The sequence below is a fragment of the Stomoxys calcitrans genome, chromosome 3 (genome assembly GCF_963082655.1).
Source record: "Stomoxys calcitrans chromosome 3, idStoCalc2.1, whole genome shotgun sequence".
NCBI lineage: Eukaryota > Metazoa > Arthropoda > Insecta > Diptera > Muscidae > Stomoxys > Stomoxys calcitrans.
In genome coordinates, this window is record NC_081554.1 from 188,820,322 (window position 1) to 189,108,679 (window position 288,358).

Below are 288,358 nucleotides of genomic sequence, written 5' to 3' on the forward strand. Positions count from 1 at the left end.
CAAGACTGGCTACTAATGAATCTTTAGTGCTTAGCAACGCAAGAAGAGATACATTGCGTCTTCCATTCCCTGTACCCTTGAGAAGTTTAAATTCAGGAATTTTTAGTCCAGGAACCATTCCTCCACACACCCATGGCTCTTGAATAAGCACCACTTCGAATCCACTTGCCATCAGAAGTACATTTAGTGCCGCCGAAGCAGCTTTACGGTAGATATTTATCTGCAGAAACCGGACAGGATTCAGAATTTCCACCACTGTTGCGTTTGGCTCGTTTTCTTAGTACGCCAGGAGTTCATCCTCACAAGATTCATTCCATCTTGTTATGATGAGTTTCCTTTCGCATCCAGGGGAAGTTGAGAAAGCAGTGAAAACATTCTTTCTCAGGACACCCGAGACTTGCTGTGTGAACGATTCCTCCTTAGATGCTTCACTAGCTGCTGCTGCCGAAGTACCTTTTGAGTTCCGGCCTTCCCTGCTGGCGCACACCTTGAGCCCAATTCAACCGGATGACTCACCCATACAGGGCTTGTCGGTTTCCGTTTCGATGCCTTCCTCTTCTGTTCCGATCGTGGCAGGGGCAATAACTGATGAGTCGTCTCCTGATTCCCCAACTCTACCGCTTCTATTGACCTTCAGTTTTGACTTGTTGAATCCGTAGGACACAAATCCATCAGACTTGCTGAGACCTACGAGACAGCCGGAGTTAAGTATGATAGTGACATCTCCCTTGAGCGTTGATCCCCGAAGGCAATTAGTTTGTATCGGCCCCCATACCAACTTGCATCGTCGCATGAGGAGGCCCAGGTAATTTCGCAAGGACATCGGAGTATTCAAATGACAGTCCATTGACTATCCCACTCCAATTGTTCCTAGGTATGAAGCCGTGTTTTTTTCCATTGGCGACAACTACCGTCCCCAAGCTGTCTCTACCGAAATTAGCCAAGGTCTTTGGACCCATATTACTATTGATCGACTTAGTTCTTTTGGGCATGGGATGCCTCCCAGATGACCGTAGGGATCAACGATACATCTAGGGCTCAACGATACATCTCCCTTAAGCGTTGATTCCCGAAGGTAATAAGTTTGTATCGGCCCCCATACCAACCTGCATCGTCGCAGACTGAAGGAGGCCCAGGTAATTCCGCAAGGACATCGGAGTATACAGCTGACGGTCCATTGACTATCCCACTCCAATTTTTCCTACGTATGCGGCCTTGTTCTTCTCCCTAGTCGATAACTACAATCCATAAGCTGTCTCTAGCGACATTAGCAAAGGTCTTTGGACCCATATTACTATTGGTCGCCTTAGTTCTTTTGAGCGTGGGATGCCCTCCAGATGACCTTTTGACAGACTGCGGTGCCGTTTAGCCTTTGATGCTGTTTAGCCTTTGGTTTAGGCCGTTGAGCGAATCTCCTAACCTAATTAAGGGAGGTTCTCTCCTTATCGGTGAAGATGATTCGCACCAAGCCTCTCGAAAAACCTGAGAGCGATGTGACTCTTATTATTCCAACTTCTTAAAGAGCTATTGGTTTGCCAGAGAAGCCCGATGACCTAGGCAATAAGTGAGGCCTTGTCCTTAAAACTCGAAACAGGTGTCCATGTCAAAAGCCCCTGCTGTGCAGTCATCTGTCGGCTAGTGAAGCCTCGCTTTACTGCTCCACCAGTCGAGGTCTCAGAAGCAAGCAACTTGATACGGCCTGATACCACCACCGCAGCTGTTGAGTCTTTGGAGTCAATTCTACTCGTACTCCCGGGCTCTTGATCTGCCGCTTCACTGGAAACAGACACAAATCATCAACCGCCTAATGGATAACACTATTGTAGCTATCCTTGGGTGACTTATAAATTTCTCCGAAAAATACTACCTATTTCGAGATACAGAAAATGTTTGCAAAGCGAAATAAAAATACGTCCGGCCCAGTCAAAGATTCAAACAAAAGAGCTATGTCTAAACATAGTCCCCATTGTCCCATTTCTAATCTCGTTTCTTTTTTGGAAAATTATGGATTAAACTCCCTATTATGAAGCTAGACAAGTTAAAATATTTCATTCAATTTTGTAATTCTTCTTAAAAATTTTGGTGTTTGGTATTTTAAGCTGTAACGTTTATTGTTATTACTTATACACATCGTGGCCTTTTCTTTACGTTTATTTGCCATTATGTATACGCACCATGGCCTTTATTATTATTATTATTGCTCATACGCAACCATTCCTTTTGAATATGATTTTTTTACATAATATTAAGCAATTCACATTCATTGAGCACTATAATAATTAAAAACTGGACGAAATGTAAGAAAGTAGACAAACTCAAATGCGGTCACAATGCTAAAGCCCATTATTAAGCCCAAAAGGCCACCAAAAGAAGCTGAAAAGAAAACAAATAGTGGTTAAAAATAGGGTCTATACAATTTTAAAATAATGTCAATGCTTACCCAAAGCTGATAACCAATTCTGATAGACCTCTTTGCGATATCTAGTGGACATGAGATCACTAAAGAACACATGCAATAAAATGTTATTGGTGTCATTGGGAGCTCTCCTGCAATGAAATATGGGAAAATGGAGTTTAGTGTTAAGTATTATGGAAAAACAAGAATTCCGAACCCAAATGTCGGTATACATAAAATTTTTATAAAGCTATGAGAGCCCCTCATAGTTTACTACGGACAACTGAAAATGCTAATTTATCAATATTTTCACAAACAAATTACACTTTCACAAGGCCAAAACAACCTGAAGGAGCGTTCAAATGCTTTTGCGATGCACTAGAGAGTTCTTAACTATTGTCTTGGCTAAAATTTTTGTCTTAGTATTGGATCGAAAATCTCAGTGGTTTGGCTTTATAGGCCAAAATATGCAAAAAGGTGACAAATGTCTGAGAAAAAACTGCAAACCAATGTCCGTCCGTCCGTCTGTCTGTCGAAAGCACCCTAACTTCCGAAGGAGTAAAGCTAGCCGCTTGAAATTTTGCACAAATACTTCTTATTAGAGTAGGTCAGTTGGTATTGTAAATGGACCATATCGGTCCATGTTTCGATATAGCTGCCATATAAACCGATCTTGGGTTTTGACTTCTTGAGCCTCTAGAGTGCGCAATTCTTATTCGATTGCAATGAAATTTCGCACGACGTATTTTGTTATAATATCCAACAACTGTGCCAAGTATGGTTAGAATCGGTCTATAACCTGATATAGCTGCCATATAAACCGATCTTGGGTCTTGACTTCTTGAGCTTCTACAGTGCGCATTTCTTATCCGATTGGAATGAAATTTTGCACGACGTGTTTTGTTATGATATGCAACAACTGTGCCAAGTATGGTTCAAATCGGTCCATAACCTGAAATAGCTGTTATATAAACCGATCTTGGGTCTTGACTTCTTGAGCCTCTAGAGTGCCCAAATCTTATTCGATTGCAATGAAATTTCGCACGACGTATTGTGTTATAATATCCAACAACTGTTTTAAGTATAATTCGAATCGGTTTATAACCTGATATAGCTGCCATATAAACCGATCTTGGGTCTTGACTTCTTGAGCCTCTAGAGTGCTCATTTCTTATCCGATTGGAATGAAATTTTGCACGACGTGTTTTGTTATGATATTCAACAGCTGTGCAAAGTATGGTTCAAATCGGTCCATAACCTGATATAGCTGCCATATAAACCGATCTTGGGTCTTGACTTCTTGAGCCTCTAGAGTGCGCAATTCTTATCCGATTGGAATGAAATTTTGCACGACGTATTGTGTTATAATATCCAACAACTGTTTTAAGTATAATTCGAATCGGTCTATAACCTGATATAGCTGTTATATAAACCGATCTTGGGTCTTGACTTCTTGAGCCTCTAGAGTGCTCATTTCTTATCCGATTGGAATGAAATTTTGCACGACGTGTTTTGTTATGATATTCAACAGCTGTGCAAAGTATGGTTCAAATCGGTCCATAACCTGATATAGCTGCCATATAAACCGATCTTGGGTCTTGACTTCTTGAGCCTCTAGAGTGCGCAATTCTTATCCGATTGGAATGAAATTTTGCACGACGTATTGTGTTATAATATCCAACAACTGTTTTAAGTATAATTCGAATCGGTCTATAACCTGATATAGCTGTTATATAAACCGATCTTGGGTCTTGACTTCTTGAGCCTCTAGAGTGCGCAATTCTTATCCGATTGGAATGAAATTTTGCGCGACGTGTTTTGTTATGATATCCAACAACTGTGCCAAGTATGGTTCAAATCGGTTAATAACCTGAAATAGCTATTATATAAACCGATCTTGGGTCTTGACTTCTTGAGCCTCTAGAGGGTGCAATTCTTATCTGATTTAGCTAAAATGTTGTACAACTGCTTCCCTCATGACCTTCAACATACGTGTCTAATAGGGTCTGAATCGATCAATAGCTTGATACACCTCCCATAAAAACCGATCTCCCGATTTTAGTTGTTGAGCCCCTACAAGGCGCAATTCTTATCCGAATGGACTGAAATATTCCACAATAACTTCTACAATGTTTAGCATTCAATTCATTCATAGTCCGAATCGGACTACAACTTGTTTTTTCTTAAATTATTTTACTTACTCAACATCCTCATTGTGGAACAGCAACTTCACATTCAAACGCCCCATAGTGATTTCTGACATATAACGATTCGATTGACAATCGGGTAGGCAATCACAGGGAAATTTCTTTGTATCCTTAACAGCAGACAGGGTGACATTGTAATCGTTTAGGGCTCGAGTAAAGATTACTGAGAAAAATAAAAAAGAAAAATTAAAAACATACTCTTAAGGCTGTATTCACAAAACTTAATGACAGTTCTATAAAGGAAATCTTTCAAATAAGCCTATTTTAAGGCTTCATTAAGTTTTGTGAATACGGCCGTTATATTTTCCACATACATCGATTCTTCATGACACATTGCAAATCCTTGACATCGCACACAGGATATGTGCCATTATTGGGCAATGAATGGGGTATACAGCCACAGCTTTTGAGGATATAATTAATGCGGCACTCCCACATACAGTTGGTGAAGGTATAACGTTGCATTATCATAAGTCTACGCTCATGGGGGAACAAACAATTGCGCTCCTCAATGTTCATTTTATAGATTTCATTTGTGGCATAGGTGGACTCGGGATTGATGTGAACAAAACTCTCACGGGCAGAGGATATGATTTTTGTTTCAGCATTTTCATCAGGAGCATTATAGGCATCATGTATCAATAGGCGAAAACCATAACTGCTAAACGAAGAGGCAAAATAGTCATAGGCAAAGGGATTGATCAGAATCGAGAGGCCAGTGGGAAAACCACAGCCGGTTACACGATAAGGTCGTTTGGGAATTTGATAGGCAATTTTACTGAAATTAGATTTTTTTATAAGAAAACTTGATTTTTTGATTGTTTCTTATTCCACTTACTCTGGAAAATTATGTTTCTCCTCTCCAAAAAAATTGAAGGAACAACAATCTCCCAAACCCATGGACTTGATACGTTGAAATAGCCCATCGCATCTTGTATTGGTACCCTTCCAAAAACATCGCGATATCATATCCATACAGTTTGGAGTCAATGTTCTTGCCAAATCATTTAAGGTCATATTGTTGAGCGCCAAGACCTTCTGGGCCAGTTCGAAATTTACACTGGACTGATTGAAGGCAAAGCTGTAGTACATGACGGTATTAAAAACCTGTAGAATATCTTCTTCGCTGGTATTGGGAGGGCGTTTTCTGGAAAAAATTATTTTTTTTTAAAGTTTTAACTTAAAATTTTTTTTGAAATATAAAAATTAAATTCTGTTCCGTATAGACTCAAAAAAGGCTGAAACGATTTTCATGAAATTTTCACAGATGGTAGAGTTTGGGCCCCTGGTGAAAATAGGGTCCTACATTTTTAGATATCCGAAGGGCGGGGGACCCTCCCCCTTACTATAATTTTCAAAAACGCCAGATCTCGAAAATGGGTGGTGCGATTTAAGCCAAATTTTGTGTGCGCTCTTATAGTAACCTAAATACAAAAATTTGGCATTTGGGGGGCCGCCCCCCTTGGTACCCCATCCGAAAACCCCAAAACGTACCAAATACATATATAGACCAATCACGACAATATGGGACTCAAATGAAAGGTATTTAAGATTAGAAAGCGCAAGGGGGGCGGCCCCCCTTGGTACCCCATCCGAAAACCCCAAAACGTACCAAATACATATATAGACCAATCACGACAATATGGGACTCAAATGAAAGGTATTTAAGATTAGAAAGCGTATCTGATATGCAATTGTGGGACTAAGCGTTTGGGGGACCACCCCAACCCCTAAAACACCCCTAAATCTGACATATTTACCGACCATGGCAATATGGGACTCAAATTAAAGGTATTTACGAGTAGAATACGAATCTGATATCCAAATGTGGTACCAAGTTTCTGGGAGTCCATTCGTCCCAAAACAGCCCCCAAACTGGACTTATTTACTGACCATGGCAATATGGGGCTTAAATAAAAGATATTTGAGTCTGAAATACGAATCTGATATCCAAATGTGGGACCAAGTTTCTGGGGGTCCACCCCTACCCCAAAACACCCTCCAAAAAGGATTTATTTACTGACCATGGCAATATGGGACTCAAATGAAAGGTATTTAAAATTAGAAAACGAATCTGATATCCACTTGTCGGACCAAGTGTTTGGGGAACCACCCCAACCCCCAAAATCGGAAATATTTACCGAACATGGCAATATGGAAGGTATTCACAAATGAAAGGTATTTACGAGTAGAATACGAATCTGTTATCAAAATGTGCGACCAAGTGTTGGGGGGCCGTCCCTCCCTAAAAACACCCCAAATAGGACTTATTTGCTGACCATCGCAATATGAGGCACAAATAGAAGGTATTTTAGTGTAGAATACAAATATGATATCCAAATGTGAAATCAAGTGTTTTGAGGGACGCCCGTCCCCAAAAACACCCCCCCAAGAGCACAAATTTACGAGCATGGTAATATGGGGCTCAAATGAAAACGGATATGTTTGCCGACTATGGAAATATGGGACGCAAATGAAAGGTATTTTGGAGCAGACCACGAATCGGATATCAACATTCGGGACTGAGTGTCTAGCGGACGTCCCACCCCCATAACAACCCCCAAATAGGATGTATTTGCTCACCATGACAATTTGGGTCTTAAAGAGAGTGGAGCTCTCCACAAAGCGGACATATTTGCTGACTTTTGCAATAATAATTTGAGATTAGAAAACGAATTTTATATCCAACTTTGAGTCCAACATTGGCAATATGGGGTTTAAATAAATGAAATTGAGAGTAGAGCACGATGCTGATTTATTTTCAGGGCTAAGGGTTTGGGGGATAACTCCACTCCCCAAAATACACCTAAATTGGACATATTTACCGACCAGGTCAATGTGCGGCTCCAATGAAAAGTATTGGGGAGTAGAGCACCCCTTCCAAAAACACCCTACAAACAGCAAATATTTATTAACCATCGTAATATAGGACTCATTTGGAAATCAGATTCGTATTGGAAGTAAAATATGAATCTGATATCCAAATGTGGGACAATTTATTTGGGGCAACGCCCTTTCCCCAAAAGTACAAATTTAATTTGTAATTTGTAATTTATTTATTTACACCCGCACAACAAGAATATAAAATTCTTGTAATTTACCCACCAAATGAAAGGTATTTGAGATTAGAAAACAAATATGATAACCAATTTTGGGGCCAAGTGATTGGGGTACGCCTCATCCCATAAACTTCCCTCTAACCAAGGGCAATATGGTCTTAAAATAAATGGTATTTGAAAGAAGAGCACGATGCGTATACTTTTTTCTGGGCCAAAGGACTGGGGATCAACTCACCCCGAAAACATCCATAAATCGGACATACATATTTACGGGTCAAGGTAATATGGGACTCAATTGAAGGGTATTTTGGGAGTATATCACGAAATTCGTACCCACTTACGGGACTATGTTTCTGGGGGTTCACATCACTCCCTAAACCTTCTTACTTCCATAACCCCCATGGGAATATCGGGCTCAAATAAGGTCTTTAAGAATGGAGTACGTCTCACATCCAAACTTAGATGACCCTAAACCCGTTGATCGAATTCATAAATCAGTAAAGGGATTCAGATAAAGGCACTTATATTGTTAAACTGTTAGTCAAGCGATATACTATTTTCGTATCATGGCGTTTCCCTAAAAGCTCTTTAATTGGCAAAAATAAATATTCAAAGGAAAATTTTGCTCCATATAAAATAAAAGAAAGCGCAGCGGAGCGGACCTGGTTCAGCTAGTTTTCTATTGGGTTGACAATTTTTTCACAGCTTGGAACTCTGTAATTGCATTCTTTCTTCTTTCAGTTATCAGCTGTTACCTTTAGCTTGCTTTAGAAAAAAGTGTAAAAAAAGTATATTTGATTAAAGTTCATTCTAAGTTTTATTAAAAATGCATTTACTTTCTTTTAAAAAATCCGCAATTACTTTTTGGGCAACCCAAAACATCCAAAAATTAAAAACACGTTCTATAAAAAAAATGTTGACAAAATTTATATATAACTAAAATTTTTAAAATATTTTCTATAAAAAAATTTCGACAAAATTTCCCATAAAATAAAATTTTGACAAAATTTTCTTCTTTTTTATAAAAAAAAATTCACAAAATTTTTTTTCGACAAATCCTACGGTATGGTGGTACCAAACGAAATCGCGATCTAGGAAACCAGTCAAATGCTACTACAAAGCAAAAACAAAATTTCTGTAAACTAAACAACTAACCCTACGGTCTGCAGCCGGACAATATCCGATTGTGTAAAAATAATATTCGACATTTTTTATAAAAATTAAACTTGGAAACATTTTCTAAAAATTTAAATTTTAACAAAAATTTTTATAAATAAAATGTTGAAAAAAATTTTTTTTTAAATAAATTTAAAAAAAAATAAAAAAAATAAGTTTTCAAAAAATTTTCTATAAAAATAGAATATGTTATGATTTTTGACTTACAACACCTTGGCCATATTCATAGATTTCGTTTTGGACATTTTATTAAAATTACACAAAGTCACTGCGGGGAATGGTATATTCCAGGTGGGATAATGAGAACTCTCAATCACTGTAACCGTGGGTGTTTCTCGATTCCATATATACGAGATCATAACCAATACAATGGAAACTATAATCGATATAATGGTTATAAACAACCAAAAGAAACGCTCATTTTTGGACAAATCCAAACGGGTGATATAATTGAAGCCATGCAACGAGGTGGTATTACAAAAATTACGAAAATTTTCCATAAACCATTTTTTGATGTGTTGAACTTTGGTTTTGGGTTTTGAAGATTTGCGAAGCTTTTTGGGGAAATTTGATGAAGCCACCGTAGAGGAGAATGAAGGCTTCGGATATTGTTCAAAATTTTGTCTATAAGGCACCACGGTCTTAATATCATATACGGGTTTAATTTTATTCTGCATGTTGCGACAAGTGTACACGAAACCACTCACTTAACTACTGACGCCTTTAATGATGATTCTAATCATTGATAAATAAGAATTCAACACAACAAGTGATAGTTTAATTCAATTATACTCCAACTCCCATTAAGCTGACATGACCATGACCGTCATTAATTGCCCAAATGTGAAACCTGTAATTAGTATGCTCATGAACTCAAGAAAACCCATCATGCTTTATTAATTTCCATAAACACTCCATTTATTTATATTATTATATTTTGAAACTAATATTGAGGACAATGTGGTCGCATCTTTAGAAATGCCTCTATACGCTCTTGTTTCTCCTTTTCCTCTTCCATTTTTCGCTTCTTGTCCGCCTCCAACTTGGCTTTCTTTTGTCGTCTTTGTATGCGATAGCGTATCTGTTTTTTAGTCAACCAATTGCAAGCGGGTCGCACAAATACAAAAAATATCATTTCGAAACCGGACACAAAACTGTAGCCCATGTGTAGGCCCGTAATGCCTCCGAAATTGCCAATAAAAGTTAACCAATTCTCATAGACATCGAGACGTAAACGCTCGGCATAGAGAGTGCCATAGTAGACATGCAACACCATGTGGTTGGTGATGTTGATGTCTTTGCTGGAAAGGAAATTTAAAAAAAAAATCAATATAAGGAAAATTAACAGTAATTAGGTATATTAGCTAGTGTGCTCGAAATTTGAAAAAAAGAAATGAAAATAGTAGAATATGCTCATCAACACCCTTATCTATAAGGCCGTCATCTCACAAAGTCATCATGTTGTAGTTATGCCATATCCATGTCATAATCATGCCATAGTCATGTCATAGTGATGTCACAGTCATGCAATTGTAATGTCATAGCCACTTCCATACATCGGGGTTACCCAAATTACAGTCTTACTCCACTTTCTCAGACACTATCTGCACTTTGCTAGCTCCGTGTGGCTTGTAACGCCTTTCGGGCGATCTCTTCCTCATTCAGTCTTTTGGGAACTAAAAATTGGGTCAGGTTGAAATTTAGCTCAACATGCTTTCGCATTAACCATTTCTCTATGTTTTTCAATAATTTACGACCAACGGCCATTTGGGAAATAATCCCATCGCCTCTTCCAGTTTTCAATCGTTGTTATTCTCTCAGACCTACCAATGGCCTATCTTGGTGTGCATCCGTATTCGAGTACTCTCCTATATACATTGGAATATTTCCTAGCAAGCATATCAAAGAGGATCATCCCTTGTACCATGTGTGTCGCATCGCTTGAGATGGTTCTGTACCCAGCTAACAATATGATCCGACTTTGTTTAATATCCGACATGTCTGCACATAGTTGGACAAAATATATGAAAATTCTCACGTCTGTGAACATATCAGTGTCAGTGTCATTCTCAATGCCAATGTCACTGTCATTGTCAATGTCAGTGTAATTTTCAATATCAGAGTCAGTGTCCTGTCACTGTCAGAGTCAGTGTCACTCTCCTATATATATTGAAATGTATCCTAGCAAGAATATCAAAGAGGATCATCCATTCTACAACGTGTGCCGCGTCGCTTGAGATGGTTCAGTACCCAGCTAACATTATGATCCGACTTTGTCTAGTATCCGACACGTCTGACGAAATATATGAAAATTCTCACGTCAGTGTCCATATCAGTGTCAATGAAAATTTCAGTCAAAATGTCTGAGTCCGTGTCAGTATCAGTGTCGATGTCAGTGTAAGTTTCAATGTCAGTGTAAGTTTCAATATCAGTGTCAATGTCCTGTCATTGTCAGAGTCAGTGTCACTCTCTTATATATATTAGAATGTTTCCTAGCAAGCATACCAAAGAGGATCATCCCTCGCTTGAGATGGTTCTGTACCCAGCTATCGATATGATCCGCCAATGTCAATGTCAACGTCAACGTCAACGTCAATGTCAATGTCAATGTCAATGTCAATGTCAATGTCAATGTCAATGTCAATGTCAATGTCAATGTCAATGTCAATGTCAATGTCAATGTCAATGTCAATGTCAATGTCAATGTCAATGTCAATGTCAATGTCAATGTCAATGTCAATGTCAATGTCGCTGTCAGAGTCAGTTGTCATTGGCATGGTAATACTTAGTCATGTCACAGTCATGCCATAGTCATGCTCTAGTCTTGTCATAGCCATATCCTTGTCATGTCCTAGTCATGCCATTGTCATGTCATAGTCATGTCATAGCCATATCATAGCCAAATCATAGCCATGCCATAGCCATGTCATAACCATGTCATAGTCATATCACAGTCGTTTTCTTTGGCATAGTGTTGGAAAATATTATGAGCATCAAATTGGATTAAGCTGTGCCGTTTCCCGTTTTCATATATCATTTCACATATCATTTTCACTACTCACAAAAATCTTTGATCTGTTAGTGCATATTGCCGATTAAGTTTACCCGAATCCTCACTTATGGCATACATATTAAAATCGCACAAAGGATAACAATCACAAATGAAACTCTCCGCATAATAGTTTTGGCGATAATCGGCATTGTAAGATTTCAAAATTGAGGAATAAACATCTGGCAAAAATAGAAAAACAAATCGTAGAAGGCTTTCAAAAATCTTCATCTTTCCCACCTACCTTTATGTTTCGAAACACATTCCCTATCATGCCAGCCACAAATGGTCCAATTCATCTTTTTAGGCCAATAGTTTAGAGTGCAGTGACATTTTTCATACATCCTTGCAGAACGGCATTCAGCCAAACAGTTGGGTTGCGAATATGTGGGGAAGTGGAAGAGTTTTCGTTCTTGCGGCAAATAACACCGCCGTACATGCAACTTCAGTGAAGCTATGTAGTCGCTAGCACGTGTCTGTTGAGGTGTTATACTCAGGTAATTAACACTTTTCGGAGTGATGACACTGTGTAAGGCATATTTTGGGGTAAAATCATATGCATCTTGAATGAAAACTTTCATGCCGGGAGTTTTGCGAGCTGCCAAATGATAATCCTCCAATTCAGGATTTAGAAGAACGGTCAATCCGGTTTGGGGGCCACAACTGGTGGTGTATTCGACATTTTCGTTTGTTATGAAATCGGTTCTGCAAAATTGTTTTAAAAAAATTATAATTATTTTTAATAATGTTGGTGTTGTTTTACACAAAATTAATTAAAAATAAAACTTAAAAAAATTATAAAAACAGAATTCACAAAAATTTAACAAAAAAGGTTTGAAATAACAAATAAATTTTACAAAAAAAAAGAAAAAAATCATGTTTTATAAAAACAAAAATTTCCTAAAAAAATAGTAAACTTTACAGATACAGTGTGTGTTATTTTTGGAAATCTAAACTTATATTTAAAAATTTCCAAAAAATTATAAAAAATATTTTAGAAAAAACTTTAACAAAAAAATTCTAGAAAAAAATTCATTAATAAAATTTTAAAGCAATTTTTTTTACTTTTTTACTCACCTTTTATTTGCATTGCTTTTCAAAACCAGCTTATTGAACGAACAACAATTACCCTGTGAAGTTTTAATTATTTCAAAAATATTACTACATCTCTCGTAACGTCCTTTCCATTTACATCTCAGTATGGTAGTTTCACAACTCGGTTTGAGCCTATTCTCCAATTGATACAAGGTCATGTTGTTCCTTTCCAAAACTTCGCCAAGCTGTAGCCATTCTTCTGGACTCGCCTCAATGGTTGCGGTAGCATACAACACCAAGCGAAAAAGATTTACCAAGTGATCAGCAGTAAAATTGTTTTTTTTGCGACTTGGAATAAAATAAATTTTGTTACAAAAAAAAAGATAAAAAATTCATAGCAAGCTTCCGAAAATCAAAATTTTTTTAAATTAGTTTTTTTTGTTTTAATTTTAATAAATAAAAACGAAAAAAGTGAAAATTGTTCTTTATAAGAAATTTCGTTAAAATTTAATTTTCATAGAAAATTTTTTTGAAAGATTTTCATTAAAAATTTTTGTCAAAATTAGATTTTTTATAAATGTTGGCCAAATTATATTTTTTTTTAGAAAATTTTGTCAACAAACGGTTTTTTTTGTGTTCCATCTATAATAGAAACAGATTACCCTATGATCTGCAGCCGGACAATATCCGATTGCATGAAAATTGGATTCACTTAAAAAAATTCTTCGTAAATTGAATTTCATAATGAGTTTAGAAATTTTTGTTGAAATTTGCATTTTTTTAAATATGGTTAAATTTTTTTTTTTCGAAATTTGCAATTTTTTTTAAATTTGATTAAAACTTGATTTTCTTGGAAAATTTTGTCAAAATTTAATTTTTATAGAAGACTTGCCGAACCGGGCCCGCTTCGCTGCGCTTTCTTTAACTCTCTAATATCTTTTTAGGGTGGGGACACCTCGCTCTGAATCCTGATATCGAATTCATGCCATTGTAGCCTATGACGCTGAACGCGTTCGAATCCTGGCGAGAACATCGGACAAAGAAGTGTTTTCCCCTCTTAATGTTGGCGACATTTGCGAGGTACAATGCCATGGTCATTTAAAAAATTTTCCCCAAAGAGGTACACTGCGGGACGCCGTTCGGACTCGGCTACAAAAAAGGTCCCCTATCATTAAGTTTAAACTTGAATTGCAAAGCACTCATTGATGTGTGAGAATTTTCCCCTTCTGGGTTCCTGGTGGTAATGTTTTTCCTATGGGTAATGTTCTAATTCTAGTAATTAGGGGAGGGATGGCACATCAGACATTTCGACTCAAATATGGATATCAAATTCGTGCTGCACTTCCAAATCCCTTTAATTTGAGCCCCATATTGCCAAGGCCGGTAAATATGAACCGTTTGGATGATGTTTTGGGTCTGGGGCGGCCACCGGCTCGGTGCACTGAAAATATATATCAAATTCGTACTTTATTCCCAACGGAAATGAAGTTTAGTTTAGGGGTTGCTTTAGGGGGTACCCCAAAACACTTGGCTTCAAAATTGGATATCAAATTCGTTTTCTACTCTCATATACCTTTCATTTGAGTCCCATATTGTCATAATGGATCAAATTACCCATTTGACGTATCTTTAGGAGGAAAAGCGCCACCTAGACTTGAACGCTAATTTTAATATCATATTCGTAATCTACTCTCTAATACCTTTCATTTGAGTTCCATATAGCCATGGTCGGCTAATATGCCCATTTGGGGGTATTTTTGGGGGGTGGGCGACCTCCCATTACTTGGACCTAATGTTTTATGCTAAATTTGTAATCTACTGCCTAATACTTTTCATTTGAGTCCCATATTGACATAAACTTCGAATATATCCGGTTAGTGAAGTTTTGGGGTTGGGGGGTCCGCTGGGTACTTGGACCCAAATTTTAATACCATATTCGTTTTCTGGTCTCCAATACCTTTCATTTGATACCCTTTTGTGCCCGTCGGACCACTTTCGCATATGGGTGGCTTTTTTGGGGAGGGTCCACCTCCACCCGATATCTAAAAATTATATATCCTATGTTTCCATCCAGACAAACGTACACAATCTATGAAAATGTTAAGAAAATCGGTTTAGCCAAGTATCATATAGTCATAATGGGTCTAATGCCGTTTTTGAGGAATGGCGTGACCTCCTATTCTTCGGTCTTAGTTTGTACGTCAGATTCGAAATCTACTCCCGAATACCTTTCATTTGAGCTCCATATTGAAATGAACTGTTTGGGGGAGTTTTGGGCTTGGGGCGGCCCGATGGGTACTTAGACTCAAATTTTAAATACCATATTCGTATTCTACTCTCCAATACCTTTCATTTGATACCTGTATTGTCCCGGTCGGCCCACTTTTGATTTTGGGTTGTGTTTTTGGCATAAGGGGGAGGGTCCGCCCCCTTTCGATACCGAAAAATGATATAGCCTATGTTTCCTTCCAAACCAACCTACACAATAAGCGAAAATTTCACGAAAATCGGTTCTGCCGTTTTTCAGTCTATACGGAATAAAAAAACCGAGTACCATATTGGGAGTTTTTGTGGAGGTGGGGTGACCCCCTATACTTCGACATGAATTTGTATGCCAGATTCGTTATCTACTCCCGCATACTTTTCATTTGATACCCATATTGTCCTTATCGGTCCACTTTTGATTTTTGGTGGTGTTTTTGGGGTAACGGGGGAGGGTCCGCCCCCTTCCGTTATCAACAAATTATAACGCCTATTTCTACTTCCTGACCATATTCGTAATTTATTCCCGAATACCTTTCCCATATTGTCATGATCGTCAAATAAACCTATTTTAAGGGGTTTTGGGGCTGTGGCGGCACCCCAGGGACTTGGGCCCAACTTTTATTAGGAAATTCGTACTGTACTCTTGAATGCCTTCCATTTGAATCCCATATTGTCCCGATAGGTCCACTTTTATTTTTGGGTAGTAAAGGGTGATTTTTTTGAGGTTAGGATTTTCATGCATTAGTATTTGACAGATCACGTGGGATTTCAGACATGGTGTCAAAGAGAAAAATGCTCAGTATGCTTTGACATTTCATCATGAATAGACTTACTAACGAGCAACGCTTGCAAATCATTGAATTTTATTACCAAAATCAGTGTTCGGTTCGAAATGTGTTCAAATTTTGACAAATTTTGTTCAGCGATGAGGCTCATTTCTGGTTGAATGGCTACGTAAATAAGCAAAATTGCCGCATTTGGAGTGAAGAGCAACCAGTAGCCGTTCAAGAACTGCCCATGCATCCCGAAAAATGCACTGTTTGGTGTGGTTTGTACGCTGGTGGAATCATTGGACCGTATTTTTTCAAAGATGCTGTTGGACACAACGTTACGGTGAATGAACACATTTCGAACCGAACACTGATTTTGGTAATAAAATTCAATGATTTGCAAGCGTTGCTCGTTAGTAAGTCTATTCATGATGAAATGTCAAAGCATACTGAGCATCTTTCTCTTTGACACCATGTCTGAAATCCCACGTGATCTGTCAAATACTAATGCATGAAAATCCTAACCTCAAAAAAATCACCCCTTACTTTAGAGGTAAGGTGTTTTAGAAAGAAATTTTCAAAATTGTTGTAAATTTTGTTTTCATAAAATTTAAAAAAAAAAATTTCAAAACTCAAATTGAAAATTTGAGTTTTTTGTTTAAAAAATTCAAAGAAATTTGAGTTTTATGAAAAATTTTTCTAGATTTTTATTTTCTTAAAAAATTTCAAATTTTTTAAGAAAATCGATTTTCTTTAGTTTCCTCGATTTCTTTGCCTTAAATTTTCTCCAAATTTGTTTTCCTTAAAACTTTTTTTTTTTTTGAAAATTGGTTTTTTAATAAAAAAATAACTTCCACTCAATACTCACAATCTCTCTGCCAATGATCTCACTTTGCTCTTCGACATCAAATTCAAATTACAAATCGTAACCGAAGGAAATGGTATATACCATGTGGGATGCTGTGTACTTTGCGTATATAGAATTGTTGGTGTGCTCTTGTTCATCAGATGTGAAAGCAGAAGAATAAAACCGGACATTGAAATGGCCACAAAAATGACAAAACACCAAAAGGCCCTTTGGCCAGTGGTGGAGCCCACAAAATTAATGAAACCATGTATACTGGCCATTTCACAATAGATTTCGAACCCGGATTTACGCTTACACAAGCCATCATCATTGCGAGCCTTGAGAAAAGCCAAAAATGTGGGTAGTTTAATTGCCAATTCTTTGATATTTTCATTATTTTCTCCTGCATTCGTTGCCTTTGGTTTTAGCTTTGGTTTGTGCTTCGGTGAACGAACGGTTTGTGGCCTTTTTGCTCTTGAAGTAGTGGCCTTTGCAATTTTTTTAAATTTTTCTTGGAAAATTTTCCATTTGGATTTACGTCCAGCCACCAAGACAGGATGTTCTAAAAGTTTTAAACGTAATTCTGGTTTACGTTTTTGTTGCTTATCCACCAGCAGCAAAGATTTGGGATTTTTATGAAAATTGTTGGGTTTTAAATAATCCTCAAATGTTATGTAATAAACAGGAGTCGATTGCTGCTTTATATTTTGTGGCTGTATCTTATTTTTTGAAGGCATCACAAGGACTAAAGGAACAATGCTTTGTGTTAAAGTTGAAAAAGACTATTAAAACAGGTGAAAATATGTGTTTCACCTTTTATAGGTTTTTGATATCTACAATTAATTGATGTTTTTGTACTGCCTTTTCTATGTTTTACATGGTCATAGGGAAATCACTTGTTTCCAATGCCCTTTAATAGAAAACTAATAGTGGTCTGCCTAAAAGTATGCTTTGATTTCTTGTAAACTCCTTGTTACAAGTTTAAGTTTACATGTATAACAATGAACGAAAATTAGAAACATAATAAAGAAACTTATGACTATAATGTATTATCGTAATAACATATGTAGAAAGTTAATTCAGCACCTTGCTTTAGCATAAATTGTTAAATGTATATGAACACATGACATTTGTATAGTCGACGTCCTTGCTTCCGAGATCTAGGGTTTGTACTTAAAGCTAAAAACTAAAACAAAACAAAAAAAATAACAAAAAAAAAATTGGTTAAGATGTAGCTACCCACGATTGGTGCTGGCTACTGTCGAGAGTGAGAATTCTCATGAAGCCTTAATCTTTAATTGAATTTTTCCAAAATATCACAGAAGAAGTTTTACATGGCATAGTACTTGTAGTAATCTTGCCAGCACTAGGAAGGGAAAACCACCGGTGAAAATTTTTTCTGATGGTCTCGCAAGGATTCGAACCCAGGCGTTCAGCGTCATAGGCGGACATGTTAACCTCTGCGCTATGGTGGCCTCCATAATAATAATTTTGTAATTACTAGCAAAGATTTGTTACAAAGAATTTTTTGAAACGATGCGAAATTTTTTTCGGACCATTTACATTGAATTTAAAAATTTTCTCAACATCCAAATATTTAACTTCATCTTTAAATGGAATTTCAATGCCATTTAATAAAACTAGCTTCACGAGTGAATTTTGAAGGGACATCAATTAAACAGCCTAAAAGTATGCTTTAATTTACTAATACCTTATTGTAGGTAATGGTTATAAAAGTTTTAAAAGAACTGTAAGAGCTTGGCGTGTGGTCTTCCAAAATTTATTAGAAGTTTGTCAAAATTTGCTATGAAAATTTATTTTAACTTGAATTTAATACAATTTTGACAAAATTTTCCATAGAAATAACATTTTGACAACATTCTATAAAAAAATAAAATGTTTACAAATTTTTTTTTAGAAATAAAATTTGGACAAAATTTTCTAAAGAAATAAAATTTGGACAAAATTTTCTAAAGAAATAAAATTTGGGCAAAATTTTCTATAGAAATACATTTTTGACAAAATTTTCTATAGAAATAAAATTTTTACAATATCTTGTGTATAAAAATTAATTTGTGTTAGTTTGTTTGTGTGTTCCTTATAAACTCAAAAACGGCTGAACCGAAATTCATGAAAAATTTCATAGGGTACTACATTTTATGACATCTGAAGGGGGGCGGACGCTCCCCCTTACCCTTATTTTCAGAAACGCCAGATCTCGGTGATGGATGGTGCGATTTAAACGAAAATTTGTGTGCTTTCATATAGTAATCTAAAAATAAAAATTTGGTATCCAAATTTCGGTGGGGCAGCCGCCCCACCCTAAAACCTACCAAATATATATTTAGACCAATCACGACAATATGGGACTGAAATGAAAGGTATCTAGGATAAGAAATCGTATCTGATATCCAATTGTCGATACAGTGTTAGGAGGACCACCCCAACCCTCAAAACACCCCTAAATCGGACACATTTACCCACCATGCAATATGGGACTCAAATGAAAGGTATTTACGAGTAGAATACGAATTTTATATCCAAATGTGGGACCACCTCTTCCCCAAACAGGATTTATTAACTGATCATGGGAATATGGGGCTTAAATAAAAGATATTTGAGTGTAGAATTAGAATCTGATATCCAAATATGGGATCAAGTGTTTTTGGGGGGACGCCCCTCCCAAAAACACCAACCAAAGAGGACAAATTTACGACCACAGCAATATGGGGCTCAAATGAAAGGTCTTTGGGAGTAAAGCACGAATTTGAAATCAATATTCGGGAAAAGTGTCTGTGGGGCTACCCTATAATACCACCCAAACAGGAAGTATTTTCTGACCATTGCAATATGGGGCTCAAATAAGAGGCATTTTAGAGTATAACACGAATCTGATATATATTTCCTAGGTCAAGTCACTGAGTGGGCGCCCCATCCCCCAAACCGAATGAAAGGTATTTGGGAGTAGATCACGAATCTGATATCAACAATCGGCAACAACTATTCACGCGACGTCCCACCACCATAACAACCCCCAAATAGGACGTATTTGCTCACCAAGACAATTTGGGTCTTCAAGACAGTGGAGCTCGATATTGATAGTTTTAAGGGGCCCAAACCAGACATATTTTCTGACATTAGAAAACGAATTTAATATCCAATTTTGAGGCCAATAGCAATATGGGGTATATCCAAATGATATTTAGATATATGAGAATAGAGCATGGGACCAACTTTGCAAACATTTTCTATTGAAATAAAATTTTGACAAAATTTTCTATGGAAATAAAATTTCGTCAAAAGTTTGTATAAAAATAAAATTTTGTCAAAATTTTTGATAAAAATATAATTTTGACAAAATTTTCTATAAAAATGAAATTTTGACAAAATTTTCTATAAAAATGAAATTTTGTAAGGAAATAAAATTTTGTCAAAATTTTCTATAGAAATAAAATTTTTACAAAATTTTCTAAGGAAATAAAATTTTGCCAAAATTTTCTATAAAAATAAAATTTTGTCAAAATTTTCTATAAAAATAAAATTTTTACAAAATTTTCTATAGAAATAAAATTTTGACAAAAGTTTCTATAGAAATAAAATTTTGACAAAATTTTCTATAGAAATAAAATTTTGACAAAATGTTCTATAGGAATAAATTTTTAAAAATTTTTCGATAAAATTAAAATTTTGTAATTTTTTTCAGAGCCATGTGTCCAGCTATCTAAAGGAAATGGTATCTTAACAAAAAATTTTAAAAGTTCTTTTCAGTTTCATTTCTCTTACGTCTTATGTAAGAAAGGAAACTTCTAGTTGAATTTTGTTTTCATGAAATGGAAAACGATTGCTAAATGATTCTTCTCCTGACGCACATTCACATAGCCGTACAATTTCCATTTTCATAGAAAAACTTGCAATTTAATCAAACGACAAATCAAACGAATAAAATAGAACAAATTTTCGGTTTCATCACCAACACCACCACCATCAAGAACAACAACGTTTTTGCTCGTTTCGTATGGCCTCTCACGGATGTTTTGTTCATTGCATTGCAACCAAATTGTGGCTGATTTATGTACATAGCAATTAAAACGCGCAGCTACCATATGCCTGCGCATTACATAAAATTGCCAACGACTCCAAAATCATTTCAATGGAAATCCATCTCCATATGGCTATTTTCGTATATTCTAAATCTAAATTCTGAAGACCAACTGCCGGACGGCCTGCCAGCTAGCTAGGCAGCTTGTCATAAAGGATTAGCATTCCTATACAAGTTTCCTTATTTCAAATGCATAGAGATTTCAAGAAAACAACAAACGCAGCATTTTCTTTGTATGGCATTAATTCAGCTTAACTAATTCACAATGCGCAGCATCTGGGAGTTATATTTGTAATGGGGATAAAGTCCGATATGGCCAACCTTCAAATGCTGGTATTGGTGTTGTATGTTTGTATGGGCGAAGTTGGACTTATTTAACTTACGATTATTGGCAAGAATCAAATTTTGGTTTTTATAGTTACTTGCGATAGGACTACAAAAAATATAACACGCTACCCGAGCCGGGCCCGCTCCGCTGCGCCTTCTTTAACTCTCCAATATCCTTTTAGGGTGGGGACACTTCGCCCTGAATGGGGATATTGAATTCGTGCCATTGTAGCTTATGACGCTGAACGCGTTCGAATCATGGCGAGAACATCTCACAAAGCGCTGTTTATCCCCTCTTAATGTTGGCGATATTTGCAAGGTACAATGCCATGTATGGTCATTTAAAAAATTTTCCCCAAAGAGGTGTCGCACTGCGGTACGCCGTTCGGACTTGTTTGAGTTTAAACTTGAATCGAAAATCACTCATTGATGTGTGAGAATTTGCCTCTTCTCGGTTCCTGGTGGTAATATTCTTCCTTAGGGTAATGTTCTCATTAGGGGAGAAATGGCCCCTTAGACATTTCGACTCAAATATGGATATCAAAATCGCTCTTTATTCCCAACGGAAATGAAGTTCAGTTTAGGGGATGCTTTAGGGCCTACCCCAAAACGCTTGGCTCCAAAATTGGATATCAAATTCGTTTTCTACTCTCAAATTCCTTTCATTTAAGTCCCATATTGTTACAATGGGTCAAATAACCCATTTGACGTATATTTAGGAGAAAAAGTGTCACCTAGACTTGAACGCCAATTTTAATGTTGTATTCATAATCTACTCTCTAATACCTTTCATTTGAGCCCCATATTGAAATTAACGTCCAATATGTCTGTATGGGGTAGTTTTGGGGTAAGGGCGGGCCGATGAGTACTTAGACTCAAATTTTAATACCATATTCGTATTTTACTCTCCAATACCTTTCATTTGATTCCTATATTGTCCCGATCGGTCCACTTTTGATTTTGGGTTGTGTTTTTGGCACAAGGGGGAGGGTCCGTCCCCCTTCCGATGCCGAAAAGTTATATAGCCTACGTTTCCTTCCAGACCAACCTACACAATAAGCGAAAATTTCGAGAAATCGGTTCTGCCGTCTGCCAAACAAACCGAGTCCCATATATTCGTGATTGGCTAATGTGCCCATTTTGGGCGTTTTGTGGGGGTGGGGTGACCCCGCATACTTTTCATTTGATACCCATATTGTCCTTATCAGTCCACTTTTGATTTTGGGTGGTGTTTTTGGAGCAACGGTGGAGGGTTTTGCCCCCTTCCGTTATTAAAAAATTATTTCTACTTTCCGACCATATTCGTAATCTACTCCCGAGTACCTTTCATTTGAGTCCCATATTGTCATGATCGTCAAATAAACCTATTTTAAGGGGGTTTGGGGCTGGGGCCAAGTACCTGGGGGGCCAGGTACTGTCTGGACCCTCCAGGTACTATCTGGACCCTCCCCCTTACCCAAATTTTAAGAAACTCCAGATCTCGGAGATGAGTGGTGCGATTTAAACGAAATTTTATGTGCTCTTATATAGTACCCTAAAAATAAAAAATTGGTATCCAAATTTCGGAAGGGGTACCTAGGGGGGCTGTCCCACCCTAAAACGTACCAAACATATATTTAGACCAATCACGACAATATGGGACTCAAATGAAAGGTATTTAGAATAAGAAAACGTATCTGTTATCCAATTGTCGGACCAAGTGCTAGGGGTACCCCCCAAGCCCCAAAACCCCCCCCCATAATCGGACATATTTACCGACCATGGCAATATGGGACTCAAATGAAAGGTATTTGCGAGTAGAATACGAATCTGATATCTAAATGAGGGACCACGTTTCTGGGGGCCCACCCCTTCCCCAAAACTCCCCCCAAACGGGACTTATTTACTGACCATGAGAGTATGGGGCTTAAATAAAAGGTATTTAAATGTAGAATACGAATCTGATGTCCAAATATGGGACCAAGTTTTTGGGGGCAGCCTTTCCCCAAAAACATCTCCAAGAGGGGGAAAATTTACGACCATAGCCATATGGGGCTCAAATTAAAGGTATGTGGGAGTAGACCACGTATCTGATATTAACATTAGGGACCAACTATCTAGCGGACGTCCCACCACCAAAACAACCCCAAAATAGGACGTATTTGCTCACCAAGACAATTTGGGTCTTAAAGAGAGTGGAACTAAATATTCATAGTTTTTAGGGGCAATACCCCCAACCGGACATATTTGCTGACTTTTGCAATAAGGACTTCAAATGAGATTAGAAAACGAATTTGATATCCAATTTTGAGGTCTTAAAGAGAGTGGAACTAAATATTCATAGTTTTTAGGGCAATACCCCCAACCGGACATATTTGCTGACTTTTGCAATAAGGACTTCAAATGAGATTAGAAAACGAATTTGATACCCAATTTGGCAATATGGGGTTCAAATAAATGATATATGCGAATAGTGCACGTTGCTGATATATTTTCCACTCCAATCCCCAAAATACCCCAAAAACGGGCATATTTAACGACCATGTCAATGTGGAGCTTAAATGAAAGGAATTGGGGGGTAGAGCCAGAATTGATACCCATTTGCGGGACCAATTTTCTGGGGGTCTACTCCTTTCCCAAAATAAATGATATATACATATATGATAATAGAGCACGTTGCTGATATATTTTCCGGGCTTAGTGTTTGGGGGACCACCCCAATCCCCAAAACACCCCTAAAACGGGTATATTTACCGACCATGTCAATGTGGAGCTTAAATGAAAGGAATTGGGGGGTAGAGCAAGAATTGATACCCATTAACCCACAAACATCAATTTTTAGTGACCATCGCAATATGGGGCTCAAATAAAGGTATTTGGGGGTAAAATACGAATTTCATATACAAATGTAGGACCATGTATTTAGGGCATCACCCCTTTCCCAAAACACCACCAAAGGGAAAAAAATTTCGACCATGCCATTATGTGGCTTAAATGAAAGTTATTTGAGATTAGAAAATTAGAATTTGATAACCTATTTTGGGCCATGTGTTTGGAGGACGCCTCATCCTGTAAACTCCTCTTAAGCCAATGGCAATATGGGGTTTAAATAAATGGTATTTGAGAGAAGAGCACGATGCTGATATTTCTCCAGGGCCAAGTATCTGGGGGACCACCTTTCCCCCGAAAACACCACTAAAACAGACATCATGAGAATATCGGGCTGAAATGAAGTATTTTAAGAATGAAGTATACCTTACATCCAAACTTAAAATCGTAGACCAATAAAGATCATATGGGATTCAGAAAAAGGCACTTATATTGTTGAACTGTTAGTCAAGTTTGCATGGTATTTCTCTAAAAGATCTTTAATGAGAATTTTTTCCATATAAAGTAAAAGAAGGCGCAGCGGAGTGTGTCTGGGTCAGCTAGTATAACATAAAAACATTTAAAATTTTTTGAAAGGGATATGGGTTTGAAAATTAGGCTTATATAACTTAACAATTGGTTTTGTACTCTCGCTGTCTTCAGTCCAAAACATGTCTCGTTTATCGAAACATTTCAAATTTTAGTTTTTCTTCATTTTCATTCCATTCATAAGTGTGATTTTAAGTAAATTAAATTCCTATTGGCACCTGAGTAAAAAAGACACCATCTGAATGTAATATCTGTTCATAAGATCTGTTAATATGGTCTAAGTACAGTTTGTTTTGCTGTTAATTTATTTATGTATATTTAATTCATGCATATACAGACGTTACACTACCGCTATTGAGGTATTTCATTTGAATATCAATCCTCCCCCTTGACTGTGTCGCTATGAGACTCAAATGGCATTATTTGAACTTGTTTTCCGCTCATGTTACTAAACTAACTGTGAGGCGTACTAGCAAGTAAAAAAATATATATTTTTTTAATTTTTCAATATTTTGAATAGATCAGTCAATCGTTCTGATCTACCTGTTCAAGAAATCTTGTTTGAATTTTTTATTAATTCAATATTTATTTATGGGATATTTTTAAGCACATAAACTCTGCTTGATGATAAGAAAAAATATGTCATTAAAGATTCTATCAAATACAATATTATAACAAATTCATTTGGCACACAAATCTCGATATTAAAAGAGCACGAGTGTGAACCGGTTAAAAAATTAAGAGAATTAATACAAACCAGTAAGGAAAGGCAAAAGTCGGGTGGTGCCGAATATATAATACCCTACCCTACCACCTAGTGCATGTACTTTACTTTTTATATGTAGAACCTATCTCGAAATCTAGTCATACTTAATTTGGATACCAATTGAAATATCAATTTATAACCTTGTAAGATTTTCCTACCATAGGACAAAAGATTTGGATTTCCACATCTTTAAAAGGCCATATCGGATAAAAGATTATATGGGAGTTATATCGAAACTTGTGCCAATTTTAATGACACCTACTGGGACATGAAATAGAACATCTCACGCAATATATTGTAAACGGCAAGATCTACGCGTTCGACCGATACCGTCATTTCGAAAGACGAACGAACATGGCTAGATCGACTCAGAATGTCGAGACGATCAAAAAAAATTCAAGTTTTTATATGGTGAATTAGCCGAACCGAGCCCGCTCCGCTGCGCCTTTTTTATACCCTTCACCATAGGATGGGGGGTATACTAATTTCGTCATTCTGTTTGTAACACTTCGAAATATGCGTCCAAGACCCCATATATATTCTTGATCGTCATGACATTTTAAGTCGATCTAGCCATGTCTGTCCGTCCGTCCGTCTGTCTGTCGAAAGCACGCCAACTTTCCTTTCGAAGGAGTAAACCTAGATGCTTGATATTTTGCACAAATACTTTTTATTAGTATAGGTCAGTTGGGATTGTAAATGGGCCAAATCGGTCCATGTTTTAATACAGCTGCCATATAAACTGATCTTGGGTCTTGACTTCTTGAGCCTCTAGAGGGCGCAATTTTCCGATATGACTGAAATTTAGCACGTAGTGTTTTGGTATATTTTCCAATAACTGTGTTAAGTATGATTCAAATCGGTTCATAATATGGTATAGCTGTCATATAAACCGATCTTGGATCTTGACTTCTTGAGCCAATAGAGCGCGCAATTCTCATCCATGAGGTGTTTTGTTATGACTGTCCGTCTGTCTGATTTTGAACGGCATCGGTTCAGATTTAGATATCCCTTCCATATATATCTTTCTTCTAATATGGCCTTTTAAAGCTGTAGAAGCCACAAGTTTTATCCGATTCTTACAAAATTTGGCATGGGGTGATTAATTCAACGTCCTCATATGTGTGCAAAATTTCGTAAAAATCGGTTCAGTTTCAAATATAGCTCCCATATAAAACTTTCATCCGATATGGAATTTTATGGCTACAGCAGCCACAATTTTGGTCGGGTCTTAACAAAATTTTGCACTAAGTATTTTCTTTGAAGTTTCAATACGACTGCAATTTCATTTCATTTCATTCATTTCATTCATTTCATTCATTTCATTCATTTCATTCATTTCATTCATTTCATTCATGTCATTCATTTCATTCATTTCATTAATTTCATTAATTTCATTCATTTCATTCATTTCAATCATTTATTTATTTTATTTTATTTTATTTTATTTTATTTTATTTTATTTTATTTTATTTTATTTTATTTTATTTTATTTTATTTTATTTTATTTTATTTTATTTTATTTTATTTTATTTTATTTTATTTTATTTTATTTTATTTTATTTTATTTTATTTTATTTTATTTTATTTTATTTTATTTTATTTTGTTTTATTTTATTTTATTTTTTTTTATTTTATTTTATTTTATTTTATTTTATTTTTTTTTATTTTATTTTTTTTTTATTTTATTTTTTTTTATGTTATTTTATTTTATTTTATTTTAATTTATTTTATTTTATTTTATTTTATTTTATTTTATTTTATTTTATTTTATTTTATTTTATTTTATTTTATTTTATTTTATTTTATTTTATTTTGTTTTATTTTGTTTCATTTTATTTTTTTTATTGTATTTAATTTTATTTAATTTTGTTTTATTTTAATTTACAATATTTTATATTATTTCCGCAAATGTCACTGTAATTAGTGAAAATATTAGGCGTTATTTGGGATGCACAAAAAGAAACCTCCTTGACTATATGTTCTCAATGTGTTATGGACTATATGTTGTCAAAATAAATGGGAATGATTTATAATTATTTGCCTTCAGTTTTTATAAATTTTGTATATATTTTCCCAAAGCACTGTTAACCTCTGATCATCTTGAAAAGTTTGCAATGCTTTGCTTTCCTTCTATTCCTTTTTTGTCTCCATCTCTTCTGTCACTCATTTCATCTTGATGGCCATGCAACTGACCGACCATCCATTTACCATCTACGAATAAATGTCATATAGCTACCAACCATTCACTCAACTCGTGCATGCCCAATGACTTTAAATACAATAATAAAAAAAGCCAACTTAAAATAAATTCATTTAATTTAATTTTAAATCAATTTCAATTTATTGCTTATTTAAGAACGGTTATTGTTTTGACGATCGCCACAAGAAGAAGAAGAAGAACACATCACTCACTCACAATAGACAGCAATGTGACAACAATAATAAAATGGAAAATCACAAAGTGAGAATGAGAGCGCGTTGTTGAACAACACCATTGTCACTAAATTGACAAATAACAACAACAAAGTGATCAACATTTGATTGTGTTTCAATCGCAATCAACCATCGTTTTAAATGATTTGCTCGTGGCCCAACACTCAATATGCAATGGTGACACAAAAAATAAAACAAAAACAATGAACTAAACCACCCCAATCATTGCATAGAAGGTAAACAATAGTGGGTGTTAGAAAAATAGTAGTGAAATAAATAAATAATAAAAATACCGATAATTGGGTATATCCACAAAAACTTGGGCTGGGCGTATTCGTATAGGGACTGTTGTTATCACTGTGGTGTAAATAAAGTTGAGATCTTTGTTATTAAGGAAGTGGCTTATCAGACACTTTTACCTAAAACTGTATGTGAAAGTACCCTCACTGCTTCTTTATGGTATACTAGCCGCACCGGGAACGCTCCGCTGCGCCTTCTTTAACTCCCCAATATCTTTTTAGGGTGGGGACAATTCGGCCTGATTGGGGATATCGAATTTGTGCCATTGTAGCCTATGACCCTGAACGCGTTCGAATCATGGCGAGAACATCGCACATTTGCGAGGAGCAATGCCATGCATGGTCATTTAAAAAATTTTCCCCAAAGAGGTGTCGCAGTGCGGGACGCCGTTCAGATTTGGTTGAGTTTAAACGTGAATCGAAAATCACTCATTGATGTGTGAGAATTTGCCCCTTTTCGGTTCCTGGGGGTAATATTCTTCCTTAGGGTAATGTTCTCATTAGGGGAGGGGTGGCACTTCAGACATTTCGACTCAAATATGGACATAAAATTCGTTCTTTATTTCCAACGGAAATGAAGTTCAGTTAAGGGGTTGCTTTAGGGCGTAGCCCAAAACACTTGGCTCCAAAATTGGATATCAAATTCGTTTTCTACCCTCAAATGCCTTTTATTTGAGTTCCAAATTGTCATAATAGGTCAAATAACCCATTTGATGTATCGCCACCTAGACTTGAACGCCAATTTTAATGTCATATCCGTAATCTACTCTCGAATACCTTTCATTTCAGTCCCATAAAGCCATGGTCGGCTAATATGCCCATTTGAGGGTATTGGGGGGGGGGGGCGACCTCCCATTACTTGGACCTTATGTTTTATGCCATATTTGTAATCTACTGCCTAATACTTTTCATTTAAGTCTCATATTGACATGAACTTGGAATATATCTGTTTTGAGTAGTTTTGGGGTTGGGGGGAGGATCACTGGGTACTTGGGCCCAAATTTAAAACCATATTCCTTTTCTGGCCTCCAATACCTTTAATTTGATATCCTTATTGTGCCCGTCGGACCACTTTCGGATATGGGTGGCGTTTTTGGGGTTAAAGGGAGGTTCCGCCTCCACCCGATATCTAAAACTTTTATAGCCTAAGTTTCCTTCCAGACAAACGTACGCAATCTATGAAAATTTTAAGAAAATCGGTTTAGCCAAGTATCTTATAGTCATAATGGCTCTAATGGCGTTTTCGAGGTTTGGCGTGACCCCCTATACTTCGATCTTAATTTGTATGTCAAATTCGAAATCTACTCCCAAATACCTTTCATTTGAGCCCCATATTGAAATGAACGTCCAATATGTCTGTTTGTGGGAGTTTTGGAGTTGTTGCGGCCCGATGGGTACTAAGTCTTAAATTTTAATACCATATTTGTATTCTACTCTCCATTACCTTTCATTTGATACCTTTATTGTCCCGATCGGTCCACTTTTGATTTTGGGTTGTGTTTTTGGCATAAGGGGGAAGGTCCATCCCCTTTCGATGACGAAAAATTATATAGCCTATGTTTCCTTCCAGTCCAACCTACACAATATGCGAAAATGTCGAGAAAATCGGTTCTGCCGTTTTTAAGTCTATACGGAACAAACAAACCGAGTCCCATATATCCGCGATTGGCTAATGCGCCCATTTTAAGGGGTTTTGAGGCTGGGGCGGCCCCCCAGGTACTTGGACCCAACATTTATTATGAAATTCGTACTCTATTGAATACCTTTCATTTGAATCCCATATTGTCCCGATTGGTTCACTTTTATTTTTGGGTAGTACATTTGGGATAAGGGGGAGGGTACGTCCCCTCCCGATATCAAAAAAATATATAGCCTATGTTTTCTTCCAAACCAGCCTACACAATCTGTGAAAATTTCAAGGTAATCGGTTCAGCCGTTTTTGAGTCTATACGGAACAAACAAACAACGTAACGGTAGAGGGTTCGCCTTCTTCCGATATCAATAAATTATAAAGCCTATTCCTACTTCCTGGCCATATTCGTAATCTACTACCGAATACCTTTCATTTGAGTCCCATATTGTCATGATCGTCAAATAAACCTATTTTAAGGGGTTTTGGGGCTGGGGCGGCCCCCCCCCGGTACTTGGACCCAACTTTTATTATTAAATTCGTACTCTACTCTTGAATACCTTTCATTTGAATCCCATATTGTCCCAATCGGTCTACTTTTATTTTTGGGTAGTACTTTTCGGGAAAAGGGGAGGGTCTGCCCCATTCCCGATATCAAAAAAATAAATAGCCTTTGTTTCCTTCCAAACCAACCTACACAATCTGTGAAAATTTCAAGGTAATCGGTTCAGCCGTTTTTGAGTCTATACGGAACAAACAAACACAAATTGAATTTTATATATAAAATTCTTTATTGCAAATTTTGAAAGTGAAAAATATTGAAATTTATTTTTATATTTTTGATTTGCTTACTTATCATTCCACTGTGCCTAATGATAGAAAGAAACTAATGGTGATTTCGATTGTGAAAAAAAGTGCAGCATTTTTTCGACATGTTGCACTGAGATCGAAATTTTGTGTTCGATTCTCCAAAAAAGTGTAACCCCACCACCGGGTAAATGTTCGTTTGTAATGGTGTTGCCCACTGAAAGTGAAAAAATGCTGCATTTTCTACACCGTGGCTAGGCTAGGATGGAGAATGCCGCACTTTAAATCAGCTGCTATCATCTCATGTGCATGCCACCGTTAAAAGCAAATTTTGGTTGAAAAAAAGAAGAAGAAAACAATTTGTAGAATGTTTGGCAAAATATTAAAAAGAAATACATAAAAAAAGGAAAAAGTAATCGCGTTTTATTTAGCTAACGGCATATTAGATGCATTGCTACATTTTACAGCATTATTTGGTTGAAATTACAATATACGGGCATATTAACATGTTCGATTGAAAATGTAAAAAGTGTAAAACTATGAGAGGGATAAGGCAGCATTCCCAAAATGTTGTCCCGTATAAGTGCAACATTAGTGTAACATTTTTTTTCAGAATCGAAATCACCATTAGAGAACACGCATTTGTTTTATATGAAAATGTTGTACAATTTTCCATTGATTGATTCTGTTTTGTCTCATTACAATGATATCGATGACGAACATTGGCATAATCATGATTATCTTCATCATCATTCGCATCATCACATCGTTACAATGGAAAAACTGTTTGGGAAGGTTTTTATGATGTTAAACATTCATCATCATAATCATCATTATCTTCATCATCATCATTGTCAACATTCGCATCATCACATTGTTACAATGAAAAAAACAGTTTGAGAAGGTTTTTTGATGTTAAACATTCATCATCATTGTTCATTGTGGTGAGCGATGCGGTGGTGTGGGAATTGTCAGTGTGACGTACAACAGATCTGTCATAATCGCCTTCAATGAAGCGTTAATAAATGTAAATTCATTAATAACAAAACAAGAAAAATGTGTAAGTTTTTTAATCGCTGATATATTCCAAAAACAACAACAAAGGCTTCGCTGTAGTTTTAGCGTAACGCCTGCAACGCATTGATGAGAACATACGGTTCATGTGTTTCTACACTTCTTGTTTACGTTTGTGCGTCCGTCTGGCTGTCTGTCTGTCAGTCAGTTAGCCTGTCTGTCTGTCGCTAGTGATATCTGTTTCTAAATAAAAAGGAATCTTTATTGTTGTTGTTTTGAGTTGCTTGCTTGAATACGTGCTCTGTACTTGGATTTTTTTTTTTTGTTTATAAACGAAATTTTTCACTTCTGATAGAAGCTCTATGGCTCTGACACCATGGTGATCAAAGCGATTAGTATTGAAACCACAGAAATAACACTTTACCACACCAGAATCGTTGTGTTGACGTCAATTATGCAAAAACCCAAAGACTAATCATACGATGCTCTTCATTGAGAGGCATCATAGGAAATATCTCAAGAAGGGGATTTTGAATACAAACGGATTTTTGTATTATTCTACAAAATTAAATTAAGTCTCCAGCTAGACTTAAATTAAGGCTAGCCTCTCTCCGGTGGATGAGAGGCTAGCCACAATCCGCATAAAAGTGAAATCCTTCAACATCAGCCTTATATTTGCCCATGTCCCGACGGAAGACAAAGATGAGCAGACCAAGGATATTTTCTACGAGCGCCTAGAGAGGGAATATGACCGCTGCCCCGCCAATGATATTAAAATCGTTCTGGGAGATTTTAATGCGAAAATAGGGAAGGAAGACATCTTTGGTCCAACAGTCGTAAAGTTTAGCCTCCACGAGATAACGTCCAGTAATGGGTTGAGGTTGATTGATTTCGCCGCGGCAAAAAACATGGTAGTTAGTAGCACAAGATTTCAACATAAAATATTCGCAAAGCCACATGGCTTTCACCCTATCAAAACACGAGGAACCAAATTGATCACGTTGTGATAGATAGATGGGAGACTTTTATCCAGCGTGTTAGACGTAAGATCGATCCATGGAGCGAAAATAAATTCGGATCATTACCTTGTTGCAGCAAAGGTTCGCACCCGTTCGAACATGGCGAGGAAAGTACGATCTGACACTGCACGGAAGCTGGACATTGAAAAGCTGCAAACACAACAAATGGCAGCGGTATACTCCACTCGACTGACGCAACTGCTTGATGAAAGCAATCCTTGTTCCGATGATATAGTGGCAAACTATAGCCCAGTGCAGTGGCAAACTATAGCCCACCCCATGGAAAATGTCGCGAAATACGTACTTGGTAGCGGAAGCCTCCTCCAAGAAACCCATAATAGAACCAAGAGTGTCAAGATGCTACTGAAGCCAAGAAAGGCGGCATATAGAGCAACCCTGCAATCAGTAGCAACGCGCCAGATGAAGGTGAGGTATCCGGAGAAAAGGAGAGAGGAGAGACGTCTATTCCGCAGAAAGAAAAATGAAATGAAAAGACGTGAGTGTGAGCGTATTGAGATGTACAGGAGTCAGAATGAAGTCCGGAAATTCTACCAAAGAATTAAACATCAAACCAATGGATTTGATGCAGGCACTTCCTCCTGCAGGTACAAAGAGGGAAATCTGGTAACTGACACAGATAACATGCTGAGGATATGGATATTTTACCCAACTGCTAGTGTCCGACGTTGGCGGCGGAACCAGTCTCTAATGATTGTATACAATGTTTACCTCTTAGTCAGAATGAGGTCCAAGTAGCAGTGACCGGACTAAAGAACAACAAGCAGCAGGAGCCGACAAGTTACCCTCTGAACTATTTAAGACCGGGCCCTATCAATGCGGCTTTAGACCTGGTAAATCCACCCTAGACCAGATATTCGCACTGCGCCAAATCCTGGAAAAGACCCGAGAAGGACAAATCAACACCTACCATATCATCAAAGCCGCCTTCGATACTCCTTTACGTTCAAAAGTATTTCAAGCCATGTCTGAGTTTGGTATCCCTGCAAAATTAATAAGACTCTGCAGGATGACGCTTGCTGATACGCGTTCCTCAGTAAGAATAGGAAAGAATCTCTCCGAACCATTTAATACCAAACGAGGTTTCAGACAAGAAGACAGCCTATCGTATGATCTCCTTAACATCCTGCTGGAGAAGATTATACGAGATGCATATGTGAATAGATATGGCACACTAATCACAAGAGAACACATGCTATTCGTCTATGCCGAGGACATCGATATCATAGGTCGGTCAACGGAAGTAGTAACTACAGCCTTTGAGAGAATCGAAAGAGAGTCAATGAAAATGGGTCTGGCTGTAAATGGAAATAAGACGAAATGGATGGTTTCAACTCCCAAAAAGCCTTGCACAACCGAGTAGGTAAAGAAAATGGAGATAGTTGGGAACCACAACTTTGAGACAGTCAATAACTTCATCTACCTCGGCACCGCCGTAACCGAAACGAATGACACCAGTTTTGAGATTAAGCGAAGAATGATGCTGGCAAACAGATACTGCTTTGGACTAAGTAAGCAGTTTAGAAACAAGGCCACCTCTCGATAGACGAAGATTACACTATACAAGACACTGATACTACCCGTGCTGTTATATGGTTCTGAAGCATGGGTACTTGTGAAAGCAGATGAGGCAGTGCTTGGAGTATTTGAGAGAAAGATTCTTCGTAAAATATATAGACCAGTTTGCGATAATGAAGAATGTAGGCGACTATGAACCACGAGCTGTATGACGACGATAGCATAGTTACACGTACCAAAATACAGCGGCTGCGTTGGCTAGGTCATGTTGTCAGAATGGATGAAGAAGCTGCACCAAAGAAGTCTTTTGAAGCCACACCGTGTTTGCAAACACGCAAACCGGGAAGAACAAAAGCCCGATGGAAAGATCAGTAAGTAAAGTAAGTAATCTTGTCCGATGATTGCAATCTTAGCATATAGTGTAGAGCTGGCAAGATATCGAAGGTACTTAACATCGATTGATATAACGGTTCTTATTTGGAACCCAATCAAATTGAAGAGACCTGACAGCCCTGCAGCGAAGGAGATGGAATCGATCTTTAGAAGGCATAATTGGAAAAAAAACATGCAAAGTCGGACAAAGCCGACCTTTTATCGAAATTTTTTCATTGCATAGGGAAAACAAAATTCTTCAATCATTAAGCTTGAAATAGAAATGAAAATTATTAGATAAAATGATCTTCTCCTTAACAGGCAAAAAACTTAAGAAAAAAATTCAAATTTGTTTTTGTGTTAAAAATTAAGATCTTTACAGGCTATCTAGCGGTAGTGCCGATCTCAGGCTACCTGGTCCAGCAGGTGGCGGATAGCTGAACGACCTATAGGTAAACTGTGAAAAATAAGCAGCGGCAAAGGATATACCCGGCGACGTCTTGGGGACATGGCGAACGGATGCCGCCAATTGCCTAAGTATCCACCCACAGAGCTGTTCTACAGATAGATGCAGTCGGGGGTGTTATGCCCTCGTGGACTGATAACGTATTTCGATTGATGCTACGGCTGACAGTTGTGGTAGTATGTTTCCTGAGTAGAAGAGACATTCATCACGAAATATTGGGTTGCCCAAAAAGTAATTGCGGATTTTTTAAAAGAAATTAAATGCTTTTTTAATAAAACTTAGAATGAACTTTAATCAAATATACTTTTTTACACTTTTTTTCTAAAGCAAGCTTAAAGTAACAGCTGATAACTGACAGAAGAAAGAATGCAATTACAGAGTCACAAGCTGTGAAAAAATTTGTCAACGCCGACTATATGAAAAATCCGCAATTACTTTTTGGGCAACCCAATTGGTATCAGTCTAAAGCTTCCGCTGCCTGCTTTCCGCTAAACCCCTGGCAAGGCTTGGAAAACGATCTGTTACTCGTAACTATTAAGTGGTTAATGTAGGTTCTGTTGATACGATATCCAGATTAATGCCCGACCTGTCTCTGAACTAAACGTAAGTACTCATAGATCTTGCATCAACTCTGGCGAGAACGTGTCTGTATAGACATGAGCTTTAATATAACTCCACAAAAAATAGTATAAAGGCGTTAAATCGCACGATCTCGGCGGCCAATTGACCGGTCCCGAACGTGAAATAAAATGTTCACCGAACTCGGCTCTCAATAAGTAAATTGTTATGCGTGCTGTGTGCCATGTGGCACCGTCTTGTTGAAACCACATGTCATGCAAGTCAAGCTCTTGGATTTTGGGGAAAAAAATTGGATATTATCTCACGGTACAATTATAGACAAAACTCAGTATGTTTGACAGTGAAGCAAAACACGAAACGTGCGTGAGCTCTTTAAACCAGTGTTGTCAAATAGATAATAGCTAAAAAATCACCAGTTAAATACGGCTAGACTACCATCTCACATATAAGCAGCGGAAATCGTAATGGATACATCTGAGTGCAGCTAAATCACCACACGTGATTTATCTGCTATCTCACCCCTAGTGATAGTAACGACGCATTTGAAGAGAATCTTGATGAAATCGAAGAGGCAGGATGATAATTAGAGGGCATACATATTTGCTGGCGATTTCAACTCTCGAGCGTTAGAGTGGGGCATGCCAACGACTAACTTAAGAGGAAGACGAGTTCTAGCAATGTTTGCAAGAACTGGTTTACTCGTTGTAAACAGAGGAAACATGCCAACCGTTAGCAGATCCGGGTGCGATGGCACTATACCGGATATCACCTTAGCGTCCGAAGAAATTATCGGGAAAATAACAGAGTGGAGTGTACTAGAAACTTAGACAGCAAGCTACCTTACTATGATACACTATACTACACTTATGATTATGTACTGAGTTCAACTTTTGCATTTCCTGTCCCCTGTTGAGTTGAGGTGAATTTTTTAAAAAGTTGAGGTGAATAGATTAAACCGTTGAGTTGAATTTATTGAAAGGTTTAGTTGAATTTATCTAGGTGCTGTGATGTAATTTTTTGTTACTCTACAAAACTTTAAATTCGATTCTATTTAATTTAATTTATTTATGAGTTCATAGAAATCGAAAGTACCTTTTTTCTCCGAAACAAAATAATACTTTGTTAAAAACTTTTTTTCTTCTTCTTCTGGATGTTAAATACAAATATTTACTGATCATAGTCTAATGTTTCTTCCAAGAAGGTGGTGTACTGCATTGTATTTCATATAAAGTAAATATTTTTGTTTGCTCTTTGCCTTTGTGGATGCTTTCATTTTAACATTGAAATATTTATTGCAATAGAAAAACTCTTCAATTATCTTTTTTTTTTATTTGCCATTGTCTTCTTTCAGGAATCTTGGACTGCGTTATTAGTCAGTAAGTAAACGAAAGATTATGTAAACATTTCTGTTGTGGTGGGTGGGTAGGTAGTAGCATTTGTTTTAATTGAATTTTAAATATTTATTTTCCTTTAGAAACTTTTCACACAGCCATGTGTCTTATATCGTTCTCTATACAGATATAGAATGCTGCAAATATTTCTCTCTCTAGGTTATCACCTCGTGGTGGAATGTTATTTCTCTTTGAAAATGGCAGACACGCGCTTTTACATTTGCGTGGATAGATAAAACCATAAGAGAAAAACAAAACAACATTTATTGCGACTCAAAATAGGTAACATAACAAAAAGTAAAAAACAAGAAAAATGAAGTTTGTAAAATGTATTTCAACACATAGGGATTAACATTCCTACTGCACACAAATACTGTCAAAAGAATTTAAAAGACTAAGATGGAGGCCACCGTATCGTAGACGGTAACATGTCCGCCTTTGACGCTGAACTCCTGGGTTTGAATCATGGTGAGTACATCAGAAAACAAATTTTTCAGCGGCGGTTATGCCCTCCTAATGCTGGCGACATTTGTGAGGTACTTTGCCATGCAAAAAATTCTCCCCAAAGAGGTGTCGCTCTGCGGCACGGCTATTAAAAAGAGGCCCTTTATAATTGAGATGAAGCTTGAATCGGACAGCATTCATTTATATGTGAGAAGTTTGCCCTGTTCCTTATGTAATGTTCATGGGAAAATTTGTTTAATACAGACATCTTAAGTAGACTCTTTAAAGAAAAAATTTTTTTTACTTTATGATAAAATAAAATTTCCTTAAGAAAAAAATCCTTTAAAATTTTATCTTTAGAAAATATATCTTTGAAATTTTGTTTTTAGAGAAAAAGTGTTTTTTTTTTCTAAGAAAATTTCCTGCATTTCCTGCATATTTTGTCTCTACAGAAAGTTCCCTTGAAATTTTGTCTCTACAGCAAATTCCCTTGAAAATTGGTGGACAAATTTGAATTTGTTCTTTTAATTTAAGTATTTATCGTAGAGTAAGTTTAACTATTATGAAGTAAAATTGTCAATTATAAGATGCATTTATAGCATATAGGAATATACTTTATTTATTATGTATTAGTACTAAGTTGTAAATTTATTGTGAATTCCTAATATAAGTTCAATTAGTATTTAAGCTACCCTGCATTTTCTTTTGGCTTTCAATTGTCACTTCTTCTACAATGGCAGCAAGGTGAGAAACACACACGACCTACAATTCTCTTCCCTTTTTTCCAATAAAACCGCCAACTCTTCTACATTTTTTATTTCTACAATTAAAACTCCCGCGAAATTTCAGTCCACTCAGCATTCACACAGGAAATATCATTCGTGACGTCATCCCCTCACAAGTCTCACAACCACTCATCCACAAGCGATCTCCCAACCCCCACTCCACGTCTGATTGTGCATGGTCCTTCGATACCGCCCCATGCACCACAAATGGGTGGGCTTTGAGAGTCAGCAGGGTGACCAGCAACAGCGACAAGCCAAAAAACGCAATGGGTCCAAAGGCCCAAGAAGCTGCCAGCAACCAAAGCCCAAACCCCTACGACCAAAGCCACAGAGAGCCAACAAAGAGCGCCCAACAACTCCACAGCCAAAGTACCTAATTTTATCCGAAGCCATCAAGTCGTTGATGGGGTTTGAGAGTCAGTAGTAAATAGCTTCAAGCTCCATTTTAAATGGGTGACTTGGGGCTTACTTGTTCACCTTCGAACAGTGTGCCACCGTCCTTCCGCGGATCGAGGGAGTCCTTGAAACCTCGTCCAATTTCTGCTGTCTCTGAGGACCCGGACGACCAGACACCACAGCCAAATCACGCCTTGGCCAACGTCAGCGCTCAGCTTTAGCAGGCCAGCAACAGCAACAAGCCAAGAAACACAATGGGTCCAAGGGCCAAAGAAGCCGCCAACAACCTAACCCCAACCACTAAAGCCACAGAGGGCCAACAAAGAGCGCCAACAACTCCACAGCCAATTATCTAATTTTGTCCGAAGCCATCAAGTCGTTGGCAACAGTTTTATAGGTTTCACCATATCATGCGCAAGCGCAAGGCCAGCGCCAATTGGTCTTTACAGAAAATTTTCTTGAATTTGTGTTTTTTGAAAAAATTTTCTTAAGAGAAAATTTCCTTAACATTTTGTTTTTAGAGAACATTTTCTTGGATTTTTTTTCTTTAGAGAACATTTCTTTCAAATTACGTCTTTAGAAAAATTCCACTGACATTTTATCATAAAAGAATGGTGGAAGTTAACAAAAACAAAAAACTTTCTACGTTTTGCTCACCTCTTTCTAATATCCTACATGGTACTCTCTTTCTCTCGCCCTCTTATTCCTAACAGAAATGTTCGTGGGAATATTTGCATTACATCTAACGGATCATTACCTAGTGCCCCACAAAAAAAAATTTGAAAAACAAGCAACAATGCATTTGAAATGACTCAGTTAAAATAAAAACAACAACAATTCAATCCACAAGCGAATAACCGCAAACTTATTATACAAAGAAAAAAAAAAAAGTATAACAAACCTCGAGGTGTCATAATACGTAATACAATTTTCGGTTATGGCACAGCGTAATTGAAATTTAATGACGTTTTAAATTTCTCAGACATCAATGAAGTAATCCTCCCCCAACCGGCTTTTACGTTACCGTTAACACACCAGCCCAAGTTTAGTGATCTTTTGGCACATATTTAAAATGTCTGTCAAATATTTCATACTGAGGCCAATACGACAGCAAACAACGCTGACATTGATGATGATTATGCTCATGCGTGCATGCATGCGTGAGCTTGTTTATTTCTGTAACTGAAACGATCTGCCAAACTGGCTGCAAATGCTGAAGCGATACAGACATGGAAAACCGGTCATAAATTTTAAATTTAGTTGAATTTTTGTGATGCACATTTCATCTTGAAGAATGAGGCCGGCAAACCGATTCATTACGTCATTTATAACGGTACAGTACTGAGATGATGTCGTAGTTAGTCAATATAATGCCGCCGCCTTTGGCTTCGATTAATCATTGATTTCGTCTTAAATTGAATTGTATCGAATCTGTATTAAAAACAAATGCAAGAGAAATTTTATTTGAGCAAATTCAAGACTTGGCCATACCGTCATATATCGATGCCATATTCTCAGAATTTCAAGTGATTGTCGTCTGTTTATCTAGAGAGAAATCCCCATGATGGCTATTGTTTGGCTTCAATTCCCTTTTTCATAGAAATCAACATCAGTGATTCATATCGTTGGCTAATTACCCATATGATGGGGCTTGACGTTAATTTGAAGTGAAATATTTTCTGACTAGACAAACTGGCTGCGATAGACAAAAGGTTAGATTAACATTAACATCCAACAACAACCAACATACAACCATTTCATTCACAAACAAAGGGCAAACAACCATCATATTAATGAGTGTTGTAAGATTGAAGTCTAACGGTATGATACGAGGTGTTCTCTTTGTAAGTGAGTCAAAGAGGATTGAAATAACAGAGAAATGTTTGTGCTCTCAAAATTAGACAGCAAATGTCAAGCTTTATTTTATTTAAATTAATTATTTTATTTTTCTTCAAAGCAAACAGCTCTGCCGAAAATATTAAAAAAAAGGAAGAGCGTGCTAAGTTCGGCCCGCATTTGTCGAGTTCTATGCGCGGTATCTTTTTTTAGGCAAACAAAGAATATTGAATAGAACTGTTATGCTATTGGAGCTATATCAAGTTGTAATCCGATTCGGACCATAAATAAATGCTGAACTTTATAGAAGTCATTGTGTAATATCATTCGGTTAAGAATTGCGTCTTGTAGGGGCTCAAAATCGGGAGATAGGTTTATATGGAAGCTGTATCAAGCTATTGATCTATTCAGACCATATAAGACACGTATGTTGAAGGTCATGAGAGAAGTCGTTATACAAAATTTCTACCAAATCGGATGAGAATTGCGCACTCTAGAGGCTCAAGAAGTCAAGATCCCATACCGGTTTATATGGCAGCTATATCAGGTTATGTACCGATTTGCGCCATACTTAGCACAGCTATTTGAAGTCATAAAACACCAAAACACCTCATGCCAAATTTCAGCCAAATCGGATGAGAATTAAGCGCTCTATTGGCTCAAGAAGTCAAGATCTAAGATCGGTTAATATGACAGCTATACCAGATTAAGAACCGATTTGAATCATACTTAACACAGTTGTTCGAAGTGATACCAAAACACTACGTGCAAACTTTCAGTCAAATCGGAGGAGAATTGCGCCCTCTAGAGGCTGAAGAAGTCAAGACCCAAGAGCGATTTATATGACAGCTATATCAAAACATGAACCGATTTGGCCCATTTACAATCCCAACCGACCTACACTAATAGAAAGTATTTGTGCAAAATTTCAAGCGGCTAGCTTTACTCTTTCGAAAGTTAGCGTGCTTTCGACAGACAGACGGACGGACATAACTAGATCGACTTAAAATGGCATGAGGATCAAGAATATATATACTTTATGGGGTCTCAGACGCATATTTCAAGGTGTTACAAACAGAAGTATTCCCCCATCCTATAGCGGAGGGTATAAAAAACACTACGTGAGGAATTTTAACCGATAACAATTTCGGTCTATAGGGGCTCAAGTTGTCAAACCAGGAGATTGTTTTATTAGGCTATTATATCACGTTATAAACCGATTTGGACCCTACTAGGCATGATTTTTAGAAATCCTTACAGAACACTACCTGCATTTCAGCCCAATCGGATATAAAATGCAGTTTCAAAGGCTTTGGAAGTTCAGTTTGGGAAGCTATATCGAAATCTGAACCGATATGGCCCATTTGCAAGTGGCCCAAAATTTCAAGGGATAGCTTAATTCATTCGACCACTTTCATGGTTTCGACAGACGGACATAGGGACGGAAATGAATAGATCGACTTAGAATGTCAAGACCATCAAGAATATATACACCACATCAATAATTCGAGGGGTTAAGAACGTAACAAGTATACCCCCCTTCGAAGGTAGTGGGTAGTGGATCTTGACGTCTTGAGCCACTAGAGGGCGTTATTCTTATCCGATTTGGCTGAAATTTCGCATGAGGCGTTTTTTTATGATTTCCAACAATTGTCCTAGGTATGGTCCAAATCGGTCTATAAACTTATATAGCTCTCATATAAACCGATCTGGGTTCTTGACTTTTTGAGCCTCTGAAGGGCGCAATTCTTATCCGATTTGGCTAAAATTTTGCAAGGCGCGTTTCGCTATGACTTCCAACAACTGTGATAAGTATGGTTAAAATCGGTCTATAACCTGATATAGCTGCCATATAAACCGATCTTGAATCTTGACTGCTTGAGCCACTAGAGGGCGTTATTCTTATCCGATATGGCTGATATTTGGCATGACGTGTTTTGTTGTGACTTCTAACAACTGTGACAAATATGGTTCAAATCGATCCATAACCTGATATAGCTGCTATTTAAACCGATCTGGGATCTTGACTTCTTGAGCCTCCAGAGGGCGTAGTTATTATCCAATTTGGCTTAAATTTTGTGCAACATAACCTTCAACACATATGTCAAATATGGTCCAAGTCGATCTATAGCCTGATACAGCTCCCATATAAACCGCAATTCTTACTCGGCTAAAATAATAAAATTGGCTAAAATTTTACGCAATGACTTCTTCTATGGTCTCCAACATTTAAATCAAGTATGGTCCAAATCGGACCATTACTTGATATAGCTCCCATTTTATAGCAATGCTTTTCTTTTATCGTTTGTTTGCCTATAAAAAGATATCGGGAAAAGAACTCGACAAATGCGATCTATTTTGGAGGGTATATTAGATTCGGCCCGGCCGAACTTAGCACTCTTTTATTTGTTTTTATCTGATGTTGCTGAAATTTGAAACAATGAGTAGTTTAAGACTTCCCGACATCTGACCTAAATATGGTTTAGATCGGACTATATTTGGATATAGCTGCCCTATAGACCGATCTCCCGATAAAGGGTCCGAAGCCCATAAAAGCTTTATGTTTTATCCAATTTCGCTGAAATTTGAAACAGTGAGTAGTTTTAGGCCTCTCAATATCGATCCAAATATGGTTCAAATCTGACTATATTAAGATATAGCTGACATATAGACCGATCTCCCGATAAAGGGTCTGAAGCCCATAAAAGCTTTATTTTTTAAATGATTTCGCTGAAATTTAAAACAATGAGGAGTTTTAAGCCATGCAACATAGGACTCAAATATGGTTCTGATCGGACAATATTTAGATATAGCTGTCATATAGACCGATCTGCCGATAAGGGGTCTAAAGCCCATAAAAGCTTTATTTATTGTCCGATTTCGGTGAAATTTGAAATAAAGAGTTGTTTTTAGCCTCCTGACATCCGCCCCCAAAGTATATAAATATAGCTGTCATATAAACCGATCTTCCAATTTAGGGTCTTAATCACATAAAAAGTGATTTATTGTCTGAAAGTGTTACTTGTATATGAGATCTCGGGATCTAGATAAAATATGATCGAGACCAGTTCCTATTTAGGTATAACTACGCATATGGTAGTGGAGTTATAATAAAATAGGATGGTTATTATATCCTTGTTTGATTTGGTCCACATCGGTCCAGATTTGGTTAAGGTTGCCATATAGAAAGAACTCTCGACTTAAAGTCTTGGTCCAATAAAAAGCGCATTTATTATCCGATTTCGTTGAAATTTGACGCAGTGACTTATGTTAGGCTTTTCGACACCTGAGTCCTTTATGGTTCAGATCGGTTTGTATTTGGATATAGCTGCCACAAAAGACCAATATTTTGTTCAACAAAATTGAACAGTGACTAATTTTTATTAGACCACTTAATGTCGGTGCCGAATTTGTTGGGTGCATAAGTTGTCCAATATTCTCCGGATTGTGACGAAAAGGGGTTTACATATATACCCGAGGTGGTGGGTATCAAAGTTTGACCCGGCCGAACTTAATGCCTTTTTACGTGTTTATTTTCATTAAGTCTGACATTGAATAAAAACCACTCAAATTCGTATGGGAAAACGTGTGGCATTTTTATTGATTTGATCACAGGTTAAGTCCTAGAAATATGCGAAAAGAGTAGGATTTTGATATGGCCGAAGTGGATTTCACACATATTTACACTGCTTTATGTTCTCCCTCAAACCATTCGCTAACTGAAAGTGTTTATTGCTCATGGTTGCACTATTCCAATTAAAAGAGTCACTAAAATGGACGAACTGAACTAGTTCGCACTCGTTGGACTTTTGCGATCACCAGCAACTTTACTTCAGTTAAGTTCAATACGAGTATTAATTTAAGTTTCATTTATTCCGTTTATAGTACTTTTGAATCAATCAGCTGTTTGCATAGCTGTCCCATCCAGGGGTGGGAGTTTTTGTGCCAATGTTGCCACTCGTATGCGTTCAAACCTACCTAAATAAAGAGGTGAAAATATTAAGTATTTTTACAAATAACCGTTCCATTAAATGTCTATAGCGCTTTCATTTTATCTGGTGACATTAGGATTCTTCTCTTCCACTTACTCCAGCTGCTGACGTCAAATATTTCTTGAACTCTTGAAGAAGGTTAACATCAAATTTCATTAAAATAAAAGCATTGATCGAGTTTTAGTTAAAAATTCGTACATGATGTAAAACCAGAACAAAAATTTCGAAACGTTCATTGCAATATTAAAGCCAGTAGATTGGAATGGGAAGTAAATTTTAATGTGTCTGGTCTTTGACCATTGCCCAGTCTGGCAAAAAAGAGGGTTCAACGGCTTTGTCTTCAATTAACACAACGGAAAGTTGGCAAAAAAAAATGATTGGTTTTAAAACCAAGTTCGAAACTCAAATATGGCTTCCAACATTTGCCGCCAAAACTTCTTTCTATGCAAATGAGGATTCTAAGTCAGATGATGACGACTATTTCAAAGGTTTACTTTTCCAAGGAAGGGGTGCCACTGAACCAGTCAGTCATTCAGTTCAAGCAATGACGTCAATCCCTCACCTACTTGGAGGTATTTTGCCATTCGTTAAAAATTGAAAAATTGAGTTCAATGAAATGTTTCTGGTTCAACTGGCCATGCAACCAGCAACAAGAAATTTTGTTTGACACAAATGCATATTGAAGGCAGTAGGTGTAATTGGAAATGGAAAACATTTTTCGGCGCAGGTCTTTGACCATAGATAAATCTGAAAGAAATTCATTTACAGATTGTGAACTCAAGAAAGTTTAATGAATGTCTGAAAAGGGTTGTAAATTTCCATAAAAGAAAATATTGAAATCTGGTTCTTTGAACCTTATTGGCATTAGTCGAATATATTTTTGAGGGTTTTTAAACCTCAAAATTTCTGAGAAACTCTGAGTTGTATCTAAAGACAAAATTTCCGAGAAAATTTATCTAAAGGCAACTTTCTTGAGAAATTTTATCTAAAACATAATTTTTGAGAAATTTTATCCAGAGACAAAATTTCTGAGATATTTTATCCAGAGACAAAATTTCTGAGAAGTTTTATCTGAAGACAAAATTTCTGAGTAATTTTATCTAAAGACAAAATTTCAATGAAATTTTATTTATAGACAAAATTTCAATGAAATTTTATCTAAAGACAAAATTTTAATGAAATTTTATCTAAAGACAAAATTTCAATGAAATTTTATCTAAAGACAAAATTTCAATGAAATTTTATCTAAAGACAAAATTTCAATGAAATTTTATCTAAAGACAAAATTTCAATGAAATTTTATCTAAAGACAAAATTTCAATGAAATTTTATTTAAAGACAAAATTTCAATGAAATTTTATCTAAAGACAAAATTTCAATGAAATTTTATCTAAAGATAAAAAATTTTAATGAAATTTTATCTAAAGACAAAATTTCAATGAAATTTAATCTAAAGACAAAATTTCAATGAAATTTTATCTAAAGACAAAATTTCAATGAAATTTTATCTAAAGACAAAATTTCAATGACATTTTATCTAAAGATAAAATTTCAATGAAATTTTATCTAAAGACAAAATTTTACTGAAATTTTATCTAAAGGCAAAATTTCAATGAAATTTTATCTAAAGATAAAATTTCAATGAAATTTTATCTAAAGACAAAATTTTAATGAAATTTTATCTAAAGACAAAATTTCAATGAAATTTTATCTAAAGACAAAATTTCAATGAAATTTTCAATGAAATTTTATCTAAAGACAAAATTTCAATGAAATTTTATCTAAAGACAAAATTTCAATGAAATTTTATCTAAAGACAAAATTTCAATGAAATTTTATCTAGAGACAAAATTTTAATGAAATTTTATCTAAAGACAAAATTTTAATGAAATTTTATCTGAAGACAAAATTTAATTGAAATTTTGTCTAAAGACAAAATTTTAATGAAATTTTGTCTAAAGACAAAATTTTAATGAAATTTTGTCTAAAGACAAAATTTCAATGAAATTTTATCTAAAGACAAAATTTCAATGAAATTTTATCTAAAGACAACATTTCAATGAAATTTTATCTAAAGAAAAAATTTCAATGAAATTTTATCTAAAAAAAAATTTCAATGAAATTTTATCTAAAGACAAAATTTCTGAGAAATTTTATCTAAAGACAAAATTTCTGAGAAATTTTATCTAAAGACAAAATTTCTGAGAAATTTTATCTAAAGACAAAATTTCTGAGAAATTTTATCTAAAGACAAAATTTCTGAGAAATTTTATCTAAAGACAAAATTTCAATGAAATTTTATCTACAAACAAAATTTCTGAAAAATTTTATCTACAAACAAAATTTCTGAGAATTTTTACCTACAGACAATATTTCTGAGAAATTTTATCTACAGACAAAATTTCTGAGAAATTTTATCTAAAAACCCAAAATTTTATTAATTAAAAGTGCAAAACTGCGATTTTAGCAGGAATTTTAAAAATTTGAGACATGCATTTAAAAAAAAAATAAAAAATTAAAGCAAATTCTCCCCATCGCATGATTTTTTTTTTTTAATCGCAAAATATTTTCTGTTTTGAAAATATTTTTATACTAAAGTCATTGCTCTGATAACTCTTGCCTTCCTTCTTTTGTTTTTAAAAAGATCTCAGCAATTATTTATGTTTTGGTTTTTTTAATACCCTCAACCATGGGGGTAAAAACAATCGGACCTGAGCCGAACTTAAAGCGACTTTACGTTTTTTTTTTGCCTAATTTCGTCAGTTTTTAAGCTTTAATTCCCAAGAAGAATAAATACTAAAACAAAACAAAGCAATAAAATAAATTATTTTCTTTTTTTTTGCTTTTTTGCAACAAAATGAATTTGGGTTAAAAACCAAATCTCCTTTCGAACAACGCAAATTGTGGAGACTCCAAAAATTAAATCTTAATCTGTGTTAAAATCAAAGTTAGCTGTTTAAGAACGAAAACGGATGATTGGTTTGAATGTGCGTCACTCTTTTGTCTACCTTCCCACATGGCTATGCTTAGAATTAATCATGGGCTATTAATCAATGCCCGGCTGTGTAAATAGTGAAAGAAGTTTAGTTACGTTCACTTAATATCGCTACCGTAGATCGTAGACGATGCCATTTGAAGAAAAATTGCTAAATTATATAAATAAAAACAGGAAAATAGGGAAAAACTAAAAAATAAAAATATCCAAAAAAACCTGCAATTGTGACGAAATTGGTAAAATTTTTATTACTATAGAAAATGTTGTTAAAATTTTATTTCTTTCGCTCGGAGGCCAGTCTGGCCCTTTGTGGGAAGAGAAAGAAGATGTGAGACCTCGGACTAGAGGTTATACACGAATAAAATAAAGACAAGAGGAATTGAGAACCCGAGCGGAGGGTGAAGAAACGCCCTTCCCCACACAAGCTCGGATGTACCTACGCCGGAGCTTATGGCAGCCCCCGTCGAAACCATCCTGTTCCTTCAACTAATCTTAGAAGACCCACCAGAGGAATGTTCGCAAATTCACCCACATGGCAGAAGAAACGGCTCCCCAGAAAGGATAGCCTACGTCCCTTCATACCCGGACATTAATACAGCAAGTGCTCATTGGATTCCTCTTCATCCTCATCGAGGCAACTCCTACAGAAGTCATTGTGCGGTATCCCCATGCGCGCCGCTATGCGGTCTACGACACAGTTTCCGGTTATGACCCCTGCCAAGGTACTCATCGACCTCTTATCGAACGCCAACAACTCCCTCGTCCTTCTCCAGTCGATGACCGGCCATAGCGCCTTTGCAGTCCGGCAACCATCCACCGAGTCTCACCTCGCCACCGACGCCGCCCTGGCCATCCCCTCTACTGTGTTCAATAGCGGCCTATTGCACAGTGTCCAGTTATGACCCCTGTCAAGATACTCATCGACCTTTTATCGAACGCCAACAACTCACTCGTCCTTCTCCGGTCAATGACCGGCCATAGCGTCTTTGCAGTCCGGCAACCATCCACCGAGTCCCACCTCGCCACCGACGCCGCCCTGGCCATCCACTCTACTGTGTTCAGTAGCTCCACAAATGGCACGTGGGCAAGACCGATGACCACCCGGCGCAGACGAACCCCTCCTGACGCACTTGTCCGCTCTCTCATTCCCTAGAATCACCTCATGCCCGTTTTTTTCTCACAAGCACCTTTCGCTTGAGGTCTATATGGTCGTGATTGGCCATTTGGAGGGTTTTGGATATTCCCCGAGGCACCCGACCCGAACAATAGAAACCATGTTTTGTTTTTACTGTGAGAGTGCAAACAAAATTTCGAACGAATCTCATTACCAATCTCGGAGATTTGGTGTTTTTGAAAATTAGGTAATGAGGAGTGCGTTTTAGGGGAGGGATGACGCCACAGACATTTCGACACAAATATTGATACTAAATTTGTGCTTCACTCCCAAATCCCTTTAATTTTAGCCCCATATTACCATGGTCGGTAAACGTGACCCGTTTAGAGGGTGTTTTGGGGATGGGGCGCCCACCAGCACTTTGCCCTGAAAATAGATATCAAATTCGTTCTTTACTTCAAAATACCGTTGATTTGAGCTAGATATTGCCATAACCGGAAATAAAGTTCAGTTTAGGGGGTGCTTAAGGGTGTATCCCCAAACACTTGGCTCCAAAATTGGATAACAGATTCGTTTTCTACTCTCAAATACCTTTCATTCAAGTCCCATATTGTCATTATTGTCCAATATGCCTATTTGAAGCGGTTTTGGGATCGGGGCAGCCCCCTAGGTACTTGGACCCAAATTTTGATATCAAATTTGTATTCTACTCCCGAATACCTTTCATTTGAATCCCATATTGTGCCAATCGGTACACTTTTATTTTTGGGTGTTACTTTTGGGGTTTGGGTGAGGGTCCGTCCCCCTTCTGTGTCAAAAAAATTATATAGCCTAGGTTTCTTTGCAGACCAACCTACACAATCTGTGAAAACTTCAAGGCAATCGGTTCAGCCTTTTTTTGAGTCTATACGGAACAAACAAACAAACACAAATTGATTTTTATACCCTACACCACTACTGTGGTACAGGGTATTATAATTTAGTACATGTGTTCGTAACATCCAAAAGGAAGAGAGATAAACCCATTGATAAGTATACCGATCGACTCAGAATCACTTTCTGATTCGATTTAGCTCTGTCTGTCTGTTCGTCCGTCTGTCTGTCCGTCCGGCTGTCTGTCCGTCCGTCTGTCTGTCCATGTTAATTTGTGTACAAACTACAGGTCGCAATTTTCATCCGATCGTCTTAAAATTTGGTATGGACATGTTTTTCGGCCTAGAGACGAACCCTATTGAGATTGGAAAAAATCGTTTCACATTTGGATATATTGTAGCTCCCCTATATATGTTCGTCCGATTTCCAGTAATAAAGCAGTAAAATGGTCATTTGTTGACCGATTCTCTTGAAATTTGATAGGAAGGATTTTCTTGTGCCTCTCAATATTACTAGTAAATTTCATGGAAATCGGTTCAGATTTGGATATAGCTCCCATATATATGTTCGTCCGATTTGGAGTAATAATGCAATAAAATGGTCATTTGTTAACCGATTCTCTCGAAATTTGATAGGAAGAATTTTCTTATGACTCTCAACATTACTGGAGTATTTCATAGAAATTTGCTCAGATTTGGATATAGCTCCCATATATATGTTCGTCCGATTTGGAGTAATACAGCAATAAAATGGTCATTTGTTAACCGATTATCTCGCAATTTTACAGGAAGGAGTTTTTTATGACTTTCGATATTAAAAATGAATATTATAGCAATCGGTACAGATTTGGAGTTAGCTTCCATGTATATGTTCGTCCGATTTGCAGTAATACAGCAATAAAATGGTCATTTGTTAACCGATTCTTTCGAAATTTGGCAGGAAGGACTTTATTATGATAGTACTGGTGAATTTCATAGAAATCGCTTCAGATTTATTGACTATATGAAAAATCCGCAATTACTTTTTGGGCAATAGATGTAGCCCTCATATATATATCGCCCGATTTTCACTCCTAGACTCACCGCAAGCGCATTTTTTGACCAATCTTCCCAAAATTTTGTAAAACGCTTTTCTCGACGAATTCCACAATATCCATAAAGTTTGGTCGAAATCGGTTCAGATTTACATATAGCTCCCATGTATTTGTTCGTCAGATTTTGTATAATTTGTTGTCATTTGTAAACCGTAGTTATTACACTTTGAACATATTTGCTTTGCTCGAAATTTGATACAGGAATTTTAATAATCTACCACATCAGCCGAGGTCCATCAAAATTGGTTTAGAATTTCATGTAGCTCACCCTTTTGTGTTTATAGAGTAGGTGTAAGGTATTATAAAGTTAGCCCCGCCCGACTTTTGCCTTTCCTTACTGGTTATATATAAAAAATTTTTTTTTCAAAATTTTAATTTTTTTTGCATTTTCTCACTATGGTTTTATTACAAAAATATTTTTTCAATACTTTATATCTAAAGAAAGTTTTGTCAAAACTTTATTTTTTGTAAAAAGTTTTCTCAACATTTTATTTCTATGGAAAATTTTTAAAAACTATTCTTTTTTTTAACTCCCTCATAATTAGCTGAGATGGCTTTCAATCAATTGTTAGAACCACTTCACTGCTTTTGCTTCACTTAGGTGCTATTCAAATAAATCACTTGGAGACACATTTGTGAAGTGTCTATGGCAGTGTTTATTACCCGGATAGAATTTCAAAGCAAAAACTCAATGTCTCGATTTGCGTCACGCTACAAACACGAGAGTTCTACTGTTTGCTTGGCAATCATAAAACGCAAAACCAGATAAATATGTGCCATAAACACTCGTTGTGAATATCTAATATATTTTTTTTTCAGACTATATTTTGTAAAATGATGACATTAATGATTAGAACATCCCTTAGAATGCGGAGAACTTAGAGCAGCTATTATTATTTACACCACAAAGTTATGAAAATAATGAAATATAACAGTTTGTAATAAATCTTAAAACAAAATTACAAAAAACAAAAAAAAAATTTAATTGAAATTAAAACAATGAAAACCCAAAACGATTTTAAGACCAAGGAAAAGAGAGCGCAAAAAGACAAAATAAAATAATTTGTAAAAAAATGTTAAAAAAAAGGAAAAGAGAGCGCAAAAAGACAAATTAAAATAAATTGTAAAAAAATGTTGAAAAATTAAAGTTAAAAATTTTTATAAAACAAATAAATCTCAAAAAAATAGAAAATTATAATCAATTAAACAATCACAATATTATAAAAATTATTTAAAACTTTAAAAAATTAATTTTTTTTTATAATTTAAAAATCGATGGAACGCTTTGCTACGTTCGGCTAAAGGGACAAAGGTTCTGTCAAGCCAATTTAAGTAAATGGGTATAATTTAAAAAAAAATTATCTTTTTAATATATTATTAACATTTTAATTGTTTTTATTAATGGGCTCATATCAAAGTCTAGAGGCGAAATCTGTAAAATATATTTATAGAAAAATTCTACTTTTAAAAATGTCTTATTTTTTTCATTTAAACATCGTTTATATTGAAAGAAACGATCAACATGCAAATTTATTAAATTTAATTGTCCATTACGTGGCTTCTATGAAGAGGCGCTGCATAGTCGGCAGCGTTCAATTGACGTCATAGCATGGACCCAAAATGAAGCCAAGAGCAAATAAAACCCGATTTACTGATAAAACCACAAACGGGCCACCGCGGACAGGCATCTTTCTTTCTGTCCGTCCCTCCGTCTGTCTGTCCGTCCGTCTGTTTGTCTGTCTGTCTGCCTGCCCAGCTGTCATTAATTTATGGAAAATCACCAAGTAGTACAACATTGCACCAATAATACAACAACAGCAATAACAACACACTGACGAATCCACTGATTAGTGTTTGGTAATCAAAAGAACAAAAGTAATTTATGGCTGGAGGATAACAATTAAGGCAACAACATTCAATCTGGCACACTATACCGTTGGCAACTAGATTTTGAGAGTAGAGCATGTTTTAAGTTTAATGGCCTTTCTGATTCGTAGTTTGTAGGTAATTTTAGAACGTAAGAAAGAAACCTCATTAATGGGCAGGAGAAAAAAAATTTAAACAATTTTCCCTTAAGACAAAATTTCCAAGAAATTTTCTCTAAAGACAAAAATTCCATGAAATTTTCTTCTTAAACAAAATTCCCATAAAATTTTCTGTAAAAACAAAATTTCCAAAAATTTTCTCTAAAGACAAAATTTCCAACAAATTTCTCTAAAGACAAAATTTCCAAAAATTTTCTCTAAAGACAAAATTTTCCATGAAATGTTCTCTTTTAACAAAATTTTCATGTAATTTTCTCTTTAAACAAAATTTCCATGAAATATTCTCTAAAGACAAAATTTTCATAAAATTTTTTCTAAAAAACAAAATTTTCATGAAATTTCCTCTAAAGACAAATTTTTTCATGAAATTTTCTCTAAAGACAACATTTCTATGAAACTTTCTCTTTAAACAAAATTTGCATGAAATTTTCTCTTTTAACAAATTTCCATAAAATTTTCTCTAAAGACAAAATTTCCATGAAATTTTCTATAAAGACGAAATTTCCATGAAATATTCTCTAAAGACAAAATTTCCATGAAATATTCTCTAAAGACAAAATTTCCATGAAATTTTCTCTAAAGACAGAATTTTCATGAAATTTTCTCTAAAGACAAAATTTCCATGAAATTTTCTCTAAAGACAAAATTTCCATGAAATTTTCTATAAAGACAAAAATTCCATGAAATTTTCATGAAATTTTCTTTTCAATCAAAATTTCCATCACATATTCTCTAAAAACAAAATTTCTATGAAATTTTCTCTAAAGACAAAATTTCCATGAAATTTTCTCTAAAGATAAAAATTCCATGAAATTTTCTCTAAAGACAAAAATTCTATGAAATTTTCTCTAAACACAAAGTTTCCATGAAAATTTCTCTAAAGGCAAAATTTCCATGAAATTTTCTCTAAAGACAAAATTTCCATAAAATTTTCTCTAAAGACAAAATTTCCATGAAATTTTCTCTAAAGACAAAATTTCCATGAAATTTTCTCTAAAGAAAGATTTCTCAAGAGACAAAATTTCCATAAAATTTTCTCTAAAGACAAAAATTCCATAAAATTTTCTCTAAAGACAAAATTTCTGAGAAATTTTATCTAAAGCCAAAATTTCCATGAAATTTTCTCTCAAGACAAAATTTCCATACAATTTTCTCTAAAGACAACATTTCCATGAAATTTTCTCTAAAGATAAAATTTTCATGAAAATTACTCTAAAGACAAAATTTCCAATTTCTCTAAAGTCAAATTTCCATGTAATTTTTTCTGAAGACAAAATTTCCATGAAATTTTCTCTAAAGACAACATTTCTAAGAAATTTTCTCAAAAGACAAGAATGTCCATGAAATTTTCTCCAAAGACAACATTTCCATGAAATTTTCTTTAAAGACAAAACCTAATGGAAAAATTGTCTTACTTAAGGCAAAATTTTCTTTAACAAAAAAAATTATTTAAAAATTTTCGTGAAATTTATTCGGCAAAATGTTCGTATGATTCAGAGCTGATGATTTTCTTGAAATACTTTTTACAAATTTAATAATAATTTTTTTGTGTGTAAATGTTTACAAAACATTATCGATCGTTATCGACATTTTATCTTTTGTGAAAAATATTGTCAAAATTTAATTTTGATAAAAATATATACATTAGAGTGTCCCAAAAAACAGAGGTGTTTTTTTTTTTTTTTGAAACGCACACGCTTCATTTTTTCCTTTTGATCCCAATAAGCAAAATACGAAATATTATTGCGATCGGTTAACCATAAACCGTGCCACCACGACGTCCATAGTTGGATGCAATACGTGCTAAGGAATCCAGTTGAGTATTTTAGGTCTTAACATGAAATTGGAAAACTAAGTATACATTTATATGGAATTTATTACAAAACCACAAACTGTAGCCTGCACCACTGCGGTGGCTGTGATAAAATGTAGAGTTCAACTCAGAAATTCTTGCTGATTCGGCTTAGCCATGTCCGTCTGTCCGTATATCCTTTCTGTGCTGATAGGTCGTCTTTATTTTTTTTGGAACTATGGTGGAGATCGCATTTGTTATCCAATCATCATAAAAATTACCATATATCATTTTTTTAGCGCAAATAAAACGCTATTAGTTATGGTAAAATCGGTTCATAGTAAATCTAAACCGATTTTGATGAAATTTAGCAGAGACTTTTGAATGAGTAACAAAACATTCCATGCCAAATTTCATGCAAATTCGTTGAAAATTGTAGTAACTAGGTCCTTAAAAGTGTAAATCGGGTGAATTATATTTATGGGAGCTTTATCTTAATCTGAACCGATTTTACCATGCTTGACAGCCCAATAATTCAACTCCGGCTATTATCTTCAATTGGGAGCTATATCTAAATCTTAACCGATTTAGATGCAATTTGGCAAAGGCTTCCAGATGAGTAATAAAACTCTTCGAATCAAATTTCGTGCGAATCGTTTAAAAATTACGTCAACTACGATCATTTGAGTGAAAATCGGGCGATATATACATATGTAGGAGGGAACTTTATCTAAATCTAAACCAATTTTCGCCAAAAGGCCGTGCGTTGGTATGTTGTATTTGAATCGTATTAATAGCGAAAACGCATCTATGATACAATTACCACATTAACCACGCTCGACAACCCTCTCTATTAGCTGTACTTTTTCCAATGCATGTATTTTTGTGTAATAACAGACATTCTTTCTGTGACAAATTACACTTCTTCTGTACTACACATGATTTTGTGCATCTGTTGGAACTTGTATTGATGGCTTCGAACGCTAAGACAACGACATTAGCTCTCGCTGTTGCTCCATGTGCCCATTAAATTTTAAAATTTTTGTTTGTTTCTCTTCTAACCAAAATCTTACTTTCCCGATTTGTTCTCTATAGCGCTTATGAATCAAGTCGTCTTAAAGTGCCCTGTTCAAATTCAGTAGTGTGCTTTCAACTTACTCTAGATGGAATGGTTGTAACGGCCTTGGTAATTATAGCCAATTTTTAATATTCGATAATCATACAGGGTGGCTGATGAAAGCCGCTACCAAAAAAAAATGTAATAACTTTTTTTCTATTTAATAATAATAATTTAATAATTAATTTAATTAATTAATTAATTAATTTAATTAATAATAATTTAATAATTAATTTAATAATTTAATTTAACATGAATAAAAGAAAAATGTATTCCATACACCGAAAAAAAAATGTAGCAATATTCATCATTGTAGCAATATTCATCAGCCACCCTGTATTCATACTCTACTCTCGAATACCTCTCAATGGAGTCTCATATTGTGCCGATCGTTCCACTTTTGATGTTGGGCGGTACTTTTGATACTGTTTTGGGTCTGGGACGGCTTCCTAGATACTGGGATATACTCTACTTCCGAATACCCTTCATTGGAGTCTATTTCATTTGGGCTACTTTTGGGGCGGTTTTGAACCAGTGGCGTCCTCCTAGACCCAATTTTTAATACCATATTCGTATTTAATTCCCAAATACCTTTCATTTAAATATCATATTTGTCCTGCTGAGGGGGGGTTTTGGGAGGTGGGGAGACCGCTCAGACATCAAGGAATAAATTGTTATGTCAGATTTGCACTCTACTTTTAAATACCTTTCATTTGGTACCCATATTACACAAAGCGGTAAAAGTGTCCTGTTGGATGGTGTTTTTGGGGGTGAGACTTATTGATGTCACCATTGATTTGATACCCTTATAGTCCCAGTCGGTAAACATGTCCGTTCGGGTGATTTTAAGGATGGGGCGTCACCCCAGCTTATTTGACTCCAAAATTGTATACCAATTGCGTGTTTTTGGGGTACCATAAGGTGGCATGCAAAATTTGGCTTAAATCGGTGCACCCATCTCCGAGATCTGGCGTTTTTGAGATCTGGCCTAGAAATTAAGCCTATTAAAATTTGAGAAAAATCAGTTCAAATTTGGATATAGCTTCCATATATATGTTCGTACGGTTTGGATTAAAATTACTTTTATATCGCCATTTGTAAACCGATTATGACGAAATTTTGCACGAGAGGTTTTCTTCTAAGCCTCGAAATTACAGGTGAATTTCATAGAAATGGGCTCAGATTTAGATATAGGTCTCATATAAATGTTCGTCCGATTTGGACTAAAATTGCAGTTACATCGTCATTTGCAAACCGATTATCACGGAATTTTGCACGGATAATTTCCTTATAAGTACTGGTGAATTTCATAGAAATCAGCCCAGATCTAGATATGGCTCCCATATATATGTTCACCCGATTTGGACTAAAATTGCAACTACATCGTCATTTGCAAACCGATTATCACGAAATTTTGCACGAGGGATTATTTTATAAGTCTCAACATCATTGGTGAATTTCATAGAAATCGGTTCAGATTTAGATATAGCTCATATATATATATATATATATATATATATTCGTCCGATTTGGACTAGTATTGCAATAATTTGGTCATTTGTTAACAGATTCACATGAAAATTGGCACAAAGGATTCCATTATGACTCCCGATATTGCTTTTAAATTTAATAGAAATCGGTTCAGATTAAGATATAGCTCCCATATATATTTTCGTTCGATTTTGATTAAAATTCAATAATTTAGTAATTTGTTAACTGATCTCATAAAATTTGGCACGAAGGTTTATCTTATAACTCTTCTGATGACTGATGAATTTTATAGAAATTTGTTTAGTTTTAGATTCAGCTCCCATATGTACGCATCTTTCGATTTTCACTTTTAAAGACTTTGCTAACCCATTTATCAAGTTATTATTAAAACTTTTTTCTTATAAAAATTTTCTAAAATTTTATTCATATTTGAATGTTTGATGTAAATTTTATCAACATTTTATTTTTATGGAATATTTTGTCAAAAATGTTATTAAAATTATATTTTTATCCAAATTTTATTATTGAACTTACGTCAAGGTCAGACCAATCGGTTTTATTTTCTATTTTGAATAGAAAAGCAAAACAACAGAAACCCGTTAAGGCCAAATGTGGTGTGCAAAATGGATTGGGTAGGCTAAAGTAATCGCCATGTTGGCATTTTTTTGTAGAAATTTTCGTCAAAATTTTATTTTGTAGAAAATTTTGTCAAAAATAGGTTATTTCACTTCAGGATTTGGAAAAAGTTATTTCACTTTTACACAGCTCTTCAAAAGAAGAGAGCAAAAGAAGGCTTACTTTAGTCTATTTTGGCAAGATTATGAAATTCCTAAGAAGCTTTTCTCCGCCGCGATTTGTTTTTATTTTTAATAAGAATCGCTTATAATGCCACAGTGACCACTAGAAGTCAATCACGTGTTTTGCTATAAAGCGTCGCCACTTTATAGCGGAAATGCGTACGTCTCGTTTCACTCACTGTTGGCTGATTAATTGGAAATGTTGGGACTTTTTTTATTAATGTGAAAACGCTGACAAATACAAATACCGTAGTTGAATACGTCAATTCAAAGTAATCGCAAGATTTCATATTTTGGATTTTAATTATTCTAGACTGTGTATTGAGTATGGTACCGATAAAGGGAGAGTTGACAGTTTTAGGTTTTTTTAACTCATTCTGTGTGTATGACTTTAAGTTTTGAAGTCACGTGCCTTGTGCCTTATAAAAGGAAAAGAAAAAATAAACCGGAAAACAAAATGCTGCCTTATTATAAATATTTAATATTCAAATATTTAATTTAAGCTTAATTTCATGATTTATTTCCATTACGTCGTTTCAAAACAGATGTTGTTTGATTGACAAAAATTGTAACGTAGTTTCCTGTCAATGCATAACATGGCCTCTTTATGAAATATAAACCCCAATCATAGCTTTGGATTAGAATTTAAGTTTTGTTATTTTTTTCTTTTTTTAACTATTATTTGGTGTTTTCGTTTACAAAAGTTCACTCACTTTTCTTTAGAACTCATAGCTAAGAATAAATGCATTAAATTTCAATTCCAAATTGAAATTCAAATTTGAAATGAAGACAACAAACGCCACATTTGAGTGGAGAGTGAAAGAGAAGAGAAGGTAAAGGAGAGTGAGCTAAGAACTATGGAAACTCTTCCATACTAAAAACATTTAGAGGCACAACACGAAGCATGGGCGTAGAACGAAACATAGAAAAATAGGCTTGAGCGGGAAAACTAGGCTATTGAAACTATTTTTAAGAAAATAAATTTTTTACAAAAGTTGGTTTAAAAAAATTAAACAAAATTTTCTGTAGAAATAAAATTTTGAGAAAATTTTTTATAGAAATAAAAATGTTGGGAAAATTTTTTATAGAAATAAAAATTTGACAAAATTTTTATTAAAATAAAAATTTGATGAATTTATTATTAAAATAAAAATTTGACAAAATTTTTAAGAAATAAAAATTTGACAAAATTTTCCTAAAAATAAAATTTTAACAAAATTTTCGATGGAAATAAAATTTTAACAAAATTTTCTACAGAAGTAAAATTTTCCGTAAAAATAAAATTTTGGCAAAATTTTCTTTCAAAATAAAATTGATAAAATTTTCTTTCAAAACGAAATGTTGACAAAATTTTCTTTTTAAAAAAATTTAAATAAACATTCTATGGAAATTTTTCGCCAAGAAGTATGAAACTCTTCCATACTAAAAACATTTAGAGGCACACACGAAGCATAGGCGTAGAAGGAAACATAGAAATAGAGGCTACGGCGGGGTAAAAAGGCAATTAAAACTATTTAAAAAAAAAATTTACAATATAAAAATTTTTACGATATAAAATTTTAAGAATATTTTTTATAGAAATAAAAATTTGACAAAATTTTTATAGAAATAAAAATTTTACAAACTTTTCTATAAAAATAAAATTTAACAATATCTTCGATAGAAATAAAATTTTCTACAGAAGTAAAATTTTCTTTCAAAATAAAATATTGATAAAATTTTCTTTCAATCTGAAATGTTGACAAAATTTTCTTTTTAAAAAAATTTAAAAAAAATATTCAGTCAAACTTAATGACCAAGCGAATGCAACACCCAAAGGAGAGATTATTAAATGAGTCCTGAAGAAAAGAAGTTACGAGTTCCTCAGACAAGGCAGGACACATGTCAGCTCACTGGTGGATTCACCATCGTGAACTATGTCCTTCCGTCTGACCGGTTTGCAGTTCACAGCCTGTTGTTCATAGTACTTATATTTGAGATCATAACCACAAATTCTATGTAAAATCACAACTACTACTACCAGACTGTTGGCTGTAAGCTTTTTCACTGAGCTATAGCTCTTCAAACAAACTCCAAAATTGTTTTTTTTTAAGTCGAGCTTCAATGACCAATTTCAGTTTTTCAGATAAGGCAGGGCACATATCACACCATATCATAACTGGTTTAAAATTATCTCATCGACATCATAGCGAACCATGAACGGCCTACAGCTTCACAGTCTGTTGGTCGTAGTACTTAAGATATCAGCATCAGCATAGAGTTTCGCAAAAAATTTTCCGTAGATATAAAATTTTAACAAAATTATCTATAAAAACAAGTGATAGTCAGATTCGGACCATAAATGAATGCTGATTATTGTAGAAGTCATTATGTAATATTTCAGTTCATTCGGATAAGAATTGCTCCTTGTAGGGGCTCAAGAAGCAAAATCGGGAAATAGGTTTATATGGGAGCTGTATCAAGCTATTGATCGATTCAGACCATGTAAGGCACGTATGTTGAAGGTCATGAGAGAAGCCGTTATACAAAATTTCTGCCTAATCGTATGAGAATTGCGCCCTCTAGAGGCTCAAGAAGTCAAGATCCAATATCGGTTTTTATCGCAGCTATATCATGTTATGTACCGATTTGCGCCATACTGAGCGCCGTTATTGGAAGTCATAACAAAACACCTCATGCCAAATTTCAGCCAAATCGGATGAGAATTGCGCACTCTATTCGTTCAAGAAGTCAAGATCCAAGATCGGTTTATATGACAGCTATATCATGTTATGAACCGATATAAACCATACACATCACAGTTGTTGGAAGTCATAATAAAACACCTCATGTAAAATTTCAGTCAAATCGGATAAGAATTACGCCCTCTAGTGGCTCAAAAAGTCAAGATCCAAGATCGGTTTATATGGTAGCTATATCAAAACATGGACCGATATAGCTCATTTAAAATCCCTACCGACCTACACTAATAAGAACTGTTTGTGCAAAATTTCAGGCGGCTAGCTTTATTCATTCGAAAGTTAGCGTGCTTTCGACAGAAGGACGGGCGGACTCAGACGCATATTTCAAGGTGTTACAAACAGAATCACGAAATTTGTATACCCAGTATACTAGTATAGTATACCCCGCATTAACCTGCAGCACAGCGACGGGTCGGTTCGTCTGGCTTGTCTTTTTGCGTTCTTTTATTTGGATCTTTAAAATCTTTCATCTCGAGATCATGTTCAATGCTTTCTATTCAAAGAATAGCATATCAAAGAACTTTTGAGCAAGTGTGTATTGTTATACATAACATTTTGACTGGCTAGTGTATCATGACATGGCGTAACAGAAATCATGATATACTAGCCAGTCGAAGTGTTTTGAAAAACAACACACACTTCTTAAATGATTTTAAATAATCACACTTCGAAATGATTTTAAATAAATAAAAATCTATAAAAATTTTCTACAAATATAAATTCAAGACAAAATTTTCTGTAAAAATAAAATTTTGACTTTATTTGTAATAGAAATAAAGTTTAGACAAATTTTTCTATAGGAATAAAATGTTGACAAAAATTCTTTATCTTTATCCCCAAGGTGAGAAGAATCAACCACAGTACGACGAAGGATTATAGGCCTATTAGTCTGTCATCGTTTTTGCTGAAAACACTGGAAAGAATGTTTGACCTGAACGTAGGAGGGGGACTGACGCCGGAAACTTCAGTGGAGCACGGCCCTGTACGATGGGTCGAGACGTTTCTCCGACAGAAGTCGCCGCACTGGACCGCACGGGGATTCACCCCATAATCTCCCTGTGGACCAATAATATGCTTTATGGCAGGATTATTAATGTGAATCTGGGAGATATGCGAGGCAGCTTTCTTTCGACTATCAGCGAGATCATGGAAGGGACGCTGAGGATGTGTTGTACAATCGATTTATTGAAGAGTAAGTTTGATCAGCGTGTTATCTCAAGAAATAGGCGAGTTTATTTTCTCTTGACTATTTTCTTTGATCACTGCCAAGATATATTCATTTACAGGTAGAAGCAGTAGCCCGTTCCGGCTTAAATGTGTTGCCGAGTAATAGAAAATAAGGTTCAAGGTATTGACAGGAGCAAGTCTAGTTCCTTTCATGTATATTTTGATTGTACTTCAAGCCGATAATAAAGTTTTTGAAATCTCTCAAATATTTTGAGACGGTTTGACAGCAAACGTCAGCTTTCTTAAATTCATATATTATTAAAAATACATATATATTTTTTTACCCCCTTATTCGTATGGGATTTCCACGCTAGTGATGTCTTAATAAACATAAACCAATCGCTTATAAAGGCTATGGTCTAAGTCCATTTAAATTTTAAGACGTTTTAAAACGCACGTTCTATTTTGATTGTTTTACTATTAAAACCAGAAACATTAAATAATATAGTTTGTTTTTAATTCATTATTATTTTTTTGTTTTTTGGACTTGTTCTTATTCTTCGACTTAGTCCATTTTCACTATTACCATGGGGATATGTGCATTGTATGTATGTTTTGCATATGTACAAATTAATATGCTTTGTTTTTCTTTTGGTTTTTGCACATTTGCATGTTTGGTTCATTTATAGATGCCTTGAAGTTCATGGCAATTCAAAATCGCTTTCAACTTCTTGCCATAGATGCGATGCGACCACGTAATTTTCTGTTCTAAAACATTTTGCCATTTTCAATAACTAAGACGTTATAGATGAATTAAACCAAGATCCGGTTTAGTTTTGATGCTTACTTATGGAAATTGTATAATTAAGAGACTTTAGACAAGGGAGAAAATAGTATATGCAACAATTTTATAGTGGCCTACTTAAACCAGGTCGTATGTTATATAACTTTTTCCATGACTAGGACTTTGACAGTTAACGCCACTGTAGCCGTCTTCTTGACTTACAAGAAATCTTGCCGTATGTTTAACAATATAACAAAGAAAAGAGGATATTGCCACCCTTTTATGTTTACTTTCAAAACGTCAATGCACGTTTTTTAGAATTTATCCGTTCGTTGTGTTTGTGCAATAAAGTTAAGAACTATGGTATGGTACCAAATGGTACAAACTAGTAACATACTCAAAATCAGAGTTGCACTAATAACTGATTTTGACAGATAGTGCGCTCATAGTGGCAACTTGCCCTACCTGTGAATGAATTTATCTTGCCTCATGCAAGACATATTAACCCAGGTAGTGTGCAGCAAACAGCTGAACAAAATGATTTCTCGCAAAGTGTAATATCTGTCAAAGAGTCTAAATAACGTTCGGTTGTGTGTGTGCATTATAGTTGAGAACACACACCAAGTCTGATTAAAAAAGACGGTCTCACGCGAACAGCTGTTAACAGCCGGCCGGATTTGACGGTATTAAGATGTAAGATTTTTGTTTACATTCTCTTTTTTGTTATCTAATTTCACGCATATTCTCTGCTCATGTACGGACACGTATACACACGGGCGCACAAAATTTCTTCGAGTGTGTTGGCAAAACGCCTATCAGCTTAATGACAAGATGGCGGATTATACAATATGTACACACAAACAAATGTTCCACACACAAACAACGAAAAATGGCGCGAACCAGTAACATACTCGAAATCGCAGTTGCACTAATCACTGATTTTGACAGATAGTTCACTCACAATTTTGTTGGGTCAACTTGCCCTACCTTTGAATGAATATATCTTGGCTCTATGCAAGACATATTAACCCAGGTAGTGTGCAGCAAACAGCTGAACACAATGTTTTCTCGCAAAGTGTAATATCTGTCAAAGAGTTTTGGTTGTGTGTGTACATTATAGTCAAGATTCATAACACACACAAACAACGGAAAGCGGCGCGAACTAGTAACATACTATAAAGTTGGAGTTACACACCACGCGAATCACTTATACGTGCTTAAGAAATCAGATGCGCCCACATGCGTCCTTTGGGTGAAGTTACATATAACACACCTTTTGTTTCACACGATTTTTTAAAAGTCAGCTAGTTTATATCATTTCCCAAGTTAATTTCCATGGAAATTGTAAATAATGTGGTTAAATATTGAAACCATAAAAAAATTTGTCTAATTTACGGACTGCAAAACCATTTTTGAATAGTAAACATACTCAAATCATATGTTTTGCAACCTGAAACGAGTTCAAAGTTGAAAGTTGGTTAACTTATTCCGCCAGATGCGTGCATGCATTTATTGTGTAACTGACACAATACAAACCAACCTATTTTAATTTTTTACGAAATGCATGCGTAACTCCACCTTAAACAAGTAAAAACGTGCTAAGTTCGGCCGAGCCGAATCTTGGGAACCCACCACCACGGATTCTGCCGGGAGATCGGTTTATATGAGAGCTATATCAGGTAAACGGCCGATTTGGTCCGTACTTGGCGCAGTTGTTGGAAGACACAACACTATGTGCAAAATTTCAGCCAAATTGGATGAAAATTGAGGCTTGTAAGGGCTCAAGAAGTAAAATCGGGAGATCGCTATGTATGGGAGCTATATCAGGTTCTTGGCCGATTTCGACCGTACTTGGCACAGTTATTGGAAGTCATAACAGAACACTATATGCAAAATTTCAGCCAAATTGATTGGAAAATTGAGGCTTCCAAGGGCTCAAGAAGTCACATCAGGAGATCGATTTATATGGGAGTTATATCAGGTTGTGGACCGATTTAAACTTGGTACAGTTGTTGAGAGTCATAACAGAACACTATGTGCAAAATTGTAGCTATTTAAGGCAAAAATTGCGGCCTGAAATGGCTCAAGAAGTTAAATCGGGAGATCGGTTTATATGAGAGCTATATCCAAATCTAAACCGATAGGTCCCTAATGACCTACAACAATATTAAGTATCTGTGCAAAATTTCAAGCGGCTATCGCGTTCGACCACTATTGTGACAGACGGAAAGACATGGCTAGATCGATTCAGAACGCCAAGAGGATCAAGAATATATATACTTTATGTGGTCTTAGACGAATTTTTCGAGGTGTTAAAAAGGGAATGACTGGATTAGTATACCCCCATCCTATGGTGGTGGTGGTTATAAAAAACTTTATATTTGTCACAAATTCTTGCACTTTTACTGTAAACAAAGTTAAACTCTTGTACTTTTACCATAAACAAAGTTTAATGTTTTTCAGAAAAGAAGTTTACTTGGCAAAAATTTCCTTTATGTCAAACGAATTATTTTTTTGCGTGTATGTATGTTTATACAACTGCAGTCCCACATTTGATATTTCGCATTAATTTCTTTTGTATCACTCTCTCAATCTTTGACTCATACAGGTCCCTTAGAATTGGACACTGTTTTTGGTCATGCTTTGTTTATTTTGCCGTGCCCCCTTCTTTGTGAACGGCAAAAGTCTGCTCATTAACGTGACAAATTTAAAGTTTAAAAAATACACTACGAAGTATTAATCATCGATTTCGTTGCCCCCCTTGTCATAGAAACTGCAATATCCGACATTATAATTGCAAGGAATTTAAAGCATTGACGTCACAATCGAATTATTGTAATTACAAATAGGAAAACGCAATGCAAACAATAAATGGAGAAAATAATAATAAAAAAAATAAACAACTGGAATGCTTGGAAAAATAAGTCAAGCCCACCAATACTCATTTCCGACATGTGGTAAGTTTGCCCTCCACTCTAGACTATCTAAAACAAATATTGCATTGCAACACCAGACACCGTAATCAACTATCAGTTCGAAGTGATTCGCATTTCAAAATCGGCAAAGAAATGAAAGACTTTGACGTAAAACGCCCATTGCCAAAAAATAGCAAGCCTGTAGAAAAGTATTTGAATTAAAAATAAACAAAGAAATGACTAGAAAAAGGGTTCCTTATTTGGCAATGTAAAAAAATTCAATCAATACCAACCAACAGCTTTGGCTTTCACCAAAACATTGCAAATACAAATTTGCCCATGATGACTTTATTAAGAAACAAAAGGAATACTTCTTTCATTTCAATGATTTCTATCCGCTACATGTGTAGGGACCTAATTTTTATACATACATGAGCTGAACAGGGGCCGCTCCGCTGCGCCATCTTTCACTCTCTTAATTTATCTGAGCCCTATGATGGCATGGTCAGGGTGTTGGTACGGCCTTTCAGATATTTCGCCCCAATGTGGATATCATTTTCGTGCTCTATTCCCAAACACCTTTCATTTAAGCCTTATATTGTCGAGGTCGGTAAATATATCCGGTATGGGAGTATTTTTGGGAGTGAGGTGGACGCCCATATATCAGATTCGTGCTCTATTTTGCCATTTGGCGGGTTTCAGAGGTGGTATCCCACCCTAAATAAGGATACCAAATTTCTATTTTTGTTTTATTATTAAACAAACTAATTTTCGTTTAAATTGCCTCAACCATCTCCAATACCTGGCATTTTGAAAAAAATAGGGTAAGAGGAGGGTCCGCCCATCAAAGTTTGGGTATTAGATCTACTTGATTCTCTTGGTTTTGGTTGTGGATTGGAGTAGCCAAACCCTTTGTCCCAAAAGTGGATATCAGATTCATATCCTTCTTCTTGAGCTGCATATTGCTATAGTCGGTTTATATGTGCGGTTTAGGGGGAGTTTATAAGGTGAGGCCTTCGTTAAACACTTGGCATAAAATTTGAGCCCCTTTTTGTCATAATCCACAAATATGTCCAGTTTGGGGGTATATAGGGTGGGAAGGCCACCCACGTACTTAGCCCTGAAAAAATATCAGCATCGTGCTCTTCTCTCAAATTTATTTTATTTGAGTCCCAATTGCCATTGGTTTGGGGAGTTTATGGGGTGAGACGAACCACAAACACTTGGCCTCAAAATTGGATATCAAATTCGTATTCTACTATCAAACACCTTTCATTTAAACCCCTAATTGCAAAAGTCAGCAAATATGTCCGGTTTGGGGTATGAGCCCTAAAAATTATCAATATCGAGCTCCACCCTCTTTAAGAGCCAAATTGTCTTGGTGAGCAAATACGTCCTATTTGGGAGTTGTTATGGGGGTGGGACGTCCTCGACACAGTTGGTCCCGAATGTTGATATCAGATTCGTGGTCTACTCCCAAATACTTTCCATTTAAGCCCCATATTTCCATAGTCTGCAATCATGATCGGTTTGCGGGTGTTTTGGGGATGAGGCGGCCACTCAGTGCCTTGGCCCTGAAAATATATATCAGATTCGTGTTCTACTCTAAAATACATCTTATTTGAGCGCCCTATTGCAATGGTCAGCAAATACGTCCCATTCGGTTGGTATTATGGGGGTGAGGTGGTCCCATAGACACTTTTCCCGAATATTGATATCAGATTCGTGTTTTACTCCCAATGACCTTTCATTGAAACCCCATATTGCTATGGTTGTGAATCTGTCCTCTTTGGGGGTGTTTTGGGTAACCTTTGAGCCCCCCTATCGTGCTCTATTCTCCTTTTATTTGAACCCCAATTGCCATTAATTTTGGGGAAGTTTATGAGGTGAGACGACCCCCAAAAACTTGGCAAAATTTGATATCAAATTCGTTTTCTTATATGAAATGACTATAGTTTGAGCTCCTTAGTGTCATAGCAGGCTAACATGGCCGGTTTGAGGGGAGATGATTAGAGGGCGGTCCCTGAAATAATATCAGCATCGTGCTGGAGCACGATTTAGTTTGAGCCCCATAATGTGAAGCATTTAGAAGGTGGCGATCAAGATATTCAGGGCTACGCGTCTCGTTCAGATACGGATTTGTTATTATATCTTCCAACATAGGATGGGGGAATACTAATTTCGTCATTCTGTTTGTAACACCTCGAAATATACGACTGAGACCCATTAAAGTATATATATTCTTAATCGTCATGTCATTTTAAGTCGATCTAGCCATGTCCGTCCGTCGGTCTGTCGAAAGCGCGCTAACTTTCGAAAAGTAAAGCTAGCCGCTTGAAATTTTGCACAAATACTTTTCAGGTGGGATTGTAAATGGTCCAAATCGGTCCATGTTTTGATATAGCCATATAAACCGATCTTGAGTCTTGACTTCTTGAACTTCTGGAGGGCGCAATTCTTATCCTATTTCACTGAAATTTTGCACGTGGTGTTTTGGTATCACTTCCAAGAACTTCGCCAAGCATGATTCAAATAGGTCCATGTTTTGATATAGCTGCCATATAAACCGATCTTGGGTCTTGACTTCTTGATCCTTTAGAGTTCGCAATTCTCGTCTGATTGAACTTCCACAACTGTGTTAAGTATGATTCAAATCGGTTCATAACCTGGTATAACTGTCATACAAACCGATGTGGGATCTTGACTTCTTGAGCCTCTGAGGGCGCAATTCTCATCCGATTTTGAAGAAATGTTGTACAACGGCTTCTCCCATGGCCTTCAATATACGTGTCCAATATGGTCTGAATCGATCTATAGCTTGATACAGCTCCCATATAAATCGATCTCCCGATATTGCTTCTTGAGCCCCTATAAGGCGCAATTCATATCCGAATGGACTGAAGTATTACACAATGACTTCTACAATGTTCGGCATTCAATTCATTTATGGTCCGAATCGGACTTATAGTCGGACTTGATAAAGGTCCAATAGCATAATAGTTCTTACTCAATATTCTTTGTTTGCCTAAAAAGAGAGACCGCACGAAGAACTCGACAAATGCGATACATGGTGGAGGGTATATAAGATTCGGCCCGGCCGAACTTAGCGCGCTCTTACTTGTTTTTGGGTAGGATGGATTGCGCTCTGACACTTTCTTCTATTTGACTAACATATATTCTCGGTCGTTCTACATGACACTTTGGTGTTGTTTTTTTTTTTTTTTTTGTTTTTTTTTGGGAGAGTGTGGACGCTAAGACCCAAACGACACTTTATTTGAGACCTTTATTGTCGCAATCTACATGTCCTGCTGAACGGCAGGAAATGACCCACTGTTTATTTTGGGCAGTACTTTTGATGCGGTTTTGGGAATGGGCGGCGCCCTAAGTATTTATAAAAAAAATTTTGACATCATATTCATATTCTACTCTCGAATACTTTTCATTTGAGTCCCATATTGTCCCGATCGCTCCACTTTGATTTTGGGCGGTACTTTTGGGGCGGTTTGGGCTAGAGACGACTGGCTAGATACTTGGATCCAAATTTTAATATCATATTCATACTATACTCCCGAATAAGTTTCATTGGAGCCCTATATTGTCCCGATAGGTCTACTTTTTTTGGCGGTACTCTTGGGACTACGCCCTAGGTATTTGGATCCAATTGTTGACACTATATTCGTATTCTACACCCGAAAACCATTCTTTTCAGTCCCATATTGTCCCGATCGCCAACTTTTTATTTTGCTTTGCCCTACTTTGAGGGCGGTTTTGGGCCTGGGGCAGCCTCCTAGGTACTTGGACCCAATTTTTAATACCATATTCGTATTTAACTCCGAAATACCTTTCATTTGAGTCCCATATTGTCCCAATCGGTAAATATGTCCAGCTGGGGATTTTGGGGGTTAGGAAGGTCCCTCAGACACCAATAAATTGATACCTTTGATTTGATACCCATATTGCCGAAAGCGGTAAAATTTTCCTGTTGGGTGCTATTTTTGGGGATTGGGGACCCTGTCCCCCAGGTTATTTGATCCCAAAATTGTATACCAATTTCATGTTTTTGGGATATCATAAGGTGGCATATAAAATTTCGCTTAAATCGGTGCATCCATTTCCGAGATCTGGCGTTTTTTAAAATTGGGGTACGGGGAAGGGTCCGCCCCCCATCAAATATCAAAAAATGTAGTACCTATAACTGATGACAGTAACTTAAAAAAGAGCCCAAAATGCAGCAATTACAAGTAAAAACGTGCTAAGTTCGGCCGGGCCAAATCTTGGGAACACAACACAATGGATTCTGCTAAAATATGGGAGTTATATCTAGTTAGAGAGGACAATACTTGGCTGTTGAGAGTCATAAAAGAGCACTATGTGCAAAGTTTCAGCCAAAAATTGCGGCTTGTAAGGGCTCAAGAAGTCATATCGGGAGATCGTTTTATATGGGAGCTATATCTAAATGTGAACCGATATGGCCCATTTGCAATCCCCAATGGCCTACACCAATACTAAGTATCTGCGCAAAATTTCAAGCGGCTAGCTTTACGCGTTTGACCGCTACGGACGGACATGGCTGGATCGAATCAGAATGTCAGAATGGGGTCCCAGATCAATATTTCGAGGTGTTACAAACGCAATGACTAGATTAGTATACCCCATCCTATGGTGATGGGCATAAACATTTTAAAATCATTTTGTTCGTGAGTTTCTTGCATTCGAATCACCTTATAAGTAAGATTTTATCTAATCATAAATAAAACAGTACAAGGATATAAGGTTGTAAAAAAGTCACCACCCTAACATTCATATATATATATTTTCCCATGAACATTCCTTTAAGGAACAGGGGATACTTCTCCCATATCAATGAGTGCAGTCCTATGCAAGTGTTAACTGAATGATATGGTGCCTCCTTTTTTATGCGGAGTCTGAACGGAGTGCCGCTTAGCCACACCACTTGTCAGAGAAGTTTAGCATGGCTGGATACCTGGATAACCATTGCTGAAAATTTTTCGCTGATGTTCGCGCCGGAATTTAAACTAAAGGGTTCGACGTAAGGCGGACAAGCAAACTTCCGCGCCTCGGCTACTCATTTATTGTCGAGTACAAACAGATTTCCGCAGAGCGACACCATTTAGTAGAGAAGTTAAACATGGCTGGATACCTTACGAATGTCGCCAGCATTTTGTATGGAGATAACCAATGGTAATTTTTTTTTTTTTTTCTGATATTCGCGCCGGAATTTAAACAAAGGCATTCGGCGTCAACATGTACCCCGTAGAGTACGAACTTGACATGCTAACCTCAGAGCTACGGTTGCCTGCCAAGAAACTTATTTAAACACAAACTCGATGTTCTGCACTTTGATTTTCTGCGTTTCTTCAGATTCAGATACCATTTTAGGTTTCAGTTGCATGTCAGCAATACTGGTCTTTCATGGGTTCTGTGTGGAAGAGTGTTTTGATACCCATTTGCGGATTTTGCAGGAGTGCTTTTGCTTGAAGGCAAATTAGTCAATCAAGTAAAGTATCATAACGTCTCATCGTCATAACTTTTTTTGTCATCTGGCAGTTAACCCTTTTGGCATTTTATTTAAAGACAAATAATTGAGAGAAAATTGTTAACGTGTCCTAAATTACACATTTTTTTTTTCAATTTTAATTTTAAAATCTTCACACAAATATAACAATTAACTATAAAAATATTTCCATAGGTAATATTATAAATAACTAGATCAATATTACTATGTGGCAGATAAAATGGTTACAATTTCAACAATTAAATGTTTACAAACACGAGTATAATGCAAGTATAAATTCTATTTTTAATTTATTTTAGCACTAATTAAGCAGGTTAGTTTTTTTAAAAATAAAACTTCCAGTAATAGCATACGTCAAACCTCTTTCATTTGAAATTTTGTATATTTTATAGGGCTATTACGTGTTTGCCGACTTATGCCATTATGATAATTGTTTGGTGTGTAGCTGTTTTATGCAAGATATTCACTTAAAAGTAGGGACTACCACAAAGTTACATTCAAACTAGCATTAGTCACGAATACACTTTTAAGATATACTTAACAAATAAAAGCGTGCTAAGTTCGGACGGGCCGAATCTTATATACCCTCCACCATGGATCGCTTTTATAAAGTTCTTTGCCCGGTATCTCCTTAAAGGCAAACAAAGGATAATAGATAAGAATTGATATGCCAGTGGAGCTATGTCAGGTTATGAACTGATTCGGCCCATACTCGGGTTGGATGTTGGAGACCATAATAGATGCAATTGTGCGAATTTTCAACCATATCGGATTAGAATTGCGCCCCATAGGGACTCAAGGAGTAACAAGTGGATATGGGTTTACATGGGAGCTAGGCGGTTTGGAAACTTCTTAGCCTATCAATGAAAGAGAATAATTAGTTTTTCAAAAATATTTTTATTTTTCAATATAATCTCCTGAAACTTAAATACACTTAGTCCAACGTGGTGGATCCATGTCTCATCAACAGTTAAGAAACGACGCTTAAAATCCATTTTATTTAAACGATCGAAACAAGCTTGAGAAATATTCATTTTTATGCGTTTTTGATCAAATGTTAACGAATGCGGCACCCATCTTGCAGAAAGCTTTCTCATTTGTAGTTCTTCATGCAAAAATAAATGGACTCGATCATTTCAGATGCCCATGATATTAGCTATTTCACGCACTTTTATTCGTCGATCATTTCATACCATCCACTTTGGCTACTATTTCTGTTGTTGTTGCTGCTTTTGGACATCGACTACGTGGTTCATCCTCAACACTTTTATGATCATGTTTAAATTCAGTAACTCAATTTTTTACTGTTCCATATAAAGAAGCACTTTCACCTAACACATTCACCATACCATTATGAATTTCTTGTCCCGATAAACCTTTTTTTATGTGAATATTTAATGACATCACGCATTTCTAATTTTTCCATTGTAAAAACATCGCGAATGGGTCTTTTGTGAACACCTGTTTCCATATGAAGGAGTTGCCAGATCGAAACAAAATTTAACATGTGTTCATAGCAGAGATGGAAGTTTCCAAAACACTTAACTTTTTTTTGTATATACCGCGCTTTTTGTGCTAGACTAAATAGTTTTCGAACAGCCAAGTATCAGGTTATGGACTGATTCAAACTATATTTGGCCTGTATCTTAGAGATTTAAGAAACAGAGACTATGCTACATTTCAGCCAAATTGGATACGAATTACTCCCTTTAGAGGCTCAAGAAGTAAACTCGGTAGATGGGTGTATATGGGAGCTATATCATATTATGGAACGATTCATACCATATTTGGGACGTATGTTTAAGGTCATTGTGAAAAATTACAGACAAATTGGATAAGAATTACGCCCTCTTGAGAGTTAAAAAGTATAATCGGGAGATTGGGTTTTATGGAATCTATATCAGGTTTTGCACAGATTCGGACTATATTAAGCACATCTGTTGAATGTCATAGAAAACGTCACAGTAAAAAATTTCAGCCAAATCGGATAAGAAGTGAGCTCCCAAGAGACTCAAGAAGTATAATCGGGAGACCGGTTCATATGGGAGCTATATCTTAATATGGATCGATATGACCCATTTACAATCCCAACCGACCTATTCAAATAGCAAGCATTTGTGCAAAATTTGAAGCGCCTAGTTTTACTTCTTCGAAAGTTAGCGAGCTCTCCACAGACAGATGATCAAACGGCCAAACATGAACATTCCACTAAGGAACTGGGGCAAACTTCTCACATATCAATGAGTGCAGCCCGATTCAAGTTTTTAAGCTCAATGATAAGGGGCCTCCTTTTTATAGCCGAGTCCGAACGGCGTGCCGCAGTGTGACACCTCTTTGGAGAGAAGTTTTACATGACATAGTACCTCACAAATGTGGCCAGCATTAGGAGGGGAAAATCAGCGCTGAAATATTTTTCTGATGGTCACGCCAGAATTCGAACCCAGGCATTCAGCGTCATAGGCGGACATGCTAACCTCTGCGCTACGGTGGCCTCCGTAGATCGCCTAGATCGACTTAAAATGTCACTTCGAATCAGAATATATTTACTTTAGGGGATATTAGACCAATATTTTGATATGGTACAAACGAAAAGACCATGTTAGTATACCCCCATCCTACGGTGGAGGGTATAGAAAGGTATACCCATCACCATAAATTATCTGCAATGTCTTCAAAAATGCAAATTTGCCCATGGACATTCCATTTTAAAACAGGGGCAAACTTCTCACACATCATGATGTGCTGTCTGATTAAAGTTTAAGCTCAATGTCTTCACCCATGGGAAAACTAAAGAACGACGCACAGTGGGATAAAAACGAAAAAAAATAGTAAAAAATATGCCATTTGAGAACGGATAGAGATAACTCTTTGAAATTTGATATGGTTAAGGCTGCGGTGTTATTGGGACCATGTGCAAAAAAAAAATTAAGTCCCTAGGTGATGTAGGCCAGATCCAGAGAGTCAGTGAAAATGGGAAATCTGGCAGTAAATGGAATGGATGGTTTCAACTCCCAAAACGCCGTGTACAACCGAACAGATAAAGAAAATACCTCGACATCGTCGTAACCGAAACGAATGGCACTAGTTTTGAGCTATAGTGTAGAATAATACTGGCAAATAAATGCTACTTTGGATAAGGTTAGGTTAAGTTGAAAGAAAGGTGCAGGAAGAAGTTGATTAAAGCCTCCCAATATCCGACTCGAACTGGTTCAAATCAGTTTATATTCAGTTATAGTTGCCATATAGACCGAACTGCCGATTGAGGGTCTTAGGCTCATAAAAGCCGAATTATTACCCGATTTCGATAAAACTTGAAATAGTGATTTGATTAAAGCCTACCGATATCCGACTCAAATATAATTTCGATCGATTTTCTTTCAGATATAGCTGCCATTAAGACTGATCTGCCAATTTAGGGTTTGAAACACATAAAAGCTGCATTTATTGCCTGCGCTGAAACTGAGACTTGTATACGAGTTTTCGGAAACCGAATCAAATATGATTCAGAACTGCCCCCATTTGCATATTACTATGGATATGGTAGTGGAGTTGTCATAAAAGAGGACCGAACTGCCGATTGAGGGTCTTAGGCTCATAAAAGCCGTATTATTACCCGATTTCGATAAAACTTGAAATAGTGATTTGCTTAAAGCCTACCGATATCCGACTCAAATATAACTCCGATCGATTTTCTTTCAGATATAGCTGCCATTAAGACTGATCTGCCAATTTAGGGTTTGAAACACATAAAAGCTGCATTTATTACGTTACTTTAAAATTCACTTTCCTGTCCACCCATAAATTTTGCCATCTAGAACTTTACGTTAAGGTTTAAGTAATATTTATATTCACTTAACTTTTATGTAGATGTAATTTGTTTTTTGCTAAAAAATTTACGTTACGTTACATTAGCAATAATTGACATCTAAATATGACATATCCATATAAATTTCGGACTTGCCTATCTGCGCGAATCATTCCAAGGATTTGAATTTTAATTTTGAATGACTATTTGAATGGAACATTTTCTTCTATTCTCACATTTTGCTCAAGTCTTAATGTGAATGATCCTCCCGAATACTGCAATTACTGCCTCATTCACAAATACCCATGCTTCTGGTCAATATAAGAGCACATATACATTGAAAAATAGCTGTCCCAAAATTTAAGATTTTTCCTTATTCGTAGGATTTAACAATGAAAACGAGCCAAAGAACCAAAACTTAAAAAAAAGCTGCTATCTTTAAATTTAATTTCCTATAACTGATGGTCATGATCGTCCGTTTCAAATTTTGATCGCTGATGGATTCTTAAATTACTTCTTAGATGACTGTCCAATTTTTTTTTTTTGAAGAACTCCTTTTCTAAACTTAACATTCAAAGTCGCTCCTATTTGTAAGGCAAGTTTACGTCTTTAGCTAAGGTTCACTGTGGTCTTATTTTAAGGTCAATTTACCCCTCATTTACAAATTTTTCTTTAATAACAAGACGCAAAGATAAGGATTTATTAACCTATTATTGAAAATAAATAATCCTTAATATGAAGGAAAATATTTTTCACCAAAGGGACTGCTTGTTAATCTTTAGCCCGAATCCTTAAAACTAGGGCAAAAATTTTTCAGTGTGGCATCAGTGCCATGCATAGCGTAATATTTACCTGTCGAGAGGCGGCTTAACAAAGTCCAGTTTCCCTATATCCTTAGAAATCAAGGATTTTGGCTCCAAACATTCCTATACGAAACCAAAAGTTTATACTAGCACCAAAGATATCGACCTAACCGATCTATAACGATATTGTATGACTGTGCAATATCTTCGCATACTCAGTTTCTTTAGAACCCATGAAACCAATCCGATACCCTTATAAATAGAATAATATGACTTGTCTTGGCGCTTGGCAGGTACATACCAAGTCTTTGTTCGAAATGAAATGCTTTCGCACCAACATATGTCGCATCTCCCAGCCAATGACTATACGCGTGTAATTGTCTCGGTATAAAACTACAGGCATAACGTCTTCCCACATTTTGTTTTTCAGTAAATGACCGATTATTTGTTTTATCCAACCAACGTCATTGTTTTGTCTTCCTCAATTAATGGGTCTTGTCTGAATGCCACTGATTGTGATGTGATCCCTTTGTTGGCTTAGGAGTACGTATAGCCTCAACCAACAACATGGCTTGGCTTTCGTGATACAAATCATGTCGATGGATAAGTGGATGGATTGGAGTGACTGAGTGGCTGACTGACCTCGACTTATTGCAAATGTTTGTGTTACAAAAACCAAAGGATTTTGACACGAAAAGTGTGAATAATTCATGCATTTGCGATGATGTTCTGACAAGGCAAGGCATTTTTAAAGTAGCTCCCACCTCGGTGCATAGAGACATTTATACAAACGTTGCATATTTTGTGCACACTAGTATTTTTTAATTCATGAATAACTAAGTAAACTTCCGACGTATTTAAGCTATTGGGAAGCAGTGTTGCCATGTGGCTAAAAAGTTGTGTAATATGCAAGACCTTTATATTAAAAAGCAATATCACAAGAACGCATTAAGAATGTAGGGAAATCGCTCAGAACGGTTTCTCCTCACAATAATCAACTTCAGCTTGGCCATTAGTCAATAACTCAACTCTCAGTAAATCCAATTTTTCAATATTTGTGTGGAGATTCCATCGGAGATACAGTGTCTCGAACGTTTTTGGATGTGGATGACGACTGGCTTTCCCCTGGCCTTATCACACTCAGGATGCTCAATAAATTGATGGTTGAAGACCCTAGAGCGTCTTTTTGGTTCGGTGACGGTTACATCACCCACACTGATTGAAGTCCTGTCATCCCTTCTACAGGGTTTCACTTAGGTTATAATGTTTTCACTACGTACAAAAAGAGATGTCGAGTTCATAGCGGAGTATGCCGCAGTACATGGCGTTTTCCGTCTTCGATTCATCTGTAAAGATATTCAGGTCAATGAACCCAGTTTTTGCTTCTCAACTAGTTTGGGCACTAGTATCTATAATAAAAATCAGTTGAAAGGACGTAACACAAGAGTAAGCTTTGCTCGCTAACCGCTTAGTAGTAGCTCTGACTACAGTTGTATAACCAATGCACTCTTTGCCACTTCCCTAATGTACAGATGGATAAGTTGGATTCTCAACATAGCAGGCCATTGCATCAAATATGTAATTCAAGTCACGTTCTCTGTCAACGACAACCTGAAATGGCTGCCATACGTCAAAATCGGCTGTAAATCAAATTCGGCAATGGCAATCTGACAATTTGTAACAGGTAGAGTTGGTTAGTTCCGGATGGAACTAGTTGCATCTCTTTCCTTCTTAAAGAAAAATTAATTAATTGTGGCACATTAAATAAATGTGGTGTCACAAATAAAGAAATGTGGTGGCATCCACATATTATTTTTTTTTTTATTCTCAACAAATCTAAATTGCTTTGATGCACATCGATTCGTGTTTTTTTCAGCATCCAGACTTTATACCTATTTAAAATAGAGTACAAAATATGACTTTTAAATTCAATTACATATACAATCGGAATGTTTGTATTTATAGGTATAATTATTGGGTTGCCCAAAAAGTAATTGCGGTTTTTTCATATTGTCGGCGTTGACAAATTTTTTCACAGCTTGTGACTCTGTAATTGCATTCTTTCTTCTATCAGTTATCAGCTGTTACTTTTAGCTTGCTTTAGAAAAAAAGTGTAAAAAAAGTTTTTTTGATTAAAGTTCATTCTAAGTTTAATTAAAAATGCATTTACCTTCTATTAAAAAATCCGAAATTACTTTTTGGGCAACCCAATAAAAACATTCATTTTAAGGTTCAAAACAAAATTCAAAACTCTTTTGTTTTGTAAAAACGAATTAAAACAGGGGATTGAAAATGAAAAAAGAGCTAAGGAACTAAGGAAATGAACTAGTTCCTTTTGTGGAACGAAACTTATATGAGCGATCACTAAAAGGAACTAAAATGCCCACCTCCAGTAACAGGGCCAAACTTCTCACATATAAATGACTGCAGTCCTTAGTGGAATGTTTATGGCCGAAATTTGCAATTTACAAATCTGACAATTTGACTTCTACACCTACATATGTTTAGCCCAAAATACCCCAATCTAAACTACATGCCTTTCCTAGATCACATTTTTACAACTCTATGAAGGCGTATTTAAAAAGGTGGTCTCACGCGAACAGATTTTAGCAGTCGACCATTCTCTTTGTTGTTATCTTCTTTCTCGCATATACACATACGCACACAAATTTCTTTGTTTGTTGGAAAAACGTCGATCAGCTTAATGACAACATGGCGGATGGCACCATATGATTTGTGGTTGTTGTACAAATGAGACCACCTTTAATTGTTTCACCATGCAACTCTATTTTAAATTTTAGAAATAAATTTTTATGAATTTCTCTCATATTAAATGTCTTATTTTATTTATTTTCAATTAAAAAATTTATTGATTCAATTATTTTTTAATTGAATATGATTTTTTTCAATTACAGCCGTGATTAAAATATCTGCCATATCCAATTAAAAATGTAATTGATTCAATTAATTTTTTAATTGAATTCCAAAATTTTTTCAATCACAATCGTGATTGAAAATTTTGTCCCACATTTCGACAAATCTATAGCAATACCAAGACAACCGGTTCTACATGACGGATTAACTCGATGTAGTCTTTCATCGGCCAAGGACTGCCGCCTCAATGCACAACACACTGCTACGACAACAACTACAAATCTATAGGGCATACATACACCACACCCGAAATTGTTTGGAGAATCCCCGCGAGAGAGTTTTTTTATTCGGGTGCTCACGGGCCTCTTCCCTAACAACGCATATCAAGTTCATGTTCTAGGAGGAAAATATCTGTGTACCAAATATAGAAATGAATTTTCAAAAAAATTCAATATTTTAATTGGATCAATTAAAAAATTAATTTAAAATTCTAATCATTTCTTAATTTTGTTAATTGAAAACTTTTTTAATTTTGCGATTTTTAGTTTTTTTGTTTACCTGCTGGGGTTTTGCCATGGCAGGCGGTTTCATTTGTACAACAAAAAAAATCATATGGTGCAATTCGCCATTTTGTCAACAAGGTGACCGATGTTTTTTCAACACACAAAAAAAAATTGTGTGTGTATACGTGTGTGTTCATGAGCAAAGAATATGCAAGATAGAAGATAACAACAAAGAGAATGCAAAAAAAAATAATGCCGTCAAACATGGCCGGCTGTTAAATCCGCCTTGGATTTTTGCACATAAAAAATACCACAGAGTGGCCACTCTGACATAGGAGTGCGACCACAAATGACATCGCGTCATAATACTCAACTGAAAGAGATTTGTTGTTTTTATAATCCACCAATGCCCATCAGAGTGTTTGTATGTGTTGCCTATTGTTGCTGCTGTTATCTGTCGCCTCTTTTCGCCTTCTAATTGTGCGAATTGAGTTTTGTAATCAACAATGCATGTATGCCGCGAAGACGACAACGAACTTCTACGATGTGTTTGTTTCAAAACTAGAAGACAACGTACGACAAGGGACATGGACGAATGTTGGCATGAACAAAAACAAAATGCCAATAATTCTCTACTTTCCTCCCCCCAACCCAAGCAAAGCATACAGCACATGTTTGGTACGCGTGCGCCTTCTAATTTATTGGCTTCACTGCATCTATTTATTCAAAGTAAAAAGAGATGGAGGCTTTCAACAACAAACAAGACAAGACAAAACTACGTACGCCTAGATTCACAATAGAACCATGCAAGCAACTATTGATTGTTTATGTGCATATAGTTGGGATAAATGTCGATGAGAGTCTCCCGGTGGGCGGTGAGCGACATTCATTATAAAGTCTAAACTCAAAATAGAGTCAATATACTAGTCAAAGGTTGCCATCGTCATCGTTCATGTTGCGAGTTGACTGTGAGAATGGCTGTTGGCGTAGGTGTTTAAGTGTTGGTGTGTGTGTGTGTGAGCCAGGCAAGGCCTATCATGTAAGATGTGAAGTTGTGAATGAAATTGTTTTCGTTTGATATTATGACACGTTGCCCTCTCAAGGTATTTGCTAAACAAAACAAAATTGAGCCATCTCTTCTAATCATATTTTTGAGTTTTGTTATTGTTTTCGCTTATTCCAACATCAAGTGCAAGTGTTCTTATGTTGTTAAGGTTGATTGGCTTTTATTTAAAGAATATTTAAACTTTCGTACTTTGTATACAACATTTTTATTTAGATTGGAAATGCTAATTGGATGTCTATATGTAGTGATTGCCTTATGTGAATAAAGTGAAGAACAACACAACGTAAATAATTGTTTATTTATAGACCATTCTATTTGCTAATCGTTGTGTGAACGTGTGAGCTCATTCATGTGGAAAATTAATGAATTGAAGTTGCTCGAATATTTACTTAAAAAATTCTCAAGCCGCCATTTTTGCACAAGCTTGCTGGAATGAAAAAACACAGAAATTTTATTTTTTATTTTTTTTTATTTAAAAATTTTCCTTTTGTTTGGAAAAAAATATTTTCTATAAAGTTAGCTTGTGTTATGATCACAGTCTACTTAAAAAGTATAATAGGAGGCCATAATTTGTATAGATGTTGGAAAATTGCGCCCCCTAAAGTCTTGGGAAGTAAGATTTGGAGATCGGTTTACTTGCAAAACTTTCAGCCATCTGGGATGAACATTGCGCGTTCTAGAGACTCCAGAAGTAAAATCAGGTTATTGTATTATATGGGAGGCAACAGCGAAGGCATGGGGGGAGGGAGAGTCCCACAGTGTTATGATTTCATAGTAAAGTTGACCATTAATAGCAGGATTTAACGTATTTAAGATCGGTTTACTTGGTAGTTGCAAGTCATAGGAGAAATCATCGTGCAAAATGTCAGTCAAATGGGATGAACATTGAGCTTCTAGAGACTCCAGAAGTAAAATCAGGTTATCGTTTTATATGGGAGACAACGTCGTAGGCATGGGAGGGTCTCACAGTGTGTGAGTTCATGGTAAAGTTAGCAGGAGTTGACGTAGGTGGATGAAACTAGGCATAGATATTTATTATTATATTGTAGAAGACTTAGGACCAAAAATGGACCATATAGGTCCACGTTTTGGAATAGGTTTCATATAGACCGAACTTCCAATTTTACTTACCTACATATACGGCCTTGACGGATGACCTCATCAGGGACATCGCTAACGGGGAGAAAATTGGGTGGGAAGTCCGCACTTTCTGGGCATTTAAGTCGACCAGACCTGACAGAATTATACTGGCACTGCTGCAGGAGTCCCTTGGAGTCACCCCATCCTGGCTTGAGCGGATTTTCCGAGCGAGCATGCCATGGTCTTACTTACCAAGGGCAGAAGGTAGGTCTGGGAGGAGGTAATAAACCACAGTACGACGAAGGAATATATGCCTATTAGTCTGCCATCGTTGGGGCACAACACGCATACTTCAAAGGCAGGTTGGTGGAGACGGCCCTTCACGAGGTGGTGCAGCAGGTCGAGACGTCTCTCCGACAGAAGGATACACTTGGTTTGAGGATCAACCCAAGAAAGACGGTATCTTATATCTACCTGTGGTGCTGATCACAGGTAGATATAAGATACCGGAGTTCAGACTCCCGTCCTTGGACGGCATCACCCTGCGGCTGTCGAAGGAGGCAAAGTACCTTGGCATAGTCCTTGAAGCACTGTGCGCTTTTTACTCCTGCAGAAGGATATTCGGTAGGATGTGGGGAGTAACCCCCAAGATGATTATCGTGAGACCAGTTCTGACCTATGGAGCACTGGTATGGCAGAAGGCCGTGGAAAAATGGCAATTACGAAAGAGTTCGGGAAGGTCAAAAGACTGGCCTACGTCGGGGTCACAGGGGTACTAAGATCGGTACCGCAGGTAGACCCGAAAGCGAAAGCTGGATAGGCAGCTTATTGAGGCCTATATTCGGAAATGCGCCTCCAAGTTCATGCTGAAGGAGGACAGTTGCGGCTACAGTTCGATTCTGGGTGTTAAAGATGTGGAGGATAGACTGAGGAGGATCTCTGACTACCTGGCACCATTGCAGGCTGGGGTAAGGGGTTTCGCGTTTCGTTTTCCTGAGAGGAATGAATGGAGAGCGAATGCTGTACCTGAGGAGAATGAGACCTCGATCTACACCGATGGCTTCAACATGGATTCAGGGACTGTATTGGGAGAATACTCTGACGCACTCAATACTGGTTTGTCTCTGAGACTGCCGGAAGATTGTACGGTCTTTCAGGCAGACGTTTGCGACATAACAGTAGCCGCAAGGGATTTACCGCCCTCAAAACTCAGGATTTATGTGGACAGGTAAGGGATTTACCGCCCTCAAAACTCAGGATTTATGTGGACAGTATAGCGGCGCTCAAGGCCTTGGTGTCGATGATAGTGAGGTCGAGATGCGTGGCGGATCGTTTGGAATCCTTGCATAGGCTGCGACTCCACGATGTGACGCTGACATGGGTTCCTGGACATGAGGGGATTCCGGGAAATGAGAGGGCGGACGACGGGTGCGCCAGGAGTGGATCGTCTACGCCGGGCGGACCAGCCGAGCCATTTCTCGTGCCACTGAACAAAGTAGAAGGGATGCCCAGGGCGGCGTCGGTGGCAGGATGGGATTCGGTGGAGGGTTGCCGGACTGCAAAGAAGCTCTGGCCTGTCTTCGACCGGAGGAGGACGTGCGTGGGAATGGGTGTCCGTTCCTCGGGTTCTCCGTTCCTCCTGTTTTTCTTTTATTCGTGTATAACATCTAGTCCTAGGTCTCACATTTGCTTTGTCTTCCCTTTATTTCTAGGGTACCACAATGGACCAAACTGGCCTTCGAGTGAACTCACTTTTGGTGCAGCTTTCAATTTTCGTCCCTACGCAAGAAAAAAAGGCATTGCAAAAAATATTGTATTGTGCCCTTTACAATAAGCCCAATTTGTGGCCAACGGTCATCACCATTCCGAAAAATGCGCTTACATGTCGCTAGAGACATACCCACAGATTTCAGCTTACTGGTATGTGTATGCTGGGTCCGTGTCGAGATAACCCCACCACTCATCTGTTGTCTGCCTTACAATGCTTTGATCTTCCATATTGAGTTGAGGTATTCCACATTTCAAACGATAAGAAAATTCTTTTCTCGCTGGTTTGATAATTTATTGCATCTAGCAATTGTTTTTGTTTATTTATAGATTTTAAAATTCTGAAATATCGTTCATGTGTATTTTTCAATTTGGAAGAGTATAACCTTAGAATGCTTTAAACTTATTTGAATTATTACATAATGTGTTTGGAACGTGCAACTTAAGCGATATGTCAAACATGCACTAAACACAAACGTGATGATATATTTAATAATGTTAGACTTGTTTTATATATTCAATATATTCACACATTTTCACATAGCCAGCAGTTTGAATAGCCTTCCAGTGTGTTTGCAGTTGGCAACAATAACAAAAAAATTGTTTTAGAAATTCATTTCAATCAAATAATAAGAAATTCAAATCGATTTTATGTTATTTTACAAACCTTCTGCTGCGTGACGTATGACAAATGCAACTAACTGGACTTCTGCATAACGTATACGCACCATTGGAATGAAATACCTACACTGCACTATGGGGGGAAATTGAAAATTTGCGGCAAAGATAATTTGCAATCAAACCAGCATTTCCAAACTTTGTAAATTGATATTTCAAAAAAATATTACAAAATATTTTGGAAACAATCGATTCAGGTTTAGATTTTGCTCCCATAAATACCTGTTATCCGATATATACTATTATGGCTATATAAGGCATAATTTTTCTTTGATCTTTTTTTAATTTTTGCATGAGATATTCTATTTGATAACGAAATATTTGTTCAAAATTTCATCCAAATTGCATCAGATTTAGATAAAGCTTCCATATATATCTTTCATCCGATATGCGTTTTTTTAGCTGCAGTAGCCACAATTTTGTTGCGATCATTACAAAATTTGGCATGTCTCAATACATTTGTGATGTCTCAATACATGTGTAAAATTTTATCAAAATCGGTTCAGATTAATATAAAGCTGCCACAACGCCAAACGTAGAATAGCGTTATAATCGCCTTGATCTTCTGCGTTCATTCTAAAATCTCTGACACCAAGTTTCAAGAAGTCTTCCGCCACTTAATCTTTCTTCAATCGGGTCACTGTTATTAAGATCTCATTCTGACAAGGAGGTAAACATTCTATACCATCATTATTGATTGGTTGTGCGATATCTTCTTCGCCTCCAACGTCGGGCACTGGCAGTTGGGTAAAATGTTCTTTCCATATCCTCAGCATGCCATATGTGTCAGTTACCAGATTTCCTTTATTGTCTCTGCAGGAGGATGTGCCTGCACCAAAGCCATCGGTTTGATGTTGAATTCTTTGGTAGAATTTCCGGACTTCATTCTGACTCCTGTACATCTCAATTCGCTTACACTCACGTCTTTCCATTTTCTTTTTCTTTCTGCGTATTAGACGTTTCTCAACTCTCCATTTCTCCCGATACCTCTCCTTCATCTGGCGCGCTGCTACTGATTGCAGGGTTGCTCTCTATGCCGCATTCTTGGCTTCAGTAGCATCTCGACACTCTTGGGCGTACCATAGGTTTCTTGGGAGAGGCTTCCGGTACCCAAGTACGGATTTCGCGGCATTTTCCATGGAGTGGGCTATAGTTTGCCACTGCGCCATTATATCATCGGAACAAGGAGTGCTTTCAAAAAGCATTTGGGTCAGTCGAGTGGAGTATGCCGCTGCCATCTGTTGTGTTTGCAGCTTTTCAATGTCAATCTGCCGTGCAATGTCAGATTGTGGTTTCCTCGCCAATTTCAAACGGGTGCGATCCTTTACTGCAACAAGGTAATTATCTGAATCTATATTCGCTTCACTGATCGATCGTACTTATAAAACGCTTGATGAATGCCTTCCATCTATCACAACGTGATCAATTTGGTTCCTCGTGTTTTGATCGGATGACAGCCATGTGGCTTTGTGTATTGGCCGAGAATGTTTGATGATAATTTGTTTGAATGTTTGATAAAAACTGTGACTTTTTCTGGATGCATTGGTAGCTCTTGCAATGCTTCTGGGTTATCTTCACTCCAAAATCGACAATTCTGTTTATTTACGTACCCATTGAGCCAAAAATGAGCTTCGCCCATAAAATGGAGAACACACGATGGTCCTTCTTAACAGAGCACTCATTTTGATAATAAAATTCAATAATTTGCAAGCGTTGTTCGTTTGTAAGACGATGCAAATGCAATGCAAATTTTGCCCATGAACATTCCACTAAGGAACAGGGGCAAACTTCTCACATATAGATGAGTGCAGTCTGATTCAAGTTTAAGCTCAATGATAAGCGGCCTCCTTCTTATAGCCGAGTCCGAACGGCCCGCCTCAGTGCGACACCTCTTTAGAGAGAAGTTGTACATGGCATAGTACCTCACAAATGTTGCCAGCAATAGGAGGGAAAAACCAACGCTGAAAATTTTTTCTGATGGTCTCGCCAGGATTCGAACCCATGCGTTCAGCGTCATAGGCGGACATGCTAACCTCTGCACTACGGTGGCCTCCTTTTAAGACGATTCATGGTTAAATTATAGACCAAACAAAACACGAAACCTAAACCAGTGTTGCCAAAAAGATAATAGCTAAAAAATCAACCTTTATAAAGGGTGATTTTTTGAGGTTAGGATTTTCATGCATTAGTATTTGACAGATCACGTGGGATTTCAGACATGGTGTCAAAGAGAAAGATGCTCAGTATGCTTTGACATTTCATCATGAATAGACTTACTAACGAGCAACGCTTGCAAATCATTGAATTTTATTACCAAAATCAGTGTTCGGTTCGAAATGTGTTCAAATTTTGACAAATTTTGTTCAGCGATGAGGCTCATTTCTGGTTGAATGGCTACGTAAATAAGCAAAATTGCCGCATTTGGAGTGAAGAGCAACCAGAAGCCGTTCAAGAACTGCCCATGCATCCCGAAAAATGCACTGTTTGGTGTGGTTTGTACGCTGGTGGAATCATTGGACCGTATTTTTTCAAAGATGCTGTTGGACGCAACGTTACGGTGAATGAACACATTTCGAACCGAACACTGATTTTGGTAATAAAATTCAATGATTTGCAAGCGTTGCTCGTTAGTAAGTCTATTCATGATGAAATGTCAAAGCATACTGAGCATCTTTCTCTTTGACACCATGTCTGAAATCCCACGTGATCTGTCAAATACTAATGCATGAAAATCCTAACCTCAAAAAAATCACCCTATATGATGGCTATATCAAGATATTGTCTGATCTGGACCACATTCGATACGAATGTTTAAAGTCTTAAAATAACTCTCTGTGCTAAATTTCAACTAAATGAGTTTAATTAAAAAATAATTGAATCAATCATTTTTATACCCACCACTATAGGAAAGGGAGTATATTCATTTAGTCATTCCATTTGCAACATATCGAAACATAAATTTCCGACCCTCAAATGCATATATATATTTCGGATCGTCGTTAAGTTCTAGACGATTTAAAGATGTCTGTGTGTCTGTCCGTCCGTCTGTTGTAATCAAAAATTGTGATATTGAGTTTGTGTTGACTAAAGGGTCCGAAGCCCATAAAAGCTTTATTTATTATCCGATTTCATTGAAATTTGAAAAAGTGAGTTATTTTAAGCGTCCCAACATCCGACTCTATTATGGTTCAGATCAGGCTGTATTTAGATATAGCTGCCATATAGATCTATCTGCCGGTTAAGGGTGTAAAGCCTATAAAAGCTGCAATTTTAATCCAATTTCGCTGAGAGAGTGAGTTATTTTTAGCCCCCCGACATCCGACTCAATTATGGTTTAGATCGAACAATATTTAGATATAGCTGCCATATAGACTGATCTGCCAATTTAAAGTCTGAAACCCGTAAAAGCTGAATTTTTTTATCCGATTTCGCTGAAATTTTAAACGGTGAGTTGTTTTAAGCCTCCCGATATCCGGCACAATTATGGTTTAGATCGGACTACATTTAGATATAGCCGTCATATAGATCGATCTACCGGTTGAGGGTCTGAAGCCCAGAAAAGCGTTATGTATTTAAACAGTTTGAGTTCTAACTTTTTTAACATCAAAGATTAATGATAAAGGAAAGCTCTGAAATACCGGAATTAACTGATATGAAACACGAACATATTTTGCGCAAGGTTTAGCAGCTGGAATATAAAATTTTTCTTTTAACATCGAAAAACTTATTTTTCATTGTTTCAAAGATTGACACCACTGATACAAGGCCGAGATTCTAGATTAACATACTTGAGAGGAAAAACAAATAGTGATTCTTGTCGAATAGTGTAATTAATAAACATTTGTATGTAGACATGACTTGATGTAATGTATTAAAAGGTTATCTATACATTACAATATATAACGATGTATGCATATACAAGTATATAAAATTGATTGAAGTGAATGAATTCTTCAATATTCAACAATATTATTGAGTGAAATATACTGAAGAAAAATATATTTATAATGAAAAAAGAGAAAATATATCTGCGAAAAGTAGCGTCTCAGTGGCAAGCCGTTCTCACCCGATTTTCAGTTCAAGAGCCTTTGCAAGCGGAATAATAAAGCGATCATCTCAATATTTTGCACACAACGCTTTCTTCTATGATTACAATATATACGGATTTTCTTTGGAATCGGTTTAGATTTAGATTAAGATCCAATACACCTATATGTATGTTCGTCCGGTTTTTGACAAATACTGCAACAATTTTGTGATTTCACGTAATTTGGTTATGACTTTGATTATGACTCTTTGATCACTGGTGAAGTTCTTAGAATTCGATTCAGATTTAGATATAGCTATCATATGTATATACATATGTATCTTCCGATAAGGAGAAGATAGCGTTGGCGGTCCGCACTTTTCGCCCATTTAGGTCAGCCGGACCGGACGGAATTATCACGGTACTGCTGCAGGAGTCCCTTGGAGCGAACCTGGCATGGTCCTACATACCGAGGGCATGGAGAGAGGTCAAGGTGGTCTTTATCCCCAAAGCGGGAAGAATAAACCACAGTACGACGAAGGATTGTAGACCTATTAGTCTGTTGATGTTTTTGATGAAAACACTGGAAAGACTGATTGACCTGAAGATGAGAGGGGGACTGATGCCGGAAAACTTTAGTGGGGCACAACACACATAGCTTAAAGGCAGGCCGGTGGAGACGAGGTGGTACAGGAGGTCGAGACGTCTTTCCGACAGAATGAGAACACTTTGGCGGCCTTCTAGGATATTGAGGGGGCCTTCATTAATGTGGAGGTAGGATCGATATTCGCTGCACTGGACCGCACGGGGATTCAACCCATAATCTCCCAGTGTACCAATATCATGCTTTATGGCATGATAATTAATACGAACCTGGGAAATAGTGTGGTCAGAACGCGGGTGACCAGAGGAACACCCCAAGGAGGAGTATTCTCGCCGATTCTATGGAAACTCGTGATTAATGATTATTACGTCGTGCTTCTGGTCAGAGGCAGGTTTCTGTCGACGAGCTGCGAGATCATGGAAAGGTCACTGAGAAGATTGTCGCGATGGGCTTCCAGAAATGGGTTGAGGACCAACCCAGGGAAGACGGAGCTGGTGTTCTTTATGCTTAGATATAAGATACCTGAGTTCAGACTCCCGTCCTTGGACGATTATAAGGGCCTTTGCAAACGCATTTATAAACCTGCCTTCACAGTTTGCACAGAGATTTTCTTTATGACTCCCACAATATAAAAGGATTTTGGTCGTAATTCTTTGTTTCAATTTTTAATTTGATATCAATAGGTCAGTTATGCCCGACTTTAGCTCGTCCTCACTTGTTTTTTCACTAATGGAAGACCTCGTTTGTTCTGTAACAGGGCTGAGTTTGTTTGTTCCTCTCAAGCATTTCATAATGATCATTGTCCTCTCTGTGTGTAAATCGTGTTTAATTCTTAGCTTAAGGGCATAAGTGAAGACAGCCCAGACAGCCCTGGGGGACTAAAACCCTTTCAATAGCAATAAAATTAGCAAATTTTGTCGAAAACAATGAAACATGAAAAATTCTTTTTCCGCGAATTGTTTAGCCCACTCCCCAGAGGCCTTTTTACGCTTATGCTTAAGGGTACCTCCAAATGCCGCGTACCGCTGTTTTTGCTTTATATTGACAGAGAGGAACCACATCTCCGATGTTTATTCAGTTTACAGAAGAATAATCATGGATGGCAGATCTCCGAACAGAAGCCAGGGGCTCCAAGCTAAACTCCGGTGTGAATGTCATCGGTATAGAAACATCTGCGTATATACATAGGCCCTCTACACTAAAAAAATGTTTATCCTAATTTTAAAGATTCGAGCCAGGGATTAGCAAACGTAATTTCAAGATTATAAATTTTCCAACTTTTTAAGGAAACATTTCCTTGGATGAAAAATATTTTCCTTCAACATGCAAAAAATAAAACGTTTGGGAAATTTTTACTACAAACAAAATACTTTTCTCACAAAGTTCTGCTATTTTTGTAACCGTTTAACGTTTCGCTTTAACATATCAAATATAAGCGATAAACCTAGCATTATTGAATGTAACTAACTTTGTTTATTGTAAACCCTTTAGCAGCTTTGACTACGGTAGAAGCACCTTCCTTTTGTTTGTTCATAAATATAAAGGCATTCAACATAAAAAAGAAAAATTGAAAAAATGCTGAAACAGCGAAAATAACGCTTACATTAGTGGCAAAAAAAGAAAAAAGGTTAATAAAGGTTTTGTTGTAAAATCAAAAACTCTTTAATAGCCAAAGTACTTTGATAGCCGCAAACGATTGTTCGTGTACCGGACCAATGATGATTCTCTTGTGTATCTTCCACTACAGCGAAAGGGTGAGTATTTGAGCATATAGACCAGTGGTTGGGAAGAATACTCACTCTATTGCACCATACTTTGTACGCACACAAGAAAATAATCCCAAGCATATCAATAGGCTTTCAAATAAATGCAATTGTGTGCTTGTCACTCATATATACACATTCTCAAATACAATTTTTCCTTCTTTGCTTTGACTGAGCAAAGAGCAACCAGTATATTGAGCAGCTCGGACGAGTGGGGAGGGTAAACTCAGAAAGTGTACATTTTTAAGGTTTCAATACAAATATGTTCGTATGTCCAATGACAAAAATTATTAGAGCAACACACAAATGGCTGCCAGGTACAAGAAAAAACATCAAGAATTTCTAAGGCGCATAGATTTTTTGGTAACATTTACGCGATAAACAAACATCCATCATAAAGTTGGTATTTAATTTTAATAGTTATTTAAATGTGCGAAAACAACAACAAAATTTTTTTGTTTTATTTATAGCATAACGAATACAGTAGATCATAATACAAAACAATAAACCATCGAAATAAATCCAAATATACTCTGCAAGAGTATATTTGTACAACAAAGTGCAAACATTTTTCAGAAAAGAAATTTACTTGGCGATATTTTCCTTTATGGCAAACGATTTTTTTGCGTGTAGGTTAATAAATCCTTAATTTTGCCTCTTATTATCAAGGACAAAAATTTTAAATGATCTTCGAAATATCGTTAAAAGTTATGAAATTGATCTTGAGACAAGACAACAGTGAACCGTAGTTAAAGACGCAAAATAGCCTTACTAATAGGAGCGTCGTCAATTCCTTAATTTTTTTAGGTTAAATGCTAAGTTTAAAAAAAATTTTCAAAAAATAATAATTGGATAGTCATCTATGAAGTAAAATAAGAATCAATCAGCCATCAAAATTTGAAACGGATGGTAATGCCCGTTAGTAAATAGGAAATTAAATTTAAAAACAGTATCTTTAATTTAAAGTTTTGCTTCTTTGGCTCATTTTTATTGCTAAAATATCACGACTCGTTTTTATTGACTAAAATCCTATTGCTAAAATCCTACGACTAAGGAAAAATCTGAAATTTCGGGCCAGCTTTTTTTTAGTGTAACTATTGCTGCAAATAAAATTGCCTAGTTTAAATCGGGGCAAAACTTTGTGCATTTTGGAGTAGCTCACCTTTTGTAATAACAAAAAATGCCAGAAAAACAATGACAATGACCTTGTTAAAGGATTGGTTGACTTTATCATTTCATTCCCACTCCCTTCTGCACGGCAATATCGGACTTTTATTTCTCTATTGTAGGCGCCACTAAGACTGTGTAGTCATAAAACCAAAATAATAATTTTTTTACTTATATGTCTCTCATTATTAAAAATTCTCTAAGAATATTTTACCATTTACATTTACGTGCAAACACCTTGCCTACGTATATTGTAACCTTTAACTGAATTTATTATTATTTGATAATCTCAAAATAAATTTGATGAACAAACAGCCCCATTGACAACACTTAAAACGCAGACGCCCAATTGGTAAACAAACATTTCATTAACCAGCCAAACCTCCCAACAATTTACATTAATTCATTAATTACGCTCCCATATGGTAGGGGCTTCGGAAAAACAGAGAGAGAGAGAGAGAGTGGGAGAACGAGAGTAAAACCCCACTTAAATCTCCACACTCCCCCAAAAAGAGATATTCTGCTTTTAGGTATGTTTAAAAAGAGTAGAGCACTCACACGTAAACAAACGATCTCTCTTCGTTTAGCTTCGTGCTTCAAAACGATCCACGAACAAAATTTAATGGGGAGCATCTTGCCTGGTCTTTTCTTAAAGAGCTTGGGCGTGTGTGTTCGTACAATTTATGCCCCCACAGTGGAGCTCAAAAACACGCTGTTATAAGCGCAAACCAGTTAGTCGCACGGCCACAAGCAAAAGCTTAACATCTTATTGAAGTTAAAGAAAACAAAACATCAAAATTTTTTGTGAACATATTCTCCACTTCTACACAAACAACTACATTAACAAACAAGCTCATAGCAAGCAAATAAATATTGCATAAAAACAAGTTTCAAGTGAAGACCTATTAAATAAATGATAAATATATGTATGACAACTATACAACAACAACAGCAAGAAATCAAAACACATTTTACAAGAGTACAGAGATTTGCAGTTATGAATCAAACAAACCGGTTAACCGCTAATGCCAAATGTTAAATAAATGAAAGAAGAATTTTATAAGGATTAGCGAAAAGTTCATAAATATAAAGGCATTCAAAATAAAAAAAAAATTGAAAAAATGCTGAAACAGTGAAAATAACGCTTACATTAGTGGCAAAAAAAGAAAAAAGGTTAATAAAGAAGTACTTAAAGTGGTATACTTAAAATTTCAATTAAGCGAAATCGCCAAGTTTTAAATATCAAAAAAAAAAGAGTTTATAAAAAAACTATAAAAATTCTAAAAACGTCGCCAACAACGCCTTATCAATAAAAGTATGACTTCAACTGTATTGCAACCAGCGGCCACAACAACCAGCGCGTCTTCAACCGCCGAGTCGTCAGCCATGGGTTGGTCGCATGACAAATTGAGATTCTCCTGTGTGGACAACATTGGTCTGAAACAGTTATGGAAATTAATTGCATTGGATACAAATTCAAATAACAAAACAACAGAATCATCCTCCTCAACGGCGACAAAAAATGCTAATGAGGAGAATATGGCAAATTCTAACAACAACAACAATAATAACAATAATGAGGTAAGTAGTAAACAGCACGCCAGCTTTCTTAAGAAACAATAGTCGTAAACAAAATCTTTTATCGTTATCGATAAATAGAAGATTACTTGTTAAAATGTCAAACACGTATTTGTTTTCTGTCTGCTATTGATAGATTGAATTCGTTGGCATGTCCATACGATAAAAATAACCCCCCATTATGATGAAACATTAAAGCGTAAATTTTTTTATAGGAAGATGCTAAATATTTTGTTGTTATTTACTGTGGTGTGGAAGAATGAACGCAAATAAAATTTAAATTTTGAAAAAATGCCACACAAAAAGAATTTATGACAATTTCGTGATTTGCAAACTCCGCCGGGACTTGATTATCATACATACATTATATTTTTAAATCAAGTCTTTCAGTTCAATGCTACAAACTTGACTATGAAACAAACCTCCCACTCACACAAAAAAACGCTTTATCGAGTATGGCGAATTCCTAATTTGCAAACTCCTTCGGAATATTTAAATCGAGGCAATACGTTAAATGGTACCTTGGTACTATACTGGCCTTTTTCAGAGATGAAGAAAGCGTAAACAAAAATGTTCTAACTGATTCGATTCAACATTTCAAAATGAAAAAAATTGTATCATATTTCCAGAAGTTGACAACACTTTAGTTATAAAGCGTTATGTACATCATATTAAAAGCTATTTGCACTAGATTTAATTTAAACTCCTTAGTTTTATATTTAGCTTAAATCAATTTAAGATTTTCCAAAAATTGAAACTGTTTATAAAGGCTTGCTTTTTTTTGCCCCTCATACCTTTGTAGTACTCTGTGTAACAGCAATCAATTAACCGCTATATAGATGTCAATATTAGTACTCCCACATTAGGCCTAAGGGGTATTGTAACTAGATATTAACCTCAATTTTAGTGTTGCCATATTCTGTCTTGCCTTATGTTGCGTTAAGCGCAATAATTGAAAGGGGGCTTATAACGATTTGAGTAAAACTAGGATTGTACGTAAATCAATTGCTTGGTCATGTGACAAAACAAAACTAGGGCCGATAATGTAAAATTTTTTCTGCATTTGACATTTCTCAATTTCAGACTAACTCAATTTGAACCATAGAAAGAAACACAATTGAGCAAGTAGTTAAAGTTATTCAAAATGAACATCGGCCCTTGCAACTTAAGCAACCTTTATTTCCCATACAAAAACCGATTTTAAAAAGAAAGCATTAAATTGCGAATATCAACACCACCAACTTTGCCAAACCAATGATGTTCGCCCAGAAAAAAAAGCGAACAACGGCAAAAGTAATCATTTAACCAGTCAACGTATCATTTGTACAATTTTGTTTGCGTGTGTGTATAGGTACATTAAGCTCCAATACCAACGATCGTCGTTGTCTTTTTGGTTTTGTGACGTCAATTGGTTTTAAACATTGGGAATGAATGAATCGTCTTGGTTAAAGTGGCTAAAAGGTGGTTACGCCAGTTAACTACACACTCACACACACAGCACTGACTGCTATAAACCTTAATACACGTTTTATACGAAGTTTAAATACTTGCAGACGACACCACTGAAATTTCTAGCAATACGGACGGTACACATGAATAATATCTCGATGGTTACATGGGGTTTTAGCTGCTGCTAATCATCATACTATGCAAGAGCTGTCATTTGTTTGCAGCTGACACATAGCCATGGCATGCAACGGATATCCGTGTTTGTCTTATACCCAGCTTATGAACCCACAAAGAAAGTTTGAGCAATTCTTTTTTTAAATTTAGTTTTGCTATCTCTTGGTCTCAGTTAACCGTTTACATAAGTTATGGGATCACAAAGTGGTACATACAAGTCCCATACATTGTTGCCTTTATTTCTCTTGTTTCCATCGAAAAGTCTCTCGAAGTCTGCAGCAGCCAATACTTGATAGTCAGTAATGACCATTGGCAGTCACAGGGCAAAATCGTGACGCAAGTCACGTTTACACGAGTTTTGATTAAAATAAACAAGTTTTCATTGACTTTCGCATGCATAAGTGTATGTGTGTCAAAACGTTATAGTTCGATTATATATAACTAAAATTGTAAAAATAAAACCAGCAATCATTGTGATAACTAATAATGTATAGATTATTTAGTCTAAATGAACTTAAAATGGGGCGCGCCCCACAATTAGTTTGTCTACTAATAGCTAACTCACATGTACGTCAGCAAAAATATTAAAATATAGGAAAAAAAGAAAAGAAAATTGCTACTCAATATAAAATGTTTTTAATAAGGATTGACATTACATTGCTTGGACCCTTTAAAAATTGAATATGGCAACACTAGCATTATTTGAGTATTTCACCATAACGGTACTTTTGAGTATTATGAGAACCCAATGGTTTGACAATAACAAGTAAAGGGGATTAACACCATGTAACGGTGCTTAATGAAATTTGCTTCATTTAAAGGGCACTAACATCTAAAAATGTTGTTGTACCATTAAATGTTCAACATAGAACAAAAACTGAGTTAAACTATTCAAACAACTCTCTAACAAAGGCTTTACAAAACAATCAATAAATTATGAAAAAACCAAAACTTAATCAACTTTTAAAATTATTCTTTTTTTTACATTGACTTTACCAACAAAAAACATTTAATTAAAGTTTTCCCTAAAAATGTCATTAATATATGTATTTCAATTCCATGCATCTATAATCTATTAAAGAATAATGCAACTTATACCACAGACACCTGATATGCATATATCTCTGTGAGCTCATCCTTAAACAAAACCAAATTTCAACGAATACATTAAACAATTTTTTTTACGAAACAAAAATCCCAAATAATTGTATATCAAAGTTCAGTTACCCAAAAAAATTATTTTTGGTAGCAAAACAAAAACGAAGGAGAAAAATTCTGAAACATTTAATGACTTTTTAATCAGTTATTGTTGATAAACAATTATTTCCGGCATATATTAAAACCCGTGCTGCATGCATGTTTATTAGACTTTGGTTAAACTATCAAGATTTGTGTTTACCCAACATAGCTGTGAGCTTTGGCAAGGCATAATTCCCACGCCAATTTAATAAATAACAAAGGCAAATCCAACAGGTCCAAAGACAACCTAGAAAAAAATTATGTGTATAGTTAGATCAATGACAGCAGCAGCTCAAGAACATGCAAAGACTTAACAGCCAAGGTCTAGTAAGCATTTAAATCTACATACGCCACTATACAAATGTGAAGCATGTTTAATATCTTAGAAACAAAGAGCGTTTTTTCCCTTTTTTATTTTTTCAAAGCTTAAAAAAGCCTAAATAAAAAATTTAAACAAATGCACTTGCGTCAAAGGTCTGTTAAAAGCTAAGCATATTAAAAACTCAAAACAAATTAAATGCAATTTCCCTTAAACAAAAATGCTTTTTGTACTGCCAAGCCGCCGAAAACACATGTGGATTGCAGCAGTATAAGATCGGCGCGTGTTTAAATAATTTATGTATGTATGCCGCTGCATTCACTCTTTTTAAGTCACGTTTAAAGTTTTCTTGTGTTGAAATGACTTCATATTGAGTACATGCCTGAGATTGTGTGGTTTTTTGCAAGGTTCTTTGAGGAGAAAAATAAATCACAAGGCATCTTCAATATCATTTACATAAATCTTTAAGCGTTCTACTCTTGACTGGCTATCTGTAAAATCTACCTATATATATTTTTTTAGTTCACTATTCAAGGTGAGAAATACTTGTTTATTCCCATTAAAAACTAAAGCAAAAAAACTCTGTTTCACAACCTGACCTAAAAAATGTTTACATTCAATAAATGTATAAAATGAAAGTAACACTTAATGTAGTGTATTGTAGTAGAGTGAATCTGGGAACTGTGTTGAAAAAAAGCTGATCAAAAACTATTTCATCAATACCAGGCAAACTATTGAATTTAGGGCGAAAACTACGTAACATTTGTTTGAAACAAAGCCTCATTTTTTTATATGGCAACTCTGAAAAAATACATATCTTAATCCATAAACCATAAACTTGAGCATTTAATTATAACGGTATATGGGCTAATGAGAACAAATAGTTCAACTATAATAATTAAGGAGGATTTACACCAATAAAGATTATTTGTTTCCTTAAATGTTGTTGGGACCACTTTTCAATACAAAGAAACAGATACAACAATTAACATTATAATTCCTATGGTAGCTAATTAATCAAAAAATTTCTAAGATGTCATTAATGTCAAATGAATATATAAAAAATCTTTATCAATCTTTCTAATCAGCCAAAAATAAAATTTCATCACATGTTTTTTCATATTGAAATAATGCTTATATTATTGCATCATTGTTATTAAAAGGCATTTTAATGATAAATATTTTCGGAGTCTTTTTTGTCGTTTTGCTAAAACAGGTCATTGCCCCCTCTTCTAAAATTAAATAGAGCAAGATTTACTCACGTAATCGTAATATAGAAAAGATAACTAGTCGAGTTTTCTAATTCTCTTTCTAATAAATAAAGCTAGTACAAGCAATTCGTTATAATTTTTGGGGCATTGACAACAAGCTCAAATTATTTTTTTATTGTTGTTGATAAGACTTTTTACCACACTAATCGCATCTTTCTTTCATTTTTTATTCTTATGCAAATAGACATGATAATTGTTTTGTATTTAATTACTTTAAATGGGGAGATCTGACAGCTGAGAATACGAGAAACAAAAAGTAAATATCCGCTTATGGCTACGCAGGGTAACAGTTTTGAAAATGGGGAAAAAATTTATTTAAATAAAACCAAGCCTTAGTTTAGATAGATCTCTGCGACAACTTTTAGTTATCAAAAAAAAATTATGTATCTTGTTATTTGGGTTAACCCCTAAATTTTGTTAAATTGGTAGCATAGCTTTGTGCATCGCTTTCTTTAAATAGTAATAAACCCTAATAAATCACACTAAAAATCTTTTAGTGTAAACTCTCCTTAAAATAAATAAGTTGCTAGTTTCTGGCGGACGCACTCATAAACAATTTTCCTACAGCAAAATAAATTTATGAAATAGCTAAAACTAAAAAATGTTTTACTATTTAAAACTATTTCAACTATTTAACATTAATAAAAAAACTTAAAATTTTACTGAACTTCTCATTTATTATTTTACTTTAATTGGCTGTGACAGAACGTTTGTCCTATTATTAGTTCTATTAATAATAGTTAACGGTATCAAAGCAGCAAACAAACACATGTCCTCATTCTCTCACTGCTAGCATTGCCATATCAATTATCCAAAGTAAAGATTAAGGTTTGATGCAAATAATCCCTGACACCAGTGATGCCAAATTCAGGATTTCTTTTTCCCTAACTGAAACATTTTTTTTTTCTTTGCCTTATTTTCAATAACTAGTTATCGTTATATCTCAATGTTTTTGATTACCCTAACATATAGAAAGAAAAGAAATTCGCATTACCTTTGATGTTTACCTTAGAATCAAGATATTACTAACAGCTATGACTTGTTTAAACAATAATTTGTTTTGTTTTATTATTATTTTACAATATCATTATTATTATTGCGATAAGAAGAGTTGGCTCGCCAGATAACAACTGCAGAAAACAAAACATATTTACAAATCACCAGAGAGCAAAGTAATAAAACCGGAAAAAATGGCAGTTATTTTACAATATTGTCACAGATTAAAAAACAAGGCAATTTGTTTTTTTAATTAAGTAAAATGAAAAAAAAAATAACTTCTGAGGGAGTGGGAAGACAAAATGTACAATTATTATAAACAAAAACAAATTAATAACAATAATAATAATAACAAATAAGTGTTTAAACTTATCAATGGTAATGTTGTATCGCAACAAAACAAAAAACGACCCAATAACCCATAACAGAGAAAAAAAAACTTGTTTATAATATCGTTTTTTTATACCATTCACTTAAAACTTTGAACAAATCTTTGTAAGTTTTGTTTAATAGTTAGGCTCATCGGCAAAGCAGATCAATGAAAGGGTAAAGTAACTTGTCCAAGGCAAAAATTTACCATTTATCTTCTCAAATAGCTTGAACATCCCTGCACAATTTTCTTGTCAGAATGTGCGTTTTCTACTTTTTCACCAAGTCATTGTTAAACTGACATGTTTATATACTTGCCACCTAATTTTGCTTGACGACCATTCATGGTTTGATTCATTAGACAAACATTAATCTGAGAACTGGAGTGTAGATGAATGGAGAGAATAAAACAAACAAAACACTACTTCACGTATGGCAAAAAAGGAATGATGCTTAACTTTTGGGCTATGCTGCATTTTTCAACGCAACGCTCCTCATTCTTTTTTGGCTTTTATGGCAGACTACCAGACCTTATCATTGTCTCATAGTTGCAAAAAAAAACATTTTTTTGTGATCTTTGCTATTGGCTCCAACAAATTACTTTTTAATTAAACCACATAATAATCAAGCAAATTGTTCATGGTTATTAAAACCATTTGCTCCCATTTCACTTGATATAAGGAAAAATTATATATACATATTGCTTTTTGGTTATTCAAAACTCTTTTTGTGGTTACTAAACATGTTTTCCCAACACCTGTAGATACCCTCAATTGTCGTATATAATTTCATTGGATTGCATTCCACACATGACTTGAATTTCCCATTGGTGAGGGCTTTCAGCCAATAGCTTCTCGTTCGTCAGCCAATCTCAAATAGTCACATGCAAATTTGCTTAAGAAATTCCTGGCGTTTCGCACAAAAAATATTGAAACAAGTGTTCTTTTTTTGGAAAAACGTCAATACTTTGGTTGGAAATTTTAGCAACTTTAACAAGACATTTGGGGGGGAAAACCAAAAAATAAAGAAATTTTATGGATGAAATGTATCATAAGGAATGTTGTTTAAATATTTGACATGTCAATAAACTGTGCCTGGTGTGTTGGAACATATGCATTAATGTTCTAAAAAATGAATAACATGCAGAAACTAAATTGATAAGCTTAATTTCCTTCCTTTTTCTGGATGTCTACAGGGAATCAACTCATTTTGTTTTCTCTATAAAATCATTATGAATCACTCAAATGCCTCACACACTAAGCAGTTATTGTCACACACCAACACCCCTTTGGAGTATTGTCAAGACCAATTGTTTTCAAATAATTTTTTTAATTAGATTTTGAGAAAAAATGTCAATATAAACAAGCTTCTCTAAAAATGTATGTAGATTGCTAAGGGGATTTTAATAACAACACAATTTGTTATTTTATCCTCTGGCAAAAGTGTTTAAAAAAAGAAGCTTGAATTTCTGTATAATGTTTTTCTTCCAAACTCATAAATAACAATGGCATTTTGCTATAATATATGCCTTATCCAAAAGAAAAAACACTTTGGGTGGTACTATGGCTGACTGACGGTTTGGTTTTGGGCTACAATTGAAATGAAAGTTCCCATTTACGATTGCAATTTGTTTTGTTAATTTTTTATTATTACTAACAAAACAAAGACAAATATATATACGAACATATTACCAATTAAAATGTTTAAAATCCCAAACATGTTTTTGCTATAAAAGTTAAATTTAAACATTATTGCATCTACTCTTAGTTATTTATTCACACTTTTTGTTTTTATATTTGCATATAATAAAGCTAAAAACTCTAAGCACTTAATTATTGTCATTAAAATAACAAAAACAATCCAAAAAAGGCATAAACCTCACAAACAAAAAGATATTCAATCAAACCTTTCAATTTTAAGGCAATTTGAAAGTTTTTTGACATATCACTTTTTGACATGTCAGCTTTAAGGGGGTTTACATTTACAAATAAATCTTAAGAATGATACAATAGCAACTTTGGCAACTCTCATTTAACATGTAAGCTTAAGGGGGGTATACATTTACAGATAAATTTTACCATATAACATTTTAAATAACAACTTTAAGGAAATAAATGTATAATATTATATAATAACACCTACTTTACATTTCTGCTTTAAGGAGCGTTTACATTAAGAAATATATCTTTAAAATTATACATTTTAAATACCAAATTTTAAGAATGATAATTTTAATTTAAATGCAAAGGTTTGTGTAAGGGAATCACCGTGTTAAGAATATAACAAGTTCTTTTTAGTATTTCTATTAACATTTAATAATTTTATGCAAATTCAAATAATATTTACCTCATCTGTTGTTATTTCTTACTACCAGTAGTTTGTCATTATTTCCTTACTTTAATGTTCAGGTTTTTTTACCTACAGCTAAAGAAACACTAAAATTTTACATTAACTCAATTCTCAACTGTATTTTAAAAACGGCACAGTGGTGTGTGCATAGTTTATACAAACACAAAAACGTGTATGAATGCATTTGCAAATTAGCATTTGTTGTGTTCTAGAATTTACATAAAAATTCTATAAATCTTTTAACAGGTTCTCTAAAAATACTCTACACATACACAATTTTGTTTGAGACATAGCAAAATAAAAAAAATATGTTAGACTAAAGAAAAGTTGATATGACAGCTTTCAGACATGGGTGTGAAAATTGTATGGCAATTTATTTAAGATGTAGAAGTGGAATGTCAAGTTATGTTATATAATGACTGAATGAGAACTTTACTGCATACAACAAAATATGCAAAGTATGAAAAAATTAATAAAATCATTAAGTCTATCATATTTTTGAAACAACTTTTATGACTTGTTGTTATCCATTGAAAATTTAAACAGATGTAAATACCAGCTGTGTTTGTCAATGCCATTAAAATTGCCAGATTGTATAAAAGTAATTCGGTTGTATTAATAAGAGTTAAGGATTGCATGCAGCATACACTTGCAGAAAGTAGCTAAAAGCGATCAGCTGACTTACACATATTTTGTTTCTCATTTCTGCATATTTTACACTACTCTAATTTTATTATTGAAGTATTGAAAACAAGTAATTGAGAATTAGAAATGTGAACACTATAAGAATCTCAGTTCCAGTAAGTAGCTTACACAATTTTTGTCAAGCAAATTTTTTATAGAATCCGACACACAATTAACCCAAAGCTATAATTACACGATCAGACATGTCACATGAACTACTACTTTCTGTATTCATTAAACTAGAGCGCGCTCTTAACTGCATGTTTTTCTATATATCTTGTACTTTTTTATAGACATGTATATTCGATGAAAAAAAAGCTCGATCAACTAGACTAACTTTCTGATTTGCTATTTTTGAAATTATATATGACATGTCTTATCGTGTAATGACAGCTTCAGCTAACCCTTCTCCTATATGTGGCAATCATCCCTAATATTCATGGGGCCTTTCCATTTTTTTTTTTCGGTATATGACATAATCTTCTTTGGCTGATAGTCATTGTTATATGTTTGAAATTTTTACTTTATACACTTCCCATACGTCCCCATTGACCAATAACCCTGCTATTCTAAATATTATGTCACTTATCATCACCAGGGAATGTAGACATTTATGACGTCACGGCTGTCTTGGCCAGACGTAGATCTACAATTGAGGCAAATTAAAAATAATTTTCTTCAATTTCAACTTGAGTTGTGTATAATTAAACCATGACCTAATACAATGTTAGTCTATCTTTAAATAAGGCTTAATAAAACGAATAAACAGCAATAAAAAATAAGGTCATAATTGTGATTGATAATTAAAATTTGAAATAAAAAGCATTAGGTACTTAGTCCTTGATATAAATACCTCTTTCTATAATTTAATTCAAAGTGAATTATAATTTAATATAGAATTAAGTTCATTCTCTATAGTACAAATAAAGCACATGCTATACTCAAGATTAATGAACTCACATTGATGATTAACCATAAATTTACAACCTTATACAGTAAGACAACATTGCGAAGTAGATGTTTTTTTACAACAACATATGTTAAGGGTACTATTAATGAAATCTACAGCAAAGTTAATAAATAGCACACATTTGCCAATCAAACTCCAAATGTCAAAATAGTCAATAATAATTGTATATTTATTTGTGAAACGTTGAAGTATTTTAGTTTACCGGAAGTAGTAATGTATTGGCGCAAACAAACAAACAAATAAAAAAGACATTTACTGAATTTTATGCACGCCTCTAATTATTTTTCTTTCTTCATTACTTATTGTTATTCTAAAAAAATTTATTTCAATTCTATTTTTGCATGCGTTTAATTATGTATTTAAGCCACGTTCTGTACTTGACTAACCTTCGCTATTATTATAATGGAATAGTCGAGTGAGGAAAATAATAAAAATAAAAATGCAAAAGCTAATAAACACTAATAGGGAAAGAAATAAAAAAAACAAAAGGCGCTTTAACAACACAAAACCATATAATATAAACGAAAGAATTTTTGTAAACATTTGTTTTTAATTATAGCGTAACAAATGCAAATGTGGTGAAAAGCTTTGTAAAAAAAGTGGGCCCTCATAAAGTCAAAAAAGTACAATAATCCAAAACCGTTAGAAAAATTGGTTTGTGTGTTTATTATGCATAGCAATACAACTGGTTTTTAACGCCTATGCAATAGGTGGCAGCAGGAAGGTTAAAATTGTATGGCAACTCTAACTTAACAGCCAGCTTTAGGGGGGTTTACATTTACAAATAAATCTTTCTTATTATACATTTTAGCAACTTTTAAGAGTTGCCATATTTACTTAGACGCAAGGAGAAGCATTTAATTGTAAGAATTCATACATTTTAAATTTACAAAAGGTAAATTTAAAATGTATCAGTTAATTTTCATAGTTTAAATATAAAAAATACTAAAATAACTTCCATAAGGATTTGGAGAGTTGTTAGATACTCTTTGATTGGTCTATTCACATGAACAACTGTCAAAGTTCTTATAAAAAATTATAAATAAAAAATGTGTGGAATAATAAACATTTTAAGGCAAAGGATACAATTAGAGTAATTAACCCAAGAGACAAGATTGAGGTGATAGAAAAAACTTCATGAAATAAAATAAAAATGTTTTCCGAAAGCAGAAAAGAGTATTCTACTTTTTTGTGGCATTTTCAATTGGCATATTTTGGCAAAGTATGAACATTCATCTTTTCATTTTTAACCAATTGAAGCTAGCTCTCATACATTACACACCCACTTATAAATATAGATTTTCGAAAACGCAAAACGAAACATTTTTCCTGGTTTCAATTTTGCAAACTTCGAATACATACTGTAATCAAAGTACTATTCAGCAAGAGGAAACTCAAGTGATTTTAAACCTTAAAAGTATAAGGATGGGAAAATGTATATAAAACAATTTTTTTTCGTTTTGCAAATTTGACGACCGGAACAGGTTTGGGTAATAGGGTAATTAGAATTAAACTTCTAGAAACTCCAAGCCAACTATTATGTCTTACTTCTTATAATTTATTCCTTATTCCTCTATTATTTAAATCATATTCAAATCTTTATTTGTTTTTTTTTCTTACATTTGCAACTTTTCTGTTGCCATTTCAACAACACAGATAACCGAGGGGCTTAATAAAATTTGCATATAAAAAATATACGATTGCGTTTAATAAAAAAAATATACAAAATTAAGCTTTTCAATAAAATGTATGTATATATCAAAGGCAGTGTTACTGTTATTTGGCTGATGTCGTGATTTGGTGTGAAGTCTATATTTTAGAGACTATACTGTTGTGACGTCAATTGCGACCTTAATAAATGAACGGGTTTGTTTACATAAAGTTTTGACAGCAAAAAAAAATACAAAAAAAACCAAAACCTTCAAATTAATCTTATTTAGGGGGATCGTTTAGAAAACGAAAACAGCAAATGCATATATCAAATTTTTGCTATTTTTTACTTTCATCATCCACATCATCATAGGTAGAACAAACACAATGGAAAATTTGTTGCAAACCAAAACAACAACAGAAAAATAAATATTAAAATACCAGTTCACACACAAAAAGACGTCACTTGCATAAATTTCATTAACATTCTTCTGCTATATATTAAGTAATTATACATGCAAATGCACGTTATTGAACCTTAACATATGGGTTCTAGGAGTTTCTTAAAAAAAAATTAAATGACTTGGTGTTTTTTGAATGCCAATATGGCAACTCTGGGAACGTAATGAGGCACCAAACCATTGACAACTGATCTTCTTCGATATCGCTCTATGGGTCCTTTACATAATATGAATAATTAGATAATTTTTGCAATAAATTTTCGATACTTTTGGGTGACTTTTTTCCATTGACCTTAAAACGGTATCCTAAGCGGTGGTTAAAATAGTAAGAATAATTAAATATACTAACCATAAAATAAAATATATGGGGGCTATTCACCATTAGACATCAAGTAGATAGTTGCATACATATATATTATGTGTTATATATTATAAATTTAATTTCTTTCTAAAATTGTAATTGATACATTTTTATGATTTTATTATATATTTCATTAACATTTGTATTGTTTGAATTTTTATTTATTTACTTTTTTTGTTTTTACATTTCATTTTATTTTGGTAACAAAATTTGTTTTTTGTTTTCGAAATTTTGACTTTTTGTGTTTGATCAAAAAACCAATCTCCGCCTTTAAACAAGTATAAAAAAACATGCAAACATTCATATAAGCATTGACGTCATTTGCATACATTTTTAACAGCTTAAACAATTTTATATGTACATGCATGTTTTGTTTTTTATTAAAGAATCTTATTAGTGTATAAAATACGTTTCCCATAGACTTATACCAATGCTTTAAGTTAAAACAAAAGTAGAAGTAATCCATGGTTCTAATGGTTTGGTTGTATATAAAGCTACTTTCGAAAATATTTCGTGAAATAAAATGAATTTTCATAAATTCTTGAAAAAAATAACTACAACACAAATGGTACGAATTACATTTATATAAGATGAAAGATCAATAGCCTGAAAACTTAAGGCATTCCTTGAAGTGTAAACAAAGTTGCAACTCTTCTCAATAACAACAAAAAATTGTCTTGATTTCCGGATTTTTTTCTTTTTGTCCAAAAATGCAAATAAAACTGAATAATGCACCATGAAAATTATGCAATAAAAAAAATATGCCGTCCGGAAGCTTGTAAGCGGAAAGCTGTCTCGCTTTACAAATTTTGAATCTGCAGTTTTTGAAAAAACCAAAAAAGAATTGAGAAACAACAATTGATCATATGCTGTAAATAAATTTGAATAACAAACTTTTGGTGAATACATATGCATATCGATACAAAAAATGTGTGAAAAAGATTTCTTTCTCTTTCACTTATCATTTACAGAGTTCGTTAATAGAAGTTTACATCACTTGCCTATAAAAAAAATGTGGAAGTCCCATGAATATTGAGAATGTCAAAAAATTAAAAAAAATGCCGATCGCTTTCCTGTCATTACATTATTAAAAAAAAACTATTAAAAAATAAATAAATAAATAGTACGTTTACATGTCAAACTTAATCGATGATACTTTTTGAATTAACCTCGCTTTCAAGGGTTACCTGGGGGTTACCAAACTTATTTTGGTTTTCAATAAAATACCCCACTACAAATCACATAATAGAAACCTACTCTTAAAACGTAAAAAAAAACTGAGGCCAATAAAAACTTTAGAACCAATATGTCTTTTGACAGCAAATGTTGAAAATTACTTTACAAAATCAAAACATATGATTATTTAACCATAAGACTAGCAGGTAAAACGTGATGAACAAAAACAAAAATAATGTCAAGGCCCCTTTTTAGAAAACATCACGTACGCTGGATGTTTATCGTATGGCGGTTTTGCGGTCAACTGCGATGTTATCAAAATTTTTCTGTTTTATTATTTTTACTGGTATATTTGTAGATACTTTATCACCAAAAGGTAACATGCACATGTGTATATGTCTTATTAAAATGACATTTTAATTTATGAAAAAAAAAATTGTTCTATGTTATCAAGAATAAAAAATTAAACAAAAAAAATTGTGGTTGTTCTTCACTGCTGTCATTTATGATAACGCGCTACTTTTTAATGTGTGTAAGTCAGATGTACTACTTTGACAGAAAATGTATGTACCTTTTGTCTCTCCACAAAGGTTATGAAATTTTTTTAGCATACAATTTAATTTTAGTTCGTGTTGAAATTTTAGCCAAGAACGTAGTAAAATTAAAAAATAAATAAATTTAGATATAAAATAAGTATTATAGTCAAAAAAATGGAATCAAAGGTCTCTGGAATGCAGAAAATAATATACTATTTTGTGATTACTAATTAAAGTACCAGTTAAGAATTTTGCAATTCGGCCTGTTTGATTAAATCAGATTATTTCGATGGAAACTTCAAGCTCGAGGCGAAGGGTTAATATGATTTTTTTTAAATCGTTTTATTTAATCCTACATTTCGTCCTTTTTCATTGAAGGACATCATCGGTCATATACAACGTTAAAATATTAAAACAGCATGGTAGAGTCTATATCTAAGAGGACAATCGAAATAATCTGATCTAATTAAAATACATTTAAACACATAACTGCTTCAAGCAAACAGGAATCCAAATTAGTGATCACCACAATTTTCTAAAAAAAATTATAATGAATTACTAAGAAAAGTTATTTTATATGCTTTTTATGATTTTATAAAAAAAAAATCAGTATCCTTTTTTTTCAATTTCTGTTACTATTTTTTTTTTTCAAACAGCAGTACTGTTAATTTTTTTTATTTTTACCAATAGCTGATTAATTCTTAAATAACCGTTATAATAAAATCTTTAAGTGTTACAGCCCCTTAAGACTTTGCTTTGTGTGACATTTTATTTCATTTCTTTTCTAATTTTAATGCAATCAAAATGCACTCATCTTTTAGATATCAAAGTTTCTCTCTCTCCCTTTCTTACACAAATTTCTCTTGCGTTTAGCAAACATATAAAAATAGGATGCATAGATGCATATATACTATAGAAATGTTGCCACTATCCCACTCCTAATTGTAAATAACGGTAAACATAGACATGTTTACATTTTTCGTACTGTATAAAACATGTTTATAACAAATTTGGTTTCAAATCTCTCATAGCATAAAACGGTAAAAATGGCTCTCTGTTTACCTTTTAGTACTGTATAAAATATATGTATGGCAAATTTTGTGTTTAAACCTCATATGATTGTTTATTTGCCATTAGAATGGAGACAGATATAACACATATATACAAATTTTATGAAAATAATTTTAGAAGAGTGTTTTGGACAATATGTGTAAGCATTTAATGAAACTTTTAACAAATAATATAATTTTTGTTCTTGTTATATTGTATATTAAAATTTTTGTTGTTGTTATTCTTGCTAATTATTTAATATATTCTCTTTTTTTGTTATTGCAGAATCTCTCCTATGAAAACTGTGAAAATATCACTGACTATTTGGGTCAACGTGATTTTGATGCTCCCAGCCGTATGTCTCTACTAAAGTTCCTTGCCATTGTAAGTATAAACAATTTTGCAGATGCCGAATGGTATTTATTTATTACAGCATTTGTTTTGTTTTGTAAATCCATCCATTGCCACCATTGTAAATATTAACAAGTAAATGTAAAAAGAAGTTGGCTTAAAAAAATCCATTACGTATTGGTGGTTTTTTTATTATCTTCATATTTGGTGTAAAAATTTTCCATGAATGGAATTTTTTCCAAATAAATAAAAGCCAGCCAGCTGCTGTGAAGTCAGGCTTTTATTTACCCATGTCAGATCTCAAACATCAGGGTAAATAGAAAAAAAGCAAATATTGAAAAAGTGCAAACCAAAATGAGTTTCAAGAAATTTTCTACACAGTAAATATAGGAGTTTAGTTAAATACATGTAGACAAGAATTTTTTAATTGGCCTAGGTAACGAAAACCTAATAAATTATCATCAATTAAAAAAAAACCAGACATAAATCATTTATTTTAGTTGCGCAATAAAGAAGCTATTGCAACAAAACTCCACAATGTAACATGGTTGGCAACTCTTTAAAGTTATGTAAAGGAGCTTTGGCTTAGTTTTTATATCTCAATACAAGAGAGCTTATCTTGAAATTATAAATAATGTTAGTTTTGTTATGTCGGGGAAGAAAGTGCTATTTATAAGTCTTATTGTGTACTGTATACTTTATCTCTTATTCTTATTAAGAGTTTTTTGCTCACGCAGTGTGTAGCCATAGAGTCTATGGCATAGATTATGACATTCTCTCAACCCTAGCCCCACTTATTGAACGATTATAAAACCCTAGAAAGAGTTAATGATTTTTTTTTTGTTCTATAATGCTCCGTGGTAAGACAATTTTTTTCTTGTTTTCAAATGTCATAATGACAGTCATAAGATTGTTGTTACCTTTTGTAAACTGTAATACCTTTAACGTCATCAAATTCTTCAATTAAACCGTCTATCTAATTGAAATTTAAGCTAATTCACTTATATATGATCGACACAACAGATTTTAATCACTGTCACAGCGTCAATAATAGATTATTTAGCACACTTCGCTTAAATAAATAGTAAAAACAAACAAATAAACATTACCCCTTTGACAATTACTAAGCAATTATTTTGCAAATAGAATTGAAACAGATGTACTTAGCGTGATCACAAACGCCCGCATACCCTACAGAGGTGCTGCTATGGTGGTGGCATCAAATTATAATAGACACTTAATTGCTTATTAAAAATGTATAAACTGCATAGAGGCGTTGCCACTAAGCCACAGACAGATAAGCAAAAAATAAGTAAGTAATATATGTAGGTGTATGTGTGTAAAACCCCAACAACAGTTTTGTTGCAATGGTGATAAAAGTTTCCCAATATGGTATTAATCAGCTAAATACCATATGGGTAAGCGAATTTGAAAAATTCTTTATTTTGTGTCATTAAATATACACGCGCTATTAAATATTAACAAATGTTGGGAGAAACCACATCACTTATTTCTCTATACCCTCAGCCGTAGAGACATATAATATTTATTTTTCATTTTCGTACACAAAACATTTGTTTTTGAGCCAAATTTTCCCCCAAAATGTATATTTCAAGGAGAGCCAACAAATATATATTTATTTTTTGCATACCAAAAAAACACATTGAACTTCGAAACAAAACCGCTTAATGATAACCTAAATAACCCATAAAGAGAATTTTATATTTCAATAATTCCTCATAAGGCAAACAAGCCTAACAACGATACAGCCTTAAAGTAGATTGTTTGACAGATTTTCTTATAGAACTGTAAAATAAATCTACTTTAATGATGCATTTTTAGTATGTTTACAATTACTAAGAAGGTACCCTTAACAAGGTACTGTCAGATGGGCAGTTGATTTAAAACTTTGTGGATTAAGTGTTGTACTATGAATCTTGGGCAGATTATACCAAAAAGATAGTGCAAAAATCATCTGACTTACAGTATGTCAAAATTAGCTGATTTCATTATAGGAAAATCCGATTGGCATTGGCTGTTAAAATATATATAACCAATCTTCCAATTTGACTTCTTGGGCCAGTATACTTAATTTTTATCCGATTTGTCTGAAATTCGGTATGGGAAATATATTTAACCTAGCACACCTATCCGTCCATTATAGTTTTGACGCCTAATAGGATGGGTTCTACGATATGACTTCAGGACTTTTTTAATTCCCTAGAAGTCGTAATTTCTATTTGATTTTTCCTAGGTATAGATTCTTCATAAAAATCATGGTGGCAGATATTGAAGATTCTTTACGATTTTTTGTTTAGTATACCCTGATAATTATGCACATAACTTGTTTAATAAGACTTATCACTAAATAAACATTTTTCTTTATTTTTCATATTACAGAACGCTCTGGAATTGAGTGCCCCAGCAACACCGGTTCTATTACAACAACAGCAGCAACAAATAAACAATAACAATAAGCCGTCGGGATGGTTACAACTATCCGGTCATCCAGAAAGGTAAGAATTTGTATAAACTAAAGCCTTATTATCAAGGCATAATCGATTAAAAGGTATTCTCATGCAAACAGTTGGCCAGATATAACGGCATTTAGGTGACAATAAAACCTGTTGATCACAAGGGAGTTTATGGCGCGAAGAAAACATTTTTTGGAATTTCTAAAAATATCTACATTCAAGTTGTTAATTTGTTCTTTGTTAACATATTCTCTTATTTGAGACATTTCAGGTTACTTGCAATATGCATATTAAAACACAGGTTTGACTTAATAAGGTTGCATGTTGTTATCAGCTGATTTACAATCTTTGACAGTATTTACCACTTAAGCAGCCAACTGTCATAAATTTACGCTCATCGTTGATTACAATATCTGTTGTTTGTGGCAGTTAATGACATTTTCACAATTATCTATAAAGTTAATGGGAGTCTTTCCATTTTTTTCCGTTGGCAAATGATCGTACTTCAGAATACTTCGTTCAGACAGAATACTTTGACTTTCCCTTGTATAATTCTACAAAGCTTGCATTATGTAACTTTAAACTGTTGTACCAATGAGATTACCTTGTAGCTATGCCAAGCCTTTATTAAATTTAGCATACTAACTTAATTTTTCTTTTTTCTCCTTCTTTTTTTAGTATTGTACCCTGTGCCAGTGGCGTGGTGCGCAAGCGTGTTGCCAGCTTTAGTGATTATGAAGTATTATCCTACCAACAGTTGTCTCAAGAACCCCTTACCTCTAAAATCATTCCCGATTTCTATGGCAACATACAATTAGAATCCGGTGAAATGTTCATTGAGCTGCAAGACCTGCTAAAGGGCTTTAAGGACCCCTGTGTCATGGACATTAAAATGGGTTGTCGCACATTTCTGGAATCTGAAGTCAGCAATAAAACTCTGAGGCCAGATCTCTATCAGAAAATGATTAAAGTTGATCCACAAGCACCCACCGCCGAGGAACATGCCCAACAGGCCATTACAAAGCTACGCTATATGTTATTCCGTGAAGCCATGTCCTCATCTCAATCCAAAGGATTTCGCATTGAGGCCATACGCTTAAAAGGCAAGGCGCCCATGAAAGATTTGAAAACTGTCAGAAGTTCAGAACAAATTGCCCAGACCATCGATCAGTTTTTGAATTCCAAGAAGTGTGTGCAAAAAGAACTCATCAAACGTCTCAAGCACATGCGTTCCGTAATTGAGAAATCCCCATTCTTTCAGACACACGAAATAGTGGGCTCCAGTATTTTCATAGTCTATGATGATGTCAAAGTTGGCTGTTGGCTCATCGATTTTGCCAAATCCCGCCCTTTGCCCGATAACGTAAAGGTCAATCATCGCTCCGATTGGATACCCGGCAATCGTGAAGAGGGTCTGCTCAAAGGCATGGATGAACTCATACATGCCTTCGAAAGTGCCAACCAGAAACATCAGTTCAGCAGAAAGTTCTTACAAATCTAGGCAACTTCGAAAAGGTCAACAACCAGTAATGCATCCAATTTATTTTAATTGTTCTCAAGACTGATCACTACTTTAGTTTAAGTCCCCATACATTGTAAATCAAACATCATCTCCATTCAACACTAAAAAAATGTATTTGTGTATCTTTGCATGTAGAATTTTCCATATTGGAAACATTATGTTTGTTTTTTGTTTTGTTGTACTTTTAATCTAACTAGGTAATCCTTCTCCAAGACTTTTTATGCAACTTTGAATTTGTGTTTTGTTTTTTTTTTTCGTGTGAAAACAGTTGAAATTGAAAAATATAGTATTTTATGAGAGAATTTTGAAAGAAATTTTTGAAAATTGCTTTGGCCCTGTATTCATCATCTTCGTACTTTGTTCGTTTTTTGTTTTGCTTTTTGGCAAAATATTCTCGAAAAGAAGTGACAAAGCAAACATTTTACTAATCCATTTACTTAATTAGCTTTTAAGTTCTAGAATTCATAAAATTAAATCATTAACTTTTAAGAAAACCATGTAGTAAAGCTTTTCGTCTTGAAAAAAGAAAAAGAAACAATGGAAAAATATATGAATGTATTTATTAAAAGAAAAAACTTGGCTATTTTTTGTTTGATATGATAAAGGATTTTATAACCTCCAACATTGGAAGTTTGGGGTTGGGGGGCTTACTAACAGCATTCTCCTTTGACACATTGATCGGAGCCCCGTAAAGTATGCAACACACAATGTTGCAATGAACAAATAAATATGTAAGGAAATCTCTCAAAAAGAAACAACCCTGCAAACATTTTTCAAAGAGAATTGAAATAACAGAAGTTTTTGTGCTCTCACAATTTGACAGCGAATGTCAAGCTTATAGGTGTCGGTAATTATTTTATTTTTCTTCAAAGCAAGAAAATTCAAAAATTCAAATCTTTCCAAAAACAAAATAAAAGATACACATATTGGAAGCTAAGACTACCGAAACCCTATATACGTGCATTACGCCATAGTTTCCTCCACGGGAAAGGACATAATGCATATTTAGAAAATGAAAACGGCGCAACTGTCTGCCATTGAGAGCAGAGTTCTGTTTGCGGCATGTTCTAAGATAATTTTCATTATCCTATATTCACAAGCGCCACTAAAAAGTCTATGTGCGAAGTCAATTTCTTTATCTATATATAATGTATCTATGCGTTCGTCCCCGCGATGAATAAAACAATCTTCTGGAAGATTTTTACGCAACTGTTCTTCCGTATGAGTCGCGACATACTCTTCTGGGATATCATTGGGCAATCCGTTGCGTATGCGAAAGTTTTAACAACTCTTCACAACGATTGCTTGTATTATAATCGTCCAGAAGATTTTTTTGTAAATCGCCTGAGTTTACTTTTCGCGATTGCTTTTAATTTCATACGTGACACGTTTAGGACTTGTATTGAATTATGTTATTCGATGTTTTGGTTCGAGTGGACAACTGTCACAACACCAAATAGAATTCTAACTTTACGACGATTGGTACTTAGTATGATGAATATGACTAGTAAAACGAAAAATTTTTTTAACTTTTTTCGGAGTTGTTACGTTTTTGATGAACAATCTAAAGCATTTTTAGATCTTCCAGGCGAATAACGTGCAACTATTATAGAAGAATATTTAAAAAAATATGACAAAACACCTATTTGTTAATCGTCCAGGCGATAAATGCGCAACTCTTCTAAAAAAGTATTTTATAAATTTTGGAAACACTAATTTTTTACTCGTCTTCAAGATTCTTGCGCGATTCTTAGATCTTCAAAGACTCTTCGGACTTAACGAGTAAGTCCAGTAAGTAAGGCAAGTAAGTAAGGCAACTCATATGAAAGATTCGCGACACACTTCCCTTCCATAAGAGTCGCCTTGAGGACATAACTCCTCATAACGCACAGTGGGAGAAAATCGAGGGAACTAGTAAAAAACATGCGGTGTAAGAACGGGTAGATATTTTTCTTTGAATTTAGAGCTGAGGTGTTAACGAGATCGTGTGCAAAATTTCAAGGCCCTAGGTTGTCCGGGCGCCTTTTGGCAGGCCCCTAAAATTGGTCACCTTGGTATTTCGATAAATTGTTCGGGCTGCCAAATCTTCATTTATGGTCTGCTTTTTTGCTGGATATATCTCCACAGGTTTCGGAGATATTCGACTTTAACTTTTTCTGTGCAATTTTGCCCGAGATCTGCTTCGTATTTTGCAATTTGCGAAGGCATTTGTGGTTCGATTTTAATTTTTATGCATGATTTGGATACGAGACAAAGTTTACAAAGACTTTGCTGCGATAAGTGTCCAAATCTGATTATATGCTATATGTACTCCAAAATAGGTAATTCTTTATAAAAAAAATTGGACAATCCTTCGAGTTTAACATTTCCAAAGCCCAGATCCTCCAATTGGGCACATGTTTTTATGCCCACCACCATAAGATGGCGATATACTAATGTAATCATTCCGTTTGTAACACCTCGAAATATTGATCTGAGACCCCATAAAGTATATATATTATGGATCGTCTAAACATTCTGATTCGATTTAGCCATGTCCGTCCGTCTATCGAAAGCACGATAGCGGTCGAACGCGTAAAGCTAGCCGCTTGAAATTTTGCACATATACTTCTAACTCACGTAGGTCGTAGGTCGCAAATGGGCCATATCGGTTCAGATTTGGATATAGCTATCATATAAACCTAATCTCCCGATTTGATTTCTTGAGCCCCTGGAAGCCACAATTTTGGTCGATTTGGTTGAAATTTTACAAGTGGTGTTCTTTAATGACAGTAACTGTGCCAATAACTGTGTCAAGTACGGTTCAAATCGGTCTATAGCCTCATATAGCTGTCATATAAACTGATCTCCCGATTTGACTTCTTGAACCCTTATAAGCCACAATTTATGTCCGATCTGGCTGAAATATTACACCTAGTGTTCTTTAATAACTTCCAATAACTGTGTCCAGTGAAAACGGTCTATAGCCTGATATAGCTCTCATATAAACCGATCTCCCGATTTGACGTCTTGAACGCTTACAAGCCGCAATTTTTGTCCGATTTGGCTTAAATTTTGCACATAGTGTTCTCTTATGAGTTCTATGTGGTGTTCGGTTATGACTTCCAACAACTATGCCAAGTACTATGTCCAAATCGGTCTATAACCTAGTATAGCTCCCATATAAACCGATTATATATAACTCGATTATATTTGTTCGGTTCCTAGAAACTAATTTGTGATGGCTTGGTATGTAGAATAAAATTATGCCCTTCAACTAAATTTATTTTGTATACATTTTTAGCAGAATCCATGGTAGTGGGTTCCCAAGATTCGGCCCGGCAAAACCCATGCAATAAATTTTTTGCACCTAACAATATTTGTAGCCTCCACAGCAAATTTACTAAAAAATGGCGATTTTGAAACCATCTCTGCAAAAATTCGGGCAAATTTTATTTGTAGTTTTTTTAGGACTCTTTTATCTGCATAAAAAAGAACTACTGGAGATCTTTATTCGTTTTTTTGTTAGAATTTTGAAAATGAAAACGGAAAGCCAGAAATCGCAGCACACTAACCATCATGGGAAGCGTTTCGTTTGGATTAGAAGACTTTTCAACCATATTAGGTGCGATGGCTTCATGGACCGTGCGTTGGTATGTTTTATTTGAATCGTATTTATTGCGAAAACGCCTTTATGATACAAGTACCACTTTAACCACGCTCGAGAGCCCTATCTATTAGCTGTACTTTTCCCAATGCATGTGTTTTCGTGTAATGACAGATTTTTTTCTGCGACAATTACACTACTTCCATGGTACACATGATTCTGTGCATCTGTTGGAAGGTGTATTGATGGCTTCGAACGCTAGACAATGGTACAACTCCCCTGCCGAACTGCTCCAGGTTCGAATCCCGGCCGGGCTCTGCCGAATTGTTTCATTTTCAAATGTTTACCTGTTAGGGCGAAGATCACTTGTTACTTCTCATAATGGGGATAGGAAATTGGAGATAGTACCGATACTTTCTTATGAGAACTATCAAAAATGTCGAATTTGGCGATAATCGATTGTTTGCCAGCTCTAGTCTTGGCAGCTCGTACAGCCCCGTTTAAACTTAGCCACCCAATATTGTAAACAAATTCCCAGACAGACACCCTAAAATAGTTTTTAGCTCGGTTTTTAAATCGGTTGGACTAAGATTTTTCAAATTAAATATTTTATAACATGATTGACTATTGTTTTCCATATTTACAAATTCAATGTAATGGTTTACTTTTGAGTGCTCCAATAAGAAAAAAAAAAACTAAACACCATGGCGGCTTGAAACTTAAAACATATGTTGCCACTTTTCACGAATGTTGTTGCCTTTTTTCACGAATGTTGTTGCCGCCTTTCACGAAAGTATTTATTTTATCATACGAGCACCGCCATCATACTACTACCATTAGGTCGGATTTTACTTTTCGCAAGTATCTATGCTTTAACTTCATACAAGTGCCCAGATAGTGGTAATATTTTGTAGAGCATGTTTTTGTTTGCCGAGATATGAGTTTGTATCCAGGAAGTGGTACCTTGGAGCGTATGAAAGATACTCTTTGCTATACAAGTATAGCGTATGACTAATTTCCTTATCAAAATTCTTCATACTCAGACACTGTGTAGTGAATTTGGGGCGGCTTCATAAAATCAAATAAAACCGAATGCCGTTTCAAACCATGTTCTGTTGTTATCTGAATAAATGAAACACAAAGCAAAAACTATTTTCAGCACAAATGACAAACGATAAAATTTCACACTCGGCAAGTATGAAAACTGTAAAATTAAAACAAAAAATAAAAACAGAACAAAACAAAACATTTGATGCTGAAACATCGACACCACTGAAAGCAATCAACTTTTGCACTAAATAGCACACTCAAGAAAATTCGCAAGCAACAACATATGATGTTGGTCGGAGTGGCAAGAAACTAAACTCTTTTAAGAACACCTTGGGTTCTATGGGTTAAGGCATGTGGTCGAAACACACACTGAACTTACTTACACTCCCCTCTATTAAGTGGCTAGCCAACAGTCAGACTCAGATGCAAAAACTTGTTACCAAAATGATGGTTATTTCTATCTTAATTGCATTTTTTTGTAGTCTAGAAAGCTATGCTCAATTACCCCCAATTAAATAAGACCTTATGAACTAGGTCTTAAATAAAATTTAAATAAATCCCAACTTAAAAATAAAAAATGAAGCTCAAAAAAGCGAAAGAATTCCAACGACAAATTTAAGTATGTCTCAAGATCTGGGACTTATTTCTTATTTTAGGGTCAATCTGTGCACAATAACCCCCAATGAAATAAGTCCTAATGAACTAGGTCTTAAATAAAAATAAAATAAGTCCCAACTTCAAAAAAATAATTGAGCCCAAAGACAAAATTAAGTATTTCTCAAGATCTGGGACTTATTATACCCTACGCCACTACTGTGGTACAGGGTATTATAACTTTGTGAATTAGTTTGCAACACCCAAAAGGGAGAGAGATAGACCCATTGATAAGTATACCGATCGACTCAGAATCACTTTCTGATTCGATTTAGCTATGTCCGTCGGTCTGTCCATGTTAATTTGTGTACAAACTACAGGACTACAAACTACAATTTTCATCCGATCGTCTTCAAATTTGGTACGGGCATGTTTTTCCGCCTAGAGACGAATCCTATTGAAATTGGAAAAAATCGGTTCAGATTTGGATACAGCTCCCATATATTGTATATGTTCGTCCGATTTGAAGTAATACTGCAATAAAATGGTTATTTGTTAACCGATTCTCTCGAAATTTGGCAGGAAGGATTTTCTTATGACTCCCAACATTACAGGTGAATCTAATAGAAATCGGTTCAGATTTGGATATGGCTCCCATATATATGTTCGCCCGATTTGCAGTAATAATGCAATAAAATGGTAATTTGTTAACCGATTCTTTCGAATTTCGGCGGCAAGGATTTTCTTGTTACTCTCGACATTACTGGTGAATTTCGTAGAAATCGGTTCAGATTTAGATATAGCTGTCATATATGTATATCGCCCGATTTTCACTTCTTTGAATCCCACATTTTGGAAAGTGCAAGAAAGGCAACTCTATACAACTGCAAGAGAGCCATTGGAAAAAGTTGGGGTTTAGACCGCGCGTCATGTATTGGGTATATACTGCAGTCGTCAGACCTATAATGCTATATGGTGTTGTGGTCTGGTGGACGGCGCTTTAAAAGCCCGCCTACTGTTCTATAGTCAACCGGATCCAATGGATGACTTGTTTGTGCATCACAGCCGCATTGAGGACGACATCATCTGATGCACTGAATTTAATGCTATGTCTAATGCCTCTGGACATTGTGGCCAGACAAATTGCTTCGACCACTGCCGTGAGGTTAAGGGATCTTTCTCATTGGTCATGTGGCGGCTATGGACACTTTGTTATCCTTGATACAATATCTGATGTTCAAGGCAGTGTGGATTACACCCTACCTAAACCGCTTTTTGATAAAAAGTACTGTACCACTATTCCTGATAGAACTGATTGGAACTACGATATCCCTGGTAATAGAAGTTATATAGACTTCTATACGAATGGTTCCAAACTAGAAGATCTAGAACTGGTCATAACGGAAAGGTTATCCGACCACTGCAGTGTGTATCAAGCGGAGATCCTTGCAATTAAGGAAGTGGTGGAATGACTAAGATATAATGTCATAACGACAGGCATAAATATCTTCTCAGACAGCCAGGCAGCCATTAAATTCCTAGAGAACGTATTTCTGAACACAAAAACCGCCCTTGACTGTCGCAGATCTCTCAACGAGATGGTTGAACAGTTCAAAATTCACCAGTTCTGGGTGCCGGGCCACAGAGATATCCCAGGGAATTGTAAAGCGGCTGAGCTTGCGAGACTAGGAACTACCTTACACATTCCAGGGAAATTGGAATCTGTGAGTATGCCTCTAGCGGCATGTAAGCTAAGTTTTCAGAACCAGGCCCGAAGGACAACGAATGATAGATGGTTGCAAAGAGGGGGTAACACTATGGAACAGATTAGACGTCCGTAGGACGGCGAAAATCGTATGGGGAGATTCGGATCGTGAAAAAACAAAGCTTTTGCTGAAAGGAAGAAAGAAGAAGGTCAGTATAGCTTTCAGTATCATAACAGGACTATGAGCTGACCTATGTAAAATCGGTGCGGCAAGTGATAGCATATGTAGGGCATGCGGAGAAGATGATAAGACATTGGAGCATATCCTACGTCATTGCCCGGCTAACAGACAACGGGACATAAGTGGGGCTTAGGTGTATGTCCGTTGTGGCATGGGGAGGATTAAATTCGTATAAATTATATATTGATAAAGAATATGAAGTTCGCACCTAGACTGGTTGCCCTAAACGCCTTGGGTTTTAGTACAGTGAGGTCGAAGTGCGTGGCGGAGTGTGTGGAATCATTGAATAGACCCCAGTTTCACGACATAGGGCTAACATGGATTAGCGGATACAACAACGCCCTATTGGCGTTTACCCCTAACTTGTAATTTCTTGTTATCACATATTTCATGGTGGGCTACCGATTCAACCTTAAGCCTTGGTTATGCTCTCGTATATGTACCGTAAATGTAGAATAAATGTATCGTAAATATTGGGTTGCCCAAAAAGTAATTGTGGATTTTTCATATAGTCGGCGTTGACAAATTTTTTCACAGCTTGTGACTCTGTAATTGCATTCTTTCTTCTGTCAGTTATCAGCTGCTACTTTTAGCTTGCTTTAGAAAAAAAGTGTAAAAAAAGTATATTTGATTAAAGATCATTCTAAGTTTTATTAAAAATGCATTTACTGTCTTTTAAAAAATCCGCAATTACTTTTTGGACAACCCAATATATTGTAAAAAGGCAATTATGTTTATTGTAACACGTAGCATTTGACATTATAAACGAAACAATTTTATTAACAAAAAGGACTTGAAGGTGAGGGAGAGTCTGACGTCGAAAAACTTCAGGAATACCTCGAGGACAGGTCGTAGGAGACGGCCCTCCATGAAGTGTTGCGAGAAGTCGGAACGTCTCTCCTACGCGATGGCGGCTTCCCTGAATATTGAAAGGGCGTTTAATAACGAGGATGGGCCACAGTCACCACTCTGAACCACACGGGGGTCGAACTTAGTTTCTCCCTGTGTGACTGTATGATACGTGACAGGGCTATCTATGCGGACTTCAGAGATAATATAGTCAGAAGGCGGATGATAAGGGAACGCCTCAAGGGTGGGGTGTCCTCGGGAGTCGCATTCCTGAGAGGGAGGAATGGGAAGGGAATCCTATGTTCGAAGAGAATGATACCTTGGTCTTTATAGATAGTTTTAAGATGGAGACAGGGACTGGATTGGGGCCATACTCCGACTCACAAAATATCGGTACGAAGAAAATCAGTATAATTATAAGGCGGCCCTCAAGTCCGTGATTTCTAGGACAGTGAGGTTGTTGTTGTTGTTGTAGCAGTGTGTTATACACTGAGGCGGCAGCCCTTGCCGATGAAGAACTCCATCGGGTCAATTCGGTACGTACAACCGGCTGCCATGGGATTGAGGACAGTGAGGTCGAACGTCTTGTGGGAAGGCGTGGAATCCCTGAATAGAAGGGGTGAACACCAAGATCAAAGCGATGCATTTTTTAATGTTATAAGATGTAATTGTATATTATATTGGGTTGCCAAAAATGTAATTGCGGATTTTTCATATAGTCGGCGTTGACAAATTTTTTCACAGCTTGTGACTCTGTAATTGCATTTTTCTTCTGTCAGTTATCAGCTGTTACTTTTAGCTTGCTTTAAAAAAAAGTGTAAAAAAAGTATATTTGATTAAAGTTCGTTTTAAGTTTTATTAAAAATGCATTTACTTTCTTATAAAAAATCCGCAATTACATTTTGGGCAACCCAATATTTGCATAGATGTGTATAATCTCATGGACGTGTTGCTATTCTGTGTCTTTGGAAAATCAGTTTTTCTTAAACTGAGGACCATACCTTCCACTCAATACGCTTTTTCAAATGGGAAACCACAGCGTTAGTAAAAGGCCAGACTACATTTTGTAAAGCATAAATCTTACTCAAATTTTAAAGTACTCTGTTATGCAGTCCTCTATTAATAGCAAACTTTTTTTCTGGGTGTATGAAAAAAATCTCAAACGCAACAAAGAGAGCAATTGAGTGAGAGCAAAAAAAAGTATGAATGAGATGCTATCTTTGCAGCTAAAAACAATGAAAATGTTCCCCTATTTTGTTGGTCAGAAGAGAGGATGTCAGTGTAAAAGGCAGACGCTAGTACTTCAATTTAGTTCATTTTGTAAAACAACAAATTGCCAAAGCATAAAATATTAACGAATCTAAGCGATACAACAAGCCAAATGATACGCTTGATGTCCATCAGCAGCACATCTATGCCGAAAGTGCAAGAAGCTGACGACCTGATAGTAAGTTTTAGGAATTTATCAAATAATTCAAATAATTGTAAGAAGTTGTGGTGATTTTTTCTCCTTCCTTTTCAAGTCTGTGATTATTACAGTCTTAAATGGTGCAAAGTGGATTGATAGTTGCATGAAATCGATAGTTAAACAAACAGCTGTACCACAAAGCCAACAAAGTCGAATGCATGAAGCGCAGACTCCGTTTGTGTTGTCAAACAGCAGCAGAAACACCACCATGACCTCTCCAACATTAACGAGCTTAGGTGTGGCAAACACAACATCTTTGTCGGCAACATCACCCTCACCACCGCCACATACAGCTCCGAAAGCAACAAGTTCAATGAGGGTTGCAAGCAAGGCAGACTCAATGCTGCAAATTGAAATTTGTGTTTTCGATGACTGCAGCTGCGATAACACCTTTAAGTTGTTGTGTTCGTGGCAATGCATTCTAAGAGATTCATACCGTATAAGAATGCATATTGAGAAAAATGAAACTGGCAAAACAAAAGGAGGTAAAACAAGGAAATAAAATAAATTTCGAAACATATTTGTCACATTTTTCGAAATTTTAAATGAGTTTTAAAATGAAATCCTTCAAAATTACAGTTTGCACCAAATTTTCAATGAAAACAAAATTTTGAGAAAAATTTTTACCAAACCAAAACAAGTGCTGTCTCACGCAGTGGTATTCGAAAAGTTTACAGGATTGAACTAAGTTTACAGGATTGAACTAATTGACTAATTATACAGGGTAGCTGATACGAAGTGTTACCAATTCAAACGACCACACTTTTTTCTGCGGAAATATTTTTTATACCCTCCACCACAGGATGGGGGTATACTAATTTCATCATTCTGTTTGTTACTCCTCGAAATATTGCTCTGAGACCCCATAAAGTATATATTGTATATTCCTCATCGTCATGTCATTTTAAGTCGATCTAGCCATGTCCGCCCGTCTGTCTGTCGAAAGCAAGCTAACTTTCGAAGGAGTAAAGCTAGCCGCTTGAAATTTTGCACGAATACTTCTTATAAGTGTAAGTCGGTTGGGATTGTAAATGGGCCATATCGATCCATGTTTTGATATAGCTGAAGCAAGAAGTGTTTTGTTATGACTTCCAACAAACCGCCATATAAACTGATTTGGGATCTTGACTTTTTCAGCCTAGAGGTCGCAAATATTATCCAATATGGCTGAAATTTTGTAAAACGACTTCTATTATAACCTTCAACATATGTGTCAATTATGGCCTGAATCGGTCTATAGCCTAATACAGAACCCAAATAAACCGATCTCCCTATTTTGCTTCTTGAGCTCCTAAAGGGCCCAATTTTTATTGTCTGAATTGGCTAAAATTTAGCCCAACGACTTCTACTATGGTCTCCAACATTCATTATGGTCCAAATCGGACGATAATTTATTATAATTTAATGTTATAGCTCCTATATTATAGCAATTCTTTCCTTTTTTCATATGTTTGCCTAAAAAGAGATACGGGGTAAAGAACTTGACAAATGTGTTCCATGGTGGAGAGTATATAAGATTTGGCCCGGCCGCGCGCTTTTGCTAATTGCATTCCAATTCAAGTTTAAGCTCAAGGATAAGGGGCCTCCTTTTTATAGCCGAGTCCGAACAACAGTAAACAAAATGATCATGTTTACTTAAACGAGCGCATAAACGAAAATTTGAACCTACGAAGGGCAACCCGAAGTAATGGTAACGTGTCAAAATCATACGAGGAAAAACGTGCAAATATTGGTAAAATTTATAAATAAACCAATAAGGAAAGGCAAAAGTCGGGCGGTGCCGACTATATAACACCATACAGTTACCTTATAAGTACACAGTGCGAGCTATATCTAATTCTGAACCAATTTTGATGGACCTTGGCGGATATTTTTAGATTGGTTATTTAACAATCCATATCAAATTTCAAGCAAATATCTTAAGACTGTAATAACCACGGTTGACAAATGACAACATTATTGCAAATCTGACGAACATAAATATGGAAGCTATATCTAAATCTAAACCGATTTCGACTTCTTAGGTATTGTGGAGTCGGCTGTACAAAATGTTGGCAAAATTGGTCCATAAATGCCTTTCTCTAGAAGTGAAAATTGGGTGATATACATATATGGCCCCGGTTCCTTAATGGAATGTTCATGGCCATATAAGGCATCTAATTCTGGATTGATTTTTATGAAATTTACCAATAACATTAAGAGTCATAAGAAAATCCTTCCTGGCAAATTTCGATGGAATCGGTTTACATATGAGCACTTTATTGCAATATGTGGGTTGCCCAAAAAGTAATTGCGGATTTTTCATATAGTCGGCGTTGACAAATTTTTTCACACCTTGTGACTCTGTAATTGCATTCTTTCTTCTGTCAGTTATCAGCTGTTACTTTTAGCTTGCTTTAGAAAAAAAGTGTAAAAAAAGTATATTTGATTAAAGTTCATTCTAAGTTTTATTAAAAAATCATTTACTTTCTTTTAAAAAATCCGCAATTACTTTTTGGGCAACCCAATATATCGTAATCGGACAAGCATATATATTGAAGCTTTATCTAAATCTGAGCCGATTTCGAGCGAACTTCTTAGATATGTGGCAGTTGTTGCCAAATTTTCATGTGGAGGTGAGCAAGCTCGTTCCGGTCAAAATGACCGATTGCCTCGGGAACAGGGTGACCACTGGTCATTTAAAGGCGCCTTCTCATATCGACCATCATAGGCACTCGGTATTTGTGCAAGAGCCGGTGCCGGCCGGCTTCTCACTGAGACTCTCCGCTCGATACCGATGATTGTCCGCGACTGCCGTTGCAGCTATTCCGTATGGAGCATTCCACTATCCGCAACCTGTGGATGCGCCCGATAGCTCGCAGCTAAGCTTCTCGTGACAGCAATGAACACAAATCGGACCGCTAAGTTCCAGGCTGTGTGATGCTCACAGCAATCCCATGCCGGGTTGTGGTAGTCGTCGAGGAAAGCTTCGTACAAAATTTTGGGAAGATTGGTCAATAAATGTGCTTGCAGTGGCTCTAGGAATGCAAATCGGACAATATATACACATATGTGAGCTATATCTAAATCTGAACCGATTGCTATGAAATTCACCCGCAATGTCGAGAGTCAAGAGAAAATCCTTCCTGCCAAATTTTGATAGAATCGGTTAGCAAATGACCACATTACTGCGATACTAGTCCAAATTGGACCAACCTATATGTGGAAGCTATATCCATATCTGAACCGTCTCTAAGCCGGAAAACATGGCTGTACCAAATTTTAAGACCATCGGACGAAAATTAAGACCTTTGATTTGCTCACAAATTAACATCGAAAAACAGACAAAGGTAAATCGAATCAGGAAGTGATTCTAAGTCAATCGATATCCTTGTCAATGAGTCTATCTATCTTCCTTCTGGGTGTTACAAACAAATGCACTAAGTTATAATACTCTGTACCACAGTGGTGGTGTAAGGTATAATGAGCAAAACATGTGCGGACATAGAAGTCAAATAAATTTTACTAAGGTTTGTTGACGTAGTTTAATAATTTATAGATTTTTATTTTATTTTGCCATTCACAACAGAGGTGTTTCTACAGGTGGCCATACCTTATCGTAAAACAAGTAAAAATGCATAAGTTCAGCCTGGCCGAACTTTGGATACCCACCACCTCGGGTATATATGTAAACCACCATTCATCATAATCCGGTGAAAAATGCATAATTTATGCCCTCATAGCAGCTATATCGAAATATGATTTGGACCAAATTCGGCACGAACATTGAGTGGTCTAATAAGTACAAGTCATTGTTCAATTTTGTAGAACAAAATATTGGTCTTTTTGGAAGCTATATCCAAATATAAACCGATCTGAACCATATACAACACGAATGTCGAAAGCCTAACATAAGTCATTGTGTCAAATTTCAGCGAAATTGGATTATAAATGCGCCTTTTATGGGGCCAAGATTTTAAATCGAGGGATCGGTCTTTATGGCAGCTATATTCAAATCTGGACCGATCTGGGCCAAACTGAAGAAGGATGTCGAAGAGTCTAACACAACTCACTGTCCCAAATTTCGGCGAAATCGGACAAAAAATTTTTGAGCTCCATTTAAACCGATCTGGGCCAAATTGAAGCAGGATGTCGAAGGACCTAACACAACCCACTGTCCCAAATTGCGGCGACATCGAACAATAAATGCGCCTTTTATGGACCCAAAAACTTAAATCGAGAGATCGGTCTCTATGGCAGCTATATTCAAATCTGGACCGAACTATGCCAAATTGCAGAAATATTTCGAGGTGCTTAACACAACTCACGATCCCAAATTTCGGCGAAATCGAACAATAAATGCGCCTTTTATGGGCCCAAAACCTCAAATCTAGAGATCGATCTCTATGGGAGCTATATATTGAAATCTAGACCGATCTATGCCAAATTGCAGAAATACATCGAGGTGCATAACACAACTCACGGTCCCAAATTTCGGCGAAATCGGACAATAAATGCGCCTTTTATGAGCCCAAAACCTTAAATTAAGAGATCGATCTCTATAGCAGCTATATTCAAATCTGGACCGATCTATGCCAAATTGCAGAAATATATCGAAGTGCCTAACACAACTCACTGTCCCAAATTTCGAAATCGGACAATAAATGCGCCTTTTATGGGCCTAAAACCTTAAATCGGAGGATCGGTCTATATGGCAGCTATATTCAAATCTGGACCGATCTAGGCCAAATTGCAGAAATATGTCAATGGGCCAAATACAACTTATGGTCCCAAATTTTGACAAAATTAGACAATAAATGCGCCTTTTATGAGCCCAAGACCTTAAATTGAGAGATCGATCAATATGGCAGCTATATCCAAATTTGGACTGATCTGGGCCAAATTGGAGAAATATATCGAGGTGCCTAACACAACTCACGGTCCCCAATTTCGGCGAAATCGGACAGTAAATGCGCCTTTTTTGAGCCCAAACCCTTAAACCGAGAAATCGGTCTATATGGCAGCTTTATTCAAATCTGGACCGATCTTTGCCAAATTGCAAAAAGATGTCGTTGGCATAACACAACTCATTGTCCTAAATACCCAAGATCTTAAATCGAGTGATCGTTCTATATTGCAGCTATATCCAAATTTGGACTGATCTGGGCCAAATTGGAGAAAGATGTCGAGGGGCCTATCACAACTCACTGTCCTAAATTTTTACAAAATCTGACGATAAATGCGCCTTTTATGGGCCCAAAACCTTAAATTGAGACATCGATCTATATGGCAGCTATATCTAAATCTGGACTGTTCTGGGCCAAATTAAAGAAGAATGTCGAAGGGCCTAACACAACTTACTGTCCCAAATTTCGGCCAAATTGGACAATATGTTAGCTATATACAAATCTGGACCGATCTGGGTCAAATTTAAGAAGGAAGTCAAAGGGCCTAACACAACTAACTGTCCCAAATTTTGACAAAAATCAGTCAATAAATGCACCTTTTGTGGGCCCAAAAACCTTAAATTGAGAGATTGGTCTATATGGCAGTTATATCCAAATCTGGACCGATCTGGGCCAAATTGAAGAATGATGTCGAAAGGCCTAACACAACTCACTGTCCCAAATTTCAGGAAAATCGGATAATAAATGTGGCTTTTATAGGCCTACGACCCTAAATCGGCGTTTCGGTCTATATAGGGGCTTTATCAAGATATAGTCCGATGTAGTCCATCTTCGAACTTAACCCGGCTATGGAAAAAATTTTTTTTAGCTCAATTTCTCTATTTTAAGGACTGAAGCGTGATTTCAACAGACAGGCGGACGGACAGACGAACGGACAGACGGACGGACATGGCTAGATCGTCTTAAATTTTAACGACGAGCAGGAATATATATATTTTATAGGGTCGGAAATGGATATTTCGGTGTGGGTGGGTATAAAAACGTATCATGGTAGTTCTGCAGACAGATGTTCTATAAGCCTGCACTGGTAATTTATCCAAAACTTCGTCGTACTGGATAGACGATTTCCATACAATTGACAATACACTGCACTATATAGTACTAAAATCATACACAGCTATTGTAATTTTATTTTGTTTTTTTCTTTTCTATTACAGTTGGCTATGGACGCAATAGAGCAATAGAAGCTTCACGTGGAAACTATTTGTGTTTTCAGGATATCGACGATGAAATGTTATCGGAACGTATTGCAAAGCAATATGCTTTGGCAAAAGAACATAAAAATGCGGTAAATATATATTTAAACAAATTTTAAGAAAAAAAAGTAAAAATTGCGGTTTTTGACTTTAAAAATTATTCACATTTTTATAAAGGGTGATTTTTTAGCTTTTTTCTTTTTGCAACACTGGTTTAACAGCTCTCAAACGTTTCGTGTTTTATTTCACTGTCAAACATCTTTAGCTTGGTCTACAATTTAACCATGAATCGTCTTACAAACGAACAGCGCTTGCAAATTATTGAATTTATTTTTATCAATATGCGTGCCGTGTTAAGAAATTTCATCGCGCGCTTCATCCATTTTATGGTCAGTTTAATCGACCCACTGAAGCGGCTATTTGGGCTATTGTGACTAAATTTCACACCAAATATACATTGTTGGGCCTCAAACCACCAAAACGCTTACTTAGAGTGCTACTGAAACCTCGACTGGTGGAGCGGCTGCTTCAGGCTTCACTAGCCGACAGACGACTGATCAGCAAGGGCTTTTGATAAAGACACCTGATTTGAGTCTTAAGGACAAGGCCGAATTGGTGTTTTGCTGGACAGGAAATTGAACTTCAAATCCTATGTTTTGGAAACGGCAAAAGAAGCAACTCTTGTCCTATACACCCGCAAGAGAGCCATAGGCATGCATTGAGTATATAATGCAGTTGTCAGACCTATAATGCTATATGGTGTTGTGGTCTGGAGAACGTATTTCTGAACACAAAAATCGCCCTCGACTGCCGCAGATCTCTCAACGAGATGGCTGAACAGTCCAAAATTCAACTTTTCTGGGTGTCGGGTCACAGAGATATCCCAGGGAATTGTAAAGCGGATGAGTGTTTGATTTTATAGAAAATTTCGTGGAAATTTGTTTTTCATAAAATATTTTCTCAAATTTTAATTTCCATAGAAAATCATATTTGGTTTTCATTTGAAATTAGTTCGAAATTTAAAATTTGGTCTTCATAGAAAATGTTTTCAATTTCTATTTTTCATAGAAATTTTCGTCAAAAAATTATTGGAAATTGATTTTCGTTTTATTAATTAAAAAAAAAATAATAAAAAAAAATTTGTTTTAAATTTCTATAATTTTTTTATAAAAAATTATAAAAAAAAATTATTTTGTGTTCTAAAGATTTCCTCATTAAAAATTATGTCTATTTCACAGATAATAGGTTCAAAATTTATTCGCATACCTTCGAATGCCACTTGTCGCTTTACCAACTGGGCCAACAATCTGAGTTCGGATAAATTAACCATACAAATCTATACCTCTAATGGTCCAACCATTATAATGCCCACATGGATGTGCCATCGTGAAGTGTATAATCGAATAAAGGGAGGATTCTCGGAGGAGGGGCAAGGATGTCCCGAAGACTTGATATTTTTCTATAAACACTTGGACAACCAAGGAGTAATTAAGCGAGTTGATGAATGTCTTTTACATTATCGATATCACAATGAGGCAACCACATTTACAGTGACTGCTGATACAATATGGCATATACGCCTTAAGCATTTGGTGGACAACATTCTGCAGCACAAGCCTTGGTCTGAGGGATTTTCTATTTGGAATGCTGGTAAGCAAGGAAGAAAGTTTTTTCGCAACTTGCCCGAGAAACAAAAGCAGAGGGTTAAAACTTTTTGTGATGTGGACAAAAGTAAGAAGGAAGCACTATGTTGAAATATTTAATTCAATTGTTTTTACATTTTTTAGATAAAATCAATAAATGTTACAGCTATTACGATTGTCGTAGTCGACAACAAACATTTAGAATACCCATCGTTCATTTTAGCGAAGTGAAGCCGCCAATAGTTGTATGCATGAAATTGGACTTAACAAACGGCGCTTTTGAAATGAACCTGCAAAGCTTAAAATTAGTCGAGGGTAAGGATTACATATTATTTACATAGACTAAACACAATGAAAAATAAAAAAAAATATATCAAAATATTTTTAGTGATATTAGCTTTAGACCACTTTTTTGTAACCATATTTTAAATAAAATTATATTTCCAGCAAATCCTAGTCAAATCAACCTTTTTTTACATGTAAATAAACAAGTAAAAAAGCATTAAGTTCTGCCGGGCCGAACTGTGGATACCCACCACCACGGGTATATAAACCACCTTATACCCATAGCAGCTATATCGAAATATATGGTCCGATTTGGACCAAATTCGGCACGGACATAAATACAAGTCATTATTCAATTTTGGTTCAATGTTGGTCTTTTTGGCAGCTATAGCCAAATATATACCGATCTGACCCATATAGAGCACGGATGTCGAAAAGCCTAACATAAGTCAGTGTCAAGTTTCAGCGAAATCGAATAATAAATACGCATTTATGTCTATATGGTTGCTATATCCAAATCTGGACCGATCTGGGCCATCTTGAAGAAGGATATCGAAGGGCCTAACTTTTCTCACTGTGCTAAATTTCAGCGAAATCGGACAATAAATAAGCCTTTAATGGGCCCAAGACCTTTAATCGATGGGGTTAAGGTCAAAACTGAGTTATCGGTCTATATGGCTGCTATATCCAAATCTGGACCGATTTTGACCGCTTTTTAAATATGATGTCGAAGGCCCTAACACTACTCACTGTCCAAAATTTCAGCGAAATCGGACAATAAATACGGCTTTTATGGGCTCAAGGCCCTAAACCGAGAGATCGGACTATATGGCAGCTATATTCAAACCTGGATCCATCTGGGCCAAATTGAAAAAATATTCCCGATTTGGGAAGAATACCGAGTGGCCTAACACAACTCACTGTCTCAAATTTCAGAACAATCGGATAATAAACTCAATTGTACGGTTTCTTACAGTAGAGAAAGAATCTGGCACAATAGTAGCGCCACCCAATCCAAAGGTCTTACGGTGTAGAGTACGAGTCTGATATTTAAATTTGGGAACAAGTACCTGAGGCCGTCCTAATATGGTGGTTATCCTTACCAAATGCTGGCGACATTTGTGAGGTACTTTGCTATGTAGTTAGAGTAGTTTGCCCCTGTTCCTTAATGGAATGCTCATGGGCAAATTTGCATTTAGCAACGTGTGCTATTTGGCTTGTGGTACCGTCCTGTCGAAACCACATGTCATCCATTCAGGCCAAAAATAATCAGTGAGCATGGTGTGTTAGTGTTGTTCATTCACACTAACGTGACGATGGGCATCGTCGGCGAAGAAGTATGGCTCAATGACGCCGCCTGCATGCAAACCGCACCAAACAGTTATTTTTTGTGGATAAAGCGTTGATTCGTAAAACCCATGTGGTTTTTCACCTGATCAATAACGCATATCTTGCTTATTGACGAACCCAATAAGCCAAAGAAGAGCTTCGTCACTGAAGATGATTAACGCTCCTAAAGTAGAGGTCACCGACTCTACACCGACACCGACGAATGTCGGCAGTAAATTTTTATGATTAGCTGACGTCGTGTACTTTACCATAATGAAAATGTTGAGTTTACTGAATAAATTGAAAGTGACAGTTCGATGATAAGTTTAAGAGTACGTTCACAAATTGGAAAACCCTTTGTTAAAAGGACAATCCAACAACTATGGTGCTATGGAGATCGTGCTAAAAAAATATATGTAACAAATTTCTTCTGTAATTTACTTGGTATTTTTGTCGCCCCGGTAGCCCAGTTGAAATGCTCTGATTAATAGTGCGGGCCTAACAGGCGATAAGGATGAGCACCACACAGGCTGGAACTTTGAGCTACTCCAATCTGTGTGGTACTCCTCGTAATAACGAGAAGCTTAGCTGGGAGCTACCGAGGTCGTCCACAGGTTGCGGATAGTGAAATGCTCCATACCGAGTCGCTGCAGTCGCAGACAATCAACGGTATCGAGTGGAGTCTCAGTGAGTTGCCGGGTGGCACCGGCTCTTACTTAAACACTTTGTATCTATGTTGCTCGATATGATAAGGCTAGTTATTGGGGCCCTTAAATAACCAATGGCTATCATGTTCTCCTAATAACTAGTGTGGAGGTCTTGGGTTCGATTCCCACCTAAGGTCTGGTCTGTCGCTACTGTGGTATAACAATGGGTAAAATAGTCTAAGTTAGTCTGTTAATTAAGATTGGCACTCTAATCTAACATACTTTGTATTTCTATTTTGGGAAAGCCTACAAAAATTGATGTCAACCTACCAAATTTCGTAGGAAACTACCAAAAAGGGCAACATGGATTACAACCTCATAACATGTATCAGCTTTTATTATTGCATAGATTTTGAATTTCAACTAAATAAGATCCCCAAAATAAAACTATACTTACTTAATGGGTTCGCAATTGTAATTAATCAAGGTGTGATATTTTTTTACATCAGTTCCGTTTCTTACTTTAAGTCTGAAAAATAAAAAAATATGTAGTATGTCTATTGATTTTATTTATGTTGAAAACAAATAAAACTAAACTTAGCTTTAAACGCTTACCTCATTCACACAAAGGCAAAACGATGTATGGGTAACTTAAAAATAAGAAAATTAAAATCTATGTAGAGTATTTTAAGTAACTGAAGTGTCATATCTTAAACTATGTATTAAAACCCAAGCGGTCAAATACTGAGGTTTTTTGCCACTTAGACGAAGTTGGTGCATTGCCAGCAACATGGACTTTTCCCAAACGTTTTGAGATAGAGGATACCGTTGCCGATGGACTGACTGTTTTAGGATTTGTGCCTAAGCGTTTGTGGACGGGCACTTCACGTCGACTTAAATCTGCTTTCATTTTTGGTACTATTTTCTGTTTTGCAGGTGGGGGAGCTTTGAAGTGGATGGGTTTCTTAACGCTATGTAATTTGGAGTCTACAAAAAGATTATTAACTATCAGAAAAAAATATGTATGCTTATTTGCGGCAACACTTACTCATGCCCAGACGGGCTTTAACGGGCTTTTCTTTCATCATATCTTGACGGGCATTAAATGTCTTCTTGTTTGGAGAGCTATGTCTTCTAGCGGGAAATTCTCTAACTTCGGCTGTGGAAGCAAATTTTACAAATTTTTCACTACCTCCAGATGTTTCTATATCATCATCATCCCACATTTCTTCATCGGACACTTCGACGCTTTCGTTGTACTCATTATCGGCGTCTACTTTCAAAGGGACTTTTTTAACTAGAAAAACTTTTTGCTTCATGGGGTTTACAATTGGCACAGCTACGGTTTTGGCTTTTACAATGGTAGACAATCTCTTTAAAAAAATGAAAAATACATTAGTAAAGAAAAGTCAAATGCTTAAAGGAAAAAGGAAATTATTTACATTCTTTGCTGTGTTTTTTAGTATGGGCTTGATTTGCTTTGTCATTGCAACTGCATCATCTTCCTTTCCCCCCAGTCGGGAAAATATTGAGGATGAAGTTTGTGTTTTATTGCCTATGCCTGTTATTTTTACTTTGACATTGCCGGAGCTGACCGATGACGATTCACTTGAATCTTCGTCAAGCTCTATGGTATCCTTTATGGCCAGCCTCTTGAAAATTGTTGGTTTTTCTTTGACAGTTTCTCGGTCCGAATATACTGAAATTGAGGCAAATACTTGGAAAATAAAGACAATGCACACAAAGTCTACTTCAACAAAAAACAATGAAAATACTTACATTTGGCCTGCTTGGCCAAGATTTGCTTACTCCTTTCCGTTGTTCCAGAGGGCAGTTTTATTTTATACTTTCCTTCATGTTCTGGCAAGACTCTACGAGGTTTAATTGGTGGCATGGGGGCAACGACGGCAGATGATGTAGTTGGATGTGCTGTTGTTGCAGTAGCTGGAACGGGCAAGGATCGTGTAAACAAACAAATCTGTATTGCCACATTGTATACTTACATTTAAGCCTTATCTTGGTTTTTTCTAAAGGCAAAATGGGATTTGCGGGTACCGCTGCTATTGGTACCACATCTGTGCTGAGTACTTTATCCCGAGCTGATTGCTCACTAACATTCTTAGCATGTCTATTTGAGAAGAAATTAAATATATGATTTTATATAACATTGCGGGTAAATTTGTATATATATACAATATATATGAATATATAAAAAGAACCGACCTCAATATTGCAATAATGTCGCCCATGGGAGTGATTCCCATTTCACGTAGATACTCCTTATTCAGATCCATTAACATATCGATCTGTATTCGATTCTCCACAAAAATATGGGCATATGAGGCAGCAGCTGGAGAAGGGATGCCGGAAGCATTGAAAAATTTTACCCATTGCCCTGAAAGACACATTGCCGTGGACATGTGTGTGCACGATACATATAGTGTTAGTGAACAGTAAAATAATTCAAAACATTATCTTTACCGGCAGCTGAACTCGACATCATTGAAGTTAAGGCTTCTAATGTTATTCGGTTTACTTTAATTAATTATTTTTCGGATTTTTTTTATTTCTGTTTTGATTTTTAGCTTCCAACGCCAGTGAATAACCCAATTTGAGTAAGTAATCGATTACTTGAGTCGAATTTGAAACTATTTAAGCTGCTGTTACACGGCATGTAGTTGTTTTATGACGTCAATTTTTGTATTCACATGAACTTTAAAATTTTTGTCAAAATTTTCGATATAGGCAGAGTACTCCATTCGGCTTTCGGAATTGTTGCAAAAAACTTGAACAAAGTATCATGATTTGTTAAACATTATTATTTGAAATTTTTTGTACTAACTGAATTACACTAGGATTAGTTGTTTAGAGGCGCTGCTTTTAAGCCATTAGCCTAAAAAGGCATTTATTTATTTCACATGTTTTTAGCTCATACGCTGGCGAAACGATTAAAGGTGGTCTAATTGGTATAACAACCACAAATCATATGGTGCAATCCGCCATCTTGCCATCAAGCTGATCGCCGTTTTGCCAACACACGCAAACAAATTTGGATGTATGTGTGTCAACGTATACGTGCATGAGCGGAAAATATGCGAGAAAGAAGATAACAACAAAGAGAATTGAAACAAAAATCTGACACCTTAATACCGTAAAACCCGGCCAGCTGTTCTCGTGAAGACAACCTTTTTAAATCCATCTTTGATCACAAAATGGCGGATTGCACCACATGATTTGTGGTTGTTGTACAAATCAGACCACCTTTAATTGTTTCGCCATGGTTCGAAACAAAAAATTATTTAGAAAGTGGTTTCCATTTGTATCACACGGCATGTATAACTCAAAATATGACATACCATAAGACACCTACATACCGTGTAATAGAGCCTTTGATTCTTTTTGCCAAGTGGAAAGATAGTACCCATATATGTAATAGCAAAGCGCGCTGTGCGCTTTGCTTGGTTTTTGACGGACGTACCCGGCGTTAACAAAATAAATGGATAGGCTCAATGACCATATGGTGGCCACGGCCATTGTTTATAAATTATAACCGTGATTATAAAACGAGAATCAAAATGATTTTAAATGCTTTTTACAATTTAAGAAGCAAAAGCCGAGTCATCATAAATCTTAATAAATTATTAAGAATTTCGTTGGCATCAAACCAGAGATGGGCATCATCATCACACGCTTTGGATTTTCAAAACGAAAAACTACAACAGTATTTAGAATCACTCAGGAAAGAGTTTTATGATCTGCGTGTGAATTCTTCAGGCAGTGCGAATGACTATCAGAGAATGAACCAATTATCGGACATAGTAAAAATGCTAGAACAACATAGAGCCCTGAAGGGAAACATGGCTTCGAGGGAGGATATCGAAGCCGAAAAAGATGAAGACATGAGGCAACTAATCGAAGAAGAAAACCAAGTGTATTCCGAACTGATGAGAAAAACAGAAGTCGAACTTCTAACGAAAATGCAGATTTTGACGGACAGCGGCTATTATCCTTCTTTGATCTTTGAAGTGAATGCTGGTGCAGGAGGTCAGGAAGCCATGCTATTTGCAAAGGAATTGTATGACATGTACTTGAGCTATTTCGATAATTGTGGTTGGGACTATGAAGTGCTGACAGAGGATACCACTGATATTGGGGGATTGCGTCACGCAAATGTCATAGTCAATGAAGAGGAGGCGTTCAAGGCGATATGTTACGAAGGTGGAGTACATCGTGTGCAACGAGTTCCGGCTACCGAAAAATCAGGAAGAATTCATACTAGCACAGCTTCCGTGGCCATCATACCACGACCGGCAGATATTAATGTTGTTATAGCTGAGAAGGATTTGAAGATCGAAACCAAACGTGCGAGTGGAGCTGGCGGCCAACATGTTAATACAACAGATTCAGCAGTACGTATTTTGCACATACCAACGGGTATAGCCATAGAAAGTCAAACGGAACGATCACAAATAAAAAATAAGGAAATAGCATTAAAGCGTCTGAAAGCCAAATTGGAACAAATACAGCTGGAGTCTTCTGAAGCCTCTACTAGAGCTACTCGTCGTGCACAGCAAGGCAATTTGGACAGGAATGAGAAAATCCGTACATACAATTTTGTACAAGATAGAATAACTGATCATCGTATTCAGGGTGGTACGGTGCATAATCTTAAGGATTTTCTGCAAGGCGGAGAGCATTTGCGAAGCCTTATGCAAAAAGTTGCCTTCGAAATTCGCAAGAAAAAGTTGGTGGAGCTTGTTGAGAGTTGGCAAATACCTGAAGAAAAGAAAGCATAAAAAATAAATGTACTTGTTTTTAAATAAAAGTAAATGTTTTTGTTAAAAAATGTATATTTAAGTTGATGTTTTATTTAGCAATATTGCTCCAATCACCGGCAGAACCCATTTGCATTAAATGTTTTCGTACGGCTGTCTCCATAATGGCTTGAATTTCACGACAACCAGCCAAAGCTTGGTCTATTACCTTTGGCAAATTGTCCAGGTGGAAACGTTGTGTCATTTCCATAAAAGCTATTTTATTTGAAGTTGGTAAAGAAGCCACCGTTAACGTTGGACCACCAGCCATTTCTTCATGATTTGAAACATCCGTAAGGGGAATGTTATTCTTACTCAACGATGCGGTGCAGGCAACAACATATTCCTTGAGACATATGCCAGCGTCTACTAAAGCCAGTGTGGCAGCGTTTAAGGCTACAGCATAATTGGCACCATCGGCTTGCATAACTTCTACATACACATCAATTTGGGACCTTGGATAAAGTTCAGTTTTAATAGCAGCCCTTAAAGCCTGTCTCAAATATAAAGTTATCTCCTGCGACTTTCGGTCACCTCGCGGGCGTTTCTTGCGTTCTGCTGTGGAAAATGTTGCCATGCTATATTGACAATTGATGACTACTTCATTTATGTCCATTTTTTTATTCTGTGCCTGATGTGGGCCATAGACAGCGGCCAAAACTTTGGTATTACCCTGTTCCAGATATGCGCTTCCATCTGGTTGTTCAAATACACCGAGCTTACATTTAATTCTGCGCAGCTCGTGTGGCCGTCGACCATCGAGACGTAAACCTTGTTCACTTAACAGTTCCATTAATTCTTTTCTTTATTATTTTTAAAGGCAACCTTTAAAAGCGTGCTTCGAAAGCGAAGAAAAAATGTTTGTTTTGTTGCAATGCTTGACAAATCAGCTGATAGTTATTGGCGAACCTAAATGCCATTGAAAGCGTTGCGTACCAAAAAAATCTAGAGATAAATCAACTTTATCATCATATGTTGCTTATTTTTTATTATACGAATTTTAATAGAATGCTTCGAAGTTTTTTTAAACTTTTTCAAAAAACATTATCTTTTTAAAGCGCAACATGGAACATTTTATATACGGGCTGTTTAACACACACACACACAGGTTTTTTACGGTTACTTTTTGAAACACTAAAAAAATCTCAATGATAACATAATACTTTGTGAAAATTTTTTCATATGTAATGAGGGAATGTCTTATTGAATGAAATCAGCGAGTTCTTTTGCTTCAAAATCTAAATATTATTTAAAAAAGTAATCATGAAAAAATTTCGCTAAAAGCGAACGTAGTACCACCCTTAATGAGTGATTAAATTTTAACAATCTGGCAACTGTGCCCAAACAATACCATATGACGAGTATTAAATTAGATTGTGGCCAAACATTGACAAGTTAAAAACATAAAAACATTAACATTAATAAGATGGAGTTCCAGTTAATTGAATTTGTTAAAGAAAATCCTATTTTATACGATAAAAAATATCGAAGCATGACTTACAAGGATCAAAAAGTTAGAAAATGGAATGAGATTGCCAGAAAGCTGCGCAAAGACCGTAAGTATTGGCTTCAAAACAAGCCCCAGTAGCCAACGAAAAAACTATAGAAGAGAGATAGCTGAATCTTTAAATACGACGAATATTTATTCTTGTTTCGAAATTTTCCAGACTTTATGGATTCGGTAGAAGTGCTTGTAGAATATTAAAGGTGATTGCTCTTCTACTTTGCCTGTTAGGAGTGGGGTTCTTCAGGCATCAGTGCTGAGACCTATTCTTTTTATTACTTTTCTTAATGATTTATTTGATTATATTGGCTACTGGCGTGTCCCTTTCTCATATGTACAACTATTGTTCATGGGTTCTAATCATTTCGTCAGCATTCTTCAATCAAAAATTGACTTCGCGTGCAGTCATTAAGTTTCTGCATGCTACTGAATAGATTTTGTGTTCTGATGTTCTCGAGATGTGAAGTTCAACCTTTCAATCTCAGTTACAATTTTTGTACACAGAATACAGTGCTTGGGCGTAATATAAGATGGTGCAAAACATACAACTGCTACTCTTCGGCAGAATATCCTATCCGAATATCCTATACTGTATTGAGATTTACTCTGACACGACAGGTTGTGTTATGGCGAAAGTGCGCTTGGCTGTAAATAGAGTGGTGAGGTATATTCACTCTCTACGACATCTCGAACATGTTTGCAAAGGCGTTGAAAGATTTCTTGGTCGCCAATTTTTTAATTTTGTAGGCTTTAGACTTATGTTAACATTTTATAAGATATGTAATTGCCAAACGCCATTTTTCTTTCAAATCTCTTTAATTTTTGTTACTCGGTACGAGTAAATCAAATTGTTATCCACTGAGTTTTACCTTTTATGAGCAGATCATTTCAGGGCAGAGTTGCTATACTTTTAATTCATTACCTAGTTATCTGAGAATTTGTAATGCTCTCTGCTGATTCTGTACATGATTATCATTAGAATTGGTAGTAACATTCTATTTTTATTAATTTTTACATACTTTTAATTAAAAAAACCAGAGAAGTAACCTAAACATTTTTAAAGAATTTCACCGATAAACCACATAAAAAATTGTTTAAAAAATGTCAAAAATATTCACTATGGAATCCTATATACTTAAATTGTATCATATATCTAATTGTCCAATTATTTTTTTGTTTTCAGCCAACGCAGTAAGACTTAAATGGAAAAGTCTGCGTGATACATTTAAAAAAAGGCTACAACGAAAAGCTGACGAATGCGAAGACATAACACCCTCAAAAACCTGGAAATATAATGAGCACTTACAGTTCTTAAAAGATCAATATCCTGAGTAAGATTTAATTTGAGTCTCGATATGGTTTACAAAGTTATTTACCATTTGCTTTTTTTAAACAACTTTTTTAGACCAGAAGAATTTAAGATGGAAGAAGTGGAAATACTGCAGGAAGAGTTAGAAGAACAAATACAGGAGGAAATGCAAGAGTTGCAAGAAGAAGATGAAGACCAATTTCAATCGAATGAACCCGATTTTGAAGTTGAAAACTTTAATTTGAATGAGTATTTGAAAAAATTCGACATTTCAAATAATGCCGGCAACGCAACAAGTACCGAAGAGCAACCAAAAAAGAAGAGGCTGGACAAAGATAGCATTATATCGGAAGCTTCACACGAAATGGCAATCCTGTTAGAATGTGCTAAACAACATTTTACGCCGCCTTCTGCGACACAAATATTTTTCAACTCTATGGCCTTGCAAGTTGAGGAAGCGAAATTACCTCCCATAGAACTAATGCGTTTGCAGCAACGAGTGTTGGAAGCGGTCACACAAGAAATTGTAATGTGCCAGGATGGGCAAAATGGGGCTACTTATGTTATACAGATGTAATGCGATGTGTTGCTACACCAATTATTAACATCTTTTTTTTATACAAGTATGAATAAATAACTAGTTGTGTTTAATTTTAAATGATAATATTAAATGAACTATTGTATATTTTCTAAATTTCAATATTATTGTGCAGACGCAATTGTGCAAATTCCTAACATTCTATTAAGGAACAGGGGCAAACGTCTCACATATCAATGAATGCTGTCCGATTCAATTTTTAAGCTCAATGTTATAAGAGATATCCTTTTCATACAACAACAATCGCAACAATAACTGTTACAACAACACGCGATAGTTGTGAGCACCACACTGGCTGGAACGTTGAGGTCCAAACTGTGTGATGTTCATTGCTGTCATGAGAAGCTACGTTGCGAGCTACCGGGCCACAGATTACGGATAGTGGAGTGCTCCATACAGAGTAGCGGCAATGGCAGTCGCGGACAATCAGCGGTATCGAGCGAAGAGTCTCAGAGAGACACTTGTCGACCTTTTCAAATGTGTAAGTTACTGCTTTAAATAGCCTACCGTAATACCGATGTCATCTACAAAGTCATTCTGCTATCCAGGTTGCGTACGCCTAATCGGCGCGTAGACTTCGCTCCTAAAGTCATATTTTCAGATTGCGCACGAGCTCATGCATACGCCTAATCGGCGCGTAGACTTCGCTTCTAAATACATATTTCAGCTGGGAACTAATCGTCTCCTTCAGCCTTGTTGATCTCCAGATGGGTTACTGACTAAGTGTATTCATTATATACCACCCATCAGAGATTGATTTCATGGTATCCTCGTCGCCGCCACTATCGGATACTAGCAACTGGGGAAAAATGTTGATCTCTGTAGGAGAACGCCCCTATACCAAATGATAATATTAACATACTTCGTTCGGTCTCCAGAACCTATCAATATGCTTGCAGGTCACATTTCCCTACTCTAATAATCCTTATACCTTTCCTTCGCTACTGACTGCTCTTTACATCGCATTCTTGACTTCAGTAGCAGTCCGATTATTCTACTCGTGTCCATAGTTCCCTAGGAGAAGCGAATGGTAACCAATTAGTGACTTCTAGCCTCATATCGAGCATCATAGGCACTCCGTATCTAAGCAAAAGCCGGTACTCTCATTGATAGTCTCCACTCGAAATCGCTGGTTGCCCGCTACTGCAATAACAGTACCTAGTATGTCTACGGGGCATTCCACCACACGCAACCTGTGGACGCACCCGTTAGCTCTCAGCTGAGCTTCTCATGACAACGATGAACACAACAAAGGTTGGAGCTCAAAGTTCCAACCTGTGTGGTACTCATAGTTATCTCGCGCCGGAGTAAAAATCTTCAATACACTGTTACTCATCCTATATCAGAAAAGGAGAGCCTATATCCTTAACTACAATGGTCCAGACCATTTTGTAATGTTCAAATAAATGAATCAAAAGTTGTGAACTTATTTCTACTCTCTGTCTTTCGGGACACTGTTTTTAGTTTTTTACGCCTGTTATTCAAAATCGGCAAAATTTGGCGGCGGTTAAATGCCACCTTATGGCTTTGTAATTCCATATTTCACTCATTCGGAGAGGCGAGTGTCGACGCCATTGTGTTTTTCTTTCTCGACGGACACTTTTGATATTTACAATCTGGCAATTGTGGTAAACATATGATTTTTCACACACATAAGTTTCAGACGCTGAATCGTTTTCAGTTGATCAGGATAAATTTGGAAAACTAAAAATGGAGTTTGAATTAATTGATTTTGTTAAGGCCAATCCAATATTGTACGACAGAAAATATCGTAGCCTTCACTATAGAGAAAGAAAAATGGAGAAATGGAACGAGATTGCCAGGAAGTTAAGAAGAGATCGTAAGTTAAGCCGCCTTACGGTCTGCATGCCACAACAAGGACGGCGACGAGTAGATACAATCAAATCACTTAATTGTTTAAAATTTCAATGTCGTTGCATTTGTAGCCACTACCCTCAGACTCAAATGGAAGAACTTGCGAGACACCTACAAAAAGAGACTCTTACGCAGGAAAGGCGATGATGAGGATGTCTTAACTTCTCGCAATTGGAAGTATCACAATCTGCTAACATTTCTAAAAGATCAATACACCAAGTAAGTACTTTAGGCTAACAATACAAAACAAACTCCATATTAACAGCTAGTATACATGTAGGCAATTAGAGGAATACAGGATCGAAAATGAAGCGGATTCTGAGGACGAAGATTTACAAATGAAACAGGAAGAAAATCCCACTAATACCGAAGATGTCGAATTTGAAGTGGAGACTTTCGATCTAAATGATTACTTGAAAAAATTCGATGCTTCCACAGCAAGCAACTCAGCCGACAATGTACCAGCGCCGACTACAACTGAAGAGTTACCAAAGAAGAAAAAATTCGACAAAGAAACTGTTATAAATGATGCCTGTCAAGAAATGACAAATTTATTGCAGAGTGCTAAACAACATTTCACTCCTCCTTCCGCCACACAAGCATTTTTCAATGCAATTGCTATACAAGTCACAGATGCCAAACTACAGGCTGTAGATCTGATGCGTCTACAGCAGAGAGTATTGGAAGTTATAACCCAAGAAATATTAACCTACCAACAAAATAGGATATACGACTCTTAACTTTATTGATATTATTCTTATTAACATTACATATTTTCTCTATATAAGTAATCCTTTAATAAATCTCTATTAACAAACCCCACATCGTCGGAATTTTGTTGAAAATTTTCATACAAATTCGACTTGGGTAGTGTTAAAGTTTCTCTCCACACACCATTTTTATACTGTTGTGTGTCTGGATCAAAGTTATCCACCAGTTCCTTGTAAAAGTAGGAGCGGTCATGTTCTATAGCGTAATTATGTAGTATTACACAAGATTGTACTATATGACAAGCTGTTTCAGGTAAGCATGTGAACTTATTTTGCAATACTTTCCATTTGTAAAGCAGCACTCCAAAGGAATTATCAAGATAGTCTGAACACTTCTTTAAACGTTCATTGAAGTTACTTTTATCTGGCCGTAACATTTTACCCGGATAGGGTCGCATGGTGTGTTTTATCAAAGGAAATGTGCTTGGTGTGACTACATACGAGGCCAGCACAATGCCAGTATCGGGCATTTGCATATCTGCGGGTAAAGATGGCAGATTGTTTTGAATCAAATTTTTGACAAAATTATCATTTTCAACGACTTCGTGAATCAGACCGACGTCAACGTTAATAATTTGGTATTTGGTGTTGCATGATGCTAACATAACTATGGGATCCCGCGTTTTACGCTCCGTCAGAAATTGCAATGCATCAAAACCGCCCACACAATTTGGTAAGCCTGTTGCCTCCATGTATGCATCGCTAAGTTCATAGTAGTCCTCATCATTCATAGTTGTCACAAAGTATTGGGACAGTTCAGTTGATATGCATTCGCATGTTTCCAAAATAATTTTTCTCAAAGTAGATAGGCCCAAGCGAAATGCCATTGAAAGTAAGGGACGAGGTGTATCAAAGGCCAGATATCTAATATGAAATATATTTAAGTATTGATTTCGTTTGATATAACTTGATGTATCACTTACATTAGTGTAATCAATAAACGGCATTCTGGGGGTATCGGTTTTCTTTGCGAATACTTGACCAACTTAGGCTTTAACACTCGCAGCAAACGCTCAAATGTGCTGACATTTATACGTGTAAATTTACGAAACTCCCGGTTATTTTTTTGCTTTATCAGATCCAATATTTGATTGAAAAGACTATGCATGTCGCGCTCATTCTGTGAAAACTCTTCCCTGGTCCATACTAGGCGACTGCTGTTGGGGCAAACCAAATCCACGAAATTAACAAAAGCCAAATATACTTTAAATATTTCCATAAACTTTTCCATATAGTCATATCGTATCAAAGTATTATTAGTACTTTTAACTTTGTTGAAATACTGCATTTTATTGGAAAAATTTTGTCTACAATGCGAGTATGAAAAATTATGGCGCTGTTAGTTATCAATGTGTCTTAAGATGTAAACAAAAACATAAAGTTGCCACACTTTCATTTATATGGGGATGCCAAAGAGGATTGAAATAACTGAGATATTGTAGTTTTGTGCTTTCAAGATTTGAAAGCAAATGTCAAAGTAAGCAGCTCTACCGACAAAATCAAATTTACAGTAAGCAAAATTCTGCTCTCAATGCCATGCTGTTTGAGTGGTTTGCATTTTCTAAATATGCATTATTTCCTTTTCTATGAAGGAAACTATGGCGTCATGCACGTATATAGGGTATCTTTCTTTCTTTTATTTCTTTTCTTTTTACTGTAAATTAGATTTTTTAATTTTTTCAGCAGAGTAGCTTGCGTTGAAGAAAAATAAAATAATTACTAACACCTATAAGCTTGACAATGCTGTAAAATTTTGAGAGCATAAAAATTTCTCTGTTATTTCAGTCCTCTTTGCATGTTGTGTAAAAAAGATGTGTTCATGTACATTTTGTTGAACTTTTGATGAGTGATAACAAGTTTTTAATTAAGATCATGGTACGTTTTTTTTTAAATTTCTAAGCATCGTTTAGTATTGAAAATATGATTAGTTTTAATAATTATGGTTTTCATACTTTTAATAACTTCTTATATAAAATAAAACAACGCATACTGGAGGCAGTAGCATCTTACTGCGTTTGATTGTCACAATTAAGCAAATTACTTCACTTGGAAAAATAAGCTCTTGATACACGCATTGTTACTGGAAGTCGTTCGCGTACTTTATTTACCAGCAGAAGAGAGTGGGTGAGTTCGTGAGAGCAAGCTAAATATTGAGTTTGGTAATTGAGAGCTTGCAGAAATTTGCAACATCGAACAGCTGTTTTTCGAAAAACAGCTGATTAATTCAAATAAATAGCAAAAGAGAGATTTGTTTTTGTTCGCCGTTTTGTAAAAATACAACTCTGCACACAAACCCTACAAAAGCAACGCGGAAAAGTTTAAAAATAATCAACTTTGACGCTTGTTGCCACAAGCAAACATACCTATTATTATGTGTGTGCGTACACAAAAATTTATGTAAATTTGCACAAATTGTTACTGGAAGTATTCCGCGAAATTCATTTGCAAGCGGAAGAGAACGAGAGAGAACACAATTTTGGGTTTGGTAATTCGATACTGCAGAAATTTGCAGTATCGAACAGCTATTTTATGAATATCAGTTGTTTAATTCAAATAAAAAGCGAATGAGAGTAAAGGCTGTTTTTACTCTCCTGCAAATATTTACTGGAAAAGTACGCGAACATACCTATTATACACCGCTAAACATATGCTTGCCATTAAGCATTTGTTGTGCGCTTGAATATAGGTTGTGGCTTACAAATAAAGAAAAGGTAGATAATTTCATCTGTGGTGTTTTGTTTGAATAGCACTTCCACAAATCCAAATAATTTTTTTATCGTAAAAATGGAATACCAATTAATAGAACTCATAAAAGCAAATCCCATTTTATACGACAAAAAGTATCGAAATCCAAGGTACAGGGAGGAAAAAATTGAAAAGTGGGCAGAGGTGGCGTCACAATTGCGACGAGATCGTAAGTATTTGTGTCATGCAAATCTTACCGAGTAAATAGAATAATAAATACATGCTTTCGACAACCCTACCAACATCGCAAAGTAACTTTTTCTCCTAGAACGACTGCTTAACTATTTTGCATATATTGCCAAGTTTGAAAAGCTACAATAGTTGGATCATTGTGTTGTGTCCTCATACCTTGGTTTGTAAGTGAAATAGATTTGGCTGGACAGATAGCAGATAGGACAACGGCACAAACATCTAACATAACGGCATTAATCCCAAAACAAGATGTGACTGCCGGATAGAAGTTGGGTCAGAACTTTTGTGACGGGAAAACTTCTAGCTAGCATTAAATTGGGAACATGATGGCCATTGGTTACTTACCTTGTCATATTGAATATTCCTATAAGTATTTAAGCAAGAGCCGGTGCCGCCCAGCCTATCAATAAGACTCTCCACTAGATACCGTTGATTATCCGCGACTGCACCTACTCCATGTAAAAGCCGGGCATCCCACTGTCCGCAACCTGTGGATGCTCCCCCATTTCTCAGCTGAGCTTCTCGTGTAAACGGCGAACACCACATATATCAGATCTCAAAGTTCCATCCTGTGTGGTGCACAGTTATCCCATGCCGAGCGTCAGATCTTAAATCCGTATGTTTTTCGGGGGCTCCCAAGCATATTTATAACGTGGACTTGACAATGTACAGTACAATAGCTTTTATTTGTCTTTAGTTTATAAGTATGACATAGGTATAATTATTGAACTGCAGTTGACATGCTCGCCTTGCATACAAAAGTTAAATTCAAATGCCTAACAGAAATTCCTTCACTAATATTGATGATAAAGTGCACATTGTAACCTAGAGCTTTTCGGATAACTTTGAATTTAGCTGCGTTATTAATTTACATCTTTCTATTTTTAGCTAGCACCATTCGCATACGTTGGAAAACACTGCGAGACACCTACATAAGAGAAAGGAGACGCAAGTTCAAGGAAGATGAAAAAGATGATTCTGAGCGATCACATTATACATGGAAATATTACCATCACTTGGAATTTTTGGACAACCACCTTAAAGAGTATGTTCACAAGTCAACCTATCAACTTTAAGTTTGAACATTTTGATTTCTTTTCAGAACATCTGCTAATTTCAAAATTGAAGAAAACGATGATGACTTTAATCAATTTATCCAGGATTCAAGTGTTTATAACGACGTTGGCGAAGTGGAATATGAAACCGAAAATTTTGATTTGAACGAGTATATTAAGAAAATAGATACTTCCACAGCAAATGTGACTAATTTAAGTAAAATGGCAGGGTCATCTGAAGATGCGGCCAGAAAAAGGAAAGTTGACAAAGATGCTGTCATCAATGAAGCTTGTCAAGAGATCTCGAATTTACTTAAGAATGCAAAGCAACGTTTTTCGCCACCATCTCCCAATCAAGTGTTTTTCAATTCGATGGCTCTACAAGTCGAAGAGGCTAAACTTTCACCGGTTGATTTAATGCGCCTGCAGCAGAGACTCCTGGAAGTTGTTACCCAAGAACTTCTTTTATTTCAAGATAAAACCTACGCACCTTAAATATTTCATACACGTTTTATTATGTGCTTTCTTTAAACAAGTAATCCTTTAATAAATCTCTGCTTGCAAAAGCGTCGTTATTAGCAGTATTTTCATAATTACTAAATAATCTTGTTTTGGGCAGTTTCACTGCCTCTCGCCAAACTCCCAATTTCAGCTCTTGCGTTGTTTCATCCACATGATCCATTAGCTGATTGTGCAGATACGAACGATCGTGTTCTATAGCAAAATTGTGCAAAATAATACAGGATTTAATGATATTGCAGGATATTTCTGGCAGACCAGCAAATCTATTTTGCAAAACTTTCCATTTGTATATCAAAATGCCGAAGGAATTGTCTAAATAGTCGGAACAGGTTTTAAGTCGGGCATTAAATGCCTCTTTGCATGGAGTCAAGACTTTTCCCGGATAGGGTCTCATGGTATGCCTAACAAAGGGGAAAATTCGTGGGGTAACAAAGTAGGAGGGTATCAATAATCCGCTATCAGCCATCTGTATGTCATCCGGCAGGCTATCAACCCTATTATGAAGTAAATTATTAATTATGTTATCGTTTTTCATCACTTCTCCCAGCATGTTCACATCGACATTGATGAGTTGGTATTTGGTGTTACAGGAAGCCACAACCACTATGGGGTCTCTTGTCTTTCTTTCAGTCAAAAATTGTATGGCATCCAAGCTGCCAATGCAATTTGGCATGCCAGTGGCCTCCAAATTTTGTTCGGTCAATTCATAGTAGTCCTCGGAACGCAATGAAGTCAAATAGTAGCCAGAGGCCAATTCATTGGCTATACATTCGCATGTATCCGTAATTATACTCCTCAGCGTAGTCGAGCCCAGACGAAATGCCATTTGCAACAATGGTCGGGGGGAATCATAAGCCAAATACCTAGAATAGGTGCGTTAGAAGAATCTATTGTAGATTTTAAATCTGGCGCCATATACTCACATTAGTGTCAACAACAGACGGCATTCTGGTGGTATAGGTTTTCTAGCCGAATACTTTTGCAGTTTCTTCTTCAACAATTGTACCAAATGTTCGTAGGTGGAAATGTTAATGCGCGTAAATTTTCGAAATTCACGGTTATTCCTCTGTTTGACAATATCCAATAACTGATTATATATCGATTTTATATCCCTTTCATTCTGGTTAAACTCCTCGCGGGCCCAACGCAATCGCGACGGACAGGCCAGTTCAATGAAGTGTACAAAAGCCACATAAATTTTTAATATTTGCAGGAATTCTTCCATATAGTCGTAAGCCATTAACCACATCATATTAAAATATAATTTGTACCGTCTTTGAAGATATTTTTCAATACTTTTGACCAGTAGGAGATGCGAATACGTCTTCGTTTTGGTGATAAACAAACTAAAAGTGTTGCCAGATGAACGTGATAGTCAGACGGTAGCACCGATTACGTATTTGGTATTTGTATTCTTCACCTCACATCCCAATGAACATTTTGTGTGGTCATTGTCATATACCGGGTGTTATTTTTAGAGGCGTTAAAACTAAATAAAAAAAATATTAAATAAATTAAAATATTAAAAATATTTAATCTAAAGGCTATTATACTCTGTAGATCCGTTTATATGGGAGCTATATCTAAACATAGACCGCCCGGTCTCTCACTGACCTTCTTCTACTAGAAAAGTCCAAACGACGTGCTGCTGGGCAACACTGTCACCACCGCACCTAATATATAGACAGGCAAATTAGTTCTTAAGCACAGAAGATCGTTTAATATGGCTATTTAATTTGATTTAAAGAAAGACTAAATGATGTATTTTTAATAGGTCGTCATAAATTTCGTTTACATTGACCACTTAATCCGGATTTATGCCCTTTTCGAGATTTAAGTCCTGTGTTTTTTTGCAAGTTTTACCATACAAAAAAAATCTCGTTTCTGCAGGATTTATTATTAATTCCCAAATAAACCCGATTTCAATGCTGAATAATCGATAAAAGTACAAAAAAATGCAACTGTTTTCAAGATATGCACATTCATGTATAAGCATGTACGCTTGTGTGTGTCACTAAAATCCCAAAAAAACGCAGTGTAGGTTTGGTTGAATGGGTCGCCGCCCTTCCCTACGCAAGCGCGGACCTACATACGCCGGAGCCTGTGTCACCCCCCGTCGGAACCATCCACTCCCCTCAACAAACCTCAGGAGAGGTACCAGAGCTACGTTCGCAAGTTCACCCAGATCACAGAAGAAACGGCTCCCCAAAAAGGAGAGCCTACGTCTCTGCTGACCCTGACAGAAACACAACAAGTGCTCAATAGTCTCGTCCTCCTCATCATCGAGGCTCCTCCTACTCCATTGTGCGGTATCCCCATGCGGCATATGGCACAGTGTCCTGTAATGACCCCTGTCAAAGTACTCATCGACTTCTTATCGCCCCCCTCGCCATTCTCTCTACTGTGTTCAATAGCTCGACAAATGGTACGTAGGCAAGACCGATGACTGGTCCGCCCGGCGCAGACAAACCCCTCCTGGAGAACTCGTCCGCCCTCTCATTTTCTGGAGCCTATCCAGGGATTCCAAACAGTCCGCCACGCATCTCGACTTCACCATCCTCGACCCCAAAGCCTTGATGCCACCATACTGTCAACATAAATTCTGAGTTTCGAGGGTGGTAAGCCCTTTGCAAGAATTTCTCTTGTGGCTACTGCATTGGCACAGACCTCTGCCTGAAAGACCGTACACTCGTCCGACAGTCTCAGATACAAACTTCAATCCGAATTCGATTTGCATACGGTTGTGTTTTTTGGCCGCTCCTGATTGTTTTGCTGCAAAGTCAAGCTATACGTTCATACACATCACTATAGGCGCTTCAAACTATAATACAACCTTGGCTGTTTCATCGATGACGAAATTGGTCCTTATTGAAGAATAGTTCTACGCAATTTTGCATTTATTTTTTCATCTTATTTGCAAAACTATTTCTAAATCACTGGAAGGCGCCCACATTTTTCACTAACACAAGGAGTAAAATACAAACAACAGCTGGACTGCTCTATCAAACCTATAACTGCCGGACAAATCGATAATCATCATACAGCTGGTAAAAGAAATAATCGTTATCGAAAAACACAGGGTGCACTGCAATACTAAATGAGCAGCAAGCGCACTCTTTTATCGACATCACCTGATCATAAAGAACATACACCAAAAAAATACGCGCCGTCCCTAAATATGAGTGTAAGCAGTCATCAAGACGTGTTTACATGGAGCAAACTATGCGAAGTCCTGGACGACAAATTGAAGGGTGTAGCAAAGAAAGAAGATCTGACGGATATCAAACATGAAATTGAAGAATTAAAACATGAGAATTCTAAATTAAAGGAAGACATAAAGAAATTAACAAACCGTCTAGAACTAGTTGACCAGAAATCGAGAACCACAAATATCATGGTGAGTGGACTATCCTGTAATAATATCCCGGCCGCAAAAAAGAAGCTCGCCGACATCTGTAAAGACGTGTTGAATGTAGATGTTACCGTCACATACACCAAAATGCTATCCTCTGGAAAATCTTTTGTGTTTACACTAGGTACCGCCAGCGAAGTCCAAAGGGTTTTAAATGCTAGAAGTAACCTTAAGGGACAAGCAATTTTTATTCAGAAGGATTACACTGCAGCTGAACAGTCTATTAGATACAATCTCAGGCAAGTTAGCAAAGTAATATCTAAGCATAAAAAAGATGTAAAAGTACGGCTTGGTGAATTTTGTATCTACATCAACGATAAACGCTTTACTTGGTTCAATGGAAAGATACGTTCTTCCGCTACAAACGATGTAAAATTTCTAGAAGATATATTAGCTGAATGCGGTTTTAGTTGTGAGGTTGTTTGCAACGAAAACGTAGTATTAAATAAAAACGATAACAATCCTTATGTACAATAGCTAGCTGATTCGTGCCATATAATAGCTTATAACGTTTGTAACCTTGAAAAATCGCTAAATTTTGGAAACTTTATAACCTTTTTAAATAAGTTTGATATTTTCTTTTTGTTTGAAACCCATGTTGTTGCTAATAAACAAACTTATTTCTCATCATTTTTTCAAAATTATTGTCTACACTGGGTTGAAGCAATTAAAATACATAAATCGGGTCGTGCTAGTGGAGGTTGCCTATTCGGTTACAAAAGAGAAATGAAAAAGAAATACAAGCTAAACTTTACCGAATGCAATAGCCATACAATGCTATCTGTGAATATTGACGGAAATTTATTCCAACTTATCCCGACCTATCTGAATAGTACGAGCTGGAAGAACGATGCAGATAAGTTTGTATCATTTTTGAGCAGTCTAAATCCAACCAGCTTCTGTATTATGGGAGATCTAAATGCAAGAATAGGTGAACAACAAGTCCTGGACGAAAATATAATCAGGGACCAACCTCATATAAATGTAATTAGGTGCTCTAAAGATAAGAATATAAATACACAAGGGAGACGGCTTTTGAATATGATTGAGGACATAGGTGGTATTGTGGTAAATGGAAGGACTTTAGGTGATTTGGATGGAAAACTTAGTTTCTTTGGTGTAATGGGAAGCTCATTGATAGATTACTGCATTTGCTCATCTGATTTGCTGCAATATATTGAGAATTTTGCAATACTTGCTAAGCCGTTTTCAGACCACATGCCCATCTGTCTCCAGCTTAAAATCCCAAAGCATTCTAGCAATGTGACTAAACAGAATGATACTAGAAGACTTTATTGGAGCGATAGAAATATGACTCAATACGGGTTAAATCTGGGTAACACCCCAGTGAATGGATACTACCGTGCAGATATGTCTGTGGACGACATGATCTGCGGTATAACGCAAAAGATTAGACAGGCACATGTCAAAAACACAAACAGGAAATTTTTTGAGCCTAAACAGCCGTGGTTTGATTGGACATGCTTCCGTTTGCGTTCAGTAATGCGCAGGAACCTTAAAGCGTTTAGGGCTCTCCATACTGATGTTAATAAGAAAAGATATTATTCATCGAGAACCAAGTTTCAAAGACTATGTAGTAGGAAGAAATTGGAATATTATAATGAGAACCTCAGAAGACTGGACAGAGTAACGAGTAGCAAGGATTGGTGGAACTTGTCGAATTCATTGAAGAATAGATCACAAAATTCAAAAGGAAATCTTAATGCTGATGATTACATGGTACATTTTAAGGCATTACTACTTAACCGAAAGGAATCCGAGAACATACACTGGTGTTTGCCTTATTACGTCGACCCATTCCTTGACTCTCCCTTTGAACTGTGTGAACTATTCTTTGTTATTAAAGGGCTTAGAAGAAATAAGTCTCCAGGGCTGGATGGAATCCCTTATGAGTTCTATAAATACGCTCCTCGCAATTTTCTAGAAGAAATATTGGCTGTCTTCAACACTATATTCCTTAATGAAAGGATTCCGTTATCTTTCAGAGAATCTACCTTGATACCGTTGTTTAAAAAAGGTGACGTTAACATTGCGGCTAATTATAGGGGACTTTCACTTCTAAACACTAACTGTAAGATCTTTAACTCTTTGCTTTTGAATCGGATATCTGCTTGGATAGAAAGAAATGACATTCTAAATGAGTTCCAGTCTGGGTTCAGAAAAGAGTACTCCACGCTTGACAATATATTCAATCTGGTTAACATTGTTAATTTGAATAATTTGAAGAACAAGGCTACCTACGCTTTCTTTGTAGATTTCTCATCTGCTTTCGATCTGATCCCCAGAAACAGCTTATTTTATAAATTGTCAAGCTATGGACTCTCTACGAAGATTGTGCGGATATTGCAACTATTGTATGAAAATACTACGAGTAAAATCTGGGACGGAAATGCATTCTCAGATTACTTTTCGGTGGAAACAGGAGTGAAGCAGGGTTGTACACTCAGCCCAGTACTGTTTTCTTTATATGTTAATGACTTACCCGATTCTTTACCAGGAGGTGTGAACGTAGCAGATACTAACATTAAAGTTCTTTTGTATGCAGACGACATTGTCATTCTGTCTGAAACTGCAGAAGGGTTACAAGATATGATTAACGTTCTTGAGGAGTATTGTTTGACATGGAGTCTGAAGGTAAACCTTGCCAAATCTAAGATACTTATTTTCCGGAAGGGCACAAGAGGCGCTAGAAACTTGAATTGGCGGTTTGGGAATCAGAATATCGAAATTGTGAATAGTTACACTTACCTTGGTGTCGAATTAAGTTACAACTTATCTTTTAGAAAACATCTTCAGAACAAGCTCACTGCGTCTAAAATGGCGATAAATTCTACTTGGTCAAGATATATTAATCACCCAAAAATATCGAAGGCTAATAAACTTAAAATTTTTGAATCGTGTTCAAAGTCTATAATGTGTTATGCCGCAGAAATTTGGGGATGTGTAAGATATGAGGACGTGGAGAAATTGTTTAGATTCTTTATTAAGAAAATGTTATATCTGCCTAACAATACGCCTAACTACATGTTATATCTGGAAACTGGATTCAATTCACTTTTCTGTTCTACATTGAAGACACATTTTTGCTACATTGACAGAGTACTCCAACTAGACTGTCGACGATTACCACGTATTCTTGCGCTGAAGATCATAGAACTGAATATGTCTTGGGCAGAAGAATGGTCCAATATATGCCAATCTCTGCAATTTTCTTTGCACTACAACGCGACACATTTACCCTCGTACTGGAAAGAAGTTATAGAACTACTTAAATCAAAGGAGAGATTAGATTTTGAGGTTAGGGCAAAAGGCTCACAGTTCCATGACCTTTACCCACAGCTTGAATACACCAGGATACCGGAACTCACTGCGAACTTATCTTCACGTGCTACAAGTATCATTGTAAAGGCTAGAGGCGGGTTACTTAATTTAAATGCTAGATCTTTCAGAGACAATACCGATGGCGTTTGCTCAATTTGTAACACAGACGAAACCGAGAACACCTTCCACTTTATCGGCTCGTGCCCAATATACACAAATCTCAGAATTATTTACTTTAATAAGCCCACACTTAATGTAAACGAAGTAATAAGCATATTGAATGGCACGAATTTTTTATCTCTATACAAATATTTAGAAAATTGTATTAAATATAGAAACTTTATACAAAATGAATTTAACTTTTAAAATAGCACTTTCTCTTTTTTATAGTCTCCAATATGTTAAACAACTTTATATAACATAGATTAACATACTATAATCAGCCAACCTTTGGTAATATCAATGAATTATATGGCTAACAGCATTCTTGCTATGCCAGCTTTATAGATTTACAACAACACTGAATTTCAAACCTCTATCATTGTGTACTCAAAAATCTATTAATAAATAATAATAATACATACTGATATTGAGTGCATTAGAGTAGAACCCCTATCCAGTCCCTGACTCCATATTGGAGCCATCTGTGTAGATCGTCCCTCTCAGGAAAACGAATCGCGAATGCCCTCACTCCAGTCGGAACTGGTGACAGGTAATCGGAGATCCTCCTAAGTCTACCCTCCGTATCCATAACACCCAGAATCGAACCATCCTCCTTCAGCATGCCGGGGTATCTCAGCCTAAGGGCGACCCAGGCTGCGCAGTTCCAAATATAGGCCCCAACGGGCTGCATATCTAGCATCGCCTCCAGGCCTGCTGGCGGTGCGGATCTTAGCGCCCTGTGATCCCTACGCAGGCCAATCTCTGGACCTTCTCAAACTCCTTCGCACGCCTCCTTCTCTACGGCGTCCCACCATAACAGTGCTCCATAGGCCAGTACTGGTCTCACGACGGCCGCATACATCCAATAAATCATCTTGGGAGCCACCCCCCACTTCCTACCGAACATCCTCCTGCAGGAGTAAAAAGGGCACAGTGCCTTACGGTTTCTTTCCTCGGCGTTTCTCTTCCAGGATAATTTCGAATGGAGGACTTTGCCTAGGTACTTCGCCTCCTTCGATAGCAGCAGGGTGACCCCAAAGGACGGGAGTCTGTACTCCGGTATCTTATATCTATGCGTAAAAAGCACTAGCTCCGTCTTCCCTGGATTGGTAGCCCATCGCGACAACCTCCTCAGTGAGCCTTCCATGATCTCGCAGATCGTCGACAGAAACTTGTCTCGGACCAGCAGCACGACGTCGTCCGCATAAGCGATAATCCTCGTGCCGTCCCCACCGAGATCCATCAGGATTTCATTAAACACGAGGTTGCACAGTATCGGTGAAAACACCCCTCCTTGGGGTGTTCCTCAATGGCGTTCCGCAGTGTAATAGGACAGAATTTGTTTTTGAACTTAGTAAAATCCAGATCATAAAAATTTCAATGTAAACTTGCTAATAAAGTCATTTATAGACAACTACCACATGATGAACGATGTTATAGGCGTTAAGCCACTCTAAGAAAGTAGCACTAACATTTAAATTAGTGCCATCTCTTGGTTGTTTACAATTGGAACAACTGAATGGAAACGCAAAGACGAACAGAGAAAGGACAGAGTGTAGCATTTAACTTTGTTATAGGAACCTATCGGTCCTTAAAATAAAGAAAAATAAAATATAGGAATTTCGCTGCAGGGCTCATTATCGACTGTTAATTTCTCAAATATGAAACTACTTTTGTTTGTATTTCAATAAATATTTGTTTATTCTTGCAATGTTACATCAATTAATACGTATGTTGCCATATTGGGGTAATTCTTTACATTCAATATGATTTGGGGCGTTGTTAGATTAAGACCTTTTCAAGGATTTTTTAATGCTTAAATTTTGGCGAAAAAATTTTGGTTATGTGTGGGTGTGTGTGTATAGGCGTATAAAACTTAAATATTTAAATACATAGAGATTATTACATAACTAAGGTTTTTGTATACGAGAATGATGATTTTCGGGGGATTTTTTTTTGTTAAAGATACATAAAGATACGAATACAATATAAAAAAATACATAAACAACATAAATTCTATAGTAGCCACCTATTCTATCAGGGATTTTCTTTTTTTGCGGCTGCCCAAACAGCACAATCTTGCGCAATAAGGTGGACAAATGATTTTCTGAAGGGCTTTTGAAACATCGACTACTCCAGGGCAGAATTATGAGTCGGTTTTTTTATACAACAACGGCACCAGCTTCTGAGCGGCTGACAGGCAAATCGGGACAATTTTTCCAATTATCAGTTAAGGGATCATAACATTCTACAGCACTTATTGTAACCTGGGCTCGATAAAAAGTCGCTTCACAGGGCTTTAAAGATAAATTCAATTAATTCATAGTTCACATGATGTAGAATGCCTATGTGAATTTACCTGATCTCCTCCAGCCACATATAATAGGCCATCGGCAGCCGCCACTGCTGGTATGGCTCGAGGAACCGACATTGCACAAACTGTGGACCATGTATTGTCATCAAAACTATAACGTTCTACAGAACTTAGGACAGCTTGGGAACTGCTATTACCACCCACCACATATAGATAACGATCCAAAATAGCAACTCCCATTTGACAACGAGCCACCTGCATGCGGGCCAAAGGTTGCCATTCTTGTGTTACCGGATTATAGCTGCAAAAACAATAAATATTAGCCAACAAATATTTTTTTTAATAATTCATCTGATTTTAACATTGCATACCTCACCAAATCTGGTAAATGACGTGTGGATATAGTACAGCCTCCCACTATGTATATTAAACCTTCAAAGCTTACTACTCCCATGCTGAAGCGAGGTTCAGGCAAGCTACCTATAATCTCCCAGACATCCTTATCGGGATCGTAACGTTCCATGGAACCACCAATATCATCACCTATCCAACCACCTACCGCCAACAAACTATTGTCCATGGCGCACAAGCCGAATTCACAACGCGGTACGATCATTGGTGATATAGGCGACCAGCAATCGTTTTGTGGATCATAAACTTCGCCATTGGCCAGAATTTGGGCTCCCCTCTCGCCGCCTATTACATAAATTTTGCCATTTAAAGCGGCAACGCCTGGCAGTATACGCCCAATTTCCATGGGTGCTGTCTCCGACCATTCCCTGCGAAATATATCGAATTTCGCCACAGTATCAAATATGTCATCGGCGGGATTCCAGGTGGATGAAGTTTCTCTGCGAGATCCACCAATAATGTATATATTTTTCTTAGCCAATTGTCGAGGACAAACTCTCAGCGGAACCAATTGACCCCGTTTGGAAGCTATATCTCTGCATATTGATCTCAAAGCAATTTTTACCGACATATCACGGCAATCACGTAAGGCTTGATCTATGACTTTTACAGGAACCAATGCCAGCCGTACCAGAGAGAGAATATCAAAGACATAACATCTCCTCTGGGTAACATCGTGTTTAATCCAACGCAAAGCTGCTTGAAAAACTTGAGATTCTGAATCGACACGTAGAAGTTCGGAAGTTAACAATTGCGATAAAAGAGTTTGTGGTGTTTCCAGAAATTCATCTTCCTGGGTAATCTATGAGGGAAAAGAAAAAAAGATAATATTTGATTTTACTCATGTAAGTAGCAGCAAGGTTAATACAAAACTTACTGCTGGAAAATTGGCATGGACAAAATTTAAAGCACTCTTTGCCAAAGCCTCACAGTTATGGGCCTCAGCAAAACGTAGAATCCCTAAAGCGTTGCTGGCATGCAGTTCGCGACAAAGAAACTCACAACAACCATCAACAATTTCAGGCAATTGCAACATATCTGCAGCTGCTAATAATTCTTGGACGTTGGACTGTCGAAATAAAAAGAATAAAAAATATATTAACGTTTGTTTTATATGTGACATGATAAGATTTTATGCAATATTTATTAGAAATTTCAGACTTTTTAAAGAATCTCTAAATTTTTCATTTTGTCATTCTGTTTGCAACACTTCGTAACATTTATTTACTATTCTATAAATTATATACATATGCATATTCTTGTTCCTCGTGAAATTCTAAGACGATAAAAATTAAGACATTGAGCTGAAGCTTTACTTTGCAAAGATATTTTTATACCCTCCACGATAGTATGGTGGTATACTAACTTCGCCATTCCCTTTTTAACACATCGAAATATTGCTCTAAGACCCCATAAAGTCTATATATTCTTGATCGCCATGACATTTTAAGTCGATCTAGTCATGTCCGCCCGTCTGTGTGTGGAAAGTACGATAGCTTTCGAAGGAGTAAAACTAGGCGCTTGAAATTTTGCACAAATACTTCCTATCAGTGTAGGCTGGTTGGCATTGTAAATGCGCCATGGTTAGGTTAGGTTTGAGTGGCAGTCTGCCATCAGACTCACTTAGACACCATATCGCTTTAAAAAGCCAAACAACTTGCGAATGTTCGCTTTAAAAAGCCCAACAACTTGCGAATGTTCACATCCGTTAAATCAGACAGGTTCTCAAAGAAATGAGAACCTAAAATGGAACTCCTTCTGATTGCTAGTGCGGGACACCCACAGAAAGTGTTCAATAGTCTCTTTTTCTTCGATGCCCTCACTGCTTCTGAAAAAAATCGTTGCTGGCAACCTTTAGTTTGTCCGCATGATTTTCGATAATACAGTGACCTGTCATGACGGACACAGCGACAGTAAAGCGGTAGAACTCTTTAAGTCTAAATTAGACCGCATAGTTTTGAAGTGCTCACAGGCCCCTCTTTGTGACCATCTATCATTCGTTGTGCTTCAGGCCTGGTTGATAGAGGCATACCCACAGATTCCAGTATCCTTGGAATGTGTAATGTAATTCCTAGTTTTGCAAGCTCGTCCGCTTTAAAATTCTTTGGGATATCTCTGTGGCCCGGCACCCAGAGCAGGTGAACTGTTCAGCCATCTCGTTGAGGGATCTGTGACAGTCGAGGGCGGTTTTTGTGTTCAGAGATAGAAAATGGGCCATATCGTTCCATATTTTGATATAGCTGGCATATAAACCCATCTTGGATCTTGAATTTGCAATTCTTATCCGATTTGGCTGAAATTTTGTATGAAGTGTTTTGTTATGACTTCCATCAACTGCTGTAACATAAACCGATTTCGGATTTTGACTTCCAAAGCGTGAAGTCTTTTGTTTTGAATTCCAACAACTATGTCAAGTATGGTCGAAATCGGTTCATAACCTGATATAGCTCCCATATATTGGGTTGCCCAAAAAGTAATTGCGGATTTTTTAAAGGAAAGTAAATGCATTTTTAATAAAACTTAGAATGAACTTTAATCAAATATCCTTTTTCACACTTTTTTTCTAAAGCAAGCTAAAAGTAACAGCTGATAACTGACAGAAGAAAGAATGCAATTATAGAGTCACATGCTGTGAAAAAATTTGTCAACGCCGACTATATGAAAAATCCGCAATTACTTTTTGGGCAACCCAATAAAATGATTTCCCGATTATACTTCTTGAGCCTATAGAGGGCGCAATTATTATCCGATTTGGCTACAAAATTTTGTACAACAACTTCTCCTATGACTTTCAACATGCATGCTAAATATGGTCTGAGTTGGACTATAATATGATATAGCTCCCATATAAACCTATCTACCGATATTACTTCTTGAGGCCCTATAGTGCGCAATTCTTATCCGATTTGGGTGGAGTTTTGCACATCGACTTCTACTATAGTCTCCAACATCCAAACCAGGTATGGTCCGAAACGGTCCATAACCTGACATGGCTTCAAAAGCATATCGATTTTTGTCCATTATCCTTTGTTTGCGTATACTAAGAGATACTGGGCCAAGAACTTGACATATGTGTTCCATGGTGAAGGGTATATAAGATTCGGCACGGCCGAACTTAGCACGCTTTTGCTTGCTTATCATAGGTAGGTTTAGCGCATACTTCCACTTTAGCGCATACTTCCACTTGAGCTTAAACTTAAATAGGATAGCGCTCATTGATATGTGAGAAGGTTGCCCCTGTTCCAAGGGGCAAACGTAGACGATGATTTTACCACAGAGTTTTAAAAGTTCCCTTGGATCTTGGAGATAAACCAAATAATGTAGATTTTTTTATATCGAATTTAATTAGGAATACTCTCTTCTATATTTCATAAAATATTTTTTTTTTAATATATAATACCATAACATAAGTACATACCTGTGTTATTTCACAACGTCCCGTGTATATAAAATCCAATAGTATACTTAATATATCACCGTCGATTGTGTGCAATACCACAGTCTTCTGGTTCACCTCATTCAGACCCAGCTCTGGTCTAAACATAGCTTCGAAATAACATGAAGCTGCACTTAAGATTACACGGTGGCAATAGTAAGTGGCTCCACCTGAAAATTGATTAAAACATCAAACATATTTAGTTTAATAAAGCTACCAAAGTTAAAAAAAATGTTACCCACGGAACCATGGGTGTACAGTTAAAATCGAGTTTCATGTTTACTGTAGTACCACTGGTACCTATTAGGAAAAAAGGTTGGGTAAACTTTTTGGTTCACAAGGGGTTGTCAAAATTATTATCTACGACAAATTCTAAAAAAATTACCCACGCAACCATGGGTGTAAAATAAAAATGGAGTTTCATGTTTACTGCCGTCCCACTGGTACCTATTAGGCAAAAGGTGTAAGCTATAGCAAAGTGTAACTAGCCATAAGCACTTTTGAAAGAGGGGGTAATATCTCTGACCTCTTTGTACGTTAAAATTGTAATCCTTAAATGGGCTTCGATTACATGTTTGAATAAATAAATCTAAATCTAATATGACCTTCTCGAAGAAATGTTAATGAAATCGGAGAACAAATAAACGTCTGCGCCCTGAAATTAAGTTAATGTAGAAATGCGTTGTTGTTGTAGCAGTGTGTTATAGCCTGAAGGACTTTATCGGTCAATCCAGTTCGTACAACCGGCTGCCTTAGGATTGTGTTGATACGTCTTATGTACAGGGAATATCGAATTTATGTGTAGCAATGAGTTTTGGCTGATTCCAGTTTAAAGCTGAATGATAAGGCACCCTTTTTTATAGCCGAGTCCGAACGTTGTTGTTGTTGTAGTAGCAGTGTTTGGTACACTGAGGCGGCAGCCCTTGCCGATGAAGGAATTCATCGGGTCAATCCGGTACATACAACCGGCGGCCATGGGATTGCGAGTCCGAACGTCGTGCCGCGGTGCGAAATTTCTTTGGGGAGAAGTTCTTACATGGCTTCTGTGCATGGCCCATAAACATTCCCCTAAGAAACAGGGTCAAAATTCTTACATATCAATGAGCGCTGTCTGTCTAAAGTTTAAGTTCAATGATAAGAGACCTTTTTATAGCCGAGTCCGAACGGCGTGCCACAGTGTGACACTTCTTTGGGGAGAAGTTTTTAACAACTTCCATGCATGGCATATTACCTCACAAGTGCCGCTAGCATTTGGAGGGGATTACCAATGATGAACATTTTTCTGATGTTCTCGCCAGGATTTGAACCCAAGCGTCCAGCATCATAGGCGGACATGCTTACCTCTGCGCTATGATGGCCTCCAGATCATGGCTAGTATCGACCAATGTAATACATTTTTTAAATCTAATGAAGCATACATATATACAATTTTGACAGTTTGTAGTATGCTGGAATTATCAGTGGATATTATGAGTATCCTCAAATTATGAGTTGGCATCATGAGTTCGATATCCAAAATAGACTAAGGTCTTTCGTTACATGCGTATAAACTGTGACATCAGAATGGAAAAAAAGTTGTTTAACTGTCTAAAAAACCGTTAGATTTCAATCTAACCTTCTATGAAACTATGCACCTATGCCTCTAACCCTGGTAGAATACTTCAAAATATCTACGGGTGCATATCCTTGGTTATTCGATGGTGTCGAGTCGTTGGTGGACAGATAAGTCAAAAAAGGCAATATCCGCGCGAAGGTAAGTTGCCTTCAGAAAATTGTTAGAAATAGTAAATCCAACAGCAGCCACATATAATAGACAACACAAAATTGTAATCTTATCATTTAAATGTTTTAACACTGGTCGTTTTGTGTGTTCACTAAACGCATAGTATCCAAAAGCTCCATATGGGTGTGGCCTCTTGCAGTTTTTCTTCTACATTTTAACATTTTTTACTGAAGGGGAATAGAATAATTGTCACTATTGCAACAAAATGCCTGGAATCACAGAAATCAATTATGGAAGGGTGGTCATAGGATGTCCAGATATTTTAACCCAAGTAATGATTGATAAAATTTTAGCATATTGCTGTTGGCCTTACCTGCAACAATATCCACATCACAAAATCTTTTTTGTGAACGAAGCTGCTGCAGATTCGCCAGCACCTTAAATGGGTACTGTGCATTATTGTAAGGTGGCGACTTTGTGGTCGATCGTTGAATATTCAACGAAGTTGTAACAGTTGAGCTGGATGATGCAGTGGTATCTGATCCATGGGCTCCTGAGGTGTTGTCGGTAGGCGAGTTATTGTTTCCATTATATTCGTTTTGTGGGGAGTACGATTTTAAGGGAGGCATTCTGTGGGGCAAACAAAAAAATGTTGATAGTGCGGAATACATGGAGACGGTATTACATGACTTTCACTTACTTGTTACGACTGAATGACTGCTTACGCTGTTTTTCTTAGTTTTATGGCTTCTTGTGTGTTGTTGTGTTGTATTGCACTTACTTTTCCTTAATTAATTTTAATTAATGATAATTGCCTGCAATTCATCTCTCAAAGAAGGGTACACTATACGAGAAATAAGGTATGTAGTGACAATTGATCAGCTGTTTGTAATTTTTTCCCCAATGGAGAAGTTGGCTTTCTAGTTTTTCTTTTGATGGAGTTGAGAGTTGGTTTCGCCAAACGGTGCTTTATGTTCCTTGCATGAATTTGTTGCAACAAAGAAATTTGATAACTAATACCATTCGAATTTTATTTATTTTTTTTTATAAAGTAATGTTAAAAAAATTTTCCAAATGATTTGTTTGTGTGAAGAAAATTGATACATGAAGTATATGACAGACAGACAATTGACAATAAGTTCTACTTATATCACGGTGCAGAGTGTACACGGATGTCATGACTTTGGATTTGACATGACTTTTATATGTCCGTTACAATAACAGCATTTTGAAAAACCGAACAAATGCATATTGTGAACAATGGCTGCATGCCAATTGATAGCAAAGTTGTAGGGTTGTTAAAAATATGTCGTTTGGTGTGGTGAATAAATTTGAGTAACCCAAGGGCCAGTAAGATTTTTAACAGAAGCCAAGCAAGTTTTGACGTTTATGATTTAATGATGATTTTGTTAAAATATATTTTGGCATTGCCCTTCGAAAATTGATGATAAATTCTTCAATGTTGAAAGAATTTGTCAAAACGAAATGTTTTTATTTGAGACATTTACAATCTATGTGTAAATTCATTGTTGGACGGCGTCGGCATCAGCAATCATCCGGCTTTTACATGCTAATAAAATCTTGGTGCCATAAAAGCATTAATCCAAAAAGACTTTTATCTGTGAGCAATGCCCAAGTATTCAATTGTTCTTATTGCAAGTTTACTAAACAATTGTTTTTAAGCAAGTCATCAATAAATTTTGATTATTTAAAATAACTTGGTTTGTATCATGGCGAAACAATTAAAGGTGGTCTCATTTGTACAACAGCCACAAATCATAGGGGGCAATCCGCCATCTTGTCATCGAGCGGATCGACGTTTTGCCGACACACACAAAAGCATTTGCGTGAGTGAGTGTATACGTGTGCGTACGATGAACATTTTTCTGATGTTCTCGCCAGGATTTGAACCCAAGCGTCCAGCATCATAGGCGGACATGCTTACCTCTGCGCTATGATGGCCTCCAGATCATGGCTAGTATCGACCAATCTAATACATTTTTTAAATCAAATGAAGCATACATATATACAATTTTGACAGTTTGTAGTATGCTGGAATTATCAGTGGATATTATGAGTATCCTCAAATTATGAGTTGGCATCATGAGTTCGATATCCAAAATAGACTAAGGCGTCGGCATCAGCAATCATCCGGCTTTTACATGCTAATAAAATCTTGGTGCCATAAAAGCATTAATCCAAAAAGACTTTTATCTGTGAGCAATGCCCAAGTATTCAATTGTTCTTATTGCAAGTTTACTAAACAATTGTTTTTAAGCAAGTCATCAATAAATTTTGATTATTTAAAATAACTTGGTTTGTATCATGGCGAAACAATTAAAGGTGGTCTCATTTGTACAACAGCCACAAATCATAGGGGGCAATCCGCCATCTTGTCATCGAGCGGATCGACGTTTTGCCGACACACACAAAAGCATTTGCGTGAGTGAGTGTATACGTGTGCGTACGCGACGCTCATCAACGCGCTCATCCTGTTTTGGGCTTTATGTTATCATTGAAATTTTTGTTGTGTTTCAAAAAAGTAATCGCGTAAGCTATGTGTTTTCAATTGCAAAATGTTCGTTTTTCGTATCTGACAGTATGCATAGTCGTATTTTTCAACTGTCCATAGTAATATTTTTGCTATTGCAAAAAATCTATGTTATTGGCAACATTGTTTTTTTGTCAAACCATATGTCTCCCCCTATTCTCATCAGCTGTTTAATTTATTACAAATTTCCAAATATCTATTTCACCGTTTACCACGGTAATATAAAACATGAATACTATAAGACCTTGCGGATGCAAAGGAGTACGCACCTGCTTGCAGTGTGAACAGGACTTTAACATAGAGAAACCAAATCCTAGGAAGGAATATCAAAAGCTTGAAGCCTGGTCTTGGTGCATCAAATGCAGGAGATTATATCGTGGTTGGAATACACAAACTATACAAGCAGAACATCCGCTACATGGAGGAGAAAATGCTTTAGATTTGCCGGGGATATTGGTTGAAGAACGCTTCCTTTCCCCTGAAGAGGCTGAGAAAACAATTGCCGATTTAGATTCCTTACCATGGTGTATATCTCAAAGTGGACGTAGAAAACAAAATTTCGGCCCAAAAACCAATTTCAAAAAACGAAAAATTCAGAATGGTAATTTTCAAGGATTTCCCCAGACAACGCAATACATACAACAAAAGCTTGCTCAGAGAGAGGTATTGAAAGATTTCCAAACTATAGAACAATGCTCATTGGAATACGACCCCACCAAAGGCGCTTCCATTGATCCCCATATTGATGATTGCTGGATATGGGGGGAACGGGTGGTAACAGTCAATTGCCTGGGCGATGCTGTCTTGACATTGTGTCTATACCAAGAAGTATTAGACCGAGACCTAAATGATATTTGCAAATATAATTTAGATTTAGTGCCCACATATGAGAAACATCTTTTGTCACCCTTGCTGGACAAAGATGAATTGACAATATTTCAGGGAAAAGTGATAAGAATACCTATGCCTAAGTAAGAAAAATTTCTTCAAGTGATTATATATTTAAATTTTTATTATATGGCATTTTTGGTTTTCCTTATAGCCTATCTTTAATTGTTTTATATGGTGCAGCTCGATATCAATTTGAGCATTCTGTTTTGCGCGAAGACATTGACCAGAGAAGAGTTTGTGTGGCCTATCGAGAATTTACGCCAATGTATCTGGAAGGTGGAAAATCATACGAAAAAGGCTGCGAAGTCACCAAAAATGCTTTAGAATTTTGGTAATGTATATATATTATCTCAAAATAATAAAAAAAGTTTTAAACTATAATTAACACAAAACTACTGGAAATTATCTTCATTTGAAAAATAAATACTGCTGTCATAGGTTTCCGGCGAGTAGTCGACTGCGACATCTCGTTCGTCTTGCACTGTTTCTACAAAGTCCAGCAAAGTCATCTTAGGTGGCAAATGTATATGGTGCACTCGTTTGATATGGTGCCTCAAATTTGTAGTCGAACTAAAAATCTTTTGACAAACTACACAGCGATGTTCTGTGTGCGATTGCCTTATGTGTCGGTAGAGATCATTCGCCAATTTAAAAGGCTGTGTGCAAAAATTACAAATATGGGTTTTTAAAACATGCGTTTTGAGAAAATCGGCTTTGGTAAATGCTTGAGGGCAATATTGGCACATGTATATAGGAGACGTTGTGGATGCGCTTGGGCTATCCATACTAGAAGGATTCCTTAAAGATTCCAATTGCTTTAAACCCTTTACTTCGACAGCTTTACAATCGACCGTTAGTAGGTTGGGTATAGGATTAAATTCTAAATACTCCTGTTCATTGCTGCGCACACTCTCTAACGCGGAGGTGACCAGCTGTGTTACCACCAGCGAAGAATTTTCATCAAATGTTCTATGTACAGGGGTATTACCAACAATGGATTTTAATGCTGCAGGTGTTTCTTCTTCTATTGTTAATTCGACTTCATTGTGCCGAATATCCTGATTGCCTATTGGTACTATAATATTGTCAAAATTTAATTCTTCTTCTTCGATTTCATTTTCTGATTCTTCGATTAAATGCTCCTCTTCCACACAAGCATTGAGATTTTCATTGTAGAGTTGTTTCAACATAACATTGCTATCCTTAAGTTTCTCATAAAAGGTATGACAAAATTTGAGACTTTCCAGGCACTGCTCACATAAAAAAGAAAATACATCCGTTAACTCCATTATATCCATCTGTAAGAAAATTACTTTTACAATGATTGTGTCATGGAAAGTGTTTGTTATTCTTACCGCATTGCTAAATATATCTATTAAATCTAAAACATTTTCGCAATTAGATGTTCCAACAGTGGGTGAGTTCTCCATTTCTGGATTATCATTGGTCATTGTTAAACTAGAATCCAGTATATTAATGACACCTTTTTTGAAACAAACGCGACATGCGTGATATAAATCTTCTATATTTATGATGCCTCCACTATTATCCATGTCATTAATCGAAAGGATTCATTAATTGACAAAGTTTAACTTCTTTCAATAAATATCCAATAATAGTAAACAAAACATTTACAGTGTTGACTACGTTGCGTGTTGATTTCACCAGACTGACGAAAACATATTACAAAGGAGATTGAAATAGCAGAAATTGTTGTGCTCTCAAAATTTTAAAGCAAATGTCAACATAGATAAATTAAATATAAAGAATTTGAACTTCGCACATTAACAGGTTGGTGGCGCTTGTGAATATATTTAGATGAATGACAATTATCTAAGAACATGTCGCAAGCAGAATTCTTCTCTCAATACTTTGAAGTTTGCTTCGTTTGCATTTTCTAAATATCATGACCTAGGTAGTGTACAGCAACAGCTGAGTAAAATTTTTCTTCGTCGAGAACACTATCTGTCAACGAGTCTTCATAACGTTCGGTTGCTCGTGTGCTTTTTAGTTAAGAACCATAGTACACACAAGCAAAGAAAAGTGACGCGAACTATTGGGTTGCCCAAAAAGTAATTGCGGATTTTTATATAGTCGGCGTTGACAAATTTTTCAACGGCTTGTGACTCTGTAATTGCATTCTTTCTTCTGTCAGTTATTCCCTGTTACTTTTAGCTTGCTTTAGAAAAAAAGTGTAAAAAAAGTATATTTGATTAAAGTTCATTCTAAGTTTTATTAAAAATGCATTTACTTTCTTTTAAAAAATCCGCAATTACTTTTTGGGCAACCCAATATTAACATACTCAAAATCATAGTTGCGCTGATCACTGATTTTGACCAACTGCTCCTACCTTTTAAGTTTGTCTTGCTAAATATGCATGATTTGCTTCCCGTGAAGGAAACTATGCGTAATGCGCGTATATAAGGTTTCGGTTGTTTTAGCCTCTAATATGTGTATATTTCTTTTACTTAATTTCTTTTTTCTGTAAATTTTTTAACGCGACGGTCATAACCTCGATCAATTTGTTAGTCCTTAAGGATTGGTATTAGTATTCTGCTTTCGGAATAGTCGCGGAATTGGTAATTGTTCCACGAGCGAAATTTGACAGCAATCAAAAATTTTTGTTTCCGTACCAAAACACGATTTTTATCTGCACTTATTTTTTCTCTATTTAATTTGATTTTCGCAAATAAATAAAGAAAAACGAACCATCGAAACCCATAAAACATATCCCGGCACAGGATAACTATGAGCACCACACAGACTGGAACTTTGAGTTTCGATTTGTGTGGAGTTCATTGTTATCACGAGAAGCTTAACTGCGAGCTACCGGGCGCGACAACAGGAACGCGCTTGCTCACCTAAAGGAGCTAGACGGGGAAAGCCACATCCACGTATAGACATGTGGCTACAACAACAACAACATAAAACACACAAATAGGATGTCGGCAATTGTTTCAAGTGTTGCCACTTTAATTTTTTTTTTCATTTTCCTTACTAAGTAGAGAGCACCATATGATTTGTGGTTGTTGTACAAGTGAGATTACCTTTAATTATTTCGCCATGGGCAGCCTGTTGTATTGGGTTGCCCAAAAAGTAATTGTACTTTATTTACCAGTAGACGAGAGCGGGAGTTTGTGAGAGCAAGTACAATTATGAGTAGCTGGTAATTGAAAGCTGCTGGGAAAAACTTCCAGTAGGAATTTGCTGCAACGTACTAGTGTTTTTTTAAAGCCAGCGGTTTTTAATATTTAAAATCATATTTTTACTAGAAAAGTACGCGAACAGACCTAATGGCAATTTGTGCAAATGTCTGCAAAAAATGGCAACCCTTAATATTCATGCAAAACTAATGATAGCATTGGCGGAGGAGGGTTGTTTTTTCTTATGAATGGGCGCCAAAAGAGTATGTATTATACTCTGTCGACAGCCTCTTTGAACGAACTTCGTTGCGGCGTCCCTGATTGAAGTTTGCGGCTTGGATCGAGCAAAATTTGCAAATCCAGAACATTTTTGCTTTTATCTGTAGAAAGAAATTGAAATTTGCTCAACAAATACCATCAAAAAATATACGGAAAATGCCTAGAGCCAACAAACCGAAAGTAAAAAAGGACGAAACTCCGAAAGATGTTGTAAAAGTTGTGAGCAGTACTAGCGAAGAATTGTTTGATGCTTTGTTGAAACAGGACTCTGGTAAAACCAACGATATAGTGAAAAATAACGAAAAATCAACTGTAGATGCAGAAAAACAAAATGAAGTTACAGATGAAACTTCAAAAGATGCGGAGGAACCAGCAATCAAGGAAGCACCGGCGGCAAAAGCAATGAACAATGGTAAAGGTGTTGGTGGGGGTCGTGGAAAAAGAGCAGGGAAGCCAGCAACGGAAAAGGAAGAGGAAGAGCCGTCAAAAAAGCCAGCTTCCAAGGGAAGGGGAAAAAAGGCAACAGCGACAACAGATGTTGAGGTTATAACCAAAGAGACCGAAAACATCGAAGTAAATGGAAATGGCGGTGATGAGGTAGTGGACAGCATACCAGCAGAGGTAAAGCAAGAAACTGTAGCAAAAGCAGGTAAGGCAGCAGGTGTTGCTGGTAGAGGAAGCAAAAGAGGCGCCAAGGCAGCGGCTGTGGAGGTCCCTTTGCAACAAAACGGTGGAGATCAAGGTGAAAACGGTATATCTGAAGAAGTTGAAAAACAGGAGGAGGTTGCACCAGCCAAAGCCAAAGGTAGAGGCGGTAAAAAGGCGGCAGTTAAGAAAAAAGATGCACCCGAAATTAATCAGGAAGAAGTTGCTCCTGAAGAAATAGAAGCAGAGAAAAAAGTCGAAGAACCCAAAGTAACAACTAAAGCCGGGGGACGAAAAAAGAAAGCGGATGATAAAAAGCAAGAAGCTGCCCAAACGACTGAAAATGGTGAGTTTAATAAAAAATACTATATTTTATACAAATAAATCGACATAAATCTGTATTTTGTAGCTTCAGCTGATGTTGGCAATGCTGTTGACAATGAATTAAAGTCTGAACCAGAACCACCTAAAAAGAAAGGACGAGCAGCAACCAAGAAACCGGCCGCTAAAGTAGAAAACGCCAACGATAATGCCGACGAACTTCCTAAGGAAGAAGCTGAAGTGGTGGCAAAGAAGCCCACCAAGAGAGGTGCCAAAGAAGCTGCCGCAGAAAAAGTAGAAGTAGAAAAAGTACCCGCCAAAAGAGCTAGAGGTGCTGCTAGAGCCAACAATAAAATAGAGGAAGCACCTGCCGAAAAACCAGTAGAGATTGCACCAGTTGAGGACACAACCATTAAAGGCAGTATGTAATAGAATTCGTATTAAAATTATACATATGTAGATTTAAATTTGAATATTTATTGTAGAACGTTCCCGTAAACAGCCTATTGTTGAGAAAGAGTTGAAAGCAAATGAAGAAGAAAAACCCAAAAAGGCGGTTAGAGGTGGCAAAAGGAAGGCGGAGAAAATCGATGAAGTGGTCGAACCAAAACAGGAGAAGGCTGAAGAGGTTATTGCTCCAGCAGAAACATCACAAGGTAAAGATTTTTCAGATTCATTTTCAGTTTATAATGAAGTCTAGTCTTAAAAGTCTAATATGTTTTATCGTTTAAATAAGTTCATAGAACGCTATAAGAATAGCCATGGTACTTTCAAGAGGTAGTGTCATTAGCACAGCAACAAAAATCTACCCCAATGAAAGTATCTTGATTGGCAAATGCCATAACTTCAAATGTCAAGGTGGTTTTAGAAATAAACTTCATTTTAAAATTTTTCTTCTTAAAATGTACTGGTTGTTGTAGCAGTGTGTTATACACTGAGTCGGCAGCCTCAAACTCCGTAAGTCCTTCCCGGGTACAAATTGTATGCATGTTTTTGCATCTTCATAATTTCCTCGACATTACTTTTTATTTGATACCCATATTGCCTAGGTTGAGCCAATTTCCACCCAAGGGAAGGGGGCTTTTGGCCTCTAGGGAGTCCAGGGGCCTTTGCCCCAAAAACAGACTTCAGATTCGTGTTCAACCCGCATCTGCACCAAATTTCAGCGAAATCGGAGGTGTGTCCTATAACGTGCAGTTTTTTTCCGTGTCGGCGAAGTGTAACCGGTGCATGGTTAGTGTGCATTTTCGATCTTGCTCTGACCTTACGTCACTATAGGAGTATAATCGGACTGAATATGTTGCAAGGTGCTGTACCAACACAGACAGCAGTTGTTGTTGTACCAGTGTCTCTCTTTCGTCTGCTTGATTCTGTTGAGTATTCAGATCCAGTGACCAGAGATATCTGGGTTTGATGTAAGTGGCACGGGATAGCTGTGGGCACCACACAGGATGGAACATTGATGTTCAAACAGTGTGGTGTTCATTGCTGTCACGAGAAGCTTAGCTTCGAGCTACCGGGCACGTCTACAGGTTGTGGAATGTGGAATGCTCCATACGGAGTTACGTGCAGTTGCGCACGATCAGCAGTATCGAGCGGAGAGTCTCAGTGAAAGTCCGGGCGGCACCGGCTATTGCCACATTCACATGAAAATGTGGCTACAACAACAACGAGTGGGTCGTGTTGGGCAGTTAAACAGGCGACGTGTGTCGTGTGTTCTCGGGTAACAAAAGGGACATACATGCTGCACATTGGCATCAATCCTTGCTCTCTAGGAATTGAGGCGGCTGCATCTGCCTGAAATACTCTGATTTGCCGGGGAAGGTCAATTTCTTCAGGTGCAGTGGGAGGTGGTCGTTCTTCAAGGATCACATTCACCCAGTAACTGTTCACCGAAGCTGCTACCGTGTCTGCATGAATGCTGCCTAGACCCGCTTGATATGCCGCTTGATCTAGAGGTTCTCTCTTGTAGCGCTGGATCTCACGCTTTAGATCATGTAGATCTATCTTGGCGGTGAATACCTATACACAAGATCATGATTTGGATGATCTCATAGAAAGCAGTGGGTCACAAACCTTCTTCGTCCTTGTCGTCGGACCATTTGATCCCAGCAGCACCTCAGCCCCAATATTGCCGGGCCAGTGGCGTGAAGTGTATCTTTCTTGCAATTGAATTGCAATAGTCTGAGAGGCAATATCGACGAAATAGTGGATTTTATGAGTCCATATTGGTTGCAGCGATCCAGGAGACAAAGCTAACCAACACCTGCAGCCTGCATAGTTGTCACGCATACTATGTGGTTCGTAAGGATCGCTTACAAGCAGGACGGTAAGGTCACGAACAGTCTTGTATTGTAAGAAGGAGATTAACGCCTTCTCTGAGGATGCCAATATCCGTAGCGTTTGGGTGCTGGGCCATAACCGAGTAAGGGGGAATGAAAGGGCAGACGATTTGGCGGTGAAGACTAGAGGATTGCCGTCAATAAACTTGGTTAACCCTAAGATATTCGCGTCGACGCAGTCCAAGTTAAGGGCGTGGGCGATGAATGCGTATGCAACCCTGTAGAACAGAGAAATGGTCGGTAGGACGGCGACGGATTCTGGTCGTGAGAAGACGAGGCTATTACTGAAAGGAAGTAAGAAGGAAGTCATTGTAGCTATTGGTATCATAACGGGACACATAGGACTACGAGCTCACTTATGTAAAATCGGTGCACCAAGTGGTAGCATGTGTAGGGCATGCGAGGAAGATGATGAGACGTTGGAGCATTTCCTTTGTCATTGCTCGGCTTTCGTGTCTAACAAATACCAGCACTATAATGGGGACACAATGCCTGGCATGAACCAACTTGGGGGGCGTGACATGGAAAACAATTTTGTAAGTAGCACGGTATTTCTAACTTAGATTTTCTTTTTCGAGGTTCCTTTTTAGTTTTTAGAGCGCACAACAAGCCGATTACTGACTTAGGTGTATGTCTATAGTGGCATGGGACAGATTAATATCTGCAACCTCTTTTCAACCTAACCTAAGGATTGTGTTGGGAACGGAGCTGGATTGGCCTTCATGATACACCATTCCGTGCAGTATAGACCCATCTCGACTGCGCCTGGCGTTAGTGCACCCATATGGAGTGCATGGGGATAGCAGTCAGGTCTTGTACTGCCATGATAGAGCTATACAACGTATACCGCCGGTTAGTAGTTGTGAACCAGTTAATGGCCAATCTAACAAGCCCAACATAAGTGGGCTACTTTTTGGCCATAATCGTCCAGTTCTAGGAGACTTTATTGCGCATCACATTTCATGACATTTTCTCCTGGTTCCCAACAACCAGCGGGGCATAGCTTTCCCGGCGCAGATTGCAGGCTCCACGTTTTGTACGGTGAATGAGGATGTCCCTCGAACACCGGTAGACGGGATGACAGGACCTCATTCACTTTTGTCGACGTAACAGTGACTGGTCCGAAGAGATGCGTCAGGTTGTTCAACCATCAATTTATTGTGCATCCCGAGAAAGACAGGGCAAGGAGGAGAGCCATTCGCCGTATTCGTCGTCTCCGAGCCGATGAAAAGCCATCACAATTTACCGTGGGCAAGTTACAAATGTCATCAGTGGCGCCAAATCATCTAAGGTTTCGGGCCCCGACGGAATCTCTATACTGATGCTGAAGAATCTGGATTTATCTGAAGTCTTTGAACACTCTTATAGTTCCCGATGTCTGGAAAATAGGCAGAGTGATCCCCCTACGGAGGCCTGGAAAGGACCCGAGTTTGGGGAGTCGTACAGACCGACCTCCCTTCTCTCACCAGTAAAAAAGAGGCTTAAGGCATTACTCCTCCCGAGCCTCGTTGGAGAATTTCCATTCGCCGAGCATCAGCATGGATTTCGAAGATTGCATAGCACGACAACTTTCCATGCCATCACCGCACACATTTGCCATGGCTTTAATCAGGCCAGGCCATGTGATAGGACGGTCCTCGCGACACTGGATCTATCGAAGACATTTGACACTATTTGAGGACACCGGCAACACGTCCCTCCAGCGAGGCCTGAGACGCTGGGTCGCGAATTAACTGTGTGGTCGCCAGTCATTTGAAGAATTTACAGATAAGAAGTCGAAGCACCGTAGAGTGAAACATGGAGTTCCCCAAGGTCGGGTGATATCTCCGGCACTGTTTAATCTCTACCTATCCTCCATTCCACTCCCTCCAGACGGTGTAGAGATCGTATCATATGCGGACGATTGTACGATCATGGCATCAGGCCCCGCACCCATTGATGACATCTGCGATAGGTTGAACGTCTACCTCAACGAACTTGCCTCATATTTCGCTGCAAGAAATCTGAAGATATCTGCCACCAAATCTTCAGCTACATTGTACACTACAAATACGCGTGAGGTGAACGATGAGCTGATTGTGATGGCCGATGGAGAAATGATTCCGACCATCAAGTGTCCCAAAATACTTGGCGTTACATTTGACAGCTCTTACACGATAAAGTCAAAAGTAGAAACAAGGTCCTCAAGTCACTTGCCGGCAGTACTTGGGATGCTGACAAAGAAACCTTGTTGACCACGTACAAAGCAATTCGCCGGTCTGTGGTAAGTTATGTAGCACTGGTGTGGTCTCGTCAACGTTGTGACACGCAGTGGAATAATATTCAGATCTGTCAGAATGCTGCCCTCCGAACTGCGACGGGCTGTCTCCTCAGTTCTCATGTGAACCACCTCCATCAGGAGACAAAGATCCTACCAGTGCGAAGACATAACTTCATGCTGTCTAAGCAATACCTTTTGGGCTGTTATCGCAGGGACCATCCAAATCATCATCTTGTGGATAGATATCCACCGCCCAGTAGCCTTAAGGTAGCTCTACATGATCTAGAGCGTGAGGTTCAGAGCTACAAGAGAGAACCTCTAGATCAAGCGGCATATCAAGCAGGTCTAAACAACATTCATGCAGACACGGTAGCAGATGCGGTAATTGGCTACCGGGTGAATGTTGTCCTTGGAGAACGACCGCCTCTCATTGCACCTGAAGAAATCGACCTCCCCTCCTCCGGCAAACCAGAGTAGATCTGGCTCAATTACGTTCCGGCAGATGCAGCCGCCTCAATTCCTACAGAGCTAGGATTGATGCCGACGTGCAAGATGTATTGTAACCAGATGTATTGTAAGATAGATTGTAACCAGGGACCGCACGATGCACGTCACCTGTTTAACTGCCCGGACAGTCCCACTCGACTCAGACCCAGATCCCTGTCATACCCAGATCTTAGTCGCAGAGTTCCTGGGTCTTGACACTCAACATAATCAAGCAGACGAAAGATAGAATAAAGTGCTACAACAACAACTACAACTAAAGGGTGATTTTTTAAAAGTTATAGGAAAGTTAAAAAAAACACAAAGTTCAGAAAAATGCTTGAAATTTTAATCGATAGTACGGTACATATTTTAATTTTTGAAGATTATTTCTGCGTGACTGCGCCCTAAATGGTCTATCCGCTTAGTCCAATTTTGGTAGACTTTCCAACATTTCGTTACCATTTCGGTACATTTGCACCAAACTGCGACTTTTCGGTACATACAACCGGCTGCTAAGGGATTGCACTTTAGTTGCCGTGCTCCCCACACACAGTTACCTTACGATTCGCATCATCTTTGAAGAAGTACGGTCCAATGATGCCACCAGCACATAAACTGCACCAAACTGTGACTTTTCGGTACATACAACCGGCAGCTAAGGGATTGCACTTTAGTTGCCGTGCTCTATCCAAAATATCTGCATATGATGTTATGGCTCGCCCTATTGATTTCTAGATAAAATTCCCTTACCCCACCTTCGTTAGCATTGGCTCGACGAATCCCTTCACGTTTGCGAGCTGTGAGTGTCACTGGTTAGACATTGAAATCGTTTTTTTTTACCTTTCACCATAGGATGGGGGTATACTAATTTCGTCATTCTGTTTGTAACTACTCGAAATACTCGTCTGAGACCCCATAAAGTATATATATTCTTGATCGTCATGATATTTTAAGACGATCTAGCCATGTCCGTCCATCTGTCTGTCGAAAGCACGCTAACTTTCAAAGGAGTAAAACTAGCCGCTTATAATTTTGCACAAATACTTCTTTTAGTGTAGATCGATTGGGATTGTAAATGGGCTATATCGGCCCATGTTTTGATATAGCTGCCATATTAACCGGTCTTGGATCTTGAATTCTTGAGCCACTAAAGGGCACAATTCTTATCAGATTGGCTGAAATTTTGCATGAGGTGTTTTGTTATGACTTCCAACAACTGTGCTAAGTATGGTTGGCATCGATTTATAACCTGATATAGCTGTCATATAAACCTATCTGGGGCCTTGACTTCTTGAGCATGTAGAGGGCGCAATTCCAATCCTTTTTTGCTGAAATTTCGCACGACGTGTCAGGTTATCAATTTCATCAACTGTGCCACGTATGGTTTATATCGGTCCATAACCTGATATAGCTGCCATATAAACCGATCTTGAATCTTGACTTCTTGAACCACTAAAGGGCGCAATTCTTATCCGATTTGGCTGAAATTTCGCATGACATCTTCTGTTATGAGTTCCAAAAGCTGTATCATATATGGTTCAAATCGATCCACAACATGATGTAGCTGCAGGCTCCAGACTTCTTGAGGCTCCAGAGGGTGTAATTATTATCCGATTTGGTTGAAAATTTGTACAACGGCTTCTCCCATGACTTTCGAAATTCGTGTCAAATGTGGTCCGAATCGGTCAATAGTCTGATACAGCTCCCATACAAACCGATCTCTCTATTTTACCTCTTGAGCCCCTAAAGGGCATAGTAGAAGTCAATGTGTGAAATTTTACACATTGACTTCTACTATGGTCTCCAACATTTAGTTCAATTATGGTCCGAATCGGACCGTAACTTTATAGAGCTCCAATGGCATAGCAACTCTTATTTTTTATTCTTTGTTTGCCTAAAAAGAGATATCGGGAAAAGAACTCGACAAATGCGATCTATGGTGGAGAGTATATAAGACTCGGCCCGACCGAACTTAGCACGCTTTTACTTGTTCTGATTAATAAACCTCCGGTGATCAGAGGTTAAGAAATTGGATGGATAGAATAATGGGCAGATTTTCTGGAAATCAATGGAAAGACAGGCATTTGCTATGGTTTGTTAGGTCACTTGACTCAATTCAGATGGCTGGTGAACTGTTGCTATTACCCATCCATAATGCTAACCATGGTCTCCCCATATTTTTTTGTCATATCAGCTGTTAAAATTTTGTTGCATAATTGAATTTTTTATATTTGATAAGAGCTTCCCAAAATTATTTGCATTTATTTGGCTATGAAAGAAGGTGGGTTAATTTTAATATATTCTACTTCGCAGTCAGTGCTTAGGAATTAAAAAAAATCTTTTGCGAGTTCTGTGTGATTTAATTTATTTATCTTCCATAAATGATCTTTTATTTATTCTAGACACAAAAACTGATGAGAAACCCTCAACTGCTCGTGGTGGTCGGAAACGTGCCGCACCGTCAACTAACAAAGCCAAAAAGGCCACAACATCTGTGGATGGAAAAGTTGGCGATGACAAAAAAGTTGGCGATGAAGCCAATGTACTAGGCGAGGAGGATGATGAGGAAAATGATGAAGCAGATGGATCGAAACGTAAGTTAGATATGACGTGCGGCACGCAACTGAAAAAACTCTTATTTTCGTGTTTTACAGCTTCAAAAGCTAAGAAGAAAAAGGAGCCGGCAGCAGCTCCCATGAATGCCACAAGCACACTTTACAATAAGGCTGATTTTGACTTGCCACCACTGGCCGAGAACGCGACAGCAGACAGCGATGAGCCTAGATTTAATTTGAAAATATCTAGCTGGAATGTGGCCGGTTTGAGAAGCTGGGTCAAGAAGGATGGCCTGAAATTTCTGGAATTTGAAGAGCCCGATATATTCTGTTTACAAGAGACCAAATGCACCACAGATCAATTGCCTGAAGAGGTGCAACGCATACCGGGTTATCATCCCTATTGGCTGTGTATGCCCGGTGGCTACGCCGGGGTGGCTATATATTCCAAAATTATGCCCATAAATGTGGAATATGGCATTGGCAATAAGGAATTCGATGATGTAGGTCGCATAATCACTGCCGAATATGAGAAATTCTTTTTGGTTAATGTCTATGTGCCCAATTCGGGTCGCAAGTTGGTCAATCTGGAGGCGCGCATGAAATGGGAGAAAATATTCCAGGAGTTTGTGCAGAAACTTAATGATCGCAAACCCTTGGTGATCTGTGGCGATATGAATGTATCGCATCAAGAAATCGATTTGGCAAATCCCAAGACCAATACCCGCAATGCCGGCTTTACAAAAGAGGAACGCGATAAAATGACCGAATTATTGGGCTTGGGCTATGTGGACACATTCCGTCACTTGTATCCCGAACGCAAGGCAGCCTATACATTCTGGACTTATATGGGCAATGCTCGTTCACGCAATGTGGGCTGGCGTCTGGATTATTTTCTGGTCTCGCAGCGTTTTGTGAAGCGTGTGGTCGATAATTGCATACGCAGTCAATGCATGGGCAGTGATCATTGCCCCATAACGCTGTTCTTAAAATTGTAATTCTATTCTAAAAAAAAACAACAAAACTAAAATGAAAATCAACACTCAAATATCGTAAGAAAATTTAAGATTTTTTATCTACAGAAAAAATCGTTTTTTAATTTTCTGTCCCCATGGTATACTTTTTAAATACTCCATTTACATACTCATACACACACACACACAATTAGATTTTAAACAAAGTTATGTCAACTATTAACTTGTCTATGTTAAGAATCTCCCCCTACTAACCTACCTACCAACTACTCTGAACTGTCCCAATTATAAGAACTTGTTTCTTGTTTTCTTGTCATCGTAAGTGGATTTTATTTATATATTTTTCGCATTAAGTTGCCTGTTTATTTTTTGTGCCACAACTTATTACGCTTTGTTCCTTTTCGTTTTGTATTTATGTTCATTCCATACTTTTTATCTTAGTATTATTTGTTTAAAAAAAATCCTAAACTCACATGTTTTGCTTAACTAAGTTTTACGTATTATTTTATTAATCCCTATAGATGATAGAGAAGATAATATTCAATTCAATAAAGTAGAATCGCTGTCAAATTTTTATAACTTTTTTCCTTTTACAGTCGTAGGAAGTTAGAGGCGTTCTGTATATTTGTGGTTTTGCAAATTTAAAAGAGAAACAAAAGTTGGGGACATTCATTACCACCTAAATGTCGATTGGTTATATGCGGAGCTTGCTAAGTATCCCTACCCCATGCAAGTATGTGGATACATCAACATATTGGGTTGCGCAAAAAGTAATTGCGGATTTTTCATATAGTCGGCGTTGACAAATTTTTTCACAGCTTGTGACACTGTAATTGCATTCTTTCTTCTGTCAGTTATCAGCTGTTTTAGCTTGCTTTAGAAAAACAGTGTAAAAAAGGTATATTTGATTAAAGTTCATTCTAAGTTTTATTAAATATGCATTTACTTTCTTTTAAAAATCCCGCAATTACTTTTTGGGCAACCCAATATATTGTCTGACTGAGCTTACGATTTGCAATTTAATCGCAATTGTCTTCGCAAAAATGCTATATTGCCCATGAAGGAATAGGGGCAAACTTCTCACATATCAATAAGTGGTGTCCGATTCAAGTTTAAGCTCAATGATAAGGGACCGTGTCCGAACGGTTTAGCGCAATGCGACACCTCTTTGAGGAGAAGTTTCTACATGCCATGCAAAATAGTACAGTACCTCACAAATGTCTCGCCAGGTTTCGATCCCGGGCGTTCAGCATAATAATCGGACAAGCTAAACTCTACGCTATGGTGGCCTTAATTGTATTCAAATTAAAAAGTGGACCTTATGAATCGAAAGAATATTTTAGTTGCAGCAATCCAATAAATATAGATGACCAACAGCTGAAGCTTGTAAAGTGGTGGCGGTTACAATGTTCTACGTAAGGATCGCATACGGAATGGAGGAGGGAAACTGACGCATGTCGTATTTTATAGACTTTATAACACTCATACACATTTTCATATGTCCGTTTGGGATGGTTTTTGAGGAGGGCGGCCCGTCTGGGACTGGACCCGAAATTTGTATATAAGCTTCGTATTCTATTTCCAATTTCCTTTCATATGATAGCCAAATTACTCCAATCGGCAAGCATATTATTTTTGGCGGATTTTGAGGGTGGGGCGGGCCCCCTACACTTGGTGTCGAATTATTATATCGAGTTTGTACTCTACTCTTAAATACCTTTCATTTGATACCCATGTTCTTCCAATCGGTAAACATGTCCGTTTGGTTGGGTTTTATGGTTGAGCGTCCACACGGTTATTTGACCTCAAAGCTTTATACCCAATTTGTTGTTGTCGTAGCCATATTTGCATGTCGAGGTGGTTATCTTCGTCAAGCTCTTATAAGAGCAATTGGGAGATTTTTCAGTAGAAGTTTGCAACATCGAACAACTGTTTTATGAAAACCAGCTTTTTAATTCAAGAAATAGCAAAAGAGACTAAAGGTTGCAAATTTTTACTGGAAAAGTACGCGAATAGTCTTTATCTGCATTTTTTCCTGTTTTTTTGTGCTCTACAGTAGGCCTGTTCGCGTACTTTTCCAGTAAAAATTGGCAGTAAAGATTTGCAGGAGAGTAAGATCCATTGTATTCTCTTTAAAAAATTTGCAAGCTAAAGTAGGCAAACGACTTCTAGTGAAAATTTGCAGCAAAACAGCAGATTTTTGTTTTGGTTGGCTTTTTATTCGCTTGCTTGGAAAACAATTTTTTTTTAAATAAAAAATGCTGGCGATATTTTGAGATATTTTCCTTAGATTTATTTATTGGCCCGAGAGTGAAAAGGCTAGAGCGGGATCCATTAGTAGTATCCGTGATCTCCTTGCTGCTGGAAAGCCGTCACAAATTACCGTGCAATCCCATGTCCGCCGGTTGTAAGTAACGCATGGGCCCGATGGAGTCTTGCAGTGTACAACACACTGCTACATCAACAACCGTGCACGAAGCTACGAATGTCATCAGTGGCGCCAAGTTGAGCAAAGTGCTGGTTCCTGATGCTGAAGAATTTGGATCTGCCCAGAATCGATTACCTTACAACTGTCCTCAGTCTATCTGAACACTATTATAGTACCCGATGTTTGGAAGATGGGCAGTCTGATCCCGCTACTGAAACATGAAAAGGATACGAGCAAGAGGGAGTCGTACAGAACGGTCTCCCTTCTCTCATCAGTAGCCAAAACGCATGAGGCACTACACGTCCCGCTCCTCTTGTTGGACAATTTTCATTCGCCGAGCATCAGCATGCATTTCGAAGGCTGCATAGGACTACAACTGCTTTACAGGCCATCACCGTACACAAAAGTAGAAATAACGTCTCAAGTCTCTTATCTGCAGCACTTGGTGTGCTGACTAAGGAACCATGGACTGACCATCTAATGCTTTCGGAAATTGTGGCTAGATAAATTGCTCGACCACTGATGTGAGGCTAAAGGAGCTTTCTATTTGGCCATGTGGCGGCTAGGGCAGACTAATTTGCACTAATTTCTTCTCATACCACTGTGCACCACTTGTTTAACTGCTAAACCCACTGAATCCCATGGCAGCCTCTTCCCTTCTTAACAAATTTAAAGGAACGGTGTTAGTTTCATCGTAGCTCTCCGGTGAGGACGATTCCATCGAAACATTTAAGAAACCGATTATTGCTATTTTCTTGGTATCTGGAAGGATACAATGTTTTAATTTTTTAAGGTTTTCCAAATAAGTTCCAAATTTGAGGTAAAATTACAACTTCATAGGTCGAGTTTTCTGTTCCTGAACACTAGCTTCTGCCATGAATCTTCATTTAAAGTAAATAAAAATGAAACAAATGTAATAATTACCAGTAAATAATATTTTTATTATACCCTACACCATAAGATATAAGATGGGGGTATACTGAGACCCCATAAAGTCGTGACATTTTATGTCGATCTAGCCATGTCCGTCTGCCTGTCTGTCGAAAGCACGCTAACTTTCGAAGGAGTAAAGCTACCCGCTTGAAATTTTGCACAAATACTTCTTATTAGTGTAGGTCGGTTGGGAATGTAAGTGGGCCATATCGGTCCATGTTTTGATATAGCTGTCATATAAACCGATCTTGGGTCTTGACTTCTTCAGCCTTTAGAGTGCGCAATTCTTATCCGATTGGAATGAAATTTTGCACGACGTGTGTCGCTATGACTTCCAACAACTGCGCCAAGTATGGTACAAATCGGTCCATAACCTGATATAGCTGCCATATAAACCAACCTTGGGTCTCGACTTCTTGAGCCTCTAGAGGGCGCAATTCTGCACGACGCCTTTCGCTTAGCTTCCAAAAACTGTGCTAAGTTAGGTTCAAATCGGTTAATAACGTGATATAACTGCCTTATAAACCGATCTTGGGTCTTGACTTCTAGAGGGCGCAATTCTTATCCGATTTGAATGAGTTTTGCAAGAAGTATTTTGTCCGTAACCTGATGTAGCTGTCATATAAACCGATCTGGGATCTTGAATTCTTGAGCCTCTAGAGGTCGCAATTATTATCCGATTTGCCTGAAATTTTGTACGACAGATCCTCTTATGACCATCAACATACGTGTTTATTATGGTCTGAATCGGTCTATAGCCTGATACAGCTCCCATATAAATCGATCTCTCTATTTTTCTTCTTGAGCCCCCAAGGAGAGCAATTCTTATTCAAATTGCTTGACATTTTACACAGGTCTCCAACATATAATTTAATTGTGGTCCAAACCGGACCATATCTTGATATCGTTCTAATAGCAGAGCAAATCTTTTCCTTAATCCTTTTTCTTTTGGCTAAGAAGAGATGCCGGGAAAAGAACTCGGCAAATGCGATCCATGGTGGAGGGCATATAAGATTCGTCCCGGCCGAATTTAGCACGTTTTTTTACTTACCTTTTTGATCCATTTTGGTGTTAGCTTTTGTATTTTCATGTAACGCCTGCTTTTTTTGCTGGCAAAATAAGTCAGTCCCAGTAGAAGTTTGCAGGTTCTCTATTTTCGAACTGTCAAAATTTGCTCTCTCTCCCGCTCTCTTTTGTTGGCAAATAAAATACACGAACGACTTCCAATAAGCATTTATGCAAATTTGCACAAATTTTTTAGTTCCCGAACACAGCTCTTATCTGTGCATTTTTTACTGTTATATTTTTTGTGTTCCACAGTGTTATCACTACGCTGCGTTACGTCAACTCAACTGATTAAGTTTTTAACAATATGTATTTGTCATATGACTATAGTTGTAAAAGTTGCAAGAAACCCGCCGCTTAAAACCTTTTCAATCTTTAAAGTTATTTATTTTATCATAAAGTTAGAATTTCTAATTACTTTTATCTAAGTGAAGTAAAGGAGCGAAAGAGAAGACTTATTTATTATCAAACATCTTCACACCATCTATAGTCTAAGTGGAGTGATTGCCTCGCACATATTCCATGTATATGTTTTCTTTCAAGCGAATTAAATGCTTAATTGATCGACCCTTATGGACTCTTGTATAGAAGACGAGTTTTCCACTTTAATTTCAATAGAACAAACACACAATATACATATATGAATGTGTGTCTGAAGCTGGATTAGCAGGAGGACGCCAGGGACACAGAGAAGTGTTAGAAAATTGTGTGCGCAGCTAAATGAAAAATTAATTGGTTTTCATTGTAACACCAGACCATAACTGTGACCAGGGACAGACAAACCATCATCATTGCCCAAACCGGCCAGTCATCCCAAAACCCCTTGAAGCCAGGTAGAAGAGTGTGTTTTTGGAAAAGTTATGAGTTCTCATTTAAAATGTAATAAATTCAAACAGGCAAGAAGAAACCTTTGAAAAAGGTCTATCGCAGGCCCTACAGGTATGTACCATTTACATCGACAACACATCTTGCATTCAAAAAGAAAATCCCTGCTTTTATGAGGGTCCCATACCAATTGCCTCTCTTCTCCTACCTACCTAATGGCTAGAGGGAACCCTATAAAATCCAAATGTGAAAAGGTCTTTTTTCTTTTTTTCAGAATCAATTGACCTGTGTTGTTCTCACTGAGTGCGACAGCAGCAGCGGTCACCGCTTACGGGACATGTGGTGTTGATAACCTGCATGCAGCCTCTGCTCATGTCATAAATGTTACGGTTAATGATAATTTATTGATGATCAGGTCACGTAAGTGTATGGTATGATGCCAGTCAGCATCATCATTTGTTGGCAGCATTACCTGAATGGCAGCAATGAAAGTGGGAAAACAATGCAGGCAGGTCACTGAATAGAAAAAGGATGTCCATGTATAGATATAAAGTCTGAGATGATGTGGAAAAACGCAACAGAATCACATTAGACATCAATGAGTAAACATCGCTGAAGCAGAAAAAAGAGCACAAGTGATTTTTAACTCGAAAGAAGAATCATCGAAAATATAAAATTAACTAAAAATTATGGCTCCTGCACAAATTTTGGATATACCACAAACTCGATACAATTATACACATAAAAAATTCCAAGGTAGTCGTTATGCTCATAAGAAATTTGGAACCCGTACCCCATCTCCCCCAATCATTCAACTGCCATTGGAGCAAAACACTTCAGTAAAACAAACATCAGAAAAGGAAGTCAACATAAAAACCAGCAGTGCCCTGGCGCCACCCAGACATAACACAAAAGCAACTACAAATGATATCTTTAGACCATATGCCTTGGGAGAACATACATCAAGTAAACGCAAACACCATGACATGCATCCTGAAGATCAATCACCGAACACTAATGGAGTTAACAAAAGATTTGCCTATACGACAACAGTTTACCAATCAGCAGCACCGCCACCATCAACCCAGTCCTATACTCTACCATTTGCTCCCACATTTTTACCTTTGCCACCTCCTCCCAGTTATAGTATGCAACAATATCACTTTAATCCTCAAACATTTGCCTTGATGTTGCAAAAACAACAAGCTGCCCTCTGCATGGGAGAGATTTTAAAAAGGCAAACAAATTTCTATCCATACAACATTGTAGGGAAATAGTTAAAGGAAGGAGTAAAAGGGGAAATCTCTTTTTCGGGATAAGGATTCATGGAAATCAATTGTGATATTTATAATCTTAACATTCAAATTATTGTTGTTGTAGGGTTTTATTTCAACCAGTGATATATGATTGTGTAAAGAAATTTGAAAAATTTTACTATAAGTTTTATATTGTGTACTGCATAATTTTTTTTAGACACATCTATGTTTAAAATTGTATATATAATTTCTAAATTTTATACATGATAATAATGACTATTTATTAAAAGCAATTTATTGACGAAAAATTTTAATTGTGTATTTTTTTTTTAGTTTTATAAATTTTGAAGTTAGTAAATGGAGGAAAGAATTTTTATACACTCCATCATAGGATGAGGGTATACTAATTTCGACATTCTGTTTGTAAATCGCCTAAGACCCCATAAAGTATATATATTCTTGACCGTCATGACATTTTAAGTCGATCCAGCCAGACTTTCGAAGGAGTAAAACTAGCCGCTTGAATTTTGCATAAATACTTCTTATTAGTGTAGGTCGGATGGAATTATAAATGGGCTGCCATATAAACCGATCTTGACTTCTTGAGCCAATGGAGGGCACAATTCTTATCCCAACCCCATGGCAGCCGGTTGTACGTACCGGATTGACCCGATGGAATCCTTCATAGGCAAGGGTTGCAACCTTGGTGTACAACACACTGCTTCAACAACAATTCTTATCCGATTTGGCTGAAATTTTGCATGAGGCGTTTCGATATGACTTCCACCAAATGTGCTGAGTATGGTTGAAATCGGTTCATAACCTGATAAAGCCGTCATCTAAACATATCTGGGGTCTTGACTTCTTGAGCGTCTAAAGACCGCAATTCCTATCCGATTTGGGTGAAATTTTGCACGACATGTTTAGTTATGACTTCCTACAACTGGGCTAAGTATGGTTTAAATCGGTTCGTAACCTGATATAGCTGCCATATAAACCGATCTTGAATCTTGAGTTCTTAAGCCAATAGAGGGCGCAATTCTTTGATTTGGCTGAAATTTCGCGTATCTGTGCAAAATTTTAATTGAATGTTGGAGACCACAGTAGAAATCATTGGGTAAAATTTCAGCCAATTCAAGTAAAAATTGTGCCCTTCAGGTGCTTAAGAAGTGAAATAGAGAAATCGGTTTATATTGGAGCTCTATCAGGCTATTGACCGATTCGGACCGTATTTGACATGTATATTGAAGTTCATGGGAGAAGGCGTTGTACAAAATGTAAGCCAAATCGGATAATAATTACGCCCTCTGGAGGTTCATGAAGTCAAGATCCAAGATCGGTTTAAATGGCAGCTATATCAGATTATGGACTGATTTTGGCCATACTTGGCACAACTGTTGAAAGTCATAACAGAACACCACATGCAAGATTTCTGTCAAATCGGACAAAAATTGCAGCTCAAGAAGTCAAATCGGAAGATCACACAGTTGTTGGAAGTCACAAAGGAACACTATGTGCAAAATTTCGGCTTCCAGGGGCTCAAAATGTCGAATCGTTAGAACGGTTTATATGGGAGCTATATCAGGCTATAGACCGATTTGGATGGTACTTGGCACAGTTGTTGCAACTCATTATAAAACACCACGTTAAAAATGTCAACCAAATCGGATTAAAATTGAGGCTCCAGGGGCTCAAGAAGTCAAATCGGGAGATCGATTTATATGGGAGCTATATCAGTTTATAGACCGATTTGGACCTTATTCGGCACAGTAATTGGAAACCATAACGGAACACTATGTGCAACATTTCAGCAAAATCGGACAAAAATTGCGGCTTCCAGGGGCTCAAGAAGTCAACTCGAGAGATTGGTTTATATGGGAGCTATATCTAAATCTGAATCGATGTGGCCCACTTTCAATCCTCAGCGACCTACATCAATATTAAGTATCTGTGCAAAATTTCAGGAGGCTAGCTTTGCGCGTTCAACCGCTATCCTGATTTCAACAGACGGACGGACGGACAGGGCTAGCTCGACTCAGAAAGTTGAGATGATCTAGAATATATATACATTATGGGGTCTAAGACGAATATTTCTAGGTGTTACAAACGGAATGATTAGATGAGTATACCCCCATCCTTTGGTGGTGGGTATAAAAAAGTAACATCGAAAAAGAAAATCTTATTTAGGAATTCGGTGCTACTTACAAAATTGTTAATTGCCATGCCCCTAAGTTGGTTCATTGTTTGTGTCCCCACCTAAGTAGCGGTGTCTTTTAGCCGCGAAAGCCGGGCAATGACAAAGGAAATTCTCCAACGTCTCATCCCCACATGACCTAAACATGCTATCACATGCAGCACCGATTTTGCATATGTGAGCTCGTAGTCATATGTGTCCCGTTATTATGACACCAAAAGCTATACTAACCTCTTTCTTACATCCTTTTAGTAATAGCCTCGTTCTCTCACGACCCGGATCACCCCATCGGATTTTCGCCGTCCTACCGGCAGGGATTTCGCTCGGTATGCTGTCGGTAGTGTCTGGCCCCATATTTTTCCCCCCTAAGGAGAAAGCTATTAAATGTCGCTATTTGCCAACAGTTGGCTGAGTTGTGCTGTTATCCTCGCCGCCTTTGCTGCCGCATGCAAAATTTGTTCTTCATAGGGCAGCTTTGTATCTAGTCGGATCCCTAGATATTTGACCGATCTCTTGATCTTCTCCAGTATGTCGTATATGTGCATATCCACTTACACTGGCATATTTTTTCTCTTTGGGAGTAGCAACTGCGTCTTCTGTATGGCAAGTTGTAAGTCGCGGAAGTCCAGCCAGTACTTTGCCCTTAGCATCACTTGTCGTAGTTTATGCTCTGCACCTTCCGTGCCTCTTTTGGTGATGACTGCAGCGATTTCGTCTACTAAAAAAGTTCCGTCTGGCACTTCTGTCCGAAGTATTCCATTATAACTGACATTCCAAAGATCCGGTTCAAGTATGGATCCTTGCGCCGCTTCTGATGTGACCTCATAGGCACTTGTTGCATCTTGCGAGTTATAGATAAGTACCCTGTCACGCAAGTAACTCCTCATTATTCGCATCAGATACGCCAAAATACTAAAGTCCTCTCTGAAAGCTTGGAGAGCGTCAGACCATGTGAGGCTATTGAATGCGTTCTTCTTATCGTGTCTGCGCATGCATCATAGCGTCTAATCGCGTTCCTCATCAAAACAAACCACGTGTCTTAGGAGACTCCTTAGAGACACATCTGCAAGTTCGCCGAGATTGGAGAAAACCCGCCTCCCGTGGAGCTGGTGCGCCTCTCGCACATGAGCAGAGCTGTTGTTCGATTGTTTCCTGATCCTCATTCTCTTCAAGACAGCGTCCGCAGTAGTCTTTGTGCGGGACTCCCATGTGCGCGGTCATATAGTCTATCGCACAGTGTCCGCATATGACAGCTGTAATCGTATTCATTGACCCCTTAACAAGGACCGGCTATTTCCTCTTACTCTTCAGGTCAACAGCTGTCCAGAGTGTTCTGGCAATCCGTCATCCATCCACAGATTCCAACCTCGCCACCATCTCCGCACTGGCCATCTCCGCTACTATGTTCAGTAGCTCGGCAAAGATCGGCATGTTTGCTAGATCAGCCAACTGTCTGCCTGCCGTGCAGGATCCCCTCCTGGCATACCCGTCCGCATTTTCATTCCCCAGAACACCGACGTGTCCGGGAAGCAAGGCCAACAAGAAGCCAAGCCAAAGTGAAGCCAGGCCATGGGGAAGCCAGGCCAAAGGGAAGCCAGGCCAAGCATGAGTCCGTTCAGGGCACCTAAACACTCCACTAAATACTCCACCTTGTACTTCGATCTCATCGTCCTTGTATCCAAGGCCTTCAGGGCCGCCATACTGTCCACATATTGCAAATTGTAAATTTGCCCATGAACATTGCTTGAGGAACAGGGGCAAGCTTTCCTTTTTCACCATTCCATTGAGGAACAAGGACAAACTTCTCACATATCAGTCATTGCTGTTTGATTTATAGTCGAGTCCGAACGTCGTACCGCTGTGTGACACCTCTTTACGGAGAAGTGTTTACACGACATAGTACCTTTTAAATGTAGGAGCGGATAATCATCGCTGAAAATGTTATCGATGTCATTCAGCGTCATAGGCGGACATGCTAATCTATGCGCTACGGTGGCATCTCCTGTATATCCACATATATCCAGTCCACAGACATATTTATATATATTTCGAGGGTGGTAGGTCCATCCTTCGGATCTCCTTTGCGGCCGACGTAATGGCACAGATCGCTGCCTGAAAGACCTTAAACTCGTCCGCCAGTCTAACTGACATATCGATGTGGAGTTTGTGGAGTAGACCCCTAATCTTGTCCCTGATCCCATTTTGGAGTCGTCAGTGAAGACCAAGGTCTCATCCAACTCAAACACAGTATCCGCCTTCCACCCTTCTCTTCCAGGACAGCGAATCCGGAAAAACCTCTCTCGAATCGATTTCGGCGACAGGTAGTCTGCAGAATGAAGAAAGAAAATAAGCAAAAAGGCATAAAGTTCGGTTGGGCCAAACTTTGGATACCCACTACCTCGGGTATATATGTAAACTCCCTTTCGTAACAATCCGGGGAAAATTGGATAACTTATGCACCGAAATTCGGCACGGAAAGTGAGTGGTTTAATAAATAATTAAAAATTTTGTATTTTAAATTTCAACAAAATCGGGTAATAAATAAAGCTTTTATGAGTTTCAGACCCTTAATCGGCATATCAGTCTATATGACAGTTATATCTAAATACAGTCCGATCTTTACCATATTTGGGTCAGATGGCGGTTGGCCTAAAGCTACTTGCTCTTTCAAATTTCAGCGAAATCGGATACAAAATAAAGCTTTTATGGCTTCCAGGCCCTTAAACGGCAGATCGGTCTATATGGCAGCTGTATTTAAATATAGTCCGATCCGAACCATGTTTGGGACGGATGTCGGGAGACCTAAAACTACCCACTGATTCAAATGTCAATGAGATCGAGTAATAACTAAAGCTTTTATGGGCTTCAGACCCTTTATCGGCGGAACAGTCAAAATTCAGCTATATCTAAATATAGTTCTATCTGAACCATATTTGGGTCCTATGTTGGAAGGCCTAAAGCTACTCACTGTTTCAAATTTCAGCGAAATCGGTTAAAAAATAAAGCTTTTATGGGCTTTAGACCCTTTATTTGGAGATCGGTCTATATGGCAGCTATATCTAAATGTAGTCCGATTTAATCCATATTTAAGTCAGATGTCAGGAGGCCTAAAACTACTCACTGTTTCAAATTTTGAGAAATCGGTTAAAAAATAAATCTTTTATGCACTTCAGACCCTTAATCGGGAGATCGGTCTATATGGTAGCTATATCTAGATATAGTCCGATCTGAACCATATTTAGGTCAGGAATCGGGAGGCTTAAATTAACCCACTGTTTCAAATTTCAACGAAATAGGGTAATACATAAAGCTTTTATGCGTTTCAGACCCTTTATCGGCAGATCGGGCTATATGGCAGCTATATCTAGATATAGTCCCATCTAGACGGTATTTAGGTCAGATGTCGGGAGTCCTAAAACTACTCACTGTTTCAAATTTTAACGAAATAGGGTAATAAATAAAGCTTTTATGGGTTTCAGACCCTTTATCGCCAGATCGGTCTATATGGCAGCTATAACTAAATAGAGTCCGATCTAGACCATATTTAGGTCAGATGTCAGGAGGCCTAAAACGACAAACTGTTTCAAATTTCAGCGAAATCGGATAAAAAAATAAAGCATTTATGGGCCTTAGACCCTTTATCGTCAGATTGGTCTATATAGCATCTATATCCAAATATGGTCCGATTTGACCCGTTCAAGAACTTAAGCAGCCTACATCAAAAAGACGTATGTATCTGTGCCAAATTTCAGCTCAATATCTGAATTTTTGAAGGCTGTAGAGTGATTACAACAGACGGAAGGACAGACACACGGACATCGTTAAATCGCCCTAGAATTTTACGACGATCCGAAATATATATACTTTGTAGGGTGGGATGTGTTGCAAACGGAATGACCCCCTATCCTACGGTGGTGGGTATAAAAATTGACCGCTATCTAAAATAGGGCAATTTTTTAACTTGCTGCAAACGAAAATGGAGGCCACCGAAGCGTAGAGGTTATCATATCCGCCTATGGAGCAGAACGCCAGGGTTCGAATCCTTTCGAGAATATCAGAAAAAATGTTCAGCGGTGATTATCCTCTCCTAATGCTGGCAACATTTGTGAGGTACATTGCCAAGCAAAAACTTTTCTCCAAAAGAGTTGTCGCTCTGCGACACGCCATTCGGACTCGGCTTTAAAAAGGAGGCCCCCTTATCATTGAGCTTAAACTTGAATCAGACGGCACTCAGTGATATGTGAAAAGATTGCCCCTGTTCCTTAATGGAATGTTAATGGGCAAATTTGCATACAAACAGAATGCCGAAGTTACTGCACCCCTCCCATTCTGTGGTGCATGATATAAATGGAGATTAGCCACTGCTTTCCCTTTCCCATTGAATGTTTAATTGCAATCATTTATCATGGATTTAAAAAATACATTCATGGTCATGACAGCAATTCAAATAAAGGCAGCCTTAATTGTTTGACAGTTGCTGCTGATGTTTTTCCATCCTAAATAAACTAAACATAACAAACATGGATGGATCTTTCATTGTGTTCTAGTGTTTATTTTCCTCCATCCCTTAGATGAACACAGACAAGGGGATCTTTTTTTCATTCATTAATTTTTTTCCCCTAGGATAAGCCAAGGATCCTTTGCAGTTTACAGTTGAGTTGCATGACGAAAGTGAATTTAGCTCTGGGAACAGCGGATTTTCCCGAGAATAATTAAATCGCACAGTGACTTCATGTACCTGTGATGCTTGTCTGTGTAGCCATGGTTTCCCTTGAAGTCGTAAAATTACAATTTGCCAAAAGAAACAAGAAAAACACCTTTTAAGAACTCAATGGGCTGGCAATGGTTTTGAAATTCATCAGAATCAAGGTATTGCTTATAGGGATACTGGATAGAGGTTGTTGTTTTTCTAGCAATTTTTAAAAATTGTTTATTATTATACCGGCCGGCGCTTAGGCAAAATGTTTATCCTGCTTACCTACAAACACAATGACTATTGTTCGAGACTTCTCAAAGGATTTCTGCCAAATGCCATTGTTCTACAGGAAAAACACAGACTGTCGGCTTTCATTTGCCTGCATTTGTTTTTCCCAAAACAACAAAAACAATTGTGTTTCTGCTTTTGTAGAACTGTGCAAACAATGACTGACATTCTGCAAGCATTTCGTTCCAATCTGAAAATGAAGAAAAGGATTTTGTGGTTAATCCTAATCCCTTTAGTTTCATAAATTTAAACTAGAGCACTTTACTGCCAAATCGTTATACCCAACCAAGCAAATAAGTCATTTAAAATAGATTTGAATGGCATCCACAAAATTTTCATGAAAATATTTTGTTGAGTTTTCATTTTGTTAAACATTTTTGAAGGAATAAGAACCTGCCAATAAGTCTCATATTTGAATGTTTTGTGGCATCATTATGAAATTTCGCATGCAACTAGCTGAGGTATTAACTATCTAGTGGGCTATATTTAAGGCCATTGGGTATCTAAACGTGGCTTTTATAGTCCTATTGGTTGGTTCAAGGATGGATTGCAGAAAACTCTTTAACAAGACTTCTGCATCTCTTCCCTTCTGCAACTAGGATTTCCAAAAGGGCGTGCTAAAACAGCTAATAATAAATCCTGGATGGAATTTTGCAGCTCCGTGGAAGATATATTAGAGGATACAAAAAATTATATCCTTAGAACAAGTTACATTAGGGCATATTCATGTCTAGTGAGGAAACACCAGAGCTAACATGTAGTGAACGGGGATCCGTAGCGGGTTCCTTTTTCATTACGTTTACTGCATCAAACGTTGCAAACCGGTTTCTTTTTGTAAAGTAAAATCTAAATCTGTCAATAACCATTTGTAGCCCCCATATAACCCGATCTACCGGCTGTACTTCTTGAAAATGGATACGAATTCGACCTCCCAATTTTACTCCTTAAGCATCTAAAGAGTCCAATTCTTATTTTGTCTATATGACAACTGTATCAAATTGTGGTTCGATCGAGACGATACTTAAATACAAGGATGTCGAGGGCCTTAACAAAACTAATATGACAGCTTTATATAAAAAGAAAAAATACAGACCACCCTTGGTACTAATGTCGAATGGGCGAATACATCTCTCTGTTCCAAATTTCATTGAAATCGGGCAATAAATGCTCCTTTAGGGATAAGAAGATCGGTGTATATGGAATATAGCCCAAAAAGAATCAGTGCAAGTTTAAACTCATTACTTCCACTCAACTCCTACTCCAGTCTAATCCTACTCTACTATTTACTCCCACTCCAACTATACTCCTAGTCTGCTCCTACTGTACTCCTATTCTATTCCTGCTCTGCTCCTACTGTACTCCTATTCTTTTCCTGCTCTGTTCCAACTCAACTCTTACTCTACTGCGACTCCAAAACTACTCTTCTCCTACTCTACTCTCACTTTACTTCTTCTCTACTCCTGCTCTACTCCTACTCTACTTATACTCTACTCCTACTCCACGCCAACTCTAAGCCTCCTCTCATTCTACTCCTATCTTACCCTACTCCTATCACTGCTACTCTACTCTCACTCTTTATCTACTCTTCTCCTACTCCACTACTACTCTACTCTACTCCTATCTACTCACCCTCTATTCCTACTCTATTCCTACTCTACTCCTACACTATTCCTACTCTACTCCTACATTACTTCTACTCTACTTCACTCCCACTCTACTCTTACTCTACTCCCATTCTACTCCTACTCTACACCTACTCCACTCCTACTCTACTCCTACACTACTCCCACTCTACTCCACTCTCACTCTATTCCACTCTCACTCTACTCCTAATCTACTCCTACTCTACTCCTACTCTATTCCTACTCTACTCCTACTCTACTCCTACTCTACTCCCACTCTACTTCTACTCTATTCCTACCTCTACTCCCGCTCTACTCCTACTCTACTCCCGCTCTACTCCTACTCTATTCTACTCGTACTCTACTCTACTCCTACTCCACTCTACTTCCACTATATTCCTACTCTACTCCCGCTCTACTCCTACTTTACTACTACGCTACTCCTAGTCTGCTCCTACTCTACTACAACTCTATTCCTGCTCGACTCCTACTCCACTCCCAGTCTACTCTTACTCTACGCCAACTCTACTCCCACTATATTCCTACTCTATTGCTACTCTACTCCCACTTTATTCCTGCTCTACTCCTAATGTAATCCTACATTACTTCTGTTCTACTCCTACCATATTCCTACTTTACTCCTGCAAATACAAATTTGCCCATGAATCTTCCATTAAGGAACAGGAGCAAATTTCTCACATATCAGCTCAAGCTCAATGATAAGTTGACTCCTCTTTATAGCCGAGTCCGAGCGGCGAGACGCAGCGCGAGTCCTCTTTGGGGAGAAGTTTTTACGTGGCATAGTTCCTCACAAACGTATCAAAATACAACGGTTGCATTGGCTAGGTCATGTTGTCAGAATAATTAAAAAGCTCCAGCGAAGAAGTCTTTTGAAGGCGATCACGATGGTACATGCAAACCGGGACGGCAAAATGTCCGATAGAAAAATGAAAAAGTGAGAGATACCTCGAGACACCTTTTAGAAGGAGCGCAAAGATCGAGGCGCTTGGAACGGCTAAAGGGACAAATGTTCTGTAATAACCAATTAAAGTAAAAGTAAAGTATAGTGCCTCACAAATATCGCCAGCATAAGAATGTGGTAACCACCGCTGAAAATTTTGAATGATGTTCTCGCCAGGATTCGAAACCATGCGTTCAGCGTTATAAGTGGACATGCTAACCTCTGAGCTACGGAGCCCTCCCCTATTGTACTCCAACTCTACTAATTTTCTTTTTCTTCTGTACTCCTTCTTCACTCTTACTACTCCTACCCTACTCCTACTCTATTCTATTCCAACTTTTCGTCTTCATTACTTCTCTTATTCAATTCCATTCCTCCATACTCCATTCCTTCTATACTCTAAACCTATTCTACTCCTACTCTACTCTCACTCTACTCTTCTCATATTTTTCTTCCTCCCTACTTATGAACTGGCTCATCACTGCACTGTCTATAAAAAGTGGTTTATTATCTAACATATAACGTCTTATTGACCGTTGGCATTAATCCTGCCCCACCCTACTCCTTCTCTACGCTACCTTCACTCCTCCTCTACGCTACTTCCACACCTACTCTATTCTTACTCTACTCCTCCTCTACGCTACTTCCACACCTACTCTATTCTTACTCTACTCCTCCTCTACTCCCCTTCTACTCCTACTCTACTCCTACTCTACTCCTACTCTATTCGTACTGTACACCTTTTTTACTCCTACTCTACTTAATCTTTTCTCCTACTTTACTCTCATTCTACTTTTATTCTGCTACTAATCTCACTCTACTACTACTCTCGCTCTACTCCTTGTCTGCTCCTACTCTTTTCCTGCTCTGCTCCTACTCTACTCATACTTCATTCCTACTCTACTCTACTTTCTTCCTAGGCGCCCGGGTAGCCTAGTTGGTAGCGTGTTGGATTACCAGTGCATGGGTCGTGGGTTCGATTCCCGCCAGAAGCCTTGGTCTGTCGCTACTGTGGTATCACAATGGACTTCAAATTTTCTAAGTGAGTCTGTAAAGGACTGCCACTCTTACCTAACCTAACCTACTCTCTTCCTACTTCACTCCTACTCTTCTCTCCCTCTGCTCTCCGTCTACTCTACTCCTGCTCTACTCATATTCTTCTTCTTCTCTACTCCTACTTCACTCGCACTCAACCCCTACTTTGCTTCCACTTTACTTTACTCCTATTCTAGGAATAGAGTCCTACTCTGCTCTTACTCTTTTCCTACTCTACGCTCATTCTACTACTCCTATTGTTCTTCTTCGTTAATCCTACTCTACTCTCACTTTACTCCTTCTCTACTCTACTCTGCTATATTCTACTATACTCCGACTCTACTTCTACTTCGTTCTATTCTACTCTACTCCTTCTCTATTTCTACCTTACTCTACTCCTACTCTGCTCAACTCCTACTCTACGTATACTCTACGCCTACTCTACTCCTACACTTTTCCTGCTCTCCTCTCTCTTTACTCCTACCCTACTCCTACTCTACTACCACAAATTGGAAATTTTCCCATGGACATTCCATTAATGAACAGGAGCAAACTTCTGACATATCAATCAGATTTGTTCGATTTAAGTTTAAGCTCAGTGATAAGGAACCTCCATTTTATGGACGACGTACTGTACAATACCAGATTTTACAGTACCTTATAAATTTCGCCAGCATTGGGAGGGGAAACCCACCGCTGAAAATTTTTCTGATGTTTCGCCAGGATTCGAACTCATATGTCGCTTTAGCGTCATAAGCGAACATGCTAACCTCTGCCATACTGTGGCCTTCATGCTACTCCTACTCCGCTCCTACACTTCTTCTCTAATCCTACTCTACTCTATACATACTATCCATCTTGTGGACACCATAATAAAGTGTAGGACATCCAGCGAACTGCTCAAATACAAACAGCATGCCTTTGTAAGGGGAAGGTCGGTGGAGGCATGAGGTTTTGCATAAAATAAAATAGACCTTCGATGCCTAGACCTACATATTGGCAGAATGTATTGACATTGCGGGAGCATTTAACAATGTGTGGACCGACACACTGATCTAATCCTTAGACCAGTAACGGTTGGACCTGGTCCTTAGAGACTGGATAAACCATATACTAAGGAACAGGAGGATAAATTGTGGATTCCATCATATAAATATAGGGGATAAGGTGGCACAGGACACGACACAGGGTGACATTTTATCGCCACTCCTATGGGTGACCACCATAAAGAATCTATTACGGATGCAGATTGAGAAGAGATTTGAATCCGTTTGCTGTGCAGACGATGTTATAGGGGCCGAAAGGGTCTTGCATATGGCATATAACTGGGCTAGACCTAGGGGTCTCAATGTTAAGCCAGAGAAGACTGAAATAGGCATGTTCGCGAGGAAGACGAAGGCAGTCTAATTTTGCACATCACATTTCCTCAGTAGAACGTTTTCGATATCTGACAAGGTCAAATTCTTACAACTGATCTTGGACAGGAAACTGAATTGGAAATGTCACATTCAGGAGCGTACTGAGATGGCTCAAAGATGTTGGACACTATGTAAGCTCGGAATGTGACCTGAATCCGCGGACAGTCCACTGGCTCCACAGGAGCGTGGTTAGACCAATACTTACTTACGCCTCAGTAGTTTGGTGGACTGCGATGGAGAAAAAGTGGAACGTAAGGATAATACAAAAAGTTCAATGAACATGTTGTCTTGGCAAGGGCGGAGAGAAGAGGACAACGCCCAGTAGATCACTGGAGACTATTCTATATATCCGACCCATAGACATAGCCACTGCGGCTATGAGACTTAAGGCGATGGGAGAATGGATAGAGCATAGGAGCAGGTCATACCATCGCAGTATAACCGATGCGACGACAGGAAACCTGAATGGAATACAATAGGTTTCCGATCGGATACCCGAGATGACACTTGCGGTTGAGTGCGAGACGCTGCTGTCAGAAGCTTAATCTTGGATTGGCGGAACTCTGTTATTGTCACCCGGAAGATCACGATACACAGATGGATCAAAGTTAGGGAACAGAGTGGGCCTGGGGGTCTACACTGAGAACCCAGAGAATAAGATCTGTTTTCGACTGCTTGACCATAATATGGTTCTGCAGGCGGAGAACCGGGCGATCGCTGAATGTGTGAGGTGGTATGGTGTTCACGCGAGGACTTTGAGTGGGAACAACTCTACGGACAGTATACTCACCATGAGTCATGGAGTGTAAGAAGGAGGTTAACGCCTTCTCTGGCGTTATGGCACGATCCGCATCGTGTGGGTCTCGGGCCATAGCAGAGTAAGGGAAAATGAAAGAGCTGACCGTTTGGCAGTGCAGGCCAGAGGACTGCCGTCAATAAACTTGTTTAACCCGAAGCCTCTCGGGGTGACACAGTCCGAGTTAAGTGCATGGGGCAGCGAAACAGTCGGCAGGACGATGGAAAGGCATGGGGAGATCAGGATGGTTAAAAGACGAAGCTATTAGTGAAAAGAAGTAAGAAGAAGGTTAGTATAGCTTTCGCTATCATAACGGGACACAAAATCGATGCGGCAAGTGCATGCTATCACTTGTACGGCATGCGGAGTAGATGATGGGACGTTGGAGCATTTCCTATGTCATTACTCGGCTTTCGAGAACAACGGACACCAACACATAGGAGGAGACACAGCACCAGATAAGAGCCAACTTGTCGGCCTGGTATGGAAAACAATTAGGGATTTTGTAAGTAGCAGTGAAATTGTAACTAATAATATCGGCACCTTCTTTTCAGCCTAACCTAACCTACTCCTACTCTACTCTACTCCTGTTCTGCTCCTATTTTACTCTTCTCTGCTTCCACTCTACCATCACTGAGCCAATCTTACAAAGGGTGATATTTTCAGAGCTATAGGAAAGTTTTTCAAAGAAAGAAAAATACATACAATTCAGAAAAATGCATGAAATCTTGATTTGAATCGATAGTACGGTCCATGTGATTTAAAGTTTGAAGATTATTTAATGCAAATGTTGACCGTGACTGCTCTAGTCTACTCTACTCTACTCCTTGCTCTACTCTACTCCCGCTGTATTCTACTCCTTCTCTACTCTACTCCTACTGTACCCCTAGTCTGCCCCTACTTCTACTTCTACTCCTACTTCTACTCCTACTTCTGCTTCAACTTTACTTCTACTTCTACTTCTATTCCTACTCCTACTCCTTTTCCTATTCCTATTCCTACTCTTACTCCTACTCCTACTCCTACTCCTATTCCTATTCCTACTCCTACTCCTACTCCTACTCCTACTCCTACTCCTACTCCTACTCCTACTCCTACTCCTACTCCTACTCCTACTCCTACTCCTACTCCTACTCCTACTCCTACTCCTACTCCTACTCCTACTCCTACTCCTACTCCTACTCCTATTCCTACTCCTATTCCTACTCCTATTCCTACTCCTATTCCTACTCCTACTCCTACTCCTACTCCTACTCCTACTCCTACTCCTACTCCTACTCCTACTCCTACTCCTACTCCTACTCCTACTCCTACTCCTACTCCTACTCCTACTCCTACTCCTACTCCTACTCCTACTCCTACTCCTACTCCTACTCCTACTCCTACTCCTACTCCTACTCCTACTCCTACTCCTACTCCTACTCCTACTCCTACTCCTACTCCTACTCCTACTCCTACTCCTACTCCTACTCCTACTCCTACTCCTACTCCTACTCCTACTCCTACTCCTACTCCTACTCCTACTCCTACTCCTACTCCTACTCCTACTCCTACTCCTACTCCTACTCCTACTCCTACTCCTACTCCTACTCCTACTCCTACTCCTACTCCTACTCCTACTCCTACTCCTACTCCTACTCCTACTCCTACTCCTACTCCTACTCCTACTCCTACTCCTACTCCTACTCCTACTCCTACTCCTACTCCTTCTCCTACTCCTACTCCTACTCCTACTCCTACTCCTACTCCTTCTCTACTCTTCTCCTACTGTAAAGCAGAAATACAGTACTCCTACTCTAATCTACTCTACACTCACTCTACTCCTACTGTACTCCTGTTGTACTCCTATTGTACTCCTACTCCACTCCTGCTCTATTCCAATTCTTTTTCTGATCCAGTCCTACTCTTCTTCTTTTCTACTCCTACTTTACTCGTATCCTACTCCTACACTACTCCTACTCCTTCCCTACTTCTACCCTGCTCCTACTATACGCCTACTCTACTCTATTCCTACACTACTTTTTCTCTACTCCTACTCACTCCTACACTATTTCTTCTCTACTCCTATCAAACTCTACTCCTGCTCTACTTCTACTCTAGTCCGACTCTACTCCTACTTTACTCCTACTCTACTCCAAAGCTTTTTCTACTCTACTCCTACTCTTCTTTTTCTCTACTCCTACTATGCTCTCAATCACCTCTTGCTTTACTCCAACTCTATTCCTACTGCACTCCTGTTGTACTCCTACTCTACTCTTCTTTGCTTCCAGTCTACTTCTACAATAGTCTAGCCTACCACCACTGAGCTAAGCTAACCTAACCTCAAATTGTTATTACTCTAATGGTCTAAAGACTTTTGGAGGTTTTTTGGACCCCTGACACAGGAACATGGAGACCACCGTACCGTAGAAGTTAGCATGTCCGCATATGACAGTCAGGTAACGTGGAAAGCGTTAAACAGAACGTGTGCGAGATCCAAGGTCCTAGGCACTTATCGGGAGTTACTGATGCGTCTACAGGAATACCATACATTGACCTTATGCTGGATGACGGGGCACAAGGACTTAGAGAGAAATGAAAAGGCCGATGTACTTGCTAAGTTGACGTCATCTTTTTCCAATCTCATCTAGGTGTATGCCCATAGTTGTATGTTATGGATTTAAATCCCACCGTCTTTACTTAAACCACCTAACCTAACGCGCTAACATTTCATTAAGGAACAGTGGGCTGACTTCTCGCATGTCCAATGACTGTCTGTCATCGGAGGGATGATATTACAAGACGGTTTAGAATGTCTTTACCTGCTACAGGAGGTCAAAATTGGTTAACATGAGACCATGTATCTCCCAATGTAACGAAGGTAGCTACCCATAAATCTTTGTCCCTGACAGCCTGCCCAGCAAATGTCTAAAATTTTAGTATTGCTCAGCCATAGCATAAAAGTTTTCGACCTATTTCCCTTTCCTTGCATTTTGCAACACTGTGCCATGATACTTTTTGGAATTTAGTTTTTAATTTAAAAGGCAAAAGTTTAAATTTTTTAAATGATTGGTTTTTTCTTTCTTATTTTTAATAAATAATGAAAATTAGTCTCTTTTCTCTGTAAGCTTAAAAAACTAAAATTTTTATAAGTAATTAACAATTAAAGAAAACTAATAATTAATCAAAAATGGTCTATAAATAAATTTCAAATTCTTTTTTCCTCATTCTTCAAAAGAGATATCACAAAAGCTGCAACAGCCATACAAGGGGTATTTTTACTCCCCTTTTAACGTTAAGATGCCTAGCAACCATTGAAAATGGGTGCTGTTACATTGGGATAACCCATGGGATGATGATAAGCTAAATTCATGGGTAGGGGAGCTGCTGCAGCCAGTGACGAAGCTGAGGATGTTGATGTGATGGAGTTATTAAGACCTCCTGCATGAAATTGTTGCATGTAGCGCATATAGAGGGCAGCACGTTGCCTTTGCAGACGTTGAGCATAAGAATTGGGGCTCAATGCTGGACTAGGGCAATTGATCATAGAGGGAACTTCAGCCATAATAGGTTGTTGTGGTTGATAATAGGTGCAAGCAGTTGGAGGAGTTGAGGTAGGAGTGGAGGGAGAACTGGAGCTTTGTCTTGCACTATTGATTTCCTCATCACTAGATTCTGAAGCTGAATCTCTGCTAAATTTACGTTTTCTGGGTGTATCATCTCCCAAGGCATAGGGCCTAAAGAGTCCCCTTGTTGAGGTATTGGTAGCTTTCGGTGAGGTCTCTTGTTGACTGGCAAGATTTTCTTTGTTTTGTCTTTGTATCTCCTCACGTTGTCTTAAGCGCATGCCAAGTTTTTTGTGAGAATATCCGCAGTTGAACTTCTTGTGGGTGTATCCATGGCCCAAAGATTGTTCCTGTTGATGGTGTTCCATTTGTGAGGGAGCCATTTTTATTGAAGTCAAAGATTTTTAAAGTTGAGAATTGCAGAGAGTTTGAGTTGTTTACTTGCTGCTTGTCCAAAGCGAACTGTTTAGTTTGCTCTGCGTTGAAGGCCTTTTTATACTCTGCATAGCATTCACTGACTGCATGCTGCTTGCAGCATGACTGGTCTAGCAGGTAGCAGAATTTTCCAGTGTGACATTTATTTCATAATAGCTATGGCTATACATGCGTCCGTCCGTCCTTCTGTCTGTCTGTCTGCCCTTTCTCCCTTACAAAACAAACAGTTTTCACCTTTTATGAAATCCCCCATATGGATATAATTTATGGCCTGAGAGGATTAGTTTTGCCAAGGGTGGATTCCAAGAGTCTAAGGGTTCATGGTTTATGGCCCTTTAGCAGCTAACGGTTGCTGGATATGCCGGTCTTTTTGTCTGTCTTTCCGTATGTCTGTCTGTCTGTCGTTTTGTATGCTTTCCCTACTCGGAATCCATTTGTTCAGCCTTTGATTTGGGATCTGCGATGTCTCGACAGGATATCAATTGTTTTGAAGTATGAACACTAATTAATTTTTCATTTCAGTTGGTTTCGTTTGAATCTTCTTCCCTCTCTTTGTGCATAGAGTGTCTATAGAAATTGTGTCATATGTTTTTTGTCCCAGCATAGTTTCGTTTTTTTTCATTTTTCTAAAAAGAAAGGCACCCTGCTGTGTTTTTCCTCCATCAGATTGAAGTGTCTTTAATGCCGCTGTTTTCAAAAAAAGGGCCTACAATTGAATGATATGAAAAGATACCTCCCCTATTATCACTTGGACAGCTTTTTTTAACATTCCCGGTATGTTCATTTTTGGGAAATTTATTGTCCATGCTTCTTAAGATTGGCTATCGATTTGATCGTTGGTATGATTCTTTGAAGGGGGCGTTTTCAAACGGCAGGTGAGTGAAAGTTGCAGGGAAGGCACATTGAAAAGGGGGAGACAATAGCAGCACTGACTTCTTGTCTTTGAATTATGTTAGGGAGAGGAGGGACGGACGGATTTGAAGAGTACATTTCACAAGAGTTTTCACGACGTGGGAAAATGATTTCCCCCAAAAAACTAATGGAGAAAATCAAAGTGTCAGGTATTTTAAAAGAAAAACAAAAACCTTTTGACTTGCAATTATGAGAATGGAGAAAGCGGGAATTTGGGCCTCCATAAAAATGGGGTCACACTGCTACTGTCTAAGGAGGCGAAGGTACGAAATACCTAGGCCTAGATGTAGACTCGCAGCTGTCCTGGAAAAAGAATTCAAAGGAAACAAGCCATAAAGCGCTGTACACCTTCTACTCAAGACGTACGATGTTCTGCAGAAAGTGGGCAGTTGACCCATGGACAATCCATTGGATGTACTGGGATCTTAAGAATTAAGACTTTCAAAGGTTGCCCTGCCTGGTATCCGAGTTGATAGGGTGCTCGGATTACCTGTGCGGCCGTGGGTTCTATTCCCTAAAGAGGCCTGGTCTGCCGCTACTGTGGTATCACAATGGACCAAAATAGTTATAGTGATTCCGTTTAGAAAAAAGATAGCAACTCTTTCAAGCAAAGATCTCCGCGGTATTTAAGACTCTGAAGCCCAATTTGTGGCAGAAGTGACTGGCCGGTCTGACCAACATGATATTCAAGGATAATAAGATGGCGTATATGGCTTTGGCCTTGGTCCATGAGAGGTCCCGACTCGTTGAGAGAGGTAAGGAGCTTCTTGGAATCATGTGGAAGGCTAACAGACATTGCTATGACGCAACCTATCAAGGGTATGTTGAAAATACTTTATGTTATTCTACTTTAGTTCAACATAATTAATTTGATTAAGTTACCTTAGTATTAATTGTTGTGTATTGAAAAAATAATTTTCATTTTCCATATCACTCTGTATACTGAATTTAAATAAAGCACACACATTTAAATTCCATTGCGTACATATTCTGTCTCAATAGGTTATGGGCCCAGAACTCATAACGCGAATTTTGAGCAAATAAGAATAATTCAAACTACATAATCTGGACTAGCAATTCAAAGGCCGTTGTTTCTGTTGGTCAGAAAAATATTGAATTGGTGAGCTTTGTGTACCGGGAACAGAAATTCAAAAGGTGAAATTTTCTGTTGGACAGAAAAATTGTTAAATTGGGAAGCTGTGTATACCTGGAAAAGCGATTCAAAAGCTGAAATTTTCTGTAGGTCAGAAAAATTTTTTGGAATTGGTAAGCTGTGTATCCTGATCTGTTGAAAAATGTCTACGTTTAATGGACGCATTCCGTTGTTCAACGGCAACAATTTTTTGACATGGAAAACGCAAATGGAGGCTATTTTGCATAAAAATAGATTGCTGAATATTGTGATGGGTGAAGAAAAATGTCCGAAAGTTCCAATTTTACCTCAAAATGCAACGAGTGAGCAGAGAACTCAATTTGAAACCAAGATGGAGACCCTGAAAAAATTCAAGGAAAAGGATATGGATGCAAGAGCCGAAATTTTGATATCCTTGGAAGCAAACATAGTGAGTATGGTGAGACATATCAAGTCATCAAGTGAAATGTGGAAACATCTGGAAGATACTTTTGATCGAAAGACTATCAGAAAGAAGATAGAGTGCTACAGGAAGCTGCTAAACTTCAAAATGTCTGAAAACCAGAGCGTGTCGGAATTTTTAATTGAATTCGACGTTTGTGCTGCTTCGATTCGTGAAATGGGTGTTGAATTGGATGAATACCTTCTTGCGGTTATAATTGTAGATGCATTGCCAGAGAAATTTTCAGCTATTAAGGCTGCCGTGGATACTGCAAACGAATTTCCGAAAGTTGAGGTGTTGAAGGCGCGTTTGTTGGAAATTGGTGATAAAAATGCGTTAGATCAAGATTCTGCAATGAAAGCTAAACATTACGCAAGAAAGCAACATCAATATGGTTCAAATTACAACAAAACTCAAGCTGAAGGTATGTTCAAAAAGACTTTTAAATGTTTTCGTTGTAAAAAGAAAGGACATAAAGCCAGCGAATGTAGAGCAAAATTGTCATTTGAGGAAAACTCTCGCGGTGTTGAGGAAAAAGCAAATTGCATGGGTGCAACAGAAACTGCTATGATCGTGAAATCTAATCGCGAATGGATAATAGATAGTGGAGCGACTTCCCATATGTGTAATGAGGAATCTCTATTTATCCAACTCAACAAAGGCTATAATGGTAAAGTAAAACTGGCAGACGACAAAGAGGTATGTATCAAAGGTATTGGTAAAGTTTCGATTTTTGTAAATGTGCAAGAAAAAAAGAAGACCATACACTTTGATAACGCACTATATGTACCACTTTTGAAATGTAATCTTGTGTCGACCAGTAAAGCTACAGACTCCGGTTGTAAAGTAATCATGGAGGGCAAAAAGGCTTTTATTTTGAGAAAAAATGAAATTTTGATTGAAGGCCACAAGAGAAACAATGTATATTTCGTCAATTTGTTTGAAGATAAAAAGGCTGCAAATACAGTGCATCAAAGCAACGAAAAGAATTTTAATTTGTGGCATCGGCGATATGGGCACTTAAATTGTAAGGACTTAAGCCGACTTTCGTCTTTTTCTATGGTAAATGGATTGCCAAATTTGAATGCGATGCAAATTGATTGCGAAGCTTGTATTCGTGGAAAGCAGACTAGATTATCCTTCCCACATAAAAATGAAAAATCTTCCACGGAAATATTGCAACTTATTCACACAGACTTATGTGGTCCTATGAAGTGTGAGTCTATGGGACGAAGTATTTATTTTGCAACTTTCATTGACGATTTCTCTCGTAAAGTGTATGTCTATTTTCTGAGACAAAAGAACGAATATTTAGAGAAATTTAAAGAATTTAAACAGGCTGTTGAAAATGAAACTGGAAAAAGGATAAAAATACTTCGAAGTGACAATGCAAAAGAGTTGGTTGGGGCAGATTTTTCGAATTTTTTGAAGAAAAATGGAATTAAACGTCAGCTAACAGTGGAGTACACCCCTCAACAGAACGGCGTTTCCGAAAGTATGAATCGTACTTTGGTGGAAATGGGTCGTTCCTGTATGTTAGATGCTGATTTACCAACTTCCTTGTGGGCGGAACTGATTAACACGTCAGTGTATATAAGAAACAGATGTCCGACAAATCTAAACAATGAAAAAACTCCTGAAGAAATATGGACTGGTAAGAAACCTTGCGTGAAACATTTACGCCAAATAGGATGTAAGGCTTTCGTTTTAAACAAGAAGTCCAAATCCAAATGGGAAGCCAGGAGTGATGAACATATATTAGTGGGCTATTCCGTTGAATCAAAGGCATATCGATTATGGAGACCAGGCACTAAACAAGTTGTAAAAAGTCGTGACGTAAGATTCATTGAGAATGAATTGTACAAGAATGTGAACAAAACAAACAAAGAATTGTTTTATGAATTTGAAATCAAATCTCCAAAAATTGATAAAGTGGATCAACGATTCGATGATGATCGGTCATCCGATGATGTTGACCATGAGACGAATGACGAGTTTTCTGAGTGTGACAACTCGGAATTTTCAAATGAAGACTGTCAAAGTGGTGAGAGTTCCAATGAAATTCCAAACGAGAATGTCAGAGATGCTGGAAGTAATAACCAAGACCAGTTTGAATCCATAAAGCAGAGGCTTAGATCGTGGACGTTTAAAAAAAAGATGAGTTGTCTAATATGGTTGATGAAAAATGTACGGACCCAAGATCAATAAATGAGGCTTTATCATCAAATCATGCAGATGAATGGCGTAAAGCAATTGAATCAGAATACGCGTCATTGATGAAGAATAATACCTGGACTTTGACAAACATGCCTGAAGGAAGAAAAGCTATCGGTTGCAAATGGGTTTTCAAGTCGAAAATAAAACCTGACGGGACAGTTGAAAAACGAAAAGCGAGACTTGTAGCAAAAGGCTATACTCAAGTCATGGGCTTAGACTACGTTGATACATTTGCCCCAGTTGTAAGGCAAATTTCATTGCGATTGATTTATGCTTTGTCAGTGGAGCATAATCTTCAATTAAGACAATTGGATGTATCAACTGCTTTTCTAAATGGCACACTGGACGAAGAAATATACATGGAACAACCAGAGATGTTTGTTCAGGAGGCAACAAAACATAAAGTGTGTAAATTGCAAAAAGCCATCTATGGACTCAAACAATCAGGACGACAATGGTTTAAATGCATTGATGCTATAATTTTAGAGTTTGGATTACATCGATCAAACTATGACCAGTGCATTTATTATGTCCAAAGTGAAGATACACTTATGATTGTTGCACTATATGTAGACGATATAGTAATCGCAAGTAATAACCAAATGATGACCAAAAAATTTGTGAAGGCACTGCAATCTAAATTTGATATTCAAGACTTAGGCGTATCACAACATTGTATTGGTCTTGAAGTAAATGTAAAGCCAAATGAAGTATCGATTTCGCAGTCAGGATATATAAAGCAGTTAGTAAAGAAATACGGGCTAGAAAACTGCAAACCTGTGAAAATTCCTATGTCTGCAAATGTGAAACTAGAAAAGGACCCAAACAATGAAGAAGAAAGGGAAAAAGTGGATGAAAAAGTCTATCAAGAATTAATTGGTTATTTATTGTACGTAGCATTGCATAGTAGACCAGATATTGCATGTGCAGTTAACATGTTATCGCAATTTTCAAAAGACCCCCGGAAACAACATTATAATGCTGCTTTGCAAGTAATAAGGTACTTGAGTACAACAAGGAATGCAGCAATAATATATAAAAAGAATTCGGCACCTCTCATGGGATTCTGTGACGCCAATTGGGCTCAAGATATCAATGATAGGAAATCTCAAACTGGGTTCTGTTTTCTCCTAGCAGGTGGAGCGGTCACCTGGGAATCCAAAAAACAAAAGGTGGTTGCACATTCTCGTGCTGAAGCGGAATATATAGCTTTGACTGAATCAGCTAAAGAAGCCTCATATTTAAGTTAAATACTTGAAGAACTTGGATTATTCAATGGCAAACCAATAAAAATACATACTGATTCTCAAAGTGCGCAAAAAATGGCAGAGTTCGGTTCTTATCATTCTCGAACAAAACATATCCACTACAAGTATCATTATATTAAGGACACAATACAAAATGGAGTTGTTGAGCTGCGGTACTTGCCTACACAAGATATGTTGGCGGATGTTCTAACAAAACCAGTACCGAAACCAAAACATATTTATTGTTCTAATAATATGGACATTAAACTTAATTGTTAAATTAATAATGTTGAGGAGGCATGTTGAAAATACTTTATGTTATTCTACTTTAGTTCAACATAATTAATTTGATTAAGTTACCTTAGTATTAATTGTTGTGTATTGAAAAAATAATTTTCATTTTCCATATCACTCTGTATACTGAATTTAAATAAAGCACACACATTTAAATTCCATTGCGTACATATTCTGTCTCAATAGGGTATGGTGAGAAATGAGACAGCCAGCTCTTTGGTAGACGATGACTACGCGAATAGAGCGTGGCATGGTGTCATCATGTACAAGGTCTAGTGGATCAGAGAACATGTTGTCTTAGTATAGGTGGGGTGATGAGAACTGCTCCTACAGGAGACAATTCTAAATGTCCGACCAACGGCCATACAAATTAGGTATGAGGCAGCCACCGCTTCACAATGAGACTTATGCCAACTTGATAGGAGTGAATAGAAGATATGAGCAGGTCATACCATACCAGTGTATTCAAGGCGACGAAAGGAGGCCTGGATGGATTGGTAGACATTTCTGATCGGATGCCTGAGACGTCAATTGAGGTCGAGTGCGAGACATTTGTCAGTTATATAGGCAAATTTGGATTGGATTTGGGTTTGCAGTACTCTGGTATCACCATCTGGCAGCCGGTTGTACGCACCGGATTGACCCGATGGAATCCTTCAACGGCAAGGGCTGCCGCCTCTGTGTACGTGTTCGTCCTTTTTTCGTCATGGGAGAGGCAAATCACGGATTACTTTCTCCGCAAGCTTCTGGTCCGTGCCGGGATTGAAAAGAACCCCAGACCCTTCATCATCGGTCGGTGTCGGTGAGGTGTGACCGGTGCATGGAGTGGATACATTTCCGATCTTGCTCTGACCTTACATCACTACGGGAGTATAGTCATACTGAATATGTTGCTAGGTGCTGTGCGTATATAGACAGCAGTGGGTCACAAGCGTTGTCGTCGTCGCTTTCTGCGTCCTTGTCGTCGGATTATGTGACCCCCCGACATCTCCCGTGCGGAAGTATACGCAGCAGCAGTATCCCAGCCCCAATATTGCCAGGCCAGTGCTGGGAAGTGTATCATTGAATTGCAACGGTCACCATGGCAAGATCGGCGAGATTGTGGTCAGAAGTCGGAAGAACTTATTAGTTGCAGCGATCCAGGAGACAAAGCTGACCAACACCTTGAGCTTGCACAGTTGTTACGTATAGGATAGCAGTCAAGTCCGGTACTGCCGAGATAGAGCTATACAACGTGTACATACCGCCGTTTGGTAGCTGTGTCCTTATTAATGGCCAAGCTTACAACCCCAACATAATTGCGTTATATCTGGCCATAATCGTGTGGTTCTAGGGGACTTTAATGCGCATCACATTTCATCGCATTCTCCCTAGGTAACGAACAGAGGGGCATAGCTTTGGCAGAGCAGATTGAAGGCTTGCACGGCAAAACGTGGTGGGGATACCCCCACTAGGATTACGAGGAGGGGTCGCAGCTCGCCAGACATTTCAATAGGATTCCCTGATCTCCTGAGTGACGTATCCTGGCAAGCCGTCATCTCTTTGGGGTCAGATCACCTCCCCATAATTCTTACCATCGACCAACCACCCGACTTCATAACCTCTGAGCGCCAGACGTTTATCAATCAGAAGAAGACCGAGTGGGCTGGCTTCAGAGAGTACACCAATCGCCGTTTCAGTGAACTGACACTCCCCTTTAGCCGGTCGAATACCCCAAGTGCGACCCAATTTTCCGGCGCAGGCAGTGGTACTTGCAGACGAGCGTGATGGGATTCGTTGTACGGACCCCACTAACCCCATAATCAGCGAGCTGAATCTGGAAATAAACAGGGTAGTAAACAAACATAAGCGAAATTTGTGGCTGAAACATTTGGAGTAATGTAACTTAGGCACCGGTTTTGTCAAGCTGTGATATACTGTTAAGTCACTCTCCAACCCCGATAGACGGGGTGACAGGACCTCAGCCACTTTTGGCGACGTAACCGTGACTGATCCGAAGAGATTCGCCAGTTTGTTCTACCGCCAATTTATTGTGCATCCCGAGAGTGACAGGGCAAGGAGGAATGCCATTGCACGTATCCGTGGTCTCCGAGCCGATGGGCAGCCATCACAATTTACCGTGGTCGAAGTTACGAATGTCATCCGTGGAGCCAAATCATCCAAGTCTTTGGGTCCCGACTGAATCTCTACACTGATGCTGAAGAATCTGGATTTACCTGCAGTTGAATACCTTGCTACTGTCCTCAACCTGTCTTTGAACACTCTTATAGTCCCCGATGTCTGGAAAATGGGCAAAGTTATCCCGCTACTGAAGCTTTCAAAGTACCCGAATATGGGAGAGTCGTACAGACCGATCTCTCTTTTCTCACCAGTAGCAAAGACGCTTGAGGCATTACTCCTCCCGAGCCTCGTAGGAGAATTTCGAAGACTCCATAGCACAAAAACTGCTTTGCATGCCATCACCGCACTCATTTGCCGTGGCTTCAATCAGCCCGGGCCATGTGATAGGATGGTCCTCATGACACTCCTATCGAAGGCATTCGACTCTATTTGAGGATTTCGCCAGGCCTGAAACGTTGGGTCGCGAATTATCTGTGTGGTCGCCAGTCATTTGCGGAACTTAGGGATAAGAAGTCGAAGCAACATAGAGTGAAATAGGCGAGGTGATATCTCCGGCACAGTTTAACCTATACCTATCCTCCATTCCACTCACTCCATACGGCAAAGAGATCGTATGAAGTGAGTGGAGGATTGTACGATCATGGGTGGGGGCCTGATGTCTCAACAAACTTTCGCTGCAAGGAATCTGAAGATATCTGCCATCAAATCTTCAACCACATTGTTGACTGATGGTCGATGGAGAAATGATTCCGACCATAAAATGTCACATTTGACAGCTCTTACACATTCTCCCCACATGTCCCTTCAATTTGCGATAAAATCAAAAGTAGAAACAAGATCCTCAAGTCACTTTCCCGTAGCATTTGGGGTGCAGAGAAATCAACCTTGTTGACCACGTACACAGTGCAGTGGAATAATATTCAAATCTGTCAGAATGCCGCTCTCCGAACTGCGACGGGCTGTCTCCTCAGTTCTCATGTGGAGCACCTCTATCAGGAGACAAAGGTCCTACCCGCACGAAGACATAACTACATGCTGTCTAAGCAATACCTTTTGGGCTGTTATCGCAGAGACCATCCAAAACATCATCACCAAAACACCATTCCACCGTCCAGAAGCCTTAAGATAGATCTACATGATCTAGAGCGTGAAGAGCGCTACAAGAGAGAACCTCTAAATCAAGCGGCATATCAAGCGGTTGTAGATAAAATTCATGCAGATGCGGCAAACCAAGTGAATGTAGTCCTTGGAGAACGAGCGTCTCCCATTGCACCTGAAGAAATTGACTTACCCCGGCAAACCATAGTTGTTCTGGCTCAATTACGTTCCGGCAGCTGTAGCTGGCTCAACTCCTATATAGCAAGGATTGACCAGGTACTTTCAGTACCCTTACCCGGGTGCTTTTAGTACCTTTAATTTCAAGAATGGGTGCTTTTAGTGCCCTTTCTTTCAAAAACGGGTGTTTTCAGTACCCTTAAGAACGAGTGCTTTTAGTACCCTTTCTTTGAAGAACGTGTGATTTCAGTACTCTTACTCGGGTGCTTTTAGTACCCTTTCTTTCAAGAAGGGGTTCTTTCAGTACCCTTACCCGTGTGCTTTCCGTACCCTTCCCCAGGTGCTTTTAGTATCCTTTCTTAGAAGATCGGGTGTTTTTGGTACCCTTTCTTTGAAGAATGGATGCTCTTAGTACCCTTTATTTTAAGAACGGGTGCTTTGTGTATCCTTTCAAGAACGGGTGCTTTGAGTATCCTTTCTTTCTAGAACTGGTGCTTTAAATACCCTTTCTTTCAAGAACGGGTGTTTTTAGTACCATTTCTCTCAAGATCGGGTGATTTTAGTACCATTTTGTTCAAGAAGGGGAGCTTTTAGTACCCCTTTTTCAAGAACGGGTGCTTTTAGTACCCTTCCTTTCAAGGACGGGTACTGTTAGTATCATTGCTTTCAAGAACGGTTGCTTTTAGAACCTTTCTTTTAAGAACGGTTGCACTAAGTACCCTTCCTTTCCAGAACGGGTCTTTTAAGTACCCTTTCTTTCAAGAATGGGTGCTTTAGTACCCTTTCTTTGAAGAACATGTACTTTTGGTACTCTTTCTCATATTATGCTTTTAATATCCTTTCTTTCAAGAACGGGCGCTCTTGGTACCCTTCCTTTGAAGAATAGGTGCTTTTATCACCCTTTCCCAAGAACGGGTGCTTTGAGTACCCTTTCTTTCAAGAACGGGTCCTTTTAGTACCCTTTCTTTCAGGAATGGGTGCTTTTAGTACCCTTTCTTTCAAGAACGGCTGCTTTTAGTACTCTTTCTTTCAAAAACGAGAGCTTTTAGTACTCTATTTAAGAACGTATGCTTTTAGTACACTTTCTTTAAACAACGTACGGAGAATCTGTCATGCAAATAGGATTCGATCTGAACCACATTTGGGGCAACGAACTGCCACAATATCTAAAATAGGGATATCGGCACATTCATATACCAGCTATATTCAAACTGGATCCGATCGGAACTATATGAGGGAGGGTTCTTTAATCGCAGCGAAATCCGCATTTAAATGCACCTGTTATTGGTTCAAGACCTAAATTAAAGGATCGGTCTACATCACAGTCACATATAGACAAAAATTAATCTGCTAAAAATGTCTGCTCATCATCTCTTTATACCCACCACCGAAGGATGGGAGAATATTCATTTTGTTATTCCCTTTGCAACACATCGAAATATTCATTTCCGACCCTATAAAGTATGTATATTCTTGATCACCGTAAAAATCTAAGACGATCTAGCGATGTCCGTCCGTCTATTAAAATCATGCTACAGTCTTTAAAAATAGAGATATTGAGCTGATTCTTTTTTATACTCTCCACCATAGGATGGGGGGTATACTAATTTCGTCATTCCGTTTGTAACTACTCGAAATATTCGTCTGAGACCCCATAAAGTATATATAAAAGAACTCGACAAATGCGATCCATGGTGGAGTGTATATTAGATTCGGCCCGGCCGAATTTAGCACGCTTTTACTTGTTGTCCATAAGCAGGTTGAGTTCGAAGATGGGCTTTATCAGACCATATCTTGATTTAGCCCCCATATAGATTGTTCCGCCGATAAGGATCTTGGCCCATAAAAGCCACATTTATTATCCGATTTTGCTGAAATTTGGGACAGCGAGTTGTGTTAGGCCAGTCGGCATCCTTCTTCAATTTGGCCCAGATCGGTCCAGATTTGGATATAGCTGCCATATAGACCGATCTCTTGATTTAAGGTTTAGGGCCCCTAATAGGCGCATTTATAGCCCGATGTCGGCGAAATTTGGGACAGTGAGTTGTGTTAGGCCCCTCAAAATCTTTCTGTAATATGGCACAGATCGGTTCAGATTTGGATATAGCTGCCATATAGACCGGTCTCTTGATTTAAGGTTTTTGGCCCACGATTTCGCCGAAATTTTAGGACAGTGAGTTGTGTTAGGTTAATCGACAACTTTCTGCAATTTGGCCCAGATCGGTCCAGATTTGGGTATAGCGGCCATATAGACCGAACGCTCGAATTATAAAAGTTTTCGGCCAATAAAAGGCGCATTTATTGTCCGATTTCGCTGAAAATTGAGACAGTGAGTTGTGTTAGGTTAATCGACAACTTTCTGTAATTTGGCTCGGATCGGTTTAGATTTAGATATAGCTGTCATATAGACCGATCTCGATTTAAAGTCTTGGCCGTATAAAAAGCACATTTATTATCCGATTTCGCCAAAATTTGACACAGTGACTTATGTTAGGCTTTTCGACATACGTATCGTATATGGCTCAGATCGTTCTGTATATTTGGATATGGCTACCAAAAAGACCAATATTTTGTTCTTCAAAGATAAACAGTGACTTGTACTTATTAGACCACCACTCGGACCATATTTCGATAAAGCTGCTGTGGGGGCATAAGTTATGCGTTTTTCACTGGATTATGACGAAAGGTGGTTTACATATATACCCGAGGTGGTGGGTTCGAGCCGGCCGAACTTTACGACTTTTTACTTGTTTTATTTTTAAAAGTTATACATAAGTATACAAAGTAATAATACATATATATAACTAAAAAGGCACCAATTATGATCAAATTTAACAATATTCAATACCGAATCGGTTGAAAATTGTAGTAACAGCGCCTTTATAAGTATAATTCTATATACATGGGAGCTTTTTGTAAATCTATACCGAAGTTTACCTAAATTCACAGCGTTTGTCTATGGGCTTAAACCAAACATCGGAACGGGCGCACTTAATGCGTTTTTACTTGTTTTACATGGTTTTGATATACAATTTGTTTCAATAACTTAAAATGTTTATATCCCCTTAACGATCGATTATGAAAAAAAATTAATGTTACTTAGAATGCAGTGAATTGCTTTGTTTAGTTTTAAAACTTTTATTGTCCTTAAAGAAAAATTTGAATAAAGGAAAAGTTTCGCTATGACAATCAATTGAGAGAACTATCGAAAGGGTTGTTTTCCCTTGTCTTTAAGAAACCGGAAATATGTTAAATAATTGTTATGCTAAATCATTTCTATACAATTGATTATCATCAATTTTTGTATGGTCTCATATGACTCTAATCAAAAGGACACATCATCTACCCTCATGGGCATTCACCCTTGGGCCAACTCATGAAATCCTTTTCAAAACAATGTCTACGAATAACAATTAGTTCTAGATAACCATCAGTCAGCTAGTCCCAAAACAAATTTTTGCAGAGACGAATGAAATTGCATAAATTTGTTTCAGTATCCTCTATTATTCCTAGTAAGGTCCTTTATAATTGATATGTGATACGCACTCTTTAGACAAAGGGCTTAGATAAACAGACAAAGCCTATGATTAATGACAATTCAATGCCATTGTAGTGCAGCTCAGGGGATTTGACACATTTTCCTTGGGTTTTTGCTGCTGCTTGCTGTTGTCGAACATTTCCTGGCGGGACATGAGGGAAATGTGTTAAGTGTGGGGTCTTTGTGTTTAAATTTTGTATTCTTTTTTTTTTGGAAATATCACATGCCGCCTCATATTGTTTATTATAAGAGAGAGGAAGAGAGAGAGAGAGAGCGGATGATTGAAACCCTGCCTGAGGCAGTGTAGCCGAAATGACACAGATGACAATGACCTTTAAGGCTCTATTTTTATGTCTGTCTGCTTGTTCCATCTAAGAGTATTTCTAGATCTTCAAGGATAAACATCTAAGAGCCTAACTGTTATTCGACATACGGCGTCTAGGGTGTTCTTTAACGCTTCAACTACTCAGCAGGCGAATAGACGCACAGACGTCAGACAAAGAGATGAAATACGAATATTGAAGTGTGACCTGATGCCTATGTGTAGTGTACTTACCATGGTGCTACATATGATTTAGACAACCTTCCAGGAAACAAACAATCTGGGACACCATGAAATTTGTAAAGAGTGGATTAAGGCCGAACACATTTTCCCCAAGGACACACACACAGGCACTTGGAAACAACTGCTTAAAGTGCGAATATTTTGCCCAAGAGTCTGTCTAGTCGAAGGAGGATGAGGATCAGTATTTCGTTAAATCGTTCTACTCTTTGCCAGAAAGTACCTGAGCCTTGAGCCTGGGTAATTACCCAAGAAAACATTTGTCTCTGGGTGCCAATGGTCGCCTTGTAAAATGATCCTTTTGTTCATAAGTGCGAAATTAATGAATGAAACAACAATGAACATTTTTATGACCGTATGAGTTGTGTCACAGGGATTTACTATTGTTAGAGACCCTAGATTAACAACAAAAGCCGGCATTTGTCAAATCGCGCTCTCTTTGTCTCTGGGACATAGGGTTTTAGGAATTTAAAGGTCAATGTGTTCTATATGCTATGGAGTATTGGAAGATTGCCACCCTAGAACTAAGTTGATGGTGGTGTGCGGTATTTTTTTTCGTGAATTTCTTTTTAATTTAAAACAAATGACCTTTTTGGGAAAATGAGTGTCCCATTTGAGAGCATTGTGTGATGCCAAATTGTATTTTATACGATTTTGATTGCCTAGCAAATGTGAAAGACGAAAATTCAAGGAAATAAAGTCATTAGTGGGAGACCTTTAAATGAAATGCCAAGGCGGCGAATAATAAATTGAAATGTCCTTGTTCTTGACATACAATACAGAAGAAATGAAGCATACCAGCAATGTATTGCTTTGGAGTTAAGCATTTTAGAGCCCAGTTACGAAGCTAGTCTACAAATGTGTAGCAAATACATGAAGCAAACAAATGAAATATCAATGAACGGCAATGAATGAGAACTGTAAGAGAACTTGGACCATGATTGAAAATTTTCATAAAAAAAACTGTAATCGTGTAGTACCCTTATATGGGGGATATGCCAGGCTGGCGCTGAGTAAAAACGTTTTACCACCGAAGGATGGTAAAACGTGTGCAACACATCGCCGAAACCGGATAAGTGAAACGCTAAAAATGCATCAATTTGGTTTCACTTATCCATAATTTTCAGTTAAACGTAGTTCGGATATGTGAAATTCATTTTCAGTTAACCGTAAAATCACCTTAAATCAAGAGATCGGTCTATATGGCAGCTGTATCCAAACCTGAAACGATCTGAGCCAAATTGAAGAAGAATGTTGAAAGGCCTAACACAACTCACTGTCCCAAATTTCGGCGACATCGGACAATAAACGCTCATGTTATGACCCCAAAACCTTAAATCGAGAGATCGGTCTATATGGAAATCTTCATCGATCTGGGTCACGTTGCAGAAATATGTCGAGGGATTTAACTTAACTCACTGTCGCAAATTTCGGCTATATCGGACAATAAGTGCCCTTTTATGGGCCCAAAACCTTAAATCAAGCGATCGATCTATATGGCAGCTATACTCAAATCTGGACCGATTTGAGTATAGCTGCCATTCGAAGGACGTCGAAGGGCCTAACACAACTCACTGTCCCAAGTTTCGGCAAAATCGGACTATAAATGCCCCTTTTATGGGCTCAAAACCTTAAATCGAGAGATCGGTCTATATGGCACCTATATCCAAATCTGGACCGATCTGAGCCAAATTAAAGAACGATGTCGAAGGGCCTAACATAACTCACTGTACCAAATTTCAGCAAAATCGGATAATAAATGTGGCTTTTTTGGGCTTAAAACCCTAAATCGGCGGATCGGTCTATAGCCCATCTGCGAAGTTAACCTGCTTATGGAAAAAAAAAGAATCTGTGCAAAGTTTCAGCGCAATATCTCTAATCACACACCGCAGTCAGGTTTCGAACAGAGGTTTAATGAGATCTTTAAATAGAATTATAGAGAAGTTTAAAAGGCTGATTACCAAAGGTAGTTTCCTCAGCACTAGAAGGGGAAGCCACCACTGACAATTTTTTTGATGTTGCCGCCGGGCTAAGTGGTGTCGCATCATTCTGGATACTTTAAATGTGGATAGGAGGATTCGTACCAGGGAGTTTAAAAAGATCCTGAGTTGTTAACACGGGATCATTAAGATTAACACTGCAAGCAGGTTAGAAAGCGCTGCTGATAGAGGTCTTGCCGCCAAGGTTGCGCTCAGGTGTGCTCAAGGAAATGAGTACTGCCAAAGTTGGATTTTGGATACTATAGACATAGGACGATGAAGTTCTGCTACCATGACCGTTTCGAGATATGGTCTTCAAGATTTGTTTTGCCGAAAGAGATTATTGAGAAGCAAATGTTGGAGAATGATGAGACTTCGGTTTTTCCTGGTATCTGCTACTGGATTGGAAGTCAAATCCGATGCACTCGACATCGGAAAATCTCTGAGCTATTTTTAAGACCGCAAAAGAAATTTGAGGAAGGGGTTCGTCGCCTTCGAAGCTCAAGATTTTTGTGGATAGTATGGCTGTGCTCAAAGCCTTAAATCCGGGAAAAATGTGCTTAAAGTGTTTGGCAGAATGTAAAAATCCCTGGACAATCTTCGGGTTCATGATATAGCGATGATTTACGTTACCAGACACGCTGGACTTCTAGGAAATGAGAAGGAGGATGAAAATGTCGCGACGGGCTTGTTCTCCTGATTTAAGATCTTGGGCCCATAAATGGCTTATTTGTTACCCGATTTTGCAAAATTTTGGCACAGTGAATTTTGTAAGGTCCTTCGAAATCTGTACTGAGTATAGTGTAGTTCGGATTAAGTTTGGATATAGATGACATAAATACCGGTTTCCGAATTTTGTGCTCATAAATGGTGAATTTGTCACTGGATTTCACTAAAATTTGGAACAGTGAGTTGAGTTAGACCCCTCTAATACTAATACTAATCTGGTCATTCCCTTTATAACACCTCGAAATATTGACTTAAGATCCCCAAAAATATATATATTCTTGATCGTCTTGACATTCTGAGTCAATCTAAGCATGTCCGTCCGTTAATCTGTCCATCTTTTGAAATCACGATAGCATTCTAACGAATAAAGATATCCGCTTGAATTATCACCCAGACACTTCATATCGATGTAGGTCACAGGGGATTTAAAATGGGCCATATCGGTTAAGATTTGGATACAGCCCCCATATAAACCGATCCCCAGTTTTGACTTTTTGTGATCCCAGAGATCTCAATTTTCATCAGATTTGGCTGAAATTTGGCACAAGGGCTGGAGTTCCAACTACCAACATCAGTGTCGAGTATGTCGAGTATAAACTGATATAGCCCCCATACAAACCGTCCCGGGATTTGACTTCCTGAGCCAATTTGGCTGAAGCTTGACACAAAAACTTCTGTTCTCATTTCTAAGATCATTGCGGCGTATGGTCCGAGGTGGTCAATACTGGTATACCCCCCGAATTTAACTTATTTACCGACTAGAAGCCTCAATGTTCATCTAATTTGGCTGAAATTTGCCACAAAGGCTTCTGCTATGCCTTATAACATTTATGTCAATTATGATTTGAATCGGTCAACATACTTATTTCCCGGTATGACAACTTGAAACCATAGCAGCCGCAACCTATTCCCGATTAGATTGTTGTAAAATAATTGAAAGACGATATGAGTTAACAAAGACAATTTTTTAGCGGAATTCACGGTGGTGGGTACCCAGGATTCGGCCGAACTTACTGCCTTTTGATACCCTCCACCATAGGGGGTATACTAATTTCGTCATTCTGTTTGTAACTTCTCGAAATATTCGTCTGAGACCCCATAGAGTATATATATTCTTGATTGTCATGACATTTTATGTCGATCTAGCCATGTCGGTCCGTCCGTTCTTCTGTCCGTCCGGTTGGGATTGTACATGGGCCATATCGGTCCATGTTTTGGTATAGCTGCCATATAAACCGATCTTGGATCTTGATTTCTTGAGCCACTGGAGGGCGCAATTCTTATCCGATTTGCCTAAAATTTTGCATGACGTGTTTTGTTGTGATTTCCAACAACTGTGCCAAATATGGTTCAAATTAGTCCATAAGCTGATATAGCTGACATATAAACCGATCTGTGATCTTGACTTCTTTAGCCTCTAGAGGTCGCACTTATAATCCGATTTGTCCGTACGACGGATCCTCTCATGACCATCAACATACATGTTTATTATGGTCTCAATAGGTTCCATATAAACCGAGCACTCCACTTTACTTCTTGAGCCCCCACAGGGCCCAATTCTTATTCGAATTGGCTGAAATTTTACACAGGTCGCCAACATATAATTTAATTATGGTCCGGATCGGACTTCATATCGCTCCAATAGCAAAGCAAATTTTTTCTTTTATCCTTTTTTGCCTAAGAAGAGATGCCTGGGAAAAGAACTCGACATATGCGATCCATGGTGGAGGGTATATAAGATTCGTCCCGGCCAAACTTAGCACGCTTTAACTTGTTTTCCTTTTTACTGCCGACAAAATTACTATAAACATAAAATGCTTTGTAAAAAATAAACAAAATACAAAAACCTAAAAAATATTACAAAAACAAACTTCAAACATTTTCCTCTTAAACCCTCAACAAGAAAATACGTTCACTTTTAAAAATCATTGGTGGAAAAAAATATATTTTTATTTCTATTTTTGCTTCAAATATGGACCAACTTTCTTCGAACAACTACCGCCAAGTAGAGGACGCTGATGACATTATTATGGAATATGCTCGTGTAGCTGGTAGAAATTGGCGCAATGCATCCGCTGGGGATCAGAATTCTCGCATAAACTTGGCGCTGAAAAATATTCAGCGGAAAGAGTTAAAAAAGGCACCTGCGCGAAGACGCCAAACAAAAAGAGCTGTTTCTGTAAAAACCAAACGTCGAAGCCAACGTGGTGGTATAAAGTCAAGCACAACATCTCGAAACAAGGCAAGAAGATCCCGAGTCAGGGGCATGAAATCTGGAGCCAGGGGCAGAAAACCTCAAACCAAGGGGCGAAAACCTCGAACTGAAAACCAAAGCCAGAAAAGCTCTAGACAAAAGAAGTAGCCTTTCGTAATAAAGGCGTAAGAAATGCTCAGAAATTAAATTTTTGTTGCATGAAACAGTTTTTTTTATATAAAAAAAATAATAAATTGCAATTAGTTTTTAGTTCTGGCAAAGCCCTAACGGATTATGAGGACTTTCAACATTTTTGTTGCTAAAAATTTTGGTCCAGGTATCGTTGGTAATTTTGAGATTTTGGGACTATTTGTCAAACGGAATACTCCTTTGGAGGGGTTACAAGAAAAATTTTCAGTGCTGTATCCCCCTGCCGTATTAAAATTTCGCTACAAAGTGGTTTTTGTTGTTGTTGTTGTTGCAGTTTGTTGTGTTCTATCTTTCGTCTGCTTGATTCTATTGAGTATCCAGATCCGGGAACTCTGGAACTGAGTCGAAAATATTTGGATATAGCTGCCATAAAGACCGATCTGGCGACAAGGGGCTAAAACCCATAAAAACAGCAGTTATTAGCATTTTCGCAATTTCGCTCAAATTTGAAAAAAGTAAGTTAATTAAAGCCTTCCAACATCCGACTCAAATATTGGTCAGATCGGTCTTTACTCAGATATAGCTGCCATACTGACCGATCTGCCGATTAAGGGTTTAAGCCAATAAAAGCTGAATTTATTACCCGATTTCGTTGTAATTTGACACAGTGACATGTATTAAGCCTCCCACCACCCGACAAACATATGGTCCAGATCAGACTATATTTAGATATAGCTGCCATTTAGACTAATCTTCCAAATTTTGGATCTAAATCCCATAAAACCGGATTTGTTGCCCGATTTCGCTGAAACTTGTATGGTTTATAGGATTGGGATATACTAATTTAGTCATTGCAATTTTTCCCATGAACATTCCACTAAGGAACTGGGACAAACTTCTCACATATCACTGAGTGCTGTCCGATTCAAATTTTAAGCTCAAAGATAAGGGGCCTCCTTTTTATAGCAGAGTCCGAACGGCGCGACGCAATGCGACACCTCTTTGGGGGTGAAGTTTTAACATGGCATAGTACCTCACAAATTTTGCCAGCATTAGGAGGGGATAACCACCGTCATTAATACCTTGAAATATTGATCTGCGACCACATTCTGGATCGTCTCGACATTCTGAGTCGATCTAGCCATGTCCGTTCGTCTGTCTGTCCAAATCAAGATAGCGGTCGAACGGGTACAGCTAGCCGCTTGGAATTTTACACAGATTCTTACTATTGATGTAGGTCGTTGGGTATTGCAAATGGACTATATCGGGTCAGATTTGGATATAGCTCCGATATAAACCGATCTCCCTATTTCACTTCTTGAGCCCTTGGAGGCCGCAATTTTTATTCGAAATTTTGAGGATAGTGTTCTGTTATGACTTTCAACAACTGTGCCTAATACGGTTCAAATTGGTCTATAACCTGATATAGCTGCCATATAAACTGATCTCCTGATCACCCTTCTTGATCTTGGTTATCTAATTGGGCTGAAATTTGGCGCATGTTGTTTTAGTATAACTTCCAATAACTGTGTTAAGTAAGGTTCAAATCAGGGTTTGGGCGATGAATGCGCATGCAACCCTGTGGAACAGCGAAACGGTCGGTAGGGCGGCGAAAACCCTATAGAGGGATCTAGATCGTGAGAAGACGACGCTATTACTGAATGGAAGTAAGAAGCAGGTCAGTATAGTTATTGGTATCATAACGGTACACATAGGACTACGAGCTCACTTATATAAAATTGGTGCGGCAAGTGATACCGTGTACGGGGAAAATGATGAGACGTTGGAGCATTTCCTTTGTCATTGCACTTAGGTGGAGACACAATACCAGACATGAACCAGCTAAGAAGCGCGGTATGGATAACAATAAAGGATTTTGTAAGTAGCACGGAATTCCTAACTTAGATTTTCTTTTTCGAAGTTACTTTTTAGTTTTTAGAGCGCACAACAAGCCCATTACTGGCTTAGGTGTATGTCTATAGTGGCATGGGGCAGATTAATATCTGGACCCTCTTTTCAACCTAACCTAAGGTTAAAATCGGTTGATAACTTGATAAAGCTGCCATGTAAACCAATTTCCCGATTTGACTTTTTGAACCTCTAGAGGGCGCTATTGTTATCCAATTTGGCTAAAATTTTGCACATATCGTTTTGGTGTGACTTGCAACAACTGTGCCAAGTATGGTTTAAATCGGTGAGTAACCTGATATAGATGCCATACAAACCGATTTCCCGATTGGACTTCTTGAGCAGAGGGCGCTTTTGTTATCCAATTTGGCTAAAATTTTGCACATATTGTTTTGGTATAATGGTATAATTGTGTCAAGTAAGTTTAAAATTTTTAGAGCGCACACAACTCTAAGTAAGGTTCAAATTGTTATTGTTATCTAATTTGGCTGAAATTTGGCATATGTTGTTTTAGTATAACTTCCAAGAACTGCTGTTAGTAATGTTAAAATTTTTGAGCTTCTAGAGGGCGCTATTTTTGTCCACATGTTGTTTTGGTATGATTTTCAACCACTGTGCTGAGTATGGTCCAAATCGGTCCATAACCTGATATAGCTGCTATATAAATGCATCGCCTTATTTGCCTTTATGAGCCTCTAGAAGGCGCATTTGCGCATTACCAGATTTGCCTGAAATGTTTTAGGTGGGATTTTTCTATGACTTTTAACAACCATGAAAAGTACTGCCCATATCGGTCAATATATTGATATAGCTCTTGATATAAAATGCCATTCTAAGAATTCGACAAATGCGATCCATATTGGAGGATATATACGATTCGGCCCGGTCGAACTTAGCACGCTTTTACTTGTTGTGCCCAAAACCGAAGGATGAGGGTATATTCATTTTGTCATTCCGTTTGCAGCACATCGAAATATCCATTTCCGATCCTATAAAGTATTTAATTCTTGGTCGTCTAAGACGATCTAGCCATGTTCGTTCGTCTGTCTGTTGAAATCACGCTACAGTCTTTAAAAATAGAGATATTGAGCTGAAACTTTGCACAGATTCTTTTTTTCTCCATAAGCAGGTTAAGTTCGCAGATGGGCTATATCGGACTATATCTTGATATAGCCCCCATATAGACTGATCCGCCGATTTAGGGTTTTAAGCCCAAAAAAGCCACATTTATTATCCGATTTTGCCAAAATTTGAGACAATGAGTTGTGTTAGGCCCTTCCACATTTTTCTTCATTTTGGCCCAGATCGGTACAGATTTGAGTATAGCTGCCATATAGATCGATCGCTTGAGTTAAGGTTTTGAGCCCATAAAAGGTGCACTTATTGTCCGATGTCGCCGAAATTTGGGACAGTGAGTTGTGTTAGGCTTTTCGACATTTTTCTTCAATTTGGTCTAGATCGGTTCAGAATTCGATGAAGCTGCCATATAGACCGATCTATCGATTTGAGATTTTGGGCCCATAAAAGGTGCATTTATAATCCGATTTCCCCGACATTTGGGACAGTGAGTTATGTTAGGCTTTTCTACATCTTTCTTCCATTTGGTCTAGATCGGTTCAGATTTGGATATAGCTGCCGTATAGACCGATCTATCGATTTAAGTTTTTTGTCCATTAAAAGCGCATTTATTGTCCAATGTTGCCGAAATTTGGGACAGTGAGTTATGTTAGGCTTTTCGACATTTTTCTTCAATTTGGTCTAGATCGGTTCAGATTTGGATATAGCTGTCATATAGACCGAACTTTGGATTTAAGATTTTGGGCCCATAAAAGGCGCCCTTATAAGCCGATTTCGCCGATATTTGGGACAGTGAGTTATTTTAGGCTTTTCGACATCTTTCTTCAATTTGGTCTAGATCGGTTCAGATTTGGATATAGCTGCCATATAGACCGAACTTTGTATTTAAGATTTTGGGCCCATAAAAGGCGCCTTTATAAGCCGATTTCGCCGATATTTGGGACAGTGAGTTATTTTAGGCTTTTCGACATCTTTCTTCAATTTGGTCTAGATCGGTTCAAATTTGGATATAGCTGCCATATAGACCGATCTTTCGATTTAAGGTTTTGGGTCCATAAAAAGCGCATTTATTGTACGATGTTGCCGAAATTTGGGACAGTGAGTTATGTTAGGCTTTTCTATATCTTTCTTCAATTTGGTCTAGATCGGTTCAGATTTGGATATAGCTGCCATATAGACCGAACTTTGGATTTAAGATTTTGGGTCCATAAAAGGCGCATTTATAAGCCGATTTCGCAGAAATTTGGCTTTCGTGTCTTATATGCTTTATACCACTTAATGTCCGTGCAGAATTTGGTCCAAATCGGACCATATTTCGATATAGCTGTTATGGGGGCATAAATTATGCATTTTTCATCGGATTATGACGAAAGATGGTTTACATATATACTAGAGGTGGTGGGTATCCAAAGTTCGGCCCGTCCCAACTTGACGCCTTTTTACTTGTTTTTATTTTATTTAATTTTCATTTAGCATTATTTTTTGTATTTTATTTTATAATATTTCATTTTAATTCTATCTTCTTTTTCAGTCCTCTTAATTTTTCTAATTTTTTTCCCCCCTTAGTGTTATATTTTCAAAACGCCCATAAATGACTTGCTACAGCGTTTTTTACTTCCTGTAGTTAATGATTGAACTATGCGATAACACATTGTCCTTTGAACATATGTCGCCTACAAGTTAGGCTGGATTTTAATCAAAAGAATACAACGTCTGCCTGACCCCCTGAAGATCGTAAAATGCGATTAGATATATTGTCTTCAAAGATCGCTCAATGCAAGGATTAATTAATCCCAATGATTAAAAAAATTCCACCATGAAGATTAGATATGCCTAGGGAATCGATATCATTTCACAACTGCATACCACTTAATTCCCTTTCTAAGACAATGTTTCTCCTTATTTTCGGCCCGTAGGGAAAACCCCATGAAACTGTTAATTCACCAGCAAGCATGACGAATTGTTGGGAAGGACAGGAAAAAAATAACCGTTTAAGGGAGACTAATTAAATTTCAAGGACTTTCAAGGGAGAGCAATAAAATACTTTGTAGGGGGATCTAAGGATATCAAGGCGAAGAGCCAGAGAAAATATGAGCCATAAATGATATCCCGCTTTGAGTTAATTACAAACGAACATATTGCGGTAAGCTAGGACGGACAAAATTCAGGACATGGATAAGGAAGAACATACAGAACCTTCTACATTAAAACTGTGCAAAATTGATTACCCATACGTGTATGAAATAGCCGACAGACGGACAGACATGAGCACAAACAAAACCAGAACAATGTTCGGGCAGTATAAGGCATAAGGGCGATACTTTAGGTAGCAAAGACGCATGCTGTTAGGTAATCGTCGTCATGGCTAGACATTTTTGGGAAAATTAAGTCCTGTGCCATAAACAAAAGCAAAGGATTTTCTAAAGGTGAATCCCTTTTTTGACAATAGCCAAGTTGGACAGATCAGCTAGCTCAGCAAATCACAAATTATGACCTTAAGTTAATGATAATGTAAGGATTTTTCGTTTTTACATATGAGCGACATATGATATGATACTGTTAGAGAGAGAGAGAGAGAGAGAGCCTTGAAGCTCTACTTACCAGGTATGCGTATAAAAGAAGCGTAGACAAAGGACTAAGACATCATTCTTCAAAGACCAGTCAAAGAGAACACATCAAAGCAAAGTAAAGAAAAATCAAAATAATGGCACCTTCTCATATGGAAACTGAGTTTGGCTCATTCGAATATACCCATAAGAAATTCAATTGCGGCTATTCGCACAAAAAATTGGGCATGCGTTTAATACGCCGCGATAGTCAGGATGAGATGTCAGAGGATTCAAATAGCAGCAGCCAAACTTCTATGGATATTAATAACAACAATGCAACAAGAAGTCAAAATAGCTCTCCCATACTTTTCCGTCCTTATGCTTTGGACGAGCAGGAGGAGGAGAAATGTGAACAAATAAAATCGCAACCAGAATTTGATGCCTTTTATCAATTTGCTCAGTCTTGCTCTCAGCAACAATCCCCGGATGCTTATGCTCTCAAACTCCAACGACAGAGGGCAGCTCTCTATATGAAACATATCATGCAGTATTATGAGAATGGCAATGGTTGGCCCACAATGCATCCCAATGTCTTGCAAAATGTCATGACACACAATACTCATTCATATTGAAGAGTGTGACAGAGTGGGAGAGAGTTAAGTAACAACCAAAAGGGCTTTGAAAGACCCTGGCACAGAAAAAAAGAAATCAAAAGGACTTTGAGAGACCCAGAGAGAGCTAAATACCAAAAACCACAGTGATATACTTATAAAAAACCTACCAACAAATACTTATACAAATTTTGACATATTTTCCAATTCCTAAAATAGGTTCATTATTATTGTTTTTTATATTTGCAATATTATTTAGTTTTATAGAACAAAGACTAATTTATTTATAAAATAAAATAAATGTTTTTAAATTTAAACCACAATACTTATTATTGTTACATTATAGTGCAGCGAACTAAAATTATTATATTTTATAATAGGTATAAGAAAAAAATTGTTGACTTTATCATAGATAGAAAAAATAAGATCTCATTTATATGTAAACGAAAAAATAAATATTAAACAACCCCAAAAACCTGAAGCCTTTGGAAAGATTTAAATTCTTATACATCAAGCGTGCTGGTGAATTAACCGCCGGAAATACGCTGCAACCGTCCATTAAAAAATTGCAAATTTTTGTCCATGAACATTCCATTAAGGGGCAAACTTCTCACGTAACAATGAGTGCTGTTTGATTCAAGTTTAAGTTTAATGATAAGGGGCCTCCTTCTTATTGCCGCGTCCGAACGGCGTGCCATAGTGCTACACCTTTTCGGGGAGAAATTTTTACATGGTTGCCATAGCATTTTTTCAAATGGCATAATTCTTCACAAATTAACCCAACATTGGAAGGGGATAACACCACTGAAAATTTTTGCGGTGCCTTCCAAGACCGTCCATTAGCCTATAAGACTCCCTGATTTCATTCAATGAATGAAGACTCCGGCTATGTTCCCCCCATCCATTAAAATCCTCCGATGATGACCTCCGCCTGAAATACGCTACACCCGTCCTCGACATCAAGGAATTCAGTGAAGACTCCTGCTATGTTATGTGCCCCCATCAATTAAAATCCATCTGTGTATACAGAGGGTCCCAGAAATTCCTTTTTGGGAAAAGGATCTCCAGGCCATGAACAAGGTTTCCCTGGTGCCCTGCTGCAAAGGCCTAACATCGAAAACGGCATTCAGCATCTCTCTCGACGTGTTCCTCCTTGCCCTAGAGATCAGCACTACCGCCGCTGTACCTTTTCGATCTTCTTGCTAAGCGGACCAGACAGCCATATGTGAGAATTGACCGAAAAACCACTGAAAACATTAGATTTTTTCAAAATCTAATGCCACACCAGACTTCCAAAGGTGAAAATTGGCTGAACAACCGTCGAAAGCATCCAGTGTACCGTTCCCGGCCTAAGCCCCAACTCCTTGCTATCGTCCAACTCAAGCTCGTTCAGTACCCAAAGGCCCTTTCTTCGACGATCCATCTCCAAATTAGGTTCTGGTAAAGCATTGCGCAGAGGAACTTGAACTTCAAGAAGAGCGGCAGCTCCACCCCAATCAGGACAGGTCCCCTCATTTTCCCTCTTCTGTTATAAAGTTCCAGCTTTATTTGTCTAGGGCTTATGCCTAGTCTATTCGCTTTTAACAACCCTGACAGCTTCCTCAACGTTCCCGGAAAAGGTCTGCAATATTAAAGAGGAAACGGCCGCCCATCATGATGTCGAAGTTATCCACGTAGGCAACAATCCCTCTACTCCACCACATTTTTGAAAGACCCCATGATACCAGAAGCAACAATAGAGGCGATAAAACTCCTCCATGAGGAATTTCTCTGGTCACAATCTTTCTTATAGAGCTCTCTGCCAATGTTGCGTTGATAATCTGGGCTTTCAGCATCGTATCAACCCAATTCAACAAAAGCGAGGGAACCTCAAGTCCTGCAATACCCTGTATCTTTTCGATCTGCTTGCGGAGCGAACAGTTGTGCAGAGTTCAATGCAACACCAGACATCCAGAGGTGAAAATTAGCCAAACAACCACCGAAAATATCCACTACATTGTCCCTGGCCTAGGCCCCAATTCCTTTATATCGCTCTACTCGATCGCATTCAGTTTCTGATCAAGAATCATTCCCAGGAACTTGACCTCCGGGGAGAGCGCCAGTTCCACTCCATCCAGGACAAGTCCTCTAAAAAACTCAGCTTCCCTCTTCTGTTGAAAAGTACCAGCTTGATTTTTCTAGGGCTTATGCCAAGTCTATTCGCTTTTGACAATACAGACAGCTTCTTCAACGTCTCTGGAGCAAGGTCCGTAAGAGTAAAGAGGAAACGGCCACCGAACATGACAACAATGTCATCCGCGTATGCAGAAACCTTCACCCTCACCCTATTGAAAGTCCTCATAATCACAGAAGCAACAAGCAAGCATAAAACCCTTCCTTGAGAAGTTCCTCTGGTCACAATCTTCCTTAACGAGTCCTCTGCCAGCGTTACATTGATAATCCTGTCTTTCAGCATCGTATCAAACCGATTGAACAAAAGCGTATCTTGTCGAGCGGAGCGGACATTTTTTCAGAATCTAATGCCACACCAGACATCCAAAGGTGAGAATTGGCCGAACAACCGCCGAAAGCATCCAGTGTACCGTCCCCGGCCTAAGCCCCAACTCCTTGCTATCGTCCAACTCAAGCTCGTTCAGTACTCAAAGGCCCTTTCTTCGACGTTCCATCTCCAAATTAGGTTCTGGTAAAGCATTACGCACAGGAACTTGAACTTCAAGGAGAGCGGCAGCTCCACCCCATCCAGGACTGGTCCCCTCAGCTTCCCTCTTCTGTTATAAAGTACAAGCTTTATTTGTCTAGGGCTTATACCAAGTCTAATCGCTTTTGACAACCCAGACAGCTTCCTCAACGTCCCCGAAAAAAGGGAATGGCCTCCCACCATGATGACCATATCATCCGCATAGGCAACAACCTTCACCTTCTCCTTATTGAAATCCCAGAAGCCACAATACAGGGCATAAAACCTCTGCTTGTGGAGTCCTTCTGATCACAATCTTCCTTATCGAGCCCTTTGCCAGGTTTGCGTTGATAATACGACTTTTCAGCATCCTGTTAACTCAATTCAACTAAAGCGGGGAAACCCTAATGTCCTCCAGGGCGTGGATAGACTCCAAATTTACACTGTCTAAAAGGCTGACAAAAGGCGATGTCACCCAAATTCCGCTCGAAGTAGTCCAACACAGCATGAAGGGAACTGTCAACTGACTGGGCGGCCATTGTTGTAAGCATGGTGACAGCCGCATGTCTGTGAAGCGTAGAGACGAGCCCTTACAATTAGTCTCTCCTGGGTTTTTAAAATGAAGGATTATAGACTAATTGGCCTAATTGCTGGTATGAGAATAGCTCGGGGTCCACGTTAGCGGGATAAAATCCACACTTACCTCCCGCCATTCATTTAGTACGTAGGTAAAGGTTAAACAGTTTCGAGATATCATCCCGCCTTGGTTAACTCCCTGTTTCACACTACGGTGCTTCGACTTTTTATTCCTCGATTCCACAAATGACTGGCGACCACACAAATAATTGGAGAGACGTGTTGGCGATGTCCTCAAATAGTTTGGCATGACTGATCATGTCGAATGCCTTCGATGGGTCCAGTGCAACGAGGACTGTCCTATTACATGGCCTGGGCAGTCTTCGGAATCCATGTTGATGGTCGGCGAATGGAAATTGTTCTACGAGACTCGGGAGGAGTAATGTCTCAAGCGTCTTTGCTACTGGTGAGAGAAGGGAGATCGGTCTGCATGACTCACCCAAACTCGGGTCCTTTCCAGGCTTCAGTAGCGGGATCACTCTGTCCATTTTCCAGGCATCGGTAAGGTACCTAAATACATTTTGTTTGGCAAATTTTGCCCATCAACATTCCACAAAGGAACAGGGGCCAACTTCTTACATATCAATGAGTGCAATTTGATACAAGTTTAAGCTCAATGACAAGGGTCCTCCTTTTTATAACCGAGTCCAAATGGCGTGCCGCAGTGCGACAACTATTTGGAGAGAAGTTTTACATGGCATAGTACCTCACAAATGTTGCCAGCATTAGGAGGGGAAAATCACCACTGAAAATTTTTTCTGATGGTCTCGCCAGGGTTCGAACCTCGGCGTTTAGCGTCATAGGCGGACATGCTAACCTCTGCGCTACGGTGGCCTCCTAACTCCAGGTAAATCCAGATTTTTCATCATCAGTGTAGAGATTCCATCGGGGCCCAACGCCTTGCATGAATTGGAGCCAAGGATGACATTCATAACTTCGCCCACGGTAAATTGTGATGGCTGTCCATGGGATCGGATACGACGAATGGCTCTCCTTCTCGCCCTATCACTCTAGGGTTGCACAATAAATTTACGGTTGAACAACCTGGCGCATCTCTTCGGATCAGTCACGGCTACGTCGCCAAAATTGACAGAGTCCTGTCATCCCGTCTACCGGGGTTCGAGAGTGACTTAACAGTAGACCACAGCTTGCCTAAGCCGGGGCTTAAGTTACATTGCTCCAAGTGTTCCAACCACAAATTCCGCTTATGTTCGTTGACTACCCTGTTTATTTCCAGATTCAGCTCGCTGATTCTGAAGATAGTGGGGTCCGTACAACGAATTCCATCAAGCTCGTCTGCGAGTACCACTGCCTGCGTCGAGAAATTGGGCCGCACTTGGGTATTCGACCGGCTGGCATAAAGAGAGCTGCTGTGCGTTAATGATGTCTCGGAATCTCCTTTCGGGTACTAACACATTCGAGGGCGATTGAAGCGGCGATTGGTGTACTCTCTGAAGCCAGCCCTATCGGCCTTCTTCGGATTGATAAACGTCCGTCGCTCAGAGGCTATGAAGTCGGATGGTCGGCGATGGTGAGAGGTGGTCTGATCCTAAAAAGATAACGACTTGCCAGGATATGTCACTCAGGAGATCAGGCGATGCAATGGAAATGTCTGGCGAGCTGCTATACCTCCTCGTAATCCTTGGGGAGGCATCCTCATTCACTGTGTAAAAAGTGGAGCCTTCAATCTGCTCTGCCAAAGCCATGCCACGCTGGTAGTTACTTAGGGCAGAATGTCAGGAAATGTGATGGGTATTAAGTTCCACTAGAACCAGACGATTATGGCCAGATAGTAACCCATTTATGTCTGATTTGTAAGCTTGGCCATTAATTGGGACACAGCTACCAACCGGCAATTGCTGCCATCTTTATGGGTCTGACCCCAAAGAGATGATAGCTTGCCAGGATACCTCACTCAGGAGATCAGGGGATGCATTGGAAATGTCTGGCGAGTTACTACATCTCCTCATAATCCTAGTGGGGGCATCCTCATTCACCGTGCGAAACGTGTAGCCTTCAATCTACTCTGCCACAGTTATGGCCCGCTCGTTACCTAGGGAGAATGCCATAAAATGTGATACGCATTAAAGTGACCTAGAACCAGACGATTATGGCTAGGTAGAAACCCACTTATGTCGGGTTTGTAAGCTTGGCCATTAATTGGGACACAGCTACCAACCGGCGGTCTGTACACGTTGTTTAGCTATATCTGGGCATTACCGGACCTGGTTGCTATCCCCATGTACTTCATGTAGGGGCCATTAGCGACAGGCGTAGGCGAGATGGGTCTATACTGCACGAAATGGCGTATCACGAAGGCCAATCCCTCAACTCCACTCCTTGAGCGATCCTTTTGTACCACATTGTAACCGTGACAACTGTGCAAGCTGCAGGTGTTGGTCAGCTTTGTATCCGGGATCGCATTAAATCCACAATCTTGTCGATCTTGCCAGGGAGACCGTTGCAGTTTATTTGCAAAAATTATACACTTCGGGCTGGCAATATTGGGGCTGGGATGCTGCTGTTGCTTAGATTGCTCTCCTGATTGCTCTCGGTGTATTTTTAGTTCTCCCTACTCTGGAATCTTGACATTCTGGGGTTCTTAGAGACTACTTGCCGCAATCTAGATGCCTTATATGTTCAGCAACTTTTCTTCGCTCTCCTTCTTGAACCTATCCAGGGATTCGCTACATTTGTCCTTGGTCTTTCTCCCTCTTGGCCTTTTTAAAATCCACCTGTTTTCTTTGCTGCGCACTTTCCGCCGGCGTCCACCATGGCTGGCTGTTCTGTTGCGGCACTAACTAATCTGGATATTCCCTTCAGAAAGGCTGAAACATACTGAAAATAATTGGATTACTTTGGAATGGTTAAAGGTAGCTGCCGGCTGTATATTAAGAGCAAGTCTGTTGGTGAGAAAATCCCTAATCCTTATTTAAGTGTTATTCCCAATTAATCAATGATTAATGCCAGTGGAGAATTTTTCCCTATAATTATGCGCACATGTTCTGGAAAGGAAATGGGCTGGATATTCCCACATGCTGCTGCAAAAATTCCTGCTGATCGCCTATTGCCAAATTGTTCTTCCAAAGCGGCTTGATACGTTGGTCATGCAAGCATAGAGACTGTTGGCATGCAACGCCTACAAATCCAGGAAGATGAAAATGACACTTGAGTAAATAGAGAGCAGAACGCAGAGTAAGGGATAATGGTTAGGAAATTCTTAAAATTCTCTAAAGTAACTACAAATCCTAATTAATGATCTAAAAGAGACAAAGCCTTATGGATAGCTTAACAATAATATCCGGTCTTCATATGGTCCTGTCCAATTTTTCCCAAAAAACAATCCTCAAAACAGTAATTTGTAATTAATGGGTGGTACTGAAGAAACAGCTTTACAGCTCAAAGCCGCAATCGAAGGGATAAACAAAGTCCGACAGCTAGTAGACCAGCCACCCTGCTGTCTTTGAGTTGTTGAAGACAATGGAGATTTATGGCAATTATGAAGGGCACACAGACCACAGAAACGTTCTACACCTTCCATCGTGTGGCATACAATGGACAAGGGAAAACAATAAGCGATTACCAGGAACATGGTTGAAACGTGATCGCTAACAAGAATTATAGCCTTAGCCGACTCCTACTGCTGCTCTCTTCGAAGTGTTAGAATATTTGGTGCTAGGCTAATTGTTTTATGGCTACCGTTTTAAGGGTAACAAATGTTAAATTACCATGAAAACCATAGTTGGTCCCTAGGAAAAAAGGAACAAAACTAAAAACAACAGCACTTTCTTAGAGACACAGGTAGAGTTTTAGGAACTCAAAAGGTAGAAAAAATGTTCCGCAAACACAAATGACCGTTTTTCCATTCAATGCCAAGAATGCACATCCTAGGTAAAAGCGTTACCTGTAGCTAATCTTAAGTACTTTTTAAGGAAATAAGGGAGAAGGAGATTGAGTGAGAGAGTGAAAGAAAAAGGGAATTTAAAAAAATCCTCATTAATGTGTGTGATCTAATATTACAACATTTTCCACACATCCGTAAAAAGGAAATTCAGGTATAAAAACCAGCAAACATCCTGGTAGAGGCAGCATTCTACTCGGAGAACTCAAAGTGATAACAACCAAGAAAGAAAATTAAAAAAAAAATGAATTCCAATATAGCCATGTACCAACAACAACAGCCAGCTAACAAATTCCAAACAGCCAAGCACTCACTTGGCTCCACAAAAAGAAAACGTGAGGAGGAAACACCCAAACCTTCAAAGGATAAATTAAATTTAGAAGCAGAAAATTCATCAAAAACTAAACAACGCCCAGCAAAATCCTTTTTCCGTCCCTGGAGCAATAATGAGGAAAAGAAAATCACCATTAGCCATCAAGAGAAACATCCTAAAGCAACTTCCAATCATCAGACTCCAGTCTTAAGCCATCAATCAAATCAGCAGGTCTATCCAAATCCTGCCATGGGCATATCCTATCAAATGGCTTTACAGCAGCGTCAAAATGCCATGGCCATGCAACAGGCCCTCTATCAACGCCAGGTGATGATGGCCCATGTGTGGGCCCGACAACAGCTCCAACATCAACAGCAGCAGCAGCATATGCACCATTTACACCATCAATTGCAACAGCAGCAACAACAACAGCACATGTTTGCCTATACCGCTCAACAAGGACCTTTATAAGGGACCCTTTACCGATTTCTTTACTTGGATTAAGTGTTTAGATGTTGTAATTGTTATGGAAATGTTTTAAGAAAACGTCAATAATATGGCTGTGATAGTTTTTAGGTTTATTTTTTTTAAAAAAGAAAAACAAAAACTATATTTATTGCTTAAATAAATTAATCAATGGATATGGAAAATTAATTAAATTTTGAGTTTTTTGCTTAAATTTTTTTGAAGTTGATCTACGAAAATTTAATTTTGATGAAATTTTCTCAAATAACGGTCAAGTTATTGACCGATATGGATCGTGCTTGTCATGGCTGTTAGAAGTCATAGAAAAACACCAACTCTAAAATTTCAGACAAATCGAATAAAAATTGCGCCCTCTAGTGGCTCAGAGTGTCAAAATCGGAGATTGGTTTATATGACAGCTATATCAGGTTACAACCGATTTAGACCATACTTGACACAGTTGTTGGAAGTCATTCTAAAACGATGCATGCAGAATTTCAACCAAATTGGATAAGAATAGCGCCCTCTAGAAGCTCGTGAAGTCTAAACGAGAAATCGGTTTATATGGCGACTACATCAGGTTATAGACAGATTTAGACCATACTTGGCACAGTTGTTGGACGTTATTCCTCAACGCAACGTGCAAAATCGAATAAGAATTGCACCCTTTAGGAGTTCAAGAAGTCTATTAGAGAGATCGGTTTATATGACAGATATATCAGGTTATGAACCGATTTTAATCATACTTGGCCCAGTTGTTGGAAGTGATACCAAAACACCACATGCAAAATTTAATCCAAATCAGATAAGAATTACGCCCTCTAGAGGCTTAAGAAATCTAAACCCAAGATCGGCTTATATGGCAGCTATATCAAAACATGGACCCATTTATAGTCCCAACCCACAGGCATGGCTAGATCGACTTAAAATGTCATAATGATCAAAAATATATATACTTTATGGGGTCTTAGACGCATATTACCTGGTGTTACAAACGGAATGACGAAATTATTGAGTTGGGTTGTTGGTAATTGCGGATTTTTTAAAAGAAAGTAAATGCATTTTTAATAAAACTTAGAATGAACTTTAATCAAATATACTTTTTTTACACTTTTTTTCCAAAGCAAGCTAAAAGTAACAGCTGATAACTGACAGAAGAAAGAATGCAATTACAGAGTCACAAGCTGTGAAAAAATTTGTCAACGCCGACTATATAAAAAATCCGCTATTACTTTTTGGGCAACCCAATAGTATACCCCCATTCTATGATGGAGGGTATAAAAATGTATTGAGTAAAATGACAAAGGTCGCTTTGCCACATTAGCCCCCTTACAGAGCGAAACACACTTTAGAGTTTAGGTCTTGAGGGCATTTCGAACGATGGTGTCGCTTCAACTGTTATATACGACGGTTTGGGTCGGTCAATGCTCATGTTTTTATACCCACCACCATAGAATGGGGTATACTAATCAAGTCATTCCGTTTGTAACACCTCGAAATATTCGACTAAGATCCCATAAAGTATATATATATATTCTAGATCGTCTCGACGTTCTGAGTCCATCTAGCCATGTCCGTCCGTTCGTGCGACCGCCCGTCTGTCGATATCACGCTAGCGGTCGAACGCCTAAAGCTAGCAGCTTGAAATTTTGGACAGATACTTAATTTTGATGTAGATCGTTGGGGATTGCAAATGGGCCATATCGGTTCAGATTTAGATATAGCTCTCATATAAACTGATCACCCGATTTGACTTCATAAGCCCCTGAAAGCCGCAATTTTTGTTTGTTTTGGCTAATATTTTCCATGTCATGCTCTGTTATGACTTCCAACAACTGTGTCAAGTACGGTCCCAATCGGTCTATAATCTGATATAGCTCCCATATAAATCGATCTCCTGATTTGACTTCTTGATTTGGCTGAAATTTTGCATGTGGTGTTCTGTTATAACTTTACGGTCTCAATCGGTCTTAATCTGATATAGCTCCCATATAAACCGATCTCCCGATTTGACTTCTTGGGCCCTTACAAACCGCAATTTTTGCCCGATTTGGCTGAAATTTTGCATGTGGTGTTCTGTTATAACTTTCAACCACTGTACCAAGTACGGTACAAATCGGTCAAGAACCTGATATAGCTGTCATATAAACCGATCGGGGTTCTTGACTTCTTAAGCCTTCCTATCATATTTGGTTGAAATTTGCCATTTCGTGTTTCGTTATGACTTCCAATAACCGAGCTAAGTATGGTTCAAATCGGTCTATAACCTGATATAGCTGCCATATAAACCGATCTTGATTTCTTAAGCCTCTATAGGGCGCAATTCTCATCCGTTTTGGCTGAAATTTTGCATAAGGATTTTGTTATGATTTCCAACTACTGTTCTAAGTATACTTCAAATCGGTTCCTAACCTGATATAGCTGTCATATTACCCGATTTGGGGTCTTGACTTCGTGAGCCTTTACAGGGCGCAATTCCTATCCCACTTGACTGAAATTTGGAATAACGCATTTCGTTATGATTTCCAACAAATGTGCTAAGTATGGTTCAAATCGGCCCATAACTTGACATAGCTGTCATACAAACAGATCTGGGGTCTTGACTTCTTGAGCCTCTAGAGTGCGCAACTCTCATCCGTTTTGGATGAACTTTTACATCAGGAGTTTTGCTATGATTATCAACTACTGTGCAAAGTATGGTTCAAATTGGTCCCTTACCTGATATAGCTGTTATATAAATCGATCTGGGGTCTTGACTTCTTGAGCCTCTAGAGGGCGCAATTACTATTCGACTTGACTGAAATTTGGAATGACGTGTTCCGTTATGACTTCCAAGAACTGTGCTAAGTACGGTTCAAATCGGCCCCTAACCTGATATAGCTGTCATATAAACCGATTTTGAATCTTGTCTTCTTAAGCCTCTAGAAAGATCAATTCTCACCCGTTTTGGCTGAAACCTTGCATAAGGTATTTTGTTATGATTTCCAGCAAATGTGCTAAAAGTGGTTCAAATCGGTCTTAGACCTTATATAGCTGTCATATAAACCGATTTGGGAGCTTCTTAAGCCTCTAGAGGACTTTTTTTCATCAGATTTGGCTGAAATTTTGTACAACGGCTTCTCCCGTGACCTTCAACATACGAGTCAAATATAGTCTGAATGGGTCTATAGCCTGATGCAGCTCCCATATAAGCCGATCTACCTATTTTACTTCGTGAGCACCTAAAGGGCCTAATTATTATTCGAACTGGCTGAAATTTTACATAATGGCTTCTACTATGGTCTTTAACATTCAATCGAATCGGACGATAGCTTAATACAGCTGCAATAGCATATCAATACTTTTCTTTTATCCTTTGTTTGCCTAAAAAGAGATACCCGGAAAAGAACTCGACAAATGCGATCCATGGTGGAGGGTATATAAGATTCGACCCGGCCGACCTTAGCACGCTTTTACTTGTTCTATATATTGGGTTGCCCAAAAAGTAATAGCGGATTTTTCATATAGTCGGCGTTGACAAATTTTTTCACAGCTTGTGACTCTGTAATTGCATTCTTTCTTCTGTCAGTTATCAGCTGTTACTTTTAGCTTGCTTTAGAAAAAAAGTGTAAAAAAAGTATATTGGATTAAAGTTCATTCTAAGTTTTATTAAAAATGCATTTACTTTCTTTTAAAAAATCCGCAATTACTTTTGGGCAACCCAATATTTTCGTGTCAATTCATTTAACACGTTATACCCTACCCCTGTGGTACAGGGCATTATAAGTTTGTGCATTTGTTTGCAACACTAAGAAGGAGAAGAGCTAGACCTATTGATAATTCTACCGATCGACTCAGAATCACTTTCTGATTCGATTTAGCCAAGTCCGTATGTATTCTTGTAATCAAGGTACAGGTCGTATTTGTTGTCCAATCGTCACCAACATTTTGCATATGCCTCTTTTTTGGCTTAAGGACGAACGTTATTGATTTTGGTAAAAATCGGTTCAGATTAAGATATAGCTCCCATATATATGCGTCGTCGGATTTGAACTCAAATGGCCGTAGTAACTAAAAATTTCAACCGATCTGCACCAAATTTGGATTGTTCTGTTAGTGATCTTAACATATCTGCCAGATTTTATCAAAATCGTTCCGTATTTGGAAATATCTCCTCTATATATGTATCGCCCGATTTGCACTTAAACGACCATAGTAACTACAATTTTCAACCGATATGTTCAAAAGACGATTCAGATTTAGATATAGCTCTCATATACATGTATCTATTGCCCGAATTTATAATTGAAGGGTAGATGTAGGGTATTATATATCTTAGCACGGCTCCGCCCGACTTTAGCCTAGTTTTGCCTTAAAATAATGATAGAAAACCAAATTTTTCGATATTTCATTCGGCTGTTCACTGCCAGACAGAACAGCTGCTAATATTTTCAAGAAAATAAACGACTTATGAGGGCAATTACAACATTTTGAGCTGAAATATGAGTTCCTCTTTAAAAATATTTCAGATTAAAACTTCTTCGTCCAAGGCGCTAAGATGAAGGGCAAAAAATGAACTCAATAAAATGCATTTCTATAAATGTAGATCCTTCTTTTCTAGACCATTTCAAACTCTCAAAAATAGCAGCAGCTTCAAGACTTGATAATTTACATATTTTTGTATAATTCAAATGAATGGAAAGAAAAAAGGCACAGTTAATCTATGCATCTATTGTTTGAATTTCCATATGTGTTGAAAATCGAAGAATTGAGGTTCTTTTGCTTATCCATGCTTTGATAAGTTCCTTACAAATGTACGAAAAGATTGAAGACTACTCTTAAAAATGATTGGTCATTGTTTGTGGCACCATGCGCTTATTCAAAATAAAGCCCTCAGGCAGCTGGACGGACATACAAAACTGCCTGCGACCATAGGGTCGAATTACTAGAGACTAGGGGAAACACAAATCATGCCGCCTCTAATCTTCTTTGAAAGATTAACAATAATAAAGGTAAACTAACAATGATCCTTTTTTTTTGTGTGTGTGCTCTTCCTGTGTCATTTGATACAACAACAAAACGAAGGATGCATACAACAAAAATCAATTATGTCATAAAATTCTCCGCAGGGCTGCTAGAAAGTGAGCAACACTCATAAAGGCAACAAACAACCAAACCAGAAACCAGGTCACAAAATCCCATCCCATGTCGAGGATAGGGGAGATGGGTAACCCCTAACAAATTCCATGGACAATAGCAATTAACAATGGAACATAAAATCCATAAAAATAGATTTTTTAGGGATTTTGATATTTTTTTTTTATTTTGAAAAAAGGAACACCTTTTTTTAAGGGAACACGTTTAAAGGGCACCATGACGCGTTTGTAGTAAGTGCGAGGGTTGCTATTTATGTTGCTGGGGATTGGAAGGGAAAGGAACAGGTCCAGAGAAGAACCAACCCAATGTTATAAATATTATATGAATATCGCACGACTGGCCGCAAAAAAATGGATTTTAAGCGGAAAACAGAGGGAATTTAACCACAACTAGGAGATCAGAGTGCAATGGTACTACATCACCTTTGTGTGTGATAGAAACTTCGTCATCAAGTGTGTGGTTTTCCGTAACAGAATCACGGCTAATTAAAGAAGGGGTTCCAGTGCAGGAAAGTGGAATATGAAAAAGCTCTACACCTCGAAACTCCCAACGAAAATTGACCAGCATTCAGATAATATGCCAGACGTTCTATCGAAAGTGGGACGATTGATGAACATCATAGAGAGCGGAAGCAATAAATCCATGGCGAGATTTAAACGGCCGAGTGAAAATGAAACCGGAGTACACTGGTGGAACGTTGCAACAGCTGATCAACTAAGCAACTGGATCCAGCTAAGACAGTGATACAAGGAAGCTTCCCTTAGGAGTGAGGTTAAGGCAGAACACGTTCTATACAAGGAGGCAAAACAGTTAATCGCTGCCGTAATAGAAAGGAGCAAGAAAGAAATGTCGGTGGAACTAAACTGAAATCCTCGGGGCCTTGGATACAAAATTGGGAAAAATCCTGCACATGGAGCTCAACGGCGATGAGGGACGGAACAACGAAGAGAGAACTATAAGACCGTAGAGAAGATGAAAGTTATGAAGAGCCCACTGACAACATAAGATCTTTCACGATAGAGGAGTTAAGGAACGCGCTCCGCAGCACCCAGAGCAGAAAACCAACTGGCCAAAGTCATAAGATAGATAGTTGAGAAAAGACCAGAATTTCTTCTGAGAAAGTTCAACCGGTGCCTACTGGAAGGAGTTTTTTCGAATGTATGAAAGGGTAATCTCACATCCCCGTCTTCATACAGGCCACATTCTATGCTGGTAATGGCCGGTAAGCATTTAGAGCGACTCATAAAGCCATGACTTCAGGACGCCATCAATGAGAGAGGTGGCCTTTATACAATACGGCTTTCGGGCAGGAATGTCTATGGTCGGAGCTCTAAGAGATGTGGTGGAGATAGTAGAGACGGCTAGACAAATGATTGTCCTGTTGATTACACTGAATGTGAAGAACGCATTCAATAGCTTCAGGTGGTCTCACGGTTTTCAAGCACTCAGGGAGGGCTTTAATGTAACGATTTATCTGATGAGAATAATGAGAAGTTACTTTTTTTCACGTAACCCACACGCAGGGGATGTCCCCTATATATGCAGTGCATTGCGTTGGCAATTGGGAAAGTTAAGGGTTAGAGGGGGGAAAGAGGGAGTAGTGTTTATTGATATTCGTCGTTGGGAAAGACATTAGCCGGAAGTCGATTCCAAATAGAAATTGTTCGGGCGAAAAATGAGTTTTCTCGGTAATGCATGGTTCGGTCGACAACCTCGGTGGTTATGAGACTCAAGGCGATGGAAGGATGGATAAGAATTAGCAGCAGGTCATGCCATCGCGGTATAATCGAGGCGACGATAGGAAAGCTGGATGGAAAAGAAGAGGATAACCTAGATAGACACTTGAGGTCGAGTGCGAGACACTGCTGCCAGATGCTTGGTCTTGGATTCTGGTGTTGCCATATGGCAGATCATGCTACACAGATGGATCAAAGCTAGAGGGCAGAGTAGGGTTGGGAGTCTTCAGGAACTCCGGGACGGAGATCTGTTTTTGACTGCCTGATCTGTTTTTGACGGTCCTGCAAGTGAACTGAATTGACTGATGGCAAACATAGGTGGACCTCTCCCGAGCAGGCGCAGACTCTTAATGGTGACTGCTGACCGAGATAAATCCGTGGTGTCTCTACCTAAGACAGCGGCTCTTAGGTTCTTATCATTGTATTAGCTGGAATAGTTCCGATAGATGTACAGGCCATGGGGCGAGCCAGGCTCTAGGGCGCGATTATACATGAGCCATACAAGAGGATACTATAGAGATATGCCAGCAAAAGACTATCGTGTGGGCGATGTCGGAGAAAGAGAAGAACTGGACAACTTACACGTGGCGACAAAGACCGCGATGATAACGGCGCAACTCAGTCGAATGATGGCAAATATAGGTGGACCTGTCTCGGGCAGGCGTAGACTCTTAATGGAGACGGCATGCCGAGCGAAATCCGTGCTCTCGGTGTAGAGGACGGCGGCTCTTAGGGTCATATCTTTGTGAATGCTGAAAATAGTTTCGATAGATCTACAGGCTATGGAGCGGCCAGGCTCTATTGCGCGAGGTGCCACCCCAGAGAGGAGAGAGTGAGATTGAAACAGATCATACACGGGCCATACGATGGGAGACTTTAGACAAATAACATTTAAAAGAATATCGTCTGGATGATGTTGGAGAAAGAGAAAAACTGGAAAACTGGCACGCGACGGGAAAAGGCCGCGATGATAAGGGCCAACTCAGTTGACTGATGACAAACATAGGTGGACCTCTCCCGAGCAAGCGAATCCTTTTAATGGAAACAGCTTGCCGAAGAAAATCCGTGTTCTCGGTACAGAGGACGGCGGCTCGTAGGACCATATCATTGTAATAGCTGGAAAATTTCCGAAAGATCTACAGTCCATGAAGCGGACCAGGCTCTGCAGCGCGAGATGTAACCCCTAGAGAGGAGAGTGTGAGATTCAAAGGGATCATATACGGGCCATATAAGGGAAGACTATCGAGAGATGGCAACTGAGAGCCGGACAGGTGGACGCGTCAGGTGAGATAGGACAAACGGAGACATCAACTTTTATCAAAACCAAAAAAGAACATGACCAAGACTAAGACTAAGACTAAGACTAAGACTAAGACTAAGACTAAGACTAAGACTAAGACTAAGACTAAGACTAAGACTAAGACTAAGACTAAGACTAAGACTAAGACTAAGACTAAGACTAAGACTAAGACTAAGACTAAGACTAAGACTAAGACTAAGACTAAGACTAAGACTAAGACTAAGACTAAGACTAAGACTAAGACTAAGACTAAGACTAAGACTAAGACTAAGACTAAGACTAAGACTAAGACTAAGACTAAGACTAAGACTAAGACTAAGACTAAGACTAAGACTAAGACTAAGACTAAGACTAAGACTAAGACTAAGACTAAGACTAAGACTAAGACTAAGACTAAGACTAAGACTAAGACTAAGACTAAGACTAAGACTAAGACTAAGACTAAGACTAAGACTAAGACTAAGACTAAGACTAAGACTAAGACTAAGACTAAGACTAAGACTAAGACTAAGACTAAGACTAAGACTAAGACTAAGACTAAGACTAAGACTAAGACTAAGACTAAGACTAAGACTAAGACTAAGACTAAGACTAAGACTAAGACTAAGACTAAGACTAAGACTAAGACTAAGACTAAGACTAAGACTAAGGCTAAGGCTAAGACTAAGACTAAGACTAAGACTAAGACTAAGACTAAGACTAAGACTAAGACTAAGACTAAGACTAAGACTAAGACTAAGCTTTAAACGCACAACCAGAGTACTCATGTACTCTGGGAAGACCAAGCCAGCTCTCCCGCAAATAGACTCCAGACGATGAGAAAGAGAGACAAAATCGGAACAGGAACGAAGTAAGGGTGCACGGCCCCTGAGTCTTCACGGAGGACTATGACTTTTGTTCTAAATTTACCTAATGTAGTTAATTATAGATTCTCTTCAGCCTGGGTGATTTTGGGTATAAAGCAACATCGTTCCAAATTTCAGCTATAACGGATAAAAACTAGATTTTTTATACCATAAAATATATCAAGTCTCACAATATGTAGAGCTTCCCTCCTATTTATCAATGTCATTACCTTTACCGCAATCAGTAGTCGCATTTAGGATAACAGATCCTTTATGCCTGATTAAAAAACAATTGTTCGACTAACAAGCCATGGACAAGAAATGACACACATTCGAACACACCCTGCCATATGGAAAAGAAAGGATGACTAAACCGTTAAGAGAGGGGAGGAACCATTACTGATGACATCTAGGCAGTAATTAGCTGAGCTACAAACACACAAAATGAAAAATTTACAAAAAGGGCATTCAGCATCCATGAGGGACAATAGAAAATGTTGCAGCCTATGCATTGATAGGCGTAGAAAGATAAACGTCGGACAAAAAAGAGATTCATCTGAAGTCTTTGCATTGTTGAAAACATGTTCTTGCATTTTCCAAAGAGATTTTCATTATCATAAAGATCACAAGGCCCACACACACACACACACTTACACACATGGAAAGCAAGCGTTTTATGGCATGAATGTCAAGGTCCTTTATAATACTTTGTTTCCTTTAGAAGTTACTTTTAAGATTGATCTGCACTTGAAAAGGTGCAAATTGAATGTTTAGCCTCTTTAGGCAAACAGACAAGGGAGAGATAAAAAACCAAGGTATTTGTCTTATGTATGACAATAATCAATGTCACTGTCTAGTTGTTTGGTTGAAGGTGAAATCCTTTTGTGGTTTTTCTATGGAAACATTTGTGTGTCTCTTTAATGGTGGGTTTTGGTTTCTAATCCCGAGATTGGTTTATCGGCAACATCGTAAATCACTGACAGGCGACTTAAACCTGCCGCAGAGAGAGAGAAAGAGACAAAAAAGATGTCGCGGCCTTAACTATGCATACAAGGATCATATAAATTGGCCCAATCTCCCTATGGCGATGCAGATAGAGAGGGTCAAAGGGACTTTACCGCCTATGATATGAGTTTTTCAAATCGCCTAATATGCCTAACAACAGATAGTCCGACAACAAAGCCCTGTAGTATGCTGCTGAGTTCGTTTTAAGCCTATTAAGGCTAGCCTTGTTATAGCAGCTCACGTTTACAGTGAGCATGACTAAAATCTTCGATTACTTTTGGGGTGTAGGATTATTACGACTTATCATCAAAGAGAGACAGACCAAGCCAGACGATCTGTTTTCCATGTGTTGTGTCACTTGGAAAAGGTGTTTTCTTAACATCATTGTCATTGAATATTCATTTTCTTATTGTTTAATCTTTTATTTAAGATATAGAAAATAAATGAACAATGACGCCTTATGTTTTTTCTAAGGTTTTTTGTGGTTTTTAATCTTTGGGTTAGAGCATAGAAATTGAGCATTAAAAAATGGGCCAAAAAGAAAGGTGGTTAAGATTTCATAGATATTTTGTTTCAAGTCTAGTTACTAAACATATGAAACTAAAAGGAATCAAAGACAGTGATACATTCTTTTTATACCCACCACCTAAGGATGGGGGTATATTGATTTTGTCATTCCGTCTGTCCGCCCGTCCGTCTGTTCGCCCGTCCGTCTGTCGGCCCGTCCGTCTGTCGGCCCGTCCGTCTGTCGGCCCGTCCGTCTGTCCGCCCGTCCGTCTGTCCGTCCGTCCATCCGACCGTCTATCCGTCACGCTACAGTCTACAGATATTGAGCTGAAACTCTGCACAGATTCTTTTTTGTCCATATGCAGGTTAAATTCGAAGATGGCCTATATCGGACTATAGCCCCCATATAGACCGATTTGCGGATTAAAGGTCTTAGGCTCATAAAAGCCAAATTTATTATCCGATTTTGCTGAAATTTGGGACAGTAAGTTATGTTAGCCTACTCAACATCCTTCTTCAATTTGGCCCAGATCGGTTCAGATTTAGATATAACTGCCATATAGACTGAACTTTCGATTTAAGGGAGATTATATTTGGTTCAATAGTCGGAATATAAGGCCTCCACGAGAAACTTCTTAGAATGGGGTGAACATTAACAAGTAGAGAACGGATATATATGCACTTTTTGTTTATGGGAAATCGGTCTATATGTCAGCTATATCCAAATCTGTACCGATCTGAGCCAAATTGCAGAAAAATGTCAATGGGCACACAACTCACTGTCCCAAATTTTGGCGACATCGGACAATAAATGCGCTCTTTATGGGCCTAATACTTTAAATCGAGAGATCGATTTATATGACAGCTTTATCCAAATCTGGACCGATCTGTGCCATGTTGCAGAAATATGTCAAGGGGCTTAACTTAGCTCACTGTCCCAAATTTCGGCGACATCGGACAATAAATTCGCCTTTTATGGGGCCAAAATCGAGAGATCGGTCAGCTATATCCAAATCTGAACCGATCTCGGCCAAATTGAAGAAGGATGTAGAAGGGCTTAAGACAACTCACTGTCCCAAATTTTGGCAAAATCTGACAATAAATGCGCCTTTTATGGGCGCAAGACCTTAAATCAAGAGATCGGTCTATATGGCAGCTTTATCCAAATCTGGACCGACAACTCACTGTCCTAAATTTTGGCAACATTGGATAATAAATGAGCCTCGTATGGGCCTAAAACCCTAAATCGGCGGATCGGTCTATATGGTAACTACATCCAAATCTAAAACGATCAGGGTCGAATTGAAAAAGAATGTCGAAAGGCCTAACACAACTCACTGTTCCAAATTTCTGCAAAATCGGATAATAAATGTGGCTTTTATGGGCCTAAGACCCATAATCGGCGGATCGGTCTATATGGGGGCTATATCAAGATATAGACCGATATAGCCCATCTTCGAACTTAACCTGCTTATGGGCAAATAAAAGAATCCGTGCAAAGTTTCAACTCAATATCCCTATTTTTAAAGACTGTAGCGTGTATTCAACAGACGGACGGACATGGCTAGATCGTCTTAGATTTTTACGTTGATCAACGACATATTTAAGCGAAATCTGTGGCTGGAACACTTGGAGCAATGTAAATATGGTACCGGTTTTGGCAACTCTCGAAACCCGGGTGGAAGGGATGACCGAATCTCAGTCACTCTTGGCGACTGACCCGAAGAGATGCGCGAGGTTGTTCAATCGTCAATTTATAGAGTATGCCGAGATGATAGGGCTAGCAGGAGAGCCATTCGTGGTCTCCGTGGTCTCTGAGATGAAGGACAGTCATCGCAATTTACCATGTCATGAATGTCATACGTGGCGCCAAGCCATCCAAGGCCATGGACCCCAACGGAATCACTACACTGTTGCTGAAGAATCTCTAGCTACCATCAGTCGAGTATCTTAAAACTGTCCTCAGCCTGTCTTTGAGTCATCTTATAGTATACGACATCTGGAAAAGCGTTATACTTTCAGCAAACTTTTAAATTTAAATCCAAGTTTTAAAATATAATCCCAGTTATACAACCTTCAATGGATTTGGCGCTTCCCTTATTGCAGGTACTCATTAAATTTCATGCAAAAAATTCCATCCGGACCGTGGCCTAAATGTTTATGGCGCAGTTTCTATTTTAGCAATAAACACCAGGCTTAAGTTTTGTGATCATGTTTTTTAAGGACATTGTAAATCCCAGGACCTTTCGGCATGCCTAGGTCATTAAGGTACAGGTAGTTTAAAAAAATTGTGCACCTAGCTACACATTTGGGCAGTATGTTGGATGACATTCCATACCTTTATAGGTCATATGTGACACCTCAAAGGAAACAGGTAAAAATGCACTTCCTATATATAAATTGCCACTGCCATAACCAAACATCATTTACTCAATACAACTCAACAGATTCATATCTAATAGCAGATATATCACAAAATATTAAAAATGTCTGACATACAAGAATATCAACATAAGAAATTCCAATTTAAAGCGGAGGAATACAAACACAAGAAATTTGGAGCCCATCTGAAGAAGAGAACATTTGGCATTATGGAGGATAAAGAAAATCAGATGACAGTTGAAAATATTTTGAGGACGGCTCATCAATGTAACTCACAAGAACCACCAGCTAAGAGAAAGCCAGCCAAGTCTTTATTCAGACCCTGGGAGAATAAAGAGGAAATCAAAGCTCTGCAGTCAACAAAAGAAAAAGCTGTGTCTTCCTCAGTTCTTAGCGAAATACCCTCAAATGTTTTAAACTATAACCCCAATATGGTGCGCCAATATGCTGTTAAACCACGCAGTGAAAAAGAACAACTTAGACGTAATCGCAACACTCTGGCTTGCCTTATCAATCGTCGCAACCAGCAAGCTGAACAACAAATGCTACAACAACAATATTTGATATATCAACAGCAACATGCTGCAATGATGGAACAGTCTGTGAGAGCTGCTTTATATTTGAGACATTTGCAAGAGTTGGCCTTGCAAAGGCAACAACAATTGTTTGTTTTTGGGCAGCAAAGGCATTAAAGGATTCCTACTTTGACATGAGATACCATTGACATGGCTGTTGATCAAATTTAGAACTTTAAGAAAGATTAGCCTATGAAAATTGCTGTTATAAACATTTTACTGTGATTATTTATAATAGATTTAAGATTAATTTAATAATAAAAATAATATTTATTTCATTTCATAATTTATATAAAAAGTTTTTTCTAAGGAACTGACAAAAAATTCAAATGATTGCCAGTTAAATTTTGGTGCTATTGGATATCAAGTGGTTGTCGTTGTAGCAGTGTGGTGTGTTCCATCTTTCGTCTGCTTGGTTCAGTTGAGTATCCAGATCCAGTAACTCTGCCACTAAGGTGGGCTGTGTCTAGAGAGATCTGAGTCGAGGGGGTCTGGCTGGGCAGTTAAACAGGTGACGTGTGTCGTATGGTCCCATGTCTCAATCGGGACGCGCATCTTGCATGTTGGCATCCAATCCTTGCTTTTTAGGAGTAGAGGTGGCTGCATTTGCCGGATTGTAATTGAGCCAGAACTACTCTGGTTTGCCGAGGTAGGTCAATTACCTCAAATGCAATGGGTGCCGGTCGTTCTCCAAAGGCAAGATTCACCCGGGTGCTTCTCACCGGATCTGCATGAATGTTGTCCAGACCCGCTTGATTTTGAGGTTCTCAATAAACTTTTCGCTCTTGGTCATGAATATCCACCTTGAGACTTCAGGGCGCTGGATACATATATACAAGATGATGATTTGGAGATGGTCCCTGCGATAATAGCCTCGGAGGTATTGCTTAGACAGCATGTAGTTATGTTTTCGCTAGGGTAGTATCTTAGTCTCCAGATGAATGTGGTCCACATGAGAAATGCAGTTTGAAGAGCGGTATTCTGGCAGATCTAAATATTATAACACTGCGTATCACCCAGATGAGGAGGAGACCTTACTGGCCCATAACTTATCACTGACCGGCCGGGTTTTCTAGTCAGCACCCCAAGTGGAGATCACCGTAGAGCAGAGGTCAGCATGTCCGCTTATGACGCTGAACGCCTGGGTTGGAATACTGGCGAGACCATCAGAACAAAAACAGGAATCTTATACACCCTCCACCATGGATCGCATTTGTCAAGTTCTTTGCCCCGTATCTCTTTCTAGACAAAAGAAAGACAATGGACAAGAATTGCTATGCTATTTTAGTTATACCAAGTTATGAACAACTTATGATTGGGGCCATACTTGGTTTGGCTGTTGTAGACAAAAGTGTTATGACTTCTAATATCAGTACCAAGTACGGTCCGCTGAAAAATGTTCTAATGTTCTCGCCAGGATTCGAACCAAGACCTTCAGCGTCATAGGCGGACATGCTGACTTCTGCGCTACGGTGGCTTCCACTTGTTAGTATTTAGAGCGCAAATTTTGTATCGCGTTCAAATTTTTTGCTGATACTTCTCATCGATATAAGTCGTTGGAGATTGCAAATGGGCCATATAGGTTCATATTTTGATATAGCCTCCATTCAAACCGATCCTCAGTTTTGATTTCTTGAGCCCTTAGAGCCCTCAATTTTCATCTGATTTGGCTGAAATTTGGCACAAAGACTTCCATTCTAAATTCCAACGTCAGTGCCGAGTATGATACGAATCGGTCTATAAGCTGATATAGCCCCATATAAACCGATTCCCAAATTCTAGTTCTTGAGCCCTTAGAAGCCTCAGTTTTCATTTAATTTAGCTAAAATTTGACACAAACACTTCTTTTATGACTTCCAACATTCATGCCAAACATGATCCGAATCGGTCTATATACCCCCATATTTGGTGCATCTGACTTTTTGTGTTCCTAGAGGTCTAAATTTTCACCTGTTCACTAGTTTTAATACGATTTGGCTGAAGGTTAGTACAAAGAGTTATGTGCTGACTTCCAACATTATTGCGGTATAGTACCCCAATATAAACTTTTTCCCGGGTTTGACTACTTGAGCCCCTAAAACCCTCAATTGTTATGTAATTTGACAAAATTTTGTACAAAGATCCGATATTCATGCCAAGCATGATCCAAATCGGTCTGTGGTACAGCCGCCATATAAAGCGATGCCCGGATTTGCCCTCTTCAACTCAAAATGTGTGTCAAGTATGATTCGAATCGGTCTATATACTGCTATATGCCCCCTTAATACCAATTCTCCGCTATGACCATAGCAGCCGCAACAAATTCGCGATTTGATTGTTTGTAAAATACTGAACTGAAACCATGGAGGTGGGTACTCACGATTCGGCCTGATTTTACTTGTTTTTAAGAAAAAAATACTTACCCTTTACAATTTTAAACTTGAAAAAGTTGTCATACTCATTGTTTTCCCTTAAAGAAATAAAAAAAATCATACATTTCCATATTCAATTCCTTAATTCTCTCTTCCCTATGAATACCACACAAGATAGTAGTTGTGCTAATATCTTGGACAGCAGTGTGAACCACCCATTGGCCAGTTGGTCCATTTATGTGAGTATATGTAGCTTCTTTAGGACATTCTATTTTCTTAGCTATTCATTAAGTCACAATTTAAACAGGCACAAAATGGTTACTGGAAACGGGTTATGGACGAAGATATCAAATCAAAGGTTGTGGATATCATAGGCAGCAATGCTAACACCATGTATATAACTACGCGCCGTAGATTGGGCATTAAGTGGCAATATTTGGTGTTGCTTATTAAGAATCTGCATCAACGTTTTGCCTTTGAAGTAAAGGTAAGAGCAAAAGTGCACTTTACGGAGAAAATGACAAAAAATCCAAATTTTTGCATAACCCCCCAAGAAAAAAAGTCCGTTTTTGGGTATCGACCTGGGGGCCCCAAACCAGCTATTCCGCATTAAGTGAATTTGTACGAAATATAGGCAATATGGGACTCAAATTAAAGGATTTTTTGTAATTTTCTCCGTAAACTGCATTTTAACCAAAGCTAAGATTTGTCCATCTAGAAACATTTTAAAATTTTTGCATTGCTTAAAATTATAGTTCATCGATGACCATCATTTCTTGCGTTGCTTTCGTTTTTCGAATTTTGAAAACCATGCTTCAGTGCAACCCCATTGTGCCTGCATGCCCTTGGCCATGTCACACGGTTGGATTCGACTTCATTTGGATTTGGCCGATTTTACAAATCGTATCTATGGTACCAACTATGTCGAGACTCTTGGCTTGCAGATTTATGCAAATGTACGCATAAGACGAATTTATTTTACCCATCAACCTTGCAAGGAATCAGAGTTACCCCCAGAATATTGTCTCTTAAAGAAGCCAAAGACCAATGGGGTTGAAAGACCAGAGCAAAAAACTGATGGTGATGAAATAGCCAATGAGGAAACAGAAAAGGGGGAGTAAAATTTGAATAGTGGCTATGAAAACTTTTTAATAAGATTTTTATTTTATAAATAGATTTTTATAATTTACTCTGTGGATCACTTTTATGGTTTTGGAGAGAAGGGTAGAAAATATCAAATAGGGGTAAAGTTATTAGGGCGTAAAGCAAAATGCTATAAGGATTTGGTACCTTTAGGCAAACATTTTTTTTAATGGCTAAGGGCAAACATTTTATTTTGCTGGATGGAGCTACACGAGTAAAATTAATTTTTGGCTAAATTTGAATGAAAATCAATTTTTAAAATTTTTTTTATGAAAATCAAACTTTGATTAATATGAAGCCTCAACAAACTTCAAAATTTTCCACAATATATACAATTTGGGAAATTTTCCATTATATGTTTCCCAGGACGGTGCAGAGGTTAGCATGTACGCTTATGGCGCAAAATGCATGGGTTGAACATAGATCTTTTCCATTTCGAGGCCGATTGGTGCCCTTCATCAGTGGTATTGTGTTTTATGGCACTGATGAAGGGCTCCAACCAGGCCTCAAAATGGAAAAGATAGATAAAAATGTTGAGAATTTTTTATACAGAAGTTTTACAGACAACAGGCGGACTTACTATTAGCAAACGTTTCAATGCTTGTTTGGAGCCCTTCATCAGTGCTATCGTGTTTTCCGGCATAACGAAGAAGGACACTAACCCTACATCGAAATATCTGCCAATGGTATGTTGTTTGTAACCAATTCCTCTGTTGTTTGTTAAAGATCTATAGAAAAAAATTGGCTTACCATCATTTTCCATAGAATTGGATTTTTATACCCTCCACCATAGGATGGGGTATACTAATTTCGTCATTCCATTTGTAACATCGCGAAATATGCGTCCTGATCGTCATGACATTTTAAGCTGATCTAACCATGTCAGTCCCTATGTCCTTCTGTCGAAAGCACTCTAATTTTCGAAGGAGTAAAGCTAGCCGCTTGAAATTTTGCACAAATACTTCTTATCAATGAAGGTTGGTTGGGATTGTAAATGGGTAATATCGGTCCATATTTTGATATAGCTGCCATATAAACCGACCTTGGGTTGACTTCTTGAGCTACTAGAAGGTGCAATTCTCATCCGATGACTTTGTTATGGCTTCCAACAACAGTACTTTGTATGGTTCATATCGGTCCATAACCTGGTATAGCTGCCATATAAACCGATCTGGGTTCTTGACTCCTTGAGCCTCAAGAAGGAGCAATTCCTATCCGTTATGGCAGAAGTGTGTTTCGGTATGACTGTGCTAAGTATGGTTCAAACCGGTTCATAACCTGATGTAGCTCACATATAAACCGATCTTAGGTCTTTACTTTTTGAGCCACTAGGGGGCAATTCTCATTCGATTTGTTTGAAATTGTGTATGAAGTGTTTTGTTATGACTTCCAACAATTGTGCTAAGTATGGTCCAAAACGGTCTACAACCTTATATAGCTGGGATATAAACCGATCTGTGATCTTGCCTTCTTGAGCCACAAAGTGTTTTGTTACGACTTGCAATAACTGTGCTAAGTATGGTTCAGATCGGTTCATAACCTGATATAGCTGCCACATAAACCGATCTCGGATCTTGACTTTTAGGCCTCTAGAGGGCGCAATTTTTATCCGGTTTGTCTGAAATTTTACATTTAGTGTTTTGTAATGACTTCCAACAACTATGCTAAGTATCGTTTAAATCAGTAGATAAACTGATATAGCTGCCTTATAAACCGATCTGGGATATTGAATTCTTAGCCCTCTAGAGGGCGCAATTCTCGTCTAAATTGGCTGAATTTTTGCATGAGGTGTGTTGTTATGACTTCCAACAACTGTGCTAAATATGGTTCAAATCGGTAGATATCCTAATATAGCTGCCATATAAACCGATCTGGGATCTTGACTTTTTAGGCCTCTAGAGGGCGCAATTCTTATCTGATTTGCATGAAAATTTGTACAACGACTTCTCCCATGACCTTCAACATACGTGGCAAATATGGTCTGAATCGATTTCTAGCCTGATAATGCTCCCATATAAACCGATCTTTCGATTATGCTTCTTGAACTTCAACAAGACGCAATTCTTATACGAATGGAATGAAATATTACCCAATGGCTTCTACCATGGTCTTCAGTATTCATTTCATATATGGTCCGAATCGGACTATAACTTGATATGCCTCGAATAGCATAAAAATTCTTATCCATTATTCTTTGTTTGCTAAAACGAGATACCACGCAAAGAACTCGACAAATGCGATCCACGGCGGAGGGTATATAATATTCGGCCCGGCCGAATAAACCGTTCTCCCGATTTGACTTCTTGAGCCCGTGAAAGCCTCAATTTTTATCCGATTTGGTTGACATTTTGCACTTAGTGTTCGGTTATGACAACTGTGCCAAGTACGGTCGGTACGGACCGGTCTGAATCGGTCTCTAACCTGATATAGCTCCCATATAAACCGATCTCCCGATTTTACTTCTTGAGACCGTGGAGGCCTCAATTTTCATACGATTAAGCTGAAATTTTGTACATAGTTTGCTGTTATGACTTCCAACAACTGTGCCAAATAGGTCCAAAACGGTCTTCCGATTTGGCTTTTTGAAAGCCTCAATTTTTGTTCAATTTGGCTGAAATTTGCACTTAGTGTTCTGTTATGACAACTGTGCCAAGTACGGTCTGAATCGATCTCTAACCTGATATAGCTTCCACATGAACCGATCTACCGATTTGACTTCTTGAGCCTCAATTTCCATCCGATTTAGCTGAAATTTTGCTCACAGTTTCCTGTTGTGACTTCCAAGAACTGTGCCAAGTACGGTTTAAATCGGCCAAGAACCTGCTATAGCTCCCATATAAACCGATTTCCCGATTTGATTTCTTGAGCCACTGGAAGCCACGATTTTTACCCAATTTGGCTGAAATTTTATGTTATGAAGCTCAACAACTGTGTCAAGTACGGTCTATAACCAGATATAGCCCCATATTTTAGCAGAATCCATGGTGGTGGGTTCCCAAGATTCGACTCGACCGATCTTAGCACGCTTTTACTTGTTATAAAACATTTCGTCTAAATAGATTTTCATAGAAAAATTTAAGGAAATTTAATTTTATTAGAAGTTCTTGTAGGAAATCTCATTGCAAAATATTTTATGAACATTTTGAACAAAGTTTTTTCTATAGAAAATCCAATGGTTACGAACAATATACCATCAGCATTAGATGTTTCAAGGTTTTGTGGGAGCCCTTCATCAGTGCTGTAAACCACAAAAGCACTGATGAAGAACCCTAGCAAACCTTGAAAATTCTGCTAATGGTGTATTGTCTGTAACAAAGTCGTCGGTTGGCTTCCAATTTCTTCAAAATTGGGTTTATTACAGGAAATTGTGTTTCAGTATTACTTTAATAACTACTTTGATCAACTATAAATTTTGACAACATTTTTCTATGATTATTTGTACGCATTATTTCCAAAATAAATTTCACCGAAATCATTTATAATCGATTTTTTGTCTGCACAAACCTGCCTTTCTGTTGTTCATTGAGGGTTATTTTGCCATGTAATGTGCCATATTGATATTTATAAGGACCTATGCGATTACTTCCCTTGGTAATCCCATCCAAGTTTTCCAGCAATTAGTTTTCAAATGTGAATACCTAATATGTCATCACACATTTAGCGAAATAGACCATAAAAATTCAGATCAAAAACATGTTTATGATGCAGTAGTAATAAAATGGTAAACAAAAGGATTTAAATTTTATGACCTGTTATGAAGGGTTTATGGCAGGGATAACAGGTAGGCAAAGTGATTACCAAAAAATTAACAAACAATCCACGAGTCCTGTTAGAAATTATGTCACATTAAGGTCATAACAGGTATAAATATAAAGTAACCTTTTGATTTGTATAAATATCCTGTCCCAGTGACACTTAGGCATTATTCACCTAACACAACTCAAAGCGTTAACATACTTTAAATTCAAAATGACTGCCAATTGCGCATATCAACATAAGAAATTCCAACTGAAAGCCGAGGATTATACACACAAAAAATTTGGCATACACATGAATAAAAGAAAACACTGTGATATGGAGGATAAAGAGAACCATTTAGAGATGACCCAACCAGATAACAAAAGGATTAAAACCAAAGCCATATTCAGACCCTGGGAGGAGGCGGATAAGGAGAACATCAAGCCTAAGAACACATCAAATACCTATTCAAAGTCCAGCAGCATAAAACAAAATCTGCCAGTTTTGATGAACAGACCCATTAATGTTTTATCTCAACTTTTTGACAATGGACAAAGGCGGTCTCACAACCTTGTTAGGCCATATCCCATGTTAAACCACAATAATCTTCATTACCAGCAATTGGTATTGCAGCAACATTATGTGGCTTATCATCAGCAACAAGCTTTGATGCGAGAACAAGCTATGAGATCTGCTTTATATCTGCAACATTTGCAACACGTTGCTATGCAAAGACAACAACAGCAACAATTGTTTGTTTTTGGACAACAGCACTGAATGAAAATTAATCAGTGACAAGAATTTATATTTAAGAAAAATGCTGTGATAATTAAAAATATTTATTATTAAGACTAAATTATTAATAAAAATTTATTTATTGAAAATTATTTTAAAAATTTAGTTTTTTTAACATTTTGTGGTGGGAATACAAAGTCGTCAAGGGAAAAAATTGTGATAATTTCCAAATTATGCAATCCAATTTTTTGAAGTAGAAAGAGTAAAATTTTATTGAATTTTTTTTTTAATATTTTTTATAAATAAAAAATAAAAATTATTAAAAGAAGTAAAAATGCGTTATGTTCGGCCGGGCCGAACTTTGGATACCCACCACATCGGGTATATATGTAAACCACCTTTCGTCACAATCCGGTGAAAAATGCATACCTTTGACCCATAGCAGCTATATCGAAATAAGTTCCGATTTGGACTAAATACTAATAAGTACAAGTCATTGTTCAATTGTGTATAACGAAATATTGGTCCTTTTAGTAGCTATATCTAAAAATAAACCGATCTCAACTATATACGGATGTCGAAAAGCGTAACATAAGTCACTGTGTCAAATTTCAGTGAAATTGGATTATAAACGCGCCTTTTATGGGGTCAAGGCTTTAAATCGAGATATCAGCCTACATGGCAGCTATATCCAAAATTGGACCGATTTGGGCCAACACAACTCACTGTCACAAAATTTGGCGAAATCGGACAATAAATGCGCCTTTTATGGACCCAAAGCTTTTAATCGAGAAATCGGTCTATATGGCAACTATATTCAAATCTGGACTGATCTGAGACAAATTAAAGAAGGACGTCGAAGGGCCTAACACAACTCACTGTCCTAAATTTCGGCGACATCGGACAATAAATGCGCCTTTTATGGGCCCAAAACCTTAAATCGAGAGATCGGTCTATATGGCTGCTATATCCAAATCTGGACCGATCTGTGCCATATTGCAGATGTATGTCGAGGGGCTTAACACTACTCACTGTCCCAAATTTCGGCGACATCGGACAATAAATGTGTTTTTTGGCCGCAAAACCTTAAATCGAGAGATCGGTCTATATGGCAGCTATATCCAAATCTGGACCGATCTGAGCCAAATTAAAGAAGACTGTTGAAGAGCCTAATACAACTGACTGTCCCAAATTTCAGCAAAATCGAATAATAAGTGTGGCTTTTATGGGCCTAAGATCCTAAATCTGAAGAAAAACACGACTTCCAAAATTTCAGGCAAATCAAGTAATAATTGTAATGATATCAGGTTGTAAACCGATTCAGACCGTACTTGGCACAGTTGTTGGAAGTTGTTCCTTCCCCTTCATGGTATTAATACTGTACTCCCAAATCGGACCACTTTTGATTTTGAGCGCTACTTTTGGGGTGGTTTTGGGCCTAGGACGGCCTCCTAGGTATTTGGTCCCAATTTTTAATACCATATTCGAATTTAACTTCCAAATACCTTTCCTATGAGCCCCATACTGTCCCAATCGGAAAATATGTTCGTTTGGGTGGGTTTTGGGATGGGGCGTCCCCCAGGTTATATTATCCGAGATCTGGCGTCTTTGAAAAGTGGGGTAAGGCGGAGGGTCCGCCGCGCTTCGGATATCAAACATTTTGGGCCCTATTTTCACCGGAAGCTTTTACTATACCATCTGTGAAAATTTCATGAAAATCGGTCCAGCGGTTGTTGAGTCTATACGGAACAGACAAGCAAAGCGCAACAATTTCTTTATACCCTACACCAACACTGTGGTACAGAGCATTATAACTCAGTGCATTTATTTGTAACACCCAGAAGGAAGAGAGATGGAACCATTGATAAGTATACCGATCGATTCAGAATCACTTTCTGAATCGATTAATTTAGGTCCGTCTGTTCATATTAATTTGTGTACAAACTACAGGCTGCAATTTTCATCCGATCATCTTCAAATTTGGCACAGACATGTTTTACGGCCTAGAGACAAAGCCTATAGAAATTGGAAAAAATCGATTCAGATTTGGATCGAATATTTTTTATTTAATTTAAATTGAACAAAATATTTGAAGGAAATTAGATTTTCATTAAAATTTTTTGGTGCCCATACACCATGGGCATGGGAATGTGCGTCATGGCTTTGAAGTTATATTTATTGTTCTCCGCCGTTTTCCAATATAGTCCCAGTATTATTATTCTATACCTTACCTTCAATGAAGTTTGTCCTTTCTTTTTTTTCAAGTATGCAAGAAAGTCCATCCGGAGGATTCTATCCCTGAGGTTTATGGCGCAGTTGTAATTTAGAAATAAACAACAGGCTTAAGTTTTATGATCTGTTTTTTACAGCGACATTGTAAATCCCTTTTGGGATGTCTAGGTCATTAAGGTACAGGTAGAACAACAACGCCCAAATATTTGGTTCAGTGTAAAGTGCTGTCATATGTGACGCCTTTGTAGGTCACATGTGACACCCCTAACGTAACAGGTAAAAATTCACTTTCTATATATGAATTGCCACAACAATAACGACAGATCATTCTTACTACACAACTCAAGAGCTTCATGTCTAAAAGCAAATAGATAAAAATGTCTGCAATTCAAGAGTATCAACATAAGAAATTCCAATTTAAAGCAGAGGATTCTAAACACAAAAAATTTGGAGCCCGCATGAAGAAGAGAATTTACAAAGCCATGGAGGATAAAGAAAATCAGATGACAATTAAAAATATATTGAAGACAGCTTTACAATGTGATTCCCAAGAACCACCAGCTAAGAGAAAGCCAACTAAGCCTCTATTCAGACCTTGGGAGCATAAAAAGGAAATTAGGACCCTGAAATCGCGCACAGAAACTGCTGTGTCTTCTCCAGTTCTTAGCGAAATCCCCATTAATGTTTTTAATTATCACCCCAATATGGTACGACAACATGTTGTAAAACCATGCCTCTTGAGGCATTTGCAAGAAATGGCCTTGCAGAGACAACAACAATTGCTTGTTTTTGGCCAACAGTAGCTTTAAAGGATTCTTACATTGAGATAAGAGACTATCAGCATGGCTGTAGATCCAATTTCTTTTGTTGTTAAGTTTTTAGTGTAATAATTTATAATAGAACTAAGATTAATTTATTAAATAAAAATAATATTTATTTTAGTAAATAATTTAAATTAAAAATCGTTGTTTTCAATATAAACCAGTAAAAAGGCGTTAAGATCGGCCGGGCCGAACTTTGGATACCCATCACCTCGGAAATTTATGTAAACCACCTTTCGTCAAAATTCAATGAAAAATGCATACCTTATGTCCCATTGCAGCTATATCGAAACATGTTGCGATTTGGGCCAAATACTTGTAAGTTCAAGTCATTGTTCACCTGTGTATAACAAAATATTGGTCTTTTAAGTAGCTATATCTAGAAATAAACCGATCTGAACCATATACAAAACGGATGTCGAAAAACCTAACATAAGTCTCTGTGTCAATTTTCAGTGACATCGGATTATAAATGCGTCTTTTATGGGGCCAAGACTTTAAATCGAGATAGCTATATCCAAATGTCTACCGATTTGGGCCAAGTTTCAGAAAAACGTCAAAGAGGTTAACACAACTCACTATCCTAAATTTCGGCGTAATCGGACAATAAATGCGCCTTTAATGGCCCCAAAACATTAAATCGAGAGATCGGCCTATATGGCGGCTATATCCAAATCTGGACTGATCTGAGCCAAAGTGAAGAAGAATATCGAAAGGCCTAACACAACTCACTGTCCCAAATTTAGGAGACATCGGACAATAAATGCGCCTTTTATGGGCCAAACACCCTAAATCGAGAGATCTGGACCGATCTGGGCCAAATTTAAGAAGGATGTCGAAGGGCCTAACACAACTCACTGTCCCAAATTTAGGCGACATCGGACAATAAATGTCGGTCTATCTGTCTAAATGGCAGCTATAATCAAATCTGGACCGATCTGGGCCAAATTGAAGATGGATCTCGAGTGCCCTAACGCAACTCATCTTTCCAAATTTTGGCAAAATCGCACAATAAACGCGCCTTTTATGGGCCTAAGACCCTAAATCAGTGGATCGGTCTATATGGGGGCTAAAAATTTATACAAAACAAGTAAAAGCGTGCTAAGTTCGGCCGGGCCGAATCTTATATACCCTCCACCATGGATCGCATTTGTCGAGTTCTTTTCCCGGCATCTCTTCTTAGGCAAAAAAGGATATAAGAAAAGAGTTGCTCTGCTATTAAAACGATATCAAGATATGGTCCGGTTCGGACCACAATTAAATTATATGTTGGAGACCTGTGTAAAATTTCAGCCAATTCGTATAAGAATTGCGTCCATTGGGGCTCACGAAGTAAAATAGAGAGAACGATTTATATGGGATCTGTATCGGGCTATAGAACGATTCAGACCATTATAAACACGTTTGTTGATGGTCATGAGAGGATCCGTCGTACTAAATTTCAGGCATATCGGATAATAATTGCGACCTCTAGGGGTCAAGAAGTCAAGATCCCAGATCGGTTTATATGGCAGCTATATCAGGTTAGGAACCGATTTGAACCTTATTTGACACAGTTGTTGAAAGTAAAAATAAAATACGTCATGCAAAATTTCAGCCAAATCGGATAGGAATTGCGCCCTCTAAAAGCTCAAGAAGTCAAATCCCCAGATCTGTTTATATGACAGCTATATCAGGTTATGGACCGATTTGAACCATACTTGGCACAGTTGTTGGATATCATAACGAAATACTTCGTGCAAAAATTCATTCAAATCGGATAAGAATTGTGCCCTCTAGAGGCTCAAGAAGTCAAGACCCAAGATCGGTTTACATGGCAGCTATATCAGGTTATGAACCGATTTAAACCATACTTGGCACAGTTGTTGGGTATCATAACAAAACACGTCGTGCGAAAATTCATTCCATTTGGATAAGAATTGCGCCCTCTAGAGGCTCAAGAAGTCAAGACCCAAGATCGGTTTATATGGCAGCTATATCAGGTTATGAACCGATTTGAACCATACTTGGCACAGTTGTTGGATATCATAACAAAACACGTCGTGCAAAATTTCATTCCTATCGGATAAGAATTGCGCACTCTAGAGGCTCAAGAAGTCAAGACCCAAGATCGGTTTATATGGCAGCTATATCAGGTTATGGACCGATTTGAACCATACTTGGCACAGTTGTTGGATATAATAACAAAACACGACATGCAAAATTTCATTCTGATCGCGTAAGAATTGCGCACGCTAGAGGCTCAAGAAGTCAAGACCCAAGATCGGTTTATATGGCAGCTATATCAGGTTATGAACCGATTTGAACCATACTTGGCACAGTTGTTGGATATCATAACAAAACACGTCGTGCAAAATTTCATTCCTATCGGATAAGAATTGCGCACTCTAGAGGCTCAAGAAGTCAAGACCCAAGATCGGTTTATATGGCAGCTATATCAAAACATGGACCGATATGGCCCATTTACAATACCAACCGACCTACACTAATAAGAAGTATTTGTGCAAAATTTCAAGCGGCTAGCTTTACTCCTTCGGAAGTTAGCGTGCTTTCGACAGACAGACGGACGGACGGACGGACGGACGGACGGACGGACGGACGGACGGACGGACGGACAGACGGACGGACATAGCTAGATCGACATAAAATTTCACGACGATCAAGAATATATATACTTTATGGGGTCTCAGACGAATATTTCGAGTAGTTACAAACAGAATGACGAAATTAGTATACCCCCCATCTTATGGTGGAGGGTATAAAAATTAAGTTGAAGGGCATACTTTTATTCTTACTTTTATTCTAGGTTATAGATCGATTTAGACCGTACTAAGTACCGTTGTTGAAAGCCATAACAGAACACTGCATGCAAAATTTCAGTCAAATCGGACACAAATTGCGGCTTCCAGGGGCTCAAGAAATCAAAACGGGAGATCGGTTTTTATGGGAGCTATATGAGGTTATAGACCGATTTGGACTGCACTTGGCACTGTTGTTGGAAGTCATGGGATAACACTATGTGCAAAACTTCAACCAAATCGGATTAAAATTGAGGCTCCAGGGGCTCAAGAAGTCGAATCGGGAGATCGGTTTTTATGTAAGCTATTGGGTTGCCCAAAAAGTAATTGCGGATTTTTTAAAAGAAAGTAAGTGCATTGTTAATAAAACTTTGAATGAACTTTAATCAAATATACTTTTTTACACTTTTTTTCTAAAGCAAGCTAAAAGTAACAGCTGATAACTGACAGAAGAAAGAATGCAATTACAGAGTCACAAGCCGTGAAAAAATTTGTTAACGCCGACTATACCTTCTTGGCACAGTTGTTGAGCGTCATAATAGAACACAACGTGTAAAATTTCAGCCGGGGGGGAATCGGTTTATATGGAAGCTATATAAGTTTATAGACCGATTTGGACCGTACTTGGCACAGTTATTGGAAATCATAACGGAACACTATGTGTAAAATGATAGCCAAATCGGACAAAAATTGCGACTTCCAGGGCTCAAAAAGTCAAATCGGTAGATCGGATTATATTTTAGCTATATTAGGCTATAGACCGATTTAAACCGTATCTGGCACAGTTGGTAGACGTCATAACAGAACACCTCATGCAAAATTTCAGCCAAATCGGACAAAAATTGCGGCTTCCAGGGGCTCAAGAAGTCAAATCGGTGGATCGGATAATATGTTAGCTATATCAGGTTATAGACCGATTTGAACCGTATCTGGCACAATTGGTAGACGTCATAACAGAACACCTCATGCAAAATTTCAGCCAAATCGGACAAAATTTGTGTCTTCCAGGGGCTCAAGAAGTCAAATCGGGAGATCGGTTTATATGGGAGCTATATCCAAATCTGAACCGATATGGCCCATTTGCAATCCCAAACGATCTACATCGATATTAAGTATATGTGCAAAAGCTCGAGCTGTTAGCTTTACGCGTTCGACCGCTATGGTGGTTTCGACAGACGAACGGACGGGCATGGCTAGATCGACTTAGACTATCGAGACGATCAAGATTATATGTACTTCACAAGGTCTTAGGTCAATATTTCGAGGTGTTACAAACAGAATGACTAGGTTAGTATACCTCCATCCTATGGTGGTGGGTATAAATAATATGTTAACATTAAATTTTGAAGCAAAAACAAGCAAATTTAAATTTTTAAAATATTTTAAAATGTAAATCCTTACTTCTTTCCTTTCTAGGTCACCGTGGCGCAGAGGTTAACATGTCTGCCTATGACGCCGAACGGCTGGGTTTAAATCCCGGCCTGAACATCTGAACAACTTTCGTCGTTTGTTATCCCCTTACAAATGCTACATTTGTGAGGTATCCTGCCATATTAAAACTTCTCTCCTAAATGGTGTTACTATGCGGCAAGACGTTCCGACTCGGCATAAAAAGGAGGCCCCTTATAATTGAGCTTAAACTTTAATCGGTCGGCACTCATTGATATGAGAGAAGTATGCCCTGTCCCTTAATGGCATGTTCATGGTCAAATTGGCAAATTTAATTTTTAATACCCTCCACCATAGCATGGGGGTATACTAATTTTGTCATTCTGTTTGTAACACCTCGAAATATGCGTCTAAGACCCCATGTGGAAGTAGACCACGTATCTGATATCAACATTAGGAGCCAACTGTCTAGCGGACGTCCCACCACCATAACAACCCCCCAAAAAGGACGTATTTGCTCAACAAGACAATTTGGGTCTTAAAGAGAGTGGAACTCAATATTCATAGTTTTTTGGGCCAATACCCCAAACCGGACATATTTGCTGACATTTGCAATAAGGAGTTTAAATGAGATTAGAAAACGAATGTGATATCCAATTTTGAGGGCAATGGCAATATGGGGTTCAAATAAATGATATATAGATATATGAGAATAGAGCACGTTGCTGATATATTTTCAGGGCTTAGAATTTGGAGGACCACCCAACTCCCCAAAACACCCCTAAATCGGGCATATTTACCGGCCATGACAATGTGGGGCTTAAATGAAAGGTATTGGGGGGTAGATCAAGAATTGATACCCATTTTCGGGACCATACCCCACAAATAGCAATTTTTTAGTGACCATCGCAATATGGGCTCAATTAAAGGTATTTGGGAGTAGAATACGAATTTGATATCCAAATGTAGGACCATGTACTTAGGTCATCATCCCTTTCCTAAAACACCCCCAAAGGAAAAAATTTTTCGACCATGCCAATATGTGGCTCAGATGAAAGGTATTTGAGATTAGAAAGAATTTGATAACCTATTTTGGGGCCATGTGTTTGGGGGACGCCTCATCCTGTAAACTTCTCTTAAGCCAATGGCAATATGGGATTTAAATAAATAAATGGTATTTAAGAGAAGAGCACGATGCTGATATTTTTTCAGGGCCAAGTATCTGGGGGACCACCTCTCCCCCGAAAACACCACTAAATCAGTCATTATGAGAATATCGGGCTGAAATGAAGTATTTTAAGAATGGAGTACACCTTACATCCAAACTTAAATTCGTAGACCAATAAAGATTATATGGGATTCAGATAAAGGCACTTATATTTTTAAACTCTTAGTCTAGCGATATACTATTTTCGTAGCATGGTATTTCACTATAAGATCTTTAATTGTCGAAAATAAATATTCCAAGGAAACTTTTGTGCCTTTGCAATTCTTATCCGAATGGACTGAAATATTACACACAAAATTCTACAAAATTCAGCATTCAACTCATTTATGGTCCGAATCGGACTATAACTTGATTACCTAAAAAGAGATGGCGTGCAAAGAACTCGTCATATGCGATCCATGGTGGAGGGTATATAAGATTCGACCCGGCCGAACTTAGCACGCTCCTACTCGTTTCCATTGGAAATGGTGTGTTTAGGCTTTTATTTTCCACTTTTTAGTATTTTTTTTTTTTTGAGTTTACAAAACACTAGAGTACGAGTATGTGGCTGTTATTACTTTTTGTATTTGCTTAAATGTGCACTTTGCAAAACGGAAATTAATTTCTAGTTGGTTGCATTTTATAACAAAAAAAGTTAAAAAAAAAACAAAATAAAATAAAAAGTTAAAAAAAACGCAAAAGCTCAATTATGGCTTTGGTAGAAAAAGAAATCAAAAATGAAACTGAAAATTGTTAGCACAATTTGCAGGCAATGAATATTTTCTACATAAAGCCCAATTACATTTTCATTCATATGAGGTTTATCGTGGGCTAAATGTAAACTTGTTAAGTTATACCCATATAAACTCGTATGCATGTAACTACAAATGTTTTTGTTTATATAGTTGAAAATTCGCGGTCGGCGGAAGTTTTTAGTATGAGCTTTTGTTTGCGTTTAGCTTCACTTATTTGCGGCATTGTGGCAAAAGTGCTTTGCCCCCTTTGGGAATATATTGTGCCACATTTTATACAAAAAAAAAACACATAAATTAAAAAAATTGGAGGAAGACTTAATTGTTTCCAACCTCTGTGAATGAATGAAATTATAATCCCCTAAAATATTTAATCACTTAATTGTGATAGTAGGGAAATGGATTAACGATGAAGCGTTTTACACAGCAGAACCTTTTTTATACCCACCACCGAAGGATGGGGGTATATTCATTTTGTCATTCCGTTTGCAACACATTGAAATATCCATTTCCGATCCTATAAAGTATATATATTCTTGATCAGCGTAAAAATCTAAGACGATCTAGACATGCCCGTCCGTCTGTCCGTCTGTCTGTTAAAATCACGCTACATCCTTTAAAAATAGAGATATTGAGCTGAAACTTTGTACAGATTCTTTTTTTGTCCATAAGCAGGTTAAGTTCGAAGATGGGCTATATCGGACAATATCTTGATATAGCCCCCATATAGACCGATCTCCGATTTGGGGTCTTAGGCCCATAAAAGCCACATTAATTATCCGATTTTGCTGAAATTTGGGACAATGAGTTGTGTTAGGCCCTTCGATATCTTACGTCAATTTGGCTCAGATCGGTTCAGATTTGGATATAGCTGCCATATAGACAGATCCTCAAATTTAGGGTCTTAGGCCCATAAAAGCCACATTTATTATCCGATTTTGCTGAAATTTGGGACAGTGAGCTGTGTTAGGCCCTTCGATATCCTTCCTCAATTTGGCTCAGATCGGTCTAGATTTAGATATAGCTGCCATATAGACCAATCCTCCGATTTGGCTGATTTGGCAGAAATTTTGTACGTTAGTACTTATGTGCCCTTACCACCAAGTTTAATTGAGTACATTTTCAGGAGAAGTCTTGGTGTTGGGTTCCCAATATTTGGCCTGTTCGAACATAGCACGTTTTTAATTGTTTCTTAAACAAATAAAAATATTCTTCAAATATTTACTTTTGTAACACTTCCCAGTAGCATTAAGAACAGAAAAAGGATCACAAAAGCCTTTTGGGCGTTTTACCTTAAAATAAAAGACACATTTCCCTTTTTAAACAAAACCTTGCGATCGTTTTTCTTGTTTTCAAAATAAACACTGTGGACTATTCTTTTTTATGCTATCAGAAGATTCTAATTAAATCTTTAGCTATGGTTTTCTAACTTCCACGGGCAATCTGTGTAAACATGATTTGTCGTTTTTATTGAGGAACAAGTCTCCCTTTCTTTTTGTTATTGCTACACTTGGGCTATCTTCACCCAGCATTTGTTTACACACTTCTAAGTAATTGGACAATTGCCTTTGAATAGACTGACATGGCGGGTAGACTTCCAGATAAGCCTGGAACTCAAAATGCCGCAGCATACATTTGTTGACACAGCATGATACAATTTCACTGTTCATTGACACAAGGCAGACAAACACAGAGGACAGATGTATAGAGACACCGAGGGACAGACGGACAGTTAGAAAAATAGTTGCTGACAATGTGTGGCTTAATACTAAAAACAAAAAATCCTAAACAAACAAAATCTAACTAAAAACCCCTACTGCCAGGGGCAACTGGAATTCAATGTCGTTGTTTACCCATATGCCTATATCTCACTCGTTTTCAAGATCAAATCGTTTGTTCAAAGAAAATTTGCGACCTGCTGTGCATGAAATCATTTGTAGACCCAAAAGAAGGTGATAAGCCATGCGCCTGCGCGAATGTTGATGCATCAACGTAAAGTACACATCTCGCATTCTCCCATTCACACAATAACAAAAGGCTTATCTTTTTGCTTGCTTTGGCTATGGTTTATGATTATCATTCTTCTAAGGCTACCTACCTACTCTAGGGTCGTAGAGCACAAGTCTCTAAACGAAGGCAGGTTGGTTGTCTTTGCGACTTGTTTTTGCTTTATACCAGAAAATATTCATAAAAATTTACAATGTTTTGATACAAAAACCTAAACAAACAACAAGTGAAACAAAAGCAAGCCAATGCGATTATAAAGGAGATTTTGAAAGAAAACTAACAACAATTTACCTATATCATGTTTTGATTACATAAGCTGAAATCAGAGCCGTATCCTTACACATCCTTGCTATGACTATGAAGATGGTTTTCTTTGTCTTTCAGTTCCTATCGATAATCTGTTGATTGCATTTATCCCCACAAACAAGATCCTCCTTCGCATTTTAAAGTACAAGGATTTCCTTAAACCGTAACAGTATCGACAGTTGGTAAGCTATTGTCCAAAGGACAAAGACTTATGAATGCCTGTGTATATCCTCTTAACAGTTCAAAATCTGTGTCTAGGTATTATAGGCTAACGCTAATGACTCAATTTTAAATCTGGAAAGTTTTAATCTATGAAAGAAGAAAGCATTTCGGAAAAAGAAATTAAACCAAACTTTATACCAATTGTTTGGCCACCGCTGCACAGTGGGATAGTACCGACAAAAAAAAAACAAACAAAGACTTGATTATGCCAACAAATTTTCGAAATATCGCGGTGACCTATTTTAGGGGCCTGCCAAAAGGCTCCCGTACAAACTAGGGCCTAGAAATTCCATTTCAAATAGATATCTCTACCCGTTCTCACCAGGCATATATTTTATTAGTTTTTTTCATTTTCTCCCACTGTGCGCTGGTGCCTAAGTTATCATGCTCGTCTTGCATTCAGAATGTTTTGAAGTCCCAGCAAGAACTCAAACAAGTAAAAGCCTTCTCCGCTTGGAGGCCACCGTGGCGCAGAGGTTAGCATGTTCGCCTATGACGCTAAACGCCCGGGTTCGAATCCTGTCGAGACCATCAGAAAAAGTTTTCAGTGGTGGTTTTCCCCTCCTAATGCTGGCTACATTTGTGAGGTACTATGCCATGTAAAACTTCTCTCCAAAGAGGTGTCGCACTGCGGCACGCCGTTCGGACTCGGCTATAAAAAAAGGAGGCCCCTTATCATTGAACTTAAACTTAAATCGGGCTACACTCATTAGTATTGGGTTTCCCAAAAAGTAATTGCGGATTTTTTAAAAGAAAGTAAATGCATTTTTGATAAAACTTAGAATGAACTTTAATCAAATATACTTTTTTACACTTTTTTTCTAAAGCAAGCTAGAAGTAACAGCTGATAACTGACAGAAGAAAGAATGCAATTACAGAGTCACAAGCTGTGAAAAAATTTGTCAACGCCGACTATATGAAAAATCCGCAATTACTTTTTGGGCAACCAATAGAATGTTCATGGGAAAATTTTGCAATTTGCATAGGATGCTACATCAATATTTCGAGGTGTTACAATCGGAATGACTAGAATAGTATACCCCCATCTTATGGTGGTGGGTATTGAAAACAGTTTTTAAAAAAATATGACTACACTTGGTGCATCTTAGTCATTAAACCATGACACCCGTTCCTACAGGTGACCACCATAAGTAGCCTATTACGGATCCTGGTTCATATCGGACCATATTTAGGTATATCTATCATACAGACTGATCTGCCGATTTTGGGTCTTAGGTTCGGTTAGGTTGGATGAGGATGACACCAGACATTAGATGTCTTAGTATACGCTGAGGCAAAATGCGGCCCATTGTGATTTCTCAATAGCCTTTCTCTTTCCGATCTGGGTAGATTAACTGCCGACTCCACTGATTGACGACTTTGATGATAGAACAAAAATAACAGACTTAGTGGATACAGTTCCCAGAGTGATTCTTCAATAGTCTTTCCCCCTTTTGATCTGGGTGGATTAACTGGAGCCGTCACTGATTGCTTCAAATTAATCACTGTATCCTCTCGTACCACTTCGATTATAGGACAAAGACTTCAATCTCTTGTATCTGGATTCAGTCCTGTAAACTCCTCCAACGCCTGAAAGAAAACAGAATTCAGCATCTTATTCCTGCTACGACTTAAGGTCGGACATTGACAGAGAAAGCGATAACTATCTTCCGCGATGACACTACCATGACACCAGTGACAAATATCATCATTCCTAATGGCATTGCAAGAGTCTTTCTCTCAAATACTCCAAGCATATTTGATTAAAGTTCATTCTAAGTTTTATTAAAAATGCATTTACTTTCTTTTAAAAAATCCGCAATTACTTTTTGGGCAACCCAATATATTTATTATTAGAAATATCGAAATATCGAATCTTCAAATACCACGGTTCAAGAAAACTCTATACGGTCTCAAACAGTCAGACATACGATTAGAATGGAACGCGAGTCTTGATGCCTGTTTCAAGGAAATTCCATCGACAGAAAGTCTTTCACGAGATTCTTGTTTTATTATGGGAATTGTTTGATTTCATGGGAATCCAAAAAGCAAAGTGTTGTGGCATTAAGTAGCACAGAGGCGGAATAAGCTTCAAATGTGGTTCGAGAAGCAATATTCATAAAAAGATTGCTGTAAGAGCTTGAAGGCGTTGGAGAGAAAACTAGTTATCCTCAACGTAGATAAACAAGGAGCTATGAAGTTGGCAACAAAACCAAATTTTTCATTACCGCAGTAAGCCTATCGACATAAATTGAAACGAAATATCTAAACAGTATATCACTATAATATCTCATGACCAAGAATTTGCAAAGATTAAACACAAGAAATTTGTAGAATTAATGAATTTTCTATAATTTGTATAATTACGATTTTCTGCTTGAGAGGGAGGGTTGAAAATATACTTGTAGTAATACATTTGACTTTATTTTATCATAAAACTTCCGGGCCATCTTATTCCTCTTGAATATTTCATAGATTTCACCCAAACATTTTTGTAATATTGTCAAATTCCTGCTACGTACATTAAATAGTGCTCTCAAAGTCGCTTTGTAATGTAAAAAAAATCCCCATATATCGCTTTGTCGATAAGTTTTTTTGTAGTTTCCACTGGTATACCTGATAATTATGAATGTCTACTTAGCAATTGAAGTTGTTGGAATGGAAAGTTTTTAATCAAACGTGTTTATAAAACACCATTAATTCGCATTTAGAAATCAATTGTGACTAGTTAGTAGAAAATCGTGATTTTCTGTCGTAATAGAGTAATCTGTCTGCCTGTCTAATAAATCAGTTATGTGACCCCAATTAGCAAACTGGATTTCAATTGCATCGATTTCGTTAAATTTATTAAATTCTAATGCAAAATAGGGATGGTGTTTGTTATGAGTCACGGATTTTTATACAGCCATGACTTACAACAAATTTTACTCTACAAATTTTATTTCATTGCAATTTAGTATTTAGATATGGAACGATGTCTCAAGTTGACTTTTAAGCCCCTTTAATGTTTTGCTTAATTTTAATTTTTTGTCTGGCATTTACCACAGATGTAGGTCGGTGGAGACTGTTCTGCACGAGGTTGTACATAGAATAGAAGATTCCTTCGATGCCAAAACCTACACTTTTTTAATAATGTGTGTGATCCAATCTTTAGACCAGTACCGGGTGGACCCGGTCCCTAGAGACTGGATAAACCATATGCTAAGGAACAGATGGATAAAAAGTGTTTGTCCCATGGCATAAATATAAGGGAGAAAGTGGCACAAGGCACGCCACAGGGGTGCATTTTATCGTCAATCCAATGGATGACCACCATAAATGATCTATTACGGATGCTGACTGAGAAAAGGTTTGAACCCGTCTGCTACGCAGACGATGTTATAACACTTCAAAGGTGTAAGTATCCGAACCAGCTATGCAGAAGGGCCGAAAGGGTTTTGCATATTACATATGGCTGGGCACTGTATATTATACCCAGAGGTCTCAATGTTAACCCAGAGAAGACTGATATATACCTGTTGGCGAGGAAGACGAAAGTGGGCCAATTTAACGCAACACGTTTCCTCAATAAGACGATTTTGATATCTGACAAGTTCAAATATTTAGGTGTGAACTTAGATAGGTTACTGAATTGGAAGTGTCACATTCAGGACCGTACCGAGAAGGCTCACATATGTTGAGCACTATAGCGACGGGTCGTAGGCTCAAAATGGGGCCTGAATCCGAGAATAGTCCACTGGCTCTACAGGAGCGTGATTAGATCAATACTTACTTACGCCTCAGTAGTTTGGTGGATTGCTATGGAGAAAAAGTGCAACATAAGAACCATACAACAGGTTCAGAGAACACGTTGTCTTGGCATAGGCGGAGCGATGAGGATCACACCCACTAGGGCACTGGAGAGTATTCTAGATATCCGACCTATTGATATACAGATTAAGTGTGAGGCAGCTACTGCGGCTGTGAGACTTAATGCGATGGGAGAATGGATTGAAGATGGAAGCAGAGGTCTCTTATCGGATACCTGAGATGAACCTTAAGGTCGAGTGAGAGGCACTGCTGGCAATGGCACGGTCTTGGATTGACGGAACACCTAGTATTGCCATCTGGAAGATCACGGATGAATCAAATCCAGAGAACAGAGTTGGTCTGGGGTCTACATTGAGAATCCAAGGACTGAGATCTGTTTAAGACTGCCTGACCATGATACGGTCGTGCAGGCCGGGATCCGGGCGATCGGGCGTGAAGTGGTGTGGTGCTTACGAGAGGACGTCGAGTGTGAACATCTTTACGGACAGTAAAATTGCCATTAGAGCAATAACAACCAGAACGCTAAGGTCACGAACAGTCTTGCAGTGTAAGGAGATTAACGCCTTCTCTGAGGATGGCACAATCCGCATCGTTTGGGTGCCGGTAAATAACGGAGTAAGGGGAAATGAAAGGGCAGATGATTTGACAGTGAAGGCCAGAGGACTGCCGTCAACAAACTCGGTTAACCCAATGCTTTTCGTGTCGACGCAGTCCCAGTTAAGGGCGTGGGCTACTAGCGAGCATGTAACACTTTGCACCCCATAACTAAGAAGGAGGTCAGTATTGCTTTTGGTGTCATAACGGGGCACGTAGGACTACGAGCTCACTTATGCAAAATCGGTGCGGCAAGTGATAGCATATGTTAGGGATGTCGGGAAGATGATGAGACGTTTGAGCATTTATTATGTCATTGCCCGGCTTTCGTAGTTAACAGACACATCTTAGGGAAGTGGTATGGAAAACAATTAAGGATTATGTAAGTAGAACGAAATTCATAACTTAAAATGTTCTTTTTCGTTAGGGCGAAGATCATTAAATTTCACAATTTTCGTCTGTTTCTCTTTTTGGACGAGCTCAATGATCGGATTTTCTATATCTACCCCCATAGGATGGGGGTATACTAATCTAGTCATTTCGTTTGTAACACCTCGAAATATTGATATTGAATACCATAAGTTTATATATTTTTGCTCGTCTCGACATTCTGAGTCGAAGTAGCGATGTCCGTCCGTCTGTCGAAATCACGACAGCGTTCGAACGCGTAAAGCTAGCCTCTTGAAATTTTGCACAGATACTTGATATTGATGTAGGTCATTGGGATTGCAAATGGTCACCCATCTGGTGATGCGATATAAACGCATTTTTGAAAATTAGGATAAGGGGGAGGGTCCGCTCCCCCTTCAGATATCAAAAAATTTAGTACCCTATTTTTACCACGGGATCATTATGCACCATCTGTGAAATTTCAAGAAAATCGCCTCAGCCGTCAGATCTGGCGTTTCTAAAAATTAGAGTAAGGGGGAGGGTTTGTTCCCCCTTCAGATATCAAAAAATGTAATACCCTATTTTTACCACGGGATCATTATGCGGCATCTGTCAAATTTCAAGGAAATCGGTTCAGCCGTTTGTGATTCTATAAGGAACACACAGACAATCAAACTGACAAATAAACACAAAAAGATTTTTATATATAAGAAATACATTTTTAGCAGAATCCATGGTGGTGGATTCCCAAGATTCGGTCCGGCTGAACTTAGCACGCTTTCACATGTTTTAGTTTTCCCTCTAAGAAATAAAAAAAAATATTTGGTAAATTTTTTCAATTTATTATAAAAATCATTTGATTTCTTTTATCTTAATTAATATATAAGTTTTCTAAATTATTTACAAATAAATCACACAGTGATTTTAAAGTAGGCATTTTGTTATTAGCTTACAAATTAAATTTTTAATAAAATTATAAAGCCAATATGACTTAAAACTTTTGTTCATTGCCCATTAAATAGGCTATGGTGAAAGGCTTCTTCTCGTGAGGGCTTGTGGAAGATGAAGTCGCAGACAATGAAGGCGATATACAATTGATATACTCTGCTGCCATTTGGTGCTCCTCTACTTCTACCTCCACATCCACATCCATTTCCTGCTTCAAGTCAAACAATTTCACTTCATTCTCCTCAATATCCAAAATGGATGAGCCTTGACTCATGGTTGTCTCATTGGATAGTTTCATCAATTCATTCAAATAGGCAGTGGAACGCATGGCCTGCTCTATAATCTGAAAAGTTTGCTGGGAAAATTCCTTGTACTGCTCCTCAATGGCTATGTGTTCCAATTTCTTGACGCGACGACTCATGCGACAGGCAATGGTGTTTTTGTTGCGCCGCTCTTGATCCTTGGGTGTTCTTTCCTTTTTGGGAAATTTACGCACCATGTTGCCATGGTATTTGCAAATGCTGCGTAAAGTTTCATCGCTGATTTTGGGCAATATGGCTGTAGTGGGTGCCAGAGTTGCCAAAGTGGAAGAGCCCAAAGGCGTAGATGTATTGCGTTGTAGTGGTGTGGGAAATGTCATGGGTGAAAATGTCGAATAGCTGTTATTGCTGGCAAAGGACGAGGTGCGTGCTCTCTTAAAGGGTGGTGGTGGTGATGATGATGTGGGTTGCTCTTCCACCATACCCAAGGAAGAGTTGCTGGTATTGATGGTGAATGCCTGGGAATGGTGATCATTAACATCTTCATTATCCAAACGCTCAATGTCCACATGTATATACTCGTAGTCACTGATATCGCCACTGTGCGAGTTGTGGGAATCATTTCTGGGTCTTTTGCCTTGATCGAATTTTTTGTGACGATATTCGAAAGATTCATCGATAATTAGGGCCATTATGTTTGTTGGTTTTTAAATGTTTTAAATAAAATAATTAAATTATTGACAATTTCTTTTGTTTAAACAAAATGTTGAGTTAATGTAAAGATCTCTTTGCTATGCTGTCTTATGCTGAACTATGCTCGTTTTGGAAAAGCTACCGCCATATATACCTCCCTCACTGCCTCTTTGCTAGAGCAAGTTGATAACTAAGGGTTTTCTAGTTTGTTTTTCGGATTCCTCTGTTATCAGGCAAATTTTATTCAAAACTCTAAGAAGCCCTGCTATTTTTATGGTCTTGTTTGTTTGTTTTGCACACTGACTGATCGTTTTCCACACATGCATTTTCTTTAAGTGACTCACAATTTTCTACTTTTGCAAGTGTTGTGTGTAGTAGGTAGTCGGATGGGGTGACACATTGGTGATAAGCCTTTTGTTTTCGCCATGTTTATGCGGTGTGCATGCACAAACATGACCTGCGAAAGGATCGAACATATTATGGGTACATATAAAGAAAGGAAAGCCTGACACAAGGACATTAAAACAAACATTTTAAATAATCAACATAGATTTTATTTTCAACATGCTGTTTTATATTTAAGGATCTAGAAATGATAATCGGTATCTAAATCTGCAGTATATCTGAATCTGAACCGATTTCTATGAAGCTCACCATTAATGGAGAATCACTTGTGCAAAATTTTTTGAGAACATTAATGCTAGAGTTATATTCAAATCTGAACCGATTTCATCCAATTTAGGTAGGCTTTGCCTCTAGGCCAAGCAAGTAAAAGCGTGCTAAGTTCGACCGGGCATAATCTTGGGAGTCTTAGATTCTGCTAAAAATTTATGCGAAATAAATTAAATAGGAACTGGACAAGGATAATCGAGAGACCCGTTAATATGGGAGCAATATCAAGTTATGGACAGATTTGGACCGTACAGATTTAGACCGTTGTTGGAAGTCATATCAGAACATCGCATGCAAAATTTGCCGATATTCCAGGTGCAGATAGGCAAATCATGGTCCTTAAAACGTTTTCAGGGGTCGTCAACACAGGGGAATCCATTTTAAATCTTCGTCGTTATTTCATAGTAATCTCCCAAAGTTTTCCGGGTGATGAGCTACTAACTCAACGCCAAAACCCTTTTAATCGTTCTACAGGTAAACTCGTGGCACATTTTAGCTCACTACCATTAACGGATGTTAAAGGTAGCTGCCCTAGTGAAACAGCGGGTAGGTTTGTGTCCTTATTTGAGATGAAGGAAGACCAAGATAAGCCTGGATTTTCCCAATGTTAAACCCATCAGAACCCCTGCTTGGTTTCCAGCATCTCCAAGTCAAGACGACGCAAAATGGCATAAAATCCAACTTGACTGAAATTTTGCACGGAGAGTTTTTTCTGGTACAGTACAGCCTAAATTGGTCTATAATCAGATGAAACTACCATATAAACCAATCTCGGCTTGACATCTTGAGCTTCTAGAGGTCGCAATTCTCATCCGCAGAAATTTTGAAATTTTGCTTGAGGTGTTTTGTTTAGGCTTCTAATAGCTGTGCCAAGTACAATCCATAGTCCCCGCAATCGTTTTCCGGTTTGGCTGAAATTTTGCACCGCGTTTTTTTTATTTTTAAGAATTTTGCCAATTACGTTTCAATTCAGGTTATAATGTGATATAGTTCCCATACAAACCAATCTCCCCTTAAGTTTTCTACGGCCTCTACGAAATTTAACTTGGGATTAAGTTTCAGAAACCTGAATGAACCGATCTTGGATCTTGACTTCTTGAGCCACTAGAGGACGCAATTCTTATCCAATTTGACTGAAATTTTGCACGCAGTGTTTTGGTATGACTTCCTATTGCACTAAGTATGGTTCTAATTGGTCAATGTTTTGGGTTGCTCAAAAAGTAATTGGGGATTTTTCATATAGTCGGCGTTGAAAAATTTTTTCACAGCTTGTGACTCTGTAATTGCATTCTTTCTTCTGTCAGTTATCAGCTGTTACTTTTAGCTTGCTTTAGAAAAAAAGTGTAAAAAAAGTATATTTGATTAAAGTTCATTCTAAGTTTTATTAAAAATGCATTTACTTTCTTTTAAAAAATCCGCAATTACTTTTTGGGCAACCCAATAGCTGCCATATAAACCGATCTTAGGTCTTGACTTCTTAAGCCTCTAGAGGGCGAAATTCTCGTCCGATTTGACTGAAATTTTGCATAAGCTGTTTTGTTATGACTCCCAATGACTAGCTGCCATATAAACCCATCTGGGATCTTGACTTCTTGAGCCTCTAGAGGGCGCAATTCTCATCCGATATGGAAGAAATTTTGTACAACGGCTTCTCTCATGACCTTCCACATACGTGTCTAATATAGTCTGAATCGATCTATAGCTTGATGCAGCTCCCATATAAACCGATCTCCCGATTTTGCTTCTTGAGTCTCTACAAAGCGCAATTCTTATCCGAATGAACTGAAATATTACACAATGACTTCTACAATTTTCAGCATTCATTTGTGGTCCGAATAGGACTATAACTTGATATAGCTCCAATAGCACAACAGTTCTTATTCGATATTCTTTGTTTGCCTCAAAAGAGATACTGCGCATTGAACTCGACAAATGCGAGCCATGGTGGGGGGTATATAAGATTCGGCCCGGCCGAACTTAGCACGCTCTTACTTGTTTTGTATAATCTATTTCCTACCATTCTTCTTTTTTATACCCACCACTATAAAATGGGGGTATACTTATCTAGTCATTCAGTTTGTAATACCTCGAAATATTCTACTAAGATCACATAAAGTATATATATTCTGGATCGTCCCGACATTCTGATTCGATCTAGCCATGTCTGTCCGTCTGTTGAAATCATGCTTGAAATTTTGCACAGATACTTAATATTTATGAAGGTCGTTGGGGATTGAAAATGTTCCATATCGGTTCAGATTGAGATATATTGGGTTGCCCAAAAAGTAATTGCGGATTTTTTAAAAGAAAGTAAATGCATTTTTAATAAAACTTAGAATGAATTTTAATCAAATATACTTTTTTTACACTTTTTTTCTAAAGCAAGCTAAAAATAATAGCTGATAACTGACAGAAGAAAGAATGCAATTACAGAGTCACAAGCTGTGAAAAAATTTGTCAACGCCGACTATATGAAAAATCCGCAATTACTTTTTGGGCAACCCATAGATCTCATATAAACCGAGAGCTGCAATTTTTGTCTGATTCGGATGAAATTTTGCATGTAGTGTTCTGTTATGACTTTCAATAACTTTGCTAAGTACGGTCCAAATCGGTCTATAACCTGATATAGCTCCCATATAAACCGATTTCTCGATTTGACTGATTGAGCCCCTGGAAGCCGCAATATTTGTCCGATTTTTCATATATGACTTCCAACAACTGTGCCAAGTACGGTCCATATCGATCTATATCCAGATATAGCTAACATATTATAGGAGAATCCATAGTGGTGGGTTCCCAAGATTCGCCGAACTTGACGCCTTTATACTTGTTCTCTATAAACTATTTCCTATCATTCTTCTTTATTAATTTTTATCCCCATCAGTTTACATTTTTATACCGCCAATATGTTAATTGTGTCATTCTAGCTTATTAAACAAATCATTCACATCTTATCGACGTCATCCAACTTCTGATTAATTAGCCATGAAACTGTTGAATATTCATTTTGTGGCAAAATGACAAAATTACATAGAGAAATGTTTATTGGTATGGAATATCATGTTTGCAATTAAATGCGTTTATTTTAAATTTAAATAGCCACTTAGCTCTGGCCAAGCATTATAAAAAAAAATTAAAAATATATATGCAAAACAAAAAGCGAAATGATTTAAAACTAAACGTGATGCTGGATGATGGGGCGATTTGCTATTGAAACACGTTAATATCAAATTTGTGCATGACACTTGGCAACAAAAAACAAAAACTTTATAAAATAACTTATTAAATGAGAGATAATTAATGGGGAAGGCAGAAAATTTAAAAATAAATGCTCAGAAAATATTTTAAAATATAAAAAGTGTAAAACAGTATAAAAAATTTTAATTGTAAAGGATATGGGTGTAGAGAAAAAAATATCCTAATATGACAATAATAGTGTTAAAAATGTTTAAAAAATATTAAAAATTTAAATTTGTCCAAAATAATTCAAATATGTGTTTTCTAATAAAAACTTCATCTGAAACTCAATTACACTACAACACTAAGTCATGTACAACTGGGGATAAACTGTTACCCCCATATACACATAAGCAAAGCAACCTAGAAACCCATTAACCACCTAGGGTCTTAAGACAAGCCTTAATAACACCTTAAAGCATTTCTACATTACTTATATATGTTATAGCCACAGCCATTACGAAATATTGAGTTTCTATACAATTAATTCCTGCTTTAATATTCCAGCAATAATTCATATGACTTTGGTGTATCGCTTTAAGTTGGGCTTTGCACATTTTGCTCACTTTAAAATATAATTTTTACAGGCTAGAGTATGGCAAAAGATCACCCATATAATCATAAACCAGTAAGGAAAGGCAAAAGTCGGGCGATGCCGAACCTACATCTTCCCTAAAAGTACAAAGTGAAAGCTATATCTATTTCTGAACCAATTTTGATGGACATCGGCAGGATGTTTTCAGATGGGTTATTAAACCCTCCGTACCAAATTTCCAGAAAATATGTTCAAATGCTAATTTTGCCCATGAACATTCCACAAAGGAACAGGCGCAAACTTCTCACATATCAATGAGTGCAGTTCGATTCAAGTTCAAGCTCAATGATAGGGGGCCTCCTTTTTATAGCCGAGTCCGAACGGCGTACCGCAGTGCGACTCCTCTTTGGAGAGAAGTTTTACATGGCATAGCACCTCACAAATCTCGCCAGCATTTGGAGGGGATAACCACCGCTGAAAATTTTCATGATGTTCTCGCCGGGATTCGAACCCAGGCGTTCAGCATCATAGGCGGACATGCTAACCTCTGCGCTACGGTGGCCTCCCGAAAACATGTTCAAACTGTAATACTACGATTGACAAATGACAACATTATTGCAAATAACCCAAATTCTGAAGAAACCCATATATGGGAGCTATAACTAAATCTGAATTGATTTCGACCAAACTTCTTAGATATTGCAGTAGTCGTCGAGGAAAGGGTTGTACAAAATTTTAGGAAGATTGGTCAGCAAATGCGCTTGCAGTGAGTCTAGAAGTGAAAATCGGGCGTGATACATATATGACAGCTATATCTAAATCTGAACCGATTTTTATGAGATTCACGTGTTATATTAAGAGTTATAAGAAATCCCTTCCTGCCGAATTTGAAGAGAATCGGTTAACAAATGAGCACTTTATTGCAATATTTCCCAAAATCGGACATACATATATATGGGAACTATATCTAAATCTGAACCGATTTCGAGCAAACCTCTCAAATAATGTGGTAGTCGTCAAGCACAAGGTTGTGCGAAATTTTGCCAATATTGGGCAATAAATGCGCTTACTGTGACGCTTGAAGTGAAAATCGGGCTATGTACATATATGGCAGCTATATCTAAATCTGAACCGACTTCCATGATATTCGATGATAATATTTCTCAAAATCGGACAAAAATATATATGGGAGCTATATCTATATCTGAACCGATTTGGAGCAAATTTCTTAGATATTTTGGTAGTTGTCGAAGGAAGGGTTGCAAAATTTTGGCAAAATTGGTTAATAAATGCGCTGGCAGTGGCTCTAGGAGTGAAAATCGGGCTATGTACATATATGGCAGCTATATCTAAATCTGAACCGATTTCTATGAAATTCTCCAGTAATGTCGAAATTAACAAGAAACAAGATATATATATGTATATATATATATATATATATATATATATATATATATATATATATATATATGCCCAGCGCATTGTTCAAGGACATTTTTTCAGTCTCCCGCATTCTTTGGGGACATTTCCATTGTTTGGGGACTGTCCTCACTTCTTTTGTGGTTCTAGCGCATTGTTTGGGGACATTCCCTGTTTGGGGACACAAAAATTTTTTTTCGACCTTTTAATTTTTCATGAAACCTCTTTTCTTTTCAAACTAATTTTTGCCATTATTAGTTCGTTATAAGCTCATTTTCTATTTAATTTATTTTTTTTAATGTTTCATATGAGAACTCTATGTTGCCACCTGTCTTAAAAAACAGTTGAAAATTAACGCCGTTCACTAACCACTCAACTTGCGGCTTCGAGTTGTGCTGTTGACTGCATGCCTTCAAGTGTTGTTTACACTTGGAACAAAATCAATAAGTAGATTTGCTCACACTGAAAATGTATGGGAAACCTCGTCGCAAATCTAGATTTGCTCCAAGTGTAAACAAGACTTTACTTCGTCATCAAAATGTGTAATAGGATGGTAGCTCAGTGGTAGTATTCCGCACCAGCGAACAGCTGTCAATATCAATGCTGACGACTTTCGTGTCTATACATGAAAATGGCGATATTTTTTCCCAAACTAATTTTTAATAATTAGGGCAACATGGGTATCGAATGAAAGGTGTGTAAAAGTAGATTAAGATTTTTGAACACAACTTTGGCCCCTAGCCTCAGGGGGTCACCCCACCCTCAAAACTACCTACCAAAAAACATTTTTAACGATTAAGCTCCCATTAGACGAGCCGACATGTCATATGTAATTTAAATTGCTGTTTTGAAAGATGTACACATCGTGTGATACGTAAGAAAAATTTAATATGACAAATGGATTTTGGAAAAAATATCCAACTTTTTCGATTAAATCGAGCTTTTATTTCATCGAACATACATGTAGACACATGTCTATAAAAACAAAGTGCAAAACATACGACATTTCATGGCGATTAGATACACAACTTTGACCCCTAGCTTCAGGGGGGTTACCCCACCCCCAAAACTACTCCCCCAAAATGTTTTTTTATCGATTGGACAATATGGGTATCGAATAAAAGGTGTGTTAAAGAGGAGTAAGAATTTGATGCATAACTTTTGCCCCTAATATCAGGGGGTCACCCCACCCCCAAAATACATTTTTTGATTAGACCAATATGAGTATTATATGAAAGGTTGTTCAAAGTAAAGTACAATTCTGATACCCAACTTTGTCCCCTAGCATTAGGGGGATCACCCCTACCACAAAAATACCCCCAAAAAACCTTTTTATCGATTAGGGCAATATAGGTATTACATGAGAGGTATTTAGAGAGTAAGATTTTGATTTTACATATCCGATCCATCGACATACAGATTATGTGTGAGACAGCCACCGACTCCCTGATGCTTAAGACGATAAAGGAATGAGGGTAATAGAGGGTACGAGAAGTTCATACCTTTGCGTATTAGCGAGTCGACGGTAGGAAAACTGGATGGAATAACTGAGATGACACTTGATGACCATTGCGAAGCACAGCTGCCACTGGCACAGTCTTGGATTGACGAAGCTTTGGTATCGCCATCTGGAAGTACATGCTACACGGACCCAGGAACTGACATCTGTTTCCGAATCCCTGACCATAATACGGTCCTGCAGAGAGAGATCCGGACGATCACAGAATGCATAAAGTTGTGTAGTGCTCAAGCGAGGACGTCATGTGTGAACACATTTACTGCCGTCAATAAACTTGGTTAATCCGAGGCATTTGGAGTCGCATGTAACATTTTAGAAGGTCGAAACGATCGGTAGGTCGACGATAAAATACTACTGTAAGGAAATAAGGAGTTTAGTATAGTTTTCTTATAACAGGATCAGCGTTACCGTTGGTAACCCTAAAGGGTCATCGGTGTCATAGTATATTACCACTGTGTGCACACTTACACCCGTATTCACAAAACTTGAAGTAGCGTTAAAGTAGGCTTATTTGACAGATTTCCTTTAAGAACTGTCAAATAACCCTACTATAAAGCTGTTCTAAGTTTTGTGAATATGGGCATTAAACTCCGTTTACATTGGCCACTAAATCCGGATTTAAGGCTTTCATCAGCTGATTTTATAAAGGGAAAACAGGTGATCGAGCCATTAAATCCGGATTTAGTGGCCAATGTAAATGGGGTTTAACACCCGCATTCACAAAACTTAAATCAGTTTTATAGTAGGTTTATTTGACAGTTCCATAAAGGAAGTCCGTCAAATAACCCTACTTTAAACCATGTTTACACTAACACCCAAATCTACTTGATTTAAGATAATCTCCCAAACCCGTTTACACTACGATTAAAGAGATTTGCTTTTGTCAACAGGGTTGTTTTTGAAAGCATTTTTATGCTGATCAGAATTTTTATTGTGTTTAACACATATATTGTGGTCTGCAATTTAATATATGAAACGATTTTATTAAATTTAACACCAAATTTTATAAATTCAATAAGAAATTGTCAGATGTTGGCAAAAAGTGCTGGCCAAAACTACCAATAATAACCGGTATTCAATACAAACGCAGTGTTGCATTTCAATTTCGAAGGAAGTTTGCTGCAAAACACCTCAACTAAGTAGATTTGCTCACACTCAAAATGTATGGGAAACCTCGTCGCAAAACACGAGTTTTGCGAAAGCTCGTCGCAAATCTAGATTTGCTCTAAGTGTAAACAAGACATAAATAAGACTTAAGCCCCCATTAGACGAGCCGACAAGTCATATGTAATTTCAAAAATTGCTACTCTGAAAGTTGTACACATCGTGCGATAAGTAAGAAACATTTTTTTATTTTTATTTTTTTATTTATTTATTTGTCGTGTACCCAAGGGTCCACGTTGCCGTTGGAGTGAGGAGTCGGACTGGCGGGCGCTGGTCGCTGGCATTCGAGCACCGGCTTTTGGCTCAGTCTTTGGGGCGCGGTTCTTTGCCAATCCAACCCTCTGGCAAGGTGACAAAAAAAACAAAATAAACAACCAGCTGTCGGTGGTACGAAACGGACGACAATAGAACATTAACAAAACACCCACTGGAACGAACTGGAGGACATTACGGCTGTGGAATTGCCTGGCGCCTAAAATCCTTCATGGCGCCTCAGGACTTTGCCCACCCCAACCATGGCACCCCTCGTCCGGTAATATTAAGGGTACCCCGTAATCCATCACCTGTCTATCTTTGCCGCTGCTCAGTCACTTACCCCATATTCCGATGCTTTAGCCTTCCATCATCCTTTAGAAATCACCAAGGCAAGTGTTTTTGATAATCCTTCTTGTACAGATTTCAGTATTTTATTGAGTAAGTAAAAGAATATTCACATGGTAAATAATGTAAAAAAAACAAATAATCAAAAAGGCAAAATTCAATTACAAAAAAAAACAAGATTTAGAATATAAAGAATCGTTTTCAAGCAAACATGAAATATATTAGATTTTGAAGGCAAACGTTAACACTGCTTCTACACATTGCCATTCACAACGACAATATTAACAATCTTGAAATTTTTCTCTATTTTCAGAAGAATGGGTCGGTCGCCTCGTCAGCTCTAGATGGATGACCAAGAATCGCCAAAACGGTACTGCGGCCTTGATGCTGGCCTCTGCGGCCAATAAGGTCTCTTCAAGTTCTCGTCGGTCCGTCCGTCTGGTTTTCGGTGAGTATTGTCAAGTTTTAAGTGTATTTGTCGCAGTCTGTTTTTCTTGTCTAAAAAAGTATTCTATGTTTCTTTTAGGGCCTTTTTTTTGTTGTGCTACCTTTTTAGCACCGTAGGACCAACATCGGCTGATTGGAGGACGAAAATGTCCTTTAACTGCGTTGCTACCTAACCTAACCATGAGCTCATGTTTGGTTATAGCCTGTAACCCAAACAACGGGTGAGTAAAAAAAAAGCACTAATGTTGCCCCTACCTAATCTATTTCGATTGTATACTTTAATACAAAAAAACCCTTTTTTAAACAAAAATAAAGCAGTCCAAGGGTCGAACGTCAGTAAAGCAGTTTGGTTTGCTAGTCTGGAGAAACTAAAAAGAGTACCTTAGGAACGCTGGGGAATGCAACAGCGTCTGGATCCCTCGCTGGTGGATGGTGTGCGTTGCGGATGTGGCGGTGACCAGTGTGGCGGTGACCAGGGTGTCGGTAGCCGATGTGGCGGTTGTTGATGCAGCGGTTGGTGATGGAAGCCTTCTTCTTTGTGCGGCAGTGGAGGTGGAGGAGGCGTGGATTTTGATTTTTATGTTTTTGACTTTTAGTTTTGAAATGTCCACTTGTTTATTTTAATTTTAATCTCTATTTCTTTTCAGGTTTTTAATATATTCCTTTTTTCAGGTATTTAACGTTCATTTCATTTCAGATTTCTGACAAAGTTTTTCTTCTCTTTTTTTTTTACGTTACCATTTCAATTGGCTCTTTATGTATCGTCTCTTCACTTTTCAGGCATTTCAAATTTTCTATTTCTTTTTTTTTTTTAAAAAACTGTCCTTTTTATTTTGTTTAAATCCGTTTTTTTCACATTCATATGAATTTAAATAAAACACATTTACCAAATTTATTTCTGGTCTTTTCTTTTACGTATTTTTCTTGTTGATCACTCCACCTCCGTACGCTGCCAAGTCCCAATCGAAAAAGGAAAGAAGCTTCCTTGGGTCACCGGCCGGCTTGGCTTGGATTCGCCTCCATCATCAAATTTGACTTCCAGCGGGCACCAACAAAACCTATGGTGGTAGCCATAATTGTCAATTGGTGTCAGCTGGCTGTCTCTTTCGTTGACAGAGGCGAATTAAAACCATCAGATGGCGCTGGCGGTCTTCTATCCGCTAACAGATGTCGCTAGGGTCGCACATTAGGCCGCACACTACAAACCAAACCATCCTTTGAACATCACTGTTAAAGGATGGGAGGGAGAAAAATAACAATTTCTCTCAGTGTATTCCATGCCATAAAGTGTATATGCTCCTTACGCCAAACCTATCTCACTGTGCGTAGGTCCCATTAATAATGTGTAAGTCTTCCTCAACTAGTATACCTTGAGTTAACCATTTTTATACCTTACGGATATACCTTCATCAAATTAATTGGAAGCAATTGCAGCAGACGGACGACGCGGGGAATAATTTTCACCAACAAAGCAAAAAAAAAAGGTAAGTATTGTAAAAAAAAAAATGTGTTAAATCAAAAGCTAGTAATAAAAAAAAATGATTGTTCAGTGTCCCGAAGTGCGTGCCCAACATTATAGAAATAAATAACAAGAAAATTGTGACCGGCGGGCCAAAGTGTTTGTGTGTGTGTGCCAATGAACGGCAAAGTAAAAAAACAAAAACTACGCCTTTTACAACGTACTGGCCCACAAAATAAATAAAATGAAAAGAAATCATCAATGCCACATGCCCCTTGTCGCCAGTGGTAGTGAAAATATAAAAAAAAACAATGCCAAAAATAATTAAATGTGCTCTGAGCCCTGTGTGTGTGATTGAAAGAAACAAACCGGCAAACACAATCACCGGCGTCGGCGTATATCTGATTTCATGAATGAAATGGTGAAAAAACAATATTCCAAATGAAACGCCTTGCAAATCGGAAAAAAAAATTTAAAAAAAAGGTAAAGTGAAAATAATTGCGGTTCGAATGGTGAAATAAAAAAGAATCCTAACCACAATTTAAAAAAACTCCAACCAACGTGGTAAAAGAAACGGTTCATTATGTGACAGTGTGCGTGATTCCATGAATATGAGTGCGTGTGTTATAATGAAATCACATGATCGTACGGTACCCCTGCCATTGTGTGTAAGCCACTCAATTCATGAATGGTGGTGGGGGTACTAAGAAGTGACTCCATGACTTTCAAACCAAATGTCCTCAAAAATTTTCGGTGGCCATAACGAAAAAGGTGAAGTGACGTTATTGTGATTGAATTTAAAGTGTCATGGTTCTACACAAAAGAAAATGGTCTTGATATAAAAACTCAAAAGTGAACTTAGTTCGGCAAAGTTACCAAAAGAAAATTAATAAGAAGGGAAATTATGGAAAATAACTCAATGAGGAAAATTACAAAAATGCACGAAAAATGTGAAAAAACCAAATTCTGCCAAGAAAATGAAAAAAACAAAAAAAAATTACGAATTTTGTGTGAAAATTTGAAAAAAAAAAAGAAAAGAAATAATAATAAAAATAAGGAAAACGGAACAAAGAAAAATAAATTTCTCTGAAAACGGAGCGATATTAATATAGCCGAAAACAAAATTTTAAATAGAAATGCAGAACAAAAAAGTTTTTGTCTTTTCCTTAAGCTGGCAAAAAAAAACAAGCAAAAAAACTTATGAAAAACTAAAATAAAATTGCGTGTTCTATTCGAAAAACAAAAAAAATCAGGGCCAATAGGAGGGAATTTTAAAATATCAGAAAATCTTAAAAAACACTAAAGTGAAAAAGAAATTTATCCAAAAAAAATCCTTCAAACAAAACAAACCACTTTCATAACTAATTTGATCTTTTCTTCTTGTCCATCTTTCCAGGAAACCCACGTCATGGACCTGCGAACTCGCAACGGCTGCCTCGCTTGAGAGCATGAGCCATGCCATTTGTGGTCTAACGCTGTGGTGTGCCCAAGATAAACGAACTGGTAAGTATCAAATAGATGGTGCACCTTGGTGTATCCTCTATGACTTCTCCTAGCCGCCTCTCATCACTCACCACGGCATCCCTCGCCCCATGTCCAAGATGCCATAGCGATAGAAAGACGGGTCGACCCGACATACACCGAGGTCGTCAAGAGGCTCTACCGTGGTTGAGTGATCTCCTGGGGCCGGCATCGAGAGATGACAATCTCTCGTCCGGACAAAACGCCTTCCGCCGCAACTCGCGTTCCATGTCCAAGATGCCATAGTGATAGAAAGACGGGTCACCCATTGCGAGGTTGACAGCGAGCTCTCCGGCGGTCGAGGCACCCCAGAGGTTGGCAGAGAGAAGTAGCACGAATCAGCGCGTAATCCTGCGCACATCACACCACGGGACCCCTCTTGGCGGTTCAGCACTCGCGAGAGCGTAAGACCACGAGTCCACTCCAACAACCTCACCTGGACCATACGGGTAAGTCCATGGTAAGTATTAACACCCTTTTACAGCGCCACCCTAAATCAAAAATTGCAAATATACACCCCATTGCACAATTTGTGCACTCGCCCAAGGATGTAAGCCCATGGCTTGGAAATATACGCACACTTGTATATTTGCCCACTACTGCCTTGAACACACACACACACCCACCATTCGAGATGAACCTGAGGTATAATATGGTCACGAGGCAAAAATCATTCGGACCTCTGCAACGATCACCACTTAAGTTAAGTATAAATCATAAAATACAATTCAAATCTAAATTCTCTTCTAATTCATTTAGGTCATCTTATGCTACAGTTTACCACAAGACGACGGCTGTTCTACAGCTTGTTCCTTACTGCTATAGAGATCCCTGGGACTTAATTCCTCTGCTATCTATCACAGGTGAGTATGTAATTCAATTCATATCTATCATATCTTAACCTATTTCCCCATAGGGTACAACTAAAACTAACTAAACCTACATTAGACCATGGCTTAATATTGGAAACTCCCAGCTACGGAAATGGAATTTCAGGTGAGTGATTTAATGCTTGTGTGAGCTGTCAACCGAAAATTTGCCTCTATTGGCCAAAGAATTTCACTCTTTTTTACATGTGGCTCAGAAGGAACCCCTCTAGGAACTGGGGAAACTTCACCAGAATCTCTTCCCAATCGCATTGGTAATCGGCCCTTAACTGCTCCAGTCTGAACATGAAATCTTCAGCCCCAATCGTCTTCGAAGTGCCATCAAATTTTAGCCTCCATTTCTCGACATCGAACTTTCTCGCTGCACTCCGGTATGTAGCTGCAGGTGACTGTGCTGCCTGCGCCTGGTACCCATATGCCGGCGGCGACGGAGGTAATCCTACCCCC

General features: G+C 37.7%; 20 protein-coding genes and 2 long non-coding RNA genes across 25 annotated transcripts; 13 read left to right on the top strand and 9 right to left on the bottom strand.

The window, feature by feature from the left end:
• Window positions 1-2,167: 2,167 nt before the first annotated feature.
• Window positions 2,168-9,514, bottom strand: LOC106082039 (pickpocket protein 11). The gene is made up of 6 exons (XM_059365744.1): window positions 9,045-9,514; window positions 5,441-5,749; window positions 4,917-5,380; window positions 4,597-4,765; window positions 2,441-2,547; window positions 2,168-2,373 (listed from the first exon to the last, which is right to left on the bottom strand). The coding sequence occupies exons 1-6, from the start codon at window positions 9,512-9,514 to the stop codon at window positions 2,261-2,263; spliced, it is 1,632 nt and encodes a 543-aa protein (XP_059221727.1). The 3' UTR covers window positions 2,168-2,260.
• A 253-nt stretch (window positions 9,515-9,767) lies between these two features.
• LOC106082065 (pickpocket protein 11-like) lies at window positions 9,768-132,212 on the bottom strand. 2 transcript variants are annotated; one of them, XM_059364319.1, is made up of 6 exons: window positions 132,124-132,212; window positions 131,966-132,037; window positions 12,964-13,269; window positions 12,131-12,591; window positions 11,900-12,068; window positions 9,768-10,138 (listed from the first exon to the last, which is right to left on the bottom strand). In XM_059364319.1, the coding sequence occupies exons 1-6, from the start codon at window positions 132,126-132,128 to the stop codon at window positions 9,781-9,783; spliced, it is 1,371 nt and encodes a 456-aa protein (XP_059220302.1). In that variant the 5' UTR covers window positions 132,129-132,212; the 3' UTR covers window positions 9,768-9,780. The 2 variants fall into 2 exon arrangements, with proteins under 2 accessions (XP_059220302.1, XP_059220303.1); XM_059364320.1 differs by lacking the exons at window positions 131,966-132,037; window positions 132,124-132,212 and adding an exon at window positions 100,732-100,939.
• Window positions 91,709-112,468, top strand: LOC106082067 (inositol-trisphosphate 3-kinase homolog). Its single transcript, XM_013244382.2, has 4 exons — window positions 91,709-92,571; window positions 107,908-108,006; window positions 110,374-110,489; window positions 111,126-112,468. Exons 1-4 carry the CDS (start codon window positions 92,308-92,310, stop codon window positions 111,946-111,948), a joined length of 1,302 nt encoding a protein of 433 aa, XP_013099836.1. The 5' UTR covers window positions 91,709-92,307; the 3' UTR covers window positions 111,949-112,468.
• Window positions 121,266-130,193, top strand: LOC106082066 (UDP-GlcNAc:betaGal beta-1,3-N-acetylglucosaminyltransferase-like protein 1). 2 transcript variants are annotated; one of them, XM_059364321.1, is made up of 6 exons: window positions 121,266-121,441; window positions 121,518-121,947; window positions 127,566-127,696; window positions 128,843-129,335; window positions 129,392-129,562; window positions 129,695-130,193. In XM_059364321.1, exons 1-6 carry the CDS (start codon window positions 121,376-121,378, stop codon window positions 129,751-129,753), a joined length of 1,350 nt encoding a protein of 449 aa, XP_059220304.1. In that variant the 5' UTR covers window positions 121,266-121,375; the 3' UTR covers window positions 129,754-130,193. The 2 variants fall into 2 exon arrangements, with proteins under 2 accessions (XP_059220304.1, XP_059220305.1); XM_059364322.1 differs by lacking the exon at window positions 129,695-130,193 and having other exon boundaries at window positions 129,392-129,688.
• On the bottom strand, window positions 132,058-134,130 carry LOC106082064 (uncharacterized protein C19orf47 homolog). Its single transcript, XM_013244378.2, has 7 exons — window positions 133,990-134,130; window positions 133,732-133,903; window positions 133,512-133,636; window positions 133,288-133,452; window positions 132,951-133,207; window positions 132,557-132,881; window positions 132,058-132,495 (listed from the first exon to the last, which is right to left on the bottom strand). Exons 1-7 carry the CDS (start codon window positions 134,009-134,011, stop codon window positions 132,224-132,226), a joined length of 1,338 nt encoding a protein of 445 aa, XP_013099832.1. The 5' UTR covers window positions 134,012-134,130; the 3' UTR covers window positions 132,058-132,223.
• An 874-nt stretch (window positions 134,131-135,004) lies between these two features.
• On the top strand, window positions 135,005-136,358 carry LOC106082041 (peptide chain release factor 1-like, mitochondrial). The gene has a single exon (XM_013244348.2). The coding sequence runs from the start codon at window positions 135,018-135,020 to the stop codon at window positions 136,302-136,304; it is 1,287 nt and encodes a 428-aa protein (XP_013099802.2). The 5' UTR covers window positions 135,005-135,017; the 3' UTR covers window positions 136,305-136,358.
• LOC106082042 (exosome complex component RRP41) lies at window positions 136,355-137,176 on the bottom strand. The gene has a single exon (XM_013244349.2). The coding sequence runs from the start codon at window positions 137,113-137,115 to the stop codon at window positions 136,375-136,377; it is 741 nt and encodes a 246-aa protein (XP_013099803.1). The 5' UTR covers window positions 137,116-137,176; the 3' UTR covers window positions 136,355-136,374.
• A 494-nt stretch (window positions 137,177-137,670) lies between these two features.
• Window positions 137,671-139,806, top strand: LOC106082058 (uncharacterized). The gene is made up of 3 exons (XM_013244367.2): window positions 137,671-137,878; window positions 139,010-139,157; window positions 139,232-139,806. The coding sequence occupies exons 1-3, from the start codon at window positions 137,749-137,751 to the stop codon at window positions 139,710-139,712; spliced, it is 759 nt and encodes a 252-aa protein (XP_013099821.1). The 5' UTR covers window positions 137,671-137,748; the 3' UTR covers window positions 139,713-139,806.
• Window positions 139,807-141,376: 1,570 nt separating this feature from the next.
• On the top strand, window positions 141,377-142,430 carry LOC106082051 (transcription factor Adf-1). Its single transcript, XM_013244358.2, has 3 exons — window positions 141,377-141,573; window positions 141,680-141,827; window positions 141,889-142,430. Exons 1-3 carry the CDS (start codon window positions 141,444-141,446, stop codon window positions 142,346-142,348), a joined length of 738 nt encoding a protein of 245 aa, XP_013099812.1. The 5' UTR covers window positions 141,377-141,443; the 3' UTR covers window positions 142,349-142,430.
• Window positions 142,330-143,871, bottom strand: LOC106082050 (putative nuclease HARBI1). Its single transcript, XM_013244357.2, has 2 exons — window positions 143,302-143,871; window positions 142,330-143,242 (listed from the first exon to the last, which is right to left on the bottom strand). Exons 1-2 carry the CDS (start codon window positions 143,664-143,666, stop codon window positions 142,375-142,377), a joined length of 1,233 nt encoding a protein of 410 aa, XP_013099811.1. The 5' UTR covers window positions 143,667-143,871; the 3' UTR covers window positions 142,330-142,374.
• A 1,212-nt stretch (window positions 143,872-145,083) lies between these two features.
• Window positions 145,084-146,954, top strand: LOC106082083 (uncharacterized). Its single transcript, XM_013244404.2, has 3 exons — window positions 145,084-145,292; window positions 146,204-146,360; window positions 146,418-146,954. Exons 1-3 carry the CDS (start codon window positions 145,163-145,165, stop codon window positions 146,863-146,865), a joined length of 735 nt encoding a protein of 244 aa, XP_013099858.1. The 5' UTR covers window positions 145,084-145,162; the 3' UTR covers window positions 146,866-146,954.
• LOC106082082 (uncharacterized) lies at window positions 146,862-148,244 on the bottom strand. The gene is made up of 2 exons (XM_013244403.2): window positions 147,816-148,244; window positions 146,862-147,755 (listed from the first exon to the last, which is right to left on the bottom strand). Exons 1-2 carry the CDS (start codon window positions 148,142-148,144, stop codon window positions 146,885-146,887), a joined length of 1,200 nt encoding a protein of 399 aa, XP_013099857.2. The 5' UTR covers window positions 148,145-148,244; the 3' UTR covers window positions 146,862-146,884.
• Window positions 148,245-149,989: 1,745 nt separating this feature from the next.
• LOC131995562 (uncharacterized) lies at window positions 149,990-151,447 on the top strand. Its single transcript, XM_059364324.1, has 2 exons — window positions 149,990-150,289; window positions 150,429-151,447. The coding sequence occupies exons 1-2, from the start codon at window positions 149,990-149,992 to the stop codon at window positions 150,456-150,458; spliced, it is 330 nt and encodes a 109-aa protein (XP_059220307.1). The 3' UTR covers window positions 150,459-151,447.
• A 4,038-nt stretch (window positions 151,448-155,485) lies between these two features.
• Window positions 155,486-162,810, bottom strand: LOC106082080 (actin-binding protein IPP). Its single transcript, XM_013244398.2, has 7 exons — window positions 162,393-162,810; window positions 162,066-162,322; window positions 159,952-160,139; window positions 157,411-157,602; window positions 156,494-157,335; window positions 156,168-156,423; window positions 155,486-156,105 (listed from the first exon to the last, which is right to left on the bottom strand). The coding sequence occupies exons 2-7, from the start codon at window positions 162,319-162,321 to the stop codon at window positions 155,971-155,973; spliced, it is 1,869 nt and encodes a 622-aa protein (XP_013099852.1). The 5' UTR covers window position 162,322; window positions 162,393-162,810; the 3' UTR covers window positions 155,486-155,970.
• A 1,599-nt stretch (window positions 162,811-164,409) lies between these two features.
• On the top strand, window positions 164,410-165,529 carry LOC106082049 (alpha-ketoglutarate-dependent dioxygenase alkB homolog 4). Its single transcript, XM_013244356.2, has 2 exons — window positions 164,410-165,214; window positions 165,286-165,529. The coding sequence occupies exons 1-2, from the start codon at window positions 164,472-164,474 to the stop codon at window positions 165,467-165,469; spliced, it is 927 nt and encodes a 308-aa protein (XP_013099810.1). The 5' UTR covers window positions 164,410-164,471; the 3' UTR covers window positions 165,470-165,529.
• LOC106082047 (zinc finger protein 652) lies at window positions 165,235-166,793 on the bottom strand. Its single transcript, XM_013244354.2, has 2 exons — window positions 166,490-166,793; window positions 165,235-166,432 (listed from the first exon to the last, which is right to left on the bottom strand). The coding sequence occupies exons 1-2, from the start codon at window positions 166,685-166,687 to the stop codon at window positions 165,527-165,529; spliced, it is 1,104 nt and encodes a 367-aa protein (XP_013099808.2). The 5' UTR covers window positions 166,688-166,793; the 3' UTR covers window positions 165,235-165,526.
• Window positions 166,794-168,547: 1,754 nt separating this feature from the next.
• On the top strand, window positions 168,548-178,710 carry LOC106082079 (recombination repair protein 1). The gene is made up of 5 exons (XM_013244396.2): window positions 168,548-169,548; window positions 169,612-169,944; window positions 170,009-170,179; window positions 177,014-177,205; window positions 177,266-178,710. Exons 1-5 carry the CDS (start codon window positions 168,714-168,716, stop codon window positions 178,162-178,164), a joined length of 2,430 nt encoding a protein of 809 aa, XP_013099850.2. The 5' UTR covers window positions 168,548-168,713; the 3' UTR covers window positions 178,165-178,710.
• A 4,181-nt stretch (window positions 178,711-182,891) lies between these two features.
• Window positions 182,892-184,918, top strand: LOC106082052 (uncharacterized). Its single transcript, XM_059364323.1, has 3 exons — window positions 182,892-183,399; window positions 183,463-183,505; window positions 183,666-184,918. Exon 3 carries the CDS (start codon window positions 184,081-184,083, stop codon window positions 184,666-184,668), a length of 588 nt encoding a protein of 195 aa, XP_059220306.1. The 5' UTR covers window positions 182,892-183,399; window positions 183,463-183,505; window positions 183,666-184,080; the 3' UTR covers window positions 184,669-184,918.
• A 62,642-nt stretch (window positions 184,919-247,560) lies between these two features.
• On the top strand, window positions 247,561-248,198 carry LOC106082061 (protein Mabiki). Its single transcript, XM_013244371.2, has one exon. The coding sequence runs from the start codon at window positions 247,582-247,584 to the stop codon at window positions 248,167-248,169; it is 588 nt and encodes a 195-aa protein (XP_013099825.2). The 5' UTR covers window positions 247,561-247,581; the 3' UTR covers window positions 248,170-248,198.
• A 2,313-nt stretch (window positions 248,199-250,511) lies between these two features.
• On the top strand, window positions 250,512-251,592 carry LOC106082060 (cilia- and flagella-associated protein 20-like). Of its 2 annotated transcripts, none has more exons than XM_013244369.2 (3): window positions 250,512-250,642; window positions 250,696-250,890; window positions 251,159-251,592. In XM_013244369.2, exons 1-3 carry the CDS (start codon window positions 250,562-250,564, stop codon window positions 251,522-251,524), a joined length of 642 nt encoding a protein of 213 aa, XP_013099823.2. In that variant the 5' UTR covers window positions 250,512-250,561; the 3' UTR covers window positions 251,525-251,592. The 2 variants fall into 2 exon arrangements, with proteins under 2 accessions (XP_013099823.2, XP_013099824.2); XM_013244370.2 differs by having other exon boundaries at window positions 250,711-250,890.
• A 30,076-nt stretch (window positions 251,593-281,668) lies between these two features.
• On the bottom strand, window positions 281,669-282,869 carry LOC131995564 (uncharacterized). Its single transcript, XR_009397513.1, has 2 exons — window positions 282,242-282,869; window positions 281,669-282,187 (listed from the first exon to the last, which is right to left on the bottom strand). It is a non-coding gene; the product is annotated as an uncharacterized LOC131995564 (long non-coding RNA).
• A 1,041-nt stretch (window positions 282,870-283,910) lies between these two features.
• On the top strand, window positions 283,911-284,939 carry LOC131995563 (uncharacterized). The gene is made up of 3 exons (XR_009397512.1): window positions 283,911-284,045; window positions 284,124-284,265; window positions 284,360-284,939. It is a non-coding gene; the product is annotated as an uncharacterized LOC131995563 (long non-coding RNA).
• Window positions 284,940-288,358: the final 3,419 nt, after the last annotated feature.

Coding starts and splice junctions, on each gene's coding strand:
- LOC106082039 (XM_059365744.1), bottom strand. CDS start 9,514: ATGCAGAATAAAATTAAACCCGTATATGATATTAAGACCGTGGTGCCT. Junction 5,750..9,044: donor ATGAATATGGCCAAGGTGTT/GTAAGTCAAAAA, acceptor AATTTTTTCCAG/AAAACGCCCTCCCAATACCA. Junction 2,548..4,596: donor TTCCACAATGAGGATGTTGA/GTAAGTAAAATA, acceptor ATTTCATTGCAG/GAGAGCTCCCAATGACACCA.
- LOC106082067 (XM_013244382.2), top strand. CDS start 92,308: ATGACTTCAACTGTATTGCAACCAGCGGCCACAACAACCAGCGCGTCT. Junction 108,007..110,373: donor TACTAAAGTTCCTTGCCATT/GTAAGTATAAAC, acceptor TTCATATTACAG/AACGCTCTGGAATTGAGTGC. Junction 110,490..111,125: donor CTATCCGGTCATCCAGAAAG/GTAAGAATTTGT, acceptor TTCTTTTTTTAG/TATTGTACCCTGTGCCAGTG.
- LOC106082066 (XM_059364321.1), top strand. CDS start 121,376: ATGATACGCTTGATGTCCATCAGCAGCACATCTATGCCGAAAGTGCAA. Junction 127,697..128,842: donor CAAAAGAACATAAAAATGCG/GTAAATATATAT, acceptor TCTATTTCACAG/ATAATAGGTTCAAAATTTAT. Junction 129,563..129,694: donor AAGCTTAAAATTAGTCGAGG/GTAAGGATTACA, acceptor TTATATTTCCAG/CAAATCCTAGTCAAATCAAC.
- LOC106082065 (XM_059364319.1), bottom strand. Junction 13,270..131,965: donor TACAATTGCGAACCCATTAA/GTAAGTATAGTT, acceptor TTTTATTCCAAG/TCGCAAAAAAAACAATTTTA. Junction 12,069..12,130: donor ATGTGTTTCGAAACATAAAG/GTAGGTGGGAAA, acceptor TATTTTTGCCAG/ATGTTTATTCCTCAATTTTG.
- LOC106082064 (XM_013244378.2), bottom strand. CDS start 134,011: ATGATGTCGAGTTCAGCTGCCG. Junction 133,637..133,731: donor GACATTATTGCAATATTGAG/GTCGGTTCTTTT, acceptor CTTCTCAAATAG/ACATGCTAAGAATGTTAGTG. Junction 133,208..133,287: donor CTTGGCCAAGCAGGCCAAAT/GTAAGTATTTTC, acceptor CCTCAATTTCAG/TATATTCGGACCGAGAAACT.
- LOC106082041 (XM_013244348.2), top strand. CDS start 135,018: ATGACCATATGGTGGCCACGGCCATTGTTTATAAATTATAACCGTGAT.
- LOC106082042 (XM_013244349.2), bottom strand. CDS start 137,115: ATGGAACTGTTAAGTGAACAAGGTTTACGTCTCGATGGTCGACGGCCA.
- LOC106082058 (XM_013244367.2), top strand. CDS start 137,749: ATGGAGTTCCAGTTAATTGAATTTGTTAAAGAAAATCCTATTTTATAC. Junction 137,879..139,009: donor CAGAAAGCTGCGCAAAGACC/GTAAGTATTGGC, acceptor TTTTGTTTTCAG/CCAACGCAGTAAGACTTAAA. Junction 139,158..139,231: donor TTAAAAGATCAATATCCTGA/GTAAGATTTAAT, acceptor CAACTTTTTTAG/ACCAGAAGAATTTAAGATGG.
- LOC106082051 (XM_013244358.2), top strand. CDS start 141,444: ATGGAGTTTGAATTAATTGATTTTGTTAAGGCCAATCCAATATTGTAC. Junction 141,574..141,679: donor CAGGAAGTTAAGAAGAGATC/GTAAGTTAAGCC, acceptor TTGCATTTGTAG/CCACTACCCTCAGACTCAAA. Junction 141,828..141,888: donor CTAAAAGATCAATACACCAA/GTAAGTACTTTA, acceptor GTATACATGTAG/GCAATTAGAGGAATACAGGA.
- LOC106082050 (XM_013244357.2), bottom strand. CDS start 143,666: ATGCAGTATTTCAACAAAGTTAAAAGTACTAATAATACTTTGATACGA. Junction 143,243..143,301: donor CGTTTATTGATTACACTAAT/GTAAGTGATACA, acceptor ATTTCATATTAG/ATATCTGGCCTTTGATACAC.
- LOC106082083 (XM_013244404.2), top strand. CDS start 145,163: ATGGAATACCAATTAATAGAACTCATAAAAGCAAATCCCATTTTATAC. Junction 145,293..146,203: donor GTCACAATTGCGACGAGATC/GTAAGTATTTGT, acceptor TTCTATTTTTAG/CTAGCACCATTCGCATACGT. Junction 146,361..146,417: donor TTGGACAACCACCTTAAAGA/GTATGTTCACAA, acceptor ATTTCTTTTCAG/AACATCTGCTAATTTCAAAA.
- LOC106082082 (XM_013244403.2), bottom strand. CDS start 148,144: ATGATGTGGTTAATGGCTTACGACTATATGGAAGAATTCCTGCAAATA. Junction 147,756..147,815: donor CGTCTGTTGTTGACACTAAT/GTGAGTATATGG, acceptor CACCTATTCTAG/GTATTTGGCTTATGATTCCC.
- LOC131995562 (XM_059364324.1), top strand. CDS start 149,990: ATGAGCAGCAAGCGCACTCTTTTATCGACATCACCTGATCATAAAGAA. Junction 150,290..150,428: donor CGAGAACCACAAATATCATG/GTGAGTGGACTA, acceptor TGTTTACACTAG/GTACCGCCAGCGAAGTCCAA.
- LOC106082080 (XM_013244398.2), bottom strand. CDS start 162,321: ATGCCTCCCTTAAAATCGTACTCCCCACAAAACGAATATAATGGAAAC. Junction 157,603..159,951: donor GACGTTGTGAAATAACACAG/GTATGTACTTAT, acceptor TTATTTCGACAG/TCCAACGTCCAAGAATTATT. Junction 156,106..156,167: donor ATGTGGCTGGAGGAGATCAG/GTAAATTCACAT, acceptor TTATCTTTAAAG/CCCTGTGAAGCGACTTTTTA.
- LOC106082049 (XM_013244356.2), top strand. CDS start 164,472: ATGAATACTATAAGACCTTGCGGATGCAAAGGAGTACGCACCTGCTTG. Junction 165,215..165,285: donor ATAAGAATACCTATGCCTAA/GTAAGAAAAATT, acceptor TTTTCCTTATAG/CCTATCTTTAATTGTTTTAT.
- LOC106082047 (XM_013244354.2), bottom strand. CDS start 166,687: ATGGATAATAGTGGAGGCATCATAAATATAGAAGATTTATATCACGCA. Junction 166,433..166,489: donor TAGATATATTTAGCAATGCG/GTAAGAATAACA, acceptor ATTTTCTTACAG/ATGGATATAATGGAGTTAAC.
- LOC106082079 (XM_013244396.2), top strand. CDS start 168,714: ATGCCTAGAGCCAACAAACCGAAAGTAAAAAAGGACGAAACTCCGAAA. Junction 169,549..169,611: donor TGCCCAAACGACTGAAAATG/GTGAGTTTAATA, acceptor TGTATTTTGTAG/CTTCAGCTGATGTTGGCAAT. Junction 177,206..177,265: donor TGAAGCAGATGGATCGAAAC/GTAAGTTAGATA, acceptor CGTGTTTTACAG/CTTCAAAAGCTAAGAAGAAA.
- LOC106082052 (XM_059364323.1), top strand. CDS start 184,081: ATGGCTCCTGCACAAATTTTGGATATACCACAAACTCGATACAATTAT.
- LOC106082061 (XM_013244371.2), top strand. CDS start 247,582: ATGTCTGACATACAAGAATATCAACATAAGAAATTCCAATTTAAAGCG.
- LOC106082060 (XM_013244369.2), top strand. CDS start 250,562: ATGAATACCACACAAGATAGTAGTTGTGCTAATATCTTGGACAGCAGT. Junction 250,643..250,695: donor TGGCCAGTTGGTCCATTTAT/GTGAGTATATGT, acceptor CTATTCATTAAG/TCACAATTTAAACAGGCACA. Junction 250,891..251,158: donor GTTTTGCCTTTGAAGTAAAG/GTAAGAGCAAAA, acceptor TTAAAATTATAG/TTCATCGATGACCATCATTT.